The sequence below is a fragment of the Epargyreus clarus genome, unplaced genomic scaffold (genome assembly GCF_041222505.1).
Source record: "Epargyreus clarus isolate Ecla_fem2 unplaced genomic scaffold, WU_Ecla_fem_2.2 ptg000009l, whole genome shotgun sequence".
NCBI classification, from domain to species: Eukaryota; Metazoa; Arthropoda; class Insecta; order Lepidoptera; family Hesperiidae; genus Epargyreus; species Epargyreus clarus.
In genome coordinates, this window is record NW_027332217.1 from 3106471 (window position 1) to 3330161 (window position 223691).

General features: G+C 35.2%; 2 protein-coding genes across 3 annotated transcripts; one reads left to right on the forward strand and one right to left on the reverse strand.

Moving 5' to 3' along the window:
- Window positions 1-9938: 9938 nt before the first annotated feature.
- Window positions 9939-11653, forward strand: LOC140744641 (uncharacterized). The gene is made up of 2 exons (XM_073076258.1): window positions 9939-10127; window positions 10503-11653. Exon 2 carries the CDS (start codon window positions 10515-10517, stop codon window positions 11532-11534), a length of 1020 nt encoding a protein of 339 aa, XP_072932359.1. The 5' UTR covers window positions 9939-10127; window positions 10503-10514; the 3' UTR covers window positions 11535-11653.
- A 3971-nt stretch (window positions 11654-15624) lies between these two features.
- On the reverse strand, window positions 15625-190363 carry Sb (serine proteinase stubble). Of its 2 annotated transcripts, none has more exons than XM_073076415.1 (10): window positions 190229-190363; window positions 166342-166419; window positions 96448-96531; window positions 25491-25652; window positions 24640-25044; window positions 23341-23598; window positions 20343-20535; window positions 19563-19860; window positions 18995-19144; window positions 15625-16995 (listed from the first exon to the last, which is right to left on the reverse strand). In XM_073076415.1, exons 2-10 carry the CDS (start codon window positions 166361-166363, stop codon window positions 16858-16860), a joined length of 1710 nt encoding a protein of 569 aa, XP_072932516.1. In that variant the 5' UTR covers window positions 166364-166419; window positions 190229-190363; the 3' UTR covers window positions 15625-16857. The 2 variants fall into 2 exon arrangements, with proteins under 2 accessions (XP_072932516.1, XP_072932515.1); XM_073076414.1 differs by having other exon boundaries at window positions 96433-96531.
- Window positions 190364-223691: the final 33328 nt, after the last annotated feature.

Genomic DNA, 223691 nt, shown 5'->3' on the forward strand with positions numbered 1-223691 from the left:
TAGTATTACATATATATAAAAGGGGTCCTAAGATATTCAATTAGCAGCCCGAAGATCGGCAACATCTGGTGCTGAAGTTCGCTAAGTTATCGAACGTGCAATCAGGTGGGCTTTGAAACAATTATTAATTGGTATTAATTAATTGTGAAACGAGATATTAATACGTGGCTCGAAGAATAATGAGTTATCAATATGTGGGTTCGAGAAATTTGTTTGAGTTGGAGGGTAGAATATCTTTTAATCTTGGTTTAAAAGGCGAAGAAGTATAATTTTTAAATGTGACTTAAAACTGAAGTTCTGTTAGAGAAAAAAATGTCTAAGTAAATGAATTTTAAGGTGGTAGAACCCAATGTGGTTTGACTCCGGCGGCACCACCGCCACATCAATTTCTGCCTAATAACAGCAGCGTAGAGCGCTGCTGTGTGCTTCGAAAGGTGTGGTAAAGAACCGAGGCGTTCTAACCCACAGGGGTAGCAAGTAACAATGCATCTGCAGCTAACCTCAGATAGGACTAATCTTATCTTGGAGTTGATTACATCTTCTATGGGCGGCAGAAGCCTCTTATTGTCAGGTGGACTGCATTTATTTTTCTACTATACACCAAACATAAGTAGGGCATCGACCAAAAGTAGTAAATAGACGGTATACACTACGTTACTTCAATTCAATTTTCGTTTGAAAGTCGACGTATATAGCCAAATATTTCATTGGATCTAGCCGCGAATATGCGACGCAGCTTATTCCCTCGCAATATACATTTTTCACTCCCATTTCTCGATATAAATGTGTACGAAGGATGAATAAATCCGCAATATGTTAAACTAACCACAATTTGTGGTTTTATTTATGAGGAAGTTTAAAATTTTGATAGGTACGTGACGGATAAATAATAATTTGCGAGCTTCATGTTCGCCTTGGTGGAGCCCGATGGGGCAAAGCGCTCAGAGGACTCCGGTTGCGTTCCTTCAGGGATCCCGGAGACCTCTACACAGCGCCGAGGATGGCTACCGGGGAGTTTTATTGCGGTTAAATAATATTTTTTACATAAAATTATAGTTTCCGAAATTTACATAACCAAAAAAAAAATTGGAAGAAATTAAATTACTTTAATAAAGGTTTTGAAAGTTTAGGATTATATTAGATTAGCTATTTGAACCACGAAAAAAAAATTTACTATTACTTTATAATAGACAACTTAAAAGAAACAATTCGCAACTGATTACAAAATCAAAAAGGCATTACGACAAATGACTATAAAATTAATATTATTTACAACAAAAGGACCATTACAGCCTAAATAAATCCAGACTGAAAGCTGGATAAATGGGAAAATATTTCGCTAAGTGAATTTTCCCAGATTGCTTTGTTGAGGGCGTGGATGAATGCTGTTTACACGAACAAATCGTAGCCATCAACCGAGATGACGGTAAAGATTTGTTTGAATTAAATAAACGAAGCGCAATTTAAAAATACTCTTATTATCACGACAGAACGTAGAACACGAAGAAAGAAGTATTTAGAGGATCTTAGGAAACTCATAGCTCAAGATGGCAGTACCCTTAGTATGAGTTATTACGTTTAAAAAAAAGACTGTACTTGTATTTGTTTTTCCCAGTTCTGAAACAATCCGTTAGAGGTGCTGATTGGAAATTTATGGGAAAATACGTAAACAAATACAAAAACAGTATTTTTTGTACAACCGTAAAAGCTCATACTAAGGATACAGATCTCCCATTAGCTACTATAGCTTGAGCAACTGGTAGCTTTAGTGGTAAAGGAGTGAATATTTCGTATCTTATACAGACGCATAGACAATCGACTGCCAATAAATTTTAGACCATAATCAAACATGTACCGCTCCTCGCTCAACAATTGCTGAATAAAGTGGAAACCGGAGCAGCAGGTTAATCTACTGCACAGCAATTTAAACGAAAAAGTACTCGCCTCCGCAAATATGGCTTATAAAATATAAATATATCATAACGTAAAATGAATGAATTAAAAATCAGCGATAATTGAACAAGCGATGAACAAACATTACTTCTCTAATTGATAATTTAAAAAGTGGTCTAATTTAACCAAATTTCCTCTATGACAACAAATTTTATGGTGCGGTCGCGCCTGTACACGTTTAACAATAACTGTTTAAGATTGCTAGAAGTATAATATAAACTTACAACGTCATACATGATGGAAGGTTACGATCCTGCGTACGGTAGATAACATTCCGAAAGGGCGAACGAATTACGGTTACGGAAATAAATTACGCATCCCGGAAACTATAAAGTTACTACTCGACATAATCGTAAAATATCCTTTTACAACTTATGATGTTTGGGTAGGACCGCCATGCGAACTATTTTGGGAGATCTCTTTTAAAAAGGATTTTCTTATATCTATTACACAGAAGTAAATTGAATTGTCTGATGTTTTCTATGTTAATATAATACACACTTCGGTTGTTTATAATTGATAAACATTTTAAAGAAATTAAATGGCTTATCTATCTATTCAAACCAGCATGCCGTCTACTTGATGATATGTGGCTACTACTGCCAATGGAGATCTGTAATTATTCCCAGTAAACTGGAGTCCTGTCAGAGTACGGAAACAAATTTGACACTACTCCTGAGGACTAAGCTGGTACTCCTTGCTTGGTGTCTTAATTATCGAACCCTTTAGGCCGAACACAGCGGCGCTTAACATTGCTGTTATAAGGCAGGAATAGGTTTGTATTATGCCACTGGAGTCGATGTTGTACTTCATTTAATATTTTAATTTTGAAGGTGGTAAAATCTTCACCGCAACCTTCAGGCCAGAAGACAACGGCGCTTGAAACTTTATTTTCTTTTTTTTATAATATAGGAGTAGCAGACGAGCCTGCAGTACACCTGATGGTGAGTGGCTACTGCCGCCCATAGACATCTGTAATCAACCCCAGATAGAATTAGACATTCCTACCTGAGGTCGGCCACAGATGCACCGCTACCCCTGAGGACTAAGCTGGAACGCCTCGGAAAAGTCTGTCTCCCTTCCCACACCCTTCAAACCGGAACACAGCAGCGCCTAACACTGTTGTTATTAGGTAGAAATAGGTGTGGCGGTGGTGCCGCCGGAGTCGAACCACAGAAGGTTCTACCACCTTCATCGGATGTTATAAAGCAGAAATAGGCGTCTAATTTACATTTATTGTTCTGAACCTACAATAAAATAAAGCTTAATGATACCAATGAGTATATTTTAAGTAATTTATTATTTATTCATCCAAATGGATTATATTTTAACGCTTCAGCGTATATTTGGTTTGGCACGCGGTCAAAACGAGCGATTATGCTAACAAAATTATAGTAATGCTCTAAACTGAGCATTTTAATGCCTCATTATATTATCAAGTACATGACCAACTAATCCCGCATATTATATCTATGAAGAGCCAATGGAGGATCAATACATTAGTGGTACTTTACATAAAATGGTGATTAAATAATTATTTTTGGTTTTATAATTTACGTTTATATTTTCCCAGGGAAAATATAAGGTCATTTGTTTACTGAAATAAATTATAAAATATTTTAATAACAAAAACACTAATTCAGCAAGTAGAATGTTCGACAAAAAGTTAATGATTTTTGAGTTTAATGATGAGATTTTTTAAGTTATTACAATAAAACATAGATTAGTAAAGATACTTCGCCGCCTTGAAATGAATGAAGCCACAAACGGCTTATTAGTAAGTTCTTTTTTTTGAATTCTTGACAAATAAAAACATTTTTAGAGAAAATTTACGAATAAATGACTAATACTGCGTAATATACATAATAAAGAAATAATTATTTCAAATATTTTAGGGACATTTTAGCACGGAGACGTTGCAAAACTTTTTTACGCAACTATTTCAATTCTCAAAACTGGGTACATTTTTTTGTTAGGAGTGAGTAATCTTTACTAATCTATGCTAAAAAAGAATCTTTTAGTAATTTAAAACATGTAGCAGGAATATATTGATTTATACATAAGTAAATGGCAGATAGGTAAATAAACATATTTATTTACATAAAGATGGGTATAAAATACGAGTAATAATAGTCGACAAAAGGTGGCCTTTTCCTAAGTTCCTAAATTTCCGAACAACGTAAAGTAAAATAAAATAAAATTGTATTATTTTCCTACTGATAATACTTAGCAATGGCTTCATTAAAACTTTAAACGAATTTAAATGCAATAACACAAGGGTACAAAACTACCAAACTTAGATTGCGTAAACAAACATTTGTACCCTTACCTTAAACCATAGCAGTATCTAGTGTACAAAGTTTGGGAGTTAAAACAACACTCAACAACAATTTGTTAGATAACGGGGAAGTTCTATGATAACCTAGTAATACGAATTTTGAACTCCACTTTGAAAATGTGAATTTAAAGATTCAGGTTCAAATCGAAAATTTTCAGCTTTAATTTTTAGATATTAAGTAAGCGTAATAAACAAAGACATTACTGTCCTAATGCAGTAGCACTACCATGAGTTTACAAAAGTATTACTCGCTAGTGTCTGCGAATAAATGTATGAAAAATTGTACAGCGCCTCTGGTGGTTACTCGTAGAACTAAAATCCGTAGTGGCGTAACTCGATACGTAAAAAACCTATGGAAATCAAATGTCATTATGATCTATTGCCATACAAATTCGGTCCCATGAGTCATTAATTTGACAGACGTTGTCAAGAAATACCGTTACGATAGTAGTTATGTTATTCACTAGCAAAATGACAATAGTTTTCTATTTACAATTTCTATAGTGGCGTTTCTATGCCAACTCATGGTAGTGCTACTGGGCATCTCTGTCAGATTGAGAAGTATTTAGGCAATACTCACAATTTTGAGAACTATTTTTACAGAACTCTTAAGTTTCCTCGATGTTTCCTCACTATTTGAGCATGTGTAATAAATTATTATTAATTATTAATACACATAATTACATCGAAAATCACTGGTACATGCCTGGTATTCGAACCAATCAATATTCATAGCACCAGACTCTTGCAGGTTTTGAAGTACCGCAAGATAGAATTTCTTAAACTTGTTAGTTTTGGTCTTAATTTCTATTAGTTACGTCGTACTACACAGATAAACAAATGAATTTTCTAAAAATCCGATTATTTCACTTCAACTTTCATTCCAGTAATAAAATATGGCTATCCTAGATAAATATCCACCATTACATTGATAAATTGCTAAGAACTTTTTAAGTGGGATTCGGGATGGTCACGTAAGCCTAAGTTTTTTTGTCTGTAAACTAGAGCTGGGAGACAAAGAACGTAGGAACAATTGGATTCATTCTCTAATGGATTAAGTTAAAGGCGTGAGCGGTTAATTTTAGCTGTGGACGACGTATGAATCACGTGTCTTATTGACAATGAAGAAATGATGGGATTACTGAAATAACTAACATTTACATACGACCTAAAAAAAATATTTTAAATATCATTATTGAAATCTTTTTTTTAATTTCATCTGCTACTTCAAGGTGGTTCAAGGAAAGTTCGTAGAACCCTTTGTTGTTTGAATCCGGAGGCACCACCATCACATCATTTTTTTGATTTTTCTATATAATATGCTTTTAAAATATTCATCAAAATGCAAAATGCGAATTCCACAAGATGATAAGCCCTTTATTTTTGGCACATCGCCATGATAAATGTATGATATGGATTAAAAATATAATTTGACTAAAATCCTGTTTTTAAAAACATTTTGTTACTTATTGTTTTAAAGGTGGTCGAATCCTTTGTGGTTTAACTACAGCGGCACACCTATTACTACCTAATACAAGTTGTTTTAAGCGCTGCTGTTTTATGGTTTGAATGGTGTGGTAAGAGAGACATACTTTTCCGAGGCGTTCCAGTTTAATCCTCTGGGCATCTGTGGCCGACCTCATGTAGGAATCTAATATTACTGGACTAGATTACAGCCCATGAACGGCAGCAGCCACTTACCATCAGTTGGACTATCTGCTACATCTATTTTATAAAAAAAGAACATATACTTACATTACATATTTTTTTTAATTATTTCGCCGCCGCTTATAACTTGAACCCTACGCTATTAAACCCGCGGCATCCGAGTCTCGCACGTTCGAAGCGGTCAAAGAGTTTTATGCGCGCATCGACGATATTTTCCCGGGAAATAAAGATTATTCCGACATTTTCACAGATTTCGTCTATCTTTGTTCTATTCTTACAATATTTGTACTACGATATTTCTTTTCTATATGTTACCTGTAGCTGAAATGTTAGTGTAATTGGCGTCATGGTCAGGAATATTCGTGTTTGATTAGATACTCTATTGTTCCTTGTTCCGTCTTTTTCCGTGTTTCCTTAAGTAAAAACGCTAGTATTACATATAGAAGATGTTTTAAAAAGTATGGACCATCCCAACCTTTTATGGTCCACTGCTGAACATAGGTCTCCTCTAATTGGCATCACTCCAACTGGTCCCGTGTCCTTTGAATCCAGCGGTTTCCCGCCGTCTTCTTCAGGTTGCCTGTCTAGCTGGTCAAGAGAGACCTATATACGCCTCTTGTCTAAACGTGGGAAACAAAATTTTCTTTCATAACACAACAAGTTTTCTTCACGCAGCAATAACTATTAGCCGTGAACTTCCTATATTAACCACAATTTTCTTCAAGAATCCTCTATTTGAATTTGTCTCAGCGTTATATTGTAGTATATTTCTATTTTCATAACCATTTCGCACAATCTCATAACTTTTATGCAAAATACCTTAATGTATTGTTGAAAAATCTTTCCCTTTTTTATCATTTTCAATTGAAGTTTGGTCATCGACGCAAGAACATCTTTGTCACCCCCTTTGGGGTGTTAGCAACTTTATATTTCGATTACGGTGATTCGGACAGTCACTTTCAAAATCAATTTTAAGTTGAAATTGCCTTCAAACTTTCGTTAGTACATTATGTTTGACCGCAAACTTTTCGAAAGGTTGAAAAGGGTGATGTCGTAAAAGTAAAATTTATTCTGCGTGCAAGGGAGTTTTCACAGCTGACAAAGTTTTACAGATTGTATAAATAAACATAGGTGTTATATTAATAATAAACGTAGACATATATAAAGGTTGTCGAACCTTCCGTGGTTCTAATTTAGAAGCACCACGGCCACATTTGTTCCATTCTGACTTATAACAACCAGTGTTCCGCTTTGAAGGTTGAGGCGAGGCAGACTTATACGAGGCGTTCCAATTTAGTCCTCAGGGGCACAACTTAGTCCTCAGGGTCACAACGCATCTGTGGCCTACCTAAGGAACCACAAACTTATCTGTGGTTGTTTTGTATGTACATGAGCGACTGTAGCCACTTGCCATCAGCATTGGTTGTACATATTCATCGCCCCTGGAGAATATCTGATACACTGCAAGTTCGTACTATTTCCTGTGCCATTACAGCATCAATATCGGCTGAATTATTTACAACCTGACCTTATTCGTCAGAAGTGGCAACACATGTATGATCGGCTTCAGATAGAACCAAGTCTGACATCCTGTCCGATGTAATGACTTCCACTCCAATACAGATAAACACGGTATTCACAACCTATACCTAACTTCAAATATAATTGCTAAGTAATACTGAAAAAACGTAACGGATTATTGCAAAGCAGTGATAGCCTAGTTGAAACTCAGGCTATCAATTGGAGATCCGAGGTTAAAACCTCATTTTTAAAGTTACTTGTGAATTGAATCTACGCTCAGAGCTCAATAAAAAAAGTTCCCAAAAATGTATTAAGTCCCCAATTTGCACTTAACCAGTACGGTGGTCTACAGTGCTAGCCACTCACTTTGAGACCAAGCAGTGGGACTGCAATAGGTTGATGATAACTGAAAACTTGCTCAAGTCCCACAATACGTATATCGCATACGCATCATATCTGGTGAAAATATAATGAGTTTTTCTCATATCTTTCAAATAGTATTTATCATCTTTCAGCAGAGCCTTTATCATACTATTCAAATACCCATTCTTTTATTGAGGCTGTTTTGCATTTCAATGTTTTTTTTCTTTTATCCAACACCTTTGAGATAAATACCGTCCGTTCCATAGATATTTTTAATTAATTCTCATTTAATTTAGCATCTAAATAGAAATGCAATCTGTCGTTTTAAATAACGCTGTTTATATCGTTTATGTTTTATTCATTTTTTCTTTTCAACTGAGTATTATATTCAAAGCTTTTAAAGGCTAAATTCTGAATGAATCTAATTAAGATAGCTTTTATTGTCTGACCCTACGAAGTTAAATGTGTTCGACGCCTATTCTATGAAATAAATATAAGTAGTTGTTGTTGATTATATTGTTTTATCACGTAATATATTATGTGATATATAAGTTAGGGTGTTCTTAAAATAGGTACTACCGGATTCCTTTTTCATGAAGAAAGTAGTAGAACCTTTTGTCGTTCAATTCGTGGTAATCAGCATCAGTGTGGAATAACATTTTCTTTCTGTTCCGGTTTCCAGGGTGTGGAGAGACATACTTATCCGAGGCGTTCAAAGTTTTATTTTTTCATAATATAGGAGTAGCAGACGACCATACAGTCCACCCCAGATAGCATTAGATATTCCCACCTGAGATCGGCCACAGGTGCGCCGCTACCCCTGAGGACTAAGCTGGAACGCGTCGGAAAAGTCTGTCTCCTTTACCGCACCCTTCAAACCGGAACACAGCAGCGCCTAACTGCTGTTATTAGGTAGAAATTGATGGTGGTGCCGCCGGAGTCGAACCACAAAGGGTTCTACTACCTTCAAGTTAACCCTCAGGGATAGCACGCATTTGTGGTCAATCTCAGATAGGACTCTTAATCTTATCTATGGTTGATAGCCGGTGCCAACCTATACGCTAAAAGTCAAGATTCCCTTTACCGTGGGTAAATTGAATCAAAATTACCCATTTACTTACCTTCGGCATCGAACTCTGATCCCTCCGCATATAGCTTCACAATGCAATAGTGAAAGATTTCAGTCTATTCATTAAAGCCCAAGTTAGCAAAAATATTATTTCACCTTATCATAACAAAAAAGTACAAGTACTTTATTCTCTACACATACTTCACTACATGTTGTATACTTAACCTAAATCAACAGAGTACCTCGTATCCACATTAGCACGACGGACTTTCCACACGAATGGCCCAGCTCACACGAATCGACCCCAATACATTAAAAGCCTCACTGTAATAGCCTAATAGTTATTACATAACGTCTGGTCTAGCCCTAAGTGGTCTCGAATCGATACACGGACTCATCATTTCAGTAAGTCCCCGCACATGAGCCTTATTCTCTAAACGAGTGGAATGAAAATCGATCGATTCTCGCATTATCGTGAATTGCAACAAATGTAGGGGTGTCGCATGAAAACGTACAATGAAAGTCGTTAGGAACAATCGCGACAAGGGAAGCAATTTGCAGGAGAGAATTCTTTCAGAAAATACACTCAGTGACAACCTCTGTTCGACCTCTCTAGAGGATTATCGCCCTTTCACGGACAGAATAAGACCGTAAATAGAATGAATGTAACATCTTGTTGTCTTTGTTTCATTAGTGCAGAGTATCGGTGTTCCGTTCGAATACTTATTGCAAGGGTTAATTGTTCTGAACAAATTGAATTTGCTCGTTTAAATTTATTTTATGTTTATTTAATATTTTAAATAAGAAATATGTGCAATTTTGGCAATGAATGTACTTGGATAGGAAATTATTATGCTACAAAATAGTAATGAAGATTTTAATATTAATCGAAATTCTTCATTAAAAAATTATAATATAATTTCAAGACATGTAATGTTTATATTTGTATTAAAAATGTTTACATATTTTTATTACGAGGCTGAATGAAATATTTAGTGAAACTAATTTAAATGTCAAAGATTATTTCCTTCTACCGACATAAACTGTGATAGTTATTAATATTTTTATTTTAATTTGCGTCTTTTGCAATAATTATTAGCCATTTTATATGTCATGACGAAAGTATTCGATACTTAATATTTAATTATTGGCCACAAGCACAGAATAAACATAATACAGATTTTTTAAAATGAAGCTTTGTACCTCGCGTTTAAAGTAAGTACCTACATAATTATTCTTCAATCCGTTGTGTAACATTTTTTCTGACCAATAAGACATAAAGCATTCCACCTTAGTCCTCAGGGATAGTAATGCATCTGCGGTTTCCAATAGCAATGCTATCTGAGTTAATTATCGATTACTATAAGAAACAGTAGCTACTTACCATCAGATGGACTGCATGCTGCCTGCAGCAAAGAACTGCAGCATAGAATATATAATATAAAATAATAAGAGTGTTTAGAAAAAATATATTTTTCAAATAGAAGTGTATATGTATATTCATGTAATGATACGAATCATCACGAATATGTTAAAATGATATTTTGTAGAAAAAACACTCTGTTATTAATAACAATATTCCCATTCCAGGTATGTTAAACAATGGCTCTTAAAACGTCCCCAAAGAAAGTAAATACAATCAAGAAGAGCGGCAAAGTAAAGAAAGGGAATAAAAGGAACAATTTAGTCGCAGGATTTCTCAAAGACAAGTCGAATAAAATACCCGAGATCGCTGCCACAGCTGCGCCGAATTGTATATGCGGAAACGTTTATAAAAATTGTGAATATCATCAATTTGCAAGTGTATATCCTGTAGTTAAAGCTATGGCAACTTATTATCCACAATATCAGCTGCAAAGGTATACTTACCCGATCATGACAGAATGGAGTCCCATAGTGAGTACCGTTCAGACGCCAACTTTGTACACCGCTGCTGTGCCCGTACCCGTTTTACTGACAACGCCACAAGTTGTCACACAAATATGTCCATACACAGGTGCTTTGGTCTCTGAACCTGTTTTGACTTCTGTAATCCCTAATACAGTCGTAACAGAGATAATACCCGTTGTTTCTAACGCGTATAAGCCAATTGTATCCTATTCAAATGAACAAATAACAGCACCGCTTATAGACAATGTGAATAAGCAATCTTCTATAGATGCAGAGTTAATGCCTGAGCAGATTACATCAGATGAGAATGTACAGATAGACCCTTTAGAGTTTTATTTGACGTTACCCAAAGAACTGTTCCCAACAGCAAGAATGTTCTCATTAGACCCAAATCCAATAATAGATGAATTTTGTAAAATGGCTAACATCAGTGACAATACGTCGTGGATTTTAGATCTAGAATTCGGTATTCCAAGGGTTCCTATCACAAGAGCAATACCAGTTTATGACGTGCAATTTAATAGTATCCATTGTAAAAATACACCGGGCGCGATTCATCCAGGTTTTGAAAGCTGTAGCTACGATTTCAAACGAGTTATTCTTTTCTATTATGATTGTATTATATCGACTTGGTACAAGGGCTACATAATCATGAACTACGATAAATCGGTGAAGAATTTCCAGTCATGGTTGCTGTTGCCGATGCAAATTTTCGGAATGTGCTGGCCGTAGCATGTTGCATGTTAGCCGTAAGCGGGCATAGTTTTGTAAATTTTGTAAATTTCTGTAGGTAGATTAATTTTATGCATCGTATTTTTAAATGCTTGAATTTTAATAAACGCTAAAGTAATTTAATTTTTTCATTTATTTAAAGCGAGCTTAGCTTTTTACTGTTTGAAATTCCCACGTTTACCCAATTTTTATCAGCGTGAAATTTCGGTTGGAACATTCCTTTTAGCTCTTTCAGCGTTAACTCCAATATAACCTTGTTAAGCAAAGCAGATTTAAAGCAAATTTAGTACCCGAGCAGCGTTTTAATTCTCATTAGTTGCATTTTCAGAGAAGCCGTAGATGTAATTCGTATATAATTTCACACCGCTTTCCCTCTTATCACCAACCTCCATTGACCTATATTTACATTATTAGTGATGTTCCTTAGTATTCGTGACCGATTAAAAAAAACATTTGTTCTTCAAATATTGTGTTAATTATATATAACGCTTCAGTAGGTTCATACTATAGAAAAAGATAAAGTCTTTACTAACGTAAATATGTATAATTTATGCAGATTTCTAATGAAGGCATTATTACCAACCACATAGCCATTGTCAATGGATACTTTACGTTATGTACTTTCCTATCGTCATCACACGATTGTTTTTAGCATTGGAAAGCTTAACATATATAATTGGTATGTAAAATATTATGAAATATGTAAAATATGAATTGAAACAAAACACTAAATCCAATATAAAAACTACATAAGTTTTATATAAGGCAACTGGAGCGTACCCCAATCATGAAATTCCCGGTTGCTGAGAATTTCAACCATGCTTCGGTTCTAATACATTATCCATAAACCGAAAATTGCTTCTAAATTTTGCTCGACGATATTGCGTAATATTTTGAATGTTGCAAAATGTATGGTATTTTTAGCAATAGCTTTTTGTACCTATTTCTACATTAAACCAACTGTTATATGATAATTAATAATTCTCGATATATTTTGAAATGTTTGGTTTTAGATATTAGAAATACAAAAAATACCATTTAGTATTCTATGTATAGTAGATATTTGTATTGTGAAAAAAATAAATTAAACTTAATATTAAGTAGGTAAGCAGTACTATTATGCTCATAGTACTAATGTAGTGTTGTTATTCATAACTTTTGCTTTAAAAGGAGTAGTGAAAGTTAAATAGAATTTTTCCACCTTAGTCATATTGAGCAGCATAACAATACATGTTATTTATCGATATTAGGAAGGACTCCTATTCCATATGAAGTTACTTCTATCTGGACTTAGTTCAGATGTCGATGGACAGCAGTGACCACTTAAACTCAGATTGGCTGCATGTTTGTTTATTATTTCCGTTCTCATCATCGTCATCATCAACTTACTGTCCCACTGTTACGGGTCTCCTCTCAGAATGAGAAGGATTAGGCCATAGTCCACCGTGCTGGCCAAGTGCGTATTGGTACACTTCACATACCTTAGAGATTTCTTTTTTTTATATATCTCTCAGTTACGCAGGTTTCCTCACGATGTTTTCCTTCACCGTTTAAGCAAGTGATCATTAATTTCTAATACTCACATAATTTCAGAGGTGCGTGCCTGGGATTTGAACTTCGAACCCCTCGATAAAGCGGCCGAGTTTCTTAACCACTAGGCTATCACTGCCTATTTCCGTTCTATAACATGAAATTCCTTAATTGGCATGTAATTCAATAAAAAAATATCTTAGTTGTAAATTAATGTACAAATACTGCTAGAGACGGGAACATCCCTATTCGGTTACTAATGGCCGGCGGGAATTTCAGACATGCTGGATTGGAGTCGGGCTGTTATGCACTTAATTAATTATTTCTGTGGGTAATTAGCGCCATGTATTGGCGATATTTACTTATTGGAAATATTGTCCGAGGAAAAAGGTACTATAATTATGTTAAATTAAGTACATAGGTAAACATATTATCTCCTACTAGTTTCTGCCCGCGGCTTCGCCCGCGTTTAAAAGAAAATAATATAGCATACTAAAATACATAAAACTGAAAATTCGTTCCTTCAACTTTGCTAAAGATCATCACTTGATCAAATGCATAGGTTATGATTCAATCCTTACTAATATCGATTAAAATAATTGATGTTCTGGGTCCAAAAGATCGATTCTCCGATTAATCTATTTTAGATAGCCATCCCTACTTCCCGTGGGATTTCCGGGATAAAAACTATCCTATGTCCTTTCTCGGGTCTCAGACTATCTTTATACAAAATTTCATTTAAATCGGTTCAGTGGTTTGGGCGTGAAGAAGAGACAACCAGACAGACAGACAGAGTTACTTTCGGATTTATAATATTACTAAGGATTGGAACTCTAAATCTCGTTCAATATTTATAGTTATATATAGTTATGTAAAAACCAGAAGTATCAGTTGAATGAACAATATTGATGTAATGAGTAGAAAATGTGAGATCAGTTAACTTTGTGGGCTTTTACTACTAGGAGTCCATAGTTTGATCTTTGTTCGAGTTTTCCAGGTATCATATTTCAAAGTTATGTATTATAAATTCAATTTACCCAAATATAACGTTTTATAAGGGCGAAGCAACTAGGGAATCTACTTACCTGAGAGACTAATAGTTCTTAGAAGTACATGAAGTGTACGAATCCACACTTTGCTAGCAAGTTGGACTATGTCCTAAACCATAATTCTGAAAGGAAACCAGTACCGTAGTGGAATAGTAAAATAGTAAGAAGTTGATAGTATATAACGCATTTACCTACCTACCTGTAAGTATTCCGACAAAATCAGTATAGCATATTTAAAGATAAACCGGAAAGAAAAACATAAAATTAGACAGAAAAAAAATAGCTGCACGATCTTAAAAAGACACTTTAAGAAGCGCCTTTAAAAGGTATACACGAAATAATTATTTCGTCCATTAGGTAAAACCATTTCAGAACAAATATTCGTAATTAGTAAATCTTGCTGGTTACAAGTTATCGTCCATTTGGACATTAACCCCTTTCCCTTAATATCTGAAATGTCCGGTTTTCACCATTAATGGAGCTATGAATTTAAGGCATATATAATATGATATAAATCAACCAAAACATAAAATGAGTGAAATATTTTGTATGTAATTACAATACTAATATTTTTAAATAGCACCTGAAGCAAGGGAATTTTTGAATTAGAATTTATCAAACAAGGCTAAGTGATAAGTAACAAATTCGTTGCATACTTTACATTTATGTGTCTTACCTAATTATCTTTCCATACACATACGCACGAATACGCGCTCACATGTGAGTATGCACACACAACATACACATTTCAACACTGTTGCAATGTTGCTAAGGGGTAATAATAATTATGGTAGAAGTTATTTGGAAAATCTCATAACGCAGCGTTCTAAAATTCCTAAAATAAATTCCATAGATTTTGCTACGACCAACAAATATAATATAAAAGCTTATGCTTACTAATTTACAACTACACGTTATCGAAACCCGAGAACGTCCCTAGGTCCTTAATGACCGGCGTTATTCCGCCGGGAATTTGTATCATGCATCAGATCTAATTTATCGCCGCCATGCACCACATGGATAGTTCGACTCGCTAATTAGCGTGCAAATTTCAAACGGTTTTAAATTTTCGTAAATTCGTAACAATGGTCGAAATTGTTTGATTATTTAAATCACTTTGAGGACAAACATAGTAAGTCTACCATGTCTTAACGTTTGTACTTGAAGAAAGAAAAAATACCAACAGCCTGAATTTTTCCAAATTTATAAAGGTCATAAATGGTTTTATTGTTTTGTAAGACTATCTCATGCGTATATGAATTTTGATTGACGGATGAGTAGATTTTTGAATTATATAGTTTTCTCTTTTGTAACTTCACTTTTGTATAAGTACATCTATTTATAATCATAAATATTTTGTATATTATTAAAACAATAAATTAACAAGCAAGTTTCATATGCAATTAAAGTTTACAAAGCATGTCATTTGGATCAGACTGTGGTAATAATTTTAATGAAAATTAATTAAATAACAGCAATGTAGAATTGGGAACACATTAAAATACTTGAAAATCGAGTCATTGTTTAATCATTAACAAAATTATGTGCAAACGAACAATATGGAGTCAACGTCATCATAAACTATCCATTCAAACAAAATTTATAATAGAATATACATTAATATTATTATAAAACATCACTCCATCGAGAACATATTCACTAAAGGACTTATTTTACCGCAACCGAGGACCAAATATAAATAAGAATTTACCCAAGGCTCTAACGCTTATTAAAGATGATTTAAATCTGGTAGCAGTTAAGGTATCAGAGATGTTTATGACCATAATGATACAAAAACAAAATATATTTCACATATTAAAATTTTATAAAAACGAACCCGTTTGCGGTAACCCAAGTCGCGAAATGCTCGTAAAAGTTAAAATAACAAACTGCGATTTGGTAATTGTTCACATATTCGCTTTTCATAACAAAATATTAGACAATCTATACAATAACGCTAATATACTACAGGCTAAGCTTACTTCCAAAGTTTACAATACATAACTGAAACGTACAACTAATGATAATTCGAATAAGGAACCAGCTAAACGCATATTTACAAAAGACGCATAGCTTACACAGAGAGCTAAAACAAATAAATAATACTGTAAACAAAAGCTTAACATCTGAGGCAAGATAAATACACATCTTAAGCTATTTACAGCGTAAATTCCAATATCTAACCTATTTAATGTGAGACCTTAAAGTTAAATAAAGTTGTATTCATTATACAAAAACAAACGTTCGGTAAAATGGAAAATCTTTAGAAGATCCTCCACGTATCGACTTCGATGTCACTTACAATTACAATGTAACTAATAATGATAATACTATGCCAAATACAAATTCTAACACATAAGAGGTATTTACAAAAGTAGCTAAACTAACACACGTGCATGAGACATCAGAAGACATTTACATCGCATACGAAACAAGCAGTGATTACAAGGGCGTTTATTATAGTCCAAGCCTGAATATATCACCGTTTTGAAGCTTATAGGGAATAATACAGAGTCTCTCTTAGACCTCTGTACAGCCTCCCGGTGGACTTTGTTATTAATAAAACGCCTCAGAAAACGTTGAATTCAATCAACATTTTTGAAGGTAACTTGCACTGTAGTGGTAAGTTCGTTTGTTCGTTCATCGGCTACTTCGATTGTCACTATCACTAGCACTTCCACTGTTTGGATTTCCACTTCATTATCATTATCTGTTTCACTATTTCCAAAAAAAATTGGGTTCAGCTAAGAGTTTACTGTTTGAAGGATCCAAGGTACGAACTTTGATATCCTGGTGCATACCCCAGGTAGATTGGCCTCGCCGCATCCGATGCCCCAGCTAATGATACCCGCTAAGAAGTATCTTTGGTCCTTTCCTTTGACCTGAAATTGATAACAGAACCATCACAACAGTACCTATATCTAACGAAGGTAGAATATAATTATTGAACAAAATATAAATATAAATTTATTTACAAAAATATGCTATAATTTTAAAATGTAATTTTAATAATATGTTTAATTCATATGTTTTAATTATTTAGTATGTGATTAAAAATTTGATTGATTTTGATGTTTCATAATAATAATGTTTTTGATGTTGTTTGGAAAAACTACTGGACTATGGCCTCAAGCCTTATGGCGTGAGGGGACCCATGCCCAGCAATGAAACAGAAATGGATTGTCGATGACAAAGATTTCCATAACAAAAAAATAAAATGAAGTTCACTTGCAACAACAATTCTAAAATGCAAAATAAAAATGGCAAAATTTCCTTCCTCGTTAGGTATAAACTAAAAAAGGAGAATAGAATTTGAAGGTACAACTTTCCTAAACAGGATCCAACATAAGCTTGCAACACTCACTACGCCAAACCATGACCATTATACATGCCAAAGTTAGCCTAAAGCTGCTCATGCATTTACCGCAGTACCTAAATATGGAACTAATATGTAGTTTATCTTTATTCGCTTTATTTTAACGACGAATTATGATAAAGTATACATTACTTGATGGAAATTAAAGGTCACAATATGAATATGAATATGGAAATTAAAGGTCTTCAATATGTAAGTCGTTTTTTTTTTATGAAATTGAGATTGCAAACAAATCTAAAGCGCACTTCATGAACAGTCGTTAACGTTAACGTTATAACGTTTTTGGATATTTTATGCAAAATTTGCTTTTGAAACAAAACTACGAATTATTATCACAACCAACCAATTAATTACCATATAATTAACCGCCTTAAGACTAGATACTACATTAAGTTACTACATCAAAAATCCTTATACAACATTTTTCGTTATCACTTAAACAACTTAACTTCTGAAAGTCAACGTTACTGTGATTCCAACAACATCCAAAATTCGAGACCAGATTTCATCACGAGTGCTTGTAATGGTGAACATAACTCCAAATCGATCAATCCAGTGCACAATAACGGCTAATGCCCACCGGGTGCATAAACCTCTTAACAGCGTAAATGTTTTGGCTATTATCTTTCTCTGTTGTGCCTTTATACCCTTCGCTGCGCCAAACGACATCGTTTCAGCGACTAGCGACTGGGAATTTATTTTCTAACGGCTACTACGAAACTATAGTCAAAATATTTCAACTCTGCTTCCGGATTAAAAATTTTAGTTCTATATTCTTATGGCTTCGACATTTCATATTACTATACATTGTATAATAATGTATTCATAAACTTATTATTATTTATAAACGCTTAGAAATATGGAAGAGCGGAGCCTCCTGCTACAGGCTTTAAAATGCTTACTAGGATGGCACCAATCGCTGCATAGATATAAATAAATATACAAAGATATTTTAAGTATTAATAATGATTTGTTATGCCTAGTGATAAGCATTTCTTAAATAAGCCTTACTTTATATTATTTATTTTATATTCCCAGTGTATGCAACGGTTAAGTTTCCTTAAGTACATAAATAATGACTTTAGTACTCGTAACGTAGAAACTAGAAAGTTTATAGAAATGAACAGCATTGAAACTTTATGATCTGGTTAATAAAAAGTAATAGCTCCCATAAAATTTGAAATACAATTTCGTATGTGTGAACTAAAACAGTGTTTATTGAAGTGTTCTGGCAGTGTGACAGGTGTAGTATTGCAAACTGACAAGTTATTTATTGACAATGATCATTAGACATTTGAAGACTAAAGTGGGACGCTTCATAAAAGTCATGTCTCTCTCTTTCGACAGTCATCAATCACACACAGCATTAGATGACTGTCACAGAAAGTCAATGACAGCAAGGTCAGCAAAACTTCGTACGAGTGTCCAGCTAATTTAACCACGTTTTTGGAGATGATTCCATACAGATTAATCGAACGGATTACACGTGCAATTACAATAAATACCTGCAAAGGTCCTCCCGAGTCTCCCTGGCAGGAATCATGGCCGCCTCGCTCATGACCAGCGCACAGGAAAATATCTGGTATAAACTCGTGTCTCCCAGCTCTTAAAAACATGGATTTGCAACGCTCGTTGGACACTATGGGTACTTGCACCTAGAAACAAATTATGAACGACATTTTAATAAACTCAAGGTACTTCAAGACAATCATCTAAAAGATGGGTTCGTTTGGAGCCAATGTATATAAAACTACACATGCAATAAGGTACTAGTACAGTTGATCAAAGAAATAATATTATTTTTCAATTTTGACTAACACAAAACCAATAAAAAATTCTACTCGTTATGTTTTTTCCACACTAACCTAAGGATATAACAAATTATTAAATTAATTATTAAATGTGTTTTGGTTTCTATGTCAAATAACGATGATAATTATTATGAAATCTACAAAGAACTATAAACTAGTTCTTATAAAAAATAAAATCTTTTAACCTTACATAAAAAATAAGGAATCTGACCAAAGCTAACCTATTTCTTTGGAAAACTATGTTTTCATTATCTAAACTTACCTCTTGTAGAACCGACGGCAGCACACCACCTTCAGACAGTCTGCCCCATCCAGTGACAGTAGCGTTCTCCCCTATTAGCAGATCATCTGTCGCAGGCAAGCATATCGGCGCTATATGAGCCGCGAACTGCACTGGAGAATCCAACTTCACCAGCGCCAAGTCGTATTCATACGTGAAGAAGTTGTACTTCGGATGAACTGCCTTTCGCGCGACACCGCGTTCCACGTACGGATACTGCTCGGATACAGACGAGAAGTCGTATTCGCCCACTCGTATTCGTATTTGAGAGGTGAGGAGACTGTAAAATAAAACAAAAAGTTTCCTAAAGTTTTGTTTGAATTTTAGCAGCAGTTTAACTACGTGATCATCATTGTAATACGTACTTTTTCTTTAAAGTAGCAGTGGCCACGTGCTGTGTTCAGTTTGAAAGATATGGAAAAGCATACTTTTATTTTAATAAGATAAGAGAAGCAGACGAACTTGCAGTCCACATGGTAAGTGATCACAGCCACCTATAAGCAACCAAGTCCATTTACAACGGAGGATCCACCCTAAGTAGACCACAGATACCATTCCTGCGGACTAAGATGATCAGACATCGCATACATAGAGTATGACATCGCATACATTCCACACACAATCACACCAGGATTTCTGTATCGTTGGTGACATGGTCACACGTAGTAACGAATACACAATCAACACATAAAAAAACTAAATTCAGTTCATTCCACTCTAGATGCATGACTAGCTTATGTTACAAGATCATAATCAACTTACTCGTCAACACAGTGGCCTGCGGTAGCAATCCAGCCCTCATTGATGATGGCACCACCACATCTGTGAGTTGAGGAGAAACCGAAGTACGAGTTCCTTCGCACCGACACCTGCCACGGCCACCTTCCGAAGCTGGAGTCCTTGCCGCCCATGATACGTGATTCTGGTCGAGGCCACATTGACGTCACTCCACACTCTGAAACGTGTTGAAATTGGGGTGTAAAGATCAAATTAAAACTATTCAGAGTACAATATCATAGTACATTCGTGCGTTCTGGTTTCTGATACTCAGATTGAGGTAAATTTAGGCCATAATCCACCTCGCTTAACGAGTGCAGGTAAGTTTTTTTATTGTTGTGTAATATTTTATTTATGAAAAATATTTGCATTTATGTCTCTTTTCTTGAGGGATATCGTCAATGACAGCTGTAGACACCTAACATGAGGTGGAAACTGCCATCAGTATCCTGTACGAACTTATTACTTATCATTATATTACTAGTGACAGAAACCAGAAGAAGAATAAAATCTAATGCTAGGCTATAAAGCTCGCTTCCTAATCACATCAGTCGCTTCATATTGGCAATATATTGTATTCCAAGTTGCGTAGCCTTTATGAATATAAGGTTTTCCAAAGGTTATAACCAAATTCCACTTGGAGACAAGAATTATTTCAACACGGTTATAACATTGCCAAGATAGCAGCGTGTTCAGGTCTTGGCATATCGCCGAATGGCAACGAATCGAAGAGAGACAAGGAAAATGAAATTGCCAAGAACATTACATGCATGGCTTGGCCGTTGTCTTACTGCCAGCGAGTGAACGATAAATGAACGTTCCTAGTCATCTGGCTGCCTTGAACCGATTTCATTTGATGTTTTCGTGACTATCAAATTCTATGTTTTTGAACGGTATAAAATACATGAGGTAATGTTGTAGGTATATTATAAGCAATTAGTTTTTAAGACCGACTTACTTACAGACTTTACATTATGCATTAAGTAAGTAGGTAGTCATAAATAACAAGAATTTATTGATATATAAATGTATATAACATTATTTTAATACGTAAATCATAATCTGGAAAACTATATTTATAGCGACAACATTGAAGGTTTCGTTTATATTTACCAACGCTAAATTTATCATTTAGTATTCATTTATCTATCTAAATATATATAACTCAAAGGTGACTGACTGACATAGTTATCTATCAACGCACAGCCCAAACCACTGGACGGATCGGGCTGAAATTTGGCATATTGAATTGAATTGCTGAATATTGGCAATAGGCATCCGCTAAGAAAGGATTTTAATCAATTCTACCCCCAAGGGGATAAAATAGGGGATGAAAATATTACTTCGTAACGCGTAACGCGAAGCCGTGGGCAAAAGCTCGTTTTAAATATATTAAAATATCGAACTTGCAAATCTAAATAGGGAGTGCTATCTATTCCAATTCGAAATCTCATCTGCATTTTCTCGTTTCTAAAGTTATTCGCTATTTTAGGTCGATGAGACAGCTGCCTATCAAGTTAGCAAGAATGCTTTCAGAATAAATGGTGTTCAGATATGAGAAAATTAGTTATTCTCAGAGCAAATGTGAAAGGATATTAATGCTACTTTAGTTTCATTAAGACTTCCATGAACGTAATGAATTCAATTCAATGTTCACTCTTATCGGCGGAAGGTATCTCTTTGAATGCATTTGTGAAAATTTATGACAAAGAAAATGTTACTTCTTAATAGCAATTGCAAAAATTCTGTGTTATCTTAATGGAAGTTACATTCAATAAAAGTTTAAATGAATGGGATTTTATTTACTTTTTTACATTCAAGTAGGTAACGAGCATACAGTCCTGATGTTCAGTGGACACTGCCACCCATTGATATCAATCATATCAATAGTAATCAACTCCATTAAGAACAGGGACTTTTAAAGCTGGTAGGACTTTGTGGTTCGGCTCCAGCGGCACCACTTCTACCTTATTTCTACATTATAACAGTAGTGTTAAGCGCTGCTGTGTTCTAGTTGGGAGAGTGTGGTAAAGGAGACATAGGAATTTATCAGAGGCATTCCAGCTTAGTGTTCAGCGGTAGATGCGCATTTTATTATAAAAAAGTGAAGACGATCACATTTTTCCTTTGCTACTTCTGAGGATGAAGATGTTGACTTCATGTGTAACTTAGGTATCCATGGCCTACCACTGAAACGCAAAACTGCTTCGATGAAAGGCCAGTTTAGATGATTAGCTTATTAGTCGTGATTTATATAGATTACCTATATAAAAATTCGCAAAGTAAAAACCAAATTTCAGTAACTACACAGGTCACTTAGCATTTCATATTCAAAGACACATCGCACACGAGATAAACATAATTAGACCACGGACTTAATGCTCGGCAGTTAGTGATAATAAAAGGGACAAATTGCCCAGCGGTCCGCGGGGACAGTGGGGACGTTTGGCACATACGGGTACGTTAGGGTGTAATGACGGTCGAATTATTCTTGTTTATTTTGAACTTACAAAGAGATTAGCTATAGAGCGAACATTTTCAAGATTTTCATAGGATGAAAGTGTTTGACTTGCTTCATATTTGAAGACCGGAGAATCCTCTGTGTTTCAACTCAAGGAAATATAACTTAATCAATCATACTATAATTTTTGTTTTTTTTTACGTCTTTGGTATCAATACAAAAATCTATACAGATTACCGACATAGTTTATTTTTCATGAGCCTGCAAAATTCGGCCTTCTTGAACATTGCAGCCCTAGTTACGACGCTAGGTAAATCCCTATGCAAATTTAAAGACTGTAAAAGTAATAATAAGTATAGTCCGCGATAAACTGCTAGTCCGCTCTGAATATAGAAATGAATCGCATAGCAAATTGTATGACTACACCTGCTCGCAACAATTTCAGAGCGGACTAGTAGTTTGGCGCGGTCTATGTTTGGCCTACGAAAGCAGAGTCGAAATGTAGCGTAACACAATACCTACCAACACTGTTAGTCGCTGCCGTGGTATGTATCGGCGCTGGCGTTGAATCATCCGTCTTGTTGATCATGTTCAGCATTGGGTCCTTAGGCTTGATGTAGTTCTTGTGCGGCTTGCTCGTGGTCGTGGTGAACTTCTTCGTGGGCTTCGGCTTCACCGCCGGCTTCTCCCAGTTCGGTCGCGGCTTCGTGATGAACGTCGGTTCTGTCGTCGCTTGCCAGTGGATCGTGTTCAGGTTGCTCGGTCTTGACATGAGATGTGCTGGAAATTGGGTGATGGACTACGTTACTAGGTGAGGGGGTTAAGCCCAATGGCTTAATGGTTCTTCACTAATTACACTATTTATGCGCAATAACGGCCGGTTAAAGCGATTTTGTGTTTTAGTTTTTTTTTTTATAATATTGGAGTAGCAGACGAGCATGCAGTCCACCTGATGGCAAGTGGTTACTGTCGCCCATGGACATCTGTATTCAACCCTAGATAGGTTAGATATTCCTACCTGCGGTCGGCCACAGACCAGCCGCTACCCCTGAGGACTAAGCTGGAACGCCTCGGAAAAGTATATCTCCCTTACCACACCCTTCAAATCAGAATACAGTAGCGCTTAACACTGCTGTTATAAGGCAGAAATTGGTGTGGCGGTGGTGCCGCCGGAGTCGAACCACAAAGGGTTCTACCACCTTCAAAACACTATAACACTATTTATGCCTAATAAAAGCAGAGTAAAGCGATGGTGTGTTGTGATTTCAATGATGTGGGAGATAGAGATTTCCGAAGCGTCCCAACTGAGTCATCAGGGGTAGCGACGCGTCTGTGAAATACCTCAGAAAGGAATCTAATCTTATTGGGCGGTAGTAGCCACTTACTATTAGATGGACTATCGTCTATCTGCTACTTCTATATAATATAACATAAATATATATCTGCCTAATAACAGCACGCTTAAGCGCTACTTTGATCTAGCTTGTAAGATTCACGAGAAATTCTATTAAGCCTTCAGCATTGAAATAATTACATAAAGCATTCCTATTTAGTCTTCAGGTAAGGCAAATAATCTGTTGCCGACCTCAGATAGGATTCCAGTCTGAGGTTGATGAGAGGTATCTATCCATGTCATTTGTTAATATTACTATATTTCATATAAAATGTCTTATACAAAATCAAACTAAATCGGTTTGGAGAATAATTAGTTATTGTTACGAAATAAAGCGCCATCTTGTACACACTATAAAAACCAACCTGGAACCAAAATAAATAACAGCGCCATCTGTTACACTTACGAGAACTATTAAGTCAACTCACCCGCTGAAATACTGTTGTCAGGATGTTGTTCAGACACGGCCATAGGTCGCGCTCCCGGTACTATGCTAAGACTAGACCAGACTTTGTTATGAGGACTAGTTTCCACTTCACTGGGCCTATTTACATTTTGGTACTTATTTACACTGTTATATGTTATTTTATTAACTATATCACTATTTTGTTCGCTACTTGAGTCTAAATTGCCTAAAGGCAGGTTTACGTCTGGCGGCCGATAACTGTAAGGCGCGCCATCTATCGGCTTCGTCATGAAAGAAGGCCGCTGTGTTTGTATGGTTGACCGCGCCGTGGTTTGAGTCGAAGTCTCGATAGGTGCAGAAGTGCTCAATGTGGCACTGAGTGGCGCTGAATACGGTCTGTCTGTGACTGTAACTGCACTGGAGCTCTCTGAAAAATGTTATAAATAGAAATGTACGTAATGAACGTAATTTATATATTTTACTGATAGTAATTGTCTTAAATAAGTAGTAAGAGTTTAGATATTCATGAAATGTGCTCAATGCCTATATAGGTAATAAAAAATATTTTATGAAAATTGTCTTCAACTAGTTTCATTTAAAATTCAATTCATAATTATTGTTTTCATCATTGTTTACTCTAAAATAAAATTAGGTATCTTAAAAAAATTATCTACACTCATAATTTTTAACTTCTTCCTATTAAATATTTTCTAATAATATTATTATAAATAGAAGGATTAATGAGAATCGCATCAGCATTTAGTAAGTGAGCACACTATCTTCATTTTAAAAGTTAACAATAATACTTAGTAGCGCCATCTAGTGACGAGTAGTGTAAACATTTAAACATGTAAACAAGTCACAAAAACGAACCTTCCACAAGCGGCTTGTTGGGCAGCAGACAGCAGGACCCGAACATGAACCCATACACGCACACGCCAGCGTGTGTGCCCCCCACGCGGTTGCACTCCTGCACCCACATGCACACGCCGCGCGACCCACCCACCGTACACGACTTGCGCGACATCTGGTAACCTGGGAACAAACAAAATATATTTAAAAATATTTTCTAACAGGAAGAGTCAGAAGTCAGAAATACCTTAAGAATAAATTAAACGTCGTAAGAGCAAAAGTTAAATAATTAAGGAAAATAGCATTTTTTGTATACTGTATAGTCAAATTTACCTAAAGAATAAACCACACGTCATGCAAGAGCAAAAGATAAAATAAAGAAAAAATATTTACATTGCCTATGCACATCCGTAATCAACTCCAGACAAGATTAGATTCCCAATTGAGGTCTACTACCCATGGACATCAGTAATTAAATCTAAATAAGATTAGACCTGAGGTTGGCCATATACCTACCTATACGCCGCTACCCCTGAGGAGTAAGCTGGAATACCCTTATCATACTTATTAAGAAGAAATTGGTTCCACGAACCACAGAGTGTTTTACTACCTTCAAATCATTACAAAACATTTTTTTACGACAAAATAGTGTTTAGTCAGGTTTAATCACAAATACTTTAAGAATAAACCACACGTGTCATGTAGGTACAATAAGATAAAGTAAAAAACGAACACATGAGCTTAGAAGAACAATACATCTTTCTGGGATAGATCATTTGTCAAGAATACTCTATCAGAAATTAAATATTTAAAACGAGGAAATACAATTAATAAAAATGCATTATAAAACAAATTGGATTTAATGACATCTAGTGTCGAGTAGTAAGTACTACAATCCGTATCTTTATAATTTGATAATAGATGGCAGTATACGTCACAAATTAATGTTATAAACGTAACTGAAACTAACATATTATATTATTAAATTGTGATTTGGTAATATTCACTGGCTGTGACATTGCCAACACTACCTTTATTTGTTTGTGAAGCTAGACTGCGTTAAATTACAGACTATATTGGATTGGTAAATAATTAGGAATTGGGAAAACTTATAATCTTAGATACTCATAGGTATGACGTAAGAAACTTTGTATTTTTTTGAATATACATTTTTTGAGTCTTGGTCTTTTCGCTGAGTATCAATAGACAAAGTATTCCAAATTACCAAATCCCTTTCTATGTCAAGCAAAGGAACGTCCCTTAAATATTCACCATTACCTACGTTTCGTTAAAAATTTATCAACTTTGTACTACTGTAGGTAAATTTTTAACGAAAGTGATATTTGTAGCGTGGAAACACGAAAGTGGCATAGAATGGAATTTTTTATCGGTCGTTGTTGAAGAAAATTTTCATGAAGTTAGGTAAATATCAATTTAGACTGCTTACATCACAATGCTTCGTAGCATTACTAAAATTTGTTAATTTCGAAGTAAAATAACTTACTACGAGTATGTTTTACTATATATACCTACTAGTATAGTAAGCCTATACTTTTGCATAGTTTTAAAATAATTATATCGCGGTTATAATTATGACGTTCTACCAAATACTATAAACATTAAAAACAATAATTGCATAAGTTACCATATTACCAGATGTGCAGAAATCTGTTTTCCAACCCCAGTGAAGTAAAGTATAACCATGAGATTTTCTATATTTGAGAACATTTAGAAAGGCGCCGCACTTAATACAACGAGCGTAGTAGCTAAATACTAATAATTAATCGGTTTTACACTTTTCTCATGAAGGGAACACCTTCAAAAGGTACCCAAAGCCGTAGGGAGCGACGCCGGGTTATGTGGGATTTTTACCGCACTAAAACCCAACGGGTGGCCGTCCTCAGCGCTTGGTGGAGAACTCCGGGATCTCCAATAGAACACAACCGCAGTCCTCCGAGCGCGATGCCCCTTTATTATAGTTATATATATTTTATTTGAGTACCTACATGGCTCTCTGAATATAGAAAGCGTTAAAAATATTACGACTATGCATTACACTTGATTATTGAAAGAGCGAATAAAAAATCATACAGTCAGAAGCAATTCCGTTCTTTTTTACGTTCAAAATCGATTCCATCACCCGCATCTGTGGGAGCGTCCATTTTATTACGGCCATTGATTCTAGAAAAATCTGTTAAATCGTAGATTTTCGTTCCGAGAGTCCCATTAACCTTTTTTATCCAACTTTCTAGTCATTCCTTTGTAAGGGTCTCGGGATAAATATTTCTAGGCCCACAATAGGATTTTCTATGTTACAAGCGGCCATTCTAAATATATCTATTCAAAAAAACATTTGCAATATTTTTTGTGGCAATGACATCATAAACCATGTGTCGATAGACATCGAAGCAAACGCTTAACCGGGATCGAACTTGGGAACTTCTGCCTGGTTTGGTTTAATATCTACTGCGCTACGCCAGTCTTAATACTTTCAGGAGCATAACTTCATTTGCAACTTCTCTTCGTGTCAGAAAAAAATCATATAATGAAACAAAATTTAACTTATTATAGAATACTGCCTAAACAAGCCGAGATCGAATTTGGAACTATTTGCTGCTCAAATAAGTAACTGCTTTGCCAATCTTATTAACTTAAGTATAATACTTCAATTACAACTGAAATTAGGTAGTTCCGATTAAACTAATCAAATCAAGTCAACTTTTTTTTTTTTTTTTTTTTATTTTATTTTATTCGGAAAACATACAGTGCTTAAAAACTAAGTTACTTACAATATAATCACATACTACACCATCTATTAGTTTTCGCAGTTTATTAGCTTTATTGTAGAATACTGGTAAAGGTACATATACAAGTAATACATATTATGTACATATCATATATGTTATCTTATAGGTACAATACTTAGGAAGATTTATAGAGAACCAGTAACATCACCACATACCTATACCTAAAATACAGGTCTGTGAACAGCACCCAATTAAAATTGGCACTGTAAAAAATATTCTTTGTTAGCCTCGTATAAAATAAATAAAATGTACGTTATTTGAACCAATTTTATTTTTACCAATAAGTTTACGTCGGTACGAGGAGGTATCTCCCTCACCCCCTGGGAGATAGGGGTGGGTTTAGCTTCAGCCCGATAGTCATATTTTATTTTTTGTTTGGTCTCAACCACGGACAGATGTTCGCGAATTATTTGTGGGGGTAATAAAGTGGTAAATTTGATGAATACGTTTTGTTCTAATTTGAAACTATGAAAGGGATTTTCAAATACGTTTATAAACAAAAATTTTTAAGGTACAAAAAGTTTAATGACATCTTTATATAAAAAACTAAAGACTAAACGATATGATTGGGTAGAATTTTTTCTTATACTAGGTTTTAAAAATAATTTCACGGGCGTCAATAAACTTACCAAAAGAATAGAAAAACATGTGGCGGTGGTAATCCTAATAATAATTTGGCTTTGGTTTTGGCTCCAAAAGTATATTTTCATATTTCAAGGAAACTTAAATGCCTGAGTTTTTGCAACAGTTTATCTGAGGTCAGTACTGAATGTCTTGATATCTTAAACAGATAAATATAAAACCTCAAGTAAGTCTCTATCACAACATATTAATACTAAAAAACATCAAAATTGGAAATTATCAAAGCACGATAAGTTTTTTATAATATCGGAGTAGCAGACGAGCATGCAGTCCACCTGATGGTAAGTAGCTACTGCCGCCCATGGACATCTGTACTCAACCCCAGATAGGATTAGATATTCCTACCTGAGGTCGGCCACAGAAGCGCCGCTACCCCTGAGGATTAAGGTAGAACGCCTCGGAAAAGTCTGGCTTCCTTATCACACCCTTCAAAACGGAACACAGCAGCGCCTAACACTGCTGTTATGAGGCAGAAATAGGTGTGACGGTTGTGCCGCCGGAGTCGAACCACAAAGGGTTCTACCAACTTCTAAATTATAGAATCGCTAAAACATGTAACCCGTTAAATACACACCCATTCCATTATAGAGCTTCAAAACACTTAGAGTCCCTTCGAGGAAAGGCTCTTCCAAAGTTCTTAAGTAAGTTTAAGTATCTACCTATTCTATTGTTCGGCACTATTAAGCTATAAGTTCGGCCAAAGTGGGCTTAGTGAAGTTCTAATAATGTAACTAAGTAATGGATAATCTTATCGTCGGAGGAACTTGCACGTTCTTGCCCATTGTTGTAAAGTTGAGGGGGATTATCTGAAAGGGGTCAAGTGCTTCAAGCTACATAGTATGCATGTAAGTTTCGTATTTCAGAAGAATTTTCGAATTTTCCATTTGTTGATGTTTGTATTTTCGTAGATAATTTAGGATATAACAATAGTAGTGGTACCGAAAAAGCGCCCTGAGAAGGAACGCCACGGAAAACGAAGCAGCTGATGGATAATGAAAATATTTTTTAGTATACATTACATATATAGGATCCAGAGTAGATTTTTTTGCTCTTAACTCGTAAATAAAATATCAAATGACGCTCTTAAAAATGGTGCAAAAAAGTTATTTTTTATTTATTTCAGAAGTACGAGTAGCAAACGAGCTAATGCGATACATTTGATGGTAAGAGGCTGCTACCGTCCATGGATCTACAATTAACCCGAGAGAATACTAGACTCCTACCTGAGGTCGGCCATGGATGTGCTACTACCTCTCAGAACTAATTTAAATTGCTATAGAGTCTCTCCCTTAACGTAACACACCCTTCATATAAGAATACAGCTTAACAATAATTTTTCGAGCTAAGAAAAAAGTGTAGAGGCACCGTTGGTAATTTTCTATATCAGTAGAATTTCTCAAAAAATATGCGTATGTAGAAACATAAAATTAAATATTTTATTAACCCACATTTTTCATGTCTACTGATAAAATATTATATTCCTTCGCCGCAAAAAATTAAAAATTAAAAGTATTGAAAAGGTTTTAAATCTTTTAATCTAAATATCTTACACTAACAAGTATTTTACTATGGCAATGGCATGATATTTATACATATAAATAAAATTGGAGTGTCTGTTTTTAATATTGAAATAATCGCTTTTTACTACATGCATATGAATATACATACGGTACCAAAATACCAAAATAACATTTTTACAATTTTTGTCTGTCTGTCTGTTTGTTCTGGCTAATCTCTAATAAATAATAGTTAAAAAAAACTAAAAAATACGCTTTTATAAAGACTTCGACCAAAAAATGAAAAATAAATAATAGTTTAAAAAAACTAAATAAATACACTTTTTATAGAAAATCCAACTAAAAAATAGAAAATATTTCTTTTAAAATTTGAATTAAGAATAGTGTAAATAAGATAAAAATATTTTTTATTGTAAAAAAAGCGTGGGGTGCATGGTGTCAATAGTTATAAATATTTTATTGATAGATATTGAGTAGATTATCATTTTGATAATATCTTAAAAAGCACCCCACGCTTTTTTTACAATAAAAAATATTTTTATCTTATTTACACTATTCTTAATTCAAATTTTAAAAGAAATATTTTCTATTTTTTAGTTGGATTTTCTATAAAAAGTGTATTTATTTAGTTTTTTTAAACTATTATTTATTTTTCATTTTTTGGTCGAAGTTTTTATAAAAGCGTATTTTTTAGTTTTTTTTAACTATTATTTATTTTTCATTTTTTAGTCATTATTTTAGCGATTATTTTAACGATTATTACGTAGCGTATTATCAAGTTTATCTTTCGAATCAGCATCAGCACCTTTGCTTAGCAGTGCAAAAATGAATATTGGGTCATTGTTTAACACAGCTGTATGAAGTGGTGTTTTACATTGGTGTTTATTTTTATTGTTAACGTGAAAATCCCAGAGGAGTTGTTAAATGACATCCGAATTGCCAATGCTAACTGCTTTCTTTCATAATTTATACCATATCCCAGGTCCTCTATCTTGGATAAAAGTAATCACGGAAAAAGGATGATAGAGCATCTTTTAAAAACAGGCGCTGATGGCAATACTCAAGAGAAAAACGGTCAACTGCTTTACATCTAGCCATTTCAAAAGGACGTCGTCCAATCATCGATTTAATATTACAGCATGATGATGTTAATATCAAAAATAATTCTAGAATTTCTTCTCTTTGTGTTGCTGCTGCCTGCAGAGATTTTAAAACTGTTAGTAGTTTAATTAATTTTACAGCTCGAGTTAATAATATAAGTTGTGACTATGACGATGAGCTGAAATCATATATGCCTTTACATTTGGCAGCAAAAAAAAAGGGGAACAATGAAATAGTGGAAATCTTGTTAATGGAAGGTGAGATGTTGAAGTCAGGTCAGGTCGGGTCAGGTCAGGTCAGGTCAGGTCAGGTCTGGTCAGGTCAGGTCAGGTCAGGTCAGGTCAGGTCAGGTCAGGTCAGGTCAGGTCAGGTCAGGTCAGGTTAGGTTAGGTGATCGGTGCGCCTGGTAGATTCCTTTATTGGTCTTAACGCAGACCTTCCAGGTCTCAGGAAAACGAAAATCGCTGATCCTGATTATCCTAGTAAGGATAACGGGTCAGAATGTTTAAAATATTGAATTGTCATCGGTCCTTAATAAGTATGCCAAATTTCAAGTTAATCCGACGTTTTGAAGGGGGTTAAAATCATGTTCAAAGATTCCGTTACATACTAACATACTAACATACTAACATACCAACATACCAACATACATACGTCTGAAGCTAATAAAAGCGTATTAAAAAGGGACTTTTACTGCCAGGTAGCTGATGTAATAAGAACTTAGTTCTATTTTAGAACTAGCTGTGCCCCTGTTTCTTTTTAACGCGGGTGAGACCGCGGGGCACAGCTAGTAATAACTATAACTTCATCAGCAATTGAATAAAGTTGGTCGCCAATTAATTATGTATATTAAGTTATGCTACGAATGTGTTATTTATTAATATTAATATTATTTATTAATAAAATGTATATTTTGATGTGAAATTAGCCTAAAGTTGAAACTTGAGTTGATACCGATCTTAATTGCAAACAGTAGCTCGATGATACGACATCTTTAAAGAAATTTGTGCTTATTATTAAGCTGATGAATATTTCAAATTTTATTTATTCGAAGTGTGTGGATATTTTTAGGAACAGCATGTTTTGTGAAGTTCAATTTTTAAACCTAAAAATAAAATACGAGTAGGTACATAAACATCAACCCAAAATAATATTCTAATATCAGAATTTAGATGTCCGATAAGGGGATCGAACCTCGAACCCATTGCGTACTAGACAATTTAATTCTGTCCTGGGTCTAGGTATTTTCTATATCTGTCCTGGTATGCGTTCATGACATAACATCGGAAATCTATTGTAGGGTTTTTGTTTTAGAAAACGTCCTCGCAAAAAATATTACTCATTTATCTTAAAATTCACTTCGAAATGTTAAGATAAATGAGTAATATTTTTACACATTTATCTTAAAATAAAAAGTACATACATTACAAGGGAGTGCACGCGGGCGACGCCGCGAGCGGAATCTCATATCACAGAAATCCGCGAACGAATCTCACAACACTTGTATAGCGCAGATTCAGTTGCGAAGCGCATAACAGCATTAGTACGTGAGATTGATAAACTCGTCTCAGGCCCACGCAGGATTTGAACACAGAATATGAAATAAAGTAGAAGGTTCAGTCGATAAAATAGAGCCCTTTCTACAATTCCTTTGTACATGAATGCGAACGACTTTGACAACTATACCACTTTTAGAATAATTGTAATGCCAATTATTAAAAAAATAAACTTAATGCCCCTACTTATGTCTTATCTGAAAAGCATCGTGAAAACCACTTTTGGCAATGTCCAATTATCCTAATGGATTTAGGCGCTTCTGTGGTCGCCTTCGTAATATTTAAAACGTCACGTCATACTAACTAACAACACATCCTCCAATAAATATATATTAACGACTACCATGGTCCTACTGTTTCATGGTCCGGTTTCCGACGATCTACTTGAATCGATGTTCCAGGAAAAGCCCGAAACATCGTACAAAAATATGCATTAAAACAGAACAGACCTTCTGTACCTTCTTTATTCTGTGATAAGGGAACTGCGAATGCTATTACTGATATTATTTTATATTGCTAGCCATTTGTGAAATTATATTTTGTGCTGGAATTATTGCTTTATTCACAGAACATGAAAATCGGATTTATTGTTCAGGGAATTCGGTGGGAATTAGATTTGCGTTATTTCCGTAACTGTTAGTAGCAAATGATGTCAAACGAAAATTTACAGCTACATACGTTACGTTTTGTTTATCGTCACGTTTTGTTTAAAAATCCCCTCAAGGTTTAAGATGATCATTGGTATTTTCGTAATTTTTATTATGTAACGGGTACTCACGATATGCGTTTTTTATTGCCGATATTTCGACCCAGTTGCATGGATCGTGGTCACGGCGAAACTGAGGTGGAGGGGAGAAACCGTTGACAAGTACTAGTGGTAGATTAATCTATCTACCCTACGTCTAGTTCGTTTTTCTTTTCTAGGTTTCATATCACGACACACAACACTGACAATATCCTTACGCTCCGTACTTTGCACTATTTGTGACTTGCATAAACTAACCACTGGATTCCACGTTTGGGCTAACTTAAAACCATCTTCTCTATTGAAGTTCCTAGGATGTTTCTTGATCTCTATTGCTTCTCTTACTAAACGAGGAAAGTAATGACGCTCAGTGGAGATCACCTGAGGTTTGTGTAATTCAATCCAGTGGTTACAACCTGAACTGAGGATGTGTTCGGCTACCGCAGATTTCTTAGGGTCATTATTTTTGACTGCGCTGATATGTTCCTTAATGCGTTGTGATATGGCTCGTTTTGTCTGCCCAATATACGAGCTACCACAACTACAGTCAACCTTATAGACCCCTGGGCACTGGTATGGAATAGTATCCTTGGGGGAACGAAGATAGGCCGCGAGCTTTTTAAAAGGCGTAAATATACTTTTTATGTTATATTTTCGATCTAAAATCCTCCCTATCTTATCCGTGACACCTTTCACATACGGGAAATATGCGGAATGCCTTTCTACTACGCTGGTGGTGTTATGATTCCGTTCAGTTCGTTTGGCTATAGTTACGTGGCCATTGAGACGCAGGACCTTCTCCAGGTGTTCCAACTCCTGCGCCAAATGATCATTGTCACATAATTCATAGGCCCGGTTCGTGAGGGACTTTGCAACCGAAGCTAAGTGTCTGGGGTGGTGGTGTGAAGTGCCGTGTAAGTATCTATCCGTGTGAGTAGGTTTCCGGTAAACTGCGTGACTAAATGTACCATCAGGGCGGGCCTCTAATGCGACATCCAAGAATGCCAACTTCCCATTGTCCTCCATTTCGCAAGTGAATTTTATACTGGCATGTACCGAGTTCAGATAATCTAAATAACTTTCTACCTGTCCCCGTCCTCCTGTTATGATGGCAAAGATGTCATCTACATATCTTCTCCAAACTCTAACGCAATTGGGCCCAGTAGCAATGGCCCAATTGCGTTTACCGGAAACCTACTCACACGGATAGATACTTACACGGCACTTCACACCACCACCCCAGACACTTAGCTTCGGTTGCAAAGTCCCTCACGAACCGGGCCTATGAATTATGTGACAATGATCATTTGGCGCAGGAGTTGGAACACCTGGAGAAGGTCCTGCGTCTCAATGGCCACGTAACTATAGCCAAACGAACTGAACGGAATCATAACACCACCAGCGTAGTAGAAAGGCATTCCGCATATTTCCCGTATGTGAAAGGTGTCACGGATAAGATAGGGAGGATTTTAGATCGAAAATATAACATAAAAAGTATATTTACGCCTTTTAAAAAGCTCGCGGCCTATCTTCGTTCCCCCAAGGATACTATTCCATACCAGTGCCCAGGGGTCTATAAGGTTGACTGTAGTTGTGGTAGCTCGTATATTGGGCAGACAAAACGAGCCATATCACAACGCATTAAGGAACATATCAGCGCAGTCAAAAATAATGACCCTAAGAAATCTGCGGTAGCCGAACACATCCTCAGTTCAGGTTGTAACCACTGGATTGAATTACACAAACCTCAGGTGATCTCCACTGAGCGTCATTACTTTCCTCGTTTAGTAAGAGAAGCAATAGAGATCAAGAAACATCCTAGGAACTTCAATAGAGAAGATGGTTTTAAGTTAGCCCAAACGTGGAATCCAGTGGTTAGTTTATGCAAGTCACAAATAGTGCAAAGTACGGAGCGTAAGGATATTGTCAGTGTTGTGTGTCGTGATATGAAACCTAGAAAAGAAAAACGAACTAGACGTAGGGTAGATAGATTAATCTACCACTAGTACTTGTCAACGGTTTCTCCCCTCCACCTCAGTTTCGCCGTGACCACGATCCATGCAACTGGGTCGAAATATCGGCAATAAAAAACGCATATCGTGAGTACCCGTTACATAATAAAATGTCTCAATTCCGCGATAATTTTAGTCTAAAATCATATATTTTCGTAATTTTTATCCTGGTTACTTATCATATCCATCCTCTAAAGTACCTTCTGTATAAAATACCTTATAATTTAAGTAACACATTAGAAATTTTCGAAAGTGGTAAAAGAGTACATAAAAAATTTCCCAATACATACACGGTACTCATCAACGCATTACAGTTTACTTCTTGGGAAGGGTCTCCTCTCATAGTGACAGGGATTTAGGCCATAGTTTTCTCTTTCCTCCACCATTCAAGCAAGTAAGAATTAATTTGTAATACGCGTATAATTTTGAATTTGGTATCTGGACTTGAACCCCGGACCCCCCGAATGAGAGGCAGAGTTTCTAACCACTAAGCTATTACAGCTACACGATCGCGGTAGTGTCAACTAAAAGCGTATAGAGATGATAGCCGGCGAGCACACTTTCCCCGCGTCGCGTGCAGATCGCATCGGAGGAGGCTCGGAGACAAGTGTGGTCTAAGTCGTAAGCGTTATTAATATTTTCTATATCTCCGATTAAGATTCCTTAGGTGATACATTTTAAAAACGTTTGATCATAAAAATATTGGTGCAAATTTGCGCTTAGTCTCCCAGGACCCACCAAGCAGACCCACCAGTGGGTCTGTGAAGACTGATATGTCTCAATGGTCCCACTGGTGGGTCCTGGGAGACTTGTTTGTCTTCCAAGACCCACTATCCTAAATTAAAACCTGCTTAAATTATTAGACCAGTGTATACAATTTTTGAAACCAAAAATATATATATGAAGCCTATTGGAGAAGGACGAGAATATTTTTTTTTTTTTTTTTTTTTTTTTTTTTTTTTTTTTTTTTTTTTTTTTTTTTTTTATAATTTAAGAGTAGCAGACGAGCATGCAGTCCACCTGATGGTAAGTGGCTACTGCCGCCCATGGACATCTGTAATCAACCCCAGATAGGATTAGATATTCCTACCTGAGGTCGGCCACAGATGCGCCGCTACCCTTGAGGACTAAGCTGGAACGCCTCGGAAAAGTCTGTCTCCCTTACCACACCCTTCAAACCGGAACACAGCAGCGCTTAACACTGCTGTTATTAGGTAGAAATAGGTGTGGCGGTGGTGCCGCCGGAGTCGAACCACAAAGGGTTCTACCACCTTCAGAATATAACAAATATAAAGGAAAAAATAAATTACGTTTATTTTTCCCTTTATTTTTGAATACCAGAGTTGTAGATTATTAGACTTTAGACTTGTAGTACTGCCGGAAATCGAGACAAACCGATTTGTACCCTTAAAAACTCATCCCCCCAGTCGCTAAGTGTAGCGACCGCAAATCGCCCGTAATTTATTACTACGTTTTTATTAGCTTGACCTGTATGTATGTAACGGAATCTTTGTCCAATTTATTTAAAATTTTGAACAATTATCAAGAACCGATGACAATACATTTTAATAATTTTATCCCATTCTCGTCATCAAGAGATCAGTTTTAAGGATTTTCCTTGTGCGATTTTAGCGTGTTTTTAGTTTTTAAACTATTATTATTTATATCTTTATTTTTGTTATATTTTCTTCCTTTTTCAATAGGTTTCACTGTACTATATATTTTTTTCACATTTTACCTATTTTGAAGCTATCTGCACTGGTCTATATTCACAGTGTTCGAAAATAAAACAATTGATTTTATTTGTCACTGTCATTTTATTTTCATTGATATTTATTTAATTCATAATTATTTTATAAATAAAAATGGATGTATCCGATTCATCGTCACGTTCCAATTCGGAAATTAAGTTTTTACCTAGAAGGGGCGGAACTGTATTGTTATATACTGGGTACCAGTATTATAAAAAAAAAGTATATAAAAATGGGTCCAGTATATGGCAGTGCAGCATGAGAAAAAAGTTCAAATGTAGTGGCTCACTGACAATACAAGAGGTAAGTACGATGTTATTATTAATTTCACGCTGGGGAAATACTGACCAATATCATACTCCTTGTTACCCTTAACATTTTATTTTCATTACTTTAATTGATAATAACTAAGTAGGTTGCCACTGTTATTGGCTATCCAACAGTATTTTACTTAAGACGATTTAGCCCTGGAAGTCGAGAAAAGGGGCGCAGGGTCGTTTTGGAGAGTTAGGGCTGCGGCAGTTTACTGTGAGACACGGACCAGTCACATCTCCAAGGCGAAATTGTTTGTCTGGTCGATCAACAATCGACTAACTCACTTATTTAATTTAAAGTATTATTTTTTTTATTTTTCAGAATCCTCTTTGTGTTTTAAAAAACACTCAACATAGCTCAGACCCACAAGCGCCTTGCAATCCCGATTTAACCAAAAATATAGTGGCGGAAACAATAGAAACGGCAAAAAAATATGTAACAATTTCCACAAGTCCAATACCAAAAATTTTTAAAGAAAAAATTGAAAATCCTATAAAAGATACAGGCTTAAACCTCATAACCAAACCACCCTCGTACGGAAATAAAAAAAGCCTTTTATATAATGCGAGGAAGCAATCACTGGGTGTAACTAAATGTGTATTTAATTACGTGACAGATGTAGAAATTCCTGATAAATTTAGATCCTTTTTGTTAGCCGACTACAGTTGCAACGAAAACCGAATTATGTTATTTTCCGCAAAGGAGTCGAGAGACCTATTTTCTTCGATTAAAGAGGTGTTCTGCGACGGAACATTCTCGAGCTGTCCTACTCCTTTCGTACAGTTATTTACAATGTTTGGTAATTTGGATGATTCTGTCAATAATGTTAATATGGTCCCGCTATGTTATGCGTTACTATGTAACAAAAAAGAAGAAACATACTTTGCCCTTTTCGAAATTCTAAAATCGCAGTTCCCGAATTGGAGACCCACAAAATTTCATGTAGATTTCGAAGTTGCATCTACAAATGCAATACTTAAATCATTTCCTGATGTTTTAGTAAAGAAGTGTTATTACCATATGACGCGTAGTCTCTGGAGGCGGGCTAAGAAATTAGGATTAAATAAAAGAACAGATAAACGTATTGTTGCACTCTGTGGGGTTCTTCCCTTATTGCCAGAGAACATGATACCTGATGGATGGGAATATATTTTATCGCAATTTCCTAGTTCAGAAAAATTAAATAAATTTAAAAATTATATGCAGAGGTACTGGCTAAAAGAAAAAGCATTTATAAGCCAGTGGTGTGTTTATAAAGAACGGCACAGAACGACGAACATTCTGGAAGGCTGGCACTCGAAACTTAATAGGAATATAAACAAAAATTATGTGACTCTGCTAAAACTTTTAAGTTTTTTGCAAAAACAAGGATCGACATTTTCTAAACGGCTACAACGTTATATAGACAGAGATCAATTTATTATTGATACTCAGTTAGAATTAATACGTAATCAAATTACAATTGGACATTTCCTTGAAAAATTAAGATAAGATGTTATTTATAGTATGTAAGTAAAGGTTCACGCGTAGTTTACTATAGTTGTTTTTTTAAGAGGAAATTATTTTTTTAATGTTACTATTTAGCAATAATTAGTGTGAAATAAAGTGAAGTAACCTAAAAGAAAGAGGAAATAATTGTTAGTGTTTGTATTAACAATATGTGAAAGTGAGGCAATAAAGTGAAATATCTATCTAAAGGACATCTAGCAGTAAGGTGAATAAATAAAGGATTATTTTTATTAGCAATAAGTGAAATATGAAGGACATTTTTTTAAATAAGGTGAATAACAAACAAGGTTTTATTTTTTTTGTAAGTAAATAATAATATACGAGTTTTTATTTTATTTTGGAATACTCAAAAAGTTTTTTTATTTCTTAACTAGCTAACCCGGCTAGGTCTGTTTCGCCTAACATTATATGAAAAAGCAGACGTACCCTGCCGTACAGTTACCCTACCTCTACCGCATACTTATATCCTCTAATACACCCTGTAGATTCGTGGTGGGTCTAAGAAGACATAAAATAAAATAGTCTCAATGGTCCCACCGTCTGGTGGGTCCATTGAGACATATCAGTCTTCACAGACCCACTGGTGGGTCTGCTTGGTGGGTCCTGGGAGACTAAGCGCAAATTTGTACGCGTTTACATACAGGTATGTGTATTAGTTTTGTTATTTTTTGTATGTATGTATATATGCATTATAATTAATTAGTCCACTCAATTCTCTACTGCCAGTCATCACAGTGATTTTGTGTACGCTGTGCTTTGTCAGAATGTACCTGCTATGAGTGAAAAGAGATGTAGTTTGATATTTCAGTGGTTGGGCCTATTAGATATGAAAAACTTTACGATCCAGGAAAAATACGCATCCTTTAGGAAATTGGTATAAAATAAGTATTGATAACTCGTCAGCCACATGTACACACGCATTTGCAAACCAAAATGACGTACCTTTTTGTACCCTGGTCAATTTTCGGAAGTTTTGTGTACTAAAATCACAACTCAAAACTGTCTACATATAAATTTAAGTATTTTAAGGGTTCTACGAACACGTACCATTAAAACGCTATCACCTACAAATAAGACCATACACCAATAAACCGGTAGCCAGCCCTGTACGCGGCTCACAATATATTGCGAACAATTTATCGCCGTTGGAAATTATTTCTCGATGAAAATACACTACGAAATACGACGTTCCATTCAGGTAACACAGATTCCATTGTACGCTACGTATTGTTGGAATATAATGGAAATGGTACAACTGATGGGTAATTTATTAGCGGGTCGTTTGGTGCGTTTCATTGTTAATTTATTAGCTGAAAACTATTGCTATTTAAATTAAATTATATGCTATTGTTATTGCTTGATGTTCGATTTTATTGCTGTGTTATAACCAAATGGCGTGTCTACGTTTTGTTTTGTATTTTATTTTAAATTTGGAATTAAAATAATTGATGCTCAATTTATTAGGTGAATATTACTATATAAATTTAATTATTATAATTATTGCTATTGTTATTGGCAGATGTTTGATTTTGTTATTAGTTTATTGTATACCAATTATCATAAATATATTTGTAGGGCTCCGGGACTCGCAGCGATGCTTAGGTGAAGGCTTGTCGAATTAAATCGAGGTTTTATTACTTATATTGGGAATCGGAGAAAAACAACGTTCTTTTCTTTCTTGAGTAGTCAGAAGTAGTGACATATATTTTCTTTTAAAATATACAATAAAGTATAAAAAAGGTAAACATATATAAAAACCTATTTCTATTGTCAGCCAGCAGCCTGCATCGCCAACAATATTTTTGTTACGTTATTTGTTATTGCTCATGTTTTGTTAACTTAAATTAAATGTCATTGCTATTCAGGAACTTAACAACAACGAATATAACAAACACCATACTTACTCATTATAATAATTAGTTTTATGGACATTGTTTTATTAGCTAAGTCAAAAATATACTCCTGCGCGTAACCGCTATGCATTGACATATTGCTTATCCATAGGACTGAGTTAGTAGGGCTAATATGAAATGGTACAATATAATTCAAATTTGACATAAAGTAAAGCCAGTTTTGTACGATCTGGGAAGTACAACCGCCACACCCATTTCTAACGTGAATCACTTCTCAATTTCATTGAAAAGGTGACCGGCGTGGCCGAGCAGTCACCGTATAGGTCTGACGCGCAGAGGGTACAGGGTTCTATTCCTGGTCAGACAAATATGTAAATGATGGGTCTGGGTCTTTTTATATTCTTCTTTGGTTGAAAGCGTTTTGTATCATCTTTTTGTCTTTCTCAAAAGTGACTTTTTATATTGGGAGTTGGCCACAAATGTCTATCATCATTTTTAACTCACATCTTATAAAAAGTATTGGATTTAATGTATTCTAAGTCAACACAAACCCAAAAAGGATTAAATCTATTCTAACAAGAAGAATTTGCCTACATATCGAATCTTGCAAAGTGATACGTGTCAACGTGATAAAGCTAAGGTGTAAATCGCTAGTCGATTTAGGTCCCAATTTCCATTTCCATGTCGTGTGGGACCACAATTTTCTTTCCAATCGTACGTGCTTCCTCAAACACGGAATACGTTTGCTGAGGAGATTGCGTCGGAATTCCCTTGAAGTTTTACGATTCGAACGTTTTACAAATTGAATCCCTTTCGGCTTTCTGTATAATATCGGTAAATAAATAATACGATTTATTTATACAAAAAAAAACGGATTGTTGATTTTTTATGGAAATAAGCAAATATCTTAAAATTAATGGATATGATAAAAAAAATCAATTTAAATAATCTGTGAAAATTACCTTTATTTCTAAATGAAATACGACACTTGATATTTATTCAGTGGAATATAATAAGTATTACTTTTGTAACTTTGTATTTGAAATTGTGAATAACGTAACAATATACCTAATAATCTTAAAAAAATCTATTTCAGTTAATGTGTTAATTGAAATTATTTTATTAAAAACTTCGTTCCCAAATGGAGTAAGTACTTTTCCGGATAAATAATAATAAAATAGTATTGTTGTTCATGTTTCAAACACTAATATTTCAAAACAGTGTTATAGTCCGCGTAAAACTGCTAGTCCGCTCTAAATATAGAAATGGATCGCATCGCCACAGTAAATTGTATGACTAAACCTGCTCGCAACAACTTCAGAGTGGACTAGCAGTTTGGCGCGGCCTATACCTCTAGCCCCTGTGGTTAGCTGCAGTACAATACTTTGAAGTTTTAAAAGCACTTACTACTATTTGCTACATCAATCAAAAAATACAACTACGAAACTACAATTCAACAGAAACTTATTTCGCCAATACTCTAGTAAAGCGATTCATATAATTAATTTAGCCTGAGGAAATTTTCTCGCGCTTTATCAAGATGTAATCGATTTAGTAACAATAGTTCCGTTATTAATAGTTTATATACCAAAGTAGGTAAGGCCTCCGTTGCGAGGGCTATACCTGAGTTGGACCTTATACATACCTATAGGTATGATAATAACGCTTTCTAAATACTTATAGCACTACAATTCCTGTAGCATTATAGTTATAGACGTTTGTATTTATGGCTACAACGATATAGTTACTCAAATCATAAATATAAAAATATATTTAATATTTAAGTAAGTGTTTGTCTGGTCGGGTTCAACCCGAATCAGTCTGCGACTTTATGCGAGCTTCGCCAAGCAACTCACTCCACCGATATTATCACACAGAAAAAATGTTTTTTTAGAAAACTGATAACTTGTCAAAGTGTGGAGTAGCTAACGAACGTTCATTATTGAAACTATAATGTTTGGAATTCTCCAATTAGAATCCGATCTCGTCCATTTTCACTTGACATCAAGAAGCATATCTGCTTCTATCAAACTGAAAACTGTCGTTTGCAGGTAGTAAATACGCAATGATATGACTTTTCTTATCTTGTAAATATTTAAAGTAGGCTTTTAATATAAAAATACTCTCTTCACAGCGAATGCCACAAAATTTCTTATTATTACACACAATTGCACACACATAACCCGCACTAAATAACAAATCGAACACACCATAAAACATAATAAATAACACACACAAACCTAACCCGTTAATAACTTATATCTGGTCGTTAATCGCGATTACATTCGATTTATTCTTAAACGGCGACCAGGTGCAAGATAATATGTTTTATAACTACCGCTCACATAGTTAGCTGTAGGGTTAAGCAAATAACTTTGAATCGAACATGATTCATATGAATGTCTTTAGTTGTTAAGGATATGGATTCCATTCTCTTCCAGATAAAGTTAATTTTGCAGGTGGTAGAACCATTTGTGTTTCGACTAAGGCGGCACCACCGCCACCCCTATTTCTGCCTATTAACAGTAGTGTTAAGCGCTGCTGTGTTCTGGTTTGACGGGTGTGGTAAGGGAGACATAGTTTTCGGAGGCGTTTCAGCTTAGTCCTCAGAGGGAGCGGCGCATCTGTGGTCAACCTCAGGTAGGAATATTTAATCCTATCTGGGGTTGATTACAGATGTCCATGGGCACCGTGGGCAGTAGCAAATAACTTTGTGTCGGGAATGAACGTCTTTAGTTGTTACGGATAAGGATTTCAATTCTCTTAATTTCTGTATCTAATTTTATTTAGATGGATCTATCTAAGATCGAACCCGGATCCCTCGGCCTATGAAATTGGTATTATAACCGCTATGCCACGCAAGCATAAACATTTGTAAACAACCCCAAATAGGATTAAAGTCCTACTCAAACTCGATCTGTATTACGCTACTTTTACTAAAGACTTAGAACGGTTCTCTTGCTTATCACCTTCAAACCGGAAGAAAGCAACGCTTAGCCTTGCTGTTAAAAAAGTCCAATTACTTACGTAATAAACAACAGATATATTATTAACATTTGTCTAATACCTACTAACATGTCCTAGGCTTTCAGTTTCTCTAACCGATAACATAAAATACAACCAATCACATTTAACTAAGCACTTAAACTTAAGAGTATCAATGGATGCAATGAGCTTTCATATGGCGTTGAGAGGGAAAGTTCTGTGTAGTACAAATACGGCGCCTACGCAGCTTTGGTCTGTCTACATGCGTACTTTTGAACGATTAATTTTTACGATGGAAAAATTAAAATTGAATGACGATTTCTAATCAAATACCAAAAAAAATATGTGTATTTGTTGCCATGAATATGTTAAAGTCTAGTGGTTAAGAAACTCTGTCTCTCGATCTAGGAGTTCGAGACTTAAATCCCAGGCTCTGATATTTCAAATTACGAGTATGTGCGTATGATCACTTGCTTAAACGGTGAAGGAAAACATCGTGAGGAAAGCTCCATACCATAGTCAAAAAAATCTCAAAGGTATGTAAAGTCTATCAATACGCACTTGGTCAGCGCGGTGGACTATGGCCTTAACCTCCTCATTATGGTGATGATGATGTATTAAAGTTTTTTTTTTATGATATAGGAGTAGCAGACATGCAGTCCACCTGATGGTAAGTGGTTACTACCGCCCATGGACATCTGTAATCAACCCCACATAGCATTAGATATTCCTACCTGAAGTCGGCCACAGATGCGCCGCTACCCCTGAGGACTAAGCTGGAACGGCTCGGAAAAGTCTGTCTCCCTTACCACACCCTTCAAAACGGAACACAGCAGCGCCTAACACTGCTGTTATTAGGTAGAAATAGGTAAAAGTTAATAATAGTAAGCATGCTAATTATAAGTATTAAAAACCCGACTGCTCTATAATATAGCCTATTTCGCACCCCGAAATTATCGAATGCAGTTGAATTGGCAGATGGATATGTAAAAACTATTATATAACATCATTATACAATAAACGTACCAAAATTAATTTAGATGTAAGCTGTTACTAACATTAGTTCAATTTCATAGACAAAAGCATAAATATAAATTATATCTATTGTTTTAGTAAGATAAGGGGTGTCAATAGTTATATTACACGTTTCCATGAAAGCAAAATAGATTTTAGTTCATGTCTTCCGTTGAAACATAAAAAAGAGCGAGCTCTAAATAGAAATTCCTCTATTTTAAAATCGAATCTTTATTATAACAGGTTACATTTGCTTTCAGATACTTATTCTCATTACTTATACAGTTAATTCATAAAGCAAGCATTCAGGTAGCTGTATATGGGGAGATAAGAGTAATTTATATACCTCGTTAGCGTAATTTCTATTGTCAGCCAGCAGCCTGCATCGCCAACAATATTTTTGTTACGTTATTTGTTATTGCTCATGTTTTGTTAACTTAAATTAAATGTCTTTGCTATTCAGGAACTTAACAACAACGAATATAACAAACACCATACTTACTCATTATAATAATTAGTTTTATGGACATTGTTTTATTAGCTAAGTCAAAAATATACTCCTGCGCGTAACCGCTATGCATTGACATATTGCTTATCCATAGGACTGAGTTAGTAGGGCTAATATGAAATGGTACAATATAATTCAAATTTGACATAAAGTAAAGCCAGTTTTGTACGATCTGGGAAGTACAACCGCCACACCCATTTCTAACGTGAATCACTTCTCAATTTCATTGAAAAGGTGACCGGCGTGGCCGAGCAGTCACCGTATAGGTCTGACGCGCAGAGGGTACAGGGTTCTATTCCTGGTCAGACAAATATGTAAATGATGGGTCTGGGTCTTTTTATATTCTTCTTTGGTTGAAAGCGTTTTGTATCATCTTTTTGTCTTTCTCAAAAGTGACTTTTTATATTGGGAGTTGGCCACAAATGTCTATCATCATTTTTAACTCACATCTTATAAAAAGTATTGGATTTAATGTATTCTAAGTCAACACAAACCCAAAAAGGATTAAATCTATTCTAACAAGAAGAATTTGCCTACATATCGAATCTTGCAAAGTGATACGTGTCAACGTGATAAAGCTAAGGTGTAAATCGCTAGTCGATTTAGGTCCCAATTTCCATTTCCATGTCGTGTGGGACCACAATTTTCTTTCCAATCGTACGTGCTTCCTCAAACACGGAATACGTTTGCTGAGGAGATTGCGTCGGAATTCCCTTGAAGTTTTACGATTCGAACGTTTTACAAATTGAATCCCTTTCGGCTTTCTATATAATACGCGGTAAATAAATAATACGATTTATTTATACAATAAAAAACGGACTGTTGATTTTTTATGGAAATAAGCAAATATCTTAAAATTAATGGATATGATAAAAAAAATTCAATTTAAATAATCTGTGAAAATTACCTTTATTTCTAAATGAAATACGACCCTTGATATTTATTCAGTGGAATATAATAAATATTACTTTTGTAACTTTGTATTTGAATTTGTGAATAACGTAACAATATACCTAATAATCTTAAAAAAATCTATTTCAGTTAATGTGTTAATTGAAATTATTTTATTAAAAACTTCGTTCCCAAATGGAGTAAGTACTTTTACCGATAAAAGATAGTAAAATAGTATTGTTGTTAATGTTTCAACCACTAATATTTAAAAACAGTGTTATAGTCCGCGTAAAACTGCTAGTCCGCTCTCAATATAGAAATGGATCGCATCGCCACAGTAAATTGTATGACTAAACCTGCTCGCAACAACTTCAGAGTGGACTAGCAGTTTGGCGCGGACTATACCCCTGTGGTTAGCTGCAGTAATACTTTGAAGTTTTAAAAGCACTTACTACTATTTGCTACACAAATCAAAAAATACCTACAACTACGAAACTAGAATTCAACAGAATCTTATTTCGCCAATACTCTAGTAAAGCGATTCATATAATTAATTTCGCCTGAGGAAATTTTCTCGCGCTTTATCAAGATGTAATCGATTTAGTAACAATAGTTCCGTTATTAATAGTTTCTATACCGAAGTAGGTAAGGCCTCCCTCAGTTGTGAGGGCTATACCTGGGTTGGACCTTATACATACCTATAGGTATGATAATAACGCTTTCTAAATACTCATAGCACTACCATTCCTGTATTATTATAGTTGTAGACGTTTGTATCTATGGCTACAACGATATAGTTACTCAAATCATAAATATAAAAATATATTTAATATTTAAGTAAGTGTTTGTCTGGTCGAGTTCAACCCGAATCAGTCTGCGACTTTATGCGAGCTTCGCCAAGCAACTCACTCCACCAATATTATCACACAGAAAAAATGTTTTTTTAGAAAACTGATATCTTGTCAAAGTGTGGAGTGAACGTTCATTATTGAAACTATAATGTTTGGAATTATCCAATTAGAATCCGATCTCGTCCATTTTCACTTGACATCAAGAAGCATATCTGCTTCTATCAAACTGAAAACTGTCGTTTGCAGGTAGTAAATACGCAATGATATGACTTTTCTTATCTTGAAAATATTTAAAGCCTATTTAATATAAAAATACTCTCTTCACAACGAATGCCATGAAAATTTCTTATTATTGCACACAATTGCACACACATAACTCGCACTACATAACAAATCGAACACACCATAAAACATAATAAATAACACACACAAACCTAACCCGTTAATAACTTATATCTGGTCGTTAATCGCGATTACATTCGATTTATTCTTAAACGGCGACCAGGTGCAAGATAATATGTTTTATAACTACCGCTCACATAGTAGCTGTAGGGTTAAGCAAATAACTTTGAATCGAACATGATTCATATGAATGTCTTTAGTTGTTAAGGATATGGATTCCATTCTCTTTTAGATAGAGGTGTGGATCTGTGGAATGATGTTACAGCTTGAAATAGACCAGGTGCAAGATAATATGTTTTATAACTACCGCTTACATAGTTAGCTGTAGGGTTAAGCAAATAACTTTGAATCGAACATGATTCATATGAATGTCTTTAGTTGTTAAGTATATGGATTCCATTCTCTTTCAGCTAGAGGTGTGGAACTGGGGAATGATTTTACAACTTGAAAATTATGTTAAAGTTTCTTCTCCATATCGTAACACCTTGTAAGGTGGTGGAATTTGTATTGACATTCAAAAAGTGCTCTGTAAAGAACCCATTTCGAATAAAAAAATATGATTTGATTTGATAAAGACCAGGTGCGAAATAATATGTTTTATAACTACCGCTCACATAGTAATCTGAAGGGTTAAAAAATAACTTTGAATCGGGAATGATTCATAGGAATGTCTTTAGTTGTTAGAGATAAATAAAATCGACTTAAATTCTCTTTAAAATAGGTTTGTAGATTCCCTCATTTCACCTTCTTCGATCTGTAATACGCTCCTATCAATAAGGACTTATTTAGAATGGTTGTCTTCCTTACCATCTTCAAAGCAGAACAAAGCAACGCTTAGCCTTCTTGTTAAAATGTCCCATTACGTAATAAACAACACTTACATTATTAACATTAGTTTAATACTAACATGTCCTAGGCTTTCAGTTTCTCTAACCGATAGCATAAAATACAACCAATCACATTTAACTAAGCACTTAAACTTAAGAGTATCAATGGATGCAATGAGCTTTCATATGGCGTTGAGAGGGAAAGTTCTGTGTAGTACAAATACGGCTGCGCCTACGCAGCTTTGGTCTGTCTACGTGCGTACTTTTGAACGATTAATTTTTATGATGGAAAAATTAAAATGAATGACGATTTCTAATAAAATGCCAAAGAATTTATGAGTATTTGTTGCCATGAATGTGTTAAAGTCTAATGGTTAAGAAACTCTGTCTCTCGATCGAGGAGTTCGAGATTCAAATCCCAGATATTTCAAAATTATGTGCGTATTATAAATCATCAGTTGCTTAAACGGTGAAGGAAAACATCGTGAGGAAACCTCCATACCAGAGTCAAAAAAATCTCAAAGGTATGAAAGTCTATCAATACGCACTTGGTCAGCACGGTGGACTATGGCCTTAACCTCCTCATTATGGTGATGATGATGATGTATTAAAGTTTTTTTTTATGATATAGGAGTAGCAGACATCCAGTCCACCTGATGGTAAGTGGTTACTACCGCCCATGGACATCTGTAATCAACCCCACATAGCATTAGATATTCCTACCTGAAGTCGGCCACAGATGCGCGGCTACCCCTGAGGACTAAGCTGGAACGGCTCGGAAAAATCTGTCTCCCTTACCACACCCTTCAAAACGGAACACAGCAGCGCCTAACACTGCTGTTATTAGGTAGAAATACGTAAAAGTTAATAATAGTAAGCATGCTAATTATAAGTATTAAAAACCCGACTGCTCTATAATATAGCCTATTTCTATATATCTATTAGTAAGATTAATGGTGTAAATAATTATATTACACGTTTCCATGAAAAGCAAAATAGATTTAGTTCATGTCTTTCGTTGAAACATACAAAGGAACGAGAGTTAAATAGAAATTCCTCTATTTTAAAATCGAATCTTTATTATACCAGGTTATATTTGCTTTCAGATACTTATTCTCATTACTTATACAGTTAATTCATAAAGCAAGCATTCAGGTAGCTGTATATGGAGAGATAAGAGTAATTTATATACCTCGTTAGCGTAACATATGTGTGGTTATCTGGTACGATACCGAGGTGTTTCAATGGTCTACCATTAGACGGGTTAGATGTACTGAGTTGGACAAGGAATGGTAGGACTCAGAACAAAAAATATAGACAAAGCATTGAATAGAAAGTTCGGTCGAAGTTAGACTTTTTAAACATAGATTTGATTGGAGTAGTGGACGAGTTTGCAGTCTACTTGCTTGCAGATGGTCAACGCTGCCCATGGACATGTTTGACCAATTATATTTAACAGGGCATCGCGTTAGGAGGACTCCGGTTGTGTTCCGTTGGAGATCCCGGAGTTCTCCACCAAACGCTGAGGACGGCCACCGGGGGGTTTTTAGTGCGGTAAAAATCCCACATAACCCGGCGTCACTCCCATGGCGTCGGGTACCTTTTGAAGGTTTCCCCCTCGTCAACAAAAAAAAAGGTTCTACCTCAAGCTGATCACAGATATTTCACCATTACTGAGTACTGATATGATCGCCTCATATGTAAGTCAGTAACCTCCTGATGAAGCGCAAAACTTTACTATAGAAATAGGCGTAGAGGTCATACCTTCCCAGTCCAACCATACAACTATAATAACACATTATCTTGATACAAAAATAATAAACGTTCATGTAGTACACCTGATCTAGGCCGATGTTGAGGCCGGAATGGAGGTCGGCTGCAGACGTGTTAACATCCCTGAGAACTAAGTGAAAATGCCTCAGGTATCTATATCATTTCTGTTATTAGGCAGTTAGTGCAGTATTGATGGTAGAACTACTTATTATCAGGTGGACTACATGACCATGCTTCAGCATTATAAAATGAAATAGAATTTTCCTCATTACAATGACATGTTACATTGTGTAACTTTTATCAAAACAATGCCTACGTAAAGCCATTGTCATGTAACGAACATGAGTATGACAAAGCCCAAAATAGTTGTAAAATGTTGCCAAAGGTTTAGTTACGTAGGAATTTTGTCGTATCGTATTCGGGTCGTCGACGTCATGCTCTAAAAGCCCTCGACGTTTGTCACGAAAATTGTGGATGGCTCATGTTTCGAAATATTTCAATTAAATGAACACAATGGAACTTCAATCTTAATATGTGGGCTTTGTCACGATTCTATGTAGGATTTCCTCATATTTTAAAACTACAATTTTAGTTAAAGATGGGCAATACGTTTGTGTAAAAATGTTTTATATTAATATTGGTAAATACTTATATATTTTGTATGAATGTTTATTTTGGTATGTTTATAAATGGAAAAAGTTTTATTGCAAGAGAACGTCATATTATGTGTTTCTCAGCATGCGCTACCCATATACAGACATACAAACAAAACGGAATCATGATTAGAATCATATCCTTGAGGGTATGTTTACAAAATAGTTATTAGTAACCGCCCTCCTCGCTTTGATAGCCTGCCAAATCTAAAAATTCCAACATTATACTTTATATTCCTATTCCTTAAAAACAGGCTTCTCCAATGTTATTCGATTACAGTTCGGTTACAAAACGGAATCATTATTCTACTGTACGTTCAAACAATAGTTATCTTTCTGTACCCGTCTCGACACACACGTACATTGATTAATTACCTACCGAATATCAAAAAAATCTTTTTTTTAATTTGTTTCTATTTACATTAATAGAAATCTTAGCAGCAATTTTAGACCTTACCATAACTTTTACTGACCATAAAACACGTGATTCGGTTACAGTTCCATTACAAAACGGAATCATGATTGTAGTGTACGTACAACAATGGTTATCTGTAAGCAACTTCCACACATTGTTCGCGTCGGAAGCGAATACCATTCTTTTGTTCAACGTTATGGTTATGATGTGTCGTTATATAACCTTTCCGTTGTTTTATCTTAATGTTATCAAATCTACTCTTCCATAATGTATGCTTCGTTACCGAAATAAACTACTTTTAACTTAGTTCTGCTTAACTTTGAATTTGATTAATTGATGTTAATACTATGTTACTTTCTAATTTAACTAATATATACTTTGTGTACACGCGGTACTTTACTCGTTTCCCTAGATATAGATTATTGTATTTTTTAGCTATGTGAATATTTTTATATAAAACGTACGCCCAAATCCCTATTAAATCTCAAGTATAACACTTAAAAGGTCCTTTAAAAGATCTCAGTAATTTTGCCGTTAACCCGTGAGCACATATCTCTTCCTGAAACTGAGGAATACGGAATCTCCTTATCTGTCAAAGTCAAAATTGTGGTGACAGTGACACAAATGACGTTAATGACATGACATGACAATAATTGTTATATTTCAACGCTATCGTCAAATTTATTGTTATAGTTAATTTTAGCGCACACTTTAACCGGCCATTTTTTTTCGAGGAGGAAACCTTCAAAAGGTACCCGACGACGTGGGAGCGACGCCGGGTTATGTGGCATTTTTACCGCACTAACCCCCCCGGTGGCCGTCCTCAACTCTTGTTGGAGAACTCCGGGATTCCGACGGAACACAACCGGAGCCCTCCAAGCGCGATGCCCCGATCGGACTCTGCCCTGGGAGAGCAGTTTTCGCTCCTCCCACACCATGTAGTGTTTACGACGGTAAGCGAACACACGGAATGGTACCGCCGTCCTTCCCGTGGTCGCTTCCTGGACGGTTCGAGCTCCCACTCTTACCGCCCGCAGCCCCGAAAGCCCACTTTTAGTCGCCTCTTATGACAGGCAGGGGATACCGTAACCCTACTCTAGTCCCGGAACTACAGGGACAACTTTAACTGGCCCTACGGTGCAACCAACTCTTATATTCCATATTCAGCCAATCATCTATCTCCCAATCGCGTTATTTACTTATTTCATTTTATTAAAAAAAACTTAATAAGTTTGTTTACAGGATGTTAATTCAACTAAGTGAGAGTTTCTAACCGCCTCTTTTAATATTATCTTAATCTTAATAAATTATGATTATAAGACGTATAATATACCCATTTCCTTAATCTCCTCTTTCCTCTAGAACAAGATTATAGTGATTTGAATAATGAGTTCATTAAACGGTATATCAATAATATCTACACTAGTATTAAATTGCAATACCAACTAAAATAGTATTTAGTCATTTTAACTAACCTTTTAGTAAGATGAAATTCGAAAAAGTCTTACGCTAAGAAAAGTCCGAAAAATTTTATAGAAATTTTATACTATATTACAATTTAATTAAATTTCGCGCCAAAGATTAATGTATTTAAAATTACGTCTAGAATTCTAAAGGGGATTCATGTACTCTATAACCCTCAATAGTCCTTTGCTGGGCCCGAGGGATAGATAAAAATTCTGACTCGCACGTAAAAGCTAGTTAAAATAAATCCGTATGTCGTTTGTACGTCGAATAACAAATTATTATTACAAAAGCTATAGGAGAAATCCCTATTTTAGCTATAAGACTGGTCTATAGCATAAATACGTCGTTTAATATAATTCTCCGAGACAGAATAAATAAACGGTGTCTTATATCCTAAACACATTACTGTAATCGAGTAAGCACAATCAATATACAGTAACAGGAAGCCAGATGAAGCCGGTAGCTGTTGACATCCTGGATACCGTTAAATACCAAGGACGGGATGCTCACTATACACACTACTATGGGTTCTCGATTGTAACTCGCATCACTTTTATATTTTAAGTTTTTGTTTGTAATGTTGAAGTAGGAAACGAGCGTGCAGTCCACTAAGGTAAGTAGCTACTGCCGTCCAAGGACATTTGTATTACCCCAAGAAGACACCAAATAAGACAAGAGACTTACCAGAGGTCGGCAACAGACACGTTGGTACCCTTCAAGATTATAATGCTGATATAAGTTTGGAACGTATCGAAAAAAGTATGTCTCCCTTCAAATTAGAATACAGCAGCTCTTAACACCGTTTTTATTGGACAGGAATAGGTGTGGCGGGGATATCGCCGGAGTCGAACTACAAGGGTTCAAAAAACTGTTTTTTTGCAGTTCAATAACAGCGTTGCTGTCTTTATTTTTATAGGTGTTATAAGGGAGACGTACATATTCGAATTGTTCCAACTTAGTCCTCAGTGGTACCAATGCATCTGTGGTCTTCCTTAGGTTCAGATTTCCATGCGCGGCAATAGCCACTTGCTATCTGGTGGACAGCATGGTCGTTCACTACTTCAATATAAAGAAAATGAAAAACCTGCAAGCTTTAGTGACCTCATAATAATAAAAATTCGCACATAGTAGGGGTGCTAGTTACAGCATAAGCTTATTATGAACCAGCGCAAGAATGGCGACGGTATCTCTTTATATAATATTGTTTACCACGGAACTGAACAAGCGCGCTTAAACAGTAATTACCTGCGTTGTTTATAACGCTGCACTAGCTTAGACACTGAATTTGCTCGCATTTTTCTGTATATTTTTTACAAAATTCAAGATACTTCACGTTTAACCTTCCATACAAATTTATCATCGCAGTTTATGCCGTGTCCACACTCTTGACACTTGTTACAAAATACAAGCTTCTACAAAAGTACGGCTTGAATTTTTTTGTACAGACAAACATATGTATGAATTTGTGAAGATTCGGAAGCGTGTGGACACGGCATTAAATGAAGTCGACCACTGATGTATTGCTAAAACTGAGGGCTAGGTTGGGTTGCCTCGCGTGTTTGCATACCATACTGTAATCATGCCACTCAAAAGGAACAGTCGGGCTAAAAATTATTGTTTCTATAAGGGAAAAATATGAATCGTGGAGGAAACGGCGTTAAAGAATTCTACCATACATAAAATAAATAAATTATTACATTATGTAAGCAAATATGCATATACAAACGGATCGGTATAAGTCGACACACTTATACTAACTGAAACTTAAAACAATGTAAACGGAAAACATCGGAAAACTACATGTTCGAGCTTTCTCCTTAGGAGTTAAGATTTGATAACGTCAATACATCACAATATTTACCAAGTAATCGTTCGACGAACTAGCTTAGCACTCAGGGGTAGTGGCACATCTGTGGCCGATATCGGTTATCCGTGGTTGATTAAAGATTTCTATGGGCGACCGTAGCGACTTACTATCAGATGGACTTCATGCTCGTCTGCTACTCCTATACTTTTTTTGACGAGGGGGAAACCTTCATAAGGTACCCATCTCCATGGGAATGACGTCGTGTTATGTGGGACTTTTACTGCACTAAAACCCCCCCGGTGGCCGTCCTCGGCGTTTGGTAGAGAACTCTGGGATCTCCAACGGAACACAACCGGAGTCCTCCTAACGCAATGCACTTCTATCGGGATCTGCCTTTGCAGCAACTACTCCTATACTATAAAAATGTCCGTACGTTTCCATTCAAAATCACACAAGCGTGAGTCTTACAACCTTACATAATGACCGTAGGCGAGCATAATAACGGACAGTACCGCAAATCTCCACATAATAGGTAACGGCGATTATTCCATTTATATTTGGTCATCAATTAATTCGGCGAGAGGCGATGGCGGCAAAAAATGGCGGTTTATTAATTAAGAGCGCTATGAATGATGGTTGCGTATAATTTGTTTAAAAATATTTGCAAATAATTCAGCTAACGTTTTATTGCCGAAAAAATAAATTGATTTTTATTTTTGAATTTATAGACTTATAACTTTATAGAAACTTTAATAGTGTTTATGGAGTAATTTGCAAAACATCATCCATATTTTAGGTAACCATTATTTTAGTTATTCATATTTAGAACACGTATTAATTGGATTTTAATAAAGAAAAGAAATCATTCATCACGACGACCCGCAAGGCGGAGCGGTCACCATACCGGTCTGACGCGTACAGGGTTCCGGGTTCGATCCCCGGCCAGATAGATATTTGAATGATGAATTTAGATAACTGTTCTGGGTCTGGGTGTTTGTGTAATCGTCTTTGTGTGTGTCCATGGCGACCACGGTACAGTGAATCCTAGTGTGGGGTTGTGAGTGTAGAAAGCGTCTATTTAAAATACTTTATTTATTAACGTTAAAATATATAATATATTTTATAATGAAACGAATAGAAAATATTTGTAAAATAGGTACACGTCAATTAATTCAACGCCTGAAGAAAGAAAATAGTTGGAAAAACAAGCTAACTATTATCAATTAAGATCACAATGAGCGGTCGTCGCTTTCAATTAGTTGGAATAAACTTGAGTGGCAAAGAAATTGCAACGTTTCCACTTTTTACAATGCTGGAAATATTATAGTAAATGGAAAATAGTAAAAAAATACTAATAAATAAAAAAACGTAACTTTCGTTATACAGCTACACGGTTCTTTACTTTATTTATAAACTACCCGCAGACTACAGTTATAGACACTTTCTTCGCAATTTAATACATTTCTTTACGTACATAAGATACGATTAAATATAAATATGATTCAATTTCCGAGTAAGTAAGTAACATCAAATTGTCAACAAAGTAATTCATGAGTTAAGATAGATTAGAATCAAAATAACAGTGAAGGAAAACATCGTGAAACCAATTTACTTCCTAAATTATGAGATATTTTTTGTTTATGAAATACAATTTTCACAACAAAAGATACCAAATTAAGTAGTCGTCATAAATTGAAGTAAAATAACCTTTGTTCAAAATGTTATATAATACCCAATACTTAATATTTCTACACATAACTATCAAATGTGTAGTTTTGCTCTCTACAAATTCACTTACTTCACTTTATACACAAAACCTTATTCAAACTTTCAAATCTAAAACGTTTTCTTTGTGAACACCCGTGGCTAAATGGAATAGCACTCACGTTCCTACTTACTGTATATTCCTCTAAAACCTTCATTTCAATATATTTACCATTTTTATCATGTACCGGACTGAAAGGGTTATGGAAATGACTTGAAATATGAAGTTAATACGCTAGCTTAAATAAGAACTTCTTTCATTTACTCACTTAGCGATTAACCGTCGTAGAATCAACTTACCCTGATGATGCTCCGTTTTGGAGCGAAACACGTGTTGGTGGTGGTATGTATGGTGGTGTATATTTTTAATTTTTGCATCTGCATGCATCCTTTGAGGGAGGGAGGGTGGTACATACTGCATGGTTTAAAATATATACCATCATACATATTTGTAGCGGATTGTTGCGAAGTAGTTTTAATCTTAACTTAATAGCATGGATTTCCGCAAAGTAACGCCTGATACAATTAACTATCTAACTTCTTTCATATTGTCGTCTCATAGTTTTATAAGTTCGTAAAGTAAAGTCCGTAAAGTTCGTAAATGCGGGTCATATCTTGTAACTGAATTTTAAACTACTTAACCCCAACCGATTGAACTTTTTTTCATATAAATTTGATTTGGATGACAATGCTTCATAAACATAGTGGCGTTCATAAATCCAATATTTGATGGACTGCCCAAGATGGTGAAATAATAATTATTTTTCGACACTTATATAATATGTGTATCAAATATGGGGCTTTTCTAAGAATCCAAAAACACAAAATATTGTTACTTAAAAGCTTGATTTTTACATACATTTGTTTTACGCTAAGAATGTCTTAAACAGAGTTGATACTCAACCAATATTGACTAAAGTATCACATAACACAAATCCCTTTCTACTCTCAAGGACTATTTGGAACGGTTTAAATACTTAAGTATATATATTACTACAGACTTTAAATCTGCGTTATAGCACAACATTGTGTAAGACAGTAAGAGCAGCTGAGATGACCGTGTTCCGCTGGAACCACAAACACTTTTACCGACTAAATATGATTTCTCTACCTTCTATCTTTTGTATTTCTAGTAAGATATTGTATGAAGCAGTTGAAAATAAAACCATAACCAAGCCACGAATAATAGTAGGTAACTTTTCCTTCAAAGTAATTCAAGTACCAACACCCACAACTATAGCAAAAACTCTCATTCTGGGGATCATCTACTTTTTTTTGTTGACGAGGGGCAAACCTTCAAAAGGTACCCGAGGCTGTGGGAGCGACGCCGGGTTATGTGGCACTTCTACCGCACTAAAACCCCCCGGTGGATGTCCTCGGCGTTTGATGGAGAACTCCGGGATCTCCAATGGAACACAACCGGAGTCGTCCTAACGCGATGCCCCTATCGGATTCTGCCCTGGGGGGAGTAAAGTAATTTACCCCCTAACATCCCCTTGTAATTACAGCGATATTTAGTCGCCTCTTCCGACAGGCAGGGGGTACCGTAGCCCTATTCTGGTCTCGGGACTACGGGGACAGGGGGATTATCTACCTAGCAGTGGACTTTTAAGAACCTATGAATAAAATGCAAGTTACAAATGATAGTGTAATATTAAGAAATCTTTAACGCAACTTCTTGAAGTTGAAATTTAATGAATTTTAATTTTGTAAAGCCTTTAATTGAATCTTTAGACTAACGGTCTCCACCGCAAGGATCCTAGAGCCGTTAGGCAGATTATCGGCGAAAAGATTTTCCCCTTAGCAAATCTTAGTTACATTAAGTGTAGTATTGATAATCATTTTATAATCATAATATCTTCAAGACTAATATGATCCGTATTACATTCACAAAAGTATTAGAAGTATAGTTTATGAAGTGCAAAAATATTTCGGTTTGGTTTTAAATTACTTGCGATGACTTGCGAAGATAAACTGAAAGACAAAATGATTATTAGTTCACCAAATTGAAGAGGACAGTCGTGTGAAAAATACCATTGGTTTAACTATCTAAGATAAGCTTAGATATTAGATTAGATTAGTGATAGGCGGTTGTGTTAAAAACAGGTTTTCGAGACTATGTGGTATCGAATAAGCGTATGCTTAAAAATAACCAGCCTGATTTAAAATGAATAGCTGAAATAATTATTTATAATACATTTCTTCTATTTGACAAGAAACACGCATAAGCCCGTGCCTTGTGCATATCTTACGCGAACCAAATTTAGAATTTGGTACGACACAAGATCGGATGGCTAAATTTTATTTACTGGCTGAATTTCATACGCTTTGGTACTTATTGGACCATTGATCCCGATTGCTGCTTAATAGAAAACATTAGGTTTTTGCTGGCTTGAAAACTTTAGAAATTCTTAGACCACTATACACGGGTATATTGTTGCATGGTGGAGGGTTTGGACCTTCCACCATGGAAAAATATTGTATTTCAAACCTCCTTCATTTACGATAGGACACCGAGAAGAGACCACAGACCTGTATTTGTTTTGTACATGAGACCTACATGCCTGCGAGTACTTAAAAATATTTTCAAATGTGTGTGAACTGTGAAGTCTACGCCCTACACGCCGTATACGCCCTTGGTCAACGCTGTAGACTATGACCTAAATCCCCCTCATTCCGAGAGGGATAGTAGTAATAGTAGTAGTGAGTTGACGACCATCTGTGACCGAGGGACCTAAAATGAAAACCAGCACATTTGCAACTAACTGTACCTACATCATTGCGAGATTTGGGAGCACGCATTCTTGTTTTTACAACATGACATCACATGTCGAGTGCTACTGGTACCACCGATTGGCGAACACCGTTAGCTTAACTATCGAAGGCTTAATCGGTGGTCGTTCACCACCCGTTCGTTTTTTGTGACCAGTTGACCTTTTCGACCGTCGATTATGTTGTTAAGAGGACATAACTATGATTATGTTGGACTTTTTGTGACGGTATTGAAATAATATAGCGAACAGAACACTTACGGAAAATACAGTTGAATCGAGTTATTTCTGAGACGTCAAACCTCAAGAGATTAATTCGAAACCTTAATGTAACAAATAGCTAAAGGTAATGATGCTCAAAGAATTAATTAAAACAATCGTAGAATGTATTTCATATATTGTCAAAGCTAGTTAAAGAGACTGGTAGTTAATCTCTTACAATTTAGACTAGATATATGTACAATATGTAGATGCCACAACAGAGCGAGATCAATTACGGACCCTTTGCTACCCCTGGAGATTACATGGGAAAGCTTCACATAAGTGTCCCTTTCCTTACCACACCCTTGAAACCATAGAAGTACTATTACATAAACAAATATACATTCATTTTAACATCTACAATAATATAAGAGATAATATTTATATATAAGCAGTTTATAGAAATAAACAATTCATTCATAAATCACGACAAACTGTATTCAACAACCAAGCATCTTTTTACGGCTGAAGGCACCAACAAAATCAAATATCGGTCATAAAGTTGGACAAATTGACCACTTTTCTCTTTCGAACTCCGCCTCGGAGCGGTTCCAGTAAAAATAAAGAGTTAATTTAGTCTCAATACATACCCATAAGAGCAATACGACGATGCCATAACATTTTATGTGTTTCTTTCGCAGCATAAGGCGCGCCATGAATGGAGCGATTAAATAGTCGTGTCGCATACGCTTGTACATTTGTCGAGTTAATATTCAACAGCAATAACGATAACTAAATCATTCCTTATTCACGTTACAGTTATAGTATAAGTTAACTTTTGTAAAATTCATTTATATGGTTTGCAATAAAGCTACTGCCATAAAAGTAACATCGGATCCCAATACATTCCTTACTAGATAAGAATTTGTATTTTATATGAGTACATCGCTAATGTAAGTGTATAATGCGCAAAACTGTGATGAAATAATCATACATTTGGATAGGAGACATATGATAATAAACATAAGTAAACTAGAACATTATTACGAAAACAAATATGGCCTATGATACTCCCGCAATTAAGACGGATCATATGATATCATATGATCACCTCATATGATAAAATCCGACAAACCGTTGGAGCTGTAGGGCGTTCCAAAAATATATACAGTCGGGTAAAAATAGTGCGACAAATTCTGCGACAATTGCAAAGTATGTCGATGATGACGAAAGGTCGATGCATTCTTAAATTTTGTCGGCTCATGAGTGGAGACCTTTAAGACAATTTGTTTTCTTCGCCACATATCGTCACGTACAAAAGTGATTCGATTCGGACATATTGCGAGTAAGGACCGAAACTTTGTTTTTTGGAGTACAATTATGAAGACATGTTGGAACTGTATTAACGTTCCGTTTGCTTGCTCTACCGTTTAATTACGTGTGTATATGGAGAGACTTGTTTTTTGACATTTTTGAGTTTTGAATTATATGAAATATTATTATGTTCGTAAGATCATTTCTTTTTGGAGTAACACAAAGAGATATTTTAATTTGGTAAATAAATAAATAATTTATTGTATATTCGCATAATTTGGCGAAGCATTAGTTTAATTAGTCAATAAGAAGTATTTCATAAAAATTAAGATGGAATAGTGCCAAAAAATAGCCGAAAAGGTCATCAAAAGCATTAAATTTCGACAATAACTGGTATGCAAGAAGGATGTTGGATTTTACACTACAAATTTTAAATTAGGTCATTACTAAGTGTGCCATAAGTAACTTTATGATGGATTGTAATGTAACGTAATATATGATGTAGTATAATTCATGACAGTGTCACGAAAAAATTAAATCTCAAGAAATTTTTTATAAATATTCAATTTAAACAATAATATACTTAATTCGTTAATAGTAATATGGCTTCCATTGTAAAAATATGCTCTGGGTGTCGTATCAATCTACCCAAAAAAGAGTACATGGTATGTTCTCAGTGCAATAATGGATACGACCTACTTTGTGCTAACATTTCTAAAAAGCGCTACCAACTAATGAATCAGGACCGAAGTATCTCTTGGAGATGTCAAGAATGCTGTAGCAAACTGCCGAAGACTGACAACTCGAATACTCCAGTACGAGTAAATTTACCTACAGTCGAAGTTGAAGAAGACCGTCATCATAGCTCAGATGAACAAAGCAATGTGACTCTACGCCTCAAAAAACAACGGTCAAAATCCGATATTACTGATTCCTACGTTACTCATGACAGTCTTCGTAAAATAATAAGGCAAGATATTACTGATATTATCACACAACTTGTCTCACAGCAACTGGTGAGTTTGACTTGTCATATATCTGACTTCCAGGAGTCTCTGTCATTTCTTAGCAAACAGTATGACGACCTCATAAAATCCGTGAATGAAAAAAATGCACTTATAAGTGATCTTGAAACAAAAAATGACAATCTGACTACGCAAGTGAAGATGTTAAATGACAGATTAGGCCAGGTAGAGCAACATATTCGTTCGAGCAACTTAGAGATAAACGGCATACCGGAACATAGATCTGAAAATCTGACAAATATCTTAGAGCAACTTGGCAGTGTGGTAGAGAATCCGATTGTCGACAATGATATTTTACACATAACTCGTGTCGGTAAGCTAAACAATGAAAACAATCGTCCCCGCTCTATAATTGTTAAGCTAAGAAGCCAACGCCGTCGGGATGAACTACTTGCCTCTGTGTTTAAGTACAACAGAAGACACAGCGACAACAAACTCAACTCTGGACATCTCGGAATAGGCGGACGACAAGTATCTGTATTTGTTGCGGAACATCTCACGCCCACCAATAAAAGTCTTCATGCCGCTACGCGAATGAAAGCTAAAGACATAGGCTACAAATTCGTGTGGGTGAGGGATGGAAAAATATTTCTAAGAAAAAACGAACAAAGCTCCGCTATTTTTGTAAAACACATAGAGAGCCTAAATTTTTTAACTTAGTTTTAATTGTTATTTGCAGTATATTTTTATTATTATTATTTTCTCTTTTAAGTTTTTGGTGTTTTAGTATTTCATTATGGCTATAACTATATTTTATCAAAACGTCCGTGGAATGAGGACTAAAACTGAATATGTTTTAAAAAATATCTTGCTTAACGAATATGATATTATAGCACTTACAGAAACATGGCTAAACTCTTGTATAGAAAATAGTGAATTTATTGATAAGCGCTATGTCGTTTTACGTAAAGATAGAAAATGTCACAGGGAATCCAAAAAAGACGGAGGGGGGGTTATGATTGCTGTTTCGAAAAAAATTCAGTCATGTCGCCTTCTTAAATACGAATCGGAAGAAGAAGATCTGTGGGTGACAATAGAATTAAGAAATAACAATACTGTACAAATTATATCAATATGTGTTGTGTACCTAACCCCACCTGTCAATTTGGATTCTCTCAAACAGTTCTTAACCAACGCAAATGAAGTTATTGAAAAATCCGATCAAACAATAATCATCGGTGACTTTAATTTAAGTTTTATTAGTTGGTCGCGGCGCTTAGATGATGACTCTTATGTCCCGAGTAACTATAACTGTAAATTGGGACATACTTTTGTCGATTTCTTATCTATTAATAACTTAAAACAAATGAATGGTGTATTAAATACAAATGGCAAATTATTAGATCTTGTACTCTCAGATTTTAATACAGTGCATGTTACTCAATCGCCTAATACATTAAGCAGACTTGACCCACATCATCCTCCTCTCCTTATCTCCTTATTTGATCATAAACCTACATTCATAAAACCCTGTATATATCCTAGGTATAGTTATTTCAGAGCTGACTACACTAAAATTATACAAGAATTAAACAACGTGAACTGGAATCTTGAATTCGATAGATCTCCAAATGTTAACGAAATGACCACTATTTTGTACAAACATCTTATTAAAGTAATAGAGTTGCATACTCCAATATCCAAGCCTAGAAATACAAAATTCCCACCGTGGTTTTCCAGGTCACTTATTAGATTGCTTGCCGAAAAGAATAGATTGAGAAAAAAGTATCGTAAATATAAAAACCCACGCGATAATTTTGAATATGAAATTCTTCGTGAACGTAGTCACAAATTACAAAATATGTGTCTAAAAAGTTACAAGACAATGATAGAATCTAACATCGCAAAAAATCCTAAAATATTTTGGCGTTTTATGAAGGATAGACGAAACGGTGGCTCAACTATTCCATCAGAAATGCATTTAGACGATCGCGTGGCAAAATCAGCTCCTGACATCGCTGAACTTTTTGTCTGTAACTTTTCTTCGGTATTTGGCAAGACGTCATCAGATTTAATGAAATCAAGCTATACGGAACTTACGAACGACTTATGCTGCATTGTAATAAGCGAAAATGATGTTCGACGGGCCATCAAAAAGCTCAGTATTTACAAAGGAGCCGGTCCTGATGAAATTCCTCCAGTATTAATAAAGCGATGTGGGTCTGCTCTCGCCCTACCACTCTCTATAATTTTTAATAGATCCCTAAAGGACGGCGTATTTCCTGACGAATGGAAAAGAGCAAAAATTGTTCCAATTTTTAAACGTGGTGATATCCACGACACAAAGAATTACCGACCAATTTCAATTTTGTCATGTCTTTCAAAACTATTTGAGTCGCTAGTTTGTCCGATCGTCACGCGACACGTAGATCGGGCTTTATCCGAACACCAGCATGGTCTGTCTCGGTCTGGTGTGTCTCGTCACCTATCTAACGAAGCAAATTGACAAAGGCCAACAAGTTGACGCCATCTACACAGACTTTTCCAGTGCTTTCGATAAAGTGAATCATCATCTCTTAATAAACAAGTTAGGCAAATTTGGCGTACAAAATTCCCTGTTGGACTGGTTCAACTCATATCTTTCAAAAAGACTTCTCGTAGTGGCAATTAACGGATATAAATCACGCGAGTATTGCGCTGACTCTGGAGTTCCACAGGGATCTCACTTGGGCCCCATCTTGTTCTCTGTCTTTATAAATGACATTACATTAGCCATCAAAAATTGCAAATTCTCTATTTTTGCTGATGATTTAAAGATCTACCGACAAGTGGAAACCGTAAAAGATGTCCAGCTTGTGCAAGATGATCTTGACAGAATTAATAAGTGGTGTGAAGAGAATGGTATGAATATGAATTTAAAAAAATGTTTCCATATAAAATATACTAGAAAACACAAACCTATTAAGTCTTCATATATCCTAAGTAGTGAAAATTTGTCTGAGGTGACTGAAATCCGAGATCTTGGCATAACACTAGATACACATCTCAAATTTACATCTCATATTGATACTGTTATTAAAAAATCAGGCAGAATGCTGGGTTTTATTAAAAGAAACACCAAAGGGTTTTTTTCTCCAAAAACAAAAATAATTCTTTACAATGCTCTGGTAAGGAGTCAACTTGAGTATTCGTCTGTAGTCTGGAATCCCCAATACTGTATACATTCACAGCGCTTAGAAAGCATCCAACGATCTTTCACAAGACACCTGGCGTTCCATGCAGCTGATATTTCACACAGAGCAACTTATGATATTCGTCTAGAACACTTTAAAATGACATCACTACACAAACGTCGCGCACTTGCAGACATATTATTTCTCAAAAAACTTTTGAGTGGAGTCATAGTTTCCAACAGTCTACTGAACGACGTTAAACTGAACGTTCCTTCTCGGTACCCACGCCATCACATTAGTAAACTTTTCCACATTCCTGCGTGTAGAACAAACATCCTCAAACACTCCCCTCTTCCTCGAATTTGCGCCGAATACAACCGACTATGCAATATAGATAAGGAATTCGACATTTTCTTTGATACATTATCTATTTTAAAAAATAAAATTTTAGCACATAAGTAGCACTTATCATCATCATCAGCAACCCATTACTGTCCCACTACTTATATCAGTAGAACTTATATCATAGTTAAATGGCACAGATTGAAACTAGTGGGCAACAGTTGCGGTTGTTTCATTATTACCATACTCAGTCAGCATTATAATGGTTGCGTATGGTTCGATTTGTTCCATACAAATTAAAAATACAGACTAATATATAAACGTTGTTCATGCCTGTAATTGGCACTCATACGAACCTTATTTATTAATACTACTATAGTGTACTTTTAAGTACTATATAATGTATTGTGTGTGTTGCTGTTGGCATGTAAATAAATAAATAAATAAATAAATAAATGATGTTGTAATGTAATTATAAAATTAAACTTAAGCAGTTTCCTCAAAGGTCTACATTTAGGAAATTAATAAAAATGTAAAAAGGCATGAAATGGAAATAAATTGTAGAGATCATCGACATGTTATTATTCATAACGAAAATATTTACTGTAAGTTTCTTGCACAGTAGGTAATTAGGTATAGATTTACGAATAAGGTTCACGGATAATTTAGTTAGTCAAAACTCCACCACTCCGAATAACTGAACGATTGCGCAACTTAAAATTATTCTGCAGCAGAAAATTCTCAAAATCTCGTCAATAACTTAGCCTCGATAATAAAAGTTCCTCCAATCAACTTTAACCCAGTTCCGAGATGGCGAATTGGCGCATAATTTTTTACGACTTCCAGACCTCTTCATATCGTATTGTATGTTGAACCAACTTTTGTGAGTTTAGCACTCCAAGTTTTAGTAGCTCTTCGATTTTCAGGGAACATTTTAAAGCGATTAATTTTGTAAAACGTTGGATGTAAAAGGAAAAAAATATTTTGGTTTTCAAGCATTTTAAGTTTAGTTTTATCGATTTTCTGGGAGTATTTTAAAGCGATTAATTTTATAGTAAAACGTTGGATGTAAAAGGGATATTTCTTTTGTTTTTTTCTGGGAACGTTTTATCAAACGCATCTGGCAAATAGCATTGAAATGAGCTTAGCTTCTTCACCCGTGTAGGGATTCGTTATGAGTGTGATGGCACTGCAATTACAGATCTTAAAGAAGAGTTTATATATTTAAAATAAAAGTACATTAACTTTAAATAAACAGTTTCTGTTAGTTAAATTATTTATATTTATACCATGCCGCAGAAAGCTAAAGAACCCCACACAAAATGTAGAATTAGTTTAAATTTAAAATTTTGACCTCACCGTCTTACTATGATATTTTAAGTCTTATAATGATGGTCACCAACACAGTCAAGCGCATCGACTTCCACATTACCCTCTTTCTATCAAAGAGCTATTCGCAGCAAAGTTTAAGGTCTGTCTTCATTCATATTTATTATTATTTAGTTCGCTATTGAGCGTTTATCCTTACCCTCTCGTATCAATCGTTAGAGCATAATTTATTATCGTTTTATTCCGAATAAATCTATGAAGAATAACTAAACTCGCCGGATTGCGATCTCTACTGTCAACGATGCCCAGATTTATAGCACATGGCCATACACGCCAGATAATATATTACTGATCATTTGATATAGGAATAGAAAATGAATCGTGTAAGTATAGAGTTTGCCAAAAAATATTACAGCCATTAATTTGGTAACTATTTCATAAAATTATAGAACTATGTGTAGAAATAATTTATTGGTGAAAGATATATGGGATTCAGATTTTTTATCTTATATATAAAACTGTGCCACAATGTTAGTTAAAATATAACCTATGCCATTCTCACATTGTAAATGAGTACAACAACTGCTCACATTATTAAGTTAAAATCCATCAGGCTGTTTAAGTCGCAGGCCATTCAATAACATTATACTTACATACATTCATTCAAACATAAATGCAATCCCGAAAAACGCCTAAAATTACAGGTACAATTTAGAGGTCAAAATCTTTATTGAATTCAAAATCTTCTAAAATCGTCCGTTTGCACTATAGGTACATCCTATATCCTGTGTGCAGAGTGGTCACGATTTACTTTCCATTTCAGTCCACTCCAGTTTGATTTAGGTGCATTAGAAAGTATTTTTCCTAGAATTGGCTAGCTGGTAACATCTAGATAACAAATGTCATCTGGTGGCATATGGCAGCTCAATGGGAGTTGAAAATGTACGGTTTTTAGTGTTGTTATAAAATAATATTTATCACATGTACTGATGTTACTTCGGGTACTTAAACTCAAAGATTTCATTATATCGTTATAAATGAGGTAAATGTAAGTCATATTACTTAAATAATGACTCTACTACGACTATTTAAATCAAGCTCAATATTACACAAAATTACAAGGAAATAGACATAAAACTAAAACTAAGGTATTGGACAGACAGTCTTAAGGCTATGATATCAAGCGACTTGCAGTAGACTTAAAATTACGTATAGTATATTAAAAATAATGGTAAAACTGAATAATTACGACCTTATCTATCTAACCATTGAAGAATAAATCGTTTTCATAGAATATAACATAGAAGAGAAAAGCAGAATGTAATAGGCATTCTAAAATCGATAACAATTTTGTTTCTAAACGCCATCTAAAATTATTAATCAAAGACATTCAATAAAATAAATAGAGCTATAGCTAAATATATATAAGCTCTGTACTTAAATGATTACTCACATAAGCTGTTCTAAGAGGAATGAGAACCAACGAAGCGATGTTGATAATCCTCAACACTGATTACGCTTTAGCTCACAAGAGCTGGAAGTAGATTAAGTTCAGTCCAGTTCACTCCGCGATCTCCGTGAATTGCATCGTTTAATTTCACGGCACTCCGCCCGCACATGTGTCCATTGACTCCTTAGGGGATGCTACCTTAGCAAGTATGGTGTCAAGGGTGGAGCAATCCAATACAAAGTAAGAGTATGTGATTGTAGACTAAAATTGAGAATTGAGATATTTTACTATGTAACGGGTTCACACGTTACGCGGTTTTTAAATTTGTTTATTGCCGATATGTCGATCTAGTTGCATGGATCGTGGTCACGGCGAAGCTGCGGTGGCGGCACCTTAGTATGAGTTTTTATGTGTTGACAAAAATGATTGATTTTTTTTGTTTACTGATACAATCCGCAAGGGGCGCTGATTGGAAAAATATGGGAAAATACGTAAACAAATATCAAAACAGTCATTTTTGTAAAAACGTAAAAACTCATAAAGGGTACTGAGTGCAGTTCTAAATGTACAGCCAAGAAACATCCCAAATTTCCAAATAAACAAAAAAGTTACACCTATTGTTGCTTCTCACAAATATCTGTTTGATATACATTATGTACATCGAAGCAGTATACTCTAAATCTTTTGAAATTCCGAAGGGAGCTTCAATGTCGGAATCTGAAACCATAAAGCCTTCAGTATCGAATAGCCGAAGGTACTTTCCCGACCCGTCTAAATTAATCCTTAGGGATAGCAACCTTATTTGGAGTTACGGGGTAGACGCTACTTAATCTTATTATTGGTTGCTCCTCGTTTCTGTAATTTGAAAAAACGCATTCAATTCGGTCTACCTATTTGAGAGCTACGATTCCATAGACCGATATACAATAATAGTCCCCTTGGGGTTAAAATGAGAGACAGGATTTAACAAAATAAAATAAACTTCTCAAATTAAATAAGGAGAATTTGGTTAGAAAAAACAAAGCCGACATACACTTTACAATAATAGGAAAATCAGAGCTTATATATAAATTGTGCGTTAAGTTAACAGAGAACAAGGCTCAATAAATAATGACAATAAAACAAGCTTCATTGAGCTGTCCAAGCTTGAAAAGGCACTAAGTAAAGACGCTTAAGCTAGACAAGAATAAGAAAATTCTCATATTTTCAGCTTTCAATGTGCATTGATCCTTAATGGGGCTTAATGGGGTTGGGGCAACAGTGAAATTAGTTTTTTTTTAAACTATACGTATAAGAGGTTTATGTGAATTATTTGAATAATTTTCAGAAGAGTCGTTAAATTTATAATACTTTCTAAATTTGAATAAAACCGTACACGTCTTATATCTGGTATGAATAAAAGTTTATCCTGTTTTTTAATTTTATCTTTTCAAACATAGATTTTATCGGAAATTATACATTCCTATTAATTTAAAAATATTTGTAAAAATGTTCAATTTTTAATTTGACTTATAATAACAACATTGCAAGCGCAGAAACCAACACTGAGCTACTAAAAACCAACAATAAAATAAACAAAGAAGTAAAAGAAAACCACAGTTTTTCTCAGTCCTTTTATTCTAGCGTTGCAGGAAAGAATGAGCGAAAAATTACAATCTTTCCGCTTTGATTGTGTCTAGCCAACAATGGAGACGGTTGAGACGCTGAGTTATTCGACAAATCCAACTGAGAAGCGGACTGCAACGCTTTTCACTTTCGTTCGAGTACAGTTAGCTGAGCTAGCGCAACGTTCACTAGTAATTTATCGGCTTCTTCTGTTTTTAATACGTGATTAAGCAAATTAGTATGCGGTTTAATAACTACTTGAAGATTAAAGTTTTTGATATTATTAAACTATCGTTTATACAGAATTTTATATAAATAATGTTTTTGATGATATCATGCATTGTATTGTAATTTACAGGTCTAGTATTGCGTGTTTTTACGCTTACGGTAAAGTACTACAGGAAAGCATTTATTGGGAAAAATAATAAAAAATCGGTTACACTAAACCTTGTATATTATACGTTATTATTACGGAATGTGCAAGATAAAGAAGAATAGTATTAAATCTTTCATGTATCTATCTGAGTTAATATGTCCTTACTATACAGTAAAGTAAACTAAAGAAAAATATTTGATTCAAAGAATACTCTTTGAATCAAATATTTTTCTTTAGTTTGTTTCTGATTTACTTAATTATTCAGTGACCTGCAAAGAAAACTCTAATAACTTTCTCCTATATTCATTAGATTTTCTCGCAAGTTTACAATTTCAGTATTAAAATTTTAAGTTACGATCACCAAAGCTACTTAAAACGAGTTTATGCATTTCGCGTCTTTCGTTTATAACATCATAAAAGTTTAGCACAGCTATTTTGCGAGCATAACTTAACCTAGCGCGTAGTTTTTGTCCATTTGTAATTTTATCGCCCTTTCAGCTAATTCCGTACGAAGGCGATATAACGTCAGTGCCAGGTTAGGTTGCTTTTAGATCATATCTCACTCCGTCGCTATAAACTCTGCTATTATTACTCTCAGCACAATCCGTAGTGAACGCGCCATCGACAAGAATGATGCAGCACGGTTAGCACTTACCGTGGTTGGAGATTGTCGTAAATAGCGCCGAGATTATCGCGTCGGTGGCTTATGGCGTTTTTATAGACTGCAGTTTCTGACTGCTTGGTACGAGTACTTCGAGACGCGTTTAAAAATAATTGTTTTTAATTAACTGAAACAGAATAAGCCCCTTTGTGGAACAGAGAGGCATTGTATTGAGTTTGTGAATGTATGATGAAAACTTTTGTTCATGGTCAATTCCAGCTTAGTCCTTATTTTCTTGTCACTTATAGACTTTATTATCTATTTAACATCAAATCAGTTTCAATCCTATTTCTATCCTGTAGGTATTTTTAGTGTTATATGAAAGATTTTCTTTGACAAATTCATAACTTTCGTTATTCATCTGTTTTTAGATGATGGGTGGATCAACCATAAGCCAATACGCGGTTATAAGAAATTTAATATTAAATACAATAAGGAATTGAACATAAACCGAATCATTTTGGTAAGTAACACGGGGATTTTGTATATTGCGACATAACATTAATATATTGTTATAGAATTTATATCGGTTGAGGTAAATAATCTATAACACTCCTTATAACGTTTATCACTCGGTGTCATGTAACGTGCCCTCCCAAGTATGAAAACATGAACTCAACTACTAACACTCATCTATAAAAATCCCGATATTGCTTAATAGCAAGATTATTTATTGTCGAGAAATAAACATTCATCTAATACATTATTCATTATATAAGTGTGATATAAATGTTATTCACATAACGCTAGCTTTTCGCCCAATTTAAGCTCTATTCACTGACAACAAAAGCTCTGCGTTAAAAGGATAGCTTTCGCAGTGTATGTTTTTTTCTTACCTATTAAAGAAAAACGAAAGGCGAATAGAAATATTAGGATTAAAATCTTTATTAAAACATTCCTCTGAAAATCCAATTTTGTACCTATTTATTTTTTAAAGAAAATATTTTTTTATCTTATCGCTATAGTTGTGTTACTTTAGAACTGGGGCAAGCTTTGTAGTTTACGACGGTTTTATGACCGTCTCAGATTGAAAATTTTCAAAATAATTAGTCACTAACCCCAAAGTCCACAATACATTCTGCTACGTGTATTTAATTTTTTCAGGGACCAAATTTCCCAGATGTAAAATTATTGAAGCTTGCAAACTTTTTTATCGTAGATTCACAAAGTGATATAAATATGTATATGTTAATTGGCATATTTTACTGTGGTAAATCTATTAGTGGCAATATACCAATATAATACAACATACAACCAGTTTCTTTCACATAACAAAAGACTCCCCGATTACACTAAATATATTTTTTTTGTATAAAAAAATTTCTAATACCATACTTACTTTTATTACTAAATTTAAATAAGCAAGTAGACTAATGCCTATCCTTAATTATAACCTCGCAACAACTTCATTATTATATTATCGTAATAATAAATTAGTTGATACAAAAAGCCTTTCGTGGGTTGAGGGTTCAATTTCGTCCCACATAGCATTTAAGGCTTAAAGAAGTTAATTTTGTTCTGAGAATTTATAAACGAGTAATACAGTAATGGAAGCAATTTACTCCTATAAACCAACTCACCGCATAAAATTAATTTATTTTATAAAATAAGCAAGCTCCCGTACTATGTAACATGTTAACAAAGGATTTTACAATGTACCAATAAGGTAGGTACTTGTCTGATATCCGATTTATAAGCGATCGATGGTGATCCCATGGTAGCTTTATCACATAAGTAATAATAAAATATAATAAGTAATGTATCAAAATAATTGTTTTTACGTACCATGTACCATGTTGGTTAATGTACCATGTTGGTATATATTATATTTTGTGGTCCGACAGCGTATGTACAGTGATATAAAGCTGTCGGGTTCTGGATTTCAATACGTTCATACATACATACAGTATAGATCGAAAGGGCAATATGCATGTATCATAATGTTAGATAGGACTCCTATTAAGACAGAAAGTATTCTGTCCCACCTGATATTAAGTGGTCATTGTCATAAAGAAACTAATTGGTGATAAAGAATCTATATATTTTCGCATAAAAACTACATATAATCCTTATAGTTTGATCGCTGGCAATTTGCTCGCTCGTAGTTAGACAATAGCACAGCTAAATAAAGATTTTATAAAACACCAACGAATAAATCACAAGAGTTTTATAACGAAAACAGGCAATAAGGCGTTATTTCTAACTTTCTCGTGAAACCATAACATATTTCATGCTTGCTATAGTTTAAAACATACACTGGATTTATTACCAACCTTTGTTTCAAGTTTTGTTAGCTGATTTATTCGCGTTTAGAAAGATTTAGGTAGAGAAAACATATTCGAACTATCCAAGTATAAGTTATGAACGTATGTAAGCAATAAATTAACATTTATTTTTGAATTTCAAATTTTATCTACTGTTTTCTTTGTTATGGAGATAAGTTTGGGTGGGTTTATTGTTTTAAAGGAAAGTTTAAAAATATTTTTTTGTTCTATTTTTTTATCTTATGTATATAATTCTCGTGTCACAATGTTAGTTACCGTACTCCCCCGAAACGGCTTTACCGATTTTCACCAAATTTTATAAGCATATTCAGTGGGTCTGAGTATCGTCTACTATCTATTTTTCATACCCCTAAGTGATAAGGGTTGTTTACCTTTAACATTTTTTTACTTATATAGCACCATATTTACCGGGTCGGCTAGTATACCTATAATATAGGAGTACCTGACGAGCATGTTGTTCACCTGACGGTAACAAGCTACTGCCGCCCAAAGACATTTGTAATTAACCCCAATTAGGAATTGTCTCATATTTGAGGTCGGCCGCTATCCCTTAAAACTAAGCTGGAATGTTTCGGAAAAGTATGTTTTACAATTATAGACAACTGTTAGACAACTGGGTCTTACATATTTATCAGAGATATAAATTGTATATAGAAATATAAAGATACATGCTTTATTGTGATTATATAGAGAGAAGGATGTGAGGCAGTAAATTACGGCTGAAAGCGCTTGATGAAAAACCGGAAGCGTTAATTAATTATGCGCGATCAATTTATGCAGCGGACAGCGCTTAATGGATGTGTATTATTGGATGGATTTACTGGTGATAGGATTGTGGTTTAATTGTGGCATCAAAGCTATATGAAACTACGAGCTTTTGCCCGCAGCTTAGCTCGCGTTACGAAGTAATATTTTCATCCCCTATTTTATCCCCTTGGGGGTAGAATTAAAATCCTTTCTTAGCGGATGCCTCCGTCATAACATCTACCTGCATGCCAAATTTCAGCCCGATCCGTCCAGTGGTTTGGGCTGTGCGTTGATAGATCACTATGTCAGTCAGTCACCTTTGAGTTATGTATATTTAATTTGTAATACACGTAACTATTGACTTACATTTAGACTGACTGACTGACTCACATATCGCGTTCAGATCCGGTAGTGGTTTAAGAAAAATATTGTAACTGACAGTGTATATTATAAAAAAATACTCATCATGACTTCCAAACATCATAAGTATGCATGAGATACGAAGTTGGACTGCTCGCGTTCCAAACTTCAATATCAATTTTGACCAAGGATCCAAGTTGTTACGTCATTAAGCAATTTGAAATACTCATCATGACTTCCAAACATCATAAGTATGCATGAGATACGAAGTTGGACTGTCCTCGTTTCAAACTTCAATATAGATTTTGAGCAAGGATCCAAGCTGGTACGTCATTAAGTAATTTGATATAATCATCATGACTTCCAAACATCATAAGTATGCATGAGATACGAAGTTGGACTGTCCTCGTTTCAAACTTCGATATAGATTTTGAGCAAGGATCCAAGCTGGTACGTCATTAAGTAATTTGAAATACTCATCATGACTTCCAAACATCATAAGTATGCAGAGATACGAAGTTGGACTGCCCTCGTTCCAAATTTCAAAACCAATTTACATCTCAAAACAAACTTTCCCGAGTTTGGAGAATCAAATCAGAAACGCAGTAACAAGCCGGCGAATATAGATGCAGAATCTCTGTCATGTTTCCTCATAATTAATATCTAGATCGTGATTCGTAGATAAAACTGCGTTCCTATTGCACTGTCACTTGTACGTTGAAAGATGTGTACGAGTTGGTTTGATCTGGACATGTTCCGTAACATTTTTTGTATTTGTTACTTTTTAGTAAATATAGTTTTTGTATGACCCTTTGTTGTTCGATTACACCACCATACACACATACACACATACACACCAAACATACACTCTGTCTTTTCCTAATAATGGCAGTGTTTCGCAGTATTGTCTTCAGTAGGACTACCATGAGTTTACAAAAGTATTACTCGCTAGCGACTGCGTAAAATAAATGTATGAAAAATTGTACAGCGCCTCTGGTGGTTACTCGTAGAACTAAAATCCGTAGTGACGTAACTCGATACGTAAAAAACCTATCGAAATCAAATCGCTAGCGAATGTCATTATGATCTATTGCCATACAAATTCGGTCCCATGAGTCATTAATTTGACAAACGTTGTCAAGAAATACCGTAACGATAGTAGTTATGTTATTCACTAGCAAAATGACAATAGTTTTCTATTTACCATTTCTATAGTAGCGTTTCTATGCCAACTCATGGTAATGCTACTGATTTGCAGCGTGCGGTAAGGGAATCATACTTGTCCGTAGGGTAGGTAGCAACACATCTGTTGGTGGACACCTTAGATAGGACTCTTATCTAATATGGAATCCCATATTATTACAAATTTCCATGGGCGCCAGTGACCACATAATATCAGATGTCCTGCATGCTCGTTTCCTACTCAATATTGTGAAAAAATAATAATATTGCTGAACGCCAAAATTTTGTGGAGAAAAAATAATTACCCAATTAAAACGTTAATGAACGTTGTTTGATCAAGATCGCGTCTGTCCGACACAATTTCTATCACGCATTGCGTGTAAATATAACCTATATACGAACACGGCAATAGGCACCGGCAGTATATCACGAGAGAAACGCGAAAATGTTATATCACTTTTTTCTGCGTTCATAGATAGCAAGTTGAATTTGATTGAAATTGAAAATCAAACGTTTCGGTGCAGTTTCTTCACTTGACGTTTATTGATGCTGAAGTTTGTCTCTAACTGGACATGTTTTATCACCACAGACTATCAAAAAGGCACCGGCAGTATCACGATAGAACATGAAAATGTTACAATCCTTTTTCGAATCGAAAATCGAAATTTCGATTAGACTATCAGGGAGATTTGAGTGAGTAGAAACCATATTTAACCTGATCCGTTGGCCCGGAAGGTCGGGTATTATTAGCAAATTTCCAACGCGAATTTTCAATTTAATTTAATATCACTCGTTTCTGCATTCATACATAAAATTTATTTAAATTGAAAATCGAACGCGAATATTTCGATGTATTTTAAAATTTCACCTTAATTTGTCATAAATAATATCATGTCAATCTCTGTTACTGTTGACCAGTTTCTTGCTCCACAAAACGTCCAAAAAGGGTAACTGGCAGTGAAATACGAGAAAAACGCGAATATCCTACATCACTTTTTTCTACATTTTATCTGAGAGAGCTCGATTTGATTGAAATTGAAAACTGAACGTTTTATCGTAGTTTTAGTAGCGAACATTTAATTGACGTTGATTGATGTAGCAGACAGGTTTTTATTGCCAAATATTTGATGTGCACTAGCACATTTTAGAAATTACTAAAATTAAATAATCGCATCCATATTATTATATTATATCAGCTCATAATAAAATCATTCGGGCATTAAATCGAGTATAGCTTCAGGATACGCGACATATTAGTGGCTTAGTTTACAGGAAATCTAAATCATCCCATGTAAGTTGCATTAGTGACTAATGTTAGACTGTTTGTTAGTAACCTGCATGCTCGTTGCTTTTAAGGGTAATAATCATCATCATCAACCCATTACTGTCCCACTGCTGGGCACGGGTCTCCTCTCAGAATGAGAAGGATTAGGCCATAGTCCACCGCGCTGGCCAAGTGCGTATTGGTGGACTTCACATACCTTTAAGATTTTTTATAAATCTCTCAGGTATGCAGGTTTCCTCACGATGTTTTCCTTCACCGTTTAAGCAAGTGATAATTAATTTCTAAGAGTAATAATAGTTATCTAATATTACGTGCTGCTTTCTACTTCAATTTCATAAAAAATATTCATCTACTACAATTATAAACTTCGTTATTCAAGCACAAACTCAGTAGAATAAATACTATTTAGCTGAGACTTTTAGCAGTGAATTGTAGTAACCGCTCAAAATGAATTAACCTTTCTTAAAATCAAGTGAATAAAATAATTTCGTAAAGATAATATAATGAACTCACTATTCAATTTTCCCTAATTAATTCATAATAGAAAGTATTCAATTAATTTCATATTAGAAAGTGAATTCACCACACACAAGAAAATGAGATTTTTATTACGCCTCTTGATAAAGGGAGATGTTTCGCTGGTCATAAAAGGCGAGATTGGTTGAGTTGTGAAGAAACTTCGCACATTCATACCGCTGTGTTATATAACTAATCCCATATAGTATTGATCAATCTAAAAAAAGTGCTTCATAGCCGCTTTCTTTTAATCAGGCGCTCGAGTAAGCATTTTTTTTTTCTTTTTTCTATACCCAAAGAGGTTACCCTGTGTCGTAGTTGCTATTGTCACATACTGTTGCTAGACAGAACCTGGAATCCTCTGCATGTCAGACCGGTATGGTGACCGCTCAGCCATGTGGGTCGAGTTTGTCATTAAGTTTCATATTAGCATTTTTTGCAAAAAATCACAGCATTTTTTTTATAAAATTGCAATTGCAAATAAGAGTGCAGTTCACTTGTAAGTGGTCAGTACTGCAAATGGACAATTGGACATCTGTAACCAACTCCTTGTAGTACAAAGCTACTCCTGAGGACTAAGCTTCCTCCCAAATCTAATCAAACTGGTTCTATAAGTACTTAAATCAAATGATATGAAATATAATTAAAAAATAGTCATCATCATCAACCCATTACTGTCCCACTGCTGGGGCGGGTCTCCTCTCATAATGAGAAGGATTAGGCCATAGTCCACCGCGCTGGCCAAGTGCGTACTGGTAGACTTCACATACCTTTAAGATTTTTTTTTATAAATCTCCCAGGTATGCAGGTTTCCTCACGATGTTTTCCTTCACCGTTTAAGCAAGTAATAATTAATTTCTAAAACGTACCATAAATTTGAAAATTAGAGGTGCGAGCCTGGGATTTGAACCTCGGACCCCTCGATCGAGAGGCCGAGTTTCTTAACCACTAGGCTATCACTTCTATATTAATAAATAATTATTATTTTAAATTAAGTAACGTAGCTCATTAGTGAGGTTAAATTCTATTAAAATGAGCGATAAAAATAATGGTATACATAAAGTTAAGTAGTGCTTACATCTATTTAGAATGCATCCCATTTAAAAAAGGTGGTCAGGTCTTGATTGATTACGATTTATTTACTAGCTATCTCAAGCCATACGTCTTCTTATGCAAATTAGTGATAACAATTATGATGCTCTACTTTTGTAATAAAATCGTATTAGAATAGGTAGGTATGTTGGTAACTTTTTTATATCCCACTTATGGTCGCATATAGCTGTAATCACCAGGGGACGTGAGAGGAGCGTAAATTGCTCCCCCAGGGCATAGTTACTCCGGTTGTGTTCCTTTGGAGATCCCGGAGTCCTCTACGCAGCGCCGAGGACGGCCACCGGGGGGGTTTTAATGCGGTAAGAGTCCCACATAACCCTGTGTCGCTTCCACGGCATCGGGTACCGTTTGAAGGTTTCCCCCTCGTGAACAAAAAAAAAGGGCATAGCCCGATAGAAGGGCATCGCGTTAGGAGGACTCCGGTTGTGTTCCGTTGGAGATCCGGGAGTTTCACCAAACGACGAGGACGGCCACCGTGGAGGTTTTAGTGCGGTAAAACTCCCACATAACCCGGCGCCGCTCTCACGGTGTCGGGTACCTTTTGAAGGCTTGCCCCTCGTCAACAAAAAAAGGCACTAATAAAAAAGACAAATGACTACAAAATCAAAATGACAAATACACTTAACGCCTATAGGGGCGGGGTTTATTAATTAGCTTCAAAGTCAATTGAGGTCGAGTTCCAAATCCACTAACATTATCGCCGTGTCTTCTATTGGGTACATAATTTACTATGCAAATGCTAAAGCCGAATTACAAGATAAAACGCGCCCGCTTGTCAGAACAACCCATTAGTATTAATCAAATGCAAATGTAGAATAGGGCTCGTCTACAGAACGCTATTTAAGCTGCAACTTTTTCTATTATTGTTTTCAGTACGCCATACAGTTGTAGGAAGACACTTGTCAAACTATTGACATGAAAAATATTGCAGCCGACAAGACAACTAGCCAACAATCTCACAGATTTATTATTACCAAAGATAATGAGAGTAAGAGACCTCTAACCCTAAATAACAGTAAAAGAATAACTTGAAACTTTGTCAAATTATGTGTAACATATTACTTTCAAAAGATATAATTATTTTACGCGAGAAGAACTGATGAGTAAGCATTGACTCGAACATAAATACATTGTTGTTGACAAAATAATGCAGTTCATTGATTTAAATATAGTCTAGTAACCACATGAAACCAAAGCTTTAATCGTAAAATCGTTCAAAAGTCGCATAAATAAAAACCATCATGTGAATAAAGCCTTAAGAACACATCTGACTGACTCATGTCGTGTGCCGATCTCCATAATAAGAACGTGGCAAGATTAACAAGAGGCTTTAATTGATTTATATTCCTACTTTGATGGCGGAGAAAATGTCAATAAAACCATTATTATTTATGGTGAACTAGTCGTGCTCTGCGACTGTACGCGTACAATGTCCCATGTAATATGAGATATTACTTCGTAGTTCCACATATGCTTGGTTATCTTGTTTCTTTTTGTTTCTCTTGTTTCGACTTTGGCGGCACCACCGCTACAGCTATTTTAGTCTTATGACAGCAATATTATTCGGTCACCCCTTTTTCTGCCTTATGGGTAAGTGATGTTGTGTGTATTAAGTGCTGTTGTTAGAAAAGTATCATAGGAAGCCAGAGGCACCGTGCAAACCAGTGTTCATTGAAATGTTCTCCTTAATAGTTATTTTTTTTTCCTTAATAGTCGATCTGTACCCTTAGTATGAGTTTTTACGTTTTTACCAAAATGACTGTTTTTTTAGGTACGTATTTGTACAAACATTTCCAATTAGCGCCCGTAGCGGACTGTATCAGAACTTATTGGAATTATATGGGAAATACGTAAACAAAAACAAAAACCGTCATTTTTGTCAAAACGTAAAAACTCATACTAAGGGTACTGATCGGCTATTAAGGAAGAAATAGACGTAGCGTTAATGCCAGTGCAGCTAAAAGTGATATAATCCTAGTGTGATGTATGGATAACGTTTATTAATAATACACCCATCAGTTAACATGTACCACCATAAGACAGCTAATTATATCAATTCCAAAACAAACAGACAATAATACAATCCGAAATCCATACAAACATAACTCGACTATTCAAACGAGGCTTACATTAATCCCAAAATTAATATACTGAGCTCAAACATTCTGATAATTAAATCCATCTTAGGAGTAAATACAATAATATGCGAACACGTTTGTTTACTGTTCAAATTGAGTTTTCCAATTAGCGAATTCGGTAGCCGAGAGCGAATAAACAGTCGAAAGCTGCTGTAGTTTATCTAATCTCATTTGGTACAATGAAGTGATTTCATTGAAGGCCGATACACACGGATGGGGAGGATGGCGAACAATTCAGCCGAATAGACGTAATATAAAGCACCTGCGATTAATTTAATTTGTTGATATACATACAGTTGGGAAGGATGAGCAACTAATAAATAAATTCAATTAAACATATAAAGGAATGCTGGTGTAATGAATTGTTCTCACTGAATGATAATTGACGACATTCTGATTAAAAAGGATAAATACACAGAGAATCCAATGAAAAAAAAATAAGAATTTGTAAAATCGGCGCTCATATTGGAAAGACTGACGACCCGCGTGGCGGAGCGGTCACCATACGGGTCTGATGCGCAAAGGGTCCCGGGTTCGTCCCCGGCCAGACAGATTTCTAAATGATAAATTTAGGTTTCTGTTTCTAGGTCTGGGTGTTTGTGTATTCGTCTCTGTGCGTGTCCATAGCATCCACGACACAGGGAACCCTAGTGTGGGGCTGTAAGTGTAGAAAGCGTATTTTTTTTGTTTACGTCGTTTTCGACGTTTCGTTTAGACGTTTACGACGAAATATTTTGAGTGGCGTCCTCAGAACTATATACCAAACCATTTCTTTTTACTTTGTAGCGATATAGAAGTCGGCTGTATTTTTTATTAATTACTTTTATATATTTTTCGAGGATTTACTTGTCGATTTCCATGTTCGTGTGTACACCTCCTACATAAGTCGTATCCTACACTCGTACAGCGAGAGGCTTCCCGAACCGGTCATTTTCTCTTTCACCTTAATGAACGAAACAATTGCGATGTACCACGGACTTTATCACCCAAACCCAATAAGAGAGGGCCCAATAAAAATAAGGGTAATCAGTACTTATTTTGTTTAACAAGGTTATAAGGCCCGAGGTTTAGTCCTGAGTTTAGGCTTCGCTAAGATCTAATGAGAGTGAAACAATCGATTTTGTACCAGAATAGTTTTTGTTCTGAATCATTAGGTAGAATGGGGTTGATGTCTTTTTTATCAATAACGAATTGTAATTAGCTTTAGTCTTGAAGAATGTCTTTGTTTGGATTATTAGGATAGAGTACAAGGGGGTTAAATTGTTTGTTTTTTTTTTATGAAATTGAAATGAGCATCCCCTTGATGCTAAAGGTCATTTAAATCCAAAGATATTTATAACGAACCTCAGATAGAATTGAAGGCCTATTTGTCGTCTACAACTGATGCATGCCACCTCTAAATACTAAGTATAAAGTCTAAGTACTAAGTTATAATTACTCGTATGTGACTCTCTACCTTACCACAACCTTTTAACTGGAACACAGAAGCAATGAACATTACTATTTTTAAGTTGAAATACTCGTAGTTTTAGCGGTGCCTACAGAGTTTAAACGCAAAGGGTTCTACCAACTTAAACCTGACAATAAATCTAACAATAGCTAGAATAATTATAGTTTAAAAACTAAAAACCAAGCTAAAATCGCACAAAGATAATTGTTAATCCTGATTCCTGACGATCCTGATGAGAAGAATGAGTTAAAATTATTAAAATCGTGTATTGTCATCGGATCTTGATAATTGTTCAAAATTTTACATTAATCGGACCGTTCAAAGTGGGTAAAAATCGAGTTCAAAGATTTCGTTACATACATACATACAGGTCAAGCTAACAAAAGCGTGGTAAAAACCTGACAAGTGGATTCCTCCAATACAATACAACAGTAAGACTTTTTCAAAATACACATACGAATCTTAAAGTCGCGTGCATCGAACAGTGAAAGTGCGTGTGTGATAACACGAGTACATCTAAACAGTCCGCCCTCAACGAAAGTGACTGACACGCTTTCAATGAAATAACACTAGTATGGCATGACTGTCTGACCTTTATTAAGGTCAGGTTTATTTGTGGCTTGTAACAGTGTGGAGTTGTCGTGTTTTGGCTTGAAGGGTGTCGTAAAGTAGATACCTAGTAAGTCATAAGAATCTACTTATTATTGCCTAGAAAGGAATAAGTAACTACTCATAATTTCTCTGCTTATAATATAGAACTGGTAGACGAGCATGCAGTCCATCTGATGGTGAGTGGCTCTTAGTATACTTAGTGGTCCATAGACTTTTGCAATTAATCCCAGATAAAAGTATATTCTTACTTGAGGTCGGCCAGAGATGTGTGGGTAGCAACTGAAAAGTGAGTTGGAGCGCCACAAAAACGTGTATCTCCTGTACCATATTTTTTAAATCAGAACACATCAGCGCTTAACATAGCCATGGCGTTGGTTCTTACGGGATCGAACCACAAAGGGTTCTTCTACCTTCGAACGACGTTTAAACTTTATTTTTAAATACAGAAGAATCTGGGTTTCCTTACAATAATCCAATATTATTACGCCAAAATACTGATTTCCAATACACCAAATATATATCACATAATTATATCCTACAGTACCAACTTCCTTATAAATAGGGGCTCCTTTACAAAGTTTAATACGTTCATAAAAGAAAATTCCCACGTCAAAGTTCTACAGGAATACGGTCGGAATAAACTGAAAGAGCTTTCGTAAGCTCTCGTGAGCCCTCTCTGGCAAACGATAATGGTATTCCGATATTTATTCCATGGAATTTAGTAGCTGCTTTGAAGGCGCGGGTAATTGCTTTTACGTAGAAATATTTCGTAATTGACATTTTTTGTCCTTTTTTCCTGGTAAAAAAATGTAACCAAAGTCGTGCCAATAAATTCAACGAACAAATGGTGCGTACTTGAAATGATAAATTAAGGTACTCGTATTAATAAGTACTTTTAAAAAATCGCTGAGCAATTGATTATGTAACATGTGTAATGTGTTTTAAAAATATATATTTTTGTATAGAAAGTATACCAATTTAAATTATTTAAGGAAATTAAATTAAAATTTCACTAAGTTTGGGTTATTTATACCCGACTTCCAAGAAAGTTTCGCATTTTCTTGTTTGTAATGTATTCAATAAATAATGCTTTACTTATATTCTCAATATTCAATCAAATTTTGTTGCTCTCCATACTGAGCTATATTATAGTATCGTCAATAGTGTATCTAATCCTTATTCATCCAAATTACACACAGAACGATGTAACATGACAAGATCTAGACTAAATGATGCCTTGTTGAAACTACGAACTTTCTCAGCTAGATTTAGATATCCACTGAGACATCTTAATGTGACAGGATATAAACGGATCGCCGCTTTCGAATAGCGGCTAGCATTTCGTTGCTCATGATCAATCTATTTCTGTCCCACTGCTGGGCATGGGTAACCTCCCAGTGTAAGACGGATCTAGATCATGGTCCACCGCGCTGGCCAAGTGCATATTGCATATAAGCCGTTGTGCATATAAGCCGTCAAAAAGTAAAATTGTATCCTCTGACTTTTACATATTAAGAGCCTAAAATAGTAACATTCATACAATCATACAATTCATACACCTTTAAAAACATTTTTTAGACCTCCCAGGTTTCCTCGCGATTTTCCTTCGCTATTTATGCAACTGATAATAATTTTCTAACACGCATTTAACTTTGAAACGTAACCCTGGGGTTCAAATCTTAGACTTTCCGATTGAGAGTCGAGTTTCTAACCACTAAGCTATCACTTTTTTACTCAAACGATAACCCCATATATCGCGTTACCAAAGACCATTTCGTCACGTGTCTAGGCATGCACGCAATAATTGCACTTTCTTTCATGACATCTGGCTATAAAATAGACTAAGATAAGAGTACAAAGGCGCCGCAAACAGGTGTACTTATCTCAAACGCAATCCGCTAGAAACTTCTTGCCAAAGTAAACTCATGTAAAAGCACTCGCTCATGAGTTAGGGTGAAGGCACACGAGCGTTTTATGAATTGCAAACGAGCGTGTGACCCGCCTATTATAATAGTAAATATAAAATTGTAGTTGTACGAGATAAGTGGTCACTTCTGTACGTAGTTGTCAGTAGTCAACCTCAGATTTAACCTCGGATTGATTGTTACTTGAGGTTTAAAGTGGAACACCTTGCGTAAGTATTCTACTTTATTTCATCCTTTAAAACAGAACATAGCAGGACCAGAGTGCTTAGTATTATAAGAAAGAAATTTATGTGGTGGTGCTACCTTCAAAGTAAATCGGTATTTTAAGTAATGAATTAAAACAAAAAATGGGTTTCAATAATACGCTTAATATTTAAAATTTGATGAAGTTTTATAAAATCCAAATTATCTAACCCAGCAAAGCTTTCAGAGATTTCAATATTACTTAAGCGCTCAGAAGACTATTAATTTGCGCAAAGTAGCAAAAAGAGAAATTAAGTACCTTGACGAAAGGATCGATAACAATTTATTTTCACAGATGTCAGCACTATCGCCGTCCGACTGTCGTCGGCCTTACAATCTTGACATATCTAATGGTGTAATGCTGGTGTGCGACCACCCTATGTACGGCCATTTTGTTAGCAACTTTCTGTCGGTGAAACTGTTTGCGCATCACGGAAATGTACTATTAGGCCCTATTGATCATTATCACTTTGGGATATTAAAATTGAAATGAGAAAAAAATATAGAAATTGTTATACATAATGGTAATGTTGAGTACCTTTATTAAATTAAATAACAAAATTAAATTATGCGTATAATTAATACTTTTGTGCTTTATACTATTGAAACGTTTTTCCAGTTTAAATTAATATAAGAAAGCTTCTATGATTCTACGAAGAAATAGATGGATGACCGATAGTGGCTAAGTTTCATACGCGTTTCCCTAACTCTTTCCGTAGTTTCATATCCATTCTATAAAAGGACACGTTTGTCCCTGATTTTATCATTTGTCATCAGTTATTATGCCTTAATAGAGCCTTATCTGCTTTATGGCGGTGGCCTAGATGGCCTAGCGATTTTTTTAAATCAAATCACTCATATGGTTTATTATTAAAGATAACTAAGGTAACGCCCGTTATTAATAACCAATCTATCTAGTGTTTTGCCTATCCAAGACCAGCACTTGACAATTTCTCCATACTAAACATGATACTAAAAATGTCGATCTTGTGATACTCAAATTTTGGATAGCTTAAGTATTAATTACGAGTGTTAGAGAGAAGAAAATTGTCCACAAGATAATAACGCAATCCTGTCTTAGATCGCTGTGCTCCTAATAGAGAATATAGAAAGTACGAAACCCAACACCGTTAAGGCTAGCCGACTAATTATTCAATATGAGAATAGGTTTTTAGGACATTACTATTCCCTCTTAATCGATGATCCATCGACAATAGATTAATTTCATACACCACATTACGCTCGACTAAATAATCGGAGATGTAATCAATAATCGATCTGTAAGATTAATATTTACAAGAGATAAGATCATTGAAACAGTGAGCGAATAACTTAATGAGATTCTATCGGTATTGTTGATGTAACGGTATTATAATGTAAGTATATTGTTTATGTGGTTCATTGCTATAGAAAGTGAAGTACAGTTTAATCATGAGCGGTTTTTGGTAATTGATCAAAATGGCAATTACCATTACCATATTCTACATTCTAGTACCATTATTCAAAACTTTGTCTAACTAAAATGTATAAAGATTTATTAATCTTGTAATTGTATCAAATTTGTGTAGTAAGAAGTATCTTTCGTTAGGTAAGATTATACATATATTATATTACGAAAAGTTTGACTAGCTTAGCTTACCAACAGTCGAAAAAATACGACTAATATTCTCATTTTTCCGGTTATCCCAGGAGGTTAGTTTTTCGAGCATTCGTTTAAATAATGTTTGTCTATTTTTTATAGCCTGTGATGGATTACAACAATGGAAAATCGTTTTATTTGTGTTCATCTGAAAAGTACCATTGACATTTTGAAGGCAAGAATTGACTGAATTTGCTAACTTTTTTTACACCGATTTTCTTTTATTTATTTTCAAAAATGCTTCTCAAAGTCGTTCATACATAATTATTCTTATGAAACATGTAGATGTCTCTGCGGTACAACCAAAAGTTCTGTTAACATACCCAATGTTTGTTATTTATATTGGAAATATTGCAAATTTTGAACAAGCAAGCATCCACGATATACAAATCAATAAACAGCACATATTTATTGCTTACACGGACATTAACAGCTTTACGAACATACGAATTTCATTAAAATAAACACAGTTGTGAACACGACGACATAATATGCAGTACGACCCACTTGCACGGCGATTTGCAAAACTTTACTGCGATATAGCACGCTAATACAGCGAGTGTAAATCAGGCTGTTAGTTTGTATGAGGTTACACGGTTCCACCACGTACAAGCCAGGGAATGGTATTTTTATTTTCTTTGTAAACTTACACATTTCATATGAAACTTTTGTAGGATTTTTTGTTAAAGAACTATTATGTTCTAGATTTAGGGCGTATTTCCTGTAGCGCGGTTTCATGCCCGCATCGGTGTGCGATACGCACACATAATTAAATGGCTATAGTCTCTTTGTAATTTGTGTGCTTAAACCCATCGGGCGTTACTCCTGTTACGCAAATTACACACGCACGCGGGTCCTATCCCCGTATACCTTATCTACCTATAACGTGTGTTCTATGAGCGCTTTTCCTGTCATGAGTGTTTATGTCCGCAGGCTTCTTCTTCCTGTACACCTACTACTTGCATACTATGGACGTTTTTCTTGTCATACGTGTTTACGCCCGCAGGCCTGTTCTTGCTGCGCGCGAGCTTGTTGCATTGTATATACACTATTCCTGTCATGCGTGTTTACTCCGCACTTTTGTTCCACCCGCATTCCAGCTACTTGCATCCTCTTTGTGCCTGTCCTGTCACGCGTGGCAACATGCACGCGCCTCATTTCCCACCTTAGGCGCTTGTCCTGTCATGGGTGTTTACGCCCGCACTACGTGCAAAATATATAACAGGCCAGTTATATGACACGACCACACGACACATATCGAATTCTTAATTTAAATTTTGAAATTCGAGCCCTGATGAACCTGAATGTGTGCCAACTTAATATAAGTACTTAAAGGCCTTTGTGCCATTTAAATTCCTCTGAAGCTACTGGATACGACCCGGCATCGGGTTTCACGCGGCCTGTCAACCGGAGCGAGAACATGGGTGTTAACATCGGGGTCACTTCATCAATGGCTAACGGTGAGGTCATGCTATGTTATGACTGTGTCCTCGTCTCTTATAATTATCAATTGTTTCGTAAGGAAATTTTAATTAATAATATGGGTATAGTAAAGCTGTGATAGATTGGTGGTTAGCAACCCGGCCTTTAAATATGGGATGGTAATGCGAAGAAAAACATCGTGAGGAAACCTGTTTTCATGAGAACTCTTAAAAAATATTTCAAGTGTTTGTTGTTATGAGGCAGAAATAGGTGTAGCGGTGGTGCTTCCAGAGTGGACCCACAAAGGGTTCTACTACCTTCAATATAGTTGGAATAAAACACACTTATAAATCAAGCAAGCCTTTGCATATGGATATGTCTGCATCTACTTAATACTGAGATGTATTAACTATACATCTCAGTATTAAGTAGATGCAGACATATCCATATGCAAAGGCTTGCTTGATTGTCTGTTGCTTGATGTCTGCATCTACTTAATACTGAGATGTATAGTTAATACATCTCAGTATTAAGTAGATGCAGACATAATTAACTTTCACGAACTCGGCACAAGTCTATTTTGCACATTTTTATAAAAAGTAGCCTAGTTGTCATAACTTCATATTAATAGTCATAACTTAATACCAAACTGAGCCCAAGTGTATTAATTGTTAATTTATAAATAATATTTGCAGTTTGAATAAAAATGTAATCATGCTTTCGGATACTGAATACTGTAAGTATATCACAAGCACTGCAAATAAAAAAAATATTTGTATCTTCGAAATATTTTTTTGAAAGATAAGATGTGTGAAATACACTTTTATGTGTGGCCATGAACATAAATGAAATTTATTATTATTTTTGCGGGCACATTCAGTTGTATCCCATTTAAGGAACAAAGCTTTAGTGGCCGTAAAAAGATGTTATGTCTTTTTTATGGGGTATTAAGAAGCTCTTCTATAATTTCTTCAATTTTTTTCCAGGCATCATGTATCATCAGGAGGCATCATGTAGGCAATCAGATATGTCATTTATGTAATTGCGTTTTTTTATTTAAGATGTTATTTAAAATAATATTACGCTAAAGGTTCTTATAGAAATTTAATTTCTGGGAAAAACCATACCTTATTTTGTATTAAATAGCAACAAAATCATATTAAATAAGTAACATTATAGATGTCGCCGAATTTGCAATAGACTCTACCTTTTCTCGTATACTGAAAGTTATGGTAAGGAAGACACACTTTTCCGAGGCATTAGAGCTTAGTCATCAAGAGTAGCAGTGCATCTGTGGTCGACCTCAGATTAGAATCTAATCTTATCTGGAATTGATTATGGATCTTCATGACCGGTAGTAGTCACTTACTTATATTCTTATTTGGCCGTGTTTAGTCATAATAAAAAATATAGTACACCATCGCAATAAACCAAGAAAATATATAGAAAATATTTTGCTCCCAGAATCATTTTACACTAATATGACAAATGGCTTACACAAAGGGCAATAAATCTTCCCTAGATTTTGTATGTTACATATGTATTAGGAAACGTCAAGCTACCCAGCTGATGGATGGTGTAGCCCATTACTAAAACAAAGGCACCTTCTTTGTTTAGTATTTGAGTACTCTTAAACTATATTTGTTATGGTTAGAGTCAGCGTTACGTATAAAGATTTTTTAATGTATTCGTAGAAATAGCATACGATCATGCAGTCCACTTGATGGTAAGTGGCTATTGCTGCCCATGGACATCTGTAATCAATCCCAGATAGAATTAGATATACTACCTAAGGTCATCCAGAGATGCGCCGCTACCCCTGAGGAATAAGCTGGGACGCCTTGGAAAAGTATGTTCCCCTTACAACACTCATCAAACCAGAACACAGCAGCGATTAACACTGTTGTTATGAGGTAGAAATAATTGTGGCGATGGTGCCACCGGAGCCGAACCACAAAGGGTTCTACCACCGTCCGATACTTGATTAAACCGTAGATAAGATAACGTACTTACTGAGGTCGGCCACAGATGAGTTGCTACTACTAAGGATTAAGGACGCCTCGGATAAGTAAGTACCACACCCGTCAAACCGAACAGAGCAGCTCTTAACACTGATTTTATTAAGAAATAGGTGAGCCATTTGTGCCGCTGAAGCCGAATCACTAAGGGATCTACCTTCAACCATGTAGGCAAATGGTGAATTTTATTTACTAATATAATAAATATTTATTGAAATTAACATTGTTTGAAACATAATTATTACAGCTCAAATAATCACATTGATTGATACCATATTGCGTCTATACATTACACAAAGACGTGGGTTATGGCTAGTTTTTAATACCGGAACCCCGTAAACGGGCATTTTATTCCCCGTCGGAAATCCCATTATTTACCAAGGATTCACGAGACCCTCATAAGTTAAGATCCACATTACTATCGGACCTTTATAAATAACGCTAATTCCCAACAAGATGGATAACCGTATACCGATTAAGGTGCGTGTAGATACGAATACCGGTTGCATGCCGATCTGTGTTGGACTTACCGATACCGTGCCGAGAAGAACGAAGTGATGGATTTATTCGCACCATTACGTAGTTTAATTTGAACTTGCGATCTTTAGAAAATAAATTGCTCGTTTTTTTCGTATAAACTGCTATATTTATTTCTGACTTAAAATTTTAGATTTAGACGTATTTGACTTTAAAAGTTGAACGTAACGTTGTAATAGTCTCGAATTTTTATGCTATGCGTCAAATATTTCCGCATATCTGGTCTTGTTGACTTTACATATACAGTCAATAATTCCACCACTCATGCAGGCGTCAATAATTTAAATCAGAAATAACCATTTTGTTTATAGTTGAAGTATAATGACTCCAACGAACTTTATGCAAACAATGAAATGCCCGTTGAATAATATAACAATACGGATATTAATCTTACAGTGCTCTCACCCGAAGATCCTACCATAAACATATAACTTGAACAACATACACACTTCGATGGTTACAACCGTGATAATGCAGTAACTGTTAATTTTCTCTATCGTTCGTTTCGATGTTTCGTTTGGATTAAATATAGGAAGACGGATATCGTGGCGAATAAGATGTAACTGTTTTGTGCTAATTTATTTTTATTTATTTATTTATGGACTCTATATATTTTCAATTATGTATGTACAATTACAATTCCTAAAAATAAAAAATAAAATCTTTTTTACAAAATTTACATATACGCAATAATGAAAAACGATAACAATACCATAATAAATATAGTTCAAAAAACTAAAAAACACGCTTTTTTAATAAAATCAACTAAAAAGTAGAAAATAATTTTCAATCTAGGAATCAATTAAGGAACAGTAAATAGTATAATTGTAAAAAAGCGTGGGGTGCTCCATTTATCAGTTTTCTAAAGCGCCCCACTATTTTTCCACACAATTATACTATTTACTGTTCCTTAATCGATTCCTGACTGATTGCTATACATTAGTCGCATTTCAGAAAATACATAGTATATGATCATCTTTTTAGCCAAGTGCGGAGGGTAATGTTTTTTGAGCGTATGTATGTCTCATTATTTGGCACGCACTGCGGCCTAAACAGCTAGACAAATTTTAACACATGAGGTTGTCATCGGATTCGTTGAATTTGTGGGAGTAACATAGGCTATAGAAATATAGCAGTCGTGTCTTTGATAAATAATGAAAACGGCGGAAATATTCAGGAATAAATGTAATAGATTCGTAGTAATCTAGATTAGTTAAGGCCATTACCTAGCAATGATATACATATATATTGTCATTTTCATAATGATAGCGAAACTAATGGCTTAACGCGCCCTTCAGCCATAATGAAAATGGAACGAAAATTGGCAAGTAACGGTCTCCCACCCAAGGACTGATTTGTTATCATTGACCGGGTAATAAATTAACGTCGGCTCTAATTGTATTACATTTGTGAAAAAAATTTTAGGAGATAACATATTTTTGGTACGTCATAGTGAGGTTACTAAAATATTGTGTAGGTGTCTAATTACAGTTGTTTAGCACCTTGATAATCGTTACCATAATTATTATGTACATTTTATTTCAATTAAAATCATTAAAAATTGTAATAATATTAAAATGTTATACGACAATTTGTTTTTAATTTTCTTAATTATTTTGTCTCACTCAACAGCATTGTTCACGTATGGTTTCATAGAGCCTTTTCCTGTCACGCGCGTCTACGCCCAGACGCGATTAATTCCCAGTAACTTCGTGACCCGCGTGGGTGTGGTACATATGTTAGACAAAGTATCTAATGCAAGTGTTACGCGTGCGATACATATCACCGTGTAGAGCCAGGTTTGCGTGACAGGAAAATGCCCCTTGAAAATGCTAATGATAATAATTAACTCGCCATTGTAGCAGGTTATCCCTTTTGTAACACTCTTAATTCGAACGTGTTTTAGTGTGTAATGAATAAGGTTCACTTATTAAATATTAAAATTTAAGCTCTGCATACATTCATCCGTTTCACAGTAGTCATAAAAGTGTATTAAAAACATCATATAAAAGTTACAAAGTCGTGAAACCGAATTAAATTAAATCCAAGTGTTAAGAGCCCATCAAAGCTTCCGCTTCGAGCAATAAACAGACACACATAATCCCTGTTTATTGCGATTGTGATAAGTAACGTGATGTAAAGTCACTTGAATGTTACACTTTGTGACACTTCAAAGTGTAAGCAAGCGTAGGCGTAATGATTGATACTTGATGTACGGTGAAGTGTAAACAAGTATGTTTAGTTACAAGTGTGGATATGTTAAATAGATGTTTGTTAGCTTCAGTTTTTATAGCTCCAGACCTCTAATTAGCGAATAGCTCGTGTCTCCAAATGGTCAACGAACTCGTGAAATTAATTGGAATGGTGATAAATTATTCCGAGCCGAGCATGCAGTCCATCTGATTGTAAGTGGTTGCGGCCGATGGACGTCTGTAATCAACCCCAGTTTAGGTTCCTGAGGTTGGCCACAGATTAAGATGCACCGCCTCGGAAAATCATATCTCCCTTACCTCCCTTCAAACCAGAATACGGTAACGCTTAACACTAATGTCTATAGGCACTTGTTATTTCAACTACATAACCCGTATGGCATTAGGTGAAAAATGTAAACCAGTGAAAGTGTCACCTCATATTAGTATAGTTATGGAAAAGCCATAACAAGCGCCCCAGTTATGTTGCATATCTAAGCGCAACATTCGCCTTATCAGACGCCAACTGGGCCACTGGGTGGTCGTTAACTGGAAACTGTAGTATTGTAATTACGTCACGTTCAATTGGCTAGCTTAATGCAAAACTAGTCTTAAATGTGGGTGATCATGTGAAACGTCTAACTAGTAACGTTATGTTGTGCTAGAAGGATACAATTAAAAGTATGATAATGTGAATAGTATGGTTACGTCACGTTCAATTGAGTAGCTTAATGCAAAACTAGTCCTAAATGTGGGTGATCATGTGAAACGTCTAACTAGTAATGTTATGTTGTGCTAAAAGGATACAATTGAAATTATGATAAGTTAAATAGTATTGTTATGTCACGTTCAATTGACTAGCTTCATGCAAAACTAGTCTTAAATATGGATTTTAACGCATGGATTTTAATTGCATTTAAAAAAATTTAAATATCATACTGTGAATATAAGTCGTCATTGTCAACCCATTATTGCCCCACTGCTGGGCACGGATCTCTTTTCATAGCTGAAAGAAGCTCAAAGAAGTATTGCCAGAAAAAAACTTAAAAAAACTACCGATCTTAATATGCGTTCGATTTATTTTATTATATCTGTAGAAATAAAAAAAAGAAAAATAAGTATGTGGGCAACTTTGAGGTGGAAAATAATAGTCCTATGGCTTATTAAGGGTTAATGCAAAACTAGTGATCTTAAACGTGGATGGTAATGTGACAAGTTAATGTAAAACGTCTAACTAGTAACGTTAGGTTGTGTTTAAATACATATAAAAAAATGATATTTAATATGACTATCAAAAGATAGAAGATAGTCATAATTATAAGAGTAATCTCCATATTGAATAGCGCATAATAGCATTGTTTTAATATAATACGAAAATTACATTTATTATAGTTGATAAACAGTAATTGTGATTAAAAGTAGTACTCATTTGCAACAGTTTTTTTTTAATGTCACTCCATAAAACTTTTATTATTTCATTTTATATTTCGTTCATTTACACAAAATCGCATGTCATTTAGTTTTTACGACTTTACACATTAAACAAATGACTTGAATGAAGTGTTATTTACACGGGAATTTCATTTAAACAAAATATTGTTTACATTTTTATTGTACTTTTTGATTATTTTCATAATCATCATCATCATCATCAACCTGTTACTGTCCCACTGCTGGGCACGGGTTTCCTCTCAGAATGAGAAGGATTAGGTCATAGTCCACCGCGCTGGCCAAGTGCGAATTAGTAGACTTCACATACCTTTGATTGAAACATTTTTTTAAGATTTCTCTGGTATGCAGGTTGTCTCGCGATGTTTTCCTACACCGTTTAAGCAAATGATAATTAATTCCTGATTATTTTTATAATACGAACTAGATACTTTTAAATAGCGTTTTAGTATAAAACTGAAGCGCGGTAAAGTTAGCGCCACAAAGTTACACAGAGTATGTAATCCGATTATGGAAGGTAACTTTGTAAGTAAACAGCTTCGGTGTTATAATAATAAATATATTGTTGAAAGAGAAACGGTGTTATACCTCAGTTATAATGGAGATTGAAATTTTATGTAGAGCTTGTTTATAAAACCAAAAAGATTATTTATTCCTTAGATAGCTATAAGGTACGTTGGCAACTAAGTTCCCACAACTTTTTATGTAAACATTTCGAATAACATAATTTTTTTCCGCCCTAATGTTTTAAACCATTTGTAAGTTTGTGGTAATTTGTATAAATGGCTTGTTCAAGTTGATATGTAGTGATTTCTACCAAGAAGGTGATGAAAATGATGTTAAACGTTGGAATGAAGTAGTAAACAACGAAGTAGGACGCATTATTAAAAAAAATGTTTTTTTATAAACGGCGGAAACTTATATGCGAACCTATTAATAGACAGCACTCTATTACGTATCAGTGACGTATAACTTCAATCTAATACAAAAACCGTTCATTTTTTTTCATCGCTAAAGCAAGTGCCAATCTATCTATCTAGCAAAGAAAATTCACATTACATTTAAATCCAATGTCAATGTGCTATTATGTGTCACCACGTCATATGTCTCATTGACATTCACTTTCATTCCGAACATTGACTTTGTAAATCTGCATCATTCGCAACACATTGTGAGATTGATCTGATGTGGTAAGACGGTAATTAACATAGGCAATTATCACGCGATAATTACTGGTAAATCAAACTTGCTAATTTTAGCAACTATCCACTTCACTTGTGACGTTTTGGCGTGAAATTTAAACATGTGTGGTTTAAATCCGATGCCACTGCTGTTTTATTAGAGATTCGATAAAAAATTATTATTCTAATGCAATGCCATTAAGTGCTTCAAAACGAAGAGGGTAAAATTAACACCTATAGAGGGCTCTATAGACCACGGTATCAATTGTAAATGCAATCACATATTGGATTTTACACAATACCGATATTGAATTCAGTCTTGACGATTTATTGTCATGCAAATGGCTCTTATATTAAGCATCGGCTTTATTCAAAGCTAAACGTAAAGAAGAAGCACGTTCGATATTATTCTGAAATCTTTACATACTATTACGAGCGCAGATTTTGTAGCAAAAAGGTGCCAAAATGACGCTTATAAAATTGCACTCTTATACCCGCAGCGAGACTTGATCTTAAAATTGTTCTGGCATCTTTCCACAATGTGAAGAGCTCTTGCTAAGTGCTATTGATGTAAAAAGGTGCAATGTGATGCTTACTATATATTTATTTGACTAGAGTTCTTTCTAGTGTCGTAGACTATATTAAGTGTAAAACTCAGCTCAGTGTAAAAGGGCTCAAATTTTCTGTGTATAGTCTTGATTTTTGTAAGACTTTTTGTTGTGTTTATCTTACTTGTTATGAAGAATTAGTAATACCTATCAAAGATGTTAAATGCAAGAGTGGCCCTCATTCTTCAGCGATATAACGTGTAGTAAACCTACTTAACAAAAACAGACTCCAAATTCTTTTGACTCTTCTTCTTTTGACATGTGCTGAAAAGCTAAAATCTTGCTTAGTGCCATAGATTTCAAAGGTGCAAAAATGACACTTAGTAATTACTCGAAGATGCCAGAAAATACTAAAGCCCAAGTGTCAAAATTGTTCTGACCAATAAAAAAAGATGAAACAATCTTTCTCAACACCATAGTTATACATTTCGAAATAGTTTTGTATTATCTTTACATGTTCTTAAGGATCACAAACTAGTCTTGCTGAGTGCCACAGACGTAAGAAAGGTGCAAAAGTGACGCATACTATTACACGAAGATGCTAGAAAATACTTTAGAAAAATTGTTACAATTGATCAGACCTATATTCTGGTGAAAATAACTACACATCATATAAGTCTCGAAATTATTTTGGTACCTCATATTCTGAAGAGTCACACAGTAGTCTTGCTAAGTGCCACAGACGTAAGAAAGGTGCAAAAGTGACGCTTACTGTAAAATTGCTCACCGATGCCGGCCCGCGGCGCGGCTCGGGCGGGCGCCCACAGCGCGAGCAGCGCGAACGTCCACCACCATGTCATCACAACCACACCTGCAACAAATATGGGTTAGGTTAGGTTAGAGCAATTGCATAATCTCGCAGTAGGCTGCGGAGAGCGAGAGAGAGAAATCGTCAGACCTCCCTATTCGCAGCCGGAAAACCGATTCCTTCCCCATAAAGGAGGCATTGGCGTAGAAGACGGGGTATTCTACGTCATACAACATCAAGCCTCGAGGTTCATCAAACCACCTCAACGATGAGCAGATGAAGTAGCTCCAGCTTCATCCTGAACCAACATGGGCGCGGACGCAGGCAAACGCCTCCGGTACCAGAATACCCGTGGCCCCGACAAAGGATGTCCAGCGGATCACCGTAGGATTTTAGCCGGTAGGAGTCCGAAATATACTATCGGAAAAACAAACTTAAGTAAGATCAAAACTTCCATTTGCGCGTTGAACGATTTTGTAGTGGGAAATGTTATGATTTCGAGGCACTACAAAAAGTTATCTAAACAAAAATATCCTATTTCAAATATTTTTGTTTTAATACATGAAATTACGTCCTATTATAATTATCACTTGAAGAACAGAATGTAAAGAAATAAAATCATGCTTCTAAAGTTATAAATAAGATCGTTTGATTTCGTAAACTTCCCTTACAGTGGCATAACTCGAATTAACTAAATTACGACGGAAAAAGAAACAATCCAATCTGCTTCACACTTTCTTATCCGAAATTGAATTACTATTATAAAATGTTTCTGAAAGAGTGGAAAGGTGAAAATTGTTTTCAGATTTTCTTGTCCCTCAATACTTAAACGGGCTTGGCACAAATGAAATAAAAACAGAAGATAAAACAAAAGTGATCACATTCGTAGTGTTAGGAAATAATGTAGATTTTTTCATGTCTATGTTAAATATATCTTAATTTAGTTCCAAGACTTAGTAGAAGTCAATATAATTTTGTAATATAACACTTTTACATATTAGGTTAGAAGATGTTATGCATCATAGGTAATTTTGATGTCTATCTACGAGTAGTTACAAATCGAATGGAAATTTTATTCAATCATACGTCATCAGTCTCTAGATTATATTTTAAGAACTAATATTCAATACGAAAATTTAATGTGAATAAAGGTGAACTCCGAAAACGTCCAAACAATAGCGCTAAATTGGGAGCAGAGCTTAAAACTTCGTCTCTACACTGAAGCAAACAGTAACGACTGGAACTCATTAGTTTGTCGCTCGTTTATCTCTACCAACTCGTCCGTTCCCAACTTGTGCAGCGAACTCTACCCGAAGTTGATCGTAGAGACGCTCCATATCAAATCTGCGATATCTAGTTCCGAACTATTAGTTTCATAAGTTTCAAATTGAAGCTCCACGTCTCTACATCTATTACGTATTGCAAATAATTTAATATGACGTCGAACTAATTTGACTCTTATATTATTATTTATTATTAGCTGACCCGGCAAACGTTGTGTTGCCATATAAATAAAAAAATGTTAGGGGTGAACAACCCTTATCATTTAGGGGTATGAAAAATAGATAGTAGCCGATTCTCAGACCTACTAAATATGCATATAAAATTTGGTGAAAATCGGTAAAGCCGTTTCGGAGGAGTACGGTAACTAACATTGTGACACGAGAATTTTATATATAAGATTTCATTTTATTTTGACTTCGTTTAGTATATACGTTTATTACTTGTGTAATTAGTCTTTTATAAATTGTTTTATTTATAAAATAAAAGTAGCTAACGAGCATGCAGTTTATCTGACGGTAAGTGATCACTGCCGTCATTATAAAAAAAGCAATGCACAATAAAATTTATTACATTTTTTCTCAGCCTTTTCTCACGCATCAAGATTTTATACGCTGTTTTATATAAAAGAAATCAAGCTAACTGCCAGTTTAAAAAGATAAAAATCATTAGACACACACTCATTAAGTATTCATTAAAGCAAGATCATTCTATCGGTAATAAAATATATTCTAATATCATTAATATATTTATGACCAGACTGAAAAGAAGTTTCATAATCAAAGTAATCTTTAGTTTTATTGAAACAAACGATTGATTTCGTCATGTCTGTGACGAGCATTCCATTTAATCAATATAGTCACGGCACAATTTTGGGCCTTGAAAAGAGCGGAATTTATAATAGGAAAGTATAAACAACAAATCTAGGTTTTCTCTACGCTAAAGATTGAGCCAACTATGTATTATACAAATGCATTCCAGATGATATTCACTTATCACTGATGTAATTCGATGTAATCTTATTATATTTCTATTCTAGAGAAAGGCTGCAGTAAACACGATAATGATAACTTTCTTCGACAAAACAAGACGACATTCTTCTACACAATATTATTCTACCGACTGATATAATAAGCAAAATGTAGTAAAAATCATCAGGAAGGTTTAGTTTCAAACGTATTTTTATTTGACAATTTAACTACACAATGAATTCACTTGAAATAAAGTCAGAAGCAAATACGCTACATATCATCCGCTTATGAACCCGCCCGTTCCCTAGCCATAACATTCCACATTTGTCCGTCTCGTACCGTAAATTGATCTGAGTGTCAATAAGGATTTTATTGGGAGAGAGCGAGATTATTCGACACACTCAATCCACGTCCCCTTGTTTCCCTAATAAGGTTTATCTTATCGTAATGGGACTCGTTTTTTATTGGTTCTCGTTTATTGACGATTTCAAGTTAAATACGTGATATTTTTATAGGGAAGCGGTAAAAGTTTAAGTGAAAGTTTATTCCCACAAAAAGTTGGTAAGGTTTTTTGAAGTTTTTTGAACCCATACTTCGGTGAGGGTGAAGTTTACGTAAGGAGTAATGTACAAAAAGACAAAGACTCAGGTTCATTTATATCCAGACAAAGAGCGTATCAGGCACGTGCCGTGTCAGACAAAACAGGATCTTTAATGTGTATTAACGTATTTATACCTAACACGGCCGTGCAGGTTCGAACTTTGCCAAAGTATTGTAAAGAGAAAATATGAGTTTGTCTGCCACGACTTGTTTGACACGTTCAATGTCTGGGGACATAAATGGGTACATTTATAAAGTTTTATATTTTCAAAACATTCCAATAATAATATTATATTGGCACATGTGCCATTAACTTTATTTCTGCGGATTTTTTTTGGTATTGAAATATTCTGATCAATAGTGCTACCGATCAGTCGAACTACTAAGAACTCTACCACCTTTGTAGTAGCAAACAAAAACACCTACTATCATTCCATAAAACATATTATGTATGAAGCTTTCATCCAATTTGCCTACCTTACAATGTACCGCGTACATGCGTACATCCGTTAAGCTCGTAAGTAATATTTTATTCATCCTTTCTTCCTCTCATATTACAGACAATATCTGTCGGTCTGTCTGTTTGTATCGTTTATTATTATATTCTATGTAATCTGACCTTATCTCTTTTTATAAATCACACAAAAATCTGTGATTTCTATAGTCTCTAAATTTCCTTGGTTCGAATACCAATGTCGTCTGATTATACGAAGTTATTCACGTATTACAACTTAATTATCACTTGCTTTAACGGCGGGAGATCACATAATAAGCCTCCACGCATGAGTTTTCATTGAAAGGTATGTCAACCAATCCGCACTTGGCCACTATGGAATAAGCTCTTCTCAATCAGAGATAATACTTATGTCCAGCAGTGGGAGAGTAATGGGGTAACGACGACGACACCGATTGACGAAAACATCACAAGTGGTATGCCTGTGTGTTTGTGATATAATTTAAAAAATGTGATGATGTATTATACCTATCCGCACTTGGCTAGCGAGGACGACTACGGCCTACAAACTTTGCTCTGAGACCCATGCCAAGCAGTGGGACAGAAATGGGTTGACGAAAATGCGAGCGGAGTCGCCGACACAACGAATACCAAACAAACATCCCTTGGGTACGGATGAAGGCTTTGACGAGTTCAGAACAGATTCATATTACTCAATCTACTTTATAAAGAATGATGTTACATGACTCACAAGGTGAACTTACCTGAAATTGTGTTTTATTTCTCTAAAGCTTTATAAAAGGATAATACTGATTTATTGGGTAGCTATCAAAGTATTTCGAAAGTAATTTACTAAGGTATTTTAACTTTAGGTAGGTATGATACTTAGTAGTAGGATTTTTATACTAAATCGAAGCAGTAACTTAACATGTACTTCGCCTATACGTATAAAAATAATCGCAAGCGAAATGGTGTACACTTCTTAGGAATTTCAATCGTAGTATCGCGGTCCTATAATGCTCTAATCAACCTGACTTGATGTAGAAAATGAAATTATACTCGCGGTGAAAACCAAAGTGTTAATAGGTACGTAAACCTGTGAACAAATTCGTTTTAATAAAATACTTTGTTTAATATATGTTATAGGTGGGGCGGTAGTGCCTCCAAAGTCGAAACATAACATTTTCTACATACTTTAGAATGTTCTATATATTTACAATTATAATTATCTACAATTACTAACAAATAAAAATAATAAATTAAACAATAAAATACTTCCTATACTACAAAATTTACATATATACATACATGAAAAATAAAAACACTTCCATAAAAAAATGCCACTATCACTGTCTTTGGACAAGATTCTCAAGACGCTGGCAGCATTTCCTCTCTGCATTGCTATACAAATTTTAGCTTGCTTTTAGCAATGCATGTAAAATATATTTTTATAAAGCTTCTATAATATCAACTACATTCGTATAAATATAATGTAATTCCGGTAGCGGATGAGTATAGATTTACTTGAAATCTTATGCATGGAAAGTATAGCGTAATACGGTAATGAAGCTGTGTTAAAAGTGAAAGGATTATTTAATTACATTAATCTGCATTACGCGGAGTAACATGATAACCCGTTATACTACCATGTAATATATCCTCTACATAATTACAATTATCGACAATATCATTTAGTATGGTATAAAATAATAATTACGTGGGTTTCAATGTTAAGTGTTCTACGTGTAAAGTTATAAACAGAAATATTCATGTGAAAGGGTTGTCTTTTATACTTTTAATATTGTTTTAAGAATATCCCAAGATATACATATAAAAATTCAAACATGCTGATGCATTCATTGAACTTTTAAAACGCCTGAAAGTTTGAGATCCGTGTTGTATATTATGTATAAATAGTAAAGTAGGTACATATTAGAGTACATAAATACAGAAACGAAAAATAAAGTTTAAAGTTTGCAAAATCCGCTTTTAGAAAAACCCTGCAACATTATTCAAACAGTACCTCCTTTCTAATTATATAAAAAGTAAGATATAAAAAGAAAAAAGTCAGATAAAAAAGTAAAATATAAAAAAGGCACATACAACAGTAGGTACATAAATACAGAAGCGAAAAATAAAGTTCAAAGTTTGGAAAATGTGCTTTTATAAACACACTGCAACATTAGTTAAACAGTACCTCTTTTCTAATGATATAAAAAGAAAAAAAGTCCAAATGAAGAACTGTGCTAATAAGCGGTTATTTCACGTCATTAAATACACAAACAAACACACGTGTCCAATTATCAGTGACAGCCGCTGAGCAATCAAGCGATATAACATAGATCGGGTGAAAAGACTTTCGTTCGCTGGAAAACACTGGAAAATCGGAAGCGTTTCAAATTAGCCGTTTAATTTTAAATAGCGTACCGCCGTGCTACGTTATGCCTTCTCTACACTATCGCTAAGGTAAATAAAAGTCTGTGCTCAATGCTGTGCCAACAGCTACGTGATTATAATATAGTCATATTATTTTGTCTTGCAAAAATAAATAAAACTAATATATAAGTGTTAGATATATTGCTACATATTACTTCATTTTTTATGCACCGCTTTCCGCTTTCTACACTCACAGCCCCACACTAGGACGCACACACAGACAAATACCCAAACAACCAGACACAGAAACAGAAACAGAAACCTAACTTCATCATTTAGAAATCTGTCTAGCCGGGGATCGAACCCGGGACCCTGTGCGCGTCAGACCAATATGGTAACCGTTCTGCCACGCGGGTTGGCAATGCACCTATTACGAGTATATCAAATCATGAATCAACTATTAACCCACTGCTCCTCGTCTCAGAATTAGTATCTATTTATGATATAGTCCACACCCTAGAAGTGTGTATTGGTAAGACTTCACGCACCATTGGCATATTTTAGGAGAAATTTTCCTCATAATTGTTTTCATCACAAAATCATAATATGCACGTAACATTTCACATAATATCAAAACGCATTTTCTTTCTTTTATACATATTTATTCCATGTTCTCATCTGTAACACTCAATCATGACCGATTGTGTAGAGGCGCCTTACTCTATGGAGAACTCGTTGCGATGTGAATTACTCCCCGTATGTCATTACTGTCATTACACGCCATTGTCCGTACATATTTGTTCCGCTAATTTCAACACTGACAAGGCCCAGTCGTATGAAATGTCAGTCGTTATTGTTATAATGTCAGATCATTTTTATTAGAAAATAAATCGTTTAAATTAAATCATGTTATATAATAGGTACAGGTATAATGTGACAGGATCGATTATCAATGACATGAGCGATGAATAGATTGAAGCGTCTGTCTGTAGCTTAAAAATTACTGACTCTTTTAACCCATATTTATATTAAACTCCTCGAAGTGTTACAGATTTTTATTGAACAAAAACGTTCAAAAATGCAGTATTCGTAGATGTTTACGAATACTGCAATAGTAAGAAACTGTGTCGCCTTTGCATTTCCTGGCCGCATTTGCATTAAAATGAACAACATCGAAGTTAAAATGAATAACATCCATCACAAATTAAACATCTTTTAATTTGAGATTGGTGTTTGATTGTTAGTTAAGAGCTACTGATTCTAGCATACAATAAAGTCGGATAAGTTTAATTGTAGTAATATAGGTCACAGTTTAGGGCGCTTACTGCAAATATAAGCACGTGTTTGTGTCTGGCGGCTCAACCAAAATTAACTACACACAATGTCTATTCTGTAGATCTGTCAACAGAATTTCGGCTTCAGCTAAAAGTAATACACTAAAACAAGAGAGCTGCCAAATTCAATTTAGGTCGAAGGTAGAGTAGGGTTTATTTGTTCCATGATTACGTTCACGTTCTTAGAAAGCCATTCAAAACAGACATCCGTGAATAAATGAAGTAGGAAGTGCCTTAAAACTTCGGATGAAATAAGTGATTTCGTGCGTACAGATTTCGTACAGAGTACATAACTACGTTAGTGTGCCCTTACGTTACTACGGAGTATATATGCTTGTAGTTGTGTTCGACCGCATTAACTCTCTGACTACACCTGCGCGCAACAACTTCAGAGCGGACTAGAAGTTTGGCGTGGACTATAAGAAACATGCATATTCGAGGCGTTCAAAGTAATCTAATAAAATCTCATCTGAGATTGATTACAGACTTACTTAGCAACAGAAGTGGTGGTAGAACCCTTTGTGGTTCGACTCCGGCGGCACCACCGCCACACCTATTCCTACCTAATAACAGCGGTGTTAGGCGATGCTGTGTTCCGGTTTGAAGGGTGTGGTAAGGGAGACAGACTTTTTCGAGGCGTTCCAGCTTAGTCCTCGGGGGTAGCGGCGCATCTGTGGCCGACCTTAGGTGGGAATATCTAATCCTATCTAGGGTTGATTACAGATGTCCATGGGTGGCAGTAGCCACTTACCATCAGGTGGACTGTATGTTCGTCTGCTACTCCTATATTATAAAAAAAAAAGTGGACTACATTTTTGTCTGCTACTACCATTTCGAAAAAGTTATGAAAATATGAAGAAAGTTTAGGCAAATACGATAACCTTGCAGACCCTTTCCTAAATAGCTACGAGGGCCATCACAGCATCACTTTCGCTTTCAAGTCAGGCCGAGGTCTTGTTCCGGGTACTTAAACATTTAAACGAAAGTAATTTCATTTTTCGTTCACAAACACTGTTATTACGGCGCCCAATTCGAAAGTAAATTATGGTAAACAGAATTAAGGGATTTGTTCCACTAACTACTAACTCAACGCAAGGCTAAGTTAAAGTTTAAAAATACTCTACTAATGAATGGCATGGTCTGTACGCACAGAGGTTGAGACATACTTATCCGTAGCGAGCCAAATTAATTCTCAGAGGCAGTAACGCATCTGTGGCCAACCTCAGATAGGAATCTAATCTTGTCTGAGACTGATTACAAATGTCCATGGGCGGCAGTAGCCACTTACGGTGACGTGGACATGTTCTTTTGCTACTTCAGTATTACAAAAAGAAATAAACAGAATGTCAAGACATTTTTTTTAATAATGTGGAGTAGCAGACGAGCATGCAGTTCACCAGATGGTAAGTGGCTACTGCCGCCCATGGACATCTGTAATCGACTCCAGATAGGATTAGATATTCGTACCGGAGGTCGGCCACAGGCACGCCGAGGAGTAAGATGGAACGCCTCGGAAAAGTCTCCCTTACCACACCCTTCCAACCAGAACTCAGCAGCGGTTAACACTGCTGTTATAATGTAGAAATAGGTATGACGGTGGTGCCGCCGTAATCGAACCACAAAGGGTTCTACCACCTTCCAAATATGTTTATTTTACAATTCATAAAATTATAATGTAAGTGAGCATTAAAAAAATATGTTTTGAGAATCAGTTCTCTAAAAAGGAGCTAACAATGGATGAAATTGAAATAAATTTAAAGATACCAGGTCAAGATTTTGTACAAACTTGATGGATTTTCACATTATTATTATGAGACGTGTTGTTAAATTTGCGTTGATCTCATAACACGAGTGCCACTAGACACATCAAAATTTCAAAAATTACAAATGCACATTTAATTTTATCTTTTGAAACTTGATAATCTTTTAATATCAATTGTCATTATGTAGAAGCACTAGGCGGGAATCTAAATCTTAGCACAAGTCTTAAGCAAATTTATGAAAAATGTCAAATATTTAAATAGCTTTAAACCTAGTCTATGATTGCATACGACTTAGTACACACACTCACGTATGACTGTGAAACTACAAATTATAAACAAATATTTAAAGACAAGTCTTAGCTGGTTCAATAGAACAATTATTATAACACCATTTGGTGTTAAATTAAAAAAATAAAGTTACTAAAATCTAATTTTCACGTCCTGTTCAAAATATTTTACCTATTTTATTTTACCTGAAAATTGCTCTGGTTTGGTAACAAAAAAAATCACAATTAAATTTACAAAAAGTTTCTTGCTTACAGAAATAATCAGAACTATATTTTTTACATGTAACAGTTAATAAAATATAATTACTTTTTTATCCTGAAGTCTTTATATAGTTTATCCAATGTAGGTGAAGCAATGAGGAATGTCTTATAAACGAGAATTGGACCTTAAACGTTTAAGGAAGGGCCAATAATTACTTTAGCGTTTTACATAATTCCAATAGAGATTCCAGTAAACTAGTTTTTAACCAATTGAGCAACTCTTTAAAATCGACCGTTTCGAAAAAAGTACGCTATATTTTTTTGCATTTTTATTTATTTTTTACTAGTGGTGACTTTTAACATTATCACACACTTCAAAGTGGAACACACCAGCGCTTAACACTACTGCTATTAGGCATAGGTGTGGTAGTGGCGCCTCTAGAGTTAAACCACAAAGGGTTCTATCACCTTCATCTACAAATTAAATGATAAAGAGATGCTTATAAGACCTATGCTTTTAAGGTCCCATTTATATATAGGTACTGACATTGAATATGTCAGATACACAGCACATACGTCGTAGACACAATCGTATTTTTAAATACATCATTTTACACGATCCGTGTCCTATTTAGATACATACATACGTCGACAAACATTATATAGGAGAATACTTATGTATGTAATATGTATGTAAGATATAAATAAATCCTTAAATGACATAACCTCCAGTCTTTCAGTTAAACTTCATTAATCATTAACCAACGTAATTACCGATGCAGTGGAAGCCACAGGCTAAACAAAAGCGATTGTCAATACACCCAAAGTAGGGAAAGTACTAGGCACTCAGCATCTACAAGGCGTCAATCAAGCGTTGAGAAAGCGGACAACGCAAATTTACCTGTCAAAGCGTTATGACGAATCTGAAGAAAGCAGGGACCTCATCTCGTATGTCACTCGGCTCGTTTGTACGGTCTGGCTGAGTGGGTGCGTTTATAGAGATTATGGTGTGTGGTGCTGGCAAGATATTCAGACAAACAATATTAAATTTATAATAATAATTATATATATATAATATGACTGGGGTTTCAGAATTACTGAGTAGAAAGAAAGGAATTGGTGCAGGACAATTACAAAAAGTAATGGAAAACATAACGAGAAAACTGAAGAGCACTTGTCTGGGAGAACTGTCAAAAATAAAAAAGCTTTCTAGTCCAATCTACTAAATCACACTTAGCCTACGTGATGGACTCTAAATTAAACCTTACGCACGCACGGTCCATTGTGACCCGTGGCCAGTAGTAGGACTACAATGGATTAAAGATTAAACGATGTTTTTTTGGTTAGGGTTGTAACCCATATTTATGATTATCTATATATCTCAGATAGATTTCACCTATACTCAGTATGTATATAAACGCACCCAGTGAATTGTTTCCACAGCAGTAATGACTTGTGTGTGGTCTAAAGACAGGAATAGGATGCACGACCGGTGTAGGTTAATATCACATCACCTTGTAGACTGGTGTATATTGTGACCCAAAAGTTTTAACACTAAGATATGCACGTGACCCTACTTTGTAAACGTCATTGATATTTCTTTGTAATGTATAGGTATATATATTGAAAAGTGTCTTATAAAATCAATCTGCGCATAGGTCTGCTTGTGTAGCTCTAAACTACAAAGTTAAGTGACGACAGGTACGGTCGAAAGCTGGATGGAAAACCGCTATTGGCAATATTTTGTGCCATGATAAGATTACCCGCTTGTTGTTGTTGTTGTTGTAGTTGAAGAGTTAATTCATTTTAAATATATAAAAAAAAATAAACGCTTTCTACACTCACTGCCCCACACTAGGATTCCCTGTGTCGTGGGTGCCATGAACACACACATAGACAAATACACAAACACCCAGACCCAGAAACAGAAATCTAAATTCATCATTTAGATATCTGTCTGGCCGGGGATCGAACCCGGGACCCTTTGCGCGTCACCGGCATGGTGACCGCTCCGCCACGCGGGTCGTCAATAGTCTGGGTATCGTCATCAACACACCACTGGCCAACTGCTGGGCAGGAGTCTACGGACTGGTCGACTTCGCATACCTTTGGGATTTTTAATTTACCTTCACCCATAAACCCATAAATATTTGAAGAATCAAAGAGCTGGGATTCGACCCTTGAACACCTCGACTGAAATGCCATTTCAACCGTCAGCCTTATAAATTTGAGTATATCAGTAAATATTGTTTGGGAGCAATTGTATCCTTAATTAAGTGATTCTAACGTATATAAGGACAATTGATCCACGTTAACGACAAAACGCTGACTGACCCTAGACCTTCAGACAAACAGAACAAAAGACCTGAGTGTCGCACTTTATATAAGTTGACAATAGTCTTTGTTACTTCGATCAATGGATTGATTGCATATTCGACTGATAATTACGTTGTGCGAAACTAGAGTGATTTCTATAATCAACCCCAGATAACATTAGATCCCTACATGAGGTCAGCCACAGATCCGTCGCTGCCCCTGTGGACTAAGCTGTTATTTCTCGGAAAAGTTTTTTTTTATAGGTCTGTCATACGAGCATGTAGTCCACCTTATGCTAAGCGGCTACTGCCGCCCATGGACATCAGTAATCAACCCCAGGTAGGATTAGATTCCTACCTGAGGTTGGCCACAGATGCACGGCTACCCCTAAGGACTAAGCAGGTATGCCTCCGAAAAGTATGTCTCCCTTACTACACCCAACAAACCAGAAAACAGCAGCGCTTAACACTGCTGTTATTAGGCAGAAATAGGAGTGGCAGGGATGCTACCGGAGTCGAATCACAAAGGGTTGTACCACCTTCAAAACGCGAACTTAAACGCTCTATTTATAATGAAGGAATAGTACATTTCCGTACTTTAGGGTTGCTATTGTTTGTGGCCTATTGAATCGTTAATTAAGTGATTCTAACGTGTATAAGGACAATTGATCCACGTTAACGACAAAACGCTGACCGACCCTAAACCTTCTACTCGAATGGAGAACAAAAGACCTGAGTGTCGCACTTTAGATAAGTTGACAATAGTCTTTGTTATTAACCAATGGAACTGTTGATTGAATATTCAACTAGTAATTATGCCGAGTGCGAAATTGAATGATTCTGTAAAAAAGAGGTATTGGAAATTATGTTAAACGTTGGAACGAAGTTCTAAACAATGAGATAGAATACATCAATAAGTAGTCGGTTGGTAGTATTCATAAAAATAAATCTTAATTCAAAGTTATTATAAAAAAATAACACAAACTCCGACAAATTAATTATTAAAAAGCAAAAAATCTGGGTCATTAAATTAATATCGACTATGTCGCGCCCACAATTTAGACGGATCCAACGACACCTCATAATATGATAAAATCAGTGATGCTGTTGACTCCATAGCACACCAAAAGATGGGACATACATACGTACGTGTACATACGAGTACATAAATACACTCGAAAATCATTACGAGCCGCAGTCTGGTAAAAAATCTTAGCTGCAAACAATTTAGCTTTGTTATCTGCTACGTTATTTCCAAAAGTGTATATGTGTGTTCTATATGGGTCCTTACATCTTCAATGATAAAAACCGTCGAACACAGAACCTATTCTGTGTTCTGTGCGAACACAGAATAGATTTATTTGGTAACTTCTGACACTTGCCTATCATCTTTAATGATATAGGGTTACGAAACCAGATGTTTTGTCTAGTACTTGGTGCTAGTTTTTCCTTCAATAAGTAGTTCAGTACTTTCACTGCATGTTGACATTCCCATTGTCCGATCCCATGTGGCAGGCATTGAGCCGAACATTTAATTGTATGCTTGTCTCAGTAAAATGTGGGTCACTTTGTCACACTGTTTATTGAAAGTATTGACATAGGCGGATACCGATTATAAATGGGGTATGTTCACTTTGGAACTTGAGAGCAGAAATCAGAAATGCTTATTTTGTTGTCAGTGAAGAATATTGATTGAATAAACAATACAAAACGTTACAAGAATTTTTTTTTTTGATTCAAAATATTTTTTATGTATGTGGAAAAAACCTGAATGAATGTTCACCTCATAAGATGGTTTCAATACATTTTAAAGAACGGATTATCATAACAAGTAAACATCGTAACGAAACCTTCACGCCTGAGAGTCCGAAAAAAATTCTCAAATTCTTTGTCTAACTATAACAACGTAAACTCTACCAAAATGCTCAGCGTGATATGCCAGCATGGTAGATGATAACATTAACCATATTCTAAAATCTGCAATGGGACAGTAGTTGTGGAATGACTTATATAACTGACAGGTTTAAAATAACAGTGCGTTTATAACTGACCTGAGGCAGAACTCTTTAAGATCCATGTAAGGCTGGCTATAGATGTCCTTGCATCAGAAACATAAATGGACTGACACGTCCATTTACATTTCTATTTCCATATACATAAGAAATTGAAAGGAATCATAAACGTTACGCGCATAACATGTAAACATACGAGACAACTAGTATAACTATATACATATGATTATATGTAGTACATAATTATACATAATTAGATAATGGATGTCCACACCTCGTACACAAAAACAAGACTTGCTATATGGGTCAATCGTTAGCACGATAAGGACCATTTCTAACGCGCGTTATAAGGCCCATTTCTAATGGTGCGACATACGTGCTCTACCAGTTGCCTTATTAAGTAAAAACATGTCTAACTCGCCAAGTCGGAAGACCGGTGGAAATCGAAACATGGATTTATTGGCTTGCTAGAAGCTCCTACAAGCCTTTACGGGAAATGCCTAGAAAAGAAAATTGTTTACGCTAAGAAATGTTTGTTGGAAACTAATTAAGTAATGTCTCTTAATTATACTGCGATGATATTTTTTGCTCAAATTCGAGATGAGAATTATAGCTAAATAAATAGATAAATGGTACAAATTGCCGCCAAACATTGTTTGCAATAAAAACAAATGGTGCGCTAATAAAGAGATAAATTACACAAATAATTAAAAGTAAATTACTTAATACAGGTGCAAAATAAATATCACAAGACAAAACAGAATTGGAAGAAAAGATACCCTAGATAAATACAACTGTAACAATATAGATAAAAAATAAAAACTTTGCTGGTTTGTTTTAAGTCTCATGAACAATATGATCCCAAAATATATATATTTACAGAACAGGATTTAAAAGACGTGACATAAATTTCAATAACAGATTTCACAATGAGATAGTACATGTTCCTGTCAGAAACTGTCGCTGTCTCTCACTGTCTGTGTTTCAATACACCGTGGCAGATTGAGATAGTACGAGATAGTAGATAGTAGTTGTCGTGGATACAATCTGCGTAAAAACATTTTTAAGATTCATATCATAAGTTTGACAAAGAGAGATATATTTTAGAAACATTATAGAAACAGAGACTCTTAAACAAGCAGTGATAGTCAAGTGACTAGAGCGTTTCACACCCGCGGTTCAGAGTTCAAATCCTAAACATTACCTTTGACATTTTTAAGTTATGTGCGTATTACAAATAAAATATATCTTGTTTAAATTTAAAAGTAATTTCAGAAATTTACATTTTCATTCTTTCCTATCATATTTTGAATATAAGAAAATAAATAACGGATGCAAGAGATAGAATATAAAACAGGAGTTTAGCATAAATAAAGACGTTTATTTTTATTTCAAGTTAATATCACATCTAGGCAGAAAATAAACAAAAGCTATAAAACAAAACAAGAATGGAGCATGTTAAGAGATTTTTTATTTGAAATTGATGTCAGATCCAGGCATTTTACATCAATGTTAATCTAAGAAAAACTTACCGGCACATAGTAATGCCGTAACCAGATATACGTGTCGCTATTTATTTATCGGGAAACCGCCTTTCGTCGTCGCCATATAAAGTGGACCGGTAGAAAATAGACTGTTTATTATGTGGGAAACGTGCTCATATTACATACGTTTTCGATTTAGTTTACACTTATTAGACGCGGGCTTTCCCGCGGTTTTCATTTACACGACCGTTTTTCCAATTTCACTTGTGATTTAAGATAATTAAGGGTTAACGTTAAAATAGATTAACGCAGGTCTGTCCCTGTAGTTCCGGGTCCAGAATAGGGCTACAGTATCTCCTGCTTGTCGTAAGAGGCGACTAAAAAGGGCTTTCGGGGTTGCGGGTGGTAAGAGTGGGAGCTCAAACCGTCCGGCCAACGACTCCCACGGCACCGGGTACCTTTTGAATGTATCACCCTCGAGACGAAAAAAAAACAAAAAGATTAACGCAGGTTATTATTATCAAATCGATCCAAATTTTGACATCCAAATATCGAAAAATTACAACGTAGTGTATATAAATTATCACATGACTATCTAGTAGGCACAACATTAGATAAATTGATTATTAATAACGGGCGTAAGTAAATAATAATAAATAATACTTAGGTTTGAAGTCCGAGTTACATTTTAAGTATCAATGATACTATGATAATGCAGTCAATAAAAATCAAACGGTCTCCTTAATGATATTTATTATTTTCTTTTTTCTTCGTTATAACTGCATAATTTAATTCTCCTTCTTAATACATATGTGTTAAGCTTATAACTTTTGGAAGGTAACACAAGAGCGACTTCGATACTGACGGTCAATAATAGCCGCTGACCGTGGAGGACATGAACTATCGCTCGTGTGTTAGCTCCCATAAAATGATGATAACTAAATAGTTACCTACATTAAATTATTATTGAATAACTTAAATAATAATCTTTATGTTACTACATCAATGTATTACCAGAACCTTCTCATTTTAGTCCAATAAAAACTTGTCAGACGTGACAGGAAACTATGTCTCGACACATCGCTACAAAGTCACCGGAGAGAAAATAAACAGATCGAATGTGAGATAGTTGATAGAATCGGGTTTTCCGAAAATCCATATCATAAAGTTGGAATAAAAACTACTTGGCAAATATCCTCTACATGGAATATATTTAAAACCGTGCAGTATGGATTTCCCTCCTACATACACGGCCTAATGATTAACGATATAGCGAGAGCCCTTACATCCCTTAAATCACAAAAGATATAACACAAAACACTGGACAGCACTGCAGTGCCTGAAAATTATTTGATTAAACCTGATTTATTTTCTTATCTTTTATTGTTTTACCGCTTTTATTATTTTCTGCACAGCCCAAAGGTTGACTGGGAGATAATGCTTTTAGCATTAAGCCCGCCTTTTGTTCCATAATTATGTTTTGGTTCAATAAAGTATAAAAAAAAAAAAAAAAACTAGTGTAGGACAAATAAGATTATGGTGTCTTCAGATTTCACGAAGGGCTTAATTACCATAATTAATACAACTATTTTATATCCTGTGAAACGCTTTTTTACATTTTCGTAATAATGAAAGGCAAAAATATAATTACGTTAAAATTAAAGTCCTACTTGATAATTGGAGGCCTGTACAGAATAATTAATGAATAGAGAAAAATATTACGCGCTGAGATGATATCAAAATAACAGATTAAGGTGATTACACACGCACTTGTTAAATTGCGAAATGTAATATGTATATCCAATATTATTTATTTAACCAGATAACCAAAACTACTACAAATTACATTTTGATGACAGCTCAAATATGGACCTTAGATATATGATGTGTAGAAAGAGTCAAAGTCAAAAAGTCCTATTACAGTTCTCTAAATATTTGGTCTATACTTATTGACGTCTCTTAAAAAAACAAACCAATTCCAGTGACAACTTCACAAAAAATACTAAGCATCATTCTAATTTCAAAAGGCCGTATAATATACAAGATTACCTACAACACACTTCATTAGTTTCTCCACAACTAAATCTAGTAACTGGTAGGAATAGTAACACGAGTAAAATGCAAAAAATCCGCTCACTCGTACTAGCAATAATTTAAATGCCTTATACATTTACGCTGTGAGAACTATTACACTACATCGTAACAACAAAGGTGTAAAAAACCTATCGATATCGTAATCGATTGGATAGTTCAAGAGCAGACCAATTACGTGAGTGGGAATATAATGTATCATAAAAATTCATTTTGTACCACCATCGATGGCCGGCCGATAGCTTTCTTTAGGCATTTAAATAATACGTGTGCTATCTTGTAAATTGACTGCTGTGGGCTTGGTTCAGGGTTGCCACGATTGGCAACCGTCAAGTTATTTATAATTTGTGAACACAACACAGAGTAATCAATTCAAAGCTATTAGTAGACCTGATAAACATAGGTCTGAGAAGCCACTTTATCACGTATAATTTTATCAATATAATTTTCAAGCTTCTATTTTTTAAGTTACACGTTCGTAAGTGAGGGACAAATCTTACAACAGAAGTTTAAACCAGGTAACTAAAGCGATTGAGCTGAATTTTTGTATACACATTTAATTTCGATAACATTGAATGATTTGCTTAGTGACGTCATTCTAAATCTAATATGCCGGATGCCGCAAGATCACAGATCATCATACATCATTATAGTCCAAGTAAAACTGTTAGTCCCCTTTGAATATAGAAATGTATCGCGTCGCCATAGCAAATTGTCTGACTACACTTGCTCGCAACAACTTCAGAGAGGACTAGCAGTTTGGTGTCAGAAATACGAAAAAAATTTATTTACCTCATTTTATTAGCAAATATATTTTTTAATTTCTGAATTTTAACGCAAGTATGTGAAGTGGCAACCTTACTCCACTATCGGCCATCTACCGCCACGCCTTAGCAATGTTACAGTAGGACGAACTGGTCCGACCAATCATGTGATAACTCGAGCTTGTAAAATTCATGTGCAGTGGAAATCGTGCGACGGTTTCGCGAGTTTCATATCGTTTTGTGCTCGCAGATCGACATTTCTTGCTTTAGTAACCAACTGTGACTTTTTGTCAAACGATTCGCTATCTTTGCGCACTAGTACAATTAGGAGAACACTGGAGTTAGGATGCATTGTTTTCGCGAGCTTTTTATTGTTTTTTGCTCGCAGATCGACATTTCTTGCTTTAGTAACCAACTGTGACTATTTGTCAAACGATTCGCTATCTACACTTACTAGCTTACTAGTTCAATTAGGAGAACACTGGAGTTAGGACGCATTGTTTTCAAAAATGTGTTATTGTTTTCTGCTAGCAGATCGACATTTCTTGCTTTAGTAACCAACTGTGGCTATTTGTCAAACCATTCGCTATCTGAGCTTACTAGCACAATTACGACAACATTAAAGTTATGGTGCAATGGAACTATTAGTGCAAGAGGGAACTAAAGGCATTTTCATATATAATTTTGTGATGACCTACAGATTAAAATGTGACCTGTTATGATAATATGTCAATTTATTTACTATTTACAGACTTATAATAGCACAATTAGAGAACGTTATCGATAGGTCATAATGATTTTCCTGCTGCCGTGCCTCTAGATAATGAGTTTCTATTCTGGCGTTTACAGCTTGAGTTTTAATCGCAATTTATAAATAGTGTGTACGCATCCTTAATATTTAAGCTCTTTCAAGCGGCACGTGATATATAGCGTTTACCGGAATCGAGGATTACGCGTGATCGTGCATATGCATATGCAGCAATTTAATGTTATACAAAGATACATCGCAGTGTAGGTTTGATGGTATTGCAATGGTCTGAAATATACGTGAATATTGCATATAGGTATGGAGCATTTAATCACGTATTTCCTACAAACAAAGGGAATTCAGCAACACCCATATGATCCATCAGGCCATTAGAGCATTAAGCCGTGTCAAAAAATAGACTATACATACATACATCTTATATATAAAATTCTCGTGTCACAATGTTAGTTACCGTACTCCTCCGAAACGGCTTTACCGATTTTCACCAAATTTTATATGCATATTCAGTATCTATTTTTCATACCCCTAAGTGAAAAGGGTTGTTCACCCTTAACATTTTTTTATTTATATGGCAACACAACGTTTGCCGAGTCAGCTAGTAATACATATATTACCTACATTCAATACTACCCTTTGCAATCTGATAATAATAAATATTTAGGCTTGTAGTTTTATCTACAAGTAAGTCAAGGGGGTCGAAAATCGCCTGAATTGCTTCGAGAAAATAATGATTAGTCCGTGCCGCTTTTTTTGTTCAACTTGGCAGATTTAAAAATTATATAAAAAATACCTACTTGCCGTATCAATCTTGTTTCGTTTCCTATAGTGCTGTTATTATGATCCCAACAGATATTTAAATATCACCCAAACAAGTACTTATACTACAACGTATATTTGTTACAAAGTTGTCACGAGAAATTAACTAAAAGGCAATTAAAAGCTAATCAGCGAATCCCGCTCCGTGAAGCATCTAACATTTATAACAAAGATAATCACATGAACATTGAATACTTAATTAAAAACTAATTTACACTCCCTTTCGAAGATCTTTACGTACTTAATTACGTAATATGAAATATAACCAGTACATTTTTTTATAATACAGGAGTAGCAGGCCACCTGATGGTAAGTGGCTACTGCCGCCCATGGACATCTGTAATCAGCCCCTGATAGGATTAGATATTCCTACCTGAGATCAGCCACAGATACCCCTGAGCACGTTAAAACGCCTCGTAATAGTATGTCTCACTTACCACCCCTTCAAACCAGAACACAGCAACTTCACACTGCCGTTATTATATTACCTTACCATCATAAAGTACTTTTCATTATACCCGACTGCGGAGAATAATGTTTTGCTTTGAGAGTATGTATGTATGTTACAAATTAATTATCACTTGCTAAAAGGTGAAGGAGAACATCTTGAGGAAACCTGCATATCCATGATCAGAGATTTATATAAAAATCTAAAAGGTATATGAAGTCTACCAATACGCACTTGGCCAGCGCGGTGGACTATGGCCAAATCCTTCTCATTGTAAGAGGAGACCCGTGCCCAGCAGTGGGACAGTAATGGGTTGACGAATGAATGATGTACTTATGCATGTATGGGGCACGCCCTTCAGCGCAAGGGGTTTGATGCACGTTAATCTAGAAGTAAATGGTGAAGTGGTACATGAAACGGGTCATACAGTGATTAACAATAAATGTATAACATTAACATTATGATGTGACCCATCCTTCCATCAAAATGTCTCCCTTCAAACTAGAATAAGAAGTTTAGTGGCTCTGCTACACTGCTGTAAAATGCAAAAATAGATAGTTGGCGCCTCGATAGGATTCTAGTTTTAATAAATAATGATTACTTTAACACAAGCAATCCCCACTCCATTTAAGCGATTCCTTTTATTTTATACGGCGTTAATATCGCTTTATAAATGCAACTAAGAGCGAAGTACCTCCGCAACCGTGCCGATCAAAGATTTTAATCGCGTAATCGTTGCTCCAATTTATAAGTGGAGTGCAGTAGTGAAAACTAGAGACTTGCATGCAGATTAACCGTGGTCGGCCATTTTCACTCTTCATTATTTGTATTTTGAATTTGGAATTCGCGATAGCTCTTGTAATTTAATTTGAATATGGAATTATGTCTTTTTATGTTTGCTTACTAGTGCCCGTTATTTGACCATACATAGATTGAATGCGAAAAAAAGAATGTTGACAATTTTTAGTAGGCAGAATTGTTAAATTTTTAATGAGCAAACCGTATTGATTATTATTATTTGCTGTACCTTATTAAAAACTAAGTTTTTTTCGAATGTAGAAGTAGGAAACGGGTATGTAGTTCACCTCATGGTATATAATATAGGAATAGCAGACGAGCATGCTGGACCGCATGCTCATCTGCTACTCCTATATGGTACGTGGTACGTCCATATGGTAAGTGGTTACTGCCGCCCATGGGCATCTGTAATCAACCCCAGATAGGATTAGATATTCGTACCTGAGGTCGGCCACAGATGCTCCACTACCCCTGAGGACTAAGCTGGAACGCCTCGGAAAAGTATGTCTCCCGTACCACTCTTCAAAACGGAACACAACAGCGCCTAACACTACTGTTATTAGGCAGAAATAGGTGTGGCGGTGGTGCTGCCGGAGTTGAACCGCAGAGGGTTCTACCACCTTCAAACTAGAATATAGCATCCTTAAACAGAAGCTATAAAGCAAAAATCGATGTACTATTCATATCCCTGATAACTTTATTATTGATAATAATGCTACTAGTAAGTAATACCATAGAATAATAATTCGAGGCGTTTCACTGGAAATCAAATAGGAAACTTCATACTTAATTTGCATATAGAGTGGGAGTATAAGTAAATAGCGGTTGAATGGAATCGTTTTAGGTTTTACGGTAAGAGGCATGCAAGCTAGGAAATATACTATAAGGGTCCTGTCTCATAAGAAACTACAACGATAAAAGAGTATAAAACCAAAATTATTAAAATTTTAGGTTTTACAAAGTTACACTGTTTGTCAACTAACACCTTAAGCAATCTTGAAAAAAATCAAAAGGGATTTTTTGATAGATATTATCGGAGCGCTAAGAATTATAGCTTTTTATCGAAGGCGCTTATACATCAAATTCTATGTTAAACGCTAATTTAGTAACTAATTAACAAAGTTCTGCTAGAGATAAGCAATACCTATTTCTATTTCCTAACGGTGGTATAAAATACGGTAATTTTCGTTGGTAGTGGTAAGACAAGATATAGTCCACGCCAAACCGCTAGTCCGCTCTGAAGTTGTTGCGCACAACTACAAGCAAATATTTCGTAGCAACGTTAGGTCATACTAACGCAACTATGTACCCGTGGGCGAGAGCGGGAATTGGACGGGTGCCTGGAGGGGTCCCGCGCTGTCTTCGTCCCGCTAATATCTACAATTTGCTATTCGACGCGACTCGTTTCTATATTCAAAGGGGACTAGCAGTTTGGCGCGGACTATACCAAAATTGAAGCGTTCTAGCTTAGTCCTCAGAGTCCAGAGGCAACAAGACTCTGAGATATATAATCGCTAGAATTGTCCCTTAATACCATTAACACCCACATAAAAAATAAGTGAAATCAGTAAAAGTAGCCACAGTAACATATAAAGTGGTAATAAAGTGCCACCTTAACTAATTATCACCACGCCCAGAGTGTTAATGTGAAAGTCAGTAAATATTAAAGTGAAAACATATGTGCAAATTGCTCTACTAGAGAAATACTTCTTCAGGAATTAATTCCTCCAATTAACTTAATGATCAGTCAAAGGAACTTCATGTAATTCAACTACGTAGGGACAAGAGCTAAGCCAGTTTTTTGCCGTATAAAAGCAGTGTTAAGCAGTGTTGTGCTATGAATTGACGACCTATACGATACCGGTCTGACGCGCAAAGGGTCCCGGATTCGATCCCCGGCCAGACAGATATCTAAATGATGAATTTAGATTTCAGTTTCTGGGTCTGGGTGTTTGTGTATTTGTCTATGTGTGTGTATCCATGGCACCCACGACACAGGAAATCCTAGTGTGGGGCTGTGAGTGTAGAAAGCGTTTATTTATTTATTAATATAAGGGTGCGGTAAGGTAAAAACATTCGACACTTCTACCTAATCTGGATTGGTAGCAGACTTCGTGGAAGGCTAGAAATGTATTTAAGGTTGCTAACAGACATCAATGAGCAATAAACACTGCCCGAAAAATAGGCCGTAGGTAAGTTTGTTTGCAACTTCGGTATATTATGAATGGTGATTGAATTAGCATGATTCGACCAGGAAAGTACTACCACACGTATTTTCAGCAGCTCTTACATTTCAGAGGAAGTGTGTAGATGCCGGTTGACTCACATATCAGGAAACTTTGTTGTTAGGAGTACTAACGCATCTGTAATTGACCTTGAATTGGTTAATTCATTTAGAACCCCTGTTTTATATGCATTTGGTTATAAATGTCCATAGGCGGCAATGAACGCTTACCATCAGTGCAACCTCTGGTAGTACCATTATATTGACTACATTCACGTATTTTCCATTAACCTATTAAAAACATAACTATTTCTAAAAAAGTTATCAACGCACTTTTTCTTCATCCTTCATCGCACCACTCGCTGAAGTATGAAGTTCCATCCACATCAACTGGACCCGTGACGGTCGTCCATGGTTCGGTTTTCACAGTCATTTTTGCCGCGTACGTGCAAAATGTGGAATGAACTTCCTCCTAAAGTATTCCCAGATCGCTATGACGCTCTACAAGAGGGATGCAAAAAGAGTTCTTCTCCAAAGCCGGCGATGCATTGGCCACTCCTCTGGTGTTGCAAATGTCCATAAGCGACGGTGACAGCTCTCTACCAGGTAACCCGTCTGCCTTATCGTTAGGTATAAAAATATAAAAAAAATATATAACAACTATTTCATCGCTTGTCGCTTATCCGCTGATAGTAATACAAGTGTAAGGCGTGGCGTCTTTATGTTGCCAATATCATTTTATAGAGGCCGGTAGTTACTATTAAGGTAAATGTATATTATTGTAATGGTGCCATTTAGGCTTCAGCTTAAAAATCAATGGCTCTATTCAAACTTCCTAGATAAATTGTTTAATGTATCCAGTTTCTATGGTGAAATAAATTTTGTATTAAAAAACGCCATATTATTTGAATTTACATCTGGAATATCTCTTAAAAAAGTGGGAAAATGCATATCTAACCGTGCTCAATGAAAAATTACACAGCTAAAAATCTATTTTAGCTGCAGTCAAAATAAGTTTAGACTTTACAAAATGTTGGAGTCGCTAAATTTCAAGTAACATGTAACAGAAAATATCGTTATAAAAGTATCGTTACGTAAGGGATCTCAAAAATAAATTTTATTATCAAATTCAGTTTTCGTGGAAAATATTTTAAAATCCACTAACTTAACTTTTCTCAGATTGTTTTACCCCACAGTCGGAAATATTACGGAAACACGAACATATTTAATGAAATATAGAGAAAACGCCGAGAAACAGAATAAAATACAAGGAATTGTTTTATGCCATTTTCACGCGGAGCCCTAAAAATACCTTTTGGTACTCCATATAAAACCCTTATCCCGACCTTCCCGTAAAAAATCCCGTCAAATCAAACTTTAGCCGCTTCTAGGATATTTTCGCGTCAAAATTTCCTTTTGTTAGTTTTGAAAGGTGTGCGAAGTCTACCAATCAGCACTTAGCTGCGGTGGAGCATAGCATAAAACCTTTTCAATGTGAAAAGGACACGTGGAGCCCAAAAGTGGAACAGTAATTCGACAATGAAGATTATACTTGTTTAACAATTTTGCATGTACAGTCAGCTCCAAAACAAGATGAACATATTAAGGTTTCGAAAATACCTATACACCCAAGCGTTTGTTGTGTTGTTGTAGCTGAACACAACTTGCACCATAATTAGATGAAAACATATGAACACTACAGTGTCAAAAGTAGCTGAACAATGACATATCATATTAGTGACAATAGTGACTTGTCTATTTTTGTACATACGGTGTTCAGCTACTTTTGAAGCGTAGTGTTCATCTAATTTTGACACTTCATCTAGTTATGATGTAAGGGGTGTTCAACTACCCCGGGAAGGACGGCGGTATGTGTGGTCGCATACCGTCGTAATCAACAGATGTTGTGGGAGAAGCGAACGCTCCTCCAGGGCAGAGCCTGATCAGGGCATCGCGCATGGAGGACTCCGGTTGTGTTCCGTCGGAGATCCCGGGGTTCTCCACCAAGCGTTGATGACGGCCACCGGGGGGATTTTAGTGCAGTAAAAATCCCACGTAACCCGGCGTCGCTCCCACGTCGTCGGGTACCTTTTGAAGTTTCCAATTCGTAAAGAAAAAAGGGGTGTTCAACTACTTATGAGCGCTTGGTTGTATAGGTAGGTATTTTTGAAACCTTAATCTGTTCATCTACCATTGAGGCTAACTGTACAATTATTATTATAGGGACATGTATGCGTGATAGCGAATGTTCCTTGCAATTATCATTGTACATGTTTTTTGCCTAAAATATGTTCTTTTCTCTTTCCCTTTCGTGTCTGTAACAGAAAGTAATTTACGATTTTCGTTTTTACTGTCCTATCCTTGTTGTTTCTTGCCAGTATTTTATAGCGTTTGCGGCGGTCGGGGCCGAAATTTTATGGAGCGTTTGTAGGGTTACCATAATCTTTGAATAAATGCCTCCACAAAACATTGAGTGTTTGCACAGAAGGTGACGTGTGTATAAAACACATTTTATGCAGGAAATCTGAGAAGCCGTTACTTGGGTCGTAAATCCAGGCCTTTTACTGGTTACCGCATAACTATGGTTTATCTTTTTCCAGGGTTACTTGCTGTAGAATAAGAGAATATAGTTATGTATGTTTTTGTATTTTAAATAACATTTCAAATCATACAACAGGGATATTACATTACGTTGGAGATCACGGAGTCCGAAAGAAACCCACCGAAGCAATAATCCGACAAAACCCGTTGTATCTCCCAAAGTCCTACAGTACCTACCTCTTAAAGAGTTCTCCTCGTTACCCAACGAAGGTTTTTACGTATAAAACAGTTAAAAGTCAAAAACAGACCTATACTTAGAGACAAATAAGACGTTCGCACCTTTGAAAACTTAAAAAAAGAACCCCTTTTCCTTCACCATTAAAATTAGTGATCAATTTCTAAAACGCACATACCTGACGATTTGAAGCCCGGAAATTTCGACTGAGGGCCCGACTTTCAACACCAAGACTATCACTGCTATATGTATTGTACCTACATCATCATCATCATCATCATCATCAACCCATTACTATCCCACTGATGGGCACGAGGCAGAGGAGACCTCCTCTCAGACTGCGAAGGATTAGGCCATAGTCCTCCGCGCTGGCCAAGTGCGTATTGGTAGACTTCACATATCTTTGAAAATTTTTTTATAAATCTCTCAGATATGCAGGTTTCCTCACGATTTTCCTTCACCGTTTTAGCAAGTGATAATTAATTTCTAATACGCTCATAATTTCGGAAAAAACAGAGGGATTTGAACTTCGGAACCCTCGATCGAGAGGCCGAGTTTCCTAACCACTAGGCTATCACTGCTGTATATTGTACATCCAAACCATAAACTCGCCATAAAATTGGTTTTCTTTTTACAATCGCGTGCCATATCTACCACCGCAATTAAGGCGGCGAACACGAGCTTCTTCCGAAAAAGTTCAACCGTCAGCCATAAACAATGTTTCGGCGAAAAAGGTTTATCTTACATCGTATATCTATGCATAAAAGAAATTAGGGTATCAGTGCGTCATAAATAATATTTTTCGATACTTATTTTAGAAGGTGGTAGGTAAGTAGGTGGATATTACTTTTAAAAGGTGGTAGCGCCCTTTGTGGTTCGACTCCGCCGGCACCACCGTCACACCTAATTCGCCTAATAAGAACAGTGTAAAGCGCTGCTGTGTTTTGGTTTAAAGGGTGTGGTAGGGGAGACATACTTTACCGAGATGTTTCATTATAATCTTCAGGCTAGCGGCGCATCTGTGGCCGGCCTCAGGTAGGAATATCTAATCCTATCCTGAATTGATAACAGATGTCCATAGGCGGCTATAGTCACTTACGAGTACCATCAAGTAGACTTCATGCTCGTCTGCTACACCTATATCATATATTTAAAATATATGTTTATCATTTACAGGACTATTCCAGTTTTTGTAGCACATACATTACATCGATGATTAGTCATGATGTAATGGATTTGCTAAGTGGCCCACTGCTGGACATAAGTTAACCATGTGTGTTGATGACCGCAGTATATGAATAACTTCAAAAAAATCTACAATCCAATTCTGAATTCAATATCTTGGACGCGTATGTAGGATTTATATTCAGTACCAATTTTCCACTACTTGTTTCTTATTTCTTAGCTTTGAGTACAAAAAGCTTAAAGATTGACTGAAAGATATTTTAATATCAAGTTTCTTCACTAAATTCAACATTTCGAAAAATGATAAAAAATAAGACTTATTCCAAAGTTAAACTATTCAAAAACGTTTAGCCAATGATCACAAATCTCACGCTACATTCAATTGCTATTAGACTGCCGATCGATTGTAATACCCTATTTTTGTATTCATTTTTATCAGATTGAAATAGCAGTCCACCTAATGGTAAATAATCACTGCCTATAACCGTCTGTGAACAACTCCATATAACTTCACAGGAAAATTCTACAGTCCAATTCTTAATTTGATATCTAATACGCGTATGTATGATTTATTTTCACCACTTTTCTTTATTTCCGACCTTAATCGAGTAAAAACGGTGTCAACATTGACTGAAAGATGATTTTAACATCAAGTTACTTCTCCACATTTTGTAGTGAAGAAACTTGATGCTAAAATTATCACTATTATCATTACAGAATGTAGTGCAGTATATTTAAAAAAGAAAAAATATAAAACTTTGATCAAAGTTAAACTATTCAAAAACGTTTAGCCAATGATCACAAATCTCACGCTTCATTCAGTTGCTATCCGACTGCCGATCGATTGTAATACCCTATTAAGTGTAGACCTGACGTCTTTATCCAACATTCAGTGCGATTGGCGAACAAAGGAGATCTATTGTGATTTCTCCCTATACAATAAGATACCGAATCTAACCTTTTTGACTGCGACAAAATCAGGTCAGGCGAAGACGTATGGAGGGCAGTTTGGATGTGTGAATAGCTCTTTCTAGATTTATACACTAAAATTGAATTAAATTGGCTGCCTGTAATTTCACGATGGTATTTCTTATTTTTTTATCAGATTGAAGTAGCAGTCCGTCTGATGGTAAGTAATTACCGCCCATGGGCGTCTGGGACCAACTCTATATATATTTTTTTTTATATAATAGGAGTAGCAGACGAGCATGCAGTCCACCTGATGGTAAGTGGCTACTGCCGCTCATGAACATCTGTAATCAACCCCAGATAGGATTAGATATTCTTACCTGAGGTCGGCCACAGATGTGCCGCTACCCCTGAGGACTAAGCTGGAACGCCTCGGAAAAGTCTGTCGCCCTTACCACACCCTTCAAAACGGAACACAGCAGCGCCTATCACTGCTGTTATTAGGGAGAAATAAATATAGAACAGAGGCTCAATCTAAGCCACTGCTAATCTCCGATCACAGATCCGTTGCCACTTCGAAGGACTTTGATGGTTGGCTTGTCTTCTTAGGCAGCATTCACACCCGTCCACGGAGACGCAAGAACGATCTTCACGCTAGAAAAAGGTTTGGAGGTGATTCTAATTACGACTATAATTAATCTAAAGATTTAAAAGGAAGTAACGTTTTTTCATTTTAATAAAATATTTCTTAATTGGCAATCCAACATTATACTTCACGCAAGTTTGGCATAATTTGGCCTCTCCACTGTTGAGTTTGTGAATAACAAAGTAGAACGGTGGCTTCGCTTGCAGTCAAAGGTCGAGGACAATAGTTATTCTGTCTATCTCTTGGGAATAGTTTTTTCGGGATGAAAGGGACCCTATGTCCTTTTCTGAACCCCTGACAACGTATGTACAAAATCTCATCATAATCCGTTTGATAGTATAGGCGTGAAAGCTTAACAAACAAACACACGAACTCACTTTCGTATTTATAATATTAGTTAGAATTGTTACATAATCACTCCTTAAGAATATAAATCACATCCCAAAATAAACTTTCGCTAACAGATGTTTTGTTACTTTCGTACCAACCTTTCATGCCTAATTGTTCGCTTAACTTTCCTCCGTATTCGGCGAACTATCCCGAATCGGTAATCGGGCATCTCGTATCTCATTCAAATTTATCTTGCGCGCTCTAGTTGCCACTTACACGTCACTTTCTCCGTCTGCCCACTAACTGAGGCTTTGCCGCCGAAACTGTTTGAAATTGGGATTTTTCTCGTTTCTATATCCACGAGCTATGGCGAGATATACTTGATAATTCTCGACGCGTCAATCGCAAGGATAACATTAGCAGGAGAATTAAATTTGCTGACAAAACTCTCGGAATTGTCGAAGTATATTGCTTTTTGTCTATGCGATTCAATCAACAAGGGTCATCAGTAGAAGAACGAAAGTCATCATAATATCTTCTGGAATTAACAAACTAAAATTGCAATGAACTATATGGTTCAAAAGACACGTAACTTATGTGGTAATAAGTAATAATAATAATTGAAATGAAGATAAACGTATAAAAATCATTTAGATTCCGTTGAATGTGAAAAAGCAAATATACTTAGATGATTAAATGCCATATATTAAGTAAGTAAATGTAATTACAAAACACAAAAGTTCAGATAAGAATATTCAAAAAATCTTCAATGGTGTTCAAAACTACCCATCAAATACCTACAAATTGTGATGCAGCCCAATGCAATGCAATCCCGTCAGCCCTTTCATTCTTTAGTTTTAATTAACAGACATAAAGAAATTACGACTGATCGAGAACGTACTTCTATTTACTGTATACAACACACCAACGCTCAACATAATTTACACAGCCTTATCTTCGACGTATTCAGCAATGTAATGATAATATTTATTCCTGAGATATCATTATGTTAAGATTCTAATGGGTTTATTTAATTAGCCCGTACGGAAACAAGCATCTACGCAAATGACTACAAGAAGCTATCAAGCTTAAATCTAGTAAATTGATTGCAAATGGCCCTTAGCTCTTATTACCGGGAACTTGATTGCTTACTTCTAAGAGTAGCGATCGTGATTCGCCTATATCTGTGTCTGATTGAGCAGTCGTTAAGTCTTAAATGACTTTTAACGTAGTCGTGATTTTTATGGTGGCAGCTAAGGATTAGAACTACAATAACTGGAAGACTCAGTGATTTACTGAAATATTATATTACCTCGCAAAAAAAGAGAGGTTGCCAATTCATCTAGCATACTTTTTTCTACAAGATCGCGTCATTTTTAATTCACTTGTTTTCTTTATAATACGGCAAACGAGCATGCAGTCCAGTCAAGTGCATGAGGGTAAGTCTGATGAGTTAATTACACATTAATCATTACTGTATCATATTCATAAGACCAAGTCACCAAACAGCTCTTACACAAACATAATAAAATACAAAACGTTTCTCATGAAGCTTCAACTAATAACTTCACACGTACACCGGCAAATAAATCAAGACATCTCTGATTGAGTGACGTTAGATTAAATAAACAGATAGCTGGAACGAAAGTGAATGGCGTGAAGCGGCGAGATTAGCGAGGGGCGAGTGTCGAGAACTTAATGATATCTTGTAACTAATTGCAATTAGATAATATACTACACATACAGGTTGAGTTTTCCTGGTTTCAAATAATAGCCTCTTATCGACCTGTTCCCTCATTTCTAATCTTACTAGCATTATTAATAATCAATCTATGTCATGTTTTGGTTACTAAATATCGACATGTGATAATTTCTGCATATTTGAAATTGCGATGATCTTTGCTAGGCAAAATTTCTGTTGAAGTTTGGTGGACAAAATTTCTGATGAATTCTTTTTGCAAATAAAGCCACCGCTAAATGAGTCTAGCAGCTTGGTAGCTAACTGTGTGTTTTAGTTTGAAAACTGTAATAGAGCGGACATAATTTTATCAGTATTTATTGAAGCTGGTAGAACACCCGATAGATTGAATGCGATGGCACCATTACATTTGTTTCTGACTTCTAACTGAACATCAGTGTTTAACGCTGATGTGTTTTGTTTTGAAGGGTGTTTTAAGGATTTGAGTCTTTGTCCTTTGTCAGTCTTCGTAAATGATCGCAGAACACCATATTACTTTATTTACAATTAACTTGCGTTTTCGAATTCTATTACTACAAAAATATTCCACTAAGTCTGAGAATTACATGACCAGACGAGTAAGTGGGGTAAATGTCCAAGGCAATTAGTCTGCAGAGATCCCGGATTCCATAGCTATTACTACGACGACCATTAAGTGGCAGACAAGAATGACTTCCACAATCCAATCGTGGAAGTCATTCCCGTCTGGCCCGTCTTAATGACTCAAGCCAACCGTATCTAAAACATAAGCTTATTTCATGCAGATTACTTAGACACGTAAATCCAATACCAAGAAGCTGGAAGATGTCCGAAAAAGGCATACATATTTTTATTTTATTTAATTAATTCCGCACAGACACAGTCCAATGGTTCAATACGAAAACTTTCAAAAAGGACCCACAGTACTTTCAGGTATCATCTCTCCTTTTGATTCTGCTTGTAATCGAAAGCAAAGGCACAGATAATCTACTTTAAAATGTATAGCAACAAGTATTTCTAAGTAAAACAAGAAAACAAACTTCTCATATTTCGACCGGAAATCAGAGATAATAATTTAACTAAATCTCAACAGAATCTTAGACCAATTAAGCAGCAATTTAACAAAATTCCTCGATAAGATGACCTTGTACCTACAACATAAGCACACAACGTTAAAATGCCTCAAATTAGTCTGAACAATCCTTTACAGCTTATCGTGTTCGTACCAGGTTGTCAGTGGCGACAAGGAGGACAAGCGAATGTGTCGACCGGCTAGCGACACTAACTTATGAGACCCTGGTATTTGCATCGCGGTAAATATATTAACGATAATAAACAAAATATGAGATAACAAATTCTTCGTTCTTAGGTTTCGAACAAGAAGTTGGAGACGGTAGTTTAACATAAACTCAAAAAAATCCTAGACTAATTTAACAAAGTTCCTTGACAAAATGACCTCGTACGTGTACAACATAAGCACACAACGTTAAACTGCCTCAAATTAGTCTGAACAATCCTTTACAGCTTATCGTGTTCGTACCAGGTTGTCAGTGGCGACAAGGAGGACAAGCGAATGTGTCGACCGGCCAGCGACACTAACTTATGAGACCCTGGTATTTACATCGCGGTAAATATATTAACGATAATAAAAGTGAGAGAGAAGTGTGTACTTAACATAAATTGTACTTCACTGCATAGTCTCGAAATGATAATGTTAACTTGTAGTACACCGCCAGTCGCCAGCCTTGTGTCACGTATATTCAGAGCTAAAAACCTCGAATTCAAATAATTTAAAACAATATCCAACCTACTTATAGCGCCCCCTACTGGTAAATGTCATTATCGTTTTTCGTGCAGCCTGTGTACATTTATGATTTTTCAAAATAAGAAATAAAATAAGTAATTTATAGTAAAAATTGTTAATTTATAACAAATATTTCAATTAATAATTTATAAAAGACGTAGGTGTGATATATTGTGCAGAAAAGTTACAATGGAAAATAAGGAATTTTGACGAAATTATTCTGAAGATTTTTACTAGGCGGCCATTACGAATGCCGTCGCAAATTGAAAATGTATTATTTTCATTTACTAAAGATAAGATGATAATCTTATATATTAATGAGGAATGACAAGGTAAATTTTTACATATATTTTTTTCCAAGCAAAGGATTTTTAGATTACCATATTGTTCTGTAGCAAGGAATTTGACGTCTTATGTTCATTAACTAAGCTTGTCACCTATTTAGGTGATCTCGCTTATTTAAATCCTTATATAAATCTCGCTTATATAAAGCTATGAACATAGAAGTAGGGTGCTATTTAGCCCCGTGCATGGGTACTAACCCGGTTATACTGAGTATTTACTCACATAAAAGAATCTACTATTGAGTAGAATATACCTAATAAGTATTCACCCGTTCAAATAAGGTTATGACCCTTACATATTGGATATTTACCTACATTACAAGAAATAGGGTGCTATTTAGCCCCGTTCGTGGATACTAACCTGTTTATATTGAGTATTTACTCACATAAAATAATCTACTATTGAGTAGAATATACCTAATGGATATTCATCCGTTCAAATAAGGGACCCTTACATATTGGATATTTACCTATATAACAACTATAACAAGATACTACTATTAAGTAGACGGATACAACGGATATTCACCCATTCTAATAGGGTATTATGTCCTTCACATAGGGGTAAATAACCTATATAACAAAATACTAATAAATAATCAGTAGATAGACACAACTATTACCATCGAGTGGGTGTAATGATTTTAATGAATGAACATTTTATTGAAGAATCATTCAGATTAATAATGTACATGATACAGGATATAGAGATGCCAATTTATATCCTTTTGTAATACTCTAGAAGAACCTAAATTTGGTTTAACCATTCATAAGAATTTGGTATCTAGGTAGATCAGCATATTAAAGAGTAATTTACTAAAGGAACTATCTATCTATCTAGATGGTGATAGATAGACTAAAGGAAAAAATAGTTTAAAGGAAGAACTGGACCTCTAGGAACCTCTAGGAAACTGTGGGACGGATAACACATGATTAGACTTTAAAAGTTGCACAAGTCGCAGTTACTATTGTAGCTGTAAAGAGTCAAAAGCCATGCCACATCAGGCGAATGCTTACTGCTCTCGAGCATTTGACATGATTGTTTCTTAATAATTTTAAATTATTTGCTTTTATAAAGATAATTTGCTATCAATTATCTTATTACTGGTGCTGGTCATTTATTATGTATAATAAATAATAAGAAGAAATTTCATAGTACAAGTACTGGAACAAATGATCGGAAAAATGGTTTAAGAAACAATGATTGTTCAATTCATATATATATATAGTACAATATTTTATAATAACAAATATAACGAAGATATTTACACTTCATCCTATGATAAACTTCATCCAAAAGTTTGAGATACTCATACCAAATAGGGTCATTATCTGACTTACAACAAGCCTCATGCACAAATACCTGTGTCACAGAAAGGCTTGATCGAAGTTTTCTTTGGAATAAATCTTCAATCACAACAGATTTTTAGGTGAGTGGTTAATAATGTGGTCGATTATAATTATAATTTTAAAGACCAGTTGTAACAAATAACTATTGACCCAAGCTTTGCAAGTGGTTAGCTTTAAGAGTCTATTTGTATAAACACTTAAACTCATTATTCTCAAGGAATGAAGATTTTTTCAAAATATACTCGGTATGTGTGTAGAAAGACTTCTCACATCAGTGGTAACATATTGTTTACTCTTAACCAATTTTTTACAATATTTTACTTTACCAACACCTGATGATGGTGATGTTGGTTTATATTGAATATCTTGGTCTTAATCTTGAGCTTTAAATAAAGCCTGGCATTCCACTCACTACTTACTATTGTTTTCAAGAATGCATATTTGGATACTAATTCATGATTACCTTAAACAGTGTTTACATGTCTATGGTTAAATGGAAATTCTATGCATTTCAAGTTCTTTCCTTTGGTTTGAGCAGAACACTATATTTATGTTTTTACTAACCTTTTAAAAGATACAAGACCATACATAACTGATTAAGATCTAGGGACAGTGTGTCAGTTATATATTTATATAACATAGTTCCTATTTGAAATGTCATAATAATGGACAAGGAACAATAACGACACTTAGTAATTTAGGATCATAGACATAATAAGCTATATCATTCTTTAGGATTTATTGGTTACTTAAAAGATAGTTTGATAATTGGAAATAATACAACTGTTAAGGTTGTTCATTGTATTATACAAGCAATAAATAAATAAAAAATCAAACTTTACCATTAGATAAAAGATTAAAAATCAACACAAGGGTGAAATAAAAAGAAAAAAAATAAAAAAAAATATATATATAATAATAATATTAAAAAATAAAAATTATAATAAATGCAAAGATAGGTATATATATATATATAACAATTTTAATAATGTTTATCAAAATACTATCCCTCTTACAGATAGATATAATTACAGGTGGTAGTTGTCATATTATTTTTATTATCGGGACACAATCAGTTATGTAACATATGGTCATTATTCTCGGTATTTTTGTTATTTGATTTAAATAACAAATCCGATCAACTATTTAAAGTTAAATGCAGCGTTACTTGTGCTTAAAGATATTTTTTCAATAATCATCTTCAACACGGTGAAACCCTAATACGTGTAGGCAACTCCACAGTTATTTCATATAGAAACAGCATGGTGTTTAATACCCACATTTAACCGTAATATCAAGGTACATATTGGATTTATTGAATACCCAAAAAATGTTTTTATTTCCCTAATACATTCAATAATTTCAGAATGAATTTGCTATCACTAAATCAAGATTATACATTGCGAATTAACACTATGAAGGTTTTTAAATAGATTTATTTACTAGGAAACCTACAAGAAGTATGACTTACATGTCATGACTAAGGTTATACTATTTAAATGGAAATATTCATTTTATTTCTAATAAAATAATTGTTGTTAAAGATTATCTCTGAACGGTTGGGGAGTTTGTGGTAGTATCTGGTAGTAGGTCCAGACAGTCCTAAAAAATAGTATTAAAAAAAAAAAAAAAAAAACAAAAAAAAAAAAAAAAAATAAACCTTTCATTTTGGAAGGGTTGCATTTTGGGTCTCATATGAATTTAAAAAAAAAAAAAAAAAAAAGATCTAGATCCATTTGTTTTTCGTCAACGCTTTACCCTGTATGTTACTCGCTTCCTCGAGGAGCGTTTCGTTTCTATACACGAATCTCAAGATTTTGTTGCTCTACAAGCAATGTTAGACGCAATAATGAAAACGTGATGCTGGTGCTTATAATATTTTGGCCTAAACAGTGTAAATAACTAGATCTATCTGTAGACTGGTTACAATATTCTTTTCATTTTGATATATATATATCTAGAATTATTTTTGTTCTTAAAATGCATATTTAGGTTTTCTATCCTCCATATCCCAAGTATGCTATTACTTGGGATAGTTACATCTGATGTATAAATATTTTTAGCGAGTTAAGTGTAAAATATTATATATTATTTAGTGGAGATGAAGAAAAAATACTATTTACTTTTTTTTGGTTATTGTAATTACTCATATAGTAAAAAGAAAAAAAAAAAAAAAAAACAATAATAATATATGAGTAATATATATATATAAGTAATATATAAAAACAATAGATATCGTATATATTATGACGTTCACTTGGTGTAAGCCCGTGAATGCCATTATTACTACCGATTCGCCTACATCTGAGTCGAGACTTCTAAAAAGTATACATAAACATAATAATAACATTATTGTATATTAACCAAATTGCTTGTCGGAAGATATTGTATATTAAATTGCCACATTAATTTAAACCTTACTATAACCAGTGTTCAAACAACAGTAGTATTACCATTATTTCATAGTAATCATAGTATTTGTCCAGCACATCCTTAATAAAATTACCTAGATAGGCCTAGTAACACTTGAGAATTGCAAGAATAAAGTTATTTCTTTTATGTAATCTTATAATACAGTGACCTTCCAGACGACAGTTTCTAAATTTTATCAACCACGGAAGATGATGGCATTGATATATCATTTTTTACAATACATACCATTAGAGAGCACGCGTTACCACGCTGCTACGCTGACGTCTAAACATATGAGTGTCAGTTAAGACCCTCTTAGAAGGATAGCTGAATGGATCAGATCTAAGTTCAATTTTGTAGTAGAGACGTTACATCAAATGTATACTTGATAACTGTAATTAATATTTAAATAGATATATTAAATTAGGAATTTTAAAAATAGTAGGATTTAAATGTTTTTGTATTTTGTTTTATACGCTCGTTATTTTACAAATCTCTAAACATCTACAAGTTAACATTATCATTGAAGAGACTATGCAGTGAAGTACAATTAGAAATTAAACGAACTTACCTAAGTGAAGTTCCATTTCAATTGTACGAACTGCATAGTCTCGAAATGATATTATAACCCACCCACCCATACTTATATACGATAAGTATTACCCATAATATCATCTATGTTGTAAAATAATCGAGCTAATGAACTTACATCTTGACCCCAGGATCTCTAAACTTAATGACATTTACCAGTAGGGGGCGCTATAAGTAGGTTGGATATTGTTTTAAATTATTTGAATTCGAGGTTTTTAGCTCTGAATATACGTGACACAAGGCTGGCGACTGGCGGTGTACTACAAGTTAACATTATCATTTCGAGACTATGCAGTTCGTACAATTGAAATGGAACTTCACTTAGGTAAGTTCGTTTAATTTCTAATTATTACACGATAGGTATTATAAAGACGCCGTAAAACGTTTCCAAAATGTAATATACCTTCTATTCTTGGTAGTGAAATTGGATCTGTAAGGACTGATCAGAGTCATATAACAGTTGTATCTAATATCAGATTTAAGTCTTGCGTAGCAGTTAGTTACCATTTTCAAAGTTAATTTACAAAGTGATCAAAGTCATAAGGTTTATAAAAGTCACTGTATTATTTATTATATGTTTAAAAATTGCATTACACCCAACGATTCATTCTATAAGCTATTACAGGACAACAGTTCTAAAATTACACATTTAACGGTTACACTTGTGTGTTACAATACGAATACACACACACACAAATACACAAACGCATTCGGTTATTTTTTATTAACAAAGAAGTACAACTTATTACGTCCCTTCTCAATTACATACGGTTTTTTATTAAATAAGTCGTTTATAGTTAAACAAACGCATATCAGACAAGACGGCACGCTACGCATCGCAACGGACGCGAAGATAACCATCGCTGACGCTTCGCGAAGCGTCAACTCGTGAATCACTAAACCTTTGTTTAAATACCGCTATGGAGCAATCAGTGTGCAGCTTCATGTGTTGGGTTTTAAACGGTGTGAAAGCACATAATTTTATTGAAGTTTTATGGTAACACTTACGTAATAGATTATGCGTTTTTGGGGAATTTTATGTAGGAATTTGTTGTAACTGAAAGGTGATAGAACCAGGACAATTTCTTTGAGAAATTGCACAGTATTTCTAGTGTGAATCAGTTTTTGCGTTTCATTGCATATGCTAGCTGACTTACGTATGTTTTGAACGGTGTGAAAGCACAGAATTTTACATGTATATAATAGATTTATGTTTTTTGGGAATTTTAAATAGGAATTAGCTGTAAACTGAAAGGTTCGATTGGATAGGATCAGTACAGTTCGATTGGGAAGTTATACACTATTTCTAGTGTGAATCAGTTTTCTCGTTTCCTTGGGTGCTAGCTGACTTACCTCTGAAGAGATCGTCGTAGTTTTCGAAATTGACGGGTCTGTGCTTCGCGATAACTTTTGGAGGATATCTTTATTGTGGATTTCTGTAGGCCTAAATATCTATGGTATATTTTATAATAACATGCGTATTATTTTCAAAGACCTGTCTTTAACCCGTCCCTATTCAAATAAATCAAATATGCCCAGAAGTGCGACAGTTGAACATGATAACTAATTCAATCTTCAACTTCATCAATCCACCAATTATGATATCACTCAATAACTCAATATTGGCATCCCTGTCCTATTCGATATCCCGTAAAACTCCGAACAAAGCTGGTTTATGAGCATTTCATTGCACCACAACCTACAGGCTCATATTTACGACGAGGCTTTATCACTAGGGAAATATCACTCGAACCTGCCTTATTATCTCGAACGTCGAACTATATTTCGCAGGCATGGTTATATCGATCAGGTTCGTCTGAGTTAGTAGGTGGTTTGGCGCGCACAATGGTGGTTTGATTGAGTTGTATTGTCTTATTCTGACTTATTTATACGGTTTATTTTTAGACGTTACTGATACATTTCGATTTGATACTAGGCTTCCCAATTTGGAGAGCTGAGTTTCGCATGCCAAGCTGATTGTCACAATTATGCGCGTGCACTTGTTCTAATGACAAAGGAAACATCGCGAGGGAACCGACATCCTTAAGAGTTCTTAAAAATAGTTTTAAAGCGTGTGAATTCTGCCAATTCGCACTAGGCCAGCGTGAAGGACTATGGCCTAACCCCTCATACTACCCCTGTCTATTAAATACCTACTATAAAACAAGCATAAGGTTAAACAAACCGTCCATGCCATAAGACTACCAAAAGATTACTTATATAAATCTCAAAGTAACGTGTTCTTTATTAAGTTTCCATATACGAGTAAAACCATTAATTTCACAGTTCCCAGGCACGTTAAAAGCAATTTTTCCGTCCCTAATGTAACATTTTCGTCACAGGCATTGTAATTTTAGGACACGAAAACGCACTTAACATTTAAAACATTAAAACGTGTAATAAGTATATTTAAGCTTAATAAATAAAAAATTAAAGCCCTAGGTGAGGTCGACTACAGATACGTTGCCATTGCTACCCCTGAAGACAAAGCTAGAACGCCTCGAAAAAATATGTGTTATTAGGTAGAAATAGGTGTGGCGGTGATGCCACCGAAGTCTAACCACAAAGGATTCTACCATCGTCTATAAGATAAATATATTCCCCTAACAACCCATCAAATAAGAACAGTGCTTAACACTGCTATTATTAGGCAGAAATAGAAGAAAATTGTATGGAAATTATTGAATGGCGGCACTTCAAGCAAATTACATTATTAAGTCAACAAAAGCCACCATTGACGCCGTTGTTATATTTAATGTACTTTTTCAGTACATTAAATTTATACACATATTTTTATAATTTGCAACAAAAAGATAGGTAAATTGATTCAATTTTAAACTCCCAGAAACCGCGCGAGTAAACCCGTTTTGCATGAAATCGGATTTTGAAAACGCATACGAAGCTTCTACTCGTTATATTCCGTAAACCAACGAATTTCCTTTGAGCTTTTGAAAACCTTTGAGTTTTGATTGTTTTTTTAAACAGAGCTATAAAGCAAACAGACTCATGGAAATTTGTCCCTGTAGTTCGTGGGCCAGACGGCACGGTATCCTCTGCCTGTCGTAAGAGGCGACTAAAGGGGGGTTCCGGAGTTGTGAGCGACAAGAGTGGGAGCTCGAACTGCCTGGCATCTGACCCCGAGAAGGATGGTGATATATGTAGCCACGTACTGTCGTCAACCCCAGAAGATGTGGCGAGCTTTATGCTCACTCGAGCGAGCTCGTCGAGGCAACGTGCTTATAGGACTCCAGTTGCGTTTCGTCTGATATCCAGGAGTTCTCCATCAAGTGCCGAGAACGACCATCAGGGGGATTTTGCTGCGCTAAAACGCATAACCCAGCGACGCTCTGTACGACGCGGCGTCGGGTATGTTTTAAAGGTTTCCCATTGATGAACAAACTAGGATCAACATGGGCGACTCATATGTGTTTTTGTGTTAAAGTAAGCACGATGACGAAGGCACTCATAGTACAAAAGAAATAAGAAATCTGAAAATCCTTAAGAAGATAGTAATACAAGCCTCGCTCTAGGCAGAAGTCGTCAATCCTACCACGACACAGCGTCTATTATGATATTGTCATATCTCAGTGACATGACACCAGTTCTCATTGCTCCCATTCCGACTATCCCACACTACGATACGCGATAGACAACGTATCTCAAACCCACGTGGCTCGTAACAAAGAGAAAACGGAATTGTAAAGGTTATGAAACCACTTGTCATATTAACGACGTTTTGGGAAATAGAAAATCGTAACGAGATAATATTGTATATGTTAGGTGCACAGTGATTTAAATCTTTACATTTTTTTCTTATAACATTGAAGTATCTTATGTGCGCGTAGTCCATCCAGTGCTAGTGAGCCGCCCATGGACATCTGTAATCAATGCCAGATAAGAATATACTCCTACCTGAGATTGGCCACAGATGCTTTACCACCCCTAGCGTTTCCGAAAAGTATGTATCCCTTGCCACATCTTCCGAATCGGAACGCAGGTATGTTTTAAACTGCTATTATTTGGCAGACATAGTTTTGGTAGTAGTGTTTCCGAAGTCGAATCAAGAAGTATTCCAAGACATCAAGGTTTCAAAGATATCAAGAATATTACGAGTACTTTATTTCATTTTTATGAAACAGTTACAAATTGTCATTTTATTAAACTAACCCAATTTACTACTGGATCCGCCAAAAGTATATAGATTATAGGTATTAATAAATATATTTATGGAAAATGACAAATATCGCTATTATATAATCGCTGACGATCTAACCCGCGCCTCAAGACTTTATAGATTACACACATTGTTGGGGCACTCAATAATGGCTGGATAAGCGGTCCACATCTGGTTGATGATGCTGTAACCTAACCCCGGGCTATAGCTTAAAATTGTAGCGCGGGCTTATTGCTTTATAGACTAGGGGCTGGGAATGTATCTGCTTCATTATACTAACTCGATAATATTAATGATTATAATTAACTTGTATCACAATCTTAAAGACTACGATCAAATACATGAAAAAAATAATAGAATACATAACCGACTTCGATGGCACTAAGAAGTAAAAAATATACTCGTATAATCGACAATAATGAACAGTAAGTTCTAATCTGTTTATTATTTACCATTAAATAATATAATAACAATAAAATTTGTAACAAGTAAATACTAAGAAAATTAAAATTAATTAAAATGAGTGGAATGAAATAATAAATTATACTTATACAATACAGATGTCGTCCAAAACTCATTTAATAAGTCATTGTCTTAACATGGATTACATCGTGATCCAGCAAGTATTCAGTTGTATCCTTCTTTATAAACGTATTTAATTAAAATAGAAGAAGATTGTTGGGATGTTTTAACTGCAATGAACATAAATAGAATTATTTGGGCTGGCACACCATCTTACTGTTACAAAATTATCATTATATGAATATTGAAATTGATTTAAACGTGCTGGCAATTTATTCAATTTAGTAAGTCATTGTTTAAATGATAAAAAATACCACAAATTTTACCGTTAATACCTGTAAGCGGATCTAAAGTTTATTTACTTATATAATATCTTCGTAACTCGTTTTGAATCATCGGGACCCTTGGAGAGTGAATCACGTTGAGGAAAATTGCAGGAACGCAGTGTTTGCATAACTTCACCGTTGAATCAACGACCCCGCATCCGTTATTAGCTAACAAATGTTACCGGTCAAGCGTGAGTCGGGCTCTCCAAATGTTTAGTATCACTGTGTATTTTTTTATTTACCAAGCGCTTCTTATATGGAAATACTTTTCTTTTTAATTATTGATCAGATACTAAAAGATGGACGACAGGTTTGTTATGTATTAAGTTAATAACGTATAAAAAAATCTAAAATAACAAAAAAATCAAAATCATCGCACCAACCACCTTATGAAACTAAACGTTATCCGGGCCAGCTGATATTTAAAATAAAACTATATATTTAATATTTTACAGATAAAAAAAGATATGTCATCATAGTAGTCATTATTAACGGTTAACATATTTTACAACCATCCCCTAGTCTATTCATTTACCTCTATTTCTAAAAGACGAAGTATCTCAGTATCGAGTAATTTAATCGAGCATATAGTACCTTCGATTAGACTGAAATTTAACGTAGCTTTCTCGCACTAACTTTTCGTAGTTAAGACTTGAACTTTCAAAGCTCGAGCTTTAAGCTCGACTGCAAAGCAAAGCTTTCATTGAGTTCAGTTGTAGACAATTAAGTTACAAACTTGTGTAAATTTAACACCGTCAATTAGCTAATCAATGAATTAGCTAGTTTAATGAAGTTATTTTTTTATTGAATCTAATATATATATATAAAAAAAAAAATTAACAAAAAAATAAAACCGACTTCTATGTCACTACAAAGTAAAAAATAATTGAAATAAATGTTGGTTTAGTACATATTTCTGAAGTCGGCGCTCAATATATTTCGTTTGATTACAGCGTAAACAGCGTGTCCAATATGAGCGCCGACTTCAGAAATATGTACTAAACCAACATTTATTTCAATTATTTTTTACTTTGTAGTGACATAGAAGTCGGTTTTATTTTTTTGTTAAATTTTTTTTTTCATCCTTTTTAGTGATGATATGCTAACGTTTGTATTAATATTATGTAAAATTGTATAAAGGTGATCATGAATAAAGGTAAGGTCTGAATTCATACGGATTGGACCCACCCGCTCGCAGGGCGCTGCCGCGCCCTTCTCGCTTAGTTTTATATTGTCTTATATGTTCCAACCTAACCTAACCAATTCAATACGAAACACTATAGGCGAGGCTTTATGAGATACTAATTATTGGCTAGGTTAGGTAGGAACAGATAAGTAAATAAATCAAACTAGGTGGTAAAACTCTGCGAGTGAACCGGTCCAATCTACATTAATTCAATAGTTAAGAAAAGAAAAAGGAGTTGAAGGTCAAATTTTTCATCATATGTCTCTGTCTAGCAACTTCATTACAACAAATGTATATTCTATATACTTTACATGGGAGGCACATCTGCATCATCAGGATTGAAGAATTGAAGGTCATATCTTCCATCATATGTCTCTACTCAAAGACCTCATCATATATTCGTAAGCTCCAAATGCCTAACTTGTATGATTGAGGCGGGAGGCACTTCTGCATTATCAGAGTTGAAGAGTAGAAGGTCAAATTTTCCATCATATATCTCTACCTATCAACCTTATTGAATATTCATAAGCATCAAATGGCTAACTTGTATGGTTGAGGCAGGAGGCACCTCTGCATTATCAGAGTTGAAGAGTAGAAGGTCAAATTTTCCATCATATATCTCAACTTATCGATTTTATTAAATATCCATAAGTTCCAAATGCCTTACTTGTATGGTTGAGGCAGGAGGCACTTCTGCATTACCAGGGTTGAAGAGTTGAAGGTCAAATTTTCCATCATATCATGTTAACCTAGACACTCAATGTTCATTTTAAGTTTCATTAGAATTGAGTGGGCAGAAGGTAAGTTGTCATAAAATATGTAAAAAGCAGGGGTAGTGATGATGAGTTCCACCCCATAACTTAAATTCTAATCATCAGAGCATACTAATGTTAAGGTAGGAAAGTACCGCAACGAAACTTTCTTTCATATGAAAAAAAGAAAATTAAAATTGGTTAAGAAATACTCGACTTATTCAAGTTTATATGAAATCGGGTTTTTCCAATTTTCCGGGAAAACTGGCTAAAATTTTCAAATTTCCTCGAAATGGGACCCCCTGTGAAACTAGCCACATACAATGGTGTATGAATCATGTCGATCGGTCGCGGCATCGTGAAAAAATCGCCGAACAAACATAAAAAAAAAATATATATATATATACGGTCGAATTGAGAAACCTCCTCCTTTTTTGAAGTCGGTTAAAAACGAAAAGATACTCACGTTCAAAACGTATTAATCAAGGTTTTGACTAAACTACTGAAGCTACAATCATGAAATTTGAAATATAGCTTCATTTTATGATGTAGATGCGCACTAAGAACGGATTTTTTGATATTCCACCGTTAAGGGGGTTAAATGGGGGTTGAAAGTTAGTATGAAAGTCCGTCAGTTTTAAAGCAAACTTAATGAAAATTAGTATTTAGCTTTCTGATTTAAAGTAATAAAAATCTAATCTAAGGGTTTTTCCAAAATCATCCCTTAAGGTCGTTAAATGGGGGTTGGAATTTTATTTCAAACTCCGTTAATCCGGAAGCAAGGACTATAAAAATTTGCATTTGGCTTTCCTGTTGGAAAGCCGCGGGTTCTGCTAGTACGCTAATACAGATGCAGTGCACCTGATGGTAATTAAGTATATAATACATACATATAGAAGAAGATTTCTACCTAATCAATATTACATATATGTTGATAGTCGTGACGACAATGAAGTTGGTCTCAGAAGTCCTTTGGCGTCAGTGGCCACTCATCATGTCCTGCAAGCTAATTTACTACTCCAATGTTATAAAAGAAACTGTGACAAATAACAGACGAGCGTGCAGTCCACCTGATTGTTTGTGACTACTGCCACCCACAGACGACTGTAATCAACCCCAGAAAGTATTAGATTCCTACGTGAGGTCGACCACAGATGCGCCACTACACCTGAGAAATAAGCTGGGACGCCTCGGAAAATATGTCTCCCTTACCACACCCTTCAAACTAGAACAAAGCGGTGCTTAACACTGCTGTTGTTATGGTTTAAACAATATACCATCATACATATTTGTAGCGGATTGTTGCGAAGTAGTTTTAATCTTAACTTAACTGCTGTTATTAAGTAGAAATAGGTGTGGCGGTGGTGCCGCCAAAGTCGAACCACAAAGAGTTCTACCACCTTCAAAAAAACAAAAATAAACTTAGACAGGACTCCAACCTTCCCTGGGGTTGATTACATAATCCGTAAGCACTTTGACTATTTATCGTCAAATCTACACGCGCATTTGCTAATTTTATTTCATCAATAATGCAATTTTCATTTATCTTGCTTAGTGATAAATCCAAACAGGATACGATTAGCCACGCTAAGCGATGAGGCTCCACTAACGCAAAATACACAACCAAAGATGGTTCATTCGATACGGTCAGCGAGGTTACAATCTACACCTCTACCATTAAACAAAATTAAAGTGTTTTACAATTATTAGTTAAATATTAATAACCGAATAAGAATGTAAGCAATGATAGCCTAGTCGTTGAAATTCGGCGTCACAGTCCAGGGATCCGAGGTCCCAATTCGAGGCTATGTATTTAGGAATTTATAATCACTTGCGTTAACGGCAAAGGATCATCATCCAGGGCCATAAGAAAGAAATAAGTTCTGAAAGGCTTGTAAAGTCTACCAACCCGCAGCTTGCTCAGCTTAGTGGAATATTTTATGGTGTTATCCTTGTCATTCGGAAAGATCAGTGTAGGATTATAATGGATGCACGACCAAGTAGGGCTCGTACACGACGGTTCCGTACGCAAGTTAAACTCATACTTCATTCAGTTATGCCAGCTCAGAAAGCTTATTCATTTCCTTTCTAAAAAACATCTATATATGTACAGAATAACACTTAGATACTTTTGGTAATTCAATCTGGATATACTTACTATAGTTTGAAATATTGTGTACGCATATGAGAGATGCTCCGAGCATCTCTATACTATTTAGTCAGTCAGTAAGTTTTCTGTGAGTATTGTTATAAAAAACAGAGATCACCTTTTATAAATGATTATTACGTGAATTCTCGGTGAATGAAGAACATTCATCGAATTCAATCAAGCACAAAGCGTGCCGTATCAGGTGTCATTCACCGAATTCTCATCGAACGATGTAAATTAACCGGTCGAGTTACTGACTTGTGCGACCGCGGAAGAGCCGCGATAAGCGATTAATTATATGGGTAAGTAACTAAAAAATATTTTTAGAGTAAGCGATGTAAGTTTTATGTTTGTGATAAAACCACCAGGAGTTCTATATTTTCTCACATATATAATTTTTATTCAACATGTAACTCTTAAATGATATAATTTTACATATACGTCGAAAGTATTAAAGCTAGATTAGTTGTAAAAGTAAAGTTAAGTGTACACAATTTCTATAACAAAGTTTTGATGATAGAGTATATTTTCTCTTAAGAAGCTCTCTCTTCATAACACCTCATAGGTATAGGATGACACTCAACATTTTAAAGTTAATTTTATATAAATTTCGCATAAAACAAACAAAACGTCGTAATCACATCAAATCGTGAAAAACCTTAACTAAAATTTGTTTTTAATGCTCCCATTATTTTATGCGCTATTTCAATTGTTCTTTACATTTATCGCCTCCAGTTACTTGGTTACGATTAAACAGGTACCTTATACAAAATCGAAAGTCGCATTGGGCATTTGTCAGTTTTTGCGAAGTAACTGAAAAGCGTTTTTAAGAGCCGTAGAAAGTTAAACAATTCGCCGATCGGTTCTGTTGACTTTGTGAAACGAACAAAGGTTTTTGTTTGAACTGTCCGACTGTCAGTGTTATGTACACGAATACAGTTGTACAACAAAAGTCCCGGGTTCATTGTTATCTTTGGAGATCATCTTGTTTGTTTGCAACTTTTACGAAGTTTATCAAGACTTGGTATTTTATTTTTTGTAGCTACAAAGCAGTTAGCAGTAAATAATGAAATTAAAGTTTAAAGAGGTATAAATCTCATTGGTTTTAATGCTGCTATTTCATTAGCGATAATAAATAAGTAGTAAAATTAAATACTCAAGCAGTCGTTAGTATACAGGTTCACCTATCCTGCCTTATAATGGCAGATTAACGCTGTATTCTGATTTCAATTAAAATCAAATTACAAAGAAGATTCTGTACAGAATAGTTTTTGAACGTCAATAAGGTATAAAGAAAGGTATGTAAGTTGTTACAACTTATGCCCATTACTAATAAATCTTACAAATTTTTGCCTCCTAAAGATCGATATTTGAGAAAATTTATTAGGAAAAAATTATAAAAAATTATAAATTTCATCCTTGGGTAGGCAAAAGTTAATTAGACAGATCATTAATGATAGGTCATTAGATAATCGTCATCAAGACTCCTGCCTTAATTGTAATCACTCTCCTTTTTTTGAACTTGAACTAATTTCTCAGTTCGAAAAGACCTAATTTGAAGCCAAACAGTGATGATTGGTTGATGACAATTAATAGTCGAAGCGAAAGTTATTTATAATTTAGTATCGGTCCTAAATATTTCTAAAATACATTTATCAAATAGACGTGAACAAATAATGTTAGAGATATTAATAAAAATATAAATCTTTGATCATATCCTTAATATCAATAAATAATAATCGAAACATATGAAACCATCGAAATATAGGATACAATTCTAGCTTAATCACATTTCATTCGAAAATAAATTATCTAGACATCTACCGACACCACTTGTTTTAGTTACAGTATCAAGTACTACTTCTATCTTTCAAAAAATCCTCTACAATAAAACTGCGTAACGTTCTTATCAGTGATAGCCTAGTGGTTAAGAAACTCAGCCTCTTGATCGAGGGGTCCTCTGATTTTCCAAAGTTATGTGCGTATTAGAAATCAATTATCACTTGCTAAACGGTGAAAGAAAACATCGTGAGAAAACCTGCACACCTGAGAGAATTAAAAAAAAATTAAAGATATGTAAAGTCTACCAATACACTAGACTAGACACTTGGCTAGCATGGTGGATTATAGCCTAATCCTTCTCATTATGGGAGACACGTGCCCAGCAGTGGAACAGTAATGGGTTGATGATGATGATGATAATGAACGTTCTTATCGTATAAATAAAAAAGTCCATAATACTGTGGTGTTACTTTGCGCATATTCATGTTTAAAGTTAGGAAGTACTATTGTGAAGCAGTCATTCTAACGGCATAGAATTATTAAGATGTAAAAGAATTTATTGCGTAATAAATATTTTATAATAAGCTACATGGATATAGATTTTTGCTATGTCAATCCAAAATAACATCGAATTAACAAATCATAACAGAACTTTCTTCTTTATTTCCTCCTATTAATTTTATTATGGTCGTAATTCTTCGCTGCCTTGGTCTAATTTATACATTTGCATATTTGATATTATTGATTGGTTCCATATATTACGTCCGCGAAATCTTCCAGTTCATTATAGAGATGTCAAATCGAATCGAAACAATATTAGAGGAGACCTAGATTGAAATCAACTTTATTGTTACTATTTTATTTTAATGTAGTTACTCCCGTTACTAAGATCAATGTTGACCAATTTATGCCTACCAGGGTCCAATCCAATTTGACAATTTAGCTAAATGAAGATCATCATATTTCAAGTAAAAATAGTGAAGATCGATAATAATAAAATAATAACAATGAAACAAATAACAGGCATATAAAATTAAGCGAGATTTATTTTTGTGGAAGCAGCAAATAACATGTACTCGTAACACATACGCGTGACAGTGGGATAATCCGAAAGTGACAATTATGTAATAATCAAAACCCTATCCAAATTGGATCAGTAGTTTTGGAGAAAATCGTGGGCATACAAACTTACATATATACATAAATAGCGGTCAAATACAGAATCTCACTTTTTGAATTCGCTTAAAAACGAAAATAATCATCGTCGACTGTCGACGGCGATCGTTGACGTAGACTGTAGCTATTTTAGCTCCTTTAGTCTAAAATCTTGTGAAAAATAATGGTTGCAATAACAAAAACAAGGTGCTACGATTCAACAGCGATATTAAAACTAACAGAAATTGTTTGCTGAATACTGATTTCAAAATTATCCACATAAAGGTACATTTGAATTGTAATCTCATGAGAATTTACCAGTTATTCCACCTATCAGAGACCCCACTTTAATATTCATAGTTGGCTTCATTTCAGAATAATTGAAATTAAAATTGCAGGGAGGTACTATTACATGAATATTTGAACAAAATTAATACGAATGGGGTAAATAACCTGAATTCGTTAGATCTCGTTGGACCCTTATTAAATTTTAATCCAGTACATTGGTAATTGGATATCTAGTTTAATTTGTAGCTAAGGACCTTTCAGTTTAGACAAGTGGTCATTGCCACCGATTTAGGTCTGTAAACAACTCATTTGTAGTCAAAGTTTATCAGCTTTGAAAAACATTGCCTAACATAGAATCTATCTAGCAAGTGATCATTTGTTTTAACTTATACGTTGTATTTGCCAGCGCCTTCAGTAATTTTCATGATTCTTTGCAATTGTTACAGTCTTAGGTAAGCAAGGCTTTAAATCTACTTTTTGTGTGACCCATATAACAAGTCTTTTCTACTAGAAACCGAAACGCGAAGTTGCCAATTTAGAAGGCACAACTAGCCTGTAATTTGACTCACACGGTTTTACCCCGAATCCCGATGATACCAAATAGGAAACTATAACTTAAAAATGATACGATTTTAAAATTATGTTTGTTTAAGGGTGAATATAAACAGATTCTAAATAATACATTTTCACACTGATCAGCGTAGAGTTATTGCTTTTAAGTTTAATGATTTAATTTAAGCTTCCACTTTTAAAATACAGATCATTTTCGCATATCGATCACTAACTAGGAAATTATTATCATAATACTTTCCATACATAAAGTTCCAAAGCTAAGAATTACGGTAGTTTGTACAGTAAACCTATAAACCGCCTTCACGTACCATTATCACTTCAGTAAATTTCAATCGGCACTTAGAACTAGCTACATTGTAACAAAACATATGTTAAGTAGGTGAGGTTAGTTCTGGTTTGGTCAAGTTTTTCTATTAACATTTAGGTTCCACGTTTTTTAAGAAAAACATTATGACATTGCTAAAAATAGTAGTTTAGGATAAAATAAAGTACACATTTATTTTTCATCAACTTAGTTCAATAGTATTTTAAGACTACATAAACTCCTTTGCAAAAAAAACGGGCACCTTACACACACACTTTACCTTAGCTTTTCTATGGGTAAATATTATTATATTTTTAGTATGTCATTAGCTTGGATGACTAGAAATTTCTTATTATCAATGAGAATCTAGTTTTTTAACACTTTTATCCTGGTATCGGTGTTTTAGTCAATGTAAACAGAGAGCCGTGTTAAAATGGACATTTTTATGGGTATAATGAAATTAAGACTACGAGTATTTTTATGGTATTTTAATAAAAGAGACATTAAAAAATAAAAATTAATAACGAGTATGACCTCCTCTTGCAGCGATTACGGCATGTAATCGTCTTGGCATGCTTCCCACCAGGCTTTTGATGGTGTCCTGTGGAATGTGTTCCCACTCAGTCGAGATTACACGTTTAAGCTCTCTGATGTTTTGTGGAGGTGGTTGGACAGATCGTACTCGCCTTTTTAGGAGGTCCCAAACATGCTCAATGGGGTTAAGGTCGGGGCTCCGCGCTGGCCAATCCAAACGACGAATACCGACCTCTTGCATATAAGCATCTACGTCGCCAGAACGGTGGGCCCGAGCATTATCGTCCATGTAAATGGCATCTTCACCAATTACAGTCAGTGCGGGTTGTGCATTTTGAGAAAGGATTTCTGTTATGTACCTATGCGCATTTAGTGAGCCATTTTCTATGAATACTATCTCGGTACGATAGTTGGAAGTTACGCCCGCCCAAAACATAACGGACCCTCCACCATAAGGGGTGATTTCTTCAAAACACACATCGGCATAGCGTTCCCCTGGTCTTCGTAACACTCGCCGACGTCGGTCCTCACCATGCAGACAAATTCGAGCCTCATCGGAGAAGAGTACGCTACTCCAGTTACCTGGTGTCCAAGATAGGCAATTTCTAGCGAACCTCAACCGCGCAATCCGGTGCTCACGGAGTAACTTGGGGGCCCGCGCTGGTCGTCGACTACGTATATCAGCAGCTAAAAGTCTTCTCCTCACAGTCCATAGGCTAACTTGTGCTCCTCGTACCTCTTCAAGGTTTCTTTTGAGGTCTATGTAACTGCATTTGCGGTTCCTCAGCGCCTGAGTCACTAAAAAGCGATCGTCTCGCGGCTGTGTGCAACGTTTTCTCCCAGAACCTTGCCTTCTCTGAACGGAACCTGTCTCTTGGTATCGAGTCCAGGTTCTTTGTACGGTTGAACGACTCACGTTTAACCGCTGTGAGACGTAACATTGGCTACACCCCTCTTCCAGCAGCGCTATAATTTTACTAGCTCTCATTGCTTTTTCTGCCATTACGATAGACACAAAGATATCTGTTTTAAGTCACAATAAGGCAGAATTATGCGATAAACATAAATTGTTGTACTAAAAATAACGAAAAGTTACTTTTAGTTGCTTGATAACCTTTTAACCGCAAACCCGCGAAAAGTGTCACAAAATGAAAAAGGGATTAATAATTTAAAAAACAAAAGTTTTGAATTTGGAATGAACTTTTTTTCATACCCAGACTCTTTATTAAGTGCCAGTAACATAGTTTGGCTATTAAAACCTCTGAAGAACTAAATTATTACCAATAATGTTAAAAAATCAAACCCGCCCGTTTTTTTTGCAAAGGAGTGTATATTTTTGTGATGTTTTTTCCTCGATTGACTATAAAATTGATTAAGACAACGTACTCTATATTTATTTCAACGATCTATTGGCGATTTCAGGAGATGTCCATGTCACTAAAATTTTGAATAAAATACTATATACCTTTCGTATTTTAATATGTACCTAGGAGAATTATTTTTCTAACACAGTTCTAAAGTGCAACTGACAAAAATATAATGAAACACTATTTATCGGATGGCAACCCTAATTAATATTTACACTAATATTACAATACTGAAGAGATTATTTGAAAAGCGTTAATTGTATCAGTCAAATACAACCAATAACTTTTTATGTTGTATAGATAATTGACTAAAAACCTCTCTGAAAATGCGGCATCAAACGGGTGGAAGATCATTTAAAATGATTTATGCGATTTTATGTGGGGATTGCGGATAATGGACTAAATCAGACTAGGTAGTGGAAGAGTATCAAAGTAAGGAAAGTGTTCTAACCTTTGGTTTTAAGCGCAGGCTAAAGCGTTCTTGAGATATCGTAATTTACATATTACTTAATTAAAACCGTTAAGGCTTCCGTTTTACTTATAATTTTCTTATATTGTTTTTAATTGTATTAGGTAGAAATGTGAGTTCTGAGGTTTGAGCTAAATGTTCCACAATATTAAAAAAAAAATCGACTTCTATGTCACTACAAAGTAAAAATTAATGTTATTCAAGTTTATAAGAAATCAAGTTTTTCCGATTTTCCGGGAAAACTAGCAACAATTTTCAAATTTCCACGGAATGGGACCCCCTGTGAAACTAGTCACATACAACGGTGTTTGAATCATGTCGTTCGGTCGCAGCATCGCGAAAAAATCGCTGAACACACATAAAAAAAATATACGTGTCGAATAGATAACCTCTCTTCTTTGGGAAGTCGATTAAAAATCTAGGCAAAATGCAACTAAAAAGCCTACGAAACCTTAGACAATAACTTGATTACAATAACAAAAAACACGAAAAAAAATACAATTTATATACCTACTATTAATATGTTTATCTTCATAATCTTTACCAAACTTTTTCCCGTTAAAATGGTACTTGGTCGCCACCTGGCAAGTTCCACGATAACCATCGTTCCCACAGACAATACAGAGAAGCGATCCATTGATAATATTCAATTACTACTCAGATTAAAACCACCATTATGAATTCTATCGTCAGCTCCAATTTCTTTTGTTCGTACCTACTAGTTTGTACTTTCAATGTCCAAAGTATACAATAGATTCTATTTCTAATTTATTATCAACTCGTCGGGCGGATAATCTGGTGTCTCATCAAAAGATATTAACGATTTGTATAGGTATAATAATTTATGTAATTTTGACTATTATAAACTCTATGGTAGATACTTTCTTATTCTATTTTATGTGCCCCAAAACTCTAACGGAGAAAATAATTTCTCATACTTATTCTTTATACTAGTTGTCTTTCTAGTATTTTTGTCTGACAATACTTAGCCATAGTAACTCCAGAATTTTTTATGAACTCTACTCCTACTAATACTGTGTAGTGCAATGGAGACACACACAAAAAATACAAAAACACCCAAACCCAGAAAACGGATATTAATTCATCATTTAGATACAGACTGGCCGACCGGGCATTGAACCCGGAACTATCTTCATTCAGACGAGTATAATAACCGTACGGCCAGTGGGGTCATCAAAATTACTGAAAGAAAGTGTACCTACTACTACCAATTGTTTTACCCACCACTCGCTTCTCTTTCACGATCGTAAGCCTCCTTTATTTTCTAAAAGCCTGTTACGAGTAAGTCGAATATAAGGGCAAATCAAATATGAAAAAGCAATGTCCATTAATGGCCCCGTTTCAGTACAGTCGCTGTGAAAATACGTTTATAATATAATATTTAGTACTTAAAATCTATATATGGCAGTATAAACCTGCGAAAAAATAGCACTTATAAGCGGTACGCTTACACTTTAAACATTGAAGCCGATAGAACCCTCTGTGGTTCGACTCCGGTGGCACCACTGCCACACTTATTTCTAATAACATCAATATTAGGCGCTGCGCAATTTAGCAATTGACACTATTATTAGATATAAATTGACATGGCGGTGATAAAATTGCGAAAACACAGTCGAAAGGAAAGCGGGAAAGTTTAATTTATTTACTGGCAGTCGAATCACAAAAAAGTGTAGATTTATAGGGAGTTGATTTACCACATCTATCATTAAAAAGTAAAAAAAACAATAGCAAAAAATACAAGAACAATCACAACAATAACAAAAACACGAGAACAACCTCATTACCCAATCGTAACGCCGCATACAACAAATAAGCCCATTGCATATCAATAAGGCTTGGCTGTGCCGCGGTTGAAAGTGAAAACGACCTTAAAACGTGAACAAACACTGGGACAGACGCTTCAGTGACAAAAACAAATATTGGATTGGCCGCAAACAGGCCACCTACAAACCCACGACCCGATTGACGAGATCGCTAAACGGAAGAGAAAAATGAAATTGCGGATTAGTATAAAACTGAAGATGGATCTAGAAGATAATCAACAGCAGCGTCTTCCATATTGGTTAGGTGACTTAATGAAGTAGGGAGTTATTCTAAAGTGCTAGTGTCTAGCAGTGTACTCCTATTTGTACTGATTAATTTATGAATGTAAAGAGCTTAATAGGAAACGATGATTGCCTGTTTTTTTTTTAATTCAGCCTCACAATTAACGACTCAACCCTAGGTTTGCATCTCAGGCGCACTCCTGATTCTTTAAAGATATGTGCGTATTAGATATTAATTATATTTATCATTCAACATAAAGAAAAGTAACGTGAGGAAATCTATGTACCTGAGAGCCCTTTATAAAGTTTAAAGATTTAGCTTAAATTTATCCGGAGTACACCTAATCTAATTTAAGGAACCTTGACCAGGCCATATAGAAATAGTATCAAATTATGAAGACTTCTAAAAATCTTCTAAACATTTGGAAAAGTTATGTGTCGTTAAATTTTCCAATAAATCCATGACCCAATTCACAAAATATTGCCAATCGGAATAAGTTTGGAACGCAATTTGGATATAAAATCAATTTCAGATCCGGAGTAATGGATTTACGAAAAATCCCCAAATACATGGATGCCCAGTGGAATAGGGTGAAAATGTTATCGAAAGATTTAAACTATAGATATAGTCACACTTGTTATGTCTTGTTTATGCTGCTATGTTTTGATTTAAAGATGTGGTGAGTGCAGATGCTGTTATATTATGATACAAATAGTGTAAGACTTGAAGGTGGTAGAACCCGTTGTTGTTCGACTCCGGCGGCACCACCGCCACACCTATTTCTACCCAATAATAGCAGTGTTAGTCGTTGCTGTGTTCCGTTTCGAAGGGTGTGGTAAGATGAATAGGGTGAACTTAAGCTAATGGTGAGTTAATGACACCCCTGTATCAGTTTTTTCTTTCTTACTAAGACTATCATTACAACAACCTTTATCGTAAAATTGACATAAAAAAAAAACTTTGACGAACAGTCTGCCTATCTGAGGGTCTAAGTTCCAATCCTAAGCCGAACCTCAAGCTTTTCTAAGTGGATGATTTAAAAAGTACCAATCGCGTTAACTTCAAAGTGAACAGTAGTAAGTATTCATTGTATTAAGTAATTTCTTACTCTTCAAAAAATATTAATCGCTTAACACCTTAACGTCAGACCAATACCTAATCTCCAAGTAGTAAAGCAAAGTTTGAATAGTGTTCTGTAAGCGTGGTCTGCAGCTTAGAGCGTTCGTTGTCTTGAGAATTCTCTTTGTTTTCGTTTGTTTCCATTGCTTTGTCTTTTCTGGATTTAAAAGTTTCAGTAAGTGCTACAAGCTTGAATGGAGTAGATTTGACCTTTATATATATTTTCGAAGAACCTTGTAGCTTGCGTAGATTCTATTACGATTTTGTGAGCAACGTTTGAGTAGTCAGGAGTTAAATGGGTAACCGTTACTTTTTATGTGCTTTGTTATTGTTTTCCTGCTATTCGTAATTTTGAATACGTTGAAAATATAAGCAAAGAAGAAAGACACATATAAGGAAGGGAAAACATGCAGAAAGATTTCGTGTAAAATAGCAGCGTCCCCAAAATTTGGTAACGCACTCCATTCTTCTTGATAAGTTTTTTAGTGGAAAAACTATTTCGGAATATATCGGCATTTTATCAAAATTATAACAAATGATGTAATACTTTAATGAATACCACCTCAAAATTAGAACAAATGATGTAATACTTCGATGAATACCAACTTAAGTTTTATTTTTGTCTTTAAACTTATGCTCCAATTTTGACTACAGCGACGGACTATTTAAAATACAATTAACAGAGTATAACAATGTGACATTGGCTTGTTACTGAACCAATTATATAATGTTACACTGATACGAGTCATAAAAATTCATTACGAAATCGATACTTAAACGTAGTATCGTACGTAGTATGAATATTTATTACGATATTTATAGCGCGAAGTCTTAAATAATTTAAAGGAGGCAAATAAATACATAGCAATTGTTATTATACAATAAATATGATTGTCAAATAAAAATAAATATTGTAGTTTTTTTTTATAATATAGGAATAGCAGACGAGCATGCAGTCCACCTGATGGTAAGTTGTTTCTGCCACCCATGGACAACTGTAATCAACCCCAGATAGGACTAGTTATTCCTACCGGAGGTCGGCCACAGATGCGCCGCTACCCCTGGGGACTAAGCTGGAACGCCTCGAAGAAATATGTCTCCCTTACCATACCCTTCAAAACGGAACACAGCAGCGCCTAACACTGCTGTTAGTAGGTAGAAATAGGTATGGCCGTGGTGCCGCTGGAGTCGAACCACAAAGGGTTCTACCAACTTAAACAGTTATTTCGAAGTGCCAGTAGAGGCACTAAATAATCCACCACCTTTAGTAAAAAAAAAAACATAAACTAAATCATAAAAATGCCAGAACTTTTTGCTTTATGCAAAGCTAAATGGGTCTACAGAGGATAACAAAAAATATATTTTGTTTTTGTATCGTTTAATCCATTCACGCCTTCATTCGCTCATTAATTTCTAAAAAAAATGTTCATTCAGTTAATCATTCATAATGTCATTATTTCTTTATTATTTGCGGTTGTACGCGACAAATGTACAGGAAAATAATATTTCATTTTTAGTATAATCCGCGTAAAACTGCTAGTCCGCTCTGAATATAGAAACGAATCGCGTCGCCATAGCAAATTGTATGACTACACCTGCTCACAACAACTTCAGAGCGGACTAGTAGTTTGGCACGAACTATAGCTACTTAGAATAACTAATTCAAAATAAAATTTCTCTCAGTAACTATATGATTGGCAGCCAAAGATCACATCTAGATTATTGCGTAACCACGAAAAAGTCGAGTCATGTTAATTTAAATTTATTAATATGCTATCACATTTTTTACAGTGTATAATTATGTGTTACAGACACTTTTAGAGCGGACGCGTAAAATTAGCACTTTTACACTTTTAATTTCACTATCAGCGAGTCACGTCGTGTAAGTGACATTTGTGTGCGGAGTCACGATCGAAGTGTTCGCTGGAATTAATTGCCTCATTGCCGATTCTTTGTCCGCACTCTTACGTCACAGTAGTTACGACCAGCAAAAGCACTTTTACCCAAAATACGTCCGAAAATCACTTTTACTCAGCCTTCTGTAATGGGATAAGTGTGAAATGGCCTCGCGTAGTCAATGTTCTGTACACTACATGTTTGAAATGAAAATCGCATCATTTTCTCTTTTGCCACTTCTCAAATCATCAACTACTGAAATGTATAGTCCACGCCAAAGTGCTAGTCCGCTCTGAAGTTGTTGCGAGCAGTTGTAGTCCTACAATTTGCTATGGCGACGCGATTCTTTTCTATATTCAGAGCGGACATTAACAATGTAATTTATTGAACAATTGAGTAATAAATAGTTTTGAGAGTTTTAAGTGTTTACCCAGTAATTATGGTGAAAGAAGCAGAAACAAATATGTCTTTAATCATTATATCAATTTTATTTCCGCACTTTTTACCTTTACTTTCTTTACTTTATCATTTTTCCCCTTTTTCCTTTGTCTTGCTACATTCTTACAATGAGTAATGTTATGTGTTGTGGTTGTTGTGGAATGTTTTCTTTACTATCTTTCCTCAGTTACTCATAAATATGAGCACATATTTCCAAGCCTGAGTCACTGATTGGTCACTACTTTGAAAGTAGAAAGAGCTCTCTCAAATATTGTAATATTGAACCCTTCAAACTAAAATGCAATTGTTCAACGTTGTATTAAGCTGGTTTTGAGTCGAAATAGGTAAAACGTAGCCGCATCTATAGTGAATTACAAGGCATTCTTACGCCATTTGTCCACCGCCACCGTCACCGAGCCGATACCGATATTTATTGACCGCACCGAAGTAGCGTACATACATTTACTGTAGCAGCTTGTCCACCGCACGCCCGTCACCCGAGCACCGTCATCCCGGTATTTCGAGTAGATCGGCGTGACCGCTACATCGGCAACGAGATTTTGACGGGCCGATTTGCCGGCAATATAAAACCCATTGACACTTGTCCATACACTGCCGTCGCACGCGTGACAGCTGGAACAAAATAAAACACAAACTATCGCCTTCACGACATATTAAAATCGGCCCAATATAATCTCGTTCTCGGTAGCGGCTCGGTGACGGTGCGGTGGACAAACGACCTTAATATCCTTGAATACCTACACAAATATAAGACCTGTAAACATCACCATTTAGAAAAAACGCCCTACTTAAAGAAGCTAATGCAGGAGCGATAGTTTACGACGTCAACCACCGGCAACAGTCGCCGCCTATTATCAGCGGCCAACGATCAAAAACACCCGCTATGTCGTAAGTGGACGATGTTCCACAACGGTCTTCGACTGTTACGACCATTTCCCAGCGAATGCCTACTGCTGCCACCCGTGTCCAGCGATCTTCGGCAGCAGTCTTCAACGCGAACTGTACCTTACATATTAGCTCAATGTCGCTCGTGTGTTTCTTCCCTTACTTTACCATTTTCGCATTTCGGCACGGATCACTAAGACACTTCGGTTCACTTTCGTTCAGTTTTAATTAAGCCTTGGTAATTAAATCGTCCATTGCAGATGGGTTGCCGCTGGCGCGTTCAAAATTAAATTTCTAAAGGAAGGTCGTACCTCATTTGATATGGATCGTGGGTTCCGTGGATCTTTTTGTCTTGTGTCTGCGGTTGAGAAAGGTCTTTATAAGCTTTTAGGCTCGGGATTAAAAATGTCGCCCATTAATGGTTCACAATTTAATTGCTCTAAAGCAGTGTTTCTCAAAGTGGATCACACCCGCTCGTGGGTGCTAGGGGCACATAGGCGTTGAAGTGAGAGGGATGGGTGATTTGTGTTTTAATTAAAAGACCAAATGTGGAGGTTGATAATTAGCAAGGTCACATTTTTTAGGTGGAAATTTCATATTTTTAATTTCGCCGTCTTTTGTGGGGCGTTAGAAATAATTGTCTCTAAAAGTGAGCAAAATACGACATAAATTTGAGAACTTCTGCTCTAGAGCGATTATCTTAAGTACCTACAATTAAGTACAAAATTTTTATACAGTTATTTCGCGACTTTAACAAGCTTTCATTTTATTTGCAACGTATGTATGTAAATATTTATGCATATATGTATGTATTGGCTTGACCACTAATCCTTAACTACTTTTACCAATCTACATTGGAGCAGCATGATAGAGTATACCTAGGTAAACCTCTGATTTTTCAGTCATATGCGATTTAGAAAGTAATTATCACTTGCATAGATGGTGAAGGAAAACATCGTGAGGAAATCTGTATACCTGAGAAATCTTAAAAAAATGAAATAAAATGTTTTCAAAGGTATGTGAAGTCTTCCAATTCGCACTTGACCAGACCTTCCCTAGAGAAACTTAAGTTGTACTTAGAACTTGAACATAGCAGTTAATTCAATTTCTAAGTCATTAAGTAATTCCGATTCCGATACTTTCATTGATAACAGGCGATATAGCATAATGTTTACAGAAAGCGAATAATCTGTTTTACGGCAAACAGAGTCATTAGCTCTGTGCAAGATAGTTTTACATTTTACATTACAGACGCTTAATTAGATTTGTTTACATTTAAACCACTTTTACTTGCTATAATTACACGGAATGGGAAATAGTACCACTCACTTCCCGGATAAGATCGTAACGAAACCTATGCGCCTGAGTTCTTTGAAAAAGTTCTCATGGGTGTGGAAAGTACTATTCCACACTTGATTAGCATGAGGGACTTGTCCAAACCTCTCTCACTTTGAGAAGACGCCCGTGCCCAGTAGAGGGACAGAAATAGGTTGACGACGGCTCTCTTTCGTGTATGTAGTAGGTTGTCTATGGCATTGCAATCAGTACCTTACTGAAATATTCAGCTGCTATCACCAACATTCATTAACAGGCATTTTTTATTTTTGAAAAGTAACGAAGTACTACGCAGTCCATCTGATGGTAAGTGCACTACATCGACGCAACATTGTTGTGTTTAACATTGACAAAACTTTGCATAGCATTAACTTATTAGTTAGTTTATTGAAGGTGGTAGAACCCTTTGTGGTTCGACTCCGGCGGCACCACCGCCACACCTATTTCTACCTAATAAAGGAAGGGTGTGGTAAGGGAGACAGACTTTTTCGAGGCGTTCCAGCTTAGTCCTCAGGGGTAGCAGCGCATCTGTGGTCGACCTCAGGTGGGAATATCTAATCCTATCTGGGGTTGATTACAGAAGTCCATGGGCGGCAGTAGCCACTTACCATCAGGTGGACTGTATGCTCGTCTGCTACTCCTATATTATAAAAAAAAAGTTAGGAGTCTATTTAACAAAACTTTGCAAAACATTAACGTATAACTTAGGAGTCTGTATTGTTATTACTCTAACTGCACCGAACAATGCATTGTCTATAGCACTAAAATCACATACAAAAATTTCAATAACATTTAAAGGTGGTAGAACCCTTTGTGGTTCGACTCCGGCGGCACCACCGCCACACCTATTTCTACCTAATAACAGCAGTGTTAAGCGCTGCTGTGTTCCGGTTTGAAGGGTGTGGTAAGGGAGACAGACTTTTCCGAGGCGTTCCAGCTTAGTCCTCAGGGGTAGCGGCGCATCTGTGGCCGACCTCAGGTAGGAATATCTAATCCTATCTGGGGTTGATTACAGATGTCCATGGGCGGCAGTAGCCACTTACCATCAGGTGGACTGCATGCTCGTCTGCTACTCTTATATTATAAAAAAAAAAAAAAAAAAAAAAAAAAACAGCAACACAAAAGAATTCATAGTGAAGCAAAAAAACAGAATTTCATATCCCGATCAAAAGCCATGTTTGCGCTTTCCAATTTTGCCGTTGGCGGCGCCACTGCAGCCCAAATTGACGGCTTGAATATCGCATTCAGAATGCCTCAAAGGGAATTTCTGAAAGCCCTTTCGTTATACGTTCTCGTTTGAAAAGTTTTTTAGCCGAAATCATTTCGGTTCGTGGACTGGATGTAGAGAGATATATTGTTGTGGTTTTGTTTTAGAAATATGAGTTGCGTTATTATACATATTTTAAGACAAAGATACATAAGGTTTCCTGTTTTAATCCACCTAATGGTAAGTGGCTTCTGCCGCCCATGGACATCTATAATCAAGACCAAATCAGATGAGAGTCCTACTTACCGTGGGTCACAGATGTGTTGATACCCTGAGGACTAAGTTAGAACGCTTTGGACAAGTATGACTCTTAGCACACTCTTCGGAACACAGCAGAGCTTGACACCATTGTTAAGCATAAATGGATGTCGTTTATACTCCATCCTCAAAGTGTTCAATTTAATTAGAATATATATATTTGACATTTATATACATGCATAATTGACTAAAATAACAGAATAAATGCTGTAAGCTAAAATATTTTTTATAAAATTGACATTGCACACTATTCTGATAGTAGAATGTAAAAATACATAAAATATTTGACACCATTTACCATAACTCCATTCTGGCAATAAATAATTTTCATTTCATTTCATTTCAAACATTATTAAACTTCATCAACTTCTATAAATGCTTGGAATTTATTAAGTGCTGATTTTTAGTGACGCCGCTATAAACAAAAGTTCCACTATGAAAATATTCAAGCTGTAATAAAAGAGCTTCTAAAGTGCAAAGCTTTCATTGCAATCAGTGGACTGCAGCGCGATTTTATTACGCGTTTTAAGAGAACGATATCTCAGGCTATTTAAACTTGAGCTCGTTTTCTGAGAAGAAATGATTGTTATTTTAAATTGAATGCCTGCGAAATTACTTATTCGGGTCAGATTGTATGAATTCTAACGTTTTAAGATGTATTATATTTACAGACATCCACTGTGCTTTGTCATGACAAAATCTTTAAATCTTCATTTTAGGGACTGACTGAGGGAAAAACGGTAACTTATTACTAAGCCTCCGATGTGGGTCCGTCTGTCACAGAGCTTTACTCTTGCACCGTAATAGGGGGTCAATTATATGGCTGTCATTATGATAAATACCACAAATTAAATGATTTGGTGGTACGGAACCCTCTGTGCGCGAGTTTGACTCGCACTTGGACAATTTTTGTATTTAATATTTTTACAGGATCATATGGTCTGTACGGCTGTTACAATCGATATATTTGTCATACACCTTGTATACTACCAGGGTTGAAATTTGCTTGGCCGGAGAACGAAGCCTGAACCACTTTCATAACAGACCGAGATAGTCACTGCTGAGCTACGGGAGTCGTCAGTTACTTTAAAATTACAGTCAGACACTTTAATTCTATTTAAATATACATATTCACAGTCTTGTTCTTTATCTCAGGCTATTTAAAGCTAACCACCGCTCCGTGCGAAATGATCTCGCACGCTCTCATTTCTTTCTATCTTTTTTCTCAGACCAAAAAAGATAGATAACCTCTTAAACAATACATTAATGACAATGACAATGTGATTATTTTACACGGACATTGTACGTATACAATACAAATACTACCGATTTCAGTACTAATGATCTCGGATAAGTGGTTACGTCATTGAAATAAAAACTTTAAAAAAATGTGTCGTTAAGTGGGGAAACAGTTCGACATTCTGACTAATCTGACTGCTTAGAAATAAAGCCTTATTCACTCCCACAATACAGACAACGAATCCCCCGACGCTTATGATACTCACTGGGCAACAGGGAGTAGCAAATAATGAGAAAAACGTCCATCAGATGGAAAAACATTACCCTCCGCGGGCGGGTTAAACGTCAAAAAAATATTTAGCACATTCATAGAATATGTTGCTTAAAATATAAGTAAATACGATTCGCTCGGCGCTGTCTGATTATTTTTTGGTCTGAAACTTTTCTCCGCCTGGTCTTTGTTTTTTTTCATAAGTGCTCGCTCCACAGGTGTAAATAGACTTCATAAACATGTTACTATTAATGGTCTCTTTGTACTATTTAGCGTAATAGCGTATTGTGGAGTTATTGCTAATCATGCTGAGATTTAATCTATGTGTAATTCTATGTAACTTATAATTTTCTGCTATAAAAATATTATGTTACATTAAACTAGAAGAGGTTATTTAATAGATAAAATTTTACAAAATTTAAATTTTATATGATGGAAATTGGAATAGCAAACTAGCATGGAGTGTCATAATCATCATCATCAACCCATTACTGTCCCAATGCTGGGCACAGATCTCCTATCAGAATGAAAAGGATTAGGCCATAGTCCACCGCGCTGGCCAAGTGCGTATTGGTTCACATACCTTTGAGATTTTTTTTTTAAATCTCACATGTATGCAGGTTTCCTCACGATGTTTTCCTTCATCGTTTAGCAAGTGATTATTATAATTATTTCTAATACGCTATGTGCGTACTTACTTTAAATACTTTGAAAAATCAGAGGTGTCTAGGATTTGAACCTCGGACACTTCGATCGAGAGGCCGAGTTTCTTAACCACTATAGTCTGATTCATAATTAGGTGTCCAAAATGTAAACAAAGGTGTTGACCTATCAAGAAAATACGTTTCAAATGGTAGTTTCTTATTTTTGACAATATTAAATTAATACAACAATAATAAAATAATAATCTAAAAAAATTAACATCAATTCCCATTTTCTAATATTTATATTACCTCAATTTCGTTCCATACAGTAATAATAATAAAAAACAAGGTTTATGGTAGAAAATTAAAATGTGATAATGGTAACACACTCGGAACCCAGAACATTTCTTGTGCCGTCATTTGTAAGTTTCGTAGCTGATTTTATTCATTTTCGTGATTTTAATTGAACTCGAATGTATTATCGTTTTCATAGCGCGTTTGTTAAATTGTGAATAATTGTAAAGTTTTCATTTTTTGTTGATTTTGTTAAAGTTTTTGTTTCTTGTTAATTTTGACAGTGACTTTTGTTTGTTTACATTTTGGACATCTAATTATGAATCAGACTATAGGCTATCACTGCATGCAGTGTACCTGATGGTAAGTTATTACTGTCACCTATAGACATCTGTAACCAGTGCAAATAAACGGCCGTAATATCCATATCAAACCAAAACACAGCAGCGCTTAACATTTCTGTTATAACACGATTATTTTGTCAAGAATAGACTTAAATAGTCTCATACACATAGTTGCAAAGAAACCATTAAAGTCGTCAATAGAATATCGTTTATCTATCAAAACGATCCCAGCTCATTACAGTTTATAATAACTGATAATAAAAACTGAAGTTTACGACGTCGCCTCAGGCGTTAACCAATTCAGTAATGCAAAGTGGTTTTATTTCGCGCCTTGCGTATCACGTACGATATATGCTTAATATATATTTTATGTAAATTACAGAGAGCGCAAACATTATACGTATTTATAAGTAAGTGGGTAGACATGCTATTTATCCTCTTTGTGGCTCAAGCCTAATTAACTTTTAAATAAATAAGACATGAGGTCGACGAACGACAGATTGCCACCCTTATATTTTTCATTTTTTATTTTACAGAACAGACGAGAATGCAATTCTCCTGATGGTAAGTGGTCATTGTCGCCCATAGACATTTTTAACAATCCCAATATAGATTCGAGTGTTTACCTTATGACTCGACGACGAAACATAAGAACTGCATTTCTATTCATTATTAAAAAGTTAAATTTCCTGCAAAAAAGTTAAAGTATGATTAAAATAATATTGTTTTAAGAGATGGTAGTAACCCCCCAAATATACCTGAGCGAGCCGGCATCCACACCCTGCCACCAAACCATAAGAACAGTTTCACGTTAAAATGAATTCGGCGATAGTAGGTACCTTATAGGAACAGCAGTGATAGCCTAGGGGGTTAAGAAAGTCGGCCTCTCGATCGAGTGGTCCGAGGTTCAAATCCCAGGCGCGCAGCTCTGATTTTCAAAAATTATGTGCGTATTAGAAATCAATTATCACATGCTTAAACGATGAAGGAAAACATCGTGAGGAAACCTGCTTACAAGTGAGATTTATAAAAAAAAAATTCAAAGGTATGTGAATTCTACCAATACGCCCTTGGCCAGCGCGGTGGACTATGGCTTAATCCTTCTCATTCTGAGAGGAGACCCGTCCCCAGCAGTGGAACAGTAATAGGTTGATGATGAGGTACCTCCCCATTAGAACTGAACTAGCTCTACCACCTCTCAAACAAAATAGTCAGACATATCCCATCATATGACGTAACAAACAAAACCCACAAAATAAAACCGCGAATAACAATATAATTACCATTTGCTTTTCAAAATTAACTGACCGCAAACAATTTATAACAGTCGCCGCCATTCGCAACCAACATATTCGCGAACTTTTACTCAAATATTTATACTAGTTAAATATTCATTGACCATTTAGAGCCCAATTTAGAAAATTAACACTATAACGCGGTTTCACTGAAATTACTCATTTAACTTTGACTATCGCTGTCATAATTATTACTTTCATTTTTATATCTAACTGTTAAGTCTATAAAGTCTGTGTGAATAGTAAGTAAAGGTACTCGTAGATGGTATCTAACACCTCTGTACCCTTACCATGAGTTTTCAAAACATCCCAAAATTTTACGTTACGTTTACCATGAGTTTTTACGTTTCGACAAATATGACTGTTTTGGTATTTGTTTACGTATTTGCCCATACAAATTCCAATCAGCGCCCCTAGCGGAATGTATCAGAACTATAGTGTCAGTCACGTAACATTAAGTGTCTAAATTGACAAAATGGCGCTTTATGTTTTGTCTCTCTTTTTGCGATCATGTGAGGCAGACAAAAATACTTAAGCACTTACTTATTGTTACGTTTACTCAGTCTACTGAAGCAAACGGAACAGAATAATAGATTGAGTAAACGTAACGTAAAATTGTGGGATGTTTTGAAAACTCATGGTAAGGGTACTGTACTGATTTCAACGTCTTTTTATAAAGACGAAATAGTGCACTTTACTTAAATTTCGTAATACTATACAGCATTACTGATTTCGTATATAGCATAAGCAAATAGCACTTTTTTCTTTTATAGCAGATTAAATTCTGAAGTTTAGAGTGGAAACTCGTCGTCCATTACTTGCTGGGTCAATAGTGGGTAATAAAACTATTGACACAGCTCTACTGTATAATAACCGTTTCAATCTTAACTACTAACTTAGTACGGTTATACTTAATAGAATAACGATAATAATGGTTATAATATTCCCTTGAATACTTATATGTAATAAAATGACGTGATGTCGTGAAATAACTGTTATATTTTACTGAAGCTAAATAAAATAGCGGTTATAAAAATATTTAATTACGCGAGCGCTTCAGGAAAATTATATTTTATAGGAAATTTAATTAGAGCATAAGGTTTATAACACGAATATTTTACGAGTGAACACAATCATAAAACTATAAATATTTTAAGTTAGATTTGATTCCATATTTCAGCAATGGAGATCAATATTGAAACAGTAATTTATATCTAAAGACATATTTGCGCCTTAAAACAGAAGTGTTAAGCTGCTGTGTTCTGGTTTAAAGGGAGTGGTAAGGGAGACATACGAGGCATTCCAGCTTAATCCTCGGGGGTAGCGGCGCATCTGTGGCCGACCTCAGGTAGGAATATCTAATCCTATCTGGGGTTGATTACAGATGTCCATGGGCGGCAGTAGCCACTTACCATCAGGTGGACTGCATACTCGTCTGCTACTCCTATATTATAAAAAAAATACAGCATGCCAAACTTGTGCTGTGACAGATAAATTTACTTTTCATTCTATATAATATTTCGATTGGTACAGCACGAATTTAACGGTAAGTATCAGAAGTTGGATGGGTAACCGCTAATGACTATATTTTAAGGAAAGGAGGTACCTTGCAAATACCTTAAGCAATCGTTCTCGATTGTCATTGGATAACATTTCTGAATCAATTTCTGATTTTGGATACAAAACAATACAAATTGGCAGTAATAAAAGGATAACAACATTGTCATCCTTTTATTACTGTCAATTTGTAAGTAAGTCATTTTGGCTGTACAGCGTGCCAAAGAAGGAGGTATACATCGAAAACGAGCGGGATCGAAAGGGGCGGTCCATCCCGGGCCCCCGATCTTTGGGCATTTGTAATTTTGTAAAATCAAATCAACCCTGGGGGCCTCCATTCAACTTTCCACCCCGGGCCACCAACGACTTCCGTCCGCCACTTACACATCAAATAGGCTCGAAAAGCACTGCCCTCCTCCCCAAGAAACCTTATTCAAGACAAAAGTACAGTCGTATTGAAAAGTTAGTGAAGTAATAAGCGTATAATATCAGTAATAAGCGGCACGCGACAGTATGTGTTGACATCTAACAAATAGAAATTAATTACATTCATTATTCAAACATGGATACAAATTAGAGGTAATTACTTTAGTAATATATTAAAGCGATATTCTAACGAGCGTTATTTGTTATTCACACCTTTGTTACCTACATAATTATAAGTAACTAGCTGACCCGGCAAACGTTGTATTGCCATATAAATAAAAAAAATGTTAATGGTGAACAACCCTTATCACTTATGGGTTTGAAAAATAGATAGAATATTTGAAACTGCGATGGTAGCGAAGTCTGTTGAATCCAATGTGAAACATTACAAAATCAACAAGTACTTACGAATTAAAAATTAATTAAAAAAACCTTTTTCACGGACTAAATTGTGAATCTAAACCATTCTCAAGTCCCCTTGAACACACACAACAAATTTCATCAAAATCAGTCCAGTCGTTTAGGAGGAGTTCAGTGACATACACACCCACATAAGAAATATATATATAAATAAAAGATACGTAGGTAACTATGTTTAATAATATTGTAGTAGCTTACAAGCCTACAGTCCAACTGCTGGTAAATGGTTTGCAAGTAACTTTTCCGTACCACACAATTTTATTAATATAGGAGTAGCAGACGTGCATGCAGTCCACCTAATGGTAAGTGGCTACTGCCGCCCAAGGAAATCTGTAATCAACCCTAGATAGGATTAGATATTCCTACCTGAGCTCGGCCACAGATGCGCCGCTAAACTGGAACGCCTCGGAAAAGTATGCCTCTCTTATCACGCCCTTCAAACCAGAAAACAGAAGCGCTTAACACTACTATTAATAGGCAGAAATAGGTGTGGTGGTGGTGCCACTGGAGTCGAAACACAAAGTGTTCTACCACATTCAAATCAGAACAAAAGACTGTTTAACACTGCTGTTGTAATGCATAAATAGGTGTGCTGTCTTTGGAATACAACTACAAAGGTTCCGACGACAATACGATAATATATTACACTGAACACAAGCATATCGATATATCGACGTGTTGGGATAAATAAAGCAATATCGTTAACAAAACAATGCAATGCGGTGCAAGACGAGCACGCTTTCCATGCACTTGATGCATATTTCATAAGCATTCTTACAACCGAACTAAAATAGAGCAACACCGCAATCCTATACTTAAAGGTAGCATTATTAGTTTAAATACGAATGATAAATTGAGTGGATATTTTTACTGATCTTTGCCTACCTGACGACCAAGTTTCGGATATGAACGAAAACTTTGAGTTAATAACCATCAAATTATTTTTTTTTCGGACAAGTTCATATAGCACAAATAATTAATGGAGTTCATGATTCTCAAAAATACGGAACATATATTTAACGAGCTTTTGCCCGCGGCTTCGCTCTCGTTACGAAGTAATATTTTCATCACCTATTTTATCCCCTTGGGGGTAGAATTGATCAAAATCCTTTCTTAGCGGATCCCTACATCATAACATCTACCTGCATACCAAATTTCAGCCCGATCCGTCCAGTGGTTTGGGCTGTGCGTTGATAGATCACTATGTCAGTCAGTCACCTTTGAGTTACATATATTTAGATAATTGACTCATTCATTGGTTAATTTTATTGATGACTATCAAATGATATATATACGAGTAGTTTAATTTCGAGCTACCTGTCAAAATGTTAAATTTCCCGGCGAAGATAGAGCCTACATATTCCGATCAAAATGGGATTTAGTGCATACAAAGTAGCATATCTATACAAAACATTTAGCCTGCACACTTCATTATTTCCATTGTTAATTAAACAAACTCACCGTGTTCGCGGGCGGCATGCATATGTCGAATGCGGGCGCGCGCGGCGCATCACCGCCCTGCAACGCCTCACACACACCCTGTAACAAACAAAAACATTGTTATAAGAATAAAGTAGAATAAAGTATAGAATCAGAAGACAAAAGGACGGATTGAGATGAAACGGGACAGGATGGGACGGGATGGGACGTGACGGGACGGAATGGGATGAATCTATACTAAACAGAACTGAATAGGACATTATTGCATATTACTGCAGCCAAAACAACAGGCCGCTATGTCGTTAATACAGTGAACTCTTCAAACGAGTAAAAAAACTGAATCTATAACCCTCGTGCCTGTGGAGGAATATAATCTAGGCCACTTTAAGTAAAGGCTAACATCGGCACCCAGCAGTAAATTATAAAAAATTTTGTATGCAATTACTGTCAGGTCTATTAAAGCGATCTTCCTATGCGTCTGTTTGTGTGTATGTAAAATAATACGGCATTATCTTTCAAAAATGGTATAATATGATATGTAAATGAAAAATTTATAAACTTTTAACTGTGGATACGGACTAAGAGTTGCTAATTTAATTCAGTGTGCTCTTTAATCCGCATTCCCAGTTTCGAATTAATCCCCTCTACGTTTCAGGCGACTTCTGTTTCAAAAGGCCGGAACTTGTTCTGCTGATGAGCTAATTTCACTAACGATATTGATAAAAGAGGTTTAAATGCTGTGTAGAACCTCGTTTTATATGAACACGAGGAGGTTGTATTTGAAAATACTAAATGATTAATTATGTCATTACAAAATAGTTACTAGGACATCGCTTCTTTATAGTCACAAGTATATTTTTGTTTTAATATACTTGTATTAATTATCTTAATTTTAACTAATTTTCTTTTCGACTAAGTTAGAACGCCTCAAAGCGGGTCGAAGTAGCGTCTTTACATCTCCACATCGAAAGACATTTCAAATGCTCCTCAGATATACAGTTATTGTTTCGTTTCATTTCACTTTGATTTTTAATTTTCTAAAAGTAATTTGAATTTTGACTTTGATTGGATGAAGCCTACACTTAGCAATTACATGATAGTATATTCGACGATACACCCACGTGACATCCAATAAAAATAAAGCAAATGTAGTCCCTGACAATTAAAGTGTCCGTTTTATTCCATTCACATTCATCATTCCACTCAAAATGTCATACATAATGATAATTGTGCCTATTGTAAGAGAAATCCTATCAACTGTCGCTATCAAAACTTATACGCACGGCATAAAAAACCAGAAAAAGTTCAATTCAATTCTAATAATAAAGAAATCTTAATGTTAAATTGAGCGTGAAATTCAGGTGCGCTAATGCCACACAATACTACATCAAAAGTGTCAACGACGAAAAAAGACGACACAAGTGAAATTCATGTTCGCTCCAATTGTACTGCACTTCCATTTCATTGAGTGTGGAATAAACAATAAAAATATGCAAACATAATAAGGTGAGAGTAGAAACCCACACGTCAATAGATATTAGAGTTATGGTGCGGTTATATCGCGAAAGATGAACGCTTAAGAGAAGACGGATAAGGCAAGATCTCTGCAGATTCGTCAACAATTTTAATGCGTTCGGAGTAATTTTGATGCATATATTTGATGAAACAAGCGTCAAATTATTTTTTTTAAGTCCTTCAAGTAATTATAATATGCTTGGCAGATTATAAATATCATTTTATTATGTAACGGGTACTCACGATATGCGTTTTATATTGCCGATATTTTGACCCAGTTGCATAGTACAAGTACTAGTCGATTAGACATATTAATCTGCCACTAGTACTTGTCAACGGTTTCTCCTCGCCACCTCAGTTTCGCCGTGACCATGATCCATGCAACTGGGTCGAAATATCGGCAATAAAAAATGCATATCGTAAGTACCCGGTACAAAATAAATTGTCTCAATTCCGCGATAATTTTAGTCTAGGATGATTAATATCATTAAAATCTTAAACAGATATCTATTTTCTTTATGTATTTATCTATATTGAATCCAGCAAATGATTTAGAATAGAATATGGCAAAAACTACGAATGAAATCAAGGATTTACAAGCTTACGAGTAGACCTTCAGATTACAGCGCGATTTTATGTTAAGTGTATCATAAAATAGAGACTATTATATTATTAAACGGATACTTGGTACCAGTAGTAGAATATCTTCAATACCGATATACGACCCATTCCTAGAATACCCACTTAAATTCACTCACACTCATTCGATATGAACACAAATTCCGTTTATCGCTTAGCTCTTCCTCGCTGGTAGTAACACAAGTAGTTAATCCGAAGCGCCAAATGGTTCATTGTGCATAGAAAAAGTAAAAAGCCGTAATCACACTCTCCCACAAGACAATACGTGGGTCCATTTATGAGTATGATTTGCGGCGTGCAAATTGTACTAATTTTAGCGTGACCACTACACACGGGCGACGCGAAACACAACTTCAAGTGTACATTTTATTTTTCTATTTTATTTAAACCCAAGAGGAAAATGATATTTTAAACTGCTTCTATATTTTATTCTTCTTACATTAAAATCCCAAAAATTATAATCCTGTGTAAAATGTTTTGATCTTATTTAGGTCATTACTTTTTTTTGATTGTTAAAGAGTAAGTTGTTATGTGTTAAGTCCTATAATTCTGGCATGAAGAGGGTGATAGGGACATTTAAATGAGGAGTTCCTGCTCTACATATTCCTAAAGGGTCCTATCCAAGCCGTGCACAAGTAGATTTCCAATACATACCTACAAAATTTACAAATTACGAACTTTAGCAGGCACGAATCGGTTAAGTTTTATTATTTTTTGGCTTTTGTAAGTCAGCAATATAAACTTGACTTACTTCTTAACTATCTTACATGTCAGTTGACAGTTTTTACCAACCGTGTGTAGCGCGGTCAAGTGGTCAGGTGTTTTCAAATGTGGGCCGCACACCGCATCAGCACACTAACACGGTATTTTAATACGTATGCTTTTTGCGTTTTTCGAAATGCATCCAAATTGTCGCTGCGTGATTTTGAATCGGCAGAATAGGTGGCGTCTATTAACGGATTAGATATATTTTTTTAAGAATATAAGAATTATTTTCAAATTATTCTTATTATTTTAAAGATAAAACGATTAGTAATTTGTATGACGAATTATTTTCAAATTATCTCATATTTTAATGAGAAAAATCAATTAATGTTTTTAGTAATTTAATTAAAAGTTGAAAGACTTAGACAAGAACAAAACTCTTGTCCTATATAAACAAAGAAATCCGACCGCTTAAGGGCAATTAACTGAATAGGAAAGTAATGTAGCCTATTTCATTCCAACAAAGTAGACAAATCTTACGACATCTTATATGTTAAAATCCGCAAACCTTATGGGCTGTAGCATGGCTGGGCATAACAAAGAATGCGACATACTATAGATATATACGTCAGTAGGATAATATATCTATTGTCCCTGTAGTCCCGGGACTAGAATAGGGCTACGGTATCCCCTGCCTGTCGTAAGAGGCGACTAAAAGGGGGCTTCCGGGGTTGCGGGCGGCAAGATTGGGAGGTCGAGCCGTCCAGCAAGCAACTCCGGGAAGGACGGCGGTATGAGTGGTCGCATACCGTCGTAAACACCAGACGGTGTGGTGAGACCTGACGCTCACCTAGGAGGAGCCCGAAGGGGCAACGCGTTCAGAGGACTCCGGTTGCGTTCCGTAGGAGATCCCGGAGTCCTCTTGGCAACGCTGAGGACGGCCACCGGGGGGGTTTTAGTGCGGTAAGAATCCCACATAACCCCGTGTCGCTCCTACGACACTGGGTACCTTTTGAAGGTTTCCCCCTCGTAAACAAAAAAAAAAAAAAAAAAGGATAATATATCTATGGCGACATACATACATAAGCCTGAATAACATTACCCTCCGCAGAGGAATAAAGCAATCGCCGTCCAAAAATAACACAATGAAATGAACACAGGAATGGTAAAATCATTTATATCTAAATCCCTAGTACATAAGCATCTATGAATATCTTAAGCCTTTAGTTTAATAGTGAACTAAGTTATTGGAAATATAAGCTTCAGAAATTTAGTTTCGATAAGCGTCTTACTACCTTGTGAATTATAATAGGCTTCCATTTCACGGCCCCAAGAGCCTCACTCGGTTCAGAAATGCTAATTAGAATTATTGCCAGATTCGCACAATTATGTGAAATACAACCTACATAATTTCATACTCAAAATTCGTTATGATTTATATGAATATAATATGTTCAATACTTTTATATCTCTTCTTTTACGTATTTTTAATATCGGCGAGTAAAATTATTGAAAGAAAAATAAAATATTAGCATGATATTTTCTTTTGTTATTAGTATAAATGTAAAAAATATTTTAACCGTAAAAGGAGTGAAGTAAAATTAATTATAATAAATAATACATGTAAGGCATCAGTAATTATAATTGATGTATGATTAATATTTATTCCTCGTCATATTAATCGTATTAACATCGTATTTTATTAACACCTTTACCAACAATGTAAAAACGAAACTATTACCAAATGCACATTTCACTTTTGTACTCGTATATTTGTAATTAATATATTTTGTACCATTTAATTGCATACGACTTTCTTGCAATTATACAATCAAATAAAAAAATATTAACTTTTTATACAATTTAATTTTATCTACTAGTGATTATATTCTGCATTCCAATTATCCTAAGTTTTATACAATTCGTTTAAATAAACACACGCGACGAAGTTGTGGTTTAAATTAAAATATTCAAGCAGTTGCATTTTAATGTACAGCCAGCGCCAAGAGTACATGAACAAATTAAGGTTTTAAAAATACATATACCAATACCAAGGGTTCATAAGTAGCACCATAATTAGATGAACGTCGTAAAGTTTCAAAAGTAGATGAACACTACAGTGTCAAAAGAAGGTGTTCAGTTATTTATGAACGCTTGGGTATATAGGTATTTTTCAAATTTTCATCTTCTCATCTACTTCTGAAGCTGACTGTACCTATCATATTTAATCGCACGCAGCGAAGGTTTATAGTTTTTTCATACATCTGTTCACTATTTTTCATAAAGTGACATTTTAATGTTCATAAAACGATGTTCGTTGCACATTTTATTATAATGTAACTCATATCTTTGTCTCTTGTTCGATAAAATGACTTTAGAAGCATATAAAAATAATACACCGTTTTATTTTTGCCTTTAAGTACAGAAATACAGATAGTATTTCTGTTCCTCTACCTATTGTACCAAAGCGCTCATCGTAGTAAACTAATATATATATATAAAAGCGAAAAGATACTCACGTTCAAAACGTATTAATCAAGGTTTTGCCGAAACTGCTGAAGCTATAATCATGAAATTTGGACTGTAGTTTTATTTTATAATGTAGATGCGCACTAAGAACGGATTTTTTGATATTCCACCGTTAAGGGTGTTAAATAGGGGTTGCAAGTTTGTATGAAAGTCTGTCAGTTTTAAAGCAAACTAGATGAAAATTAGTATTTAGCTTTCTGATTTAAAGTAATAAAAATCTAATCTAAGGGTTTTTCCAAAATCAACCCTAAAGGTGGTTAAATAGGGGTGGACAGCTTATTTCAAACTTTGCCATTTTGGAAGCCAGCACTATGAAAGTTAGCCATTGCTTTACTGGTTAGATATAATAGAACTTTAGTTCTACCGTTTTTGGAAAATCAACCCCTATGTGGGTAAAGTAAGGGTTGTAAGTTTGTATGGAATTCCCCCAGTTTTGATGTAAACTCTATGAAAATCGGTATTTGGGTTTTCGATTAAAAATAATTAAATACCTATTTCACCGTTTTTGGAAAATCAACCCTTAAGTTGGTAAAATAAGGGTTGGCAGCTTATTTTAAAATTTGCCAAATTGAAAGCTAGCATCATGAAAATTAGCCATTGCTCTACTGGTAAGATATAGTGGAACTTTAATTCTACCGTTTTTGGAAAATCAACCCCTATGTGGGTTAAATAAGGGTTCTAAGTTTGTATGGAAGTCCTCCAGTTTTGTGTAAACTGTATGAAAATAGGTATTTGGGTTTTCGATAGAAAATAATTAAACACCTATATCAAATTTTTTGGAAAATCAACCCTTAAGTTGGTAAAATAAGGGTTGACAGCTTATTTTAAAATTTGCCAATTTGAAAGCTAGCACTACGAAAGTTAGTCATTGCCTCACTGGTTAGATATAGTGGAACTTTAATTCTACCGTCTTTTTAAAATCAACCCTAATGTGGGTTAAATAGGGGTTGAAAGTTTGTAGGGAAGTCCGCAGATTTTGAAACAAAGTCTATGAAAATTGGTATTCAGCTTTCTGATTGAAAATAATAGAACACCTACTTTACCGTTTTTGGAAAATCAACCCTTAAGTTCGATTAATAGGGAATATAAATTTATTTTAAAATCCGTCAATTTGGAAACAAGGATTGTAAAAATAGCATTTAGCTTTCTGGAAATAAATACAATAATAGAGCTTCTTTAACACCGTTTATGGAAAATCTACCCTTAAGAAGGTAAAATAGGGGTGGAAACTTCGTTTAGAAGTCCGCGGCTTTTTAAGCAAAGTCTATGAAAATTGTTATTTGGCTTTCTGATTCAGAATACTAGGACACCTATTTCACAGTTTTTGGAAAATCAACCCTTAAGGTTGTTTAATAGGGGATGGAATTTTATTTTAAAATCCGTTTATTTGGAAACAAGGACTGTAAAAATAGGATTTAGCTTTCTGGTACGGAATAATAGATATTCTTTAACAACGTTTATAGAAAATCTACCCTTAAGAGGATAAAATAGGGGTAGAAACTCCGTTTAGGATTTCGCAGATTTTAGAGCAAATTCTATGTAATTTAGTATTCTGCTTTCTGATTGAAAATAATAGAACACCTATTTTACCGTTTTTGAAAAATTAACCCTTTAGGACGTTTAATAGGGGATGGAACTTTATTTTAAAACCCGTTAATTTGGAAGCAAGAACTGTAAAAAATGGTAATTGGATTTCTGGTTGGGAATGATAAAACTTTTTTAACACCATTTATGGAAAATCTACCCTTAAGAAGGTATAATAGGGGTAGAAACTTCGTTTAGAAGTCCACAGATTTTGAAGGAAAGTCTATGAAAATTGGTATTTTGCTTTCTGGTTGTAAATAATATATGACTTATTTTTCCATTTTTCGAAAATCAACCCTTAAGGTCGTTAAATATAGGTTGGAACTTTATTTTATAATCCGTTAATTTGGAAGCAACCACTATGAAAAAATATCATTGGACTCAATGAAGCATCTGAGTCACTGTTCTTTTAGATCAACCCTTAGTACGGCTATAAAAGGGTGTATGCATTATGCCTTTCTGTTTACACATCTGTTTCAGCATTTTTAGCAACTCAACTATCAACCCCATTAGGGTACTAAAAGTAAAGAAAGTTTTTTTAAAAACCGTTATTGAAGTAACTTTCTTTGGCGTAGTGTAGGGCGAAATTCCACGGGCCGTCGTAACATATATTTTTAACATGGGAATGTATTACGCGTGCTGAAGTGTAGAACAGCGGTTTTTTACTTCCGTACCTAAAGGATAAAAACGGAACCCTATTACTAAGACTTCGCTGCCTGTCCGTCTGTCCGTGTGTCACAGGGCTCTGTCTCTGGAACTGTAATAGATAGACATTTGAAATTCTTACAAAGGATGCATAACTGTGGCCGCTATAACAACAATGGCTGCTGCAATATTAAATACCAGAAATTAAAAAAAAAATTTTGAATGTACGGAACCCTCCAGGTGCGGGTTTGACTTGAACTTGGCCAATTATTAGTAACGCGCAGACCCGCGGGCCACAAGGGAAAGTCGCGAGCCACACACCACACGTGGGTGTCGGGTTGCCGACCGTTGGTGTTGAATATTATCTTTCAGCAATTTGCTGATAAAGTATCTATTGATGCATATGTACATAGGAATGTTTTTGAAATTCTACTAAGGAGGTAAAAGAAGTCTTATATGTATGTATACGGGAATCTTTTAGGTTCGAAGTTAGAAACGTGAAATTTCAGATAACGTCTATTCAGACAAATACACGACAACGTTGAAGGGGTGCATATTTCATATATGATAATGCGTAAGTTTATTCAATTTAGCCTACATTTTGGTATACTGATTAGGTACATCACAACTACTTTGGACACACTGCGTGCCATCATTTTGTCCTGCCTAGGGGTATGGTTGTGGTGGGTATGCGTGGATTAGTGATGGTGATGTGGTAGATACATAGACCTTGGATTAAAATTTTGGGTTAGAACAGGGTTACAGTATCCCCTGCCTGTCGTACGAGACTAAAGGGGGGCTTCTGGAGTTGCGGGCGGCAAGAATGGGAGCTCTAACCGCCCAGCCAGAGACCCTGGAAAGAACCGCTGTATGTAAGGCCCCATATAACATGGACGGTTCCTATGGAATAGTGTAAATAATAATTATTGTATCCTACATGAAACTTATATTTTAAAGAAAGTTTCGTTACAGTCCACTAATTAGAGTTTTTGCGTATGTTTCTGAAGAAAGCTTGATCAATTTAGGTACACAGTGACGAAAAAAAAAGCTTTTATTAATTAAATATTAATGCTTCTTTATCGTTAAAATTGTTAGGTACAAATTTACCATTACAGTTATTTGTATTTCATATAATATTGTTTAACGCGGGCGAAGCCGCGGGTTCTGCTAGTTCTGTGTAAAACAATAAAGCGTTCCTGCTTAGTTGAGAATAATCAATTCACAATAGATTAGCTGCAAGCTTGATTTTTTTTCTTCAAATATATAAAAACAGATCTAACCACTCCCATTCCAAAACGAGACACATGGCTACAAGGACAGAAATCGAAAAAAATAACAATCAAAGAAAATTATAACATTCAACGAAATTTATTTTTACCACTCTTTTATTAGCTGGACCTGTATATATGTATGTATGAAACGGAAACTTTGAACTCTATTTTTACCCACTTTGAACAGGCCGATAAATTTTTTAACACTTATCAAAAACCCATAACATTTTAATAATTTTGCCCCATTCTCTTCATCAGGGTCGCCAGGATAAGGATTTTAACGTGGTATTTAGTTTTTAAACTATAATTATATTTTATTTAGACTCATTACCATTACCATCAAAGACTATTCTTTGCATCATCATTACCAGTAAAGCAACATTTTAGCGTCCCCAATAAGTGTGCAGCATTTTAATGTCCCGTGCGATCGCGTGTTGCAGACGGACCGTCCCCAGTGTGTATGTGAGCAATCGTACAGATTTGAATCTCATTACCATATTCAGGAGCGGAATGTGAATTATAATTTCCATTTATTTACATTTTTCACCTTAACGGTAGGTCATACAGTATGCTATTGGCACGTTTAACATTATTTTGAGCGGTACGGAACATTTGATGGATGTTGGTATAGAAGTAATAGATTAGGTGAGGAAGATTGACGTAGCATTTTGTTTGAAGTGGCGAAAGTCTCTTAAGTCAAACGTTTTAACGTTTGACTTAAGGCCAAGTATGAGTACCATTTCACTGCTGCAAGTATTTTATTGTGGAAAGAAAGGAGTAAAGAATACCTAGTATTTTGAAGAATATAATACATTTTACAGAATTTGAGCAATATCAAGAAAACAATGTTAAAATTACATACTGGGTTTTACAACCGCATTTAGTGGAATAATTTTAAAGGCTAATCGGAAGCTAACGGAAATTAGCTAACCAAAAAAAAGCGATAATGTTCCTTAGCGACCTTATGGTCATTAAAGTAATTGGGTGTCTGACTACTTCCCAAAACTTTTGGATACTGACATTTACTTTAATGTGCTGCTCCTACATTCAGAGAGCATTCCAGTTCAGTGCTAAACGCCCCTGGAACTATTAATGATTAAATATCTACTAAGTACTTTTTCCAAACACTATTCGCTTTACTTGTCCAAAATTTGTTGGTCAGCATCAAATCAATCTATAGTTTACACACACTTCTATGGCCACGTGCACAGGCCACGTGTCCTGACGCGAGATTTACATTTTTTACCCATCACAAAAAGTGCTTAACGCCGCTCAAGAAGTTTTCATTTCAAAAATGTATGAAAATAGCCCACAATTTGACCTTTTTAACAAAACTTAGATTTATCTCCACTTAATCGTGTACAAAAAACATGTGCAAACTTATAGCGAAATTTCCCGTAGCGTTGCGTGAGGGATCGTAAGTGTACGATGATTTGCATCTCATTACCATATGCAGGAGAGAAATGTCGACGCAATATAAAATACTTGTTTATGATTAATTTATTTACGTTCCGCGCACGCGATTCCATGAAGTGTTGCTTTGATTGTCGGCTTTAACCTTATTTATCTGATCGGCTTAGACGTAAAGAGTAAAATGAAGATATTAATAGGGATTACGACTTATCCTTAGCGACCGCAACGCATTGGCAAATTTTCTTATTTTTTTATTTAAAAGAAAGAAATATTTATTTATTAATAATACTACAACATTATATGGCATAAATAATAGTAAACATGATTCTCAAATCAGAACATTGCTGCAGTAAAATTTAACAAAAGGGTCCACACTCAGCCTCACTGCGGCGATCTACGGCCACTGATTTTCAGTGTGTGATTTCTAGTATTTTTGTCATAGCAGACATAAAAGTAAATGCATTGTGAAAATTTTAACAGTCTACCTATTACAGTTCAATAGATCATTTGAAAAGACGCCGAAAAATAGACGTATCTTGTATGACGGCCTTATTTTTACGTTTAAAGACATTTATTTCTCATAAGATTTTACAAAAAAAAAAAAATCACTTACAGAGAAATTACAAAATACAAACAAATTTAAATGGGTTAGCGTAGTGTTTGTTATTGTGGGTAGATTTAAAGTTGACAATAAATAAAGTTTTTAAGACTTTTTTTTTATTTTTAGTGATAAATTCTATGAAAAGTTTTCTGTTTGTAATCATTGGCTTTACTGGAATTGTAACTGGCTTTAACCTTATTTATCTGATCGACTAAGCCGTAATAACGAGTGGAATTAAGGTATTAATAGGGATTACGACTTATCCTTAGCGACAGCGCATCTGCGATGGACATTAGGTACCACTGCAACCATTTTTGGTTTTTATTACAATGTGTATTACGAGATGGTTCGACCGGGGTGATACCACCGCCACAACTATTTGTTGTGTGAAGTGCCTGCGTTTGGATGGAAGGGCTTGGTGTGAAAACCGGGTAACTTAGGTTCATATGGGGTGATCATCTTAGTTCTTACGATTAAGATAGCATCTGTAATCAACTTCAGGTAGAACCTCTGTAATATATGGAGTACGTTACAGATGTCCATGGGCAGCAGTAACTACTAACTATCAGGTCAACTGCATATTCGGTCGACATGTAGCACACTCAGTTACAAAGGGACAGTATATATAATATATTCCTAAATTATTGAGTCGTTATTTCAAGTTAGCACATCCAATGTGAAAAGTATTCAATGTTAATAATAATCGCAAAAGACCGAAACAATAAACAAAAGCGTAAAACGATCTCAAGTAACTTCACATTGCTTCGTATTAGATACAATAATAATATAGCACTGAGAAAATTACACTTTAATTAAAACATAATAGGAATACATATATACTTACATAACGTATAATATACAATCTTTTGTGAGTCAACTCACAAGCAATTAATTTTTGAAACCACCTTACGTAATTACGAATTTCACGTAAAACAAAGGCAATAGAGAAGTGCGAGCAAATGAATAGATTTTCCTGTTCACGTGCAAATTTCTTTGTTAATTTACATTTAGCTCGCAATAGGCCAATGTGGTAGATTTTGTTCCGCTACGTTTATCACTATCGGATATATTAGTAAACTTGCCTAGTTTGTCCATATGTCAAGTACATATTAATAAACTTGGTCTATTGAACTTGGTTTAGTAAACTAGTTTAATTAACCAAAAAACTGAAGAGTTACACAGCTCTCTTTTTTTAAGCTTAGAAATATAAACTAATAACTGTTGCCCGCGGGCCCGCCCTTATAGAGAGATAAAGAGCATCCATGTTTAAATCGAAATCATTAACAAAACCGATGAGTAATTTTTGCGCAAAAGACGAACAAACTTAAAACTGACAAATGTTTACATTAAAATGGATAGATAATATGATTAGATACACAAATGGATGGGTATTATTGACTATTGACAAAGTGATTATTTCAAAATAGCTTTTTTTTTAGCTTATTTGGCTTCATTTGGCAAGTATTTAGAAGGTTTAAGCAAATAAAAACAACTTTGATAAGAGCATTGCCAAAGCTTAAAGTTACAAATTTGTGAAAGACAATTTCAGCTACTTTTTCCGAAAAATGTGAGTTCCAGCGAAATATTTAAAACTGAGCACTAAAGCAATACAAAACAATACAGCAGCGTGCAAAAATACCATCAAAATTCTCCAGTATTTCGGTTAGTATTTAGTTAAATACTAAGAGTATTAATAAAAAAAAATATATAGAAAACGCTAATTACTTCTTACCATTCACGTACAAATAACTGCTATTTTAATGCCGTTCAAGTTTAGGAAAAACCTATTTCCTTTGAAGCCTTAGACCGTAACGGAACAGTGATATTGACAAATTTTATAACTGGAGTTGATGTGGGAGAGTGTAAATGGTTTAATTGTATTTTAATTACCGAGTCGTTGACCTCTTACGTTTGTTACGAAAAATAAGGCTTTTGTTTCGCGTCGCTTCCTTTAGTTGGTGTACCTACGTCACCTTTGAATGGTTTGTTAGGCACTTTATGTTCTTTATTATTTAGTTCTCTTGCAAAATTAAGTTTAAGAATCGTTTCTCATGTGTTACATAATCCTATTATAATTTTGCTATAATATTTGTTTTTCCTAAACAATTGCTACCTAGGTCAGTGTTATGGGTAAATTTCTATCAATTTTGATGAATAAGACTTCTCTATTTTTTTAATTTAACACTTTTTGGTAGTTTGCAAAATAGTTAATAAAACTTTTAAAATACGTATTTGAAATTTTAATTTACATAGGGTATTCCACTTGGTAACCATATTGTTACAATTAATTAATCGTTCTTAGCTGTTATGTGACGCTACCTTAAAAAATATACCTATATTCTATGTCATTTCTATAATTGAGACTAATACAAAAGTACCTAATAGTATATTAAAATCTATCTCAATCCGTTTTCGCTTTAGCGCCTTAAGAGTGAGCCAAAAAATGAGGCATACAAACAAGTTTGTCACTCTTACTCACCTTATGGAGGGTAAAAAGCTAAAAATCATACCACAATATCGCATATATCAATTACCCTATTCCGAAGTTAATAATCAAATATTAACTACAAAACCAAAATCCTTCGAGAATTGAGCATTTCAATAATGAACCTGAAGCTTACGGTTTATGTATTAACTGAACAAAGCTCATTAAAGCGATCTCGTGTGGTAATGATCTTAGAAACGGTAATGACGCTTCCTGAAGCGCTCCGGAAACGCTCGGAATATTAAACACAATGTTATAGTATGTAGTGTGGTTACAATGTTAAATGATATTCCTCAGAGAATGTTAATTATTAATCAAGGAATTTGTATCGTGTGATATTGATTTCACAATGTCTTTTTTCAAGATTATATTCTTATTCGCATGTCACCATTTTTCATATTTCCATCATACATATGAACTTAAAGCGTCATAACCGATTTTGACCGATTTTTTAAAACCTAATTAATTAAAACCTATTTATAAGGGATACTATTTATCACATGATAAAATACGATTAGGAGATAAAAAGGCGGATTTAAGGCGGATTTTTATCTAATGAATGAAACAATATTTTTACCCCCACATGAGTTGTAGAATGACAGGTACATACATACACTTGAAAACTACTATCTTTCACAATCAGGTAAAAATAAACATTATATATTGTACAGACCACCTTAATATTTTCTAAGGGTAACACGGCGAAGGTCGGCAACATGAACTGTCACTCGTATATTAACTCCCTAAGTAGATGCCTCCATGAATTAAGAGGTTAGGTCAAGATAATGAGCAATAAATTCAGTATTTACCCGTGCGAGAAGATTTCCGACGGTTATACATTTGGCGCAGGGCCATATAATCTCTTGATGTAAGGAATGGCCAAAGTTTATCAGCTATTTAGTATATGCATAAGAATTATGCTTACTTATACCATAAATTGTATTCGCGTCAGCACTTTCTAGTAGGACACCTTAACCTTTTATTAACATTGTAAATCACATGATAAAATATGTTGTTTTCCTTACTAAATAGGTCAAATTGTTCACGTGATTTAGTGCTTTCATTCAGTTCTATTAAGATTCCTAGCAGATGTTTTTACGATCATCTGTGATTAATGATTTAGCTGCTGTTTGGAAGCTAGATGCAGTTGTCAATAACTACAACCCCTTAGATGAGTAAAATACATAGATTGATCACTCCTAAGAAGATAGTGTAACCAGTTCTGAGTTGAAATTGCGTAAATAAAGTGTTGCCACGTCTCCGTCCTAAAATGTCCCTAAAATGTTTGAAATATTTATTTATTACGTAATTGAAATAGTATTTGTTATTTATACGCATTTTTTTCTAAAAATGATTTGATTTGTTAAGAATTCAAACAATAAATAAGAAAATAATCCTTTTGTGGCTTCATTAAACTTTAAGGCAGTGAAGTATCTTTCTATTTTACTTATCTAAGTACAACCCGCGCACTTTAAGAGTGCCGGCTATAGGTTTAAAGGTGATAGAACCCTCTGTGGTTCGACTTCAGCGGCACCTATTTATGCCTAAGAACAGTGTTAAGCACTGCTGTGTCCTAGTTTGAAAGTTGTGGTAAGGAATACTTATCCGAGGCTTTCCAAATACGTCCTAAGAGGTGGCAAGGAATCTTGTAAACCTCTGTTAGGAATATAATCTTATCGGGGATTGATTACACATGTCCATGGGCACAGTAGCCTCTTACCATGAATAGTAAAAATTAAAAACCACATACCATCAGTTGGACTGCATGCTCATAAACAGAGTAAATATCCGGTAAATGACAAATCTCTATACAAAGTGAAAGCGTCATAAACATAATCAATTTTACGTCGCACTAAAAATATATGTCATGTAATAGAAAAGTTTATTGCGGTACTTTAGTACACTCATATATTTAAGTGTTTTGAAAAGTTACAAACCATTTCTTTTGTAATAAAAATCACTTATCGATAACTTTATCAATGTACGTGAGAGATGAGAGAAAGTGTAAAGTTAATGTGAACATTACCTCTTACACGAACCTTACACAACTATTTGTCTTAAAAATGTACTGTTTAACAAATTTATTTTCTACAGAGCATTTGATTTACTTGGAGAAGTTACCTGTGAACTTTAAAAAGACGAATTTCTAGTGCGTTTAGATTAAAAATAGTCTAAAAATTTTAAATTTAAAACATCAAACATAATAATAGCCTCATAGGCAATAGCAGTAATAGCCTAGTGGTTAAGAAACTCGGCCTCTCAATCGAGGGGTCCGAGGTCTAAATCCCAGGCACGCACCTCTGATTTTTCGAAAATATGTGCATATTAGAAATTAATTATCACTTGCTAAAACGGTAAAGAAAAACATCGTGAGGAAACCTGCATACCTGAGAGATTTATAAAAAAAATCTCAAAGATATGTGAAGTTTACCAATACGCACGTGGCTAGCGCGGTGGACTATGGCCTAATACTTCTCATTCTGAGAGGAGACCCGTGCCCAGCAGTGGTACAGTAATGGGTTGATGATGACATTAACATCTCCGATATCTTACTCTCATTAGTATTACGCAGTCATCGAATGTCGTTTGTTAACAGTTTGACAACTAAATACAAATTAAATATAAATTAAATAAGTATTTATTAATGATAATCACATTTTAGTAGTGGAAATGAAGAATGGAGTCCACCTGATAGTACCTAAGTCACTGCCTATAAAGTACCTGGAAGGCCCAAAGACTTTAAAAAGTACTTTTTGTCTATATATCTTAAAACATTAAACACATTTTCCACTTATATACATAGACAGACTGGCAGTTAAACCAATTACATAATTAGTTATGCTCATCACTGGGATTCTTAAAGCTTTTAGAATACTAGACTAAGTAAAGTTTTCAAGTCATACAATTAGTGCTCAACACGAAAGTAGGCTTAAGACGTTAAGTCTAATTAGACGTTATTATTACTTCGTACATAGGTACTTGTTTCGCCCTTAAATTTTACGACATTGTTAAGAAAAGTCTAGTGTTTTCGTGGAAAATACGTAGTTTCTTCTCCAGTTTCGATTATTTGCATACTTGAACTTTTATGCAACATTTAAATACTCGCGAGCATTTCTACATTCACAGCCACACACTTAGATTGTCTATGTCGTGGATGCCATGAACACACACATAGACAAATACACAAACACCCAGACCCAGTAAATTAGTAAATTCGTAATTTAGATATCTCGGATCGAACCCGGGACCCTCTGTGCGTCAGACCGGTATGGTAACCGCTCCCCCACCTATGTGTATAGGCTAATGCGTTCGGACAGCTGAATCTGTCCAACGCGCCGCCGTACGTTTTGATATCTTAAATAAATAAAGATATGCATATACATTTTGAACTTCTGTTTTAATTTCTGAAAACGTTTCAACTTTACCAGTCCGCTGTCTGGCTCTCATTGTTATTTAAAGTATTTTCGGACAAGTACAGTAATGGATTGGCTATAAAAGCAATGACCATTGCCGATTTATTTTAACACTTTGTATTCTCAAATCTATACCTATTCCTGTGTCATAGACACGCATGAAGTGTGCAAACACGTAGAACGGAAATATGAATCTATGAAACCATAATTCAGATTTCTGCTTAACCAGCGATATAATCAGCAGACCGAAAGCAAAAGCTTTGCAACACAAATGGGCGTAGATTTTGGAATAATACATCATACAGTGGTTTATAATTATACTAGAAAAAGAGAGAACCAGTAACAAACAAATCTCCCGATAAAGCTCGCCATAGACCAACGCAAGTACAAATTATACTGATTACAACTTTAAACGCCATTAATGTATCGATTTATGGCCTTAAACCGTAGACTGTCGATTAAACTCAAGTCATTGGTTCTTACAACTAATAAAACTTGCACCCGAGTGGTCGAACCAGTAATCAGGGATGAAAGTAAACATCTGACCGGGCATCCGGCTCGAAGGACCAGAACGGGAATATTTCTTGTCATCGGCTGATATAAGTGGTAATTTCATTTAATTAATGCGAGCTGGAGAAGCATGGTAATAAGGCTTCTTCAAGATGGCGCTCCGGTCAGTTTCTTGGTAACGACTGAGATAAATCATCGTTGTCTTCGCACGTAACTAGATTGCTTACAATCGCCCACGTGGAATTTAAAAAGTGGGGTCCGTGAGCGAATATATTTGGTTCCGTAGTCGGATTATTAATTGTGTCAGTAGCAAAATTAGTTCGATTTAATTCTTAAATACACTGTGAAAGACTATGGTATTTCAGTCTTACCATTCAATGTAATTTGTAACAAGTCTTATTTTTCCTAGAAGCTCTAGGAGGAAGGTAATGTTTTTCGAGCGTGTGTAATACATATGTGTGTGTATGTACAAATAAGCCTTTATACACTCATAGCTCCCCACTAAGATTATCTGTGTCATATGAGCCATGGACTCACACAAAGGCGACAACGTAACCAGACCCGCAAAACAAATCTAAATTATTTTTTAACATTTTTAGCTGACCGAATCGAACTCGGGACCCATTTCTTATCAGACCAATATGGTGACCGTTCCGCCTCGCCGGTCATCAATTATATTGTACATAAGTATGTCTTATTATTTGGCCTGCTCTACAGCCCCAATATGCTTAAAATGAAAAAAAAATCTAAATAATGTCATGTTTTCCTAGTAACATCAAAAAGCTAAACTTTTCCTAGTTGCAGACTATATTTCCCAGTTTAATAAAGTCAAATTGTGTAATTCGCCATGGTGTAATGACTTGGAATATCGCTAATGCCTTTTGTCATCACCGTTTGTATGTAGATTAGGTTATCTCAGTCGTCATTTATCATGACATGTGTCTAGTGGAGGAAGTTATAAAGTTAAGGGAGTTAAAATATGAGCGATAGTTTAAAATTGGCTTAAACGTTATTAATATTAACCCCAACAAGTCATTAACAACCCATTACTGTCCCACTGCTGGGCACAGGTCTCCTCTCATAATGAGAAGGATTAGGCCATAGTCCACCGCGCTGGACAAGTGCGTATTGATAGATTTCACATACCTTTGTTTTTTTTTTTATATATATAAATCTCTCAGATATGCAGGTTTCCTCACGATGTTTTCCTTCACCGTTTTGGCAAGTGATAATTAATTTCTAATACGCACATAACTTTGAAAAATCAGAGGTGTGTGCCTGGGATTTGAACCTCGGACCCCTCGATCGAGAGGCCGAGTTTCTTAACCACTAGGCTATCACTGCCATTGCAACCAACGAGTAAAAAAACAGTAATTAAGGAAAATTAAGTTAATCAGATGGTCATATCAACGACCGTCGCTGACTATACCGCGTGTAGTCAGTAGGTGACCGACACCGACGAGTGCCGAATGTCGTTGACTGTTGCCTAGAATCACCGACTGTCGTCGACTGTTGCCTATATTCGCCGACTATCGCCGACTATCTATGACTGTTGCATATCGTCAGCAACTGGCGCCGACTGTAGTCAAACTAAAATTACATTTTTAAAAAAAATTGTTCTTTTTTTGGGTTAATCTTAAGGACGGCTGATAAGCCAATTTTGGTCTTTCGACCATTTAAGGCGCAACTATATAAATAAGAACTAAGTTCACACTGAAGCCAAAGTAAGTTCATTTAATGCTACGAATAATGAGTACTGTAATTCTAAAACCCAAAATAGTAAACAATTTTCTTACATAAAGGTTGGAATTATTGCAACCAGCTTAATTAATTAATTCCTCATACAGTTTGTGAAGGATGAACTACCTAGCTTAAAATCCAATGAAGTTATTACACCAACATTTTGAAATTCACTTCATACTCGTAAATAATACCAAGTTAGTTTAAAATGCAGATTTTGAACTTTAGACGGTTATAAACTACCATATCCCATTCACCATATTTCTAACCTAAGTCGAAAGTATTCGAATATAAAATTCATAACTTGAAAACCTTAATAGAAGCCCAAAACTTTCTGTGTGGTATTTAGCATACAACATGCTCTAAAGTAAGTCACAACTCCAAAAATCTCTAGTTACTTTTATTTTATTTGAGACCATATAAATAATATGATGTGATAAAATCATAAATATAAAAATGCTTATCCCGCAAGAATTAATTAAAAATTAAAAGTTGTAAAATGTAAAGTAAATGAGTAAATTCTTTTTAATTAAGATGCCCATATGCAATGTATACGATTAAAGTAAAATTTTAGTAGATAATGTACGACTTTAATACACATATGTCTAGTTTTACGATACAAGTATGTAGTTTAGTAATGACAAATTAAAATATGGGTCAAATTACCCTTACTAGTTTTTTCGGTCTACTGTTGCATATAAGTAGTTTAAGCCAATATCTTAGAACAAAATTACAAAAAGGCAATTTTCCTTGTCTTATAACCACGCTCACCACTAGTCTACGACCAGAAATCTTTATTTAAAATGCGTATCATTTGTAATGATATTTCATAAAATATGTTTTCTTACTTTTCTAGGCCAAACTATGTTTTCTTACTTTTCTACTCGAGACAGAAGAAATAAACAGTATCAATAACATTTATTAAGTAAAACGGTGCCAATATAGAAAAAAAAATCTTTCTCAGACTCAAGTCACGCTTACCGATTGTGTATTAAAATGCGTATTATTTTTTTCTATGGGCTTTGATTCGATACAGTATTTTTCTAATTTGTTTGTCATGCAATAATATATCTTTACTTAAATAATTTTCGAGACATTAGACAAAAACGTATCAATAACAATATTCAATTTTAATTTAATGTATATTTTTGGCACTTAACAATGTATCTTTACTTTTATACCTTTAAGAAATACATTAGACAGAAGATATCAATAACAATATACAAAATGTTTGAGTAAAATTGTGCCAAAATTGAAAAAATGCCAATTTCTCAACCTCAAAGTCACGCTTAACGCTTGTATATTAAAATGCGTATTCATTTTCTTTACGTGAGCTAATTTGAGCTGTTTTTATGCGCCTTTTTATTATTATTTTTTATTTGGTTCCTTAATGTAAATGTTGCCAAATAAGAAGAAATGTCAGTATCAGCAATATTGTAAGCAAAACGGTGCCAAAATTAAAAAAAATGCTAATTTCTCAACCTCAAAGTCACGCTCAGCGCTTGTATATTAAAATGCGTATTAATTTTCTTTACGAGAACTTATTCAAACCAGTATTTCATGTATCTTTGAAAGGTATGAAAAATAAGAAAAATATTTAAGTAAAACGATGCCAAAATTGAAAAAATGCCAATTTCTCAACCTCAAAGTCACGCTCAGCGCTTGTATATTAAAATGCGTATTAATTTTCTTTACGGGCGCTAATTCGAGCCGATGTTCCAGGTCGGCGTGCACAGTCTAACTCTCACTACGCTACTAACACACTCGCGCTCGGAAGCGATCTCCGTCTTGCATGCGCATGCGCATGAGCATTATGTTGAGAACGTACTGACGTGCGATTAGTCTTGAATCAGTTATGATACCACCTATGGTTTGTGGTACATACTAAATACTGTATTTAACGGATGTACTCAACATGCTTTTATTTTATGGTTACTGTTTGCCTATTTAATTATTAATTTTAAAATTACATTTCATTAATTTTTAATTAACATTGTTATATCTATAATAAAGGAGTAAATTGATTATGCATTTTAAAGATATAAAGAAGAAAGAACTGCATCCAAATAGCTTTACTTAGGAAGAGTTCCCACAAAGCAGTGAGCCTTAATTTATAAATCGAATCCTTTGTTATTAGATTTTTATCTAAATTAAAAGAATGTCATGATAAACATGAAGCCCTGCCCTGTTCAAATGCTTATTAGTATATATATATTTATTATATCTCTCGTTAATTTAATTTGCAAGATATAAAGAGAAATACAAACACAGCTAATATATTTCAGAATTAATCACATTATTTAAACTGTGGACTGTTTTACACGCGTTGAAATATCTCATACATAGTCTATGTGCATTTGAAATAATGTAACTTTCTAAGAGAGAAAGAAATATTATAATCGTACAAGTAATTCTTAAGGCTGTAACATATAAAAAAGTTTGTCAGTCAATACTAATTTATATTTCGGTTTTTTTTTATTCAAACGTCATCTACTTAATTTTATATCCTCTTGAAATGTGAGGGTTTAGGCAACAGTTCACAATTGACCAAATGTGAAATTATAGAACGTCACAAACCTTTAATATTATGAAGATCTTTCAGCAACATGTTTCCTCACAATACATTACTTCATCATTAAAACAAGTAATCATTATTTTCTAATACGCTTATAAGTTGCGAACTTGAAACATAGATAAGTATAGATATGTCACCGCCTTGTAAATGAAGGAAGCCATTAAATGGTTTAAACGGCTAACAATTCTGTCAGGAATTTAATGGCTGTCATGGTGTAATTTTAGCGGAACAATACCGACATGTTCAGTTAAGTGGTGCAAAAACACGAAATCGAATATTTCGAGTTTCATTCGTAAATGATCTAAAATCTACATTTTTTTATATTTTTTAAGCACAAAAATAGATGACAGTGACAATTTCAATTGTCAAAACTGATCACATTTTCTTGTTAGGAGTGAATAATCTTTACTAATCTATGACTTTGAATAACAGGAAACTGTGGTGTATTTACATCTGTATAAGACCTTAATAAAAACACAGGCAATCCACCTTATCTATACGTTATCAGTATGTAAGTAACTACCATTAACTAAAAAGTTCTATCAAGGTCTTAAATAATGAGTAAGAATTTATACTATTCGTAATAACAATATTATATTTGAACTTACTGTTACACAATAAATAATATAAAACTCAGTGCACATCAGGTAGATCATATCGACAATGAAATATTGACATTTGCTTCGGTACTAACCCTTTATCAGTTACTGGAATTATGAATTTGAGACTACAGACAGACATAACACAGAACACCAAATTCTATTATAGATCACAGATTTATCCTGAAAAGTAATGAAGAACGCAAGTAAGTTTCCCTTGTCACATCTTTTAAAATCAGAAAATAGAAGAGTATAAACAAAGATTTTGAAATACACCGTAATATATATTATATGTATGTGAATTGTTGATATTTACAGTAGAATTATGTATCAAGAAATGATTTGTAGATAACTTAAAGATTGCCATTCGGTCTGGTTGTCTGGCACTTTTAGAATTCCAGCAAGCCAATTAGTGTATTGTACAATATTTTATTTCGTGCCAATAACATAGCTCAAAAAAAATTAAAATCAATTCCAAAATTTTCGAGCCTAAATACTAGTTTTAGACAAATATTTTATAACGGCTTAAATATTAATGCTTTCATATTGATAACAGTAGAAACGGTTGAGTGATTAAATTCGCAGTTATGTTTCAGCCTTATTTTATGCATGTTTGGATCGTCCTACTTTTTGTCATTCAATTTTTGAGATTTTAACGATCCGTTTCAGTTCTTCAGCGATCTGTGTCAGTGGTTTGTTTTGTTCATCTCTCATATTATTACCATTTGTATTCAAGAACAATTGCTTTATGCTTTTTACTTTAGCTTTACGTTAGTTACTTAGAAAGTATTTCAATAAAATAATAATATATTGCACTAGCTAAAATCAGATCAGCTTGCCTCAACTGCCTGGCTCAGTTAAATATTTGCCATAGGAACTTTGGGATAATTTTATAAAAAACAATCTTAAATAGACAGTCAACGTGATGTTAAACTTTCAAGTCAATTAATTGAATACTGTTTCACTTTTGCGGACACAAACATATGGAAGCTGATATGTAAACATAATTCCTCTCGTAATATCCTCAACTTAAACTTTTAAGGTTTATTTACAACCATACGTAGTCCTATAAATATGATAATATTTACTTGCATTATATCCGTATAGTGCATAAACCACTTTTCTAATTATATATACTTCACAATCCTCTATCAATCAATAATATATGATGTCGGTTTACGATTTTATCATTGTCAGAGATAGAAACCACAGCTAACACAGGTCGGCGATCGTTCCTAGTGAATTATTCTGTAATGTCGTACATTTCTTATGGAGTAGCTACAGTAGAGAGTAATTGGCAGAAAAGTCCCGTTTTCCACAATCGGTCTAATCAGCACCATCACATTTTCAGTGTGACATCGCGAGATCACCACAGCGTGGCCGCAACGCGCCGCTCCGGCGATTTCGTGCATTTTTTTCATGTATTGTGACGACTCTGATTTCTAAATAATTTAAATACGTGCACGAGAAACGCATATCGGCAATTAATCGACATTCGGAATTGGGTTTGTGTATCGGTTCGCGTGTCGATTTGTCGTGCTCAAAGCTTCGTTTCGTTTGATAGCGAAGCTTAGCGCGTCGAGAGATTTGATCGCAATAATAAATAAGTTTTCAAATATATTAGCACAATTGCGCCGATCGCTCAAAGTCCAGATGGGGGGTGTTGAAAAAACGCGACACTTACGTTTTCAATGGCACCGTAACGGAATCCGATTAGAACACAAAACCATGTCACTGTCACAGATGCGTGTTTAAGCACTATGTTCGCGTTCAGACGCGTGCGGCCGGGTCCGTTGCTCGGATGCGACTGAGCGTCTTTAGCGCGATGGAATCGGCGCGGGCGCAGTGAAATGATCCGGCGGGACGACACCGCGACGAAATGCCGTAAGTAAAATTTGATGCAATTTTTTTACCGCCCGGGAAGTACGCTCAGCTGAGTAATCATGAGCGAACGGTTCAATTTTTTGGGTTACGTTTACGTACGCGACGGTATCTATTATATATTCTATACAAATAAATAAAATCTAAGTCTGTCTGTAGCTTCAAAGTCACTGTTATTGTCTAACCTATAAATATAATATTCACGAAAGGAAAAGTACCTTTTCTTGCTTTCTGTATGTGCTGATCTCTTAAATTAAATTAATTATGAACTAACTCTAACAAACCTTTTTAGTAGATTTATTGGGACTTTAGATAGGCTTATTTGTACCCCTAAAATAGGTTCATAGATACATTCACCTCTATTTACCGGGGACACACAAATCGGTAAGTATAAACCCGTTATATTTATTAAGATAAAATATGATTGGTCATCCAGTTGGTAATTAAAGTCCAATTAAACGGTAGCGATATGGATAATAACACGTTTTACTAACTTAAGCTGGCAGTAAAAGTGCGGAAGAAATTAACAGTTATTTAACTAGCATCGACCGTATAGAGAACAGATGGGTATACCGCTCTATAATGCACAGGGTTCTAGGTACAATCAGGGGAGGTATCGTTAATGAAGTTGGTAGAACCCTCTGTTGTTCGACTCTGGCAGCACCACCACCACACCTATTTCTGCCTAATAACAGCAGTGTTAAACGCTGCTGTGTTCTGGTTTTAAGGGTGTGGTAAGGGTGACATACTTATCCGAGACATTCCAGCTTAGTCCTCAGGGGTAGCGGTGCATTAGTAGGCGACCTTTGGAATGAATCTAATATCATGATCTCCATGGGCGGCAGTAACCACTTACCATCAGGTGTACTGCATGCTCGTCTGCTACTCTAATATTATATATTAAAAAATGTCCTGATTTTTTATTGTCAAATTTAAGTAGCATATGAAAACGCAGGACACCTGATAGTAAGCGGTAACTGCTTCTATAGGCCATTTACAATCAATCTCTAATTGGAAAAATAGTGCCGCTGAGGACTATGTCGGAATACTTGTATCAGCTGTATTCTTACCACACTCTTCAAAACCTAGCGCCTGACACCACAGTACAGACAATAAGTAGATGCAACGGTGATACCACTGGAGTACGATGAAGGATTCTACCATCTTTAAAGATAATAATATCTGATTATCTGTGCATTTACATACCTACTTGTTTTTATGTGTATTTTCTCTAATAATACCAGCAATGCTTATATGGTTATGAAGGTATATGAAGTTTATTTGTTACCACATTAGAGGAAAATCTTCAATGGGTACATGTTTTCACAACTAGTGTCATATATGGTTTGTAAAACGAAGAGAAATTTAACCAAAACATACATTTAAAGTACGTGAATGAAAAGATAACCGAAAAAGGAGTGAAATCTAAACATCAACAATAACTTGTAAAGAAAAACACTTATCTTGTATGAAATATGAATAAGAGGTAATGAGAAATTAGTTGTCATATTTAAATGGTGAAGGAATCGTAAGGAAATCTAAGGCTTTAAAAATATATCAACGATATCTCAAGTTTATCCATTTCATACTTGGCGAACACCGTGGACTATAGTCTCAATTCTTTTCCTTCTGGATGAAGATCCATGTCCCGCAATGGAACATAAAAAGAGTTAAGGATTAAAAGGAAGATTTATGGGTAGTGGAAGCTTTTTTAGGTCGACTTCGGACAAACTGCCAATCCCAAATTACCTATATAATAACTTTCTACTTTAAACTTAGACACAGACTTAGATACGAGGCATTCTAACTGATTTTTAGTTATACCAATGAATCCCAACGCATCTCAGCCAACATTAGGTAGGAGTCCTATCTACGTAAGGGCATACTGTAGAACACAAATTTTATCAAGGATTGAATACAAATATGCTTTGGCAGTGGCATAAGATAGATTGCATACTTAACTTCAAAATATTCTAATCCATCGTCACAATTTTATTATAAATTATGGTCTAAAATTAATTATTTAACACAAATGCCGCGCTATATCATGTTTAGCAGAGCTGGCCGACCGCCAAGTTTGTGTGGTCCCGTGTTGACACAGTTTTGGTGGCTTGCCAAGTAGCCGCTTTGCTTTGATTTAAGCTGGCTTTTATGGGAATTTCAATTAGAGATTACACGAGTGTTATGAGCTGAGATATATATACAAATAACTAGAGTTGTAGTGTCTGTCTGTATTTTCAGACTAACCTACTACTTATGTTATGTTCAATTAAAAGCTTCGAGTACATGATCGCCATGATTATTTTCAGTCTTCAAAAAAGGAGGAGATTTTCAAGTCGACAGTATTTTTTTACAACTGGACCCTTCATATTTTCACAATGTACGTATCTTTACGTCAAAGTCTTATAAAAATCTATTTAATTCGAAATTACCCTATGATTTACGTGTCTGTTAGAAAATTATAACAAGTAATAAAATGAATAACTTTGTTATTTATGGTTCCATTGAGATACGTTTATAAACATTTTTATATAAATAAGTTTTAGACATTTTATACAAACAAAGATTAAACAATATTGATATGAAAGACATCAACGCGCACGCGCATATATATTGTTCAGACGTACATAATATGCACATTGCACAAAGTAAGATATGGGAGCTAATGGTTACGTAGTAACTATTTATTAATCTGTGCTAATGGGTTTAAATTAAGCGCTCTAATTTAGTCCTTAGGGACAAGAACGCATTAGTGGACAACTTTAAGTACAACACATATACTTATATATTTTGAATTAAGAACCGAATAAGTAAGTAGGGACAACAAAGCATTAGTGAAACGTCTTTTAATACATATACGTTTTGAATTAAGAACCGAATTAAGTATACATAGGCTGCAGTAATCGCTAAATATCAGGTGGATTGTATATGTATTTTGTTCCCTATTGTATAGTATACTAATAAAAATAATAAAAAAAAAGTACATTATTCATTCAAATCGCAAACCAAAAGTGTATGCGAATTTTCACCTCAATTGGTTAGAGTTAAAATTGGTTAAAATAAAAAATAAAGTTGGTTAAAATTTAATTTCAAGATTTGACTTTCCCAAGCACATGAACCAACAAAGTGAGTTAAATAAGAGGTTAAAATAGATCTAATTTTTTGAAGATTTATTTAAGATGATATTTATGAAAAATCTTTTTAAGTAAAGTTTTATTGCTAAGTTCTGTAGCACCCTTATCATACTAATACATTTCATGTTTTCTTACTCGATTTTATTTGTGTTAAAGTTATTCTAATTCAACTGAACTATTTACTATAATAATTATAAGATTGTGCGGATACACAAACGTACAATTTTTGCTCATTAACACCATTAGGTTGAGAACCAGTTCCCAGTAAAGTTACAATGTTGCGAACAAACAATTTAATTATGTGACAACTTAATAAGTATGCTTGTTTGTAACTTTACGGCAATATGCATACCATTGGAATCTAACTTACCGTTTTGTCACCTATTTGTTTTTGAATAATTCAAATATGTTAACAGATTTTTTTATAATATTGAAGTAGCAAACGACCATGCAGTCCACCTGATTTTAAGTGCCTATTGTCGTCCATGGATGTCTATAATCGACCCCGGATAAGATTAGATGACCAGAGATGAAAGATGGTTGACCACTGATGCTGCTACCTCAATAGATTAAGTAGGAACGCCTCGAATCTGGGGGCACGGTAGTACCATGCCAATAAGACTCTTATCACAACTTTCAAAGCGAAATACAGCGCTTACCACTACTCTTATGCGGTAGTGCATCAGGAATCGAACCACAAAGGATTCCACCTTCGAACGAATATTATAAACGAATATAAAAAATATAAACGAATACTGACTGGCAGGCAGAAATTTTAAAATAGGCCAACGCAAGTCCAACCACAATTATTATTGATGAAGGTAATAAATAGCGGTCACAAACCAACAGGATATCACTAACAACAACCAATAAGTTAGCGCGACCAATTAGAAGAGGTACTTTCGAGTTATACGGTAACAAATGGACAGTGGACTAAGAAATAGTGCTTATATTTTGTCGTGTACCAGTTAACCCGCGATTTCACACTCGCCTTAGAACTGCTAAGTCTTTAAATAAAAGTGTAGTCTACTGGTAGATGTTTTATATGTTACAAGATTTCATTCCCGATTTAACCTCAGAAGACGAATTCTCTAAAATCCTTTCTTAATAGGTAATCAACTACATTATATGAAAAATCGTTACACAAATTTTCGCACTTCCCCCCCTTTTAAACCCCGTTAGATGATATATTTTTCAAATTCTATCTTACTGATGACAGATGATATATAAATTAATACAGTACATGATTTCATGCCGCTAAACCGACTAACTTTTAGTCCCTAAAATCACTTCTTATTGTTATGTTCATCTATTTTAAATATACGAAGAACTACGGTGCCAAATTTTATGCTCCTAGACCTTCAAAGTTTTCCCTTAAAAGGACATGAATTTTCAAATTCCTGTTTTATTTTACCACACAAACAGGTAACTCCTGTGCAAGATTATGCGTATACACCCAACGACTTGTGATGTGCAATATCAGTATACGCTATCAATATACGCTAAAATAACACCAAATAATCCTCCTTAACATCTAGTTTAGTAAGGAAATCTTCGGCATTTCGAACGCATAACTTGCGTCCAGGCATTAACAACAACACTATAACTGCTTCATATAATTACTTAACGAGCCCTCAAACAAATTGCAGCACGGCCCATCACTACTAGAAGTAATCTAACAGAGCCTTAGGGAAAAGCAAACTGTTTGAGTATTTGTCGTAACTGTTCTTTGTCATTTTGTTTATGGTGCAATTGTTGTAATAATAATTTTGGCCCTATATTTATTGTTACTCTACGTACATCTAAATAATGAATACTTATTGCCACATAAACAGCAAACATGCATTTTTTATGATATAGGAGTAGCAGACGAACATGCAGTCCACCTGATGGTAAGTGGCTACTGCCGACCAAGGACATCTGTAATCAACTCCAGATAGGATTAGATATTCCTATGTGAGATCGGCCACAGATGCGCCGCTACCCCAGAGGACTAAGCTGGAAAGCCTCAGAAAACTCTGTCACCCTTAAAACACCCGTCAAACCGGAACACTGCAGCACTTAACACTGCTGTTATTAGGTAGAAATAGGTGTGGCGATGGTGCCGCCCAAGTCGAACCACAAAGGGTTCTACCACCTTCATTTCTTTAAAAGTACACACACTAATAATATCACAAACAATAACTATTGTAAGCTGCGAGAACTCTCTGGTTCAACTTATCAAACTACTCTGTTATGTATAATATGCTTTCATTTAGTACGTATCCAGACTGAATTCTCAAGTGCTTTTAGACATAATTACTAAGCTCGTATTTATACTCTACAGATATAAAAATATAACATAAAATAAGTATAAAGTATTGCTTTATATTCTCACAAAACCGATTCAAATGTTTACTAATAATACGAGTATGAATATCGTGAAGATTGAATGAAGCTAAAGAGGACGATTTTTACAAAGTTTTATTCTTTAACGTAGCCAAGAGTTCCATCAATTAAGTTTCCATTTATTACGTAGTGATACATTATTACTAGTGATACATTGTTTTTTAAATTTCATTTCAAAATATTGCAGCGCACATAATTTTAGAAAAACTTCCAATGGACATCCACCAGTAACCAATAAATGCAAGTATATATTTTTGAGTTAAAAGAAATGGAACAGGATGGTATGAGATAGGTTACGGGGGTATGGTTTATGATAGGATGAGATAGAATGTGCCGACGTTAGGAAAAAAACAGTGATAGCCTAGTGGTTAAGAAACTCGGCCTGTCGATCGAGGGGTCCGAGATTCAAATCCCAGGCACGCACCTCTGATTTTTAAAAAGTTATGTGCGTATTAGAAATTAAATATCACTTGCTAAACGGTGAAGGAAAACCTCGTGAGAAAACCTGCATACCTGAGAGATTTATAAAAAAAAATCTCAAACGACTACGGCCTAATCCTTCTCATTATGAGAGGAGACCCGTGCCCAGCAGTGGGACAGTAATGGGTAGATGATGATGATGATGTTACGACTAAGGCGGGGAATTCTAACACGCGACAGAGCGGGATATAATGCATTCATTTTTTACTGTAAAATTAATATACATAATGTTTAAAATCCTTAAGGGTACAGCAATTATGATTAGTAAATAGAACATATTTCATAATAATCGCTACTACCATTAGGTGTTTTTACCATGGAGAAGAACCTCAAACCCATATTGCATCAACTGTATCGTAATATAAAAGTGTCACAGTATGCCATTGCTAAAACAAATCGGCTGGATAATGTCCTGGAAATAAATCGTACAAAGTATTAGAGCATCGTACTTACACGGCGCTTGGCTACGACAAGTAATTTGTCAAGCTCACCCTGGGAATAAGTTGCAAAAAGTCTAGATAGAAGCAAGTAAATGAGCTATATTAGTAGCACAATACATTGTAGGACAAATTAGAAGTAACTAGAACAAAATAAGATATGTAATCTCATTCTACATACGTCGATCTACGTTATTAATACTCAGTCTGTCTAAATCTTACGTGTCAAAGATCGAAATTTGATAATAGAAAAAATATGAAGAATTTGTTAAATGCAAACTTTGGTAAGTAAAACAATTGGAAAATTTGAAAAACGGGCTTGATCTTATCCAATTTCGATCTTTAGTAGGCAAAAATTCAATAGACAATAAGCGTTAAGCGTTAAATGGCAGATAGGTACGAGTATGTAGGTATATCGATATAAGCATGAAATTGGTACCGATTTTCTAAAATCGTATGAAAAATACATTAACAACCTTTGCCGTGCAATCAATAAATAAATATTTTTTCCCGAGCATTTATGTTCTGTGGATTTACTGAACAACTGACTACAGTTTTATAGTAACTAGCAGAATTCGAAATATCATATAATTTACATACAAGATGTATTCATACAAATGACTTGCCTTTCATACAAATTATACAATTATTATATTATTGATGGTTTTCGTCTAGTTATAACTTATGATATAGAAACTGATTTTTGATTATTTAACAATTAAAATATCTTAAAAACTCTTAGCCTTTTTGACGATTACAAACGAAGTTTCATTCTAATTAGCATATATTTACTAAACCCGCTGTTTTATTAAATTTCACTTGTTAGTTAAGTAGATGCGAGATAAGTTTTCTTGGATCATTATTCGCCAACTAAACGGCGTTTCACTTTTATGGTAAGTGAAAATAAACATAAAGTGTATCCACTGTAAGTGAAATTGTTTTTCGAACTCATTGCATGTTGCTACTGGATTCTTTTTGTAATATAGGAGTAGCAAACGTACATGCAGTCCACCTGATGGTAAGTGACTATCATCGCTTATGGAAATTACCATTACCATCACCAACCCCAGATAAGATTAGATTCCTACATGAGGTCGGCCACAGATGCGTCCTTTACACCTGGAGACTAAGATGGACAGACAGGAAAAGTATGTCTCCATTATCATTTCTAACCAGAGCACAGCAGTGCTACTGCTATTATTAAACAGAAATAGGTGTGACGTTGGTGCCGCCGAAGCCTAACCACTAGGCGTTCTACCACCTTGACTTCCACAATTTACACGAATCCAACGACACTTCATATGTTAAAATCCGACAAGTTGTTTGGGCTGCAGAATGTGCCAAAGAATGAGACATACATTACAAATGTATTTATGTAAACACACACGCTCATAAAACAGTAACAGGGCTTTACCTTAGCAAAATTTCTGCTCAACTTCGTAAAAAAACCTTACCTTTTTGCGGTCTGATAAAATTTGATATAGGTCTGGCCGAATGGTAAAATGTATTACAAAATTAGCATTACATTACATAATTACCATATTAATTCCGAACTGTACAAAGAGCTTATCAGTAGGTAATTCAAAAACAACAAAAGTAGCCGTTCCGTTTTTGTTTCCAAATTTATTTCCACGATGAGGGTTACGTGGTATAAAGGTATTGTTTGACAACAGACGTAAAGCAAGTTGGACGAGAAATAAGTTTGGAATGGGAAGAAGAGTTATAATCAGTATGAACGCATAAATCCTCCCTTCTGACGACGGCTATACGAATTCGATTGCTTAAAATTTTGGGGTGAGAGGGGATGAACCCGCAATTCCGAGTGCGCTATGGCTAGATGACAGAAATAGGCGTAGTCGAGAAATGAAGAGATTTGACCACTATTTTAGAATTAGAATAGCGTTATAGTAATGATTTTTTTTTATTCAGAAAAATGGCTTTATCGCCAATGCGATTATGGCGCCTTGGTGATAACAATTTACATATTTCAATAATTAACGAGTATTAATCAACTTAAATATGAAATCCTTTTGCAACCGCTATACTTAAACCTATGCAGGTACTATTGAAATTTTTGGGTAAATAGTAACCAGTCTCTTGAGAAATAATCTGAAGTAAGACAAACAGGAAATTAAATTCTGTGAATATTTTAATATCATGAAAATAGGCACTAAAAATGGCAGAACTTTTAAAAATGACAGAGAATTTACTTTGTTGTAAAGATACGACTATACGCACTGTGTATAACAATAATATTATGTATTAAGTTTAAAATCATGAAAAATATACAGAAAGATAATTGATTTACAATTATTATTTAAAATATCAAGGCATCGCTACTCTCTGAGCGTAGTGTCGCCGGAATAATGTTTACCTACATTACCGTTCCTATTTTACTTGGAAGGGATCACAAGTGTTTTTAATGTTTCCCATTTGAATATCGAACCCATATCGTGTTATCAAATGTACTTTACGACAGTAGAAATAACCTTTACGGTATATACGTGGAGTTTTTTGCTGACGGTACAAAAACTGGGTCAAATCTAGGCTTTCGTGGCGCGAACAAAGGATCTTCCGACACGAAACTATGATTGGAATAAAATAGCTTTCATCTCTAGTCTATTCAGAGCTTTTGAAAAAGTAACTCATTTTGCGTTTACATTTTTTCTCGCGTATGAAAGGTGGATTTACATTTAAATATAAATTACCTTTGTATTTTTTATATTTTCATATTTCTGACTGTAACTGTTATTTTATGGATTTGAGTTTTATAATGCCTGCAATAAAAAGTTTATTACTGTTATATTTTTGTAAAGTTATATCTTCATCGTCAACCCAAATTCTGTCTGTCCAAAATCTGGGCGCAGGTCACCTCAGTCTTCCTTGAGGGACAGGGTGGGAGGAGAGGACGGTCATATTCTATACACTACCCTGACCAAATTCAAGGTGGTATATGTCGGCGAGTTCCCACTACCGCTCTTAGTTGGTTCCATATTAATGAAAAATGAACGAAAAGACTCGTATGAAAATCACTTTTATTCACTTTCGTTTACAATTCGGGCAGAGTAACGGCTTACACGACTGATTAAATGCGAATGAATCACGCTCTACCAGCGCGTGGACTTAAATACTACTCGAGTGACAAACAGTATAAGAACTACCCTCTCACATCACTTGTTTTGCTATAACAAGTGACGTGATTCACAATAAATTTAACTATTAATAAAATAACATTATATTTAAAATATTGTTTTAAAAATACGAGAATAAATATTTAATATTATTATAATTCATATAATTTATTTGGTATGACTAACAAAGTGTGTTGAAGTACTACCGGAAGTCGTCCATATTTTAATCTAAATATTAATTCCACATTGACAATCAAAATTAACATGATAAACATTAATATTATTATATTATATATTATAAAATGTCTCGCCGCCCATACGGCCATACTGACTCAGCGCGCTCTCTGCGCAATTCTGGTGTTACAAAAATAAACCCAAAATAAATATAACATAGTTATAAAATGTCTCGCCGCCCATACGGCCATACTAATTCAGCGCGCTCTCTGCGCAATTGTCGGCGTTACAAAAGTAAACCCACAATAAATATAACAGTCAACACACATCAGGCATCACCCATCCTGGGATCTAGCCTCCAAGACCGGGAAAAGGAAACGCATGGTGGCCAGCCAGCGTCAGGGAAAGGAAATGCGGAAAGTAAATAAATAAAGCGTAATAAACCCACAATAAATATAACATAGTCAACACACACATCAGGCATCACCCATCCTGGGGTCTAGCCACCACACAAAACGGCATCACCTCTCCAAGGATCTAGCCAACACACAAATCAGGCATCACCCATCCTGGGATCTAGCCTCCAAGACCGGGAAAAGGAAACGCATGGTGATCAGCCAGCGTTAGGGAACGGAAATGCGGAAAGGAAATAAATAAAGCGTAGTTACAAAAACTCACTATACTGTTCAGAATCTAAACAATAATCTGAACTTATTATTCTCAATCTCTTTTTTTTTTTTTATCTTTATCTTTTTTTTTTTTTTAAAAAAAAAGAAAGTAATTTTTTTACAAAAAAAAAAAAAATTAAATGAAGGTTCGGCGGTCAAAACTGTGGCGTTGTGGCACCCAAGGACCACGCGCTCCCCGACCACTCACTTGCAGCAGGTATCGACAAACCACCCCTGATGTCTCTTCAGCTAGTGCCATCTCTTACTTAGCGTACTCGAACCAACCCTCCACTGGCCATCCGCGGCATGGCCATCGTGACAAGTCAAACGTCCTCGTGTGCTGTTCCTGTAAGGCAGAAAAACAAACGGCGAATATTAAAATTTCCGCTCGGCCAATCCTGATTAGCTCGTATTAAGGTTATTCACCACGCTAAAACCAAAAGACTAATGATGAATAGTTTATTTCAAATCACATGAATCTCTCAACGCACAATACAACCGTACTCGATTTCGACCTCTTTTACTTTACTATCACTTTTCTAATTTAACAAAATTTTACACAAAATGGATCGGTCGCATTGTCATTATAAGATTTCATATTTTCTACAACACCATTTAAACAAAAGAATTAGTCCCTTAACATTAAACTCAAACGCGTAAAATAAATTCAAACGAATTATTATTATAATTTTTTTTTTTTTTCTCTTTTTTTTTTTATAAACTCAAGAGCTTAGCTGACCAATTACTTCTAATTACTAAAATTACTTAGACCAAATACATCAAATATTTCGAGACATTTAAGCAACAACCTCCTGTTACTTTTTAGTAACGCAAATCCACTCACATGAATACACATAGTTTCTACTGAAACTAGACCTCCACCATAGCTGCCTGCACACCGCATATTACGGCTACACGACAACCTCTGTACAGTCCGATCAACATGTTTACTCACGTTCTTAAGTCATTATTGTAACTACTTTAAATGAATGTAGTCAGCTTAGCACCAATTACTCTGTAATATACCCTATTTGTATATAGAAAAATAAAATGACAGAATCTGGAAGTTCATCAAGGACCCAAAATTTAAATGTTCTAACCTAAATCACTTTCACCTTGCTCAGTACAACACACCGTTAACTTCAAACACGAGCGCCACTGAACGCTACGGTATCGTATCTTCGCTGAACCCATATCACAAACACATCTATTGAGCCTTTATCAAAGACAACTCTATTCGCTTCATCAGAAAAAGAAACGAGGGACCTAATGAATCGGCTTGAGAGTACAAGCTTGGACTTTGGCCTTTTGATAAACAGGAGCAAAACTAAAATTATGATGATCGACCGTTCTGAGTCACTACAATGAACAAATCTGCTCAGCGACTTCGAAATCGTCAAGGAATTTCAATACCTGGGATCAGTCATTAATGATAAAGGAAACTGCGAAACTGAGATACGACGCCGCATCGGTATGGCTAAAACGGCAATGAACCAACTTACTAAAAGAATTACACCTAGAGCATTCCCAACGTCTCTCCAGCATTTGCCTGCACCGCATATTTAAATACTTCTGTCATATAGCCCGAAGAAATAATGACAACCTAGAATAGCTACTGGTGAAAGGCAAGGTGGAGGGCAAAAGACCCAGAGGACACAGCCCAAAACGATGGTCAGACCAGGTATCGGACCATCTAAAGATACCGGTCAGCGAGGCGATACACCAGGCCACTAATCGCAATCTCTGGAAAGACGCTATAAAGCAAAGAAGTCACGATCCTCAGCATTGAGTGACCGACTATAGAGAGAGAGAGAGAGTCTCCATTGAGCAACGTGTAGACTTAAAATTGCATTAATACGACAACCTTCAGAAATTTTTCATAAGAAATAACGAGTGTACCCGCAAAATCGTAAAATTCGTAATTCGTGTAAGTAAATTCTTTCCAAACAGTGGTCAAATACTGGTAGCCAAATTATTTATAAACCGTCAAGTACCTCAATTTTTAACACGCTTTTATTGGCTTGGGTTGTAAGTTTGTATGTACTAACAGTAACGGAATCTTTGAGCCCGATTTCCATCCACTTTGAACGTCCAGTTTAAAAATTTTGAAGTATTATCAAACACCACGAATACACGACTTTAACATTTTTGTACCATTGTCCTTATCAACATCCTCAGGATTAACGATTTTCGAGGCGAGAGAAAGCGCCTTATGGAGCGTTCAGGCAAAGTTACTAGATCGATTTTAAGCTTTGGAAAATAATAATTTTATTTCCCTATAACTCAAATGTATTGAAACATATCTATAATGCCATCTTGTAGAATGATTTTTTAGGATTCCGTACTCGAAGGATAAAACGAAACCCTTCGCTGTCTGTTCGTGAGTCACAGGGCTGTATCTCTTAAACCGTAATAGAGTCACTTACCGAAAAGGCTCTTACTAACTCACCGCCTTGGTTTTACCAGAGTGAAAAAGTATCCTGCCTTATAGCGACCCGTAACATTGGCCCCTTTCCGGTACGTTCGCGGTCAACACAAGTCCAGTGTCGTTGTAATACCACCAATAAGCAGCTATAGTAGATTCTTAGCCTGTGGACACTCAAACATTAGGTGAACATTATAAAATTACAAGATAGAAATAAATTAAAACAATAGACCACCCAAGTGGTTATAAGTATCAAAATGACAACGTGTCGCCCGTATGAAATAGACTGTCATACTACACCAGGGTCCACCCTAAAATTACACTGCTCCATACGTTCAGTCCCGCCATAATCAAAGCATCCAACGGCTGTCAAACGCTTTACCAACGGCATGGCTTCCTAAGGCTTCGTTCAAAGCAATCCCAGGAAAATCATCAAACACGCGCGCCAAATGTGCGCGCCATTGCCCCGAACCAATAAACGTCACCATTGATCTCCTCTCCATCATGACCATGTGGACACGTAGGTCCATCCAACCGCTGCTGTCGGCGAGTTCCCACTACCGCTCTTAGTTGGTTCCATATTAATGAAAAATGAACGAAAAGACTCGTATGAAAATCACTTTTATTCACTTTCGTTTACAATTCGGGCAGAGTAACGGCTTACACGACTGATTAAATGCGAATGAATCACGCTCTACCAGCGCGTGGACTTAAATACTACTCGAGTGACAAACAGTATAAGAACTACCCTCTCACATCACTTGTTTTGCTATAACAAGTGACGTGATTCACAATAAATTTAACTATTAATAAAATAACATTATATTTAAAATATTGTTTTAAAAATACGAGAATAAATATTTAATATTATTATAATTCATATAATTTATTTGGTATGACTAACAAAGTGTGTTGAAGTACTACCGGAAGTCGTCCATATTTTAATCTAAATATTAATTCCACATTGACAATCAAAATTAACATGATAAACATTAATATTATTATATTATATATTATAAAATGTCTCGCCGCCCATATATACGTCGCACAACCCTTAAGATATTTTGCCTGAAATATGATTATCGTGCCTCCTTGATAGCACGTAGTACAATTTCTTTGTTAAATTGCATGCCCTATAACTAAATAAACCAATTTCAAAGTCAAATTTTGTAATATTCAATAGTAACAAAATTAAATTTTATTTCCTTGATCACAAAGGTATTAAGGTTTACTACAATACCGGTACACTGATTTCTTAATATTATAACATTGCTAAGTGTTGCTATGTTATTTTTAGAACAGATTTCGGAGGGTAATGCCTTTGTATTATTATTTGGCACGCCCTACAGCCCAAACGGCTAGTTTTTTTCTAAATTGAGACGGAAACCACATAAACCAACTCTTTTTTATAAGAATTGCCTACTTAAAGAGGTAACATTAATACATAGCATTGAGGCACACGAAATTAATATCTTATCTATATTTTTTGATCGTAGCCCATTCTAAATATTGTTGAAAATCTCCAAATTTTATCCATTCAAATTCTCATCAATATTTTAATACCATTCGATAGTGACAGCTTTAAAATATACCTATGTTTTATTGCGCACGAACTATAAAAAAGCTTGTAAAAAAGTAATTGGTAAGCGTCACTACGATGCAATAAATCTATCGTTTTATCTCGAGGCGAAAATATCACCTCTTCCGTTTACGGAGTGTGTAGACAACCGTTTATAGGCACATAGGTGCCTACTTTGTGGCCAGTGGTGTTCAACCTTTTTTTATTTTTACTTTTGTGGTTTTCTTTTTTATTTTAATGTAAAAGGAGTAGAAACTTATACGCGCTACATAAAAAGTTAAGTGGTCATTGCCGCTTTGGCATATTTGTAGCCAATACTAAATTGTGGCCTATAAGTAAAATTAATTACATATGCGTTGCTCTATTTGAGAATTAATTTGGAATATCTAATATATTGGTAAGCACCTCGCCACAGACCTCAAATAATTAGGTATTCCAAGTATTCCCAGTTAATTAAGTATTCTAGGCCCGCGGTTAATTAAAAACATATGACGTTGTAACTCATTGTTTACTATTTATATTGTAGTAACTTTTAGACAAATTAATTTTCACAAATTTAATAATAAATATTTTTCTTATTATAGGGTAGGTACTTCTAAATGAATATTGTTTAAAATTCCTTTCATAAACTTCGCATTATCGTATATTTCTTCCCACAAAATACATTCGCCAAGATTTTATTTTAAGTTCTCGTCTCATTTCGTATTTTACGAGGCATTCTAGTTGAAGGAGGTTGTGTAATTACCGGCTCAAGTCCTTAGAATGGATACGCACGTGTACGCAATTAAGATAATATTACTATGAGGCTTTCATTCATACAGTCTTAAATAAGTTTGCTTTTAATTTCTGTGAATGTTCCACGACGGGTGTAAAATAAACTATTTTATGATATACAAATTTTTTGAGGTACCTATTTCTCGTTTGTCTCATAAATCTTTTTAATACGACCACGCGATTATTTTTAATTTGACTCTTGTTCAATTTTTTAGGTCAGATTTTCAAAATTTGTTTCCATGTCAGGTAGATATCAAAATAATAAATGTTCTAGGCCCAGGTGTTATCTTTGTACGTTCAATCCTTTAACATATAAAACAGTATGTCTACTAGGTTTTTCTAAAGTCTCGAAGCTGTTGCCAAATTAAACAGTCCATTGAATCTCTCCTTCTTTGAAATCTATTAAAAATGTGATTTTCTTAGTTATTTTAATGTTAATATTTTACTTAAGTAAGTTTTTATTACCATTAAGTACAACGACAACTCAATTCTCACTTAGCTTCAATAAAAATTGTTCTTTTTCATCCCATATTTTTTATGAAAAATGTAATACAAATAAAATGTTATCAACCACTGCCAAAGACCGTGTTCTTGGCTCTCAGGGGGCGATCAAGCTCAATTGAATTGCTGCGTTGTCCATTGATAGATCGACTCTTTATTTTCACTTCTCGCTACCGTATCGGATGGAGTGACAGAAGCTTAGCCAATCTTTCGTTGAGGATATTTCTTCGCTACTATGTAAAGGTTGAGGTTGAGGTCAGTTATTTTCAGAACTGTTGTATTTCCTTTACACTTATAATCAGTTAAAATACTAAAAATTAAAAGTTCGTGTGTTGTAAATATAAATATTTCATCGCTAGTGTTGTAATTAAAAAAAAGATGTTTTTATGTAAGCGACTACGTTTATTTTAATATATTAAATATACCGGTAAAATGCATATAAAGAACAATTGCCTACTATAAGAAACTAGGAATATGCCATCACTACACGTATTTCTAGCGAAAAGCACTTCTTTAGCACTTCGGCGAGAGGATATGCATGCCGACTAACTCGCATATGAGACCATCTTAGTCCTCCGGTGTGGAAACGCGTTAGTGATCGAGTTCAGGTTTCTACATGGGATTCTTCCCTGTTTTATATGGAGTTGATTACAGATGTCCATGCGTCGCACTGACCACGTACCATCAGGTAGACTGCATGTTTATTTGCAACTACAACCTTATAAAACACACATTTTCTACTTCTATGATCAAAAAATACACATAACCTAACATAGAGTCTCCCCCTTTCTCACTTCAACAAAAAAATGTAATATACATACTTCATCTTCAGCCCACGTTAGTCCACTGCTGGATATAGGCCTCTCCCACTGAGCCCGGTCTTCGGCTCTTCTCATCCAACTAGCTCCTGCCGCCCGGCGCAGATCGTCGCGCCACCTTGCAGGAGGGCGTCCCACACTACGTTTGCCTAGACGCGGTCTCCACTCCAAGAGCCGTCTACTCCAGCGGTTGTCGGCTCTTCGACAGATGTGCCCAGCCCATTGCCACTTCAACTTGCTAGCCTTCAGAGCTATGTCGGTGACTTTGGTCCTCATGCGAATTTCATCGTTGCGGATCTTGTCTCTCAAAGATACACCGAGCATAGCTCTCTCCATAGCGCGTTGAGCGACTTTCAACTTATGGACTAGCCCTACTGTAAGTGTCCACGTCTCGGCTCCGTAGGTCATCACCGGTAGGACGCACTGGTCAAAGACCTTGGTCTTCAGGCTTTGCGGTATAGGCGACGAGAAGATGTGACGAAGCAATACATACTTACATATTCTTTATCGTAAAATTATAACACTGAACCTCATCACAATGACGTACTATACTTCTAGACCCGTATACATGTTCTATAGCCAACCCTGCGGCTTGCGGGCGCGGTAATTAAACCCCGCGCTAATTAGGTCAGGCGGTAACGCAGTCACATGTTTGCTAGTGGTATGAATTTCGGCCGGCGGGGATCCGCTGGATTGTCAAAGTTATTTACACTGTCCACATCTATTCTGTGTGATCTATACAAATAAATAAAATTGGTGTGTGTTTGTTTTTCAAAATAACAGCTTCGCTAAGTGCGTCATAAAGTATATACCGTACTTATAACAAAAAAACTGTCTGCTACTCCTATATTATATATAAATAAAGCAAATATAATAATAATAATAAAATAAAACACGTTTGCATAGAATAGAAGCATTCAACTGATAAAAGAAAATAAAGCCTAATATATACCCTCCTCCTTTATCACGTCCACTGAAACGATAGATACTTAGAACGTTTTTATCAAAAAAATGTAGCATAAAAGCTAACTTCATCACAATGTCATACCCCACCTTTAGACCCATAGAACCGAAATTCGTCACAATACTGACATAGTAGAACTAGACCCGTATACCCGCGTTCTATAGCCAACCCTGCGGCTTGCGGGCGCGGTAATTAAACCCCGCGCTAATTAGGTCAGGCGGTAACGCAGTCACATGTTTGCTAGTGGTATGAATTTCGGCCGCCGGGGATCCGCTGGATTATCAAAGTTATTTACATATCTATATATACATAAGAAGAAAATTTAAGTGTATCTTTGTAATCATACAGCTTTTTACTAAGTGCGTTTGAAAATATATACGGTATTTTAAAACAAAAAACGATTATTAATTTTTTTGTCTGTCTGTCTGGCTGTCAGTTTTTTCCGGCTGGACCAAATTTAAGGCGACTTTCAGTGGCAGGTAGCTTATATATTATAAGGAGTAACTAAGGTAAGGGTGTGGATGACGACTTATTTCCCAATAAGGCGGATTTATCAATGCAATAAAACACGTTTGCATGAAATAGAAGCATTCTACTGATAAAAAAAACTAATGTAGACCCTCCTCCTTTCTCACGTCGACTAAAATGATAGATACTTAGAACGTTTTTATCAAAAAAATGTAGCATAAAAGCGAACTTCCATCACAATGTCATACCCCACCTTTAGACCCATAGAACCGAAATTCGTCACAATGCTGACATAGTAGAACTAGACCCGTATACCCGCGTTCTATAGCCAACCCTGCGGCTTGCGGGCGCGGTAATTAAACCCCGCGCTAATTAGGTCAGGCGGTAACGCTGTCACATGTTTGCTAGTGGTATGAATTTCGGCCGGCGGGGATCCGCTGGATTGTCAAAGTTATTTACACTGTCCACATCTATTGTGTGATCTATACAAATAAATAAAATTGGTGTATGTTTGTTTTCAAAATAACAGCTTCGGTAAGTGCGTATCAAAATATACCTATACAGTACCTTTATTTATAACAACAAAACTATTATTACATTTTTGTCTCTCTGTCTGTTCCGGGTAATTTCGGAAACGGCTGAGCCGATTTTGACGGAACTTTACTAGCAATTAGCTGATGTTATAAGGAGTAACTTAGGCTATTTTTATTTAAGAAAATAATTAGAGTTTTGCGCAAAAAAAATCATATAAAATCTTTCAAGTATAACACTTACTCTTTTCAACGCGGGTGAAATATCGGGTCACCATACATGTTAAATATATAGCATGCATTAGAAAACATTGTCAGTTGTTTCGACGATGAACTAGAGTATCGTGAAGTTAGTCAAATGTAAGTATCGAAAGGATAAACACTCTGGAGCTTGATTAACATCTGCCACATCTATTTCTGCTTAATAACAGCAGTGTTAAACACTACTGACTTCTTCGTTTAAACAGTGTAGTAGGCAAAAGGCACATCTGATAATATCAGGTCACTAATACGCAAACTACTTCTAAAGATTAGTATAGCTTGCCACGTATAAGTATGTCTATCTTACCACGTCTTCAAACCATATTACAGAAGAGTAAAAACTTTTTGTTAATGCAAAAATAGGTGACGGTTACATCATGTCCCTAAAACCCCGAAGGGCACCTTAAACTTTTCTTCAAACTACTTTTATGAACAGAATTCGTGCCTGTATGACAGTATGTCACGTCTTAATAAAACTTCCCTCGTTATGACGTCGAGTCAGGCGCTTTTCAACATGAAAATATCACGTTCGCCATTATGAAAACAAGTTACTAAGATGTTTTTATATAAAGAAGTTTGTGTGTATTGAATACAGCCTTATTTAAAAGCTCCGTGTACTGTACTGTACCCTTACCATGAGTGTTTACGTTTTGACAAATATGAGTTTTGGTATTTGTTTACGTATTTGCCCATACAAATTCCAATCAGCGCCCCTTGCGGATTGTATCAAAACTATAGTGTCAGTAACGTAACATTAAATGTCTAAATTGACAAAATGGCGCTTTATGTTTTGTCTCTCTTTTTTGCGAACATGTGAGGTAGACAAAAATACTTGAGCACTTATTGTTACGTTTACTCAGTCTACTGAAACAAACGGAACAGAATAACGGATTGAGTAAATGTAACGTAAAATTGTGGGATGTTTTGAAAACTCGTGGTAAGGGTACTGGACTGTTAACTTTACTGTGAGCAGCTGTTTGGCATTGTGGCATATGAACCGTTGATAATTTATAGGGCTTTTGGTTTTAGTTGTAGAAGTAGCAAATAAACGTGCCGTCCATCTAATTGTAAGTAATTACTGCCGCACATGAACATCTGTAATCAACCCCAGATAAGATTAGAATGGTACTTGAGGTCGGCCACAGATGGGTTGTTTTCTCTGAAGACTAAATTAAAACACCTTGGATATAGGTATATGTCTCCTTATCACACCCTACAAACCAGAAGGGTTACTCTTACAACAATATTAATTAATCATACTTTTACTGTTCTTGCAGGAAATTTTACTTTTTAAGCAAAATATGACAATTTCAGTTGGTTTATACAATGGATAAGCGAAAAATTAATAAGGGTTTAATTTTGTTCAACTGTGTATGACGGAATATTTTACTATTTTCAGGAGGAAATATAACTTTCCTGAACTATGATGGTTTTTGAAAGATGGTGGTAGGCCCCCAGAACACAGCAGCTTTTAACACTCATGTTTATTAGACAATAATAAATGCGCTGCTCGGAACTGAACAACACCACCATTACCACCTTCGACTGAATAGAGGCCATATTACTTTATAAAGTACTCTTATTTTAGTAAATCTGGCTTAATCAATTCAGTCATTTCATTAACTATGGCCAAATTGAAATAATCTCAGAAGATCTTAAATATTTTATTATCTTTTACAAATAAATGAAATTTGTAACTTTCCTTCAGAACAGCAAGAAAGAACAAACTTATAAATATTCCAAAAAGTTATTTTTCAAGCGCTCAAAGGCTTTAGGAGTCAGAAAACCGATTCCTAGAGGGATTACCCGACAGCCTCTTTCGAAGCGTAACTAAATTCCCTAAAGCTAAATTTGAAAACTAAAAATCTTACATGATATTAGACTTTTCGATTTTCTAGACGAAATATATTTTAAAAAGTTATATTACTTTTTTCAATAAATGGAAAAAAACATAATGGTTTCCCCTGTGTAACATTAACTTCTCAACCACACATTCGCCAGATGCTCCATTCTAGATCTTAATTTTCATGCATACAAGGTAAATTGTATATAACAATCTATATCGATACCTTAATTGACAAATCAGCTATCTTCACAATACGACAAAGTTTAACTCAAGCGTTTATTTTTAGGAGCTACTGTACTGTATTGTAAAAAAAGCATAAATTAGGCATGTGACCTGACATTTAAAGAACTCTAGACACCCATGCTAGGTAAAAATACAATAAAGGCGACCGCCCATTGACAATAGTGGTTATAGTTGCTTGGGCAATAGTTGCGTAGGCTACAATGTCGCTTGAGCTCCTGCTCTAGCGTCGAATTTGTTTGAGCGATCGACAAGCGGTACATGTTTACTTTGTTTTAAAATTTTGTTACAAAATAGATGCTGAGCAGCCTTTGATACTCTTAACGACAACTTCATAGCTAAAGATACCAGTTGCTAAACGATAGTAATGAATGTATGGTCAACCTGAAAATAAAAAATAAATATTCATCAAAAAATGTTACGCTGAATGATATTACTTCGATATTCTATGCATTTATTTCCCATAAGTTGTAAAATACAAAATTATAACCTAAATTTCCAACTTATCTTAGGGAGCAAAATTCGTAAATCTTCGTGTATTCCGAATATTGAACGCTGCTCTTATCTCAGATCCCCAGCTATTTGGGTCTCAATAAAGAGGGTACGGGGACATCGCAGAAGCCGCGAATACTTGGGAGTTATTGTCCGCTGGGTAAACACGGGCCCCGGCATGCGGACACCGAGGTATATGGGCTAAGCATAATTGCTTGGAAAATAAAGGTACTTGCCCGAATTGCCTTTGGTAACTTAGGTTGGATTTATACTACACTTTTGTATCGTGAGAAGTTCTGGATTCAATTCCTGGCCAGGCATACGAGTAAGGAATATAGATTTTTATTCTTGGATAGAGCGTTTGTGTTGCCGTCCATTAAATATAATTAATATTTCAATAATTTATTTTTGCCTACCACATTTCAAAATTAGATAATTTTGGCATACAATAAATTGTTCAATGTTTGAATGTGGTAAGACATATAGTCTATATGACTTATATGAAATATTTGTGGTTGGCCTCTGTTAGGACTCCTATAATTCCATACATATTTGGGGTTGATTACAAATGTACACAGTTACAGTGACCCCTAGTATCAAGTGAAATACATACTCGCTTACATAATATAGGAGTTGCAAATGAGCATGCGGTCCACCTGATGGTAGGTCACTGCCCCCCCATAGAAATTAGTTATTGGCTCCACATGCTCCACTCTTGAGAACGAAAATGGTCACCTCATATATATAAGTGAGCCCGCCACCATGCCCTACCTTCAAAACTTAGAATGGCTTTCCGCTAGAAAAAGGTGCAGAGGTACCATCCCGACCAAGCTATACTGCTTCTACCACCTAAAACTACACACACTTCATATTCTAATTTAACTAAATTTGGACTTGACTGTGTAGGTATACAGTATTCTACGTTTTTTTCTGTGCTTATTTACTTGTTTATCTACGTCAAATCCTAACAAATAACTGCGAATATTCTATTAACGTTTTCAGAACCAGCTATTTAGGTCAAAAGAGAGGCCAGATCCATCGCAGAACAGCTGCAAATACTTGGGAGTTATTGTCTGCGGACGGGACATGCTTGGAGCGAGGCATCCGGGCCAATGCGACGTGGAACATATTTGTACCAGATGTAAGGGTATCTACTCAATACTTTATTTATTGTCGACTGTTTGGAGGATTATAATTAATATATTTAACCTGTCTGTTGGCGTTTCCAAAATTACTGATTTTCGTAGTTGAAACATTAAAGTTAGTAGAATCTTTACTTGTCAGATTTGAATGGGAGCTCCCAGTGGTACTCCTTAGAGTCACTATGGTTTGAAAAGGGTTTTAAGAGTAGCCACACATCTGTGATCGGTTTTAGATAGAACCTCTTCTATGTTGTGGTCACATGGGATTTCCATGGGCGGCATTGACCACTTACAATCAGATTCCTTGCTTATTTGCTACTCAAACGTCGTAACTCTGTACACTTATCTTGCTTGTCTCATTTTCTTTTTTCATTTCAAAATTTTATACAAATCCCTCATTGTGCATACAAGTAAGGTATTTATCTTAAAAGCCAAAAGCCTTTTCACACAATACTTCAACGTCGCCCTTGTTCACAGAAATCAGAAAAGGTTAAACAAGCGCGTTATTTACTCACGACGCATAATTTCCCCGCAATAAAATATGATTAACAGACAATAATTCTTACAATGTCGGTCACATTGTCTCAAGCAGGTCAGGTTTAATGTGCGCAGACCTTTACCGCTCGTTAGTATGGAAATATTCAGGAGATAATTAATTACGATGCGGCGCTGCGCTACTGGTATTTTGATTTTGCTTCTAACGACTGACGCTGTTTCCATGACTGACTTAAAATTCCCGTATTTCTACTCCGTATGATATGAAATGTAAATTTTAGCGAAGAAAGTTTGATTTTGCTTCTAATGATTGACATTGTTTCCATGACTGACTTAAAATTCCCGGATTCCTAATCAGTATAATATGAAATGTTAATTTTAGCTAATGAAGTTCGATTTCGCTTCTAAAACGACGGCTGCTGTTTCCATGACTGAGTTAGTATTCCCGTGTTTCTACTCTATATGTTATCAAATGTAACTTTTATAAAAGAAAGGTTGGTTTTACTTCTATTAACTGATAATGTTACCACGGCTGACTTAAAATTTCCGTATTTCTACTCGGTCCGTTATGCAATATTAATTTAGCAAATAATTTAGCAATTGATTTAACAATTCTAACAATTTCTAACAATTGCCACTCTTTTCATGACTGACGCAAAATTACCTTATTTCTACTCAGCACCATATCAAAGTAATTATATTTATAAGGAATGTAAAGAGTATTTCGCTATTATTTAGCGAAATAGTCATATGCAATTTAGCCAATGTATTCTTGCCTTCTATATTTAGGGCATAAAAAGTTACCAATGCTCATAATATTTAACTAAATTGCATACATATGCTCAATAACCAAAATATTAATATACGTCAAAAATAACGTGGAGATAACAATGGACACATTTTAAAACAAAAACATAAATTATGTACACCTCTTAAACGTTCCTTCTGGCATTGCTCGAATTTTTACAGAGCTCACAGCTTCCTTTTACAGCCTGGCCATAGACTTACAGAAATAGATGTACCCTGGAGGCGTCAACAACAAGCTTTTGAATGTAAGTCTGCCAATTATCTTGTAGTACCTACGTCTCAGTTGAACGTATATTTTTTTACGTTTGTTTTATACACTTTAAATGAATAAAATAGTATGATAACTGCCCACTTATAAAAATATTTTTAAAGTTAGGATTTTTTTGTTACAAAAGTCGTCGTGATTTTTGCTTTCTTACACTTTGTACAAATTGACAAAAAACATTATTTGGAGATTTTGTATTGGTAAATTTTATGTTGACTTCCAAAATTTATCTAAAATTTAAGTTGCTTCCTTCATATCGAATTAAGGGAAATAATACCAGAAACCATCATCATCAGCAACCCATTACTGTCCCAGCTGGGCACGGGTCTCCTCTCATAATGAGAAGGACTAGGCCATAGTCCACCGCGCTGGCCAAGTGCGTATGGGTAGACTTCACATACCATTGAGTTTTTTTTTTATAAATCTCAGGTATGCAGGTTCCCTCATGATGTTTTCCTTCACCGTTTAGCAAGTGATATTTAGTTTATAATACGCACATAACTTTGAAAAATCAGAGGTGCGTGCCTGAGATTTGAACCTCGGACCCCTACATTGAGAATTCCGAGTTTCTTAACCACTAGGCTATCACTGCTGTTATAGGGAAATAATATACCAGCAACAATTGATATCGACGCCCGTCGCCAAGACGCCGTTTGTTGATGTCTGCCATCGATGACCATCGCCGGTAGTCGACTGGCCATCTCATCAACCGTCATCTACCATCGAGCGAAGATTTTCGGAATATAATCTCGATTGTGTGTTACTGCTAACTGGTTAACATAGATTAGTAAAGATTACTCACTCTTTACAAGAAAATGTATCCAGTTTTGAGAAATGAAATAGTTGCGTAAAAAAGTTTTGCCACATCTCCGTGCTAAAATGTCCCTAAAATATTTGAAATAATTATTTATTTATTACGTAAATTACGCAGTATTAGTTATTAATTCGTAAATTTTCTATAAAAATGTTTTTATTTGTCAAGAATTCAAAAAAAGAACTTATTAAAATAAGCCGTTTGTGGCTTCATTCAATTTCAAGGCGGCGAAGTATCTTTACTAATCTATGCTGGGTAATATCATTGTAGCCAAGCAGCATTGTCGAACGCCACTTCCATTTATTTATCTCTGCAACGGTCACCACATTACTAATTAGTTGTGTGTGGTATTGATTGTGATCTGTTTTTGTGAAGTTTTTTGCCGCTTTATTCTAGGAATACGTAATGGTGGTTTGACTCGATTTTCTAAGTCTTATCAAATGTGTGATCTTTTTGCGATAGAAAGCGACAACGTGTTTGCAATCCGCTCGATGGCTGCCGTGACTGATGGGTTACACAAGTTTTAGGTGCGTTTATAGTGTTGCCGACTTTAAAAAAAATCGAAAATACCTAATTAGATTCTGCACAAAATTATTTTACTGAAATAAAATCGTTTAATATGATTGTAACTAAAAATTTAAGTGTGATTCAAATCTATTATTTATTTATCGGACTGGGAATCGATTCGGAAACCGGATAACGGGTAAAACCTACACGTGTTGCCATCGGATAAAAAACTTTATTAATCCTTTCAATCAGAAGTCGCGTTCCGTCCCGGTAGTAGTTTAAGAAAAATATTGTAACCGACACTTGTAAGTGCCACCGTTGGCTTATACAAAATAAATATATTTCATTTCATTTCATTTCATTTCAATCGGGACTCGAATCCAACATCATCTGCATCAGCATGATGTTTTGACTTTGTTGTTTGACTCCGAAGACACCACTAGCGCACTTATTTCTGCCTTACATCAACAATGTTAAGCGCTGCTTTAGTCTTGTTGTGAGTATGATAAGGAAGACTGCTAAGGCGTTTCACTTATAATCGTAGCAACGCATCTGAGGCTGACGTGAAATAAAAACCTTATGTTATCTGGGTATGAGTAGGTATGATATCTATTCAGGCGGCATCAGTTGGACCGCATACTCTTTTACTTGTTTATTATTATAAAAAACAACCTAAACCGGCGTGGTAGATACGACACAGTCTTAAACATATAAGCCTTTGACACAGACAGTAATTAATGCTAATTAGTTAAACATAGTGTATCAGCGAGATGCGCTGAGCATTGCTGAGTTATCTCGCTAACGAGGCGGTGCTCGCCATCTGTCAGATATCATCGTTCACTACTACGAGTTCTCGAACTCGAATAATAAGTACATAGAAATAGATAAACATCATAAAGAAGGGTTATTTTATCATCTATTTGTAGATAAAAGTGGAAGTACTACTTTGGATTTTCAACATTAAATAATAATACTGTAGTTTGCAACTGTTTCGTTACTAAATTCTTAGTTGCTGCAAAGTTTATCATTATAAATGTCTCGAAGATTTTATGCTATACAGATTATATAGCAAGTTGCGAAAGGTGGTAGAACACTCTGTGGTTCAAATGTGTGATAACAACAGTGTAATAACATCAACAGTGCGTTACTTACTTAAAGGAGACATACTTTCCCGAGGCGTTCCAGCTTATTCCTCAGCGATAGCGGCGCATCTGTAACCGACCTCAGGACGGAATCTAATCTTATTTGGTTTTGATTACAGATTTCCATGGGCTGTGTTTGCCATTTAGCATCAGGTGGATTACATGCTCGTCTACCACCCGTTTATATATAATAAAAAAAAAGCAAAAGAAAAAGTTGAAATCATATTAATATGACAGTAAACACCGAGCAGAGCGTAAGGTCGACAACACACGGCGCGTGCGTCGCGCTGTTTAATTGCTGCTAATCGAGAACGCTATCTTGATGCCGAGCCGCTCGTTAGTGCAGCAAGATACCGTGGAGACGTCTAGGAACTTCGTAATGCCCTGCTTTATCTACATAAGAAATTATAACTACAATTTTAAGTGAGACGGGTTGTTATACAGGTCTGTGGTGTTCATTGTTTAGAAGTGGATCGACAGGAGTTTTTAGAATTTTGCTTTTGCTTTCGTATGTACTGTGATACGCTAGACCACAAGCGACACATCGGGAAGATCAAAAGATCGAATGGATAGGGATCCATATCCATTCGAGATAATATGATGCACTAACAACATAAACATTTTAATTAGGTACATATTTTTTTCTTATTTTGGAATAGTAATGCAACTATATCTTCTATGGCATTAGTTTATTAGATACCAATGTAGATCAAATTTATGTTTGTTTGCTTCTTCAACCATAAAGCACTAAATAGCTAACCTTATCTCAACGCTCCCTTATCACAAAAACATTTTGATAAGTGCATTCTTCAGAAGCATATCCCATAAACTTTAAATTAGGATCAACGCACAAACTCTCGTTGAACGTAAAACAAACGAACAGACAAGTTAAACAACGTTATTATATAAACAAGCTTAACAGTAGTACGGGCGGCGTTTCAAAGCTAGCTTCGAGGCTAGATTCGAGGAAGTTAGAATGGAATGAAGACGACAAATTATGTTGTATGCTTCAAATGAGCCTTTCTGAATACAATGACGTTTAGTTGAACTTTCTAGGGTTTATATCGGATTTAAATGAAAGCGTGCGAGTAACAATCTCTAAATACTTGAATTGAATCAGTACGGCTGTAAAGCTTATATCATTACAAGATTGTTAGGTAAGTATAGACCGATGTTTCTCAAAAGGCCTTTTGAAAAACATAAGGCATTCAAACTCAAGTCTCAGGGCAGCAACGAATTTTTAATCAAAGTCACAGAAATTTTTGTCATTCAGGGCTAGTTTTATCCACAGATGTCATTGATGTAACTCGGATTCTAGATGCGCACTTCTGATTTTAAGTTATGAAAATTTAAAAAAATTAATCACTGACTTTAATGGTGATCGATGTGTATGATTGGTCAGCTAACTGAGTATTTCCCGAGGGATTGCATGAAATGGCAGACAACATGCTGGTACGTCCCAATGAACGGAGATTGCGACCGTTATTGAGTTTCATTCAGATGAGTGCGATTTTCTTGCGATTTTCTCGTTTTGATATTTCAGAGTTTATAAAAGTCTTACTGTGGGCATGGCATAGCAAAGTGCCATGCTCTCTAGTTGATATAAGTGATCCCTGTGTACGTAGCTAACCTTCTTTGATACATATAGATTTACGTTACACATATATAACAGATTAGTTTACATTTTAAGTATTGTTCAGTTCAAAATAGAAGAGGATCATCAATTTCAGTAATTTCACGTAAATATTTCTTCTTTAATTATAACAGCAAAGCTCTTTTGTATTCTAATTTATAGAAAGTAAAGCAAGCATAACTCTTTAAGCAACGTAAGACAAATTTTAGTTGCATTTCTTATAATACATGTATGAACTCCAATATCGAGATAACATTTGTAATCCGTTGTAAGTTATTGCCATTATTAAAACAGAAGCTCAAATTATCGGGCACTCTACGTACCTCATAACGACAGTCAAACAAAGTCGCCGTATTTAAGTGACGGTTATAACGCGCCTTTACAATTTACATTACTGCAATAGAAAGCGAAAAGTAATAATCTGATTTTACTCAAAGCTGGAAAAAGTTTTGCGGCTTTAGCGCTTAATAAAACATAATACAACGCTTTGTTGTTCATTTGGAAACTAGATGTCCAGAGTTCCTAAATTACTTTACTAGATACATAAAATTCTTGAAGAAAAATATAATAAAAACATTTTATAATATTTTAACTTAAGATTGTCATGCATTGTCATTCAAGTCACACGTTTGGTTACATGCAAAGTTCCAGCTGAATCTTTGAGGATTCTATTGAAAGATTTGTCCCACATATATACGAGTAAATAAGACGATTTAAATTAAAGTTTTTAATTAACAATGGTAATTTGCACCTTGAAAGGTATTTTTCCTCTAAATGTGTAAAAGTGAAATTTGTTACAGATAATAAATTTAAGAAAGAACAATGCTAAGAGCAACTAACATGTAATCTTTTGAGATTATACAACCCCGTGAAAGTAAAAAGCCTTATGAATATCACTGAATACAAGTGTTGAAGCGAAAAAAGATAGTCGTAAAAATAGTCATTCATTCTCTCGAAAAAACTTTTGCTATGAATGTGAAAAGAACGGCCCAAGCGTAAAAAAGCTTCATGAGAAATTGGCCTTATTCTACAAATACTCGAGGCACCTGACGGCATTCATATATTTTAATGAAAGCATGCAATCCATCAAGAAAGCGTTTCTGAACCAATGGCGGCGGAATTAGAAATAGTGCCCTAATGTGGATGAAGGCACATAAGAGAAGGACGAGAGACATAATATAAGGGATTTTTAATGCAACTTTGAAGGTGGTAAACCTCTCTGTGGTTCCACGCTGTGGTTCCTAATAATAGTAGTTAAGTGCTGTTGGGTGTGGTGAAGGAGACATGCTTTTCCGAGGCGTTCCAGCTTAGTCCTCAGGGGTAGTGGTTCAGCTGTGTAACCTCAGGTAGGAATCTTAACTTATAACGTGGGGTTGATTGATTGATATATGTGCATAGGCGACAGTAGCCACTTACAACCAGTACCCTTACCATGAGTTTTTACATTTCAACAAATATGACTGTTTTGGTATTTGTTTACGTATTTTCCCATACAATTTCCAATCAGCGCCCCTAACGGATTGTATCAGAAGTATAGTGACAGTAACGTAACATTAAATGTCTAAATTGACAAAATGGCGCTTTATGTTTTGCCTCTCTTTTTTGCGAACATGTGAGGTAGACAAAAAGATTTGAGCACTTACTTATTGTTACGTTTACTCAGTCTACTAAGCAAACGGAACAGAATAATGGATTGAGTAAATGTAACGTAAAATTGTGGGATTTTTTTAAAACTCATGGTAAGGGTACAGGTGGACTGCGTGTTCGTTTGCTACTTCTATATCATAAAAATACTTCAAATATTCTTAGCTAAACAGTAAAATTTTATATTTTTAGTATAAAGAAACTGCGGCAAAAGCACTGCCGCATTTAGTTCGTTAGTTTCTTCTATAGAGTAGAATAAGTCTTCAGGTAGGCTTTTATGTGGAAAAACTTTTCATTTTGCATTCTAAAAGAAAGAATAATGAGTTTGCGGGCATAGAAAAGATTATGTTGACCCGCTACAGAAGAAAGGGTGAAGTGACAATACAGTAGTTATGAAAAATTCAGGTAGCGAGCATAAGGAAATAACTTTTACATTTTTTCTTTTGAGGTACGAGGTCAATTGTTTACGAATATATATTTTTATATGTACATAGCAAACGATAATGTAATGTTAGTTATAAATCCTTTTAGAAGTCACCATTATAAGGAAATCCTACATTCCTGAAAGGTCTTTTTAGGTCCCCTATTATATTCGGTAAAATAGAATTCATAAATAACTCTCGTGTTTCTATACCTAAAAAAAAAATCCGAGGCAAAATGAAAAAGTGAAATTTTGTAACTTATTAGGTTGTTACTCATATCAGGCTACAGTATAACGAAGGCAAAATATAATTAATCATTCATATTAAACATTGATCTTCGGTGACAAATTGGAATAAAATATACAAGTATTTTAATTACATGGTGTAACATATGAAATGATAGCGACTCCATTGTATGAATAGGAACATAAGCAACAGCATTGAAAAAGACTTGAAATAACTTTCATTCAATTATCTCAAGAATACATCCATTCACCAGGTGACTATTGAAAACAAAACTAAAAATTTGAACAATTCAATTACACGCCTTTCTAAGTCAAGTGGCGTTTGAACAATTTAATTAGCGGCCTATCTAACGAAACCTAAAACTAATAACTTTATTTCCATCCTATCTTATTGTTACAGATTGTTAATTTAATAATTTAGCTGCACGCTTTCTTCCCCGCTTTAGACGTGAAAGTGCCCACTTTAAGTGTACGTCCTCAGTTACGAGCGGTGGCGGTGATGGGCACGAACGTATGAATATACTTATTAAAGTATTAAACGCATAAAACTGTTATATGCGTACATACTGAAGCGGTGGTGTCTTCGTAGTTCTCTCTGAAGACACCACCGCCATACCTATTTTTGTTTTATAACAGCAAAGTTAAGCTCAGGCATGTTCTGATTGAAAGGGGCGTTTATACGAGACGTTTTAGCTTAGCCACAGGTCATGCGTCAGATCTCTCTAGTACCACCTGAGCTCGATTACAAAAATAAGTGGGCGGTGTTTCTGCTTGTTTAATACTATAAAAAGTCGTTTAATAATATCAAAAAGTCGTTTAATATTATTAAAATAAATTACAATAGCGGGTGCGACTAGCGATTGCATTCAATTCAAACGCATCAATAAACTCGTTGCGGCCACACTGATAGGCCAAGCTAGCAAGCGTCATACTTGCTGTTAGGGATCAACAATGCAATTTGGCCAACCCTTATACGAAACGCAGACAACAAAATATACTTGTATGTCGAAGCACTGTGTCCACCACACTCTCTCCTCCGCTTCCGCACCCGCTCTAGCCATCGCTTGTACTCTGGCCGCACACTATGTTTTTACAAAACATTGTTAGCCAAACGTACTTGGTCGCTTTCAAAATATTTACCTTTCGATCAAGAATGCTTAACGGAATCGGATTTATTTTTGCGCGTTTGTAGATACGAATGATAAAATGATTTAAAACATTTTATTTATTAACATACGTTCTGTAAGACTAATTCAATTTGAAGAAATAATACCCGGGCCATTACTATCGGTATAATGCATCTCATTATCAGATTTTTAACTTTTATACGTGACTCATTTAAATATCTTTATATTTTTATATTGTTTTCAATTAAATAAATTCTATGTCAGGTACATCTATATGTATGTATCTATATGAGGCTATCCTCATATATATGTTTCAAAAAGCTTTAAATTTGTTACTGAACTTTCATTGTATATTGTACATATTTATAGAAATCTAGAATCTGATTTTGATAATCATTAGATTTACATTATTGCATTATATTTTGCAATTTATAATACAATAATTCAGCAAATATAGCAATGTAACTTAAAGCTTTTATTATTGTTGTTAGTTGTTGTTGTGTTAGTTTATTTCATTAGTTTGGAATAGCTCGTGGCTTTAATTCGGGATCCGTCAAGTAATTATTAATTTTAGGCGCACACAATTCACTATATTCTAACTATATTTTAAAGGGAATTATCTGAAACTATCAATATAAACATGTACACGAGTACAAAAGAGTCTGTATGCAATTTAAAACTATTCGTCAAACTGCAATTGGGCAGTCTGATGGAATATGGTGCAGACGAAATGTTAACCTAACCATTCTTAACCTATTTGCACTTGCGTAGGTTATGAAACATGGAAAAGTAAAAAAGACCTGTCTGACTATCTTCTGTCTTCCTAACAAAGAAATAAATATTTTATTCAAAGTGAAGTCTTTCCAAAATGACCACTCTTCTGAAGGTAAATTTACTTATAGACGAGAAGATGCGAAATAAACTTCATTTTTTTTAAAAAGTTAAATCATCATCATCAACCCATTATCGTGCCACTGCTGGGTACAGATCTCCTCTCATAATGAGAAGTATTAATCCATAGTCCTCCGCGCTGGCCAAGTGGTATTGTTAGACTTCACCCTTTCATCCCCTTCATACCTTTGATCTTTTTTTTATAAATCTCTCAGGTATGCAGTTTCTTCACGAAAACGTCGTCACCGTTTAAGCGTGATAATTAATATCTAATAAGCACATATTTTTTGAAAAATCCTGGGATTTGAACCTCGGACCCCTCTATCGAGCGGCCGGGTTCCTTAACCACTGCTTTTTATAAAAGTTTCATAATAATATACAGATATTTACAACTTACCTACAGCAATGAAGCATATTGAGCTGAAGCTACGTAAGACCACACAATTTTATGGGTAAAATAGTCGCTTATTCCATAACACTTTTTTGCATTTGAACACAACATCAGACACATAACAATAAGATATAAGACAGAAATGATAATCATTTATTTTACCATATGCTGTCTACCTTCAAACCATATAACATAAGAGTAGGACATAAAAAATATGAACTACCTCTTATCTGATGATATAATAAATATCATATCTATATAATGTTCTTGACAGGGCTGTTCACAGGAAATCAAAACATTTGGCATTTTGGCTCTCTAGATGATATCGTATAAATATTTCCGAATATATTTCATGTTGTCATTCTACCAAACCAAGCCCCGAGGCGAAGAAACTTTGAGTATTATGAGACTGTTTATTGAAATAACATTTC

Bases quoted from the DNA above. Each gene is read 5' to 3' on its own strand.
- Sb (XM_073076414.1), bottom strand. From the start codon at position 166,363: ATGCATGCCGCCCGCGAACACG. The intron at 25,653-96,432 runs GTAAGCGTCACT...GTTTGTTCCCAG, and splicing joins CATCGGTGAGCAATTTTACA to GTTACCAGATGTCGCGCAAG. The intron at 16,996-18,994 runs GTATTTATTGTA...TATCAATTTCAG, and splicing joins ACTCGGGAGGACCTTTGCAG to GTCAAAGGAAAGGACCAAAG.
- LOC140744641 (XM_073076258.1), top strand. From the start codon at position 10,515: ATGGCTCTTAAAACGTCCCCAAAGAAAGTAAATACAATCAAGAAGAGC.